The sequence below is a fragment of the Pyrgilauda ruficollis genome, unplaced genomic scaffold, assembly GCF_017590135.1.
Source record: "Pyrgilauda ruficollis isolate IOZ18807 unplaced genomic scaffold, ASM1759013v1 scaffold22, whole genome shotgun sequence".
NCBI classification, from domain to species: Eukaryota; Metazoa; Chordata; class Aves; order Passeriformes; family Passeridae; genus Pyrgilauda; species Pyrgilauda ruficollis.
In genome coordinates this window covers 8270359-8558716 of record NW_024521428.1, presented here as the reverse complement: position 1 = coordinate 8558716, position 288358 = coordinate 8270359, and the positions used below count along the sequence as shown (strand labels likewise).

The 288358-nt window shown below is 38.6% G+C and overlaps 8 protein-coding genes across 19 annotated transcripts; 4 read left to right on the top strand and 4 right to left on the bottom strand.

Annotated features, from left to right (window-relative positions):
- Nucleotides 1–73678: 73678 nt before the first annotated feature.
- Nucleotides 73679–77993, bottom strand: LIG4 (DNA ligase 4). Of its 6 annotated transcripts, none has more exons than XM_041468430.1 (2): nt 77825–77993; nt 73679–77221 (listed from the first exon to the last, which is right to left on the bottom strand). In XM_041468430.1, exon 2 carries the CDS (start codon nt 77070–77072, stop codon nt 74550–74552), a length of 2523 nt encoding a protein of 840 aa, XP_041324364.1. In that variant the 5' UTR covers nt 77073–77221; nt 77825–77993; the 3' UTR covers nt 73679–74549. The 6 variants fall into 6 exon arrangements, with proteins under 6 accessions (XP_041324364.1, XP_041324360.1, XP_041324361.1 ...); XM_041468426.1 differs by having other exon boundaries at nt 73679–77300; nt 77825–77940; XM_041468427.1 differs by having other exon boundaries at nt 73679–77300; nt 77809–77928.
- On the top strand, nt 77975–90050 carry ABHD13 (abhydrolase domain containing 13). Of its 3 annotated transcripts, none has more exons than XM_041468432.1 (3): nt 77975–78105; nt 79899–79934; nt 84000–90050. In XM_041468432.1, exon 3 carries the CDS (start codon nt 84035–84037, stop codon nt 85046–85048), a length of 1014 nt encoding a protein of 337 aa, XP_041324366.1. In that variant the 5' UTR covers nt 77975–78105; nt 79899–79934; nt 84000–84034; the 3' UTR covers nt 85049–90050. The 3 variants fall into 3 exon arrangements, with proteins under 3 accessions (XP_041324366.1, XP_041324368.1, XP_041324367.1); XM_041468433.1 differs by having other exon boundaries at nt 77993–78105; nt 79903–79934; XM_041468434.1 differs by lacking the exon at nt 79899–79934.
- A 7605-nt stretch (nt 90051–97655) lies between these two features.
- On the top strand, nt 97656–109072 carry TNFSF13B (TNF superfamily member 13b). Its single transcript, XM_041468507.1, has 6 exons — nt 97656–98065; nt 98149–98254; nt 106036–106092; nt 106450–106562; nt 106659–106809; nt 108500–109072. Exons 1-6 carry the CDS (start codon nt 97739–97741, stop codon nt 108610–108612), a joined length of 867 nt encoding a protein of 288 aa, XP_041324441.1. The 5' UTR covers nt 97656–97738; the 3' UTR covers nt 108613–109072.
- Nucleotides 109073–121455: 12383 nt separating this feature from the next.
- LOC121354157 (arylsulfatase D-like) lies at nt 121456–136097 on the top strand. Of its 4 annotated transcripts, none has more exons than XM_041468565.1 (12): nt 121456–121984; nt 123840–123893; nt 123970–124019; nt 124548–124697; nt 126076–126197; nt 127647–127769; nt 130833–131256; nt 131987–132123; nt 133323–133457; nt 133835–133997; nt 134285–134406; nt 134738–134932. In XM_041468565.1, the coding sequence occupies exons 3-12, from the start codon at nt 123994–123996 to the stop codon at nt 134797–134799; spliced, it is 1464 nt and encodes a 487-aa protein (XP_041324499.1). In that variant the 5' UTR covers nt 121456–121984; nt 123840–123893; nt 123970–123993; the 3' UTR covers nt 134800–134932. The 4 variants fall into 4 exon arrangements, with proteins under 4 accessions (XP_041324499.1, XP_041324496.1, XP_041324498.1 ...); XM_041468562.1 differs by having other exon boundaries at nt 121460–121984; nt 134695–136097; XM_041468564.1 differs by lacking the exon at nt 123840–123893 and having other exon boundaries at nt 121460–121984; nt 134695–136097.
- Nucleotides 136098–146027: 9930 nt separating this feature from the next.
- Nucleotides 146028–163551, top strand: LOC121354116 (arylsulfatase D-like). Its single transcript, XM_041468499.1, is given in 12 exon segments — nt 146028–146078; nt 148839–148908; nt 149813–149953; nt 150717–150838; nt 151747–151796; nt 151798–151870; nt 152716–153139; nt 153996–154132; nt 157070–157204; nt 158659–158821; nt 159605–159726; nt 162934–163551. Coding segments are annotated over 11 exon segments (1779 nt in total). The 5' UTR covers nt 146028–146078; nt 148839–148855; the 3' UTR covers nt 163293–163551.
- An 8277-nt stretch (nt 163552–171828) lies between these two features.
- GYG2 (glycogenin 2) lies at nt 171829–183126 on the bottom strand. The gene is made up of 7 exons (XM_041468539.1): nt 182991–183126; nt 181100–181274; nt 179714–179876; nt 179077–179203; nt 177971–178193; nt 175620–175760; nt 171829–172040 (listed from the first exon to the last, which is right to left on the bottom strand). Exons 1-7 carry the CDS (start codon nt 182993–182995, stop codon nt 171879–171881), a joined length of 996 nt encoding a protein of 331 aa, XP_041324473.1. The 5' UTR covers nt 182996–183126; the 3' UTR covers nt 171829–171878.
- An 8141-nt stretch (nt 183127–191267) lies between these two features.
- XG (Xg glycoprotein (Xg blood group)) lies at nt 191268–216146 on the bottom strand. Its single transcript, XM_041468479.1, has 11 exons — nt 214452–216146; nt 213348–213451; nt 211725–211926; nt 201916–201957; nt 201524–201580; nt 197834–197869; nt 195256–195321; nt 194317–194364; nt 193620–193658; nt 193211–193330; nt 191268–193010 (listed from the first exon to the last, which is right to left on the bottom strand). Exons 3-11 carry the CDS (start codon nt 211783–211785, stop codon nt 192994–192996), a joined length of 486 nt encoding a protein of 161 aa, XP_041324413.1. The 5' UTR covers nt 211786–211926; nt 213348–213451; nt 214452–216146; the 3' UTR covers nt 191268–192993.
- An 80-nt stretch (nt 216147–216226) lies between these two features.
- CD99 (CD99 molecule (Xg blood group)) lies at nt 216227–241567 on the bottom strand. Of its 2 annotated transcripts, none has more exons than XM_041468477.1 (11): nt 241368–241567; nt 227153–227188; nt 226807–226851; nt 226297–226329; nt 225331–225372; nt 225133–225165; nt 223669–223740; nt 222223–222264; nt 221594–221704; nt 220741–220797; nt 216227–218181 (listed from the first exon to the last, which is right to left on the bottom strand). In XM_041468477.1, exons 1-11 carry the CDS (start codon nt 241426–241428, stop codon nt 218156–218158), a joined length of 558 nt encoding a protein of 185 aa, XP_041324411.1. In that variant the 5' UTR covers nt 241429–241567; the 3' UTR covers nt 216227–218155. The 2 variants fall into 2 exon arrangements, with proteins under 2 accessions (XP_041324411.1, XP_041324412.1); XM_041468478.1 differs by having other exon boundaries at nt 216228–218181; nt 220741–220794; nt 241368–241566.
- Nucleotides 241568–288358: the final 46791 nt, after the last annotated feature.

Sequence of the window (288358 nt, the reverse complement as noted above, 5' to 3'; positions counted from 1 at the left end):
CTAATAATTCCTACCTAATTTCTACCAAGAGGGGCAACAAATTATTTGTTTTTCTTTTGTACTTTCCAGACATGTTACCTGAATAACAGCCATTGCATCAGGCATGCATGCAGAGATAAAACACGGGGAGCATGACTTAATTAAACACTATTTTTATTAACTTGCTTCATTTGGAAGATGCCCACTAATATTTCACACTGCATTGATCATCACTCCTTCCTTAATCGTTTGTACGTGTAGCTATCACCAGCTGCAGGTCAGGTCCCCAGGCTGTTTTGGATGCCTTTATCATCCCTTTGCCTGAAATCTGAAGGGAATAATAAACTAGCTCCAGTATAGTCCATAGCAGACAGGAAGCTCCATCAGGAATCTTCCATTTTGTGGATGAACTAAGCCTACAGCAAGGTCCTGTTAAACAGTAACAGAATAAACCTAGTTCCTGATCCATGTAAGCAATTTTGGGCAGTGATAGAGGGAAGACCCCAGAGATATTTCTGTCTCAATCAGCCTGAGAGAGAAAAATTCCCTCCTTGCTAAGAAAGGTCTTTATTATTAAAACTGGCCTTTAGGGATCCTGGCTGTGCCCCTGAGGATAGAGAGAAGTTTTGAACCAAGACTTACTCTTGATGGAGGAGGAACAGAATAGAAAACATTAAACAAACTGGAGAGGTGGCACTTTTCAGTCTGAAAAGAGAAGTCTCAGGAGAGATCTTCTCAAGATATGCAAATGCCAAATGTGAGGGAATGATGAGGGAGCCAGATTCTTCCTGGTGTTACCCACTGACAGAACAAGAGGGAAAAAAAAAAAAAAAAAAAAAAAAGAAAATAAAACACACCTGAACACAATAAGTTTATTTTTCCTGGTGAATACAGTCAAACACTGGAATTGGTTATCAAGATAGGTTGAGAAGATATTCAGAACCTGGCTGGACAAGCTCCAGGACTGCTGGATCTGTCTGATCCTGCTTGACTAGGAAAGTTGGACTACATGATCTAAAGAGGTACCGTACAACTTAAAAATTTATATCTATAACTATGTGACTGTAAATTTATAACTATGTGACAATATTGCTATTTTCTTTGTGTTACAAAAGGAACACAGAAAACTTTTATAAAGCACACAAACCATTCAATGAATTTATACAAGATTTGATCCAGCTGTGGCTTCAAATAGACACAATAAAGTGGTTTTAGAATCACAGAATCATTAAAACTGGAAAACAGCTCCAGGATCATTGAACCTAACTTTTGACTGAACACCAGCAAGCCAACTAAATCATAACACTAGGTGCCTCCCCCAGTCATTTCTTGAACAATTCCAGGGATGGTGAGTTCATTTCCCTGGATAGCCTGTTCCAATGCTTGTGCTGCCAAAACAGCACAACTTCTTATACTAGCTCATACAGCTATCTTTCACTCTAACCAGCAGAGTAGTTGTGACTACAGTTTCCTGTAACCATTTTTATTGTGCTTTAGGACCTCTGTCTACCAGTTTTAGAAGAAATCTCTATAGTGTAAGAAAGGACAGACTTTGATTTGTGAATCTGATCACAGGTGGTGAAAGGAAAAGGGGCCTACTTTAAGTGGGCATTTACAGCCACACAAAGTGAACATTCTCCTGTAAATTACTGGCAGCGTTGAATGCCAGTGCTTCAAGTATCAAGCTAAATTATCCATGCTAGGTGCAGGGCACAGGAAAATCCAGTTTGAGTGTTTCTTTTTGTAAAAAAATAGTAGTGATCAATTTGACTTATGATTCAGAAGAATTGAAAACTCATAATTTTAAATTGGACTTCTTTCAATTTATCTGAAGCTGCCTAGAAATCAAATTTAAATGAGGTAATTGAAAATAAAAATAAACCCTTCTATACTCTTTTTAGTAATACTGTTTTAATTAGTGTAAACTAATGTTCTGTACCTAAACCAGTAAAGCATGCAGAAGAAAACTAGCAAATACCACAAAACCTTTTATATGTAAAGGAGAAGCAGCATGGAATATGCTCAACAGTTGTGCATTGACATTGCTGAATTAGTTTGTTCATGAAAATGAGATGTTTTGGTAATGGTACAGAAAGATGGCAGTTTCTTGCTGTCACAATTGATCAAAAACTGAACCAAACTTGACTTTGGGTTTTTTACAAGTACCATGAAGTATTTGCCTTAGGTCAATTTTATTAGTTCAACAGGAACTTTAGATATAAGAATACATATACATATGCCTTCTAAACCAAACCAAGATGTGCAAACTAATAGGTAAAACAGGGGCTCAAAGCTTTGTGCAGATGTACCAAATACAATGGACCTGTGAAGGATTCTTCTATTCCGTCTAGCTTAAGGCTCTGTCTTTACCTGGGGCCCATTGCAAACCCAACTCTATCCTTTGCTGTGGCTGCAGAGTCTTTCACACCAGCATAGGAAGCTCTGGAGTAGGTAGTGCAGCATGTCTAAGCCAGTTCCACTTTTGGGCTCAGACAGCAGGAATTACCATTTCTGTGAGATTGTTAAAGTCCATTCTTAACATTCACAACAATCTTTTGTTTCTTAATTTTGTCCAAAGCATCTCTGGACCCCAAATGGCACATTTGAGATTAAAACCAGCAGGTTTTATTTAACTTAGAGGCCTGAACAAATTCCTATCAGACAATATATGTACCTCCACAGGAGACTCAAGGTGTGCGTGCATATATGGGAAATAACGTAACACATTTCTGCCACTGAAAATTTTCAATAGTCAAATCAATGTCTGCCTTAAAAAGTTCTTTGGAACAGAAAAATATTTTGAAAGTGCCTTTCCTTCTTTCTTTCTGTATTTCCATGGTGCACACTTTGATGACGATCTATTTCCTTCAACCAGCTGATAGAATTGATTGCAAATAAATCAAATAACATGCCATTATTTAATTTAAAGGAGAAAGAAGTTACTCTGGATCCCAAAGGTCTTGTATTAGTAGATATTTAAGAAAAACAACATTCTGATACTCACAATAAAATCTGGAGATTTGCAAACATGGCTGTTTGTCAGGTAACTTTTCAATTCAGTTTTCACAATTTTTGAGAAACTATTTGGTAAAGACATGCCAGTTATACAACTCCTGATCAATATGTCTGAACACAGCGTTATCTGATGTATCACAATTTTAAAAAATGACATGAGAATGCTTACCACAGGTTGCAAGATAGTACCACATGTTGTGGGCATCAGGGAGATTACAAAATTTTTAGTGTTGTCATTTCTTAGCTTCTCTAAAATGAAAAGATGCAGGTGAAAAGCACAGTTTCCTGCCTGTAGGAAACAGGGTCTTTTCTTCCAGCCCTAGCCTCAATCTTTCCAATGGCAGCAATAGGCACCTCACTGTGACTCCTTGTCCACTCGAATAAACTTTTCTAAGCAGACGGGACTGAAGGCTTTCAGACAGGATTTGTTTCCTGCTAAGTTACTCCTGGAAAAACTTTTTAGCTGAGAATGGCAGCAGCACGGCCCTCTGCTCTGGAAAAATTGGAAGTAAAACAGAATGAGTGATATTTTTTTCTGTAAGGGACATGTATGCAACAAAAGATACATTTTCAAATTTCATAGCCAACTTTGATATTTGCCATAGCTGTCAGTTTACTAAATTCATTTAGAAAAACAAGCACAAATAATAGTTATATTAATAAGAGTTCTGTAATGTGGTGATCAAGTTTAAGCAGAATTTCTGAAGGTGAAGCAGATTTGAGAATCAAATCTAGTTAGATTTTTAATTATTCTGCTATTGTGCTAGCATATTGTTCTTAGCATTATCATTGAACAAACTTGTTTTGTGGTTTCTTGTGTGAGTTACTGCCAGGAGCCAGTGATGGTTCAGCTTTTAGTTGCTACTAAAGAAATTGCCATGAAATTTACTTCTGATGCCAAAAGTAGTTTACACACTGGTTTAAATTATATGAGATTTGAGGCACTAAGCACTGATTCAATGATCCTGCTGAATTACCTTCTTCCTTTCCAGTGTGCTGTCACATTAATCTGTCAGTTTTCTGCTGCTCCTAATTATTGTGGTGATATAATAGAACCCTGCTAAAAGTGGTTTCAACTTTCCTGCTTTTTTTTACTTTATTTTTTTCTTTTTATTTTTATTTTTGTTTCTTTCTTTTTTTTTTTTTTTTTTTTTTTTTTTTTTTTTTTTTTTTTTTTTTTTTTTTAGTTAATAAGACTTTTCCAATTACTTTTCTTGCTTCTTTGGGTACATGATGCCTGTGACAGAAGACCTTAAGTGTGACAAGATGGTGCCTAAAACCACTATTTCAAATGTCACTGAAAATCTGATAATTGCATTATGCCATCGAGAGCATTGTGCTCACTGCTTCTGTTCACATGAAATCTTTTGTGATGCCGCTCTTCCCTGTAAGTCCTAAATTACAAGTGAATTTCCAAATGACAGACCAGCTCCAGCCACATAAAGACTTCAGAGCACAGAGCTATCAGCTGAAATTCAGACACAAGATGCAACAGAGATCTGTTGAGCTTTTGACAGATCAAAATGGTTTCAATGGTTTTGAGCCATTTCTTAGCAGCACACTAAACTGCCTTGCTCTCTTCATTGTCGGCACAGGAGGCCATTAGACAGCAGGTACAGGAACAGTGCCTCCTTTCTCCTTCCAGCTGGATCCCCAGAGCAAACGGCCTGTCACCCTATTAGCTGCAGGTTTCTTCCTCTGGAGCTCAGAGAGGACAAAAGTCCCTATTCCAGTAGTTATAAATGCTCCTCAGTTTCAATGTAATAGTGAAACAGCCTCAGATATGTATGGATCTAAGGGCAGGGTTTTTTTCAGTCTGGAATTTCCAGCCAGTTCCATGCCCCTGATTGGCTTCCAAATCTTTGTCCTCTCAGTGCTGCTGCTCCCATCCTCCATTAGTTACTATCTGATACAGGCATTTCAAAGCTGCAGTGTGGGAAAGCAGTGCAGTGCACCAATTAGTTTGCTCATGTTTAACTTTGAACTTAACTCTTTTGAGGTAAGTTCAGTTTGATCTCTTTTGACATCAAATTGCAAGTAGCATTATGGTGTGATTTGTCAGCAGAAACACAGAGCTTAGAGCAAGTTTAAACCCTCAGTTACTTCTGGCTTCACAGAAAAAAACCAATCATTAACAACATGTTAACTAACCAGCTCACAGGAGAAAGGGGTTTGTGTACAATTCTGGCTAGTCCCAGCAATGAGCTAACACCTGGACTTAGAAGATTCCTTTTCACTTGATAGAATGATGATAGAACTTCATTAACAACTCTGAAAGGCTGGCTTAGATTTTCCTTCTATCCAGAAAATTGTGATAATACTAAGTAAATTTCAATATTGGCTTGGAGCACTAAAACTGTTTTATATCTGGACAGAAAAAATTATTTATTTTACTAAATTGATAAGAGATACATTATAAAATTACAGTCTTTCAGCAGGGGACAAAAGCATCTGATATAATGCACCTACATTGCTCTTTTGCCCTGCTGTTTGCTCTTAATAGGATTAAAGCAAAATAGGACAAAGTGCATTTGATTTCAGCATTATCTGCATTTTGCAGCTTGCTGCTGTTCTGCAGTGTTCACTGCTGGAGACTAAGTGAAGACCCAATGTTTTAATTTCTCAAGCAGTCTCTTCCCTTTCTCAAATTTTATTTGAAACCATGGTAAGGTATAACAGCAGCTAATAGGCTCCATAGAGATGTATAGCTATAGAACTTACACTTATCTGAGCAAAAAAACCCCAAATTTTCATCCTAAAAAGCAATTTACAGGAAGCACCATCGGCAAAACATCAATGAAAAAAGCTCCAACAACATCAGGCAAACAAAAAAAATTGCTACCATGAATAAAAACCCACTTCTCAAACAATTATTGCCTTGGCCATCTTTGTGCTAGAGTTTCTGCCTAGCTGTTAATTCACTAGTAAGAAAATATATTATTTGGAATGTAGGTTCCTGTGTCCCTTACTGATTTTAGCTGCTTCTTCTAGGAACATCTACTCTCAAAGCAAGAATTCTGAAAATAAGTAATTCAGTGCTGAGTAGGACTCAATAGTACCTCATTGCAGGTGTCATATCTGAAAAGATAATGTGGCAAGATCAATTCATATTGTTTGGCACAATTTAAATGTGTGTGTGTATATATATATATATATATATATATATTATTCAAAGTTGGCTTTAATGAGTCAGATAAATAGAATTAAATTATATTTATACTTTTATCTATATTGCAACCTCACTATAGAAGACTTCTGGCTTTTGTAGCTTGTTTATTTTCAAACTGGGATTCAAAAGAGACCTAAAATTAATCATGTAGATATTCTGCCAGGTTTAAGAGGCAAAACAGAGGGTGAATGCTCAATTATACTCAATTGCAGCAGTTCTCAGAAGCAAAAGGATACAACCACACCCCCAAACTCTAATGTCAATCAGAAAAAGTTTCTTCCAGATTTTGCCCATGGAAAAGAATTTGTCTTCCTGCAGAACTTGTGGGACAGCCTGACTTCCACCTTGATGTTAAATGATAGATAAGAGCCACTAAGGATGTCAGCACTACTGAAGTGGAAATGCACTTTAGCTATTAACACTAAGGTGAAACCTTGATTTCTGAATGATGGCTCCAGATTACTTAGAGTGAGATGGGAAAGTTACAGAAAAAGTCTGTACCTGTAGCAAGGTGTCATAAAAAATGGAGTCATCAGACCCTTTTGTGAATGGTTTCTGCTGGCAGAATCAGCTCTGAGTGTTTCCTATGCTGGAGCCCATGAATCAGAAGCACTCAATGCAGTGGCAGGTACCTAGCAGACCTGACTGGAAGTAATAACATATGCATCAAGACAAAATAAGGTGGAAGATATCTACTGTATTTTGTTTTCACTTCTTAAAGACTGGGGTTTATTTTTTCATTTAATTTTAAGTCTTTGGGATCAGTGCTTCATTGGCTCCTGAGAAGAAACTCACTAATTTACGGTGCAGGTTTCTGCTGGGCTGTCAATCTGATCAAGGCAGCTGTAGGGATTTGTCCCTTCAGCAAATTTTTTGGCTTTCAGTGTTGCTCTGATAAATGTTCATTGAAGATGAAAAGTTAAATGTAAAGGAAGCTGTGCAAAGCTGTGTCAACTGGAGAAAAGAACTACATGTGCCAAATAAGTAGGAAAACCAGACAACATAAAAAGTGCAATTCCTCCAAGTGTAAAAGAGAAACCCCAAACTTAAAGACCCTTGACATACTGCTACTGAGCTACTTACTGAGCTGGTTGAACTCTTGTGTCTTTACTGTGATGTCCCTAAATATTCTCTGTTCCCCTGAAATCTCTGCCTGCATTTTCTTTTAACAGAATTGAAAATTATAGGCTTGATGTTTAGTTATCATCTGACATTTCTATTGCCTCTGTGTCTGACAGGTATGAATGTGCTGGACTTCTGCTGTGCAAACATCTAGCTCACTATCCTGATGAGGAAGGAAAATCAGACAAAAGAGATCACAGCATGGCTTTTTAATGCAGAAAGTTATAGGCTCACCAAACTGATATTTACACCCTTCCCAGAAAATCACAGCACTAAAACATGCAGGAATCTTAAAGCACGGAAAAGAGACAAAATCCTGCAACATATGTTTTACTAGCTTTAAATTTTCTTCACCAGAGCAAATTGAAGCAGTTAGATAGTCTTGTTACTATTTCTGTGATCAATGACAAAATATAAAACTGTCTCCTAGAGAATGTCCGGACACAGAAATGTTGTGCCCTGGGATTTTTTTAATGCAGCAGAAAAATCTTTGTTTGTCTGTGAGAAAAATAACTTATATCAATTCAGTTTGTAACTAAGTTACCACTACTCAGTCTATAAAGATGATTTCATGTGTACTGCAATCCGAACCAATTCTTAAACATATATTGCCTCCTTTGAATTTTTAATGTTTTATTTTCAATTCCATTCAATTTCTACCCTATTTAGAAAACCCAGTATTCAATTGTTCTGAAGTTGAATGTCATGCACAGATTAATGGTAGTGCTATTCTTCTTTTCTTGTTTTCAGCCAAGGTTTTGTAGTGTTTGTGTGTGTGTGTGTGTTTGTGTAGGGATGCTTTCTTGCAGTCAAAGAGCACTGCTGAACTGCTAATGCAAATAATTCAAAATCTGGAAATATCACAGTTCTGTTTTTCTGTACATTATTAAAATATTTCCTTTTTTTTCTGTTGTTCTTCATTCAAACACAGTTCCAGCTGGTGCCCAAAGGAGTCCTGCAGCTTTAAGAGGCTTTCCATCAAGAGCAGCAGGGTAACCTAATCTCAGTGAGAGCCTTGTTGCATCTCTAAATCTTCACAGCAAAATGCATGGTCTTATATTTTACATATAAGACACTGAACTCGATATAGAATTGTTATCTGCCATTCTGTTTTTTTCTTAAGTTGTTCAACACCAAATTATTTCAGCTTTTTACCACAATACATTTTCTTATAGCTTCCTAAGGAATCGAGTCATGTACAGATTGGAGTGTTGAAGTGTCAGTGTATCAGGAAAATAGACAAATTCTCATGTTTATTTCTACGAAAAAGAAAGTTAGCAGAAATAAATAGAAATAACTGCAGAATTTTTCCAATTATGTTTTTATATCAAGACTGATATTATAAGCTAGAAGTTATGATGTATATTAATAATAATTTTAAAATTTACTGAAATAACTTTTTTTGGAAGATTGATACAATTCTTGATCTTTCCATAAGCTTATAGACCTTCTCATACCTCCAAGGTCTTTCCAAAACTCTTACTATTCAATACATTCATGTATTATTTCCTATACATTTACTATATACTATTTACTGTATATTAGAATGAGTAATCTCCAGATATACTGGTCTACATGCTATTTAACTTCTCAGATATCCCATTTTCTTTCATTTAAATTGGGGTTTTTTTCCACATTTTCATATTTACTTAAGCAATGTTTCCTTTTTGACTTTTTGAATACTCAGGTTGGAAAGAATAGGAAAGATGTAAAAGGAGTCACCTAAAAATACTTTTATTCTTGAATTTAAAAAAAAAAAACAAACACCTGTATTGTTTTGCATGAAGGATGATTGGTATGATGTTCCTTTGCACTCTGTTCTCCTGTGAAATGAAGAGCTGGCACAAGCCAAGCTGGAGGGGTTGCTAGTAGTTGATATCACTTTCCTTTGCTTTCCCCTTCAGTGGGATAACTGCTGAGGCAACCCCTGTATTAAGTATGTTAATTTCAGCTTTGTGCAATCACTTTGACCTGCAGGAGATGAATCATTCAGCCATTTATCTGCTAATCAATTCTGACATCTTCCAAGAACAGGCATAATTAATCACACCTCCCTTGATTTTGTTTTTTCATAAACAACATTGTTCTGCTGTCAAGATCTCTTGGTTCGATATATTTGGGAGCATGCCACCTGTGATTCAACAGTGCTTTCTCTCATGTCAAAGCATCATCTTGATAAAATAACCCTGTTTTTCTAATTTAATTATACTATAGCTTTGTTTCAGATGATACCTATTTTGGCTTGCATTGAAGAGTAATAAATTTCTGTGAAAAGAAAAATCACCACAAATACTGACTCATTCATCTGTATGATCTAACACTAGACACAGTGCTTTGCCAATCTTCTCTAACTCCATTCATGTTTGTTATTCTGTGACCAGTTTGGATAATGAAGTCTACTAACTACTACTGTGCTTCAAGGCTATACATTGTTGCTCCAGGAAAGTCAATCTGCCTCGTCTTTTTTATCTCATTTTTTCCAGAAATCACTACTTGAGATACTTCATGTATTTCCAAAGGCAAGTATATTTTAGGTGGCATTAATGACTGTCCTATACTCTTTCTGCATATTTGCTGTCACATCACATTATATATATCCAGCTGCATTGTTTGATGCTGCATGAGGGACACAGTTTTCATCATTCCCTCTCAGCATGCTACATTTCAATGTTCCAGGTCCATCTGATCTTATGTAAAGCCTTCTTTCAGTGCACTATGTGGTAGCATATCCTGAAGAGAAGTGAGGATGATGAGAGACCATCAAACTGTGTCTCAAATGGCACTAATGGACTGTTTCATCTGTCTGAATAGGTCTCAGACCTCTTAGCAACCAGTTTCCTGCACTACACTGAAAGAGACCACTTACGTAAGCCCTCAGGTGACAAAGTCCACCATCAAAACTAATCTGGGTTAAAGACTTCCTCACAATATTCAGTAAAAGAATGTCTTTAGTCGCTTCACATTGCTGCAGAAAGCCACACATGTGCAGGCAGGACCTGTACAACAAGTGATGCTGCCAACACCCAGACTTACTTCACCATAGAACCATCACATATTCATATAACCAGAAAAGCTGTAGGCTGTTTATGTCCCTGTGAATAATACCAAATATACAATAATTACCTAAGCAATTTGCCAAAGTCACATTGAGATCTTAGTTGTTTCTCTATGTCTCTTGATACCCATACAAATTTGAAAATAAAGTCTTCTAAGTTTCAAATTCTTTCTGCTCTAATTGATGAATAAGCTATTTCAGGACTTCCCTCTGCTTTTCAAAGGAGAGCACACAGGCTCGTTTAAGTGCTAACTTCCCAAATAATTCTAGACAAGAATGAGTAATCAAGAAAATACAAATTCCACAAATCTCTTTTATAAATTTACCGATAATATACTGGGGGAAAAAAAAAAAAAAAAAAATCAGAGATAAAGAGAAAAATCAACAGAGTAATAACTGTCAAACTATTTGGAGGTCTTTGCTGCAGTGCTTAGTCATTCTGTACTGAAGGAATAAAGAAAAAGAATTCACCACTTCAGGATACCAAAGAGAATTGTATAAACATCAACTGAAAAATTAATCCATCTCCTATAGTATTGTGGAGCAATTTTAGCACAATGGTAGAACACCTAGGTTCATAAATGAAAACATCTACATGTAGATATGGGTAAGAGAAAGGACATGAAACTGTTGTGGTTTAAAACCACATGGAGAATTAAGAAGAAAATTAATTCTGTCCTAGCCAAAAGTAGGACAGAAATACAGAGCAGACATCAATAACACCTGTTTTGATAGTTTTACTCAAGGACTCAATGATTTTAGCCAATATTAGTTTTCAATGTTGAAAATTTGGAGAAACAGCAGAGTCCCAAGATAAGGTTATATTTTTCCCCTTCTTTAAAATGCCTGAAATCAGATACTTAAACAGAATGAAGACCAGATACAAAATAAGACACAATATGAAGATACAATACAAATGAAGACCAGATACAATACTAAGACAACCAGAAGAGAACAAGAACAAAACCCATTTAACATTGCAGAGTTATTTAAATTACCACCTATGATTGTCTTTAAGCATCTACCTCTCTTTATGTCCAAATTTGCCACAATTTGAATTAGGTATTCAAATCAAGCTTCTACTCACAGAACCGTTCCTTATTTGTTGAATTAAGTGAAGTGGCACTTTCCACCTCATCAAAAGAAGCTCTAATCCTGAGCTGAATATGGGGAATCCTGGGTTCTGATTCCCAAGACTTATTCCACTAGCATGTTGAAAAGCTCACTTATTACAAAGCTTGATATTAAGTTTCTGTTCACTTCTCCTGTTATTCTTTCTTAGCCTCCTAAATTTCTCATTCTGTGACGCCTGGTTAAAATACTTTGTTAAGAACACTGGCAAGAGCCCAGGCCATGTGGAGCACAGAGTGCTGGAAGACACAACTTGGAATACTTATAAGGCTGAGGATATATTAAATCTAGGACTCCCATTTGCTCTTCAAAGCTGTAAACATCAGTAACTATATTTTAAAAGAAAGAATCTACTCCAGTTTGTTGTCTGAATTAATAGCTCTATGTACATTCAGGTTTCAAGCCTGAGGGAAGACAGAAATCTATCTGCTGTCTTGCTTCTATTATCTCATTTCCCAGATACCCCAGGCTTAACATTTCCCTTTTGCCTTGTTGCTAGGAGTGTCCTCCCTCAGAGGATCACAAATGTCTTCTCAGGCATGCAGCTCTCTTCAGGCATTGCACAGGGATCACAGGCTCCCAGTCCTAGCTTTTGGATTCTTCATGATTCTCAAAGGTATGTATGATTTAGAGGCTCCTTTTGTTTTATCACACATTGTACATCTGATATGTATATGCATTTAAAGATAGACTACACTCCCAACACAATACAGACACAATTAATGTTGCTCTGCGTAAGCATACTGACCATGACTACAAAAAGAAATTGTAGTTTGCTAATTTCAATAGCGAGCAATTTATTTGCTAATGTAACATGAAAAGATCAGCTGGTTAAATAGATTGTTCCTGTGCCCTTAGCCTGTAAGCATACTCAAAATAAAAATCAACTATTTCAAAAGTGTGATACAGAAGAGACCCAAATCTTGCAGAAATGCTGAGAAAGCTGGTTTTTATTACGTTCAGCCCATGAATTTTCAGGTAACGGAGATCGACCAGCTGCATCCATCACTCTGTGTTAGAGATTTGAATGATGGTGATTCATGAAATCTGACAAAAGGCCATTACAAAAGAAAGCATTAATTGTGACTTCAGAAAAAAAAAATTAAAATGCTTTTTATTTGTGTAAAAACTCAAATGTTTTGCTACTAGTAAACTAGTAGCAAACATGGCATGGATGTATAAATGGGAAGAAAACCAAAAGGATTCAGGCCCTAATTCAAGCAATATGTACAACCTTTGAAATTTCCCATCATTTTTCTAGGGATTTAAAACCCTATGTAATTTTGAAGATCTGTGTTGCAGCAAATACCTAAGTTCTGCATTGTTCTATCCAATATTGATCTAACATCTAACTCAGTGTATCCTTAGATCTGCTTCTACATTGCTGTCAATAGTAGTTACGTCTTGGCAGGAGTGTGTAGTAAAGAAAAAATCAACATTTCTCCCAAGTACGTCTCAATAGGCTGTCTTTGAAATTTAAGCAACTTTCAGACCACTTAGCTATGGAAATAGGACACTCATGGTCATTCTGCTTGCAGATGCCCATCTTCAAACCACCCTTTCTACCCAGTAACTTTTGCACCTCTGGACTGATTTCCATGCTAATTGATACTAAATCAGTGATCTCAAAGGCAAGATGTTATGTGTTTTTGGAAATGGTGAAGAAGGTAGAAGAGTTTATTAATGCTTTTCTTAAATGGAAGGCTAAAACATTTCAAACATACTCCAATACAAACTTCATATCTGAATTTAATTTTGAAAGCAAAAGTGTAATTGAGCATAGTTGTTCTACTTCAACAATAAGCCTTCTATCAGGCATTACTCTGCGGCATTCGTATTCTCTGGAAAAACCCCTTCACCCAGGATTTTTCTCCTGGGAAGATGAGAAGCCTCAGAGAAAAAGGAAAACAATAATTATCTCATTTGATTTTCCTTTGTTTTGCTTTGGAATGTGGTTGGAGATTGTTTACCAACAGGTGATTCTTTCATTGGTTTCTGCTGTGAGTTGTTTTGACCCAAAGTGCCAAGCTGTGTCAGGACTCTGGAGAGAGTCACAAGTTTTCATTATTATCTTTTTAGCTTTCTGTAAGCATCCTTTCTGTATTCTTTAGTATATTACAGTTTAGTGTTCTTTAATATAATATAGTATCATAAAATAATAAATAGGCCTTCTGAGAACATGGAGTCAGATTCATCATTCCTTCCTTCACCGAGGCACCCTGCAAATACAACTCCTACAGTACTCCTCCAAAAAATCAAATTGCTGTTTGCTTTCTACTTATTTTGGTACTAGAATAGGAACTCTGCTAAGTCTCTTGTGCAGCAAATGTTGCAGTAGTGCTTTATACATACTGACAGTGCAGGTTCAGACACATCTGGCAATTTTTATTTGATGTTTTTTAATATTCATGTGGGATGATACAGTTTTGGGGCAGATCTTCTGTAAGGACCACACTCACGTAACAAAAGATTGCTGTACAAGCAATCATGGTTTGGTCAAAATATGTTTTTTTCAGCAATGTTTGTTGGTTTTTGGAATGCTAGAAGACAAACTGCAACTTAAGATTTTATTGGCAGTAATAAATAACTACTACAATAGTTAATTTCTTCTAAATACATACAGTTAGTAGGAGTGAAAATGAGTACACTGATATGTACAGACAACTCTGTCTGCAGGATCAAGCATTCTACAGCAAAGAAATGCATGATCAATTTGCCAGGCGCACACAGAGTCATCCTATCAGCTCAATTTATCCTCAGCTTCTGGTGAGAAACTTTCAACTGCTTCAGTGTTACAGCAGAATGGCAACAGCAATGAAATTCCCTTTGAAACTCATGGATTTTGCTTGCATAATGCAAAAGACCCACAAATAGATGAAGGTTTTGATTTTCTGGGGAGGAACATCCAGAAGAAGTCAGAACTCCATCCCTGGAAACATTGAGGAAAAATTCTGCCCCGGGATTTCTCCATTTATGAATATTGGCATCCAAGATTATGACTTCAAGAAGCATTATTTCCTCTCTATGTAATTTACTCAAACTGGGAAAGTTTTTTTTTAGTTTGTCATTTAAATTTTTTCCCCTCAGGTTAAATATCTGTCAGAGCACAGCAACATAGCAGCAAGAGTTTTCATCATGTTTATTCACCCTTTTTATTCTGTATATTAGAATTGGTCTTTTAGGCCTAGTAATGTATTTGAGTAGTAATGATGGGGTAAAGCAAAAAAAACAAGAAAAATGAGACTATAATTATGTAGAGGCTGTATATTTTCTGCAATTATTTATGCCTATGTAATAGTGACAGAAACAACTTGTTCCTTGGAAATTTCCATCCATTTGTATGATGGCAATATTTCTCACTCAGCGCGCCAAAAATTTTGCCAGGAAATATAGTGCAAGGTTAAAGACTGGAAAAATCAGATTTTCTTGCAATTCTGCCACAAACTTCATGGAAAATTCTAAGAGGCATTTTAATTTTTCCCATTTCCCCATCTGTGAAATAGGGATATTTTTTTCACATTTTTTTCAGCATAGATGAACATTTGTTTGTTCATATATGGGCAGTGCTTGCAATCATTGGATGGAAAGAACAGAGTAATAGTTATAATACAATTACTGAGAAAGAGCAGGAAAATTGCTAACTGATGTGTGAAACCTGATACTTCAAGGTCTTCTTCTAGGTAGAAAATTCATAGCTGAGCTGGCACATCCAGGTCAGAAACCTCATTTACTCTACTGTCTCCTATTCTTTTCCAATCTCTTAAACTTGCAATCCATTTTTCTTTTTTCTTTTTTATTTTTTCTTTTTTTTCTTCTTCTTCTTTTTTTTTTTTTCCTTTCCCATTCCTATCCCTTCCCTTCCCCCTAAATTAGGCTGGTGGGAAGGAGATTCAGGCATCCAAGTGCACTGAGGTCACTACCTCCATCCTGGTAGACACAAAGTGCCTACACACAGTAAGTGGATGGGAGAAATTGGATTACAGCAAATCTTTTAACCACAGCAGACTTCTGGTCTCCTGAGAGATAGTGTAGCCAAAACATCTCTGCAACATCCAGGTCTGTGTTCTTTTTCCTTGAACACAAATATGGATTTTCTGTGGTTAAAATTTGGGTAGACTATTAACAGAAGCAGGTGTGCAATTTGTGCAGCAGTACCTCAAATTTACATCAGAAGGACATGGACTGTGCATGTCTATTGAACAACTGCAACAATAATGTTTTATCTGGTCACAGAGTTAATATGAGTGCATAACTGTTGGCTGTGCTTCCAAACTAAGCATGCTAATGAAAGAATGGGCTATGAAACCACATGCAAACAATGTGTTACAATTTACTTCAAAAGGTTTGTGTATATGTGAGTACACAAAAAAAGCATTAGTTAAATATAGGGGTGATTGTTTTTGTGTTAACATATATATATAAGTTGCCTACTTTAAAATGCGTAGGATGATTAATCAGACACTATTTTTCGGGATGATTCTACAATTATGGATTGATGCGATATCATCACTGTTCCCCCACAATACAAATTGTTCATGGTATTTACCATTGGGATGTATGTTTTGACACACTCTTACCATAGGTGGTTTGCTTTACATAGCATGCCCTATCCCAATTTAAAAATCTGAGCACAAAAAGTATATGTAAGTATTTCATAAAAAGCTTGTCATTTCTTGAGCATACAGTGATATGTTTAATTAAGAATACTTTGAAAGAATGGTAGATCAATTCTTGCCACTTACCTTGCAGCAATAGAACGATTCCCAGGGTATATACAATACAATACCTATTCCAATCAAAATAAGCCATTAAATCTATCCCCCTGTCCCAGAGCAACATCAATTATTAATTCTACACTATTCAAAACACCGTTTTCTCTGAATTATCCTTTTAAAAATTTTCTTGGAAAAAAATTCCATGATCCCTACTAAGCAGTACATTCTATTGCTTAGAAAACATTTGTTACTGTCTAGCTTCTGCTAGTCTACACATAAATAATGCTATCTGTTTCTGTTCAGTCAGAACACACTTCTTTGACAATCCTTCCTCATATCTGTATCTTATCCATACTGGGTTTGGAGAACAGCTTATTTCCTTGCAGTATTAAATAGGCTTCTACAAACTTTGAAGGACTTTAGAATATGAGACATTTTGCTTGTGGCTCGCTCGTTTTCCCAGTGAAGCTCTTGCTCCCACTCCCATGTTCCTCAGCAGTATCTACCTTGAATGTAGCTTCACCAGTCTCCAAGCATGCAGGGAGCTGAGTCCTGGCTTCATTTATGGTCACTTAGAAGTGTCACAGCCTTTTTGTGGCTTAAAAGGCATTTAAAACAACTCCCTCTCATCCTCTCACTGTGGCTGTGATGTTGCCATAGTCTTATCATCTCAAGACTAAAAAGCCCCAATCCATATGTTTCTTTAAAAAAAAAAAAATAAAAATCAGATTGCTCCTACTTCTCTGTACTGAGTTTTTGGTTTGTCCACAATCTTCCTGCAATGGGGATCCTAAAACCACAGCAGGCGCTTCAGCGAAGATCTGGTACAGAAGAGGAAAAAGGTATTATGTCATGTGTCTAAAAGAGATGGTGGTACACCCCAGGTCAATGTATGCATTTTTGAGACAGCTTGACTGCCTTTGACTGGAATTCAGTACAAAATCTACTAAACCCCTCCTTCTGGTGGGCTGCAATCTCTTCTGTCGTTCCCTAAAACATCAGGGCCACATGATTAAGCACAGAACAGAGGACAACGACCAACCCTGTGAATCACAGGATTTTAAGTATAAAGTCACGCCCAGCAGCCAATTTATTCCATGATGTCCACTAGTAATGTATCAAGTATAAATTGGAAAATATTTACACAGGATTACTCTTTTTTTTTCCTTTTTTTTCCTTTTTTTTTTCCCCCGAGTTTCTGTAGGTTTTTATTTTAATTTTTGAAAGCAATCTCTCCAAGTGTTTCTTCACTCTGAAACACTGACTCAAGTTAAGATGTAAACATAATTTTGGAATGCCCTAAATCTACAAATATAATTACTTTGAAGACACCAAGGACTATCTTTGGAAGGCTAAATCCAGGATCACTGATACTTAGGCATGTATAATTTTCCATTTATAAGGCACCATGCAAATCCCAAGCTAGAGAGAGAGCATCTAGAATTCTTGATTATGCTGAAGACAAGCACAAGGTTTACTTTTGATGGAAGTATCTAAATAAGAAAAAAGCCAAACAAAAACAATTGTGTTGATATGCCTCCATCTGTTTTTTTTAGAATGTTTTGATAATTTGAGTCTAGAGAGACTGGATTTTTTTTTAACATACCTTAGATTTGTCAGCTATATCAGTATTGCATTTCAGATTTTGTGTAATTACAATGGGTTTTCAGTAATTCTGTACAACAGACAACTGAAAAGTTCAGAAGACAGAACTTTGAACAAAAAGTCTAAGTTACTTTACAAGTAAAGTTAAAATTTACTTGTAAATTTACTTTCATTTTCAAATGAAATACTTCTGCAATCTAATAGGCAACACATATGGTATAGTTAAACACGGGTGTCATGCTAAATTAGTAAGAAAACAATGAATAGTTGAGAGACGTAAGAAATTACCAGAAAAGAGGGAAAATAAAGTTTTACATATTTACTGTAAAACTGAGCATACCAAGTGTTGAAATACTTGAATAGCTTATGCATCCTCTTTTCACTAGAGCTATGTTTTGTTATTTATTGAAAACTAAATTCCTAATGTTAACTAGTGTAATATTTTGTAGCTCTTCAGTTTTAAAATAATTTTACTTATCAGAACCATTAAAGTAAGAGAAAAAGAACCATGTTTTAAATGTAAATTATATATACTGACTTTTTAAAAAATTATTTAGCTCAAAGATTATAGTAAAAGATCTTAAAAATCAGGAAGAATTTGATCTCACATTTACTAGAAAAAATTGCAAGTGACTTCTTGTCATACTGAATGCACTGTATTTAAATTAATCTGATTTTGAGTCTTGAAATAGGCCTACCGTATTTATTTATATCAAAATGTTGAAATTCTGCTTTAAGTTTTCCTGACCTGGTAATAAGTTTGCCTGATGTTTTAACTATAAGTTTATAATCTTTTTTTTTTCTTCTTTTTTTTAAATAGAATGCAATATACCCAGGAATATTTAGTAAGAAAGAGATATCATTTAATTGCACCTATTTCACTGGCATCTCTATGGCTTGGGCAAGGTTGCCATGCGAGCTTTGGAAATATTTAAAATTCTGATCTCCTGACACCAGAATAAACAAAGAAATGTAGACATTTTCTTTACATTTTTCTAAGTTAAAATCCACCACAAACAGCTCCTTACACATGTACTGAAATATACCACATGTCATCACCTTTGACTTCAGGGGTTGGTAATTCTTCATTCTTCCCTCTAAATAACAGCTCTAAATAACAGCCCCCATCTGGTCTGTAATCCTGGCCAGTTGCTAACAATTTTTTCTGTGTGGCATGTTTCTTCAAACAGTGTCTTTCAAGGCGCCCTGCCAAATTCATTGAAAGCAGAACATGGCTACTATGAAGACAGATTGTAATTCGCGAAAGTAGTCACTATTTTGTAAGTCACAAGTAAGATGCAGGCAGATGGAGACAGCTACTGCACCTACAAATTTAAGGGATTTGAGCCTCTGTGGCAAATTTGTAGAGTGTGTCAGAGCTGACTTGTGCCAACAGAGAGATAAGAAAAACTTTGGGGGAGTCTATTGCATGTCAGGAGACACAAAGAGATTGTATACAAAGCCTTGCACAAATGCTGAAGAGGTAGTGGCTAGGGAGGTGGCAGCTGTAATTTGGTGACCTGTTCAGAAGGGATCCTGATTTCTGTCTGCGTTCCTTCTTTCCCAGCGGGAGACAGGTGGAAGCACATCTATTATCTCTGCCAGTTTCTGCTCCCTGGCCTTCTCAGTGAACACTGCAAAGAGGATTCATCTATTTCTTCCCAGCATTGTCAACCCTTATGTCAATAAATTATTCTTATCTGTTAGAGTTCCTGTCGTCTCCTTTGCTGACCTTTTGCTCTCTATTTACTTGAAACATTTCTTATAATTTATCTTAACCTCTGGTGCAATCTTCCTGTCATTCTCTGCATTTGCTTCTCTTTCCTTTATTTTACAGTGGCTTAACTTCATTTTGTAATACTTCCAGTCCTTTATAGTTCTTGGTTTAGATCCTTTGAATGACCCTCTCCTGTTGAGGGCTTATTGTAGTTCTTTCTGTATTGACCTTTCTGACCTTTTCATTTTCTTCTTTTTTAAATCCAGGAGGGAAAAAAAATATTATAGAGATAGCATTCTATTTACAGGTAGCTCAGTTTGTAAAAGCATAACTGTTGTTTGCACTCCTCTCCTCTCCTCTCCTCTCCTCTCCTCTCCTCTCCTTCTTCTTCTGTTTCCCAATGTTCCTGAATATCTATCTTTTCTTCTTTTTACTCAAAGTGCATACCCATTTCCAGGGGCAAATAGACAAGTCAGTTCCTTAAAAACAAAAGTTTTTGCAGTCAGAAACTATTTCAAGGAGGCATGTATTTTGCCACATAGCAGGTACATCGATATATGGTATATCGACATGAATATGATGCTAATGAAAACCACAGGTTGTGATGCCCAAACTACCAGGCAGACAGAGGCTCTGCAAAGCCCTAATGTTTGTCATTAGGTAGGATTGGAACTTCAGCACTGGTAATAGGTCTTCATAATTCAGACAACCACAGAAACACTGCACACGACACAAAGTGAGCTGGGCACTTAAGATTTCCTATAACACAATCTGAACCACCCTTTTCCATGTATCCCTAAAATGTCTATAGATATTATTAAGAAATACCAGATGCAGAAGAAAAACTACCCCCTACACTTTCTGCACAGCTTTCCACTTAATTTTTTCCCATGAATCTGTCAAAAGCTTTAAAGCTATCCTGCCATTTTAACATTAAAATTGCCCTAATTTGATGCTCTTCACTGTTTTAAGCTCTTTCTGAATTTAAATTTTTGCACCTCTGAACCTTTTAGTGCTGCAAATTGCAAATTTTCTAGATTCTATAACACATGGGTTTGCATCTTGTTTTTCCTATGTTCTCAATGCGTATACTCAATGTGTTGGTTTTTTCCTAAAAAACATCATCATGCTTTTTCCCCATTTGCTGATATTTGTCCCTAGCTCTTTCATGGCAGTTACACATGTTGCTATAAGGAACTGCACCTGCTGAATTCCCAAACATTTTGAGCTTTTGTTTACTGGCTAAATCCATATTCTGACTTTGCTTTGGAGTATTCAAATGCATCTGAAATGTGAAACCTCTCCTTCATGTACTCTGCCTTAAAACCCTAAAAGATGGAGTCAATATTTCAACTATCAATCCCAACTCTGAACTGCTCAATTTCCACCTCTTTACTTAAATACTATGTGGTATTTAACATGACAAGAACCACACTGTCAAAACCCACCAAAGCTTTAAGCTTCACTAAATCTTGCCAAAGGCATGAGGCAAAATTTTTTCCAGCTTTTCTATGCATGCTGTGACAGGGAGACTACACAAGGTATAAAAGATAATTCCTATGAAAGAAAGAGAGTTTAAAATAAACTTTCTGATGAGCTTTCCTTTCCTTTAGAGTGATTTTTTTTTCTTTTTGTTGTGGATCTCATTTTAATTGTTAAAAAATCACTACTAGTTCCTCTCATGTTAAAATAGAATTTTTTTAGTTATTTTCTCATTCTTCATTTACACACACTTTTTTTGCATCATTACTAATAATCATTCACACTTTTCTTTCTACTAATTTCAAATGAGCTTTTGTTTATTCTGTCATTTTTATCCCTCACTCTATCTTGAGAATAGCCAATAAACAAAATCCATTAGCCACCATAAATCTCTGAAAAACAATTCAGTAATCTGAAAAATTTTCATTATTACAGCTTTGTAGTAGTGACCAGAAGCAGAGTGGAGAAATTTCCCAGACAGTAAGTAGAAAACTGGGGAGAGTTCAAAACTAATGAGTGTGCACCAATTTCCTTTCCAAACTATTTTATGCAGAGACACTAATAGAAGGAAAGTCCATCATATCCCGAAGCATGTATTAATATCTTGAAACAAGAGACCCAGCAGCATCCAATTATACTGTGTTTCAGGGATCACTTGTTCTGTGTTCTGAAACCTGCAGTTTAGTTTCACCAAAGGATGACATTTAATTTCCTTGATATCAGAGTGTTAGGTGTTGGTTCTCTAATTAAACAGTTCCATTCTAATAAAAAGTTAAATTTGTAAGTGTGCATGGTTAAAGTTGGCTGTACAAATTGTCTCTGTAAAATCATAGAGAAATTAACAATTGCATGCTACATTATCTCATGTCAGTAGTTTAGAGAAAATTATCTGAAAATATAATTAATTACAGTAAATAACCATGTTTTCAGAGAGTCGGCTGAAGATTAGAGAAAGTTGTTTTCACAGAACAGTACTTATTTTTACTAACACCATCTTTAACACCTGTAATTAATTTTTAAATTATTTTTAATAGAAACTCAAGTTCTTTATACTTACATTTATTATATGTATATATTTTAACTAGTCTTAGACGTACTAAATTGTCTTATTACAGTCAATGCCAGTTTTATCTTCTGGATTTTCATACAGTAATGATACAAATTTTGCTGGTAAGAAAGTGAAAGTGATGGAATAAAGAAAGAACCTCTGACTATTTGCTTAGAAGAATCACTAGTCATTTTAGCATTATACTTGACTTTGGGAGAAATAAATAAAAACACTGATTTTTTTCTACCTAGATAATTCTAGATACTCACATGCAAGTTCTAAGTGTCTATGTTTAAGAGAATATGATAGAAGCTTCAATATAGCTGTCAAGGCAAGACAAAATTTCCTTGGAAACTAGGAAGAAATAAAACTTTCTGTATATGTCCCAAGTATTTTTTTTTTTTTACATTCAAATATGCTGTTGCAAAATACTAATAAAAAATACAATTAATACTGCACAGTTTATTATCCCCAACCTCTCAGGGAGCTGAGATATCACCCTAAATCCATTATGCCGTATGGCCAGGGAAATAACTGGATCATTTACATATTTTCCAAGCTGTCATAAACCACAGTTTCTGTCATTTGAAACACAAACTGAGAAAGGCTGAAAGCTCATTACTTTTTTGAAAGGCAACAGATAAAAATGCCAATATGTCCATCATGCTACAGTGTGATGAAGTTGTATACATTAATGGAAGTCAACCTAATAAGAAGTAACAAATACACTTTTTCTCATTTGAGTTGCTCACTGGTCTACCTTTATTTAGTTTTAAATACAGCTTTCCTTACAGCTCCCACCTTCCAGTTCCTCTATGACTTGTGTTAATTCAGGTATTAAGAGTTGGCATTTATTTACTTCAGAACATCATTGAACAGTGTTGAACCATACATGAATGGAGACAGCAATTCATCGTCTTGAAAACTGACTATTGAATATTTGATGTCTTGAATAATTTCCCTGAATAGGAAATAAAGCATTAAACTGTACCAGTTTGTTGTTTTGTCAGGGGGAAAGATAATAGGATTCCAGAAAACTGAGACATTGTACAGTAAATCTCCAACGTCCTGTCTAAGAGTTCCATCAGCACTCCACAAAGACAAATGTTAAGGTTTGCCACCAGTACAGGTATGGAGTTTTAAAGACTCTTTTATTGACTATTTCTCTTAACTTGCTGAGTCTCAAAAAAAGCATGTGTTTTACACAATCTAACAATAATCATGATTTTTACTTAGAGGAAAATCACTGTAATCTGAAAATGCTTTTCTGGTTTTCTCCAGGTATTTGCTTTTAGAAGTGATAAAGCAAGGAAAGGGAAATAGCTCCTGTGATCATACCCCAAAATTACACTGAAGGGTTGGAGAAATTAGATATCTCCTTTTGCACCAATTACTGTGTTAAAGAAATTGTTGCTTCATACAGCGAAGGTGTCAGTAAGGCACCAAAGCAGGAGAATAAGCTGTGCAGACCAGAAAAATGAACACTTTCAGGAATGACAATCAGGACTGGACTGTTGGACAAGACTGCAAATAAAACTATTGGCACAAAGATATTAAGTCCTTGCCTTTTTTATCTGAAAATGGAGTCTTCAGAGTAGGTAGAAGCAACAGTAAAAATGGTAGCCATTGACTGGTGGTGGGGGGAAAAAATAGACAGTCTCAGTCAAATGGAGGATGCTCAGCAAAAGCGACTTCAACAAACTGAGGTGAAAAGTCAAATTCTTTGAAGAACAAACTGGTTTTTAAAAACCAGTAATTTACAAATCAGCATTCCCATTATGAGAAATTCTGGAATTGTTCATAAGTTCCCAGAAAAATCTGTGAGAGGAATAATTTCTTGATCAATTATCAGCGAAAACAGTGGAAAAGATTGCTTTGAGTCCTTAAAACATACTAGTGACAGGGGAAATAAGGATATCGTAGCTGAACAATACACCTGCTATCAAAGCACTGAACAAGTTTTTATGAAATCACACAAGAAAGTAAGTTTTTGTTGTTAAGGTATTTATTATTCTTTATCTGATCACTGTACAAGTTTGTGTTAGGGATACTACTGGAGCTCTAATGAGCTTCCAGATAAACCCCAATACTTCTGTGAAAGAGCTTTGAAGAGCTCTCAGGCTGGAATTTCGTTTTGGTTTTTACCATATAAATAAGAGCACCATATCTTGTGAGTCATCCGAGACAAATAAAACTTTCATTGTAATGTAAACAATTTTCTACATCTGTTTATTTAGCCCAAATGGCTTTTTTACTGTGCACAGAATACTGAAAATCTTTTGTGCTATCATTCTGTTTTTGCTCATAGCACATGGGATTGAAGCTAACTTCTGTGAAGATCTCTGTAGAATTAACACAGATCTTACATCAGGATTTCTTGGACAACTCTAAAGTAGTTTGCTAATTTTGATTTGCTCACATAAAGGAAAGAGTAGATATTTTTCAATTTTAAAAGAAACTTGGTAAACTAAATATTTTCTTATTCTCCAGAAATGGATCCTAAAATGAGGAAAAGAAAAAATTTTAACAAGATTTCTTAAAACATCAGAAACACAGAAATAAATGCCACATTGACAGCATGGAAAATTTTTAAACAACTTCCATGGCTACTGCTGTATTACTTCTTGTATGTTCTTGACTCAAGTGTAGGATTGAGAATTTTTGTGAGGTTAAAAATTAAACTACCTCATTATAATGTTAACATTAGACATTAACTGATATTAAATATTTCTAGCAGATATGTATTTAATTTCTATAACTGCTTAATATTTCCATGTATCATGTTGATTGTGTAGCCATGAAATAATTAGAAATACTGATTTTATTAATCCAAATTATGGTAAAACTCTTAATGGGATCTGGCTGCATGTTTTTTAAATACAATGTAAAACATAGCTGTAAACCCTCATCTTGGATGCATGTAATGTCATAGAATATTCCTTATTAAGAATACAGAGCTTCCTCTCAAGAAAATACGCACTTACAAATGAGGTTAAGGCAAGAAGTTTCACAAAGAACTCAGCAAACAGTTCATTTGTCTAATAAACTCCTGCTTGTGGGCAGGATTATGAATTGTGATTAAAAAAAACAACAACCAGATGAAGGGTTGGAAAAAAGATAAAACATGACAACAATAGGACTGGTCTTTTCATTCATTTCACTGAGTTTTCTGTATTTGCACAAATTTCTTTCCTTAATGTGTTCTTTTATGTGTATGTATATTTCACTTCATCATGTTCCTCTTGACTGTGAAGAAAACCTTTCAGAAAAAGGAAAGTTTACTTTCTCAGTATGGAATATGATATTTAAGCAATATTGTTCTCATGTTTTTTTAAGTAGGCTTACATTTTGCCTTTTACTCAATAACTACATCTTTTCTTTCCTCATGAACTGTCAAATGATAATACATAAACTATGGAACAATTACACTGTATGTATTAGTATGTTGAGTTGATGATGATGATAAAGATTTTATTAATATTATAAAATATATATGAGTACTAAGAGATAATCTTTTTAGAATAAGCCAACATTAAGGATCAACATTTTTTGTTCAATATAAACATCTGCACTCTAAAGCAAAAATGACAACTCTTAAGAAATCTCTTTGTAGTCATAGAGAAATAACAGCTTTTCTTTGGTCAGATTCTTTGATTACACAGAATTCAGACTATGAACCAGTTCACTTAATTCACTATAGTGTCTCAGGTTAGTATGTCTGGTAAAGGTCAAATTAAATCCCAAACTCTAACCAGGAAATCAAAAAGGAATTACATCTGTTCTGTCTTCAAATTAATATTTTCAAAAGGAGAACAATTTTGCAGTAAATATTCCTCAAAGTGGTTTAAATTTGCTGTTTAAAATTATCTTGAATGAATATTTGAATACCATTTGCAATTGTTTGATACATCCTTTTTATTAGCATATCTTTTATTCCCTGTGTTTCGGTTCAGTTCTTATCCACTTCATTAAATTAAAAAATTACTTTGTGTACATCAAATGCATATTTCTGTCAAGATTTTGTCAGGGTTTTTAGAAACAATATATATGCAGTATCATGCACATGACAAAACAATGTTTCATTCAAAAATGCCCAGTCTTCTTATTATTTATCATTGGTGAACACCTTCATCAGTGGCTTTGAGTTTTGGGAGAAGCTTGGAAAATGCCTATGTTTGACAACTAGGCAAGGCCAGCCAGAGCAGCAAGGTCCAGTGGAGTTCCTGGAGGCTGGAACAGTAAAAGAGACGGTGGGAGGACTAATTTTTCTCACTCTTTAAAGTCATTGCTGTATTTTATATCTGTGATTTAGATACTGCGAAACAAGCTCCCATTTTAATGGGACAGTCAGGAGCCACAAGAGCCAGGCTGGCCACCTTGTTTCTCGTGGCTCCATCAAGTGGCCCACATGCTCCATTACAGACAAGCACATTTGCCTCTGAACCAGGACCTAGCTTCTGTTCCAGACAAGTACATTAATTGTCAATAAGACAGAACAGAAAAATATTGCTCAGTGGCACCAGTTTGATGTATTTGGGTCAGATCAGAATGACTTGACAAAAACATTTTGTCTTTTTCTATGTTCTAAAATGAGTAGCTTTTGCAGAGCAAATTAGAAATCATTAAAGCCTTTTTATTCTCATTAATACATCCTGAGTACAAAAGGAAAGCTTATTTCTGGGTAGCCCTTACATCTCTCTACTCTTGGGTAGCTTTGGGGGTATATGATCAAAAAAGGTTTTTCAAAATGAGAGGTTTCATCTTCAGTATAATTTGTGTCTCATAACTTTGGATGGTAATGACACACACACCTCTCCTACTTTAAATGTTGGCTCTGAGATAAGAAGAGTGACTTAATAGTGTGTGTTTCTCTGCATTGATTGTAAAGAGGCCCCAAGGGTGACTAGCTAAGATATACACATATATACTCTATACTCTTATACTTTGTCACTTGCATTGCACATCTTTCTTCTGTCAAGGGACTTGGAAATATTCCAGGGACATGACAGTAATTGCATATTCATAGCTCTTAAATTCAGAGAGCTATCTCTTTGAAACTTACCCAGACTGAGATTTTGTTGAGGCATCAGATTCTTGTCTTCTAGATCTCCCGCACCACGCTAGGGAAGGCAAATAAATTTATGTATGAAAGAGGGATCATTTTTAAACCCTCTCGACCCTTTTTTAAAAACACTCTCTTTGGAACTTAATTTCATTTAGAAAACAGGTTTTATGAAGAGTGATTTGGGAGGAAATGCCATCAAAATTAAAACTGTACTTCAGCAATTTAATCTCCATATCACAAGCAGGGTTTTCCATATGCTAGAACAGATAGAAACAAGTGTGCTGGTCTAGGAAATGTGGTCTTTGCCTAAATCATGTGTAACACTGGATCCTGTCCAATCAAATCAGAAATATTTGGCCTACTGTATCTTATAATTTAATAAATTCCTCAAAGATATTCATCCAAAAGCACAGAGATTAATTTCCAGTTGTCATCTGGGTGTTTAACTGTGAAAAAACCCAATGTTTTGTTCTCTATACTCTCACAGACAGGTCCCCCTTGGCTTTGGCTACTCTACATCTATACAGAGGGGATCAGGCTTCCTACTGGAAACTGTTTTGAGAAAGAAAGGATAACAGAAATATTATACATTAGTTTTGTGAGAAAAAAAGGGTAGCAAATAATGAAATTATTTCATTATTTCTCATGAGTCGTGTCAGCCCATTTCTCCAGCCCACTGAAATCTCTCTGAATAACAATCCTGCACTGCAGTTTATTGATCACTTTCTTATCTGCATGTTCCCAAATCTGGGGAATGAACACTTAAAATGGATATATCTAAATCCATCATGATGAGTTGAAGCACCAGAGCTGCTTAATTCCACTGCCAAAAGAGACAATAAAGTATATGCACAAGCACACACATATATTTATTTCAATTCAGTTTCTTCCTTCCAAAATTTAGGTTCAATAATAATTGTGATCAAAAGTGTGGAGTCTCCTATGGTCACTTCCAAAAACACAGTAGCAATCTTTCCAAAGAAGCACACAGATGAAGGTTTGGCTTTTGCCTAGAAGCCTGATGCTTACAGCAATTTGACAATGAAAAAAATGAGAAACAACTTTGGAAGTCCAACTCAGCTGAGAAAGGTCCAATCCTATATCTCTGAGCTTCCAGGAGAGTGTCATTATCCTCAGGCTTAAGTCCAGAATGGGGAGAAAATCCTCCTGACTTCTTCTGGTAAAAGACCTATTTGATTGCTACAAATGAATCAATAGTTGATAGGTACAAAAAGGAGCTAAAAAAAGGAGCTAGGTACTCACCTCAGCTTGAGTTTTTGCTTAGTGCTCTCTAAACAGAGAGTAGGATTGTATTTTACAGTAAACAATCACTGGAAAAAGGCATAAGAACTTAATTTTAAAAGGAAATGAGAATTATGTTAACACCCAACCACACTGCTCATTAATAAGTCACATCTGTGCTGACTACCAGGCACATATCAATCTACTCAAATTTGTGACCAGTATACACCATTGGTAAATAAATATAAATGTTACTATAGCATTCACCCCAAATCTTGTTTAATGATTTAGATATGGTAAATTTCACCTTCCAAAATAAGTGCTTTGAAATCTTGGGACTGCTTTGAAACATGAATGATGTCCTACTGAATAATAATATCAGAGTCTGATCTCCATGTATATTACAGGTCATGTAAATTTTTCAACTCTTCTGGTTTTTCTTCAGTGTGCTATACTGATTTTATATAATATTTTAAAATCACAGAATAGTACTGTAAGACTTTTTTATTTTCTTTTAGTGATTTGATGGTCTATAAGGTCTCTTCCAATCCAAAGCATTCTATTATTACATAATTTTACACACAAAATTATTTTTACTGAACGTATTAATTGCTAGGGAATACAATAAGCTAAATGACTTTTCACTTCTAAACCCAGCCAATTTGGGATAATATTAAGATTAATGCTAGTTTCAGTTTATCTGAAATTTATTTTATTTGAAAAAAAAACCCTGATAATATTTAATTTTAAATTTAAATATCAGAAGCCATTTTGTTTCTTAATGTAAAAAATTTAGAGAAGACATGAATCTGTTTCATGTTTGAATAAAAGTTAACCATAAAAATGATTGCTAAAAATAACCAGTCCTAGTCTCCTACTTTTTACTGGTTATAAATGGCTTTTGCCACTTAGTACACTGCTCTTATCCATTCTAATCTGAATTTGGTAATCCATTAAAAAGAAAAAAATTCAGAACAAGATTGTGAAGTCAAGCCGCCATTTCTCATCTTGCCTCAAACAGTAGGGATGATTTTTGGCACAGTTTCTGACCTCTTATGATAACGTTATAGACATTTTTCATTAACATTTCTAATATCTTTTTCTTCTCTTGAAAGGTGAGTTCCCCAGTCAATTTTCTCCTTACAAAACAGAAGTACCCCTCTTAGGCTTTGTGTACTTATTTCCCTAGAATCTAAGAGAAAAATAATAAAAAAATATAGATAAAATTAAAAGGCTAGATTTCCCAGAATATTTTAAATTCTTAAGCAGGTCATGTTCTCAGTTGCTTGTTCTCCCTGGTTTCAAGCATCTTTTACCCTGTTGCACAGTAGCAAATATTTGGCAGGCAGAGTTTAAACTGTGCAAAATCTACCTTGAAGGTTTTGCAATTTTATATGAGAAAAATGTGAGCTGTGTGGGTGATGTTAAGTTCCTTGACAGCAAATGTCAACTGGCTTAATAGGGCAGGGATTCTGCCATGGTTTCTAATTATCACAAGGCAAAACCTTTCTAGGAGTTTGTTACAGCAAACTAGAACAATTTCAAGAAACACAGTTTGTAAAATTTGTACAGCAATTCCTTTTTTTCTGACTATAATGTCCAGTGCTAATAAGAAAGCCAAATTATTACAGGCACTAATGACAATTACCAACTGATTTATGACTTTCATTCTTCTGCTTTCCTTCTGCCACACTAAGTACAGCTTCTGAACACCCACAGGGCAAGAGAGAGTACTGAATGCAGCAGTTTGAATCTAAATGCATGTTGACTCCCTCACCAGCACATCTTTTGACTTGCCAAACAGGGTATATTCCCCTAAACAGGACACAAAACAGACGTACTAGGAAATTACCCTAACACTCCTAGTATATGTATTACATTATATTATTTTCAACTATTTAGATATTAAAATCTCACAGGGCTTTCAGTTATATTCATGCATTATTTCCATAGAGGATTTTTTGAAAATTAAATACTTCCTTATAACACAAATATTTTACAACATTAAATTTGGTGGATATATCTGCTTTCCGTGTGAACTACAAATCAAGCCACAGAAATGTCAAAGGCTCAAATAATTTTCCGTTCAGATTACATGTACAATTATATCCAAGTAACTTGGTAATTAGCTACTATACCTGCAAATAATGAACTGCCTGTAACTTAATATTTTAGTATTTTTATATAGCTATATAAAATCAAACAAATAAATACCTTTCTCCAAATATAACCTTTTTCCATCAAAAGACTATGCATACATTTGACAATGAGACTGCCAACACTTCAACCAAAGAGAGTGGAATAACTATCCTTTGACTCCTTGGGCTAACATACCAGAAAGGCGATACAAACTCAGAAAGACTGAGCTTGGATTTCAGCTCTCTACATTTTGAAGTCAAGAAGGGGCCATTCTTTTGCTTTGTGTAACCTCCACCCAGGTAACAGTCTAGTATGGCCCACCTGCTGACAAAGGGATAGTTCATCAGCACAGTGCATAGAGCTGCATTGTCAACTCCACCTTGGACAGCTGGCAGCAAGTTCAAATCTGCTCTGTGGGTTCTGCCACATCACATAACCACAGAAGATCCTTCCCCGCTGGGCAGACAACTGAGTCATGCTTTAAAAAGGCTGATAAAAGAGTTCACTTTTTTTATTCAGATCCTGGATCAACGAAGCAGAGCCTTTTCTGTGCAAAAGCCCTAAGCATATCCCAAAGTGTGTTGTTCTTTCTCTGAAGGTAGGACCAGCTTCTGTTCACAGGGCGCTTTGGCAGCCCCTGAAATGGCAAGCAATGATCCATGGTCCAGCCAAGTGTTCCTGTCAGGGGCTGAATGAGACCAGGCCAGAAACAGCACTAAAGAGAAAGCAGCAATGTGAGTACAAAATCTGTCAGGCAGATAGAGCTCTAAGAACCAACAGGCCCATTCCATCCAGGAGGGGAGATATCTATGGAAAGGTCAGAGGTCCAGCTGGGGGGTAGGACCAGACATGGGAACACCTGCAAGACAGTTCAGGGAGGGAACTGGGGGTGAGCTGAAATGGAGCTCACAGACCCATGGGGAGGAGGAGAGAGGAAGCCCCAGGGAAGACAGGGCAGGAGCTGAAATGCCCCTTCGTGCCCCCGATAACCTCCTACCTGAATGTCATGCAGTCCTGCAAAATAGAAGCCAGCTATGCTGAGCTGTATGCAGAAGCTCAGCTTATTTGAATGCATGCTGGTTTAAGATTAAGAGCTGTCTGCTGGTTTAATTGACTGAGCCAGTGTCAGTCTTTTTCATCATACTGCTGTTGGGCAATTCTCCAGCTGCAAAGCTGTCTCTGAAAGAATGGTCCCAGCATGTATTGACAAGGGTCCCATTCTCTTCTGGACAAACAAGTCACTTCCCTCTGCAAATGTGTCATTTTGTAGTTATGCACAAAAATGAGACAGCTGGTTTGGAGCTCAGCAAAGGCATTTGTTTGCAGTGATCTCCCATAAGGCAAGCAGGTATTCTGGATACTCCTGAAATACATGAGCCAGAAAGCCAGGTGGTTTGCAGCTATTTTGTACCTATGATCAGAAGGTACTCTATCTAGGAGCCAGAGTTTGCCCTACCTCTTATCTGGTCTTAAACTGACCTTCTTTGTAATAGATCTAAGTGCGGACTAAGTTATATATATATATATATATATATATATATATATATATATATATATAAGTAGACAGAAGACAAGGTCAAAACCAGGGTGTCCCAGTGAGACAGAAGGGGGCACCCACTAATAACAAATGCTAGCTGGTTTAACTCTTCTGCCTCTTGAGTTATACTGCTTTAACCTCTCCTGGTTTTCATCATTTGCTTGTCACCAGCCAAATTGCAAACTGAGAAACCACTCATTTTCAAAATTAGTTATCTTCTCATATTAGGGATTATTAATTCACATTTTTACTTTTTTAAAGTGTTTCTATATTAAGAAAAGTCTTAAGAGCCTGCATTGGCTTCCATAAACTAAGACAATTAAGAATGGCCCATATAATTAGCTAAAGCACTTCTTTGAATGCTAGAAGACCAAAATCCTTGACCCCTCCTACCAGCTCACCAAACTTCCATGGCATGCACTCTAAATACTAGCCATAAAGGAGGAGCACCCATGAAAGAAGTGACCATATACAAGGGAAGCCAGCTTCTCCTGTATGTAATCTTCCCAGATGTAATCTTTTTGGATTTCAGTAAAGTCTCTTATGGTGGACAACAACCACCTGGATTAACCTGATGGGTGAGCAACTGGCTCAAGGGACAAGCACAAAGGGTTATAATAAATGCTGTTATATTGGGCTGGTAGATGCACATTAGTGGGGCTCTGCAGGGCTCCATTTTATGCAGAGTTCTCTTCAACATCTTCCTAAATAATTGGACACAGGACTGGAAGGAATACTAAGTTTGACTATGATACTAAATTGGGAAGAGCTATTGACTTCCTTGAAAGCAGAAGGGTCTGCAGATAGGCCTTGACAAATTTGAAGGCTGAACAATCACCAGCCACAGAAAGTTTAACGAAGAAAAATTCCAGATTCTGCACCTGGATGGGCAACCCTGGATGTACAAACAGGCTGGGGAATGAGATGCCAGAGAGCAGCACTTTGGAGAGGGACCAGGAGGTCCTGATCAAGTTGAACATGAGTCAGCAATGCCCTGGCAGCCGAAGGGCCAACCCTGTCCTGGGACATATCAGGCACAGCATAGCCAGCCGGATAAAGGAGGGGATTGTCCTGCTCTGCTCTGCTCTGCTCTGCTCTGCTCTGCTCTGCACTGGGGCAGCCTCACCTCAAGAGCTGGGGGCAGTTTTGGGTTCCACAACTTAATAAAGATATAAAGCCACTAGAGAGGGTCCAAAGGAGGGCAACACAGATGATGAGGGGCCTTGAGGAGAAGCTTCATGAGGAGTGGCTGAGGCCATTTGGTCTGTTCAGCCTGGAGAAGAAGAGGCTGAGGGGAGACCATGTTGCAGTCTGCAACTTCTTCTAGAGGGGCACAAGAAGGGCAGGCACTGATCTTTTCTCTCTGGTGTACAGTGACAGGACCTGAGGGAATGACCTGAAGTTGCATCAGGGACGGTTTTGGTTACATATTAGGGAATAGTTTTTCACCCACAGGGTCTGGGCACTGGAAGAGGCTCCCCAGAGAAATTATCACAGCACCATGCATGACAGAGTTCAAGAAGCATTTGGACAACATTCTCAGGCACGTGTTGTGTGATTCTTGCGACTGTTGTGCGCAGGACCAGAAGCTGGATTTCAATGATCCTTGTGAGTACCAGCTCAGGGTATTGTCTGATTTTATGATTCTAATTGAAAGTGACTTCTTTCCTGCTCTCCTTCCTTTATGCTCCTGGTTACAGCAACATGCACTCTGGGCTAGTTCAGAGGATTTTCCTTAAATGCTAATAAAACATGACAGGAAGTTTTTACTTTTCCAAGTACAAGAAAGAAGAGATAGTTTTGAAAGTAAAATGGCTTTTGAGGAAGAATGCTGAAAGTCATTTGTTCCCTGAGTCATGAAATAGTAATAGGCTTCCTGGCTCCTAGACAGAAGCAAGATTCAGACGAAGTAAAGCTCTGCAAAGAGTAGAAATGCATTGATTTTAGAATAAAACCCAACTGAGAAAATAGGCATGCCAGGAAAATAGTTTCTGCCAGTTCTCTAGGAATGACAACAGCATGAAAAATTTACTATAAGTAGAGATGAATAGGTAACAAAGTGAGAACAGGAGAGAGATGCTATCCTTCTGAAGAGCTAAGTGAACTAATTGTCGCATTCTTTATTGTCTTCCCTTTGTCATTTAAAGATCATTACAGCAATAATACTATCAGCTTTGGATGTAAGCATCTATTATTCTCTACAGTTAGATTTACTAACGAGAGATGGTAAATGCAAAGGAAAAGATAAAAGGAACTGATGAATTACAAAGATAAAGACAGAATCACAACAAGACAGACAAAGGTTATCAACTTAATAATGCAAACTAATTTCAATAATTTGAATCCCTAGCTTGTTGACATTTCTGAACGTCTTTATGCAGTTATCTTATAAAACTAATTTCATGGGAATGGGGGCACAGTATAATAGTTAAGGAGTAATCACCAGCTTTATTTGATTATTACTGTTCATTCTTTGGAAACTCTTTGCAGCTTCTGAATATAATTGACAAAAACTTACATTATATTACTATATTCAAAATTGAAAGCAATAATCTTCACATTTTTATATCAAACATATAACTAATTATTAAGGCACTCATGTTTTTTCAGATATTCTACAGTTCTCTAGGGAAATAGAGGACTTTTTTTTATACGAAAAGCCAACAAGTTAAGAAAATTGTATTATGGTATTTACATAAATACCTCAGAAAATATGCTTTTCTGCCACACTGGAAATTCTGACAATTTCCTATCAGGTTCCCTGAAATGCATATATCAAGTAAGCTGAGATGTTGTACTTTACATAGATTTGGGTTTGAAGGAAGAATATATGAACAAATATTGCAAAATAAATCTCATTGTCCCAAACCTAATTATATAGCTGCCTAATTAACATTGCTTGGCCAATTAATTAATATTAGTATCTACCCATTTTCCCTCTCTGCTTTCATTCTGTAGAAGCTAGAATGTGCATTTGAATATGCTGTTAATTACATTAATCATTTATTCAAATCTTTAATGCAGATACTTAACTTACCAGCATTACTATCACAAAACCTGTTTTATAAAAGAAAACCTCTGAATTTCAGAGCAGTTTCATTTTGTATACTTTTCTGATGGATTAATTTAGGGAAGCATTAGGCGATCAGAATATATTTGAACCAGTTCTTTGCCATAAACTAGGGATCCAAATTAAAGTTATAGAATACCAGCTGGCATGACCCAGCTTGATGCAGCAGATATTGGTAGTAGTACCCCACCCCAACTGTCCTCAAGGGTGAGCTGAGATTTTTTCACTACTTTTAATAAAATCTATTATGGTCACAGAATATTCTGAGGAAGGGACACACAAGGATCATCAGGGCCAACTCTTAAGTGAATGACCCATACATGGATGGAATCTATGACCTTAGCATGCTCAAACCAACTGTGTTAATCTCAGTGTCAAAAAAAAATCAGGATTAAAGCTAGCCACTCTGGACCAAACACATTTCTAGCTGGTTTCCTAGGGGTAATAGAGAAGAGCTTTCCATGCCTGTATTACGGCCCAATGTCTGAAAGTGCAAGGGATTGAGGGATTTTATTTTTTTTCTTCAAGGTTTGCAGATAGTTTGGGTGCTTTCTTACAAAAGCAATTCTTTATCTCATTCAGGTTTTGATGATTTCACAGGCTGTAGTATATTATATTAGTCATGGGGGTTTTTTTACCCAGTTAAATTTATAGTGCAATATTTAATTGCAATGTTCCAAGTGGGAAAGAGCCGAGTATTCAGCTTGTTGTAAAAAGAATTGTAAATTCACTGAGAGTCGTATGTCCTACTCATCTACTTTTGTTCTTAGCTAAACAGGTTTGCTTCATGAAAACCAGGTTATTTGGGAGTTGGGAGATAAATATTTTTTCCTGTCATCTCACTCAGAGCTTTCTTGCTCTTCATCTTTCCGAACTGACTCCTTAATGTCATCACACATGGGGATTTGGGTCTTCCACGCTTCAGTGTTGAAGCTGTTGGTGCACAATACTAGAGCCATCCACACCCTGGAAGATGACTCTTACTGAGCTCTTGCTCCTTGCTAACCTGGATGATACATGCAATAGTGGAGTTTCCTTTGCATCTAACAACTGAATGTCTCGTAATTGGTTTTATTTGGGGGGCAAAGGGGGGTTAGATCCAGAAGGTGCAATTGATTCAATAACCAAACCCACTTTCCACCTTCATAAGAACGGAGCTGGACAGAGGATTTAGCAACACGCTAGTTTTCTTCATCCTCCACCAAACCCACATACCATGCAATGCACAGGGTGGACAACATATGCAACAACTGAAGCAGTTCAGAAAGGTTCAGCCACTGTCACTTGCTGAAAGAGCAGCTTGATATTTTTTAGTATTCAGTAGGGTTTTAGTGCTTTTCAAATGTTGCTGTGTATGTTACACCCACACCTGTCTCATTCTGTTACATTTCAGTTTTTCTGACTTTTTACAGGAAAATCAGACAGGAAATAGCGCTGCTTCTGTCAACCTTTTGCTGGTAAGCTCCTCTTTAGCATCCCACAATAGGCTTTACTTCATCTCACTTAACAGCATGAGCCTAAGAGACAAGTTATCAGTTTTTCCAAGCAGTACAGCTCCCTTAATGCAGCTTGCCCAGCCATTCCCAAAGGCAGGATCAATATTGCTATATTGAAAAGAATGGTTTTGATGCTCACATAAGAAAAAAGTAATGTCTGTGGCTTTTGTGCACGGTGTAAGCAGATCTATTGCAGCGAGATATTACACTGGCTTCCCCTGACAACTTTGCCAATATCTTTGAAATCATGTAACAAGCTCTGTTCTAGACCCTTTCAGCATGACTGAAGAGCTACTTATGCACTGTATTTAATATGTGTTTCAACGTAAAGTACACTATAAATCTTGATGACAAGAGCTTCCAGGGGTTCTCTCCCTTCAGGTGGGAGGTGGCTGTGTTGGCTGTAAATCCACAGGCTTATTGTGACTGCTTTTCTGTGTCCCCATGTTACTGTTGAGTGGAATAGCTTCAACTAAATATGTAGAATGTACCTTCCATCACTTCCCTTCCAGCCTGGCAATGTGTAAAGCTATAGGAGGATTTTTAAAGCAACATATGGGCAGCCTGCTGGATGAGTGGTTTGTCTGTTAGGCTACAATAAAAAAAAGTGGCAACCATAGTCTTTCCAGGACTAACGCCGTAAAAAGAAAGGACTGTTTTATGCTCTGTTATCAGCATACGATCTGGGGTGAAGTCAATGAGAAAATAATCATTGTCCTGCAACATTGACTAGGCATTAAAGCACTGAATGGCAACAGTAAGTGAGCATCTTCCACTACCAAACTCTCTCTATTCCCTACAGACGCCCTGAGCAGAGCTCCAAACTGCCCTGCAGGATCTGTGCTTCTGTAAATCACAGAGTATAAGCCACAGCACGGCAGCACTATGCTAGTCCCTTTGAGCATAGCTTTTTTTTGCTGTGTTCTCTACTATCTTAATACATTCTCCAGCACAGTTGTGGCCTGTGTAGTCCCTGCAAAATTAGTTTGTAGATTTCCCAGTATTACAGAGTAGTGTATTGGATTTGTGTGCCCAGGTTTTGGTAGTGAGGGGGCTAAAAGGGTGGCTTCTGTGAGAAGCTACTGGAAGGTACTCCCCATGCCTGATGGAGCCAATACCAGCTGGCTCCAAGACAAACCTAACACTGGCCAAGGCTAAGCCCATCAGTGGTGGTAATGGCACCTCTGGAACAATGTACTTGAGAAGGGCCGAAAACCAGCAGCAATTGCAGCCAGAGACAGGAGTGAGAATATGTCAGAGAAAAGTCTGCGGACATCATCAATTTTTTATTCCAATCATCATTTAATTCCCAAATATGTGTTTCTCTAAACAGACTAATTAAAAAAAAAGCTGCAGAAATCAGTATTATATCTGAGATTATAATCACTTCACATCCTAGCTGACTTTTTCATAATGTCACATCATTTTGCCAAAGTTCCCTTAGTGAAACATGAATTACAAAAGAAAAGCAGAAGAAGCTTTTTTCTTTTGATAAAATGGAACAGAAATTATGCAATCTACAAAAAAAGCTGATGCTTGGGTTTTCAGTCCAAGGTTAACAACAACAATATGAGACTATTCCTACCAAAAGGTGTTAGAGGACTTTCCACTGATCAAGGAGTATATAGAATTTCACTGGACATGAAGCCAATGTATCATTACATAAAGATATTTCTTTCCCCATTTCTCAGCCTGCATTGCTTACCTTGATTTGACTTCCCATAATTTAAATAACATTTCGTATCTTCAAAGCACTGTACATGCATTAACTAATTTCACTCATTAAAATTTGACACTGCTGTCTAATGATAAATTCCCAAATGCAGTGGATTTGAAAACTTTCTGTTAAGCATGCCTTGATAAGCCTCTTCAAGCATATAGCTGTAAACTGTCTTTTGATGTTGTTAGATCTGTAACCCTTTGCTGGTTACATGCTTCCAGCTAATAAGGAGTTACAATGATTACTGGGCTTCTGCTCCAGAAAGGAGGCAGGATTTTCCTTTTCTTGGGGGAATTTCAATAACCCAAGCAGGCATTGCTTAATTTCAATGTTTCAAAGTCTCCATGACATCTTTGTCACAAAGATGTACAAGCTGCCTGATAGACGAGTTTGGGGACATATTTATAGTGCTGCATGATAAACTTTTTCTTCTAACCTGAATGCACAAATGGTGACACCTGGCATGTATTTACTCATTAGGTCAAGATATTAATGTCCTTTGCAGCAGCAATGCTCTACAAGGCCTGCAGATGTTATCACAGATTGGCTCCACATAACCTTTGTATTTGTATTAGAGGTGCTCCAGCCCTCTGGAGCACCTCTCCTCTCAAGACAAGCTATGAGAGTTGGAGTTGTTCATCCTGCAGAGCAAAAGATGCCAGGGAGACCTTATAGCAGCCTTCCAATACCTAAAAGGGCTACAAGAGAGCTTCTACAAGGGCAGCTTCTATAAGGCAAGGGAGAATGGGTTTAAAATTAACAAGAGTAGATCTAAATTCATATAAGGAAGAAATTCTTTACTGTGAGGGTGGCAAGGCACTGGAACAGCTTGCCCAGAGAAGCTATGGATGCCCCATCCCTGGAAGAGTTCCAGGCCAGGTTGGATGGGGCTTTTAGCATGGATGGTCTAGTGGAAGCTGCTCCTGCCCAAGGCAGGAGCCATTGAGATAGATGGTCCTTCAGGTCCCTTCTGATCCAAATTATTATGTGATTCTATATCACTGCTGGGATCACTTTTCCACTTTTCAGAGGCAGGTCTGAATGCTTCAGTCCAAGGGCAAATAAAACTGGTGAGTGACTACAAGGAGGGGGTATTAGGACTCTGTGTCCTGAATGGCTCAAGGCCACAGGTCCGCCTGGATGTTGCCTAAATTAGTTCTGGAGAACAAGATATTCCAAATACTGCAAAAAAGGGAGATAATAACCTGTTTGCCAAAGGAAATCAGTGGAGACAGCAGGCCATGTGTCTTACTTCTTTTCATCTTCCCCAGTTTATCTAAATTGTCTTTTTAAAAAGACAATTTAGATAAAACCATCTGTCGAAGAGATCCATGAATGGAAAAAGGGTGCACAGAAATGACCACAGAGAAAGTCTTGAAGGGTTCTGACAGTGTTTCAAATCTTGACATTTCCTGTCCTGAAGAGCATTAGATGGTTCATTAGATGTACAGGTCTCTCCAGTAATATTGAGGCTGCTTTGCTTTTCCTTCTGACATACCAGGCTGCAAACACTAAAAGTGTAAATCCCTCTTCTGAGCAGTAACACCCATTAAGCATTGATAATACAATCTGCGCTGCAGAAACCTGACAGAGTGATAGGCTATGTAATCATTAGTTGTAAACAATAATGTGCGTAATAACAGTGAATCATCAGACACAAAACAGAGCACTATTTAGTTCTAAAGATGAATTAGGACAATTTGCTTTGTGCATTAAATGAATTTCCCTGCAGTACTTCAGACTGCTTTGTTTTCATACCTTCAGCTGCATCTGCTCCTCCTGAGAGTTGCTGTAGTCACTTTACTGAGCTCCTGTTTTATAAACAGAGAAGTCATCTCTCTTACCCTGCCCTTACCAGCTTGTCTCAGCATATGCTGCTAGCTTTCACAGTTGACAGACACTCTGACAACTGGCAGTCTGTCTGTCAAGAAGATCCTAAAAGATGAAAGTGTTGAGTAGAAAGTTCAGTTCAGGATCATCTCCATGGCTTTAGAAGAATGTTTGCAGCAGAGATATTATAGCAGAATACTGATAAAATCATCAACTTTGCTTTCCTGTGAACATGAAATCTACTTTAAAGGGGTAATATTTCCTTTATAAAATGCTTAATTACAAAAAAAACTGTGTATTTTAAAAGTCAATTTCTGCCTCCCTTTCTCTGGGCCAAGTACAGTCCTCACAAAAGACAAATAACCAGCTCTCACTGTGCTGTGAGAAGTGGGCGCTCTGCTCAAGGTGACCCTCCCAGATTTAACTCCCTCTCCCTCCTCTCCCAGTTTGGACACTTCGCCAGGTTGCTGTCACCTTCTTCTTGATTCTTCTCACCTTTCAGAACATTGTCTACTTTCCTTCTGCCTGGCTTATGTCAGGTGAGGAGCTGATCCAACGCCGTCACAGCAGGCAGCTGGCGCTGGGCCGAGCGATATTGTCCCTTTGCTGCTGGCAGCCGAGAGCAGCCGGAGAGGAGGCGGTGACCTGCCTTGCAGCGCTGACAGCAGGGGAGGGCTGCCAGCGGCAGGGCTGGGATGGTGCCAGGACCCTTGCTGGGACAGCGCTGGCTCTGCATTGTGAGACCTCTGCAGGAATACAGCAACTTTGCCATTTCCCCGACAAGCACTTAGATTTTATCCTCCCAAGTGTAGTCCTTGAGTTTAGGAGCCGATGAAGCAGCTTTCTGCTGCTGTTAGTGCTTCTAATTACCAGCTGTAATAAGGCTTCATCCTGATTCCTTCCCCTTAACTTCCAAAATGATCTTGTGACCTCCTGGATCAGTGGGCTTTCCTTTCTGATAAGCCAGCAGCAAGAGCAAATCTACAGCACCTGTTTGAATATGGAACACACCGGTTTACGGTAAAATATAAACGCAGAATGTTGTGCAAAATGTTAACCCCAGAGAAACTAAGATTTAATACAAATAGATGATGGGAATGTTATGCAATCCTCTCCCTCATCTGTGGTTTATTTAAATTAATCATTTCAGGGAAATTTTGATCAAGAAGAAATATCTTTATATACCCTCTTTTTTCTGAGTACAGATTTGCTTAAATAGACCATTTGTCTTTGATAGTCATCTGAAGGACTTCTGATACAGTCACCTTACAAATCTGCAAACTGACAATGCTACAGAACTTGTCCCAAGCTGTAGTGCATGGATCTTTAGATGACAGTCTAACTCACCCCTTTAGACTCTGTGCAGTAAGATTTTCAGAATTTTTCAGCGAGTTTTCTTCTTTCTTTCTCAGTGAGTTGATTCACCGACTCACACCATTTACTTCAATTTTTTATAAGATAAATCTGAAGGATAATTTAAATTAGCGCAAACCCTCCAAGATACGCCAATCAATTCCAAATGCCATCTGTCACAGTACACTCAAAGTGGAGGAGACAAGAAAGCACCCACTGGTTCAGTTCCTCCACACTCACCGGCAGGTGCCCGACTGTCTGTCAGCAGCCCTGTGTTTTCCTGCTTTCTGAAGCTTAATAGGACAGCCAGTTGTCCTGATTAATTCTGGGACCCAAAGCAGACTTTGTAAAAATTACATCCAAATCTAAGATTACACTTTCTCTTTTCAGAGCAGTCAGAGCAGCAAAAAATCTCTTAATTTTCCTTACCAAATTTAGAGGGTAATTATCTTCTTATCTCTCCGTTCTTTACAATTAAACACATAAATATATCTGCCTTGCAGTTGGTATGTACACAGCTCCTTTTTCAACCTCAGAGAATCTAAACTTCTCATTTTGCTGCAAGGGTGAGGTCTGCTGCCCCAGAGTATCATTTACCTTTCTGCTTTTATGTTTCCAAAACAAAAGTGCTCCGGAATAATGGTTTGTGGTTTTCTGTCTCCATGTTTATTTTAGGTTTGCTGGGACAAGTAAGAAGGGTAACTGGCTTTTTTGGTGGGGGGAAGTGGTGCACATATATAACAATAATTGTTTAAATACTGACGTGCTTTGCTTTACCTCCATTCTCTCATCTGTACAGGCATTATCTGTGGCCTGGACACTTGTGCCATCACCAGTACCAAACACACCAAGAGCAGATTACTTGGCAGAGATGGATCATATCTCAGCTTATTGCTTCCTGTCTGTAAACCAGACTGCATTCAGTGGGCTACTCCACAGAAGCTTTTCTACTTTATCCACAGCTGTTATCCGCAGCCACAGTAACACTAACACTGCAGCTAGTTCTTCAGCAAGAGAAACTTTTATTAGATTTTCCAAATCCTTTCCCCAGGATGTCTCTGGTCTCTAAGTGGACCCCACCAGCAAGGCATTTTTCTGCTGTTCCCTGACTATTATTAAAGGACAAACAACATATGAAACTCTTGTCATTTTTATCCCAAATTTTCCCCAGCCAGCTCTCTTCATTCAGTCACTCAAGTGATCTATGAATTTATTATCTTCATTCCCTCATGAAATTAGGAAGTTCAAAATCCTTTCCATCTTCTCTGAAGCTTTGATGAGTGCTAATGATAAAAGCAGCATTCAGGTTACTGGGATTTTGGCAGCATGAAATGTCCTTTCTTTGCCTGGGAGGGTTGCTTAGAGTGGGTGAATTGCTTGATCTCTTTTTTCCCACAGGACCTTTAATCTCAGTGCTGGGAGGTTATGTCCTATGCCTCTGAAGGCAGGCACAGAAAATAAAACTGTCTTCTTCCAAAGTCTTATCTATTTGCTAGGAAAAAAACTATCACTGCAGTGTCAACAGCTAAAGTCAGAGCTTCACTGTGCAAGGGGAGGAGGAAGAACTAGGTATTGTCCTAAATAGGTGGGCAAACAAATAAAACAAAGGAATGGTTGAGAAAAGGCTTATTAGATTCTAAAGAGTCTGACCATCCCTTCTTCTGAGTTTTTATGGATATTTTGTGCCTGTTGTCAACCAGATACTGTTTTCAAATATAAATATAAAACGCAGTTATGCTGGAAATCAGGACAGCTACAGGTCATTAAACAACATATGTTCAGATGCACTGGTGCTATGAAGCACCCACTTCGGGGATGATGTACAAGATACAAACTAATTTTATATTTGATAAGCAGAATGTATGTTAAGAGTGGGCAGGTTGAAAACAGCATATTTTTATAGTAGTTGTTTTTTCCTAAACAATTAATATCTACCTTCATTAGAGAAGCAAAATATGCAAACTTTTAAAAATAATTTGTAGATTTTAATTTGTAGAATTTCACTAGAAAATAATAAACTATCTTAACTATATTAAATGACATAGAAAAGTTTTTCTGTCTCGTAAACCTGTAGCTTCATTCAATTTAATATTCAGTAGTATTGATTATCCCACAATATCAAATCCTGTAGGTTTCAAAACATTTTCTACAGAGCTTACACAGACCCTTATGGCTATTATCACTTCTGGAGGATTGTTTGAGAAAATTCATTATGACTATAGAAGTAGTCAGGAGTACACTTTGCAAATCCACGTGGACATGAGTTTCATTATGGTTTGTATTCACTCCATACACTAAATAAAATAACCTCAATTTCTTTTCTTCTGAGGATCAATCTCAGGTGAAAAGATGGAATCCAAGTTGTTTGTTCTTACCCTTTTGATTTAATTTTCCTTCCAGAAACACAAAATTAAAATTAAAAATTATCTTGTGGAATCTTCATATATTTGGATTTATTTTCATTAACAGGCACTTTCCATTTCCATGGATGAGGCGTCCACCTCCACCTTCCTGATCCCATCTGAACTAGGCATCACATCCTTCAGCAAGGTGTTCTCTGACGGAAGGACCGCCTATATATGTTCCAGCAGGTCCCCTTACCCTGAGTCAGAAAGTTCTTGCGCAGCATTCATTCTCAGAAAGGAAATTGCTGAAACAATCAGATATAAACATTTGACAGAGGGATTATGTCTCTTTTTAGTATAGCACTTTCTACAAAGACACTGCCTTTTCTACAATTATTTAAAATTAATTTTCTTCATGTTCTTTTATTACACTGTAACATCCCCTGACTTCCTCTACAGAATTCCTTTGTAATGTCTGAGAGGTCTAAAAAGGCTAACATCTATCAGCCACATATCAGGTTGACTGATGCCTTCCATGGTCTGCTATGAGCAGCCTGCTTCTCTGCTCCAGGGCTGCACAGCAAGCTTCTCAACTCCAATCAACTCCAAAAGCTGCCTGTGCCTACTGGTGCTCAGAAACTCCACAAGCATGATGTAAAATATATTATCTGTAATCATGTAAATTTGTACAGTCAGAGAGTTGATTTTTATTTGCTTGGCAGGAGGCTTGCAACACTCCAAAGCTTTTAAATTGCTAGGTACGACTGCTGTGACATTTCAATTCAGCTGTGTTCATCCCAAATGATAGAACGACCATCTCTGACCTTTCACATGCACGTATACGCATAAATCTCGACAGAAAGTAAATGTTTGAAATCTCTCTGAGCACCAAAGGCAGCTTCTCCCTTGCATGTATATGTGCAAAGATTTAGGAAGTTCCCATTAATATTCTGCTAAAGTAAGCCTGTGAAATTTTACTTTTAGCAGTAGCACTCAGCCTCAGAGAAATAATAGGTGAAGGACAATATGTGTTATGCATTCACATCAAACCTTGACAGAAAAGCAAAGCATTATCTAGGGCTGAGCTCCTCATGAAGGTTCATTCCTCTCACCCCTGGGCAGAGCTGCCAGGCTGATGTGGAGCTGTGTCATTTGTGGCCCATTCCTAAACTGCATTATGCTGGCAAATGTCAGGCACAGACCTGCATCCATACTGTGCCACTCCATTACTGCTTTCTTGACTCAGCCAGAGAGCCCAAAGCACATTCCCCTGAAGAGGAAAGTGGTAGCTATCAAAAAAAAAAAAAGCGTATGAAAGCATAAGGGCATATGGCATGCAGCAAACGAACTGATTTAATGCAGTTCCTAAGTAATCTCTTGCAAACACAGATCCTCAGAGGTTCTGCCTGTTGATCAAAGCTTGTTCTTCTACCAAACAACAGCATGTAAATAACAACTCATTTCCTCTTTCTGGCAGAAGGTTGAAGGGCACCTGTGAGAGCTTTATCTATTAATGTACATAAATTTTCTGCTCATGGCCCCTCATAGGATTTGATACAACAAAAAGTGACCAAAAATGCTGCCTTTCATGCTGCCCTCCATAACAAGAACATCCTTTTCTTTAATGTGAGGAATTGACCCCTTAAAGGAATAAAATAAATTACTTTATAACCCTTTTATGATGAGTGTCTGGTCCAAATCTCTTGGCAATATGTCACACAGCTAAACTGAGCAACAAATCTGCAGCCTCCTCTGTGTGTGTGAATGGGGATGTGATCTTTGGATCATGAAGAGAAGAGCCATCACAAACCCTCTTGCACCTCTCTAAAAGACAATGAATTTCAATAAAGACTTTGTCAGCAAATACATTTTTGATTTATACTGGTGCTACTTGTCCTAGAACCCATGCTTACACATGAAGTGTGATGTACACCAAGGGGAATCCCAATTATTTACTCTTGAATCACTAGTGAATAAAGCAGAAAATTACTTTCCTTGCCTATGATATATTTTGACACAGCTTTCCAAAAATCTTTCCCATTCTACAGTGACAAAAATCCTAGATTTTGAGATATTCTTACAGTGTAAAGCAGACAAAAAACCCCTGTGAATGACCTTAAAATACCCAATGGCCCAACAGTTTCAAATGAAACAGACTTGGGACTGATCCCTAAAGGTGTCCCACAGCTATGAAATCTTTAACTTTCTGGTTAGTAAGATTGCCTCTAAATTAGGTTTTCATCTTGTGAAAAAAAAAAAACCAAAACATTCCAGGAAAACTTGCTTTGATTTTGAGGAGTATTCATTTTATGACATAAAAATCCTTTTGAAAATAAAGTTATTACAAGATCACCAAAAGAGAGCGCTTTAGAGCAAAATCCAAATAGAAAGTAAATTGCAGTTCACCACAATTTTCAGCCACGGTAAAACTTGTGCACTGCAATAGTATTTTGGAAAATCAGGACATAACCATCTAGGCAAATGTTGTTGTCATCTGTATTTCCTATTTAACATGTGAAAAATGTGCATTTTCATCTAATTACATTTAGAATTTAGGATTATCACCTTGATTTTAGCTGTTGAATTGAAAAAGTGACTGAGCATTCAGTTGTTTGTCTGCCAGAAGCAGGTATGAAATTAACTCAGAGATCTATCTCAGTTTAAGATATGAAGGGACCTTAGGCTGGCACTTCAGATTATTTTGCTGAGTTGAGGTCTCTCCCCTTCCATTTCTCCTTGCCAAGGTTTTTATTCATGGTAGTGAGCCCCTAATGAAGGAGGAACCTCTTCAATAGTGAGATTTCAGAGCGACTATAAGAAACTGCAAAAGCTCTAGAAAGCATCACAAATGTCTCCTGAAAAACTCTAAACCCGAGAGAAGAGTCCACTTTCTGTCACCCTTTTTGCTAAAGCAAAAGTCTAAAGTGGAAAGGATAGCTGGCTACCCTCCTGCAGCCCTAAAACTCAGAAACTGAAGACGAGTATGTGAGAAAAAAAAAATACTGTGACGGCATTAAGACCATATTGGAACTCAAGAGGAAGGTGAATCCACCCTCCAAAATCTTAGAAAAAATATGGTTAAACAAAAACTTTAACTTGCTGTTTTAACTCATCCATTTAGAGTGACTAGCCTAATTAAGCCATCTTGAACTGAACGTACTAGAAAAATATTCAATGTAGCATGTTTAAGGCACTTATACTTCTTTTAGGTAGAATAACTCCATGTAGATGAAGTTGGGATCAAATCAATTCCATTGAATAGAATTATACAAACAAAAATATGTTCAAGTCCTTCTGAAATATCTTCTACAGAACTAAAGGGACAGCATCAAAAAACCCACAAACAGATGAAAAATCAGCAAAAAAACCCTCCAAACCCCATAAATCAAAACTTGACCCTCTCAAAACAGAAGTTGAAAATCAAATTATAAAAATTAGCTTTAAGGGTGGATTGAAAGGAAAGTAACAAATTATTGACTACAACTGTAATAACAATAATAATAATAATAATTTTATTATTATTGTGGGGCTTTTGTTTGAAAAATATCTTACATCTTATAGCTTCGAAAAGGTGCATGTTTGTCCTGTTTGTTAGACAATTTTTATCAAGGTACTGGTTTTTGTGAATTCTGTCTACCATCTGTTACGTTACTGCATCCAGGTTTGACCACTCTAGGCCACAATCTTTTCTACAAGAAAATGAGAGCAAAAGTTCTGTTTACTTGAAGTTGTATGAAAGGTCATAATTGTGTTATGACCACTTGCTCCCACAGTGGATAGTCAAAGCTTTTTAAATGTAACCAAGCAGCTGAAGAGGTTACCAAGGGCCACCAAAACTCTCAGGAAAGTTTGTCGGCACTTGAAAGAGGAAAGAACTGATAACTAGCACCGGGGTCAGCAGCTTGTCATGGAAGAGCTGCTAAATTATATCTATAACCATCCCTCTAAAACATGCCCTGAACATGATATGCTAGAAAGAATACAGGAACATAAACATTTCTATAAGGAAAAAAAATTAAAGCCATATCTATTCCTCTGTAGCAGATTTCACACCTTTAAATATTTCTTCATGAGACTACATAAAAATTGCTGGCATAAAGGAGTAAAGGGCTAGGAATAAAATTTACAGGGCTGAACCGACATGGTATGGCTATGTTGTTGTCTTAAATGCTATAACATTACACAATTAAGTTATCTGTCTAGATTTTAATTTAGTATTTTTAAATCCTATTTTTATTTGCTTTAAAATAGCTTATTATTTTTTCTCACACTTAGGCAAAATTCTAATGATGATTAATGGCCACATAATACTAACCTAAGCTAAACGTGGGTTTGATTTAATAATGTGTTCTTATTATTTTCACTTATATTTACATAAATATAGATTTACATAGATAGACATATACTAATACTAAACCACTATATATTATAATAGCTAGATGTGAAAGTAATTGTATCATCTCATCTGTTTGTCTATTTTAACTAATTTCTTTTACCTACAGTGTTCACCTGAAGGGCATGTTAATCTTGAAAGCAGTTTATTTCATTAAGTTGAAAAACCGCTGCTTTAAAGGAGAGGAAAGAGGTTCAGAAACTTGTAAAAGTGTGTGTGTGTGTGTGTGTGTGTGTGCTCCTGGCTCCTGTTCTTCAATTGAGTTGAAAATTATTATTATTCTAGTAAAAAAGATACTCACTAAGATAACGGACTCCTTTAAATGATGTTAGCAAACCAGCATACACCTGTATAAGTTAAACTAAATTTGACATTTTTACTTACCTTGAATACTACTAACTAATATTACATAAATATTAATGGTACAAGGACAACATCTCAGCCTCCTTCCCTGTCATACCGTATTAGGACCAGATCAGTCTTTCAAGCATCCTTGATAACCTATAAACAATTCTTCTTCACAATTGTCATTGCACCCAGAGGTGAAAGATAAATTATTATTTCTACCAGGGCAGGAATGGTAGGAAGATTTTTTGAGGTGATGTTATGAACATCCTTCACTTGATTGGGAATGATTGAGAGATTGGCTGATTCAAAGTGACTTCTTGTGTTGAATTTTATGAGATGGATAGTTCTGTGACTGCAGCAGGACAATGCTGACAGAATAACAACTGCAGACATTTCAATGTAAGTACAACAATGCACAGTTAAGTTGTGATCAATATATCTTTATTTCCTGGCAATAACACATTTTAACTAGATATGATTAGTGTCTAATCTACCTCCCACAATATAGTATACATATAAAAAACTGGTACCAAGCTGGAGATGAGGAAACAAAATACATTGATGGCTGAGCATTAAATTACAACTTTTGAGAATTTCAAGATGAACCTGAAAGAAAAATATTGCATAGAACATGAACAAAATAGCCTGATGAGATCTGTGTTTCTTTACAATAATTCATGTGTTTGAAACAAAGTGCAGGCACTACAGGTCTGGATGGCTTGGGAAGAAATTCACACCTTTTGATTAACTCAGGGAAGGCAATTTACACAGCCAGTTGATGCATTTGATTGACATTGATGTTCATCCAAAACAAAGGTCATTCTCCATCCCCTTTGTGTTGAGATAAATTCAGTTTTCTTTACAACAGCTGTACTGATTCCCTATTTTTTTTTTTCAGTTCCATCCACGCCTTGCCTTTTGACCTATGTAAACTGTCCACAACCTATCAAAAGTAGATGAACAGCATCATTGCTCTTTTTCCTGTGTGAATTTGTAGTAGGTTAATGCTGGCACCCAGCAAAGCCCCTCACTCACTCACCTCCATAAACTGGACAGAGAAGAGAAAATTTAACAAAGGTTCATGAGTCAAGAACCAGAAGAGATCACTCATCAAATACTATCACAGGCAAAACAGGCTCAGCTTAGAAATATGCATTGAATTTATTACTAACAAAATCAGAGCAGGATAATGAGAAGTAAAATAACCCCTTAAAAAGACTTTCCCCCTACCCCTCCCTCCTTCCAGCTCTACCTGCTACAGCAGCAGTGCAAGGAGGGAGGGAAGGGGGGTTATGGTCAGTTCATCACCCGTGGCTTCTCCCTCTGCTCAGGGAGAGGAGTTGTTCCCCGGCTGCCCCGTGGGGTCCCTCCCACGGGAGACAGCTCTCTGTGACCCTCTCCAACGTGGCTCCAATCTCACGAGCAGCAGCTCCCTGTGAACTGCTGCAGCGTGAGTCCATCCCATGGGCAAACAGTCCTCCCAAAACTGCTGCAGCGTGGGTCACTCTTCCACAGGGTGCATTCCTCCAAGGACAGGCTGCTCCAGCATGGCAGCAGGGCCCCTCGCCTTGGATCTCCCACAGGTTTACAGGCTCCTCTCAGGCATCCTCCTGCTGCACTGTGGGGCTCCTCCATGGGCTGCAGATGGATCTCTGCATCCCCATGGACCTCCATGGGCTGCAGGGGCACAGCTGCATGGTCTGCACCACAGCCTGCAGAGGAATCTTGGCTCCAGTTCCTGGAGCACCTCCTCCCCCTCCTTCACTGACCCTGGTGTCTGCTGCTCTCCTCACATCTTCTCCCCCTGCTCTTCTCTGGCCACAACAAAAACTGTGCAACAACTTTTGTTTTTCTTTCCTCTTAAATATGTTATCCCAAAGGTGTCACCACCATTTCTAGTTGGCCCATCTTGGCCAGGGGCACGCCCATCTTTGGAGCCATCAGGGATTGGCTCTGCCAAACATGGTAGAAGCTTCCAGCAGCTTCTCACAGAAGGCACCCCTGTAGTGCCCCCACTACTGAAACCAGGCCATGCAAACTCAGTACAATATTACATGAAGGGACCAGGCTATTCCAGTACAGAATCTTAGGGAGTTTGGCCAGAGTATGGAGGTAAGCATGCACAAACACCATTTCCTCAGGGACAACATTTTGTATGCTGCTCTGGTAGAGGAGAGAAGCCTCCAAGTCATCTGTATAATCACCATTGCCATCACTCAAGTTTGCCCTCATTCTCCATCTACTTCTGACCCTGAAAAGCTCCTCAGTTTAAATCCATAGCTGAAATTCCTCTCAGAATTGTGGTATTTCTGTGGCTTATTTTTTGTAAAGCTAATTGCTACAGTTCAACTATGTTCTGCACTGGGTTCCAGACTGCACTCACCCAGCCATGGTTCATCAGCCACTCTGTCCTAATTGTTTCAAGTAGTGCCAACCTTAACATTTTTTAAATTATCAGTGGTTTAGAGGTTTTTGCTGTTTGGTTTTTTTTGGTTTTTTTTTTTTTAATTTTTATTTTTATAAGACATGACTCAATATTAATGCAGTCTGATGCATAAAAAGTAAAATATTCATCCTCCAGCAAGTTACTTTCCTTCAGTTTTAGAACTTTCCAGGATATTTTTATTTAGAAACCTGTTTAGATCAGTGGTGGCCAGAACAGGCTGTACTTGGCACTTCTTATTGGGACAGAAAGAACTGATAAGAACAGGCATTTGGGAATTTAACAGGGAATTTGGTATACCCTTCCATCTTTTTTTTTTTTCCAAGATGAGGAGAAGCTGTTTTACATTTCTTATAAGATACATTTGTTATTCATGTTTAGAGGACTAAAGATCAAAAAATGTGCTAAAACTTTTTGAGATCAAGCCCACTCCCAGCATGTTTTTTCTTGGGTTACAGTGCTATATCTTCACCCACTTGATATCTACTGTGGGGAATGCCCTTTTGAAAGTGAGTATCTATTTTGAGAGAATAGCCATGGTTACAAAAAAGGCCCTAAATTTTGCATTCAGCACAGCAAAATGGTCTTCTTTCAAGAGCACATATGTGCGGTGACCTTCCTCCTGCAACACCACAGTCTTGTAGTTCTAACAGTTTAAAAACATGACAGTAAGTATTTTAATATGTGTCACGCTATGGAGAGCCTGTAGCTCAAGTCAGTCACTTGTGAATTCACATGCAACTACACAAATTGTGCTGAAAAGGAGGCTTCCTCTCCTTCTGTCTACATTAAACAAAGACTCAGGTTTATGAAATGGGGAAAGTTTCTGTGAAGTTCTGACTCAGGGACATAGGCTTTTTAATAAGTACCTTTTTACAGAAATGCTTGGCTCCTTATACAGAGATGAGCAAGTGTCTTGCTCAGACACCTGAAAGCCTTTCTCTCCTCCTGCTTTGGAAGCCTAGGTACCTTACCTTGACTTAGCAAATTATGGCAAGGAGCCTTGCATTCAGAACATTGCCATATCTGTGTCACAGGCCCAAAATATGACTGTGTCTATGCAGATTCTGGTCCTGGAAGTTTTTCCCCTAAGACAGCTTCCACGCTTCTCTCTCTGCTACATTACAATCTTCATCGCCCAAATTAACTCCTACAGTTTCTTTGACTCTCTAAAGGCTATTTTCTCCCTTCTGCTTAATTCAATATCTCTAACATTTGTCTTATACTCCCTGCTTTTAATATTGAGGCACTTGGTGCTAAGAGATAAGCCTGTGGCAGATGTAATTATCCAGCAGCGTATTAGTCACTTGTTACTGCCACCTACCTGCCTCTTTCATACTAGTGTTTCCACAGGGAAGGAAGAGATTAGAAAGCCTTCCTTATAATTATTTCTTCATAAAAAATATCTGTATGGAAGCTAGACACAGAAATCAGAATTTTAAACCTGAGACTCATCAGTCCTGTAAATCGATAGATTTTATTGCAGAACCTGCCTCATATTTTATCTCTATTGCAGGCATTACATGTTGACTTTTTAAACTGAAAACAACAAATATAGTCATCTAACTTATCCTTAGTCTTTTACTATTTATTGCAGGCCTGTGCCTTCAGCTGGACCCAGACACATCTTTCAGTAATCCAAAACTTAAGCTTAGAAAGCCAGAGTATAACTGAAGTATAAGCTTTACTATTTTGTTTTTGGAATACTTTTGCTTCAGTTCCTTAGTTTCAATTTGCAGTCTTTGCAGCTCTTTAGCAGGCATTTTATCAGCTGTAGCTGAAACTCACAGTGCATTTGGACAAATAGATGAGGCATCTGAGAATCACTAGCTCTTTTCTATCCACAGTAATGGAGTGGATTAGGACAGATGGGTAAGCAAGCAGGTGAACCACGCTAGATCATAAGGATCCTTGGCAACACTGTACAGAGGACTTCCAAACACCTCTGTGTAGACTCCAGTTCACAATAATCACTGAATCACTGGCTGCACCTGAAATTACTCTCACAGTTGCCTCCTTGCATCGAGCTTCTGATTTCACATGGGTTTACTACTTCCAACACAGCACCACTTGTGTGTTGGTTTCATATTCCTCATTCTGCACCAGAAATGGAAATTTCTGTTAGCAAGACTGATGCAAAGTGTTTTTGCAGAATTTCCCTCAGATATCCATGACGTCATTCACCTTCCCTCTGTGCCAGACCATGCTGGATCTGCACTGGCTTTGTGCAGCATCACTCTGTGTCACTCCTCTCAGAGTTCTCAGTAATGGGAATGAGTGCAGGGAGACCAGGGCCTGCTTTGCATGCCGCAGTTCAGGAGTTCCTGAATGGCACAGTTACTGACTTCAGTTCCAAACTGTGCAAAGTGAATACTTCCAGACACACGCAGCCAGATTCATATGGCACTGCACTTGAGTCTAGAAGCCCAGCTCACAGAAATTGGCTCTGCACTGAGTTAGCTCACTGTCTTTGCAAGGATTAATGGTGTGATTAATCAGGAACCGGATAAACGACCCGCAGATAATTCACAGTTGATTATAGTTTCTTTTATCTGCCTCTGCTCCTGGATTGAAATTTTATGTAATGCACAATCCAAGAGTGTTTCTGCTAAATTCATAGTGGATATTTGCAATCAAGATCCCTTTACACAGCTTGGTATAAATGTTAACTTTTGCTCAAGGGAGTATGGAAATGATGGGGTTATTGTAGGTCAATATAAAATGAAAGGATGTCAGAGTAACAGCCTAGCTTCAGCCAAAGCTGACACAGAAATTTTAAAGATCCTGTTCATTGAAGGAAAATCTTGCTCTTTTGGAGATTGCAATTTGCAGAGGTATGGACTTGTTTGGTTTCAAAAATGTGCCTCCAAGGTGGAAAAAGACAGAAAAACTTCTCCACTTTGCAATGGAAACACATTGTCTGAAAAGTATTTCAGTTGTGCAAAATCAATGGCACAAAAGGGTGGGTATGGCTTATAAAGAACCAGTCCTCTCTTTATTAGTTCCTCCCCTGATGTTAACTCAAATAAACATATTATGGGTCCTCCTTTTGCAATGTTTGAGCAGAACTAATAGCCAACAAATTATTTTGAGAAATATCAAAACCTTACTTAGAAGTTTCTGTGAGAAGAAAAACTACTTTTCTAAATTAACTGCTGGTTTTATGTACTTGAAAATAACTGCACAGACTCCAAGAAGATGGCTCAGTAAAAGACCATGCTGTGCTAAACTAATATCGCAAGGGGAACAACCTTTAGACATATTGTATTAATGTAGTAAATGAGGGCAAAAGGGCCTTTAGAGACTGAAAAATAACCTATAAAAATTCACAAAAGAGCTCAGGTTTGCAGCTGTGCCTATGAGCAGCTCATCAATATGTTTACTGCTTTATCACTCTTGTAAGCATTTGAAATGCCATGGTAACTATAATTTTATGGATAAACTTACCCTAAATATCTGCTGCTAGCTTCACCCAGAATCAACGGCAACCCAGAAGAAGCCTAGTAGACATCTTCCTGATTCTCATGACCCATTAATTATATTGCCCCTCATGTTACCTCTAGAATCCAATCTGAAAGGTGACATCAAAATTCACCTACCCAAAGGAAAATAGAAAGCAGCTGTGCAGGGGGAGCTGCAGCTGATTGCAGCATCTCAGACCCAATGTGGGAAGCCCATGTTCACACTCATAAAAAAAAAAAAAAATCTCTGACAGTAGAAGCAGGTATCTCACCCCCTGTTTTTCATACGTTGTCCCCATGACAGGAATTAATGGCCCTGTGGAGGTTCTCTCCCAAGGGCACAAGGACAGAAATACGCAAATCTGTCTGAAGTTGATATATTCTGGATGTAAAGGGAAAACGTAGATGAGTGAGGAATCCATCCTGAAACACCACAAACAGGTGTTTTCTACACAGGATCTGTGCAGTTTCCTTTGTAAATCTCGTCATCTTATTGGCTGTATGCATCATGTATGCATACATATTGGGTCAGAGGTATTGCTGTAGATCCAGTTCCAGTGATTTTGGGATTAGACCCAGCTGATCTTAGGGCACATATACAGAAACAGCAGTTTTGGACTCCTAGTGGACTCTGCAGTAGAGACTTTGAACTTCCACTCACCCCAGTCTTAGATGGATTATCAGAATTACCAGTTTGCTTTTACCGACTTAAATTCCATTTAGATCTTGTTTTAAAGTACTTCATATAAAAGGCTGTGGAATTAAAAGAGAGTGGGATTTGTGGATGAAGATGACTGTGTAAGAGTTATGTGATTTGAGTTATTTCTGGTAATATGTCTTTAACTTGTCCATAAATGTCCCACAAGAAGTTAGTACTGTAGTCTTGTAGCAGAGAAACAGGAAGCATTGAAAAAAAAGAAGCAATAAATACTCAATTTTCTAATCTGCAAGCTTTTAACGCATTTACAGCAGTCGATTTCTTGCCCATTCTACTCATGTTCTTATTAACTAAGCTGCAGTCCTTCTTGGAAGTAAATATTTTATTTTAATAGCACATGCTACCACCTGCTGTAAGCAACTGAAACTGCCTTTGCAATTTCAGAGCTTTCAAAGCTGCATTAGGCAGCCAGCCTTAGATTTAAAATACAGCTAGATTGTTGGCATCTCTTTCTGACGCTAATTTAATTAGCTATTCATCCAAATACTTTCTAACCCTGAAAGTTTCTTACTTATATATGATTTGTAATATCTGGGATTCAGCAGTCTCTAAGAAGCATAGAAATTTAGGAAACAGTTCTGTTGTAGATATGAAACTGATAATAAATTATTTAAGTCATAATTATGAAGATTAACCATTTCCAAATACAGAAAAATTAGTTCAGAAATTAGCAATTGATTCAAGGTGAGCAGATTTTTTTTAATAAATCAAGCCATAAGGGATCAAACATTCAGAATATAAATTATTAAAATATTTATCTTTTTTACCCAGTTGCCCTATTGACTCAAAGAAAGGTTAAAAAATGTGCAGGAGTTCAAGATGTCTCTTTATTACTTGTTAGAATTAGAATATTTTAGGGAAAAGGGATACATTCTATATGGCTATTTTAATATGTATTTCTCTGGGTTTTTTCCCCTGCTATATTTGTCCAACTCGAAACAAAAAGCTAATTATGTGTAAACAACTCTTTCGCCAAATCCTCAGCAGGTATAAATCCATGTAAGTACTATCAAGGCATTGGCTTAGGCTGCTTTCCCAATCTGGAAAATGGTTTGTTATGTGCACTCAAGATTTTGGAGGAGGAACAAAAAAAATTGAGTCTAGGGCAAAGGAGAAAGAAGGCAAAAAGAGGTTTATGTTGTATCTATAATTTGCATGTGTATATGTAGTGCTTATGCTACATTAGAAAGTACAAGTGCAGAAGGGGATAATAAGAGAAGCCAAACACATTATCCTGCAGCAAATTCAGTTTTCGTTCTAGCTTCTACAGCTTGCTTTTTGTAAAAAAAAAACAAACGAATCATCTTGTCCCTGATGCCAGTCATTCCAGCACGTGGCTGTCTTGCAGCCCATAGAATTTTGTCTCTTCTCAGTCCACACAGGGAGCCCAAATCCACACCAGCTGTGGGCTGCCAGGTGGTGATGCAGAGCAGAGTCAGCCCCATGCTGAGATGACCTTGTCTGGACACTTGTGCTGCACTGCTCTCTGGAGCTGAGGAGCACGGTTCTGGAGTTCCCATGGTGGAGGACAGTTTTGCCTGGAACGCAGCAGGAGCCACCAGAGGCATAAGGACAGCAGGGGGCAATGGCAGCTCCCTCTAGATTCCCTTCTCCTCCTGTCCATGGCAGCAGCCACTTTCCAACAGTGAAACCCAGCAATGAAAATATTTTCCTAACAGCTGGCACATCTGGTGACACAGCCACATCAGCAAACTGGAGGGAACAGAGGAGTCTGTGCAATGTACACCCAGTTGCTGCACTTGCAGCACGTCTTGCACTGAGGCTGAGGTTGGTCAGGCCATGGGGAAATGCTTCCGCTGCTCCAAGTGTAGCATGAGCATACACACAGGGAAATTTGGGATTAAAAGTAGTGCTGGAGCCAGGTACTTTCCCACCTCCTTGTCTCATGACCTAGGTAGCCCCACACTGCAGAGCTAGAACACCAGCTTCCTCACTAGCCTGTGCAGGTATTCTCTGAGGTTTTACAGTAGTTAGAACATAACTAAAGCACAACCAGAATCTGGCCATAAATATGGAAAAGATTTCCCACCCCAGTGCAACCTACCACTTAGGCCATTGTGTGCTTTTTCACTGCATACCCATGCCAATGTCAGGAACTATTTGTTTAGTTCTAAGTGCTAATATTAATAACAATAATGAAAGTAATTAATTATTCCTTTTCCTTTTATTTATTTTGGTTTTATGATCACTGGTCTTATCAATTTACTTTTTCTTTTCCTTGTCACTCTTTTACCCATTAACCCCACCAAAATTGCTCCTCTTGCTCTTTTCTCCCTTTGTCCACATTGGACAGCCCCTGGACACATTTTCTTGGCAATTTCAGGCAGCACTTCAGACATAGTCTCTCCAAAACGGAATGCCTTCTTTTCCTCCCCTAATATCACTGTTCTGTTTTTCTTCTTTTTTCCCCCATTATATTTATAGGCTTCAAATCTTTCAGTCATAACCATTATCTTGCTAGACTTGATTGATTTCCTCTCGGTTTAGTAACTCTCAAAGCTCCCTTTTTCTAACTGTTACAATGTCAAAACATTTTGCCATATGTTCATGCATTGCTTTCAAAAGCCCCATTGCCTTCCTCCTTAGAGCAGAGCCTTTTTGTATGGATACCACTTCCAACAGCAGTGAGAGCATATGTCATCCCTGGAACAACACTGGAACACACCTCACTTGGGACTTGTCTATCCTGAATATTGTGGAAAACTGTACATGCTGCCTGGGATCCACTGTGCCAGGAAATGTAAAGGTATCTCCTTCCATCTGTTGGAGAATGGGGAAAGGCAAGGCTACTTCGGTTTGCTTTATTTGTATATTTCCTTCAGTCTCATACTGTGAGTCATCCTTCAGTCAGAATTAGCTTAATAAATTGAAGTAAAGAAAGATTCAAGAAATACTACAAGCAAAGGGTCTGCTGAGGAACTCCAGGTGATTTGTGCTTCTTGTTACCCACTGAGACAGTTCTGTCAATAAGACCTTTTTGTGAGTGAAGAAATTACGGCTGAAAATTTTAGGCTACCAAATTAAGCTAAGCAGACTTCCCTTGTAGGCTAGTCTGCTTAGCTTAATTTTTAGGATAAGATGTAATGGACTTGCTGGCCATGCCTCCCTTTCCTAGCCATTAATTATAGTAATTCTTAACTTTCTGCTCTCTTTTTGATGTAGTCTTTCCTCATTTCATTATTGACCTGTCCCTCTGGGCAGGCTGGATAGATTGGCTCAGACCAATAGCATGAAGTTCAGGACCAGGTGATTAGATATTGGGATGGGCTGGAGGAGGAGTGGAGGAGTCATCCTCCCTGGAGATATTTATGGAAAGACTGGACGTGGCACTCAATGCCATGGTCTGGTTGACAAGACCATGTTGGGTCATAGGTTGGACTCAATGATCTCAGAGGACTTTTCCAACCTAATTGATTCTGGATGATTCTGTCCTTAAATTTATTTTCTTCCTTTTTTCCACTCTCCCCTCCATCTTTAAAACACATTTTCCAATGCTTTTTCTTATCTTAAATATGAAGCCTAAAACTACTTGTTCCCTTAAGACCTGTCCCATATTTTGACTAACTTAATCTGGGAATAAACCAAATGTTGTTCCAGGAAACAGCTAGTGCTACAAACTGCAATGTACTAGTAACAGATGCAACAATTAATTATTCAGGGTTTTTGAATATGAAAAATAAAGATTGAAAAATTTTGTTGTAAGAGTCTTTTAAATTAAAAAAAAAAAATTAAAAAGAGTTACTGTAAAACAATGTCCCAGAAATCCCAACATGTCATTTGGGAAATGGAAATTAAGAAAACCACACTTCTTTCTTCTTTAGTGATTGTTTCTGTCTTACTCTAAAAATCCCTGCCTCTGTGAAGAGATGCCATACCTCTTTAGCTATATAGGCTGTTTCTTGTCATCTTGGTGTCACTTAAGAACTATGATATTTCTGGAGACATGTCTTGAAGTATCTTCCTTCTCTTTCTGTTCTTTTTACATGTGTCTTATAATTTTGAGGCATGTTTATGTAGGTGCCTCATAAATTCAATATTTTCATATTTATGGGTACATGTGTTTGATAACATGTCAGTGGCAGTCTACATACTTCCAAAGCAAGGATCCCTTCTTTCATTTTCAGACAAATACATATTCAAAATAAGTCAAGAGAATCTCTCTTAATGACATTTTTTCCATCCAAATATTTTTATTTTACCTTGTATTTTGCTTTGGTTTAGTCAAAACAGAGTGACAAATAGACGGCATTTCAGTTTTATTGCTGCTTTCTCTGTTCTGCTGAACTCTGCGGGTTGTCTCCTAAAATACTGTCTGACAAGGAAATTGTTTCCACACTGTTTTGTGCTTTCTCCCACAGAATCTCTCAACCAAATCCACCAAAAATTGAATCTGCTGTAAACTAAACAAAACAGTTTGATCACAGCTAGCATAAAATATTACCATTCAATCAAAGTCAAACTGTACCAGGTTGACTTTTGTAAGTTAAAGGGTTGGCTCAAAACATCACTTGTGTATAAAGATGCCCAGAATAATCTGTGCATACCAGATGTGAAAACTAAAATTTAAATTTTAATCCAGTCCTACATATGCTTAAATACAAGCCTTCTAAAAATGAATTCAAAAATAGAATTAGTCAGTAAATTCAAAAATAAAATGAGTCAGTAAAACCACTTCCACACTTAACCATATTTTTAAGTGATTGGCAGGATAAGAGCAACAAAAATGCTACAAGCCAAAGCACTGAACTTTGACATTTTTGATGGCCTTTGATCTTCATCTACTATGAGGATGACACGTGAAGAAAATTGTTTGTTCTTGATGCACTAACTGATACAGGGTTTTTTTGCCTGTGTTGATTTGACTTAGCACAAAGAGCTAATTTTCAACAATAAGAAAACCATATACCTTCAGTTTTTTAAAAACTGGAAAACAGAAAAGGTCATTTACTACTGCAGATGCACTGCTTCTTCACTGATGATATCACCAGAATAAAATTGATGCTCTTATCAAGTCAGCACTTTGATACAAACCAATACCCTTCTAATTTCAAAGATGTATTTATACAAACATACAAAACCATAAAGGACATGATTATCCAGATATATTTCAGTTATCTTGTGATTTTCCTTTTCTTAAAATGTCAATTCTATAAACACAGCCATTTGGCGTTCTGCATGAAACAAGGTAAAGCTAAATTTTAACTCTTGATTTATATTTCAAATATTCTGCAACTCTTTAGACATATTAGTAATAATCAGAGGGGCCTTCCCACTGAATACATCTTGAAAGCTCTGAGTATCTGTAATCCCTCTCTTAGTACTCATACAGGCATGAGGAAACAAAATTATATACAGGTGCATGTAGAAAAAGGATTGCTTTTTCTATTTTGGCTATGAAGGAGGCATGACACAGTAAGCAAGGATGTGGGTGTGCCTGAGAGGTGACCTACCTCCAGGGCTTAGACACAGAGCTCTAGGCTACCCAGAAGCATCTAGTTAAAATGTACAGGTGGAATGTCTTCTGGAGGAAACCAGTTCACTACATGTGTACCTATATATATATATATATAAATATATAGGTAATATGTATATACAAGGTATATATGTGTGAGTGTATCTATGAATATATATATATATATATATATACAGTAACAAATTAATCCATTATCTGTGTGTTGTTTTAGGATGCAGAAGCTCTAAACTTGAATCTACTTGTGAAGTATTGTTTTTGAATTCTGCATTAAGCTGGTACTGGATGAAATATATAACCAGCTCTTGAAGCAGAGCTGGCAATGCAGTTCTCCTGCGCAGCTTCCACAGGAAAGTTAAAGAATGCCCGTAGCGTTTCAAGGCCTCCAGCCTGCTCACCTCTGGAAAGCAGGCACAAGTGACCCTGTAGCCTCTCAGCCAGAGGATATTTAACACAGGTCACCCACATCCTACATGTTAACATTTGTTATAACAACAACCAGCATCACTTTAAAGAAACAGCAAATTTCATTGCATCCCAGGCTGAACCACAGCAGCAGGTTTGCTGTGAAGTGATAACTGAGTTGAGTCCTTGTGGAGCACTGGATGGAATATTATCAGCCCTCATCACCAGCAGTGCTCAGTGCTGTGAAAACTGACATGCTGCGCTTCATATTCAGAAGTGGGAGATGAAATATATTTTTTAAGATAAGGTACCAAGGAGCTTACAATCATAGAATCACAGAACAGTTTTGGTTGGAAGCTATCTAGTCCAACCTCCCTGCAATGAACAGGGATGTTCCCAGATAGATCAGATTGCTCAGAGCCCAGCCCAACGTGACCTTGAGTGTTACCAGGGATAACTTAAAAATCTTTAGTAGCTTTTGGTAGTAATTAGAGAGGTCTTGCAGATGCTAATTAGAACTCTAAACTCTGCCTAAGGCGTGTTTGTAACAGCTAAATCGTAGTTTTGCAACTTTAACAAAATGAAGATAACAAAAGGCTTTTATGACAAAGGACTTAGAAAACAAGAATGATACAAGGTGAAAATTCTCACACAATTGAAACTAGTACAAATTAGGAGGTAAAGGCCTGCCTGTGCAAGCTGATTGGTATCTTTCAAACATGCGTTTTCACATTAATTTTCACTCCAGTGGTGCCATACTCCGGTCTTGTTCATTTCTGCACTTGGGAATGCCAACTGATGATTCAAGAACTCTGGATTGAATACTTCATTTATTTAACCTTTACAGAGCCTAGGTAATTTCAAAAACATAGAGTAATTTCTTTGCTTTATTTTTGTGCTCAGGAAGTTAAAGTTACGTTTTTTCAGCAGATTTTTTCTGTTATGTCAGCTAAATTTTCATGTACAAATGTATTCCCTAAGTTGAGTGATTGTAAGACTTTAAATGTCAACTCAGTATTCATGAGGAATCTTTTGTCTGCATTAAGAGCCAGCTGCTGTCAGCAATATTGGGTTACAGAGCACAAGAACAGCCAGCCAAAAAAAAAAAAAAAAAGAAATCCAAAGTCATTGCTTGATTTGATTGTTATTCACTTTTAAGTATTTTCATTCAACTCTGATTGCTGTAGAATTTGTCTGCTTTATGAGTGTCTTTAAAAGGAGACATTGATGTTTTATGCTGTCTTAAGTGCTAACAATCATCACTGCTAATGAACACAGACTCATTAATGTCTAAATCATTCACAGCACAAGGGTGTTTCTTTCCCTCTTGAGTTTGCTTTTCCTGGGACAATTAATTTTTATATTAGCTACTACATCTATTTCCAATGCCATCCATTAATTTTAGTTTATCCTTTGGATTACAACACTAAGTTTTTTACTGTAAAGGTAGAATTTTTTATTTAGGAAAAGAATTTTTAGACCCACCCCCCATCCATCTACAGAAATACACACTTTTATTTAAATTTTTTGTTTAATTCTTAAATCTATAACTTACAGCTCTTTTGACTATTCCCTAAATGAAAGCTGATATTATTTTAGTGTAAATAACTTTCACTGGGAATCATGAAGGAAACAGATACACCTCTTGAGCACAGAACTATTAAAACTGACAATATTACACGATGACATTATCAAATCATGTGGGAACAAGTTAAAGAAGAAATTGTATCATCATACCTGTTTTTTATATTTGGATCTTATATTTTAGATCCTGAAGAACAAAGCTTTCTTTAAAAAATACTTTTTGGTGACATACTATTGTGACCATTTCAGGAAAAGCACAGGACTGCCAAAGACTTGGACTGAATCATAGCTCTAAAATTTCTAAGGAAGAAACTTCAGTGTCCTGAGAAAAATGAATACTCTGAAACTGCATTACCAACCATTAATTACAAAATTAATAGTTTTCCTGTGGGGTTGGACAGTGCAGCAGCCCTTCATCCCAAATGCTCTCCAGTAACTCTGGTGAAGCACTGGGATACCACCTAAATCAAACCATAAGAGAATCACATGATTTTGTTGGGTTTGTCTATTGGTTATCAAATCATTATCCCTATGCTGTGACCTTGGCAATTATGTAGTTTATGGAAATAAAATGAACAATCTGTGGAACATTTTGTCTATCGGTCACTTTTCCTCATATTTGGCTCTTTCAGTTCAGGTAGAAATTGTCTTCTTCTGTTGAGTACTGTCCTTTTATTTCCATTTGATTTAGATTCATTGAATATTCATAAAAAGAATGTGCTAGCACTGCATTTTTAGTATCTTTCTCACTAAATAAAAATTACAATCAGCACCATATTACAGCAGACAGTAACATAGCAGGAGTGTGCTAGGTTCTGAGAGTCTGAATAAACAATGCAAATAAAAATCATGGCATTTGCAAGAGTGGTGCACATCAGGGTATGGATCACACACTGCAGCAATGCTGAACATACAGAGTTCTCTGAGCAACAGAACCAGATGAGAGTGGTTTCAAAGAGTTTTGCAGATTAGTGATTGGATACTTTGATGCCTAATGAAGTATGAGATTTTCATGTAATTGGGCATTCACTGTCCCTCTTCACATGAGCACTAAGCAGCAGCCTGGGGCAGGAGAGGCAGTGTCACAACCAAAGAAGCTTGTGTTCCTGTTTCTGTGCCTTGGATGGATTGACTTCATAAGAAAATGAGAAAACTGGGAGAAGTTCTTTTGGCACCTGAAATATTTTCTTTCCCTGATAGGTACACAGACTCTTTCCCTCACAGAGGCCATTACCACCCTCTTAGGCATCTCCCATACTGGAGCTTGGGCAGAGGAGTGGGCAGGGAGAGGGACATTTCTATTTCTTTGTGAAATTTGGATAGAACTGGCCCATTGGTTCAGAAGTTGCTGTATATGAATAGACACAGGCACAGGCATTCAGACTCTGATTGCTCAATGTTCATTCTTTTCAGGCACCTTGATGGAAAATGTGAAGGGGGGAAGAGAGAACAAGAAAATAATCTGCTTTCTATGTAAAGAGGTCTGACTCCTAAAAAGCTGCAATTCCCTTCATTTTGTCTCTTGATTTCTCACTTTATGGTTAACAAAATTCTCATGGGGAGGAAAGAAAAGAAAAAAGCAAGTCTATGGAAAGACAATTTTATTACACACAGCACTGAATGCATGCAGCTTCTCTCTGAATTCAAAATAAGCGCCTTGCAAGTTCCATTACATACATACATACATACATATATATATATATATATATATATGTTTTATGAATGTATCTCATTCATACAACTTCTCCTCCCTCACACACAGGATTTCAGCTGACTGTGTTTCAAGGCTTACCTCTGGTAGAGAAACCTGGCTCAGACTTCTGAGGATATTGCTAAGTTGGAAGAAAAAGCTATGATAACATGTACAGAGTGGAACCATGTGAGATAAGAAAGGTAAAGTTGACAGTGGAGGTAGAATTATTGAAACTGAGACTGTGAGTCGTTCAAAGATTCTGAAGGAAAAAATACCCAGGTGGAAAAGAAAGAACTCTGAAGGAAGAAGAAGGAGGTGAAAGAGAACTCACAAAGAGATGAAATCCTGAGAGCATCAAGGGCCAACCTTGGTGCCTTTACCTGACTCAGGATTTTCCTGACCTGACCTCATTATTGATCCCTGGCTGTCTCTCCCTGGAGTCTCTGAGTGTCAAATAGGAAAGTGTGAAGACTGAGCACACTAAAATTTAGCCTAGCTCTTTATTAGATAGCTAACATCTGTACATGCCAAGCAATGAATAATTGTTATGTACTTTATAGCTGTATGTATTATGCTATCATAGTCTCTTTGCAAATAGCTAAAGGTGTCCAAAGAGTTACAGTTACATCATCTGGGTACATCAAACCCAGCCATGCTGAGTTTCTCTGGATGCCACCAAAACCCAAACAGTCCAAAAGCAATTGGTGGCAGAGATTGGACAGGGAGAGAATTTTGAGGTATAACTTCTAAGAGGAAAGGAGTTAAATGATCTGCGCTCTTCACTGCATGGTCAAGTCTTTGAAGGGGAAGGTCTAATTGTAACTGCTCCATATGGTAGTTTGTGGCTAATTAATGATCTGGAATGTGGGGCTAGAAGGCGTAACTTCAAGAAAGGGTTAACCCATCTGGAAGCAGGAATGCCGGAGACAGATGGACTTCTTGCGAGGGAATAAAGGTTCTCTGAGTGATGAGTTGAAAAACAACCTCAGCATTGCCTCATAAACCATCCTGGAATGGGCATATTCAGGGGCGAAACTTAGGGATGACCTTTGGGCAGCAGAGCTGGGCTGAGGTGCTGCATGCAACCACAATCAGGACTAGTGCTGATGCAAGAATTCACATGGAATCTGCTTATGACACATCTATTGATACTCCATGTAGGACTGCATATACTGGTAGAACTCTGGCCAATGCATTATTCATTAACTGTTTCTCTTTTATATTTAAGCACACCTATGTGTTTAATTGAACTCTAGAGGTACCATCAAAGTTCCTCAACACTGTATATATCTCATTTTCAGATGGCACCCCTTTACCTTTTAACATTTCCTAATCATTCAGGAGCAACTTGGTAGCTGATCAGTAAGCTATTTCCTCAAAATGGAAACCGTGACCTGACACTTTGGAAATTTATATGTTATTTTCAATCAGCAGAAGAACTGTGGTGTATGAAGTCTCTCTCTTTTAACTGGAGACTTTACTGGAAATACAGTATTCACATCAGCCCAAGATTTCTCACTGCATCCTGTGGGCCAATGGCTGGGGGCATTTATATGGATTGCTGTATCAGCTCCTATCATGATTTCTCTATGGTGTCAAACAAATAAACAGCTTTGAGAGCAGGGACTGAAACTTCCCATGGCAAATACTTCATTCGTGAATCCAAGTTAAAAAGCCATTCAAAAATCTGGATGTTTACCAGTCCTTTTCAAAGAATAGTTTATGTTCACCCAGCTTTAGGAAGAATTCAGGCTCTGTGCCAGCCTGGCTTTAGATATCTAAATTTTGAGGGGAAAAAAAAGAATTAAGTAAATTTCTTTAAGTTAATGATATTTTTCTTTGCCCTTAACAATGTGTTAAGATCTAATTATTAAAATTATTAGAGAGATGCTACTGCCTGAAGTAAGGTGCAAATGAGACCATATGCTGAAGTTAATAATAGAGATTTTTATTTAACAGTAATTGTGATGTAGAGAGATAGATAGATATACAGATAGAAAGAAATAGGAAAAAGAGAAAGAATAAGAGTAGAAAGGTCTATATTTACACCCTGTTGGATCCTGCCACAAGACTTGATTGTTGCAACTTCAAAGTCTGTTGGTCAAAGCAATGGTCACTATCTTTATCAAGGGTGGGGGAAATCCACAAAATAGCACCCACTGGGTTTAAATGGGCTCTGGTTCAGGTGGGAATGCCCAGGTACCTTTCCTGGGGCATGAAGGCAGGATTATTGCAGTTTCACACTGAAGGGTATAATGCTGTGGGTCGTGGCACACTTCAGGAGTCTTTGGTGGTTTAAGACCTTGCAGCTGCCTCTCAGGTCAGCACAGCTGGGTCAACAATAAACCATCAGAAGGGGTGAATACCTTCAGGCTACTTGTGAATGTCCAGATACTTCTCCAGAGGGGAGTTTTCACACCAGAGCCTTTATGTAAGGGAGGACACTGGCATGATAAAAAACACTATCCTGCCTGATGGGATTTGCCTCTTACCAGCCTTCTTTTTATCTTGTTCAACGCCCAGCTGTAGCCTCCTGTGATGAGTGTGCAGTGCCCTCTGCATCTGGGCAGTGAAGAGGTTGATTGCTTGAGTCATTAATCAGTCCAGTCTCTCACACAGTGTTTCACACAGTTTGTGGGGTTTCTAGAGGCCCCTTTTTGCATCATGGTCCATTAGTCAGAGAATCAGGCAGCCAGATGTTTCTGTACAATACAGCAGTAGCATGGTCCTCCCATTTCTGGGAAACACTCAAATCACTGAGTGTAAATAAAGTAGGTGGAATATATAGAAGGGTGAAAGCTCTTTTAACTGCTCTCCCAAAACATGGATCATGTGTGATTAATAACGTCAAGGGGAGAAAGAGGTATGAAGAGTCAAAGGGAATCAGATTTCACTTTTGCAGATGTCTGTGGGACAGATTAAGACAGGGTTTCTACCTTTGAATTTCTGTGGTATATGCTGACTATCTTACAAAGAAGAACTCCTGGGAAGAGGACCCACTTTATCTTATAAAGTCTTTACAGACCACTAAGCTTACAGCTGCAGTGAACAGGCTGGACACCCAAATCATTGATCTACATGATGCCATGGAAGTGATAGAAGTTTTTGCACAATTAAGTGGAGACAGGCAGACCTGATTTCTCCCTCCAGATCTCAGGAGGCTGTTTAGCAAATTCAAGCAGCTCTGCTTTGAAGCTACATGCACATAATGTTGATGGGTCAACATTTAAGTTAGAAGGATATATTGGCAAAACTTATTTCTTCCTTGCGATCATCTTGAACCTGCTCACACTATATTCATGTATGTAAAACAGCCAGTCCAGCCTATTTGTCTTGTACATAGAAATTATTTCACACCATTTTCAGCACAGTACATACTGCTTAATGCTGGTGCATAAACTTCTTTATTTGCATTTAACTAAGTTCCAAGTCATCCTGATAAGCATATTAATTGAAATAGCTTTTCTCCCTCTTTCAACAGCATTTAAAACAAGACCTAGCACAGAATTCTGCAGGGTGCAACCCCACCTCAAAGGAGTAAATCCAGGATAGAAGAGAGCCTGGGGTTGGAGGTGGTTGTGGTGTGGAGGGGGAAATTAGGCTGACTAATAATGCAAAAGCTGTTCCTGCTTGAATACTGATGAGCCAAGTTATCTATGCTGGCCACCTGCCTAACTATTTATTTCCTGCCAATGTTTGATTGCCTGTGCTGATCTTTGGGGAACTGTTATTGTGTGAATGCTGCTAAATGATTTTAATCTTTATTTTAATTCCTGTAAGCTTTTAATATAACTGTAAAAGATAATATGTGATTTCTGTGTTGTCTGATTGCTAAAACCTTTGTGCAGTAATAAATGAATATTGAAATTCCCTATGGAAATTCTGGAATATAGCCAAAGGGCAGATAACTGTGGGTGAAGGCTTAAGTAAACAGCAGCAAAGTCTTGCCACTGCCCTTGCAGGAGACGCACAGAGAACATTTTGATTACATCAACATAGCACTGTTTATCTCTCCTCAGCCTGTGTAAGAGGCAGCTGTGGTCTGTGCTCTCAGCCTCTGTGCATGCATTCTGTTTTGATGTTACCTATAACTGCATGGCCAGTCGTGAACACTTGTCTTCCCAGGAGCTCAAATTCCCACAGAAGAGCTGTGCTCGTGCTCAGGGACCACAAAACCCAGCCACCTCCCCGTGTTTCTTGTCTGCTCCTGAACATAATCCAGGGCATATAGCATGTATTTTCCATGGTCTCAAGGCTCTCCTTCATGTTCAACTCAGGCTCAATTCCTTATCCTGACTAGACAGATCACCAGCACAAGCCTGCCACTACCCTGTCCAAAATGTTATCCAGCTTGGTCTGGACCAAATAATATTCTTCAAAACACTCCAATGAAGCACCAGATAGCATGGCCAGTGCTAAGGGCACAGCTTCTTTATGACCAGACTATTTTAAGAAATGAGAATTTTGGTGTATGAATGAGAAATAGCTGCTGGTGGTTGACAATATAGTTCGAACAACTGGAACTGGGAACCATTTCTGTTTAGTGTAGGCAGCAGAATGCAAGAAACGGTCTGTGCTGAATCCTGGGAATCTCTTGTTTCTACTGAACAAGTAAAACTTCCACAGTCCATTTTCTGGATGGGGAGGAAGAGGTCTGTGTGTGAGGAACACTCATGCCAGCGACTGTGTGTAGATGTGTCAGCCTCAGGCAGTTTGTAAGTACAAATTCTGCAACACCATCACAAATTCTTGTTGTCTAGCCTTCCCATCCACTTCTGGAATCTCTAAAAATATTCCTCAGCATTGCTAAAGATGAAGGAATAATAAAAATTGAGGGCACATAGTGTATATATATGTGTGTGCACACTTACACATGTTCTAGCAGTTTTGGCTACTCTGATTTAAAAATCCTCCTTCCATCCATGCAATTCCTGGAGCTCACTCACATGCTGGACAGACAGTTACGCAGTTGCAGAAGTCCAGAGCAGGGTCATGACTGAGCCACAGGCCATACCTGGGCAGCAGCCAAAACATGGGCCAAGGGTTCAGCACCCCAAATAAACCACAGAATTGTGTAAGTCAGACCAGAATTCATAAACAAAGATAACCCAGTACAAAACATGTAATTCTAAAAACATTTTGCACTGAGAGCAAATGTAAGCATGATTTTGGAAAGGTTGAATCAGCCATGTCTTCCAAAAACACAGGTCAGGAAGGCAGGTTGTCCAAAACAAATACAGCAGAATATTTCTCCTGTACCATTACATATTAAGACCCAGGTCTCTTCCTAGTGGTAAAATGTTTCTTTATATCTCCCAGTCACTAAAAAAAGTTAAATATTTCAGTCTTAAAAATTTAATTATCTGTGCTCCACCTTAGATGCCTTTGCTGAGTGTCTGCCAGGAATCAGTATGAGATCTGTATGCAGCAGTTGTTCTGTTCATACAGCTCTTCATCACCAAACATAAGAATTTAGATAATTGATATAGAAAAAAATTATTTTCAAGTTACTACATAATTCAGAGGGGAATAAAGAGTAAAATTGTGGGGTTTTTACTGTCTTTTATTTATTAACTTTGTTAATGTTGTTAACGCGTGTGACCGCAGTCTATTCCCAGCACCTGTTGTGTTTCAGAGAGATGTAATCAGCAAAACTGCCTATCCTGTTTATTTCTCTTTTCTTCATACAACCATATTCAGAGACCTGAACAATGTGATACCTATCGTCTTCATATTTACTTTTGCCTTAAAAAATCTTTTTTTTACTCTAACAGCACTCAGAGATTTTAAGTAAAATAATTTTTTTAAAACAAAAAAAAAAAACTAAAAGCCAACAAACAAACAAACAAAAACAACAAGAAAACAAAACAAAAAACACTCAACCAAACAAAAACCAACCCAGCAAAAAGCCCAAATCCGAAATATATGTAACTGTGTTTCGTATAATTTTATGTGAACATGTTTACAGTGCAGACTGAAGCATAAGAGGTATGAGAACTAACTTTAAACTGTGTGTATAAATTCATTCCACTTTGGCAGCACACAGGTCTAACATATAAAATCTATAATACACTAGTCAAAAGAGGCAAACTCAAGAGAGAAGCTGTGGGAGACCAAGAAGGAAAAAAGCAACCACAAAAACTTGGCTGAGACTAGCTGCGTTACACATGTATTTACTGTCTTTTACTTGAATACACTTTTTTATGCACCTACAGGAACTCCTATCCAGCTGCCTTTCACCAGACAGTTATTGCATTAACTGCAGGTGTAAGATGTGCAGGCTAAAAACATACATTTCAGAGGACATGAAATGTTGCCTCTGCTCTTGCTGCTGTTGCTGCTGTAGCAAAGGTTGGCTGAGGCTGTAGCAAAGGTTGGCTGAGGCTGTAGCATATTATCTGCAGGAGGAAGCTTCCATCTGCAAGAACGTGGAGAAATCCTACCTCCTCCTTGGTTCTGCAGTGTTTGTGTTTGCAAAGTCTATCATCACAAGAAAGAAGCTGTTACTTCAGTACCCCAAAATCAAGACAGGGCAATCAGATGAAAGTGGTTAAATTACTGGAGCCTGTTTTCACTTTCACAGTTGGTACAGTTATATGTCACCTCAAATTGAAAACCAGCTTTTCTGTTATTTAAGATGTGGCTAGTATTTATACACAGCAGTAGAGAGTTCTTTCCACTGCTCAGGAGACTAAACAACCTTGATGTTCATTTTCCTTGTAACTCAATTTGGTTTGTGCTTTGGGTTTTCTTGGTTTGCTTTGTTTTTCCTCCAGTTTAATGTATAGCTTTGAAAGTCATGCTGATAAAGAGAGTTAGCTATACTAATATCTGTTGTCCTGCAAATTAAAAAAAAAATCCATTAAATTTGCAATGTAAATGTCACCATTTGACACACTGACCATTCACAACACACCTAAAATCAGAATGGGAAATTTAGTTCAGACCTGATTCACAGGAGTGTCACCAAGGATGGAGATTCCACAACCCCTCTGAGTAACCTGTTCCTGTGTTTCACCACCCTCACGGTAAGAATTTTCTTAGTTTTAAGCAAAAGTTCCTGTTCCATTTTGTGCCCATTGACTCTTGTCTTGTACTTTGGCTGATGATGACAACTCTTCAAGCATTTCAACCAGCTTTCAGTCCACTTCCCTGCCCATCCATCTAGCCCATGCTTCATTAGCTGTCTATGAAAATATTACAGGAAGGTGTCAGAAGGCTTCCAAAGGCTGAGAAAGACATCTAGAGCTCTACTTTTCTCCATCAAGCTGGTCTTGTACTATAATAAAACAAAAAATGCTTGAGAAATTATAAAAAATTAATTCTATAAAAAAAATGAAACAAAACAGCCTTCTACCTGAATCTATTTCAAAATGTTAATTTGAACTTCATAAAAAGCTATAGAAATACCCTAGTTAATTTATTCTAACTAGTACAACTCCATACATAACCAGCCTATGTAAATTCATTCTATTCTGGGAAAGACTGAGGATAAAAGAATGGAATATGCAACCCCTCATATCATGCTTACTCATTTTGTGTGTAACAATCCTTTTTTGCCCCCTGGCATCTTATTTCTGGCAACTTTAGTCTTGAAAAATGTATTTTACTTTATGTATGACAGAGAGAAAAATAAACTCTGGCTTCATATTCCTCTACCCATAATATTAACAGAAGAATACATTTAAGTATATTTTGTCACTAATCTAGGGACAATTGTACATGTTGGAACATACTTATTACATCAGTTTTCAAATACAATCACATATGCTGTGAACATTAATGCTTGCAGTTTGAACTTAAATTCAACTCCCTTACATGTTCTCTCAATATAATCTTCCCCAAAATTACAAAGAAAGAAAAGCTGCATCTGTTAAAAACATCCAAAAATAATGCTAAATATATTTTCCTAAAAGAAAATAATTTGAGGTTGATGCCTTCTGATTTCCTTGCTTCTAGAAAGGAACATGGAGAAACATTATACCTACAAGCTCCTTCACTGTAAAGTTTGTGTAAGTCAGACATACAGAGTTCTCTCATTCCTATCCCCTCACAGCAAAAAATAGTTCCACAAAATTTTACAGGCCCATCTACTGTTCTGTGGTGCAACAGCTGTTACCAGCTGGAGATGCTTTATGCTCAGTTGAACTATGTTAAAAGGCATTTCCCTAGTCACCTTCAAATGAAGCTTTTTTAATCTTTTCATGACATTTTATAACTTCAAGTCCCTCTTTTGAAAGAATTCAAGCTGAAATTACATATAGATTTAAAAGATTAAATGGCCTTTGATTGTATTTTAACAGAAAGAGCGACACAAAGTATTGCAAAAACCCCACAAGCAAGCTACAGAGCTTTTTAAAATCGCTCACCAGATCACTGAGATGCCATAAACAGAATAGTACATCTTACCTGTTATTTACTATAGCTGACAGATTTTGGCTCATTTCACCTGAATAAGTGGATCTTCTGCTTTTCAAGGATATTAATAGACTCTTAAAACATACAGATGTACTCTTTCAGAAAAGAGTAACTGGAAAATGAGCAACAGGAACCACAGTTTTTAAATGTTTCACCAAACAGATATATCACAGTAAAAAGGTGACAAGCTTTCCACAGTTTTTTAATTTGCTTCTGGGAAGGAGTTCAATTCAAAACTACATCCAAACTACAGACCCAGATGAATACAAAAGAACAAAAGAAAGGTGAGGATTTCTGTAACAGAGAGAGGCAAGGCTTTCCTTCGTTCATTCAAATCCCTGTTGGGTCAAGGGGTGCAACCGGGCTGCTCCAAGAGGGAAAGCGTGCTGAGGGAACAGCAAGGCAGGCACAAGGCAGGGTCCTCACCAACAAAAAGCATGTCCCACCACACCAGCCCCACTCAAGAACAAGAGCAAAGCAGGCCTGGTGATGGGAAATTTGTGGACAGTGACTAATACATTTTACCTATTGAGTGTATTTCAGATAATAAGGGAGCTGCTAATACACTAAGAGAAATCAATACAATTCCAATTACCCACTCTTTCAATGCTCCCATTAAACCTTTTATATAACAATTCCCAAGTCTTCTTATAGGAACTTTTGCAAGAACATGACCACAGAAAACACTGAAGAAAGAGGTCAGCTAAAAAATGACTCTGTGTGCTCTTCCCAACTTAATTTCTGTTTGATACCAATGCTGACATAAGAAGAAACAAGGCCTCAATCCTCCTCCCCTCAAAGCTAATGCATGAATTATCTAACAGTAAAATGAGAAATTAAGTCTTGTGCTATTCAAAAGTGGCTGCTTACTAAAAATAAATACCAGGCAGACTTTAAAAATATATTTTATTTAGTAATTGGAAAAATATACATGGAACTATTTGGATATTTGGAAATTAATCCTACAATAACTCAAGAAGCATTTTTAAAAGATAAACTGATGGTTAATTGTAAAAGCCTAGTCCTGTCACAATTCACAGTTAAACTGTAATGAGCACAGGAAGTTATTACAATTCTTAAGTAATTGATTTGCATTTCACATATATATAGGTCATTATTAATTCATTATCACCTCAATGAAAGGTTTCGTTTCTTTTGTACAAAGGCTATATACACAAACATGGAATCTACACAATATCCTAAAATCCAAGTGCTTCTGAGGCTGTGCGGTGCTTAATGCTAAAACCGACGTAAGCAAATTATAATAGTCCAGATTAAATTTATAAATTACTGAATTCTCTAGCATATGGAATACATACAAAACAAGTCCAGAAAAACATGAATGTGATTGCAAATCAATAGCTAAAAAATAGATAAACAGCAGAATGTCCATAAAAGAATAATTATAAATTATTGTCTCCACTTTGAACAATGGAGGCAAGCATTATTAAAGCTAGAACAAACTAGCCAGTTTCAAACATATTTTATTTATATAAAATTGTAGATCTCTCCTGAGACCTGTTTGTGGATTAAAAGGCTTAAATTATTTACCTTGTGGTGGCTTTTTTCCCTCCAATATAGCTTAGCATCCTCCTGTTTCCGCAACAGTAACATTAAAAGCCTTTCTCTGATTTCAGCAATTCAGTGTTACTCTTTAGCCAGAGCCAGCTTTAAATAGACATGAAAACACACAAAAAATTTAGGACAATCTCACAAAATCCGAGTCCAACCGTGCCTTTGCTCCAATCTTAAAAACTGTTTTAAACTAAGTACTGATTTTCATTCTTTGTGACTCCTTCCTCCACTGAGTGTGTTACCCACAGCTCAGATACAATTTTAAATTTTTTCCCAAATGTTCTCCTGAGTGCTTTCATCTCTTCTACCCGTGAACAATCTTCTCCTACAACAACATGGGAGACACCCTCTTCAAGGTGAGAAACTACTTCTGCACCATAAAAACGGAGCTCCAAAGCTTTAATTGATAGTGTAGTTCCAGGGATTTTGCTTTGGGGCTCATTAACAACAGCGTAACAGTCCACATAAATAGTGCTTCCTCTGAATATACCAAGCTGACAACTGTTACACCAATAACGTTCTTCTAGCTCTGCAATCAAGTCCAGAGGCATTGCCTTATTGTCTTTCATTCTTGAGAACACTTCCTTGAGCTGCACAACATCTGTGTTTGCTGTGTAACTGTCTCCATAACAATCATACTCACGAGCAAAATGTTCTTTTGTGTCAGGAGACATGTGAATCATAAAGGCTGGTTGCCAAGGCACCAGCATTTTGGTTTGAAAACACTGAAGGAGCCACTCTGCCCTCACCACGTCGTATTTGTTGGAAGCAATGATGTTTTTCACTCTGACATTCTCAGCTCCTACAATGACACAGTAAGTCTCCGGCCCCGGGTTCTGTACCACACTGCCACCACATTGGGCTATTCTGCTTTCCAGCTCAGACTTTGAGTATTTTCCTATTCCTGTCATAACACAAAACTCAACATCTTCAAACACATTTGAAACCTTGCTTACACTAGAAAGATCAGGAGCTTTAAATTGCTCAGCTATTCCAATTACCTTCCTCACCTTTGAAACAGTTTTCCTTTTTTTCTCATGCGGTTCATCGTACTCATCTACATGAAGGTGCTTAGACGCCAGCTTTCCTTGTGCTTTGTTTCTGAGGTCTTCTAACATGTCAGAGGTCATGCACTCATACCATTCTTTGTCTTCCCTTATCTTCTCAATTCGGGGGAATCTCAAAGTACAGTCAGTTTTATACATATCACTGTCAACAATCTCAGCTGCCTTGATCTGAACTATGACAGAGTTGCAAGGTTCAATGTACATTTCAGGTTTTTCAGCTCCACACAAAATGTTACCAGGAGGGTCCTTCCTATGGTAAGGCTTCCAGTGTTTAGCCAGTTTCAAGCCTAGATCATACAACTCTTTCATAGTATAGCCAGAGCCAACACGACAAATGGAGTGGAAAATGGTCGGTTTTTCATTCGGAGGGGGCGTCTCTGCAACAGCACATAGAAAATGAGACATCATTCCACCACGAGACCCCTTCCCCCAGTAACCACCAACAATTAAAAGGTCCAGCTCATCCATGAGTCCACTGACATATTCTGGCTTGATTTTTAACCAGCCTTCCCCACGTTTGTCAGGCTTGTAGGTGGACATGGGATCTTTCACCATAATCCCTTCCTCCCTGTTATCTATGGCTTCATTTAAAGCATCAATTACTTCTTTTCTTGTTCTGGCATTTCTCTTATGGACAACATGTATCCTGCCCTTTACCGGGGTAAATACACTACTTAAGATTTCATATCTTTTGCTTAGTACTTCATGCCCCAACTTCTGATCATTAACCATCAATACATCAAATACACAGAAGCAGGTCTGCAGATCAGAGTCCTCCACCATTCTTTTTATGTCAAATTTGTTTCCTTTTTGCATAAAAGTTTGTGCCTCAGGATTGTAAGCCATCATTTCACCATCAAGAATGCAATTTTGTATATTGCTCTTAAATACATTATGAATAAATGGTGTTAATGAACCTTCAAGGGGTGAAGCACCAAATTGCTGAGTATAGTCAAACCCATTTCGGGAAAAATACTTGTACACATCCCCATCTTTGTGCATCTGCATACGTTCACCATCCAGCTTAGTTTCTATGTAGAATGTCTGGTTACTCATTTGTTTCTCAATTTGCTGGACATCTGCAATAGCAGCAAGCATTGGTTTAAAGGCAGAAAACAACATGATAGAAACATCACTAAGCGAGACAGAGGGATCATGCAGTTGTCTGCAAACTTTTTCCAAATCAGTAGTAACATTGTGCAATTCAGCAGCATCAGGATGAAAAATTGAAAATATAGTTTGTTGACTAACACCAAGCTTTAGATCCTTTATAATCATTCGGATAAGCCATTTTTGTTCCAGTGCTGTGCTCTGGGTAATTAGCTGAAGAAGACTTTTCTTTAACTGACCCTTGTTTTTAGCAGCATTATTATTAGCAATTGCATCTAAGTGTTCATTAACTTGTTCTATTGTCAGTCTGCCTTGTTTTGGGCTCCTAGGTTTCAGCACAAAGTATGCGATCATTGCAAAATCTCCAGCATCTCCACGTGAGCCCGTAGGTGTTCTGTAATTTAAAAGCTTTGCAGCATCTTTTCCATCTTTTGGTAAACTAAGCAGTTCAATATAGAGCTTTGCAAGCATAGTTTCTTTAATTCCATATGCCATCCTTTCTCTTTCCAGCTGTGGGAGAATAAGACGCATAGCTGGGTAAAAGGAATCTGTGACATCTTTCTCTTTCTGATGAAGTGCATTGTGGAATTTCCTCCAGGAATCCAGAAAATCCTTGAAATACTTGGTTTTCTCTGGACGGGATTTGGACTTCTGTATTCGCTCGAGAGTAGAACAGAGATCTGCAAAAGGCACGTGAGAGGCCACCGTTTTTTTAGGAGGAGGCTGGGAAACAGGTGCAGAAGCCATCAGTCTGTTTTTCTGGGAACAAAACAAAATTATATATTTATAACAAAACGCCAACAGGTTATTCTGTCTTTAAAAAAAAAAAAATCTCTAATTAGGATTTACGTTTTTTCTCATTTTTCCACCTAAGATCTAACCACTATTTTAAAGGTCCCTAGCTATTCCTCATTTAAGGGTCAAACTCAGCAGCGAGGCTGCGACACTGAAACACCGGCATCACCTAGAGATCTGCACGGCAGGAGAAGGCACCGCGCTCCCCTCCCGCTGCTGCCCAGGCGGGAGCTTTCAGTGCTCGGAGACCCGTTTCCCCCTCCACCTTCCCCGAGAACGCAGCCTGCCCCCGACACCACCCGCCTCGGCCTCTGTCCCCGGGCTGCTCCGTGCCGGCGGAGGCGGCGGCGTCAGCGGGGCCGGAGAGGGGCGGCAAGGCGCACCCCGCACGGCCCAGCACGGCGCTGCCATGGCCACAGCGCGGGATGACAGACCCGGCAGATGGAGGAACGGCCACCCAGGGCAGACTCACGGGGAGCCGCGGCTACCTGCGGAACCGGGCCGACAACCGGCTTCCCACCGCCCCGGAAGAGGAGGGCCAGCCCGGCGACGCCGCGCTCCTCCCCCGGGCCGGGCCGGGGAACGGTGGCGGAGCCCGGGGCGGGGAAAGGCGGGGAGAGGAGGGAGAACGGCGGAGCTGTGCCCTGGAAGCGGAACCGCGGCAGCGGTGACTTCCTGCCTCGGGAGGAAGGAGCGGTGGTTGAAGTTGCGCGTCGGGGTCTGCGCTGGCCCGAGGCACCGGCGGCGGCCGCCCGGGAGGATGCGGCGGGTGGGTCTGGCGGGCCTGGGGTCCGCCGCGGCACGGGAGGGCACGGCCCCGGCCCCTGAGGCTGCGCCGGGCCGCGGGGAGCCGGGACGGCGGGGGCGGCCGGCGGGGTTGGGGTCCGGTTTGGGGTCTCGCCGGGGCTAAACGCGGCTTTTCCCTGGGGCGGCGGCAGGCGGGACATTGCCCCGGGCGGTGTGCGGCTCCTGTGCCCGCACAGCGGGACGTGGCTGCCGAGAAGCTGCTCCTGTGACAGCGCCGATAAAAGTTCCTGCAGGTGCCTCCCTGCGAAGCCCCAGAGACCTTAAGCTTCTTGGCAGCAAGGTCTCGCTCCAGTGTTTGGTTTGTTTCCACTGGAAGATAGAACAATTCCTGCAAATGGGTGCTGGTGGTAACTGTAGCGTTCTAAATGGGCCACGTAATTATTCTGAAGAGGCTGAACTGGGTGCTTCTCCTCAGTCAAAAAGGAACAAAAAGGAAGCAATTTAACACGCTTCGAAATTGCTGTGTTTTAGCAGCCTGTGGTCCCCAGAAAGTTAAGGTTCCAAGTTAAGGTATAGCCAATCTTGGTTTGTTGTTGCTCTTTTTTTTTTTTTTTTTTTTTTTTTTTTTTTTTTTTTTTTTTTTTTCCCCATTTTCCTCCTTTTTTTTTTTTTTTTTTTTTTTTTTTTTTTTTTTTTTTTTTTTTTTTTTTTTTTTTTTTTTTTTTAACCCAGTATCCTCGTAATTCCAGACATTCAATCACGATGATACTTTGTGCCATTTGTCAGCTGGGAGAAGAAGCATCACGCGAGTTACAGGGAAAACATTTTCAGTTATATGTACAACTTGATGCAGAGCTGTGGATGTTGGCTGTTTGAAATAAGCAGGACAAGTGACTCGTTGATTTTAAGGCCAGAGCCATTAAATGTGTGACACTTAAGTTATTCTTACTGTACTTTTTCCTTTCTTAGGAGTCGCTACTTTGCTGTTGTTTTCCTCTTTTTTTTCTTTCATTTTTAATGAGTGTTTCTGTAGGATTTTAGTACTAAGAAAGTATATTTTTCTGGTCCTTACTGAGCTTGTAGGTTTTCTTCCAGATCAGTTCCCCCTCTGAAAGTAACTTCTTACAGTTGAGTATCTAATATTTCTACTTCCAGAGGTCTTCTGCATAAATAGGAATAAATGTAATGCTTTTGCAAATCTTGTCTGTATCTGGAGGAGGTAGAGTCTAGGAAGAGGAAATTGAGACAAACAGATGTCATTAGCTATTTCTTAAGAACACAGAGAAATACTTGGTTTGGTTTGGTTTGAAATCCAAAGGTCAGCAGTGAGTGTTAAGACTTAACTTTTTAAAGCTCTTCAGTGAGGGAGCAGCTATTAAACACCTAATTGTACTTCTTAGCGCTAACTTTAAAGCTATTTAGGCAGTAAAAGTTAGCTTTAAGGAGAGAATGTAATGTTTGTTTTTAAGCAGTATGTATAGATGCTATGTTGTTGTTATAATTATATATGTACATTATTATAATATTCCAGTATTGTCATATAGTGTGTGTTGTGTATATAGTCCAGGACATTTCATTGTGGTTCTTGAACTTCATTATAAGATGTTTTCAAGTTCATGAAATTTTTCAAACAAGCATTCAGCTTGATAGGAGGAGCATGAGATGCACAGTTTCATTAGTGAAGCAGTTGTAATTTTTAGGGGGTTTGGCTCTTCTCACTTCTTAATCTTCTTTCAAGTAACAAGATAAACAGTAAATTATATGTGTAATTCAGAACAATTTTACTCAAAATTCATAAATGGAATTGTCTTTCAGGCAGAGATGAAGCCTGGGAAATCATCACACCTAAAGGTAAATGTTTTATGATACGATTAGTGTATGAGAATAATACTGTTTAATATTAAAAATATAGACAAAGGCAAAACAACCTGTGGCAGATACAAGAGTAATTTCAGCTGCCATTCAAAATGAATGAAAAATTGTTTCCTAGTACTTTAAATATACACTTGAATTCTTGTGATTTTTTTTTTTTCAGTTGATAATGGTGTTAACCATTTAAAAATGGCTTTAGGGCAAAGTAGAATATTGTTAAAATGCCTTGATCATAAAGAGGGTTTTTTTCCCTCAAAATTTTTTATTATGAGTGATTTGTATTTTCAGTAGCTATCTAATTTTGGGACTTGTAGCTCATCTGATAGAACATAGAGGTCTGCAGTAGTTCCTAGGCTGTGGATTCAGTGGTGGAGATCTGCACATACAGGGGGATGTGTGTGTGTGTCAACATGTGTGTATATCCCAACTCAAAGCTGAAGCTCACCACTTCCAAGTTTTCTTTCTGTTTTGAGAGACAATACAGTTCCATGGCAGTTTAAGCCAAAGGTACAGCAGCAGTCTGGCCAAGTCTTACTTGTATTAGGTCTTAACCTTGAGTTGGGCTGCATTGCTGTTCCTGCGTGGCCATGGTTTCCTCAGTAAAGCTTTGTCTTTCAGTACTATCTTCTGCTTGTCTTTTAAGCTTTTGAGTATCACCAAATAAATGGTTGTAGGAAGTATCACAATTCCCAAAGGCTAGCCTTTTTGATGCATGTTATCAGAGGGAAAAAAAGGAAAAATTTATTTTAAATTACCATATGCTTATTTACCCAGCCTTTTACTTAGTTTAAAAAATCAATTATTATGAAATGCTGTGAATGCTGTAAAAATGGGATGTGACCCCTTGTTACAGGAAAATCTTGTTTTCAAAGTTACAGCAATTACATGAAATACAGTTCTGTAATACAATATTTCTTCCAAAAAAAAAACACCTTTTTTTTTTTTTTCGTGAAGCAAGAGTGCCCTCCAAGAACGTAAAGGGTTGAATCTTCTCAATATAACTGGGACATCAGACAGTTACGGGGCAAGTCCATGACTGGATGTTGTAGTCTAGGAACAGAAGCAGTCTTGTCTAGAGAAAGGATCAGGTTTGTCCAGGTTGGGTGGGTTGGTGCATCTGCTCTGTTTCTCAAGTTGACCACATCAGACATCAATACACTGTTACATCAGTCTAATACCCTGTTCTCCCACTCTCACACCTTTTCCAGATTTTTCTGGCCCCCTATTAGTCACAAAATTAGAGATGCAAGAAAAATGCAGCACGTGCTCTTCGTAATTCATGACAGAGTATTTGCATCATAAGATGTTACATTGTAAACTGCTTGGAAGGTTTATAATTTCCCATCCAGCACATCAGAAGCAGGAAATAAAGATCAAGAAGAGAATTTTGTGTGTGTGTTGTCTTGCAGTATGTTGAACAGTCTCAAATCTCAGCACTTCAAAAAGTGCTGACCTTACTGCTCACTGAATATTACTATATTAGCTTGCCCTTTTTATTTCTGTCCTTCAAGTGGGAATTTTGTTCATTTGTTTCATCTTCTGCTTTCCAAGATAGTGTTTGGAAGGTCTGTTGCTTTGAGCTCATAGAAAGTATGGGTTGTAGCTTTATTTAAAATGAGATTATGTAGATTTGGCTTAGAGTCTCTTCTAGGCTTGTTTGAGAAACCATCCTTTTCTGTTCTAGTGATCTTTTAATTGGTATTGAAAGGTGGGGAGGAACCTAGAAAAAAATTTTATCTTAGTTTCCTAACTAACAAATCTTGCAACAAGATGTGAAGGGCCTGGAAATGAATGGAACCAGTGAAGTTTCACACAGCTGGGAAAGAAAACTTTAGTAGTAATGTAATTGTTCAGTAAGGCAGAGTGGTCACCTTTATTTAAATATGTAGTTACCATGAAACATTTGTGGCTGTGTAGTTTGCTCTTCCTGTGAACTACTTACTGCATGTTAAGCATTAGTTGTAGGATGTACTAGCTTTGCAATTACAGTAGCTAAATATTTGTGTATACCTACATATATATATATATGTATCAGAAGTAATCACACAGCAGCACTATCTCAGTAGTATTTTGATAATATAATCCTGCTGAAATAAAAATAGAAGCGGTGCACTTCTCATTAAACTAACATAGCTTATAAAATCAGCTGTGAGTATCAGTCTCCAAATAATAATCTGTAGTATACATGGAATAGCCACTGCAAAACTTCCATCACTTGAAGTGAGATTTTTATTAATTCTTTGTCTCTTAGTAGTTTTGTTTAACAGTGGGTCTCTTGTGAATATCTGGTTGAGAAGACATTTTTGGAGTTTCTTTCATTTAGTAAGAAAGTCAGCAAAATGTTGAATAATGTAGGTAAGGAGAGTGGTTTTATTGTCTCATTATCAATGTTCTTGTAGTCTTGAAATGTAATGCAGGAAATGTTTGTTAACTTCTTTAGGAAGTTATCTTAGAAATTGAAGTAGCTACTTTATATATCTTCTAATAATTGTGAGTTTTTTCCAACAAGAATTAAATTTTCCTATAGACGGTATTTGTGCATACTTGGATATGGATAATAACGTGAACGTATAAATAAGAGAATAGACTACTTTGTATGTCACCAGTTTTATGTATTTGGAGTACATACACTATATAAAAGCTTAATATCACATTGGGTTTGGTTAATATGTGAATTTTAAGATGTGACATATTTATTTTTATTTCTGATTTATTTCTAATTTTTGCATAAAATAGAGATGGCAGGTTTTCCTGATCAGGGTGCTTATGTCTGTGGAATGCAAAGGCTGTAGCTGCAGAGGTCACCTTTTATCACTCAAGCCTAACAAGATGGCTGGTATAAAATGCTTGGATGCATCTCTGCATGTCAAACTCCTTTGGAGTTTGAATTCAGATTATTGGTGTGCTATATCTTTTTAGGAGACCATAACTTTGTGGCGAAAGCATACCTATTATATGCTTTATAGCTTAGTGTTCTCAAACAAGTGTTGTCCCTTCCAGGGGACACTGTCCTTCCAGGGACGGTGATTATTCAGTTCAGTGGTGACTAAATGGTTACCATAGTTTTTGTGTGGGTTTAGCATATGTTTGCACATGAACCAGGAGCGAATACTGCGAGATCTTGTATGGATTTTGGGAGACATAACTTTTGGTTGGAAAGAAGGTTTAATCCATTGTCTTTAACATAACTCTCCTCATTTTATGCTCTGTGTGTGTTTTTGTCATGAGTCTGTTTTCATGTTTAGTATTTTCAGCAGTGCTTTTCATTGATCGGAGAATAATGTAGTTAATGGACTGTTTTCAGTGGTCTTGCATGATGGTAAAATTTTCCATTCAGCTAAAGACTTAATGCAGATTACTGATCTGACAGTGGAAAACAATTGTTATAAATCAGAAGCAATCAAAATATAGCAAAAAAAAAAAAAAAAGCTGTCATAAATGTAACTACAATGTGGTATGTTCATATAGAGGCGTCTGTCTCTTCTGAGCAGTTCAGGTGTTGCTCTGCAACCAGAATTGATTGAGATGCTGAAAGACAGCCACTAATCCATAGCAGTGCTGCGATGTGTGGTGAGCCTCCACTGGCTGCAGAGTGACGTGCTGAGACTTACTGCATGCTACTTAGCAACTTAGAAATAAAGGCTATTTTTGTTTGTGCTCTCTGAATTCTAGAGTTATATGAGCAGCTTTGACAAACGTGATACAGTCTGTATGGTTGTTCTCTTGCTTAGTAGGAAAGTCTGAGGGAAAGCAGAAGTTACTGTGGTCTCAGTCAACCAGTCTTCTAGTGCTGTTAATGGACTACCTGCAGAAATACTGTAAATGGGATTTTGAAGAGTTCTAAAGCCTTTCCTTATGATTGCATTTCTGCTTGTTTTACAGGGTCAGATGGTTTCCAAAAGTTCAAAGGGAGTTTGCCACCAAATTTTATGTTAATGCTCCAATACATTGACTTGCCATTAATCTTCTGCAAGTACAAATGCTTAAATTGCAGCCTTTTTCTTTTTCCTATATTTATATGTATACATTTGGGTTCTTTTGCAGGATTTACTTGGAGTAAAAGATCACTGACTTCTACAATGGAAAAATCATGGATGCTTTGGACCTTTGTTAAAAGATGGCTACTAGCTTTGGCTTCCTGGTCTTGGAGTCTCTGCCGTATTTGTCTTTTGCCCTTGATAGTGACTTTTCACTTGTACGGAGGCGTTATACTCCTTATATTAATATTTGTATCAATAGCAGGTATATTATATAAGTTCCAGGATGTTCTGCTTTACTTTCCTGAGCAGCCCTCTTCATCACGCCTTTATGTTCCTATGCCTACTGGTATACCACATGAAAACATCTTCATCAAAACCAAAGATGGAGTTCTTCTCAATCTTATTCTGCTGAGATACACAGGGGACAATGCAGCATATTCTCCAACCATCATTTACTTTCACGGGAACGCAGGCAACATTGGCCACAGGTTGCCAAATGCTTTGTTAATGCTGGTAAACCTGAAAGTAAACTTAATTCTGGTCGATTATAGAGGGTATGGCAAAAGCGAAGGAGAAGCAAGCGAAGAAGGCTTGTACTTAGATTCTGAGGCTGTCTTAGACTATGTGATGACTCGGTCTGATCTTGATAAAACAAAAATTTTTCTTTTTGGCCGTTCCTTGGGGGGAGCAGTAGCTATTCACTTAGCTTCTGAAAATTCCCATAGGATTTCTGCCATCGTGGTGGAGAACACCTTTCTTAGCATCCCATACATGGCCAGCACTTTGTTCTCTTTCTTTCCGATGAGGTATCTTCCGCTGTGGTGCTACAAAAATAAATTTCTATCCTACAGAAAAATCTCTCAGTGCAGAATGCCTTCTCTCTTCATCTCTGGGTTGTCTGACCAGTTAATTCCACCAGTTATGATGAAGCAACTTTACGAATTATCCCCAGCTCGGACTAAGAGATTGGCGATATTTCCTGATGGAACTCACAATGACACTTGGCAGTGCCAGGGTTATTTCACTGCACTTGAACAGTTCATCAAAGAAGTAATAAAGAGTCACTCCCCTGAAGAAATGGCGAAAACATCATCTAACGTAACAATAATATAATTGATATTCTTCTTTGGGGTGGAGTGGGGCAAGTACCTGCACTGTACCTTGATTTGTGATAAGTGGTAAGAGAATGTCTGTTTTTAAATGTATGTCATGTCTGTACTTGCCTAAAGAGTGAAATTAAACTTGGAAAGGTCTGATATTTTATTAAGGTGTTCCAGATAACTTTTACATTTGCAGCATTGTAAATGAACCATTTTATGTCTTTCTCATACTTTTTTGGTATCTCTGTCCATATATTCCACTTGTTTGATATGTACAACAGATGCTATTAAAGAAACTTGCTACAAAAGTAGTACAGAATGTATTTAGAACAACGGGAGGCTCTTCGGTATTCACTGCTGTATGTGTGAGCTTTTTGGACAGCCATGGTTAGCACAATGATTAGTTGCTTCTCTTAGAGTTTATTTAAAGTGTGCCATGCATGAGATTAGTGTTTTATTTCTTGAAATTTTATATTATGCAAAGTGGGAAGACTTTAATGCGCTAAATAATATAACATAAATGGTAGAGTATACTTGCAGGTATACTGTCCTGGGTTATTACTGATTTCTATGGTTATGCAAACTTATATTTGTCAAACTGCAGTTGAAGAGGAAAAGATACTTTCCTTATTTTCATTTACTGTTTGTATTATAATAGTGCACAGAAGGTTGTATGTGCCTAACATCGTGACTTCAAGATTTTACCCAGGCAATTTCTGTATAGAAAATAGAAGTAACTTTTTCTGAAAGAGATCAGTGCAATCTAAGCTCCTTCTGCCTTAAGCTCTCCTCACTAATGCACAGGCAAACTTTTTGTTAGTACTAGTCTGCTTGTGCATTTGAGGTGATAATTCTTAAGGCAAAATGGGTGATCATACAAGGTAAAAGTATGTTTTTGTGTTCAGAGTTTTATGCTGGTGTAGTTAAATGTTTGTGTCCTTTATTTATACCTCCTAAAGAAACAAATTCAAATAATTACCAGTGATCACAATTAGAGATAAATGTGTACAGTTGCTACAGTAAGGATAATGAAAATGAGCAGATAATCCTAGATGGTCCTGTCATTGAGGGTAGGAAAGCTCTGCAGACACTGATTGACTGGAGCAACAAGCCAAGGCCAAGGGCATAAGGTTCAGCAAGATTAAAGGCTGGGTGCTGCGCTTGAGTCACAACCCCATGCAGCACTACAGGCTGGGGAAAGAGTGGCTTCAGAGCTGCTCAGCAGAAAAGAGACTTGGAGATGCTGGTCAACAACTGCCTGGATGTAAGCCCGCAGTGTGTCCAAGTGGTCAAGAAGGCCAATGGCATCTTGGCCTCTATCAAAAATAGTGTGGCCAGAAGGATCAGGGCAGTGATCCCTGTACTTGGCACCAGTGAGGCCACACCTCAAGTCCTGTGCTCAGTTCTGGGCCCTTCACTACAAGAAAGACATTGAGGGGCTGGAGCAAGTCCAGAGATGGGTAACAGAGCTGGGAAGTTCTGTGAGGAGCAGCTGTGAGGAGCAGCTGAGGGTGGTGTGTAATTGAGAGAAAAGGTGGCTCAGGGGAGACCTCATTGCTCTTCAACCTTGAAAGGAGGCTGTAGGAAAGTGAGGGTCAGCCTCTTCTGCCATGTTTCAAGTACAAGGATGAGAGGAAATGACCTTGCATCAAAGAAGGTTCAAATTAGATATTTTAAAACAAATTTCACTGTAAGAGTAGTTAGCCATTGGACTAAGTTGCCTAGGCAGGTAGTGGAATCACCAACTCTGGAATCATTCAAGTCATCTGGATGTGGCACTTGGGGATATGGTTTAGGGGTGATTATGGTTGTGTTAGGTTGATGATTGTACTAGATGACCTTGAAGGTCTCTTCCAACCTTGATGATTCTGTGATCAAAGACATTCTGTTAGCTTACTCTCTAATGGAGTGTGGGAACTGTTTAGATCTCTTCTGCAGGTTTAATTACTCATCTGCTGCAGCTGAGTTTCCCTCTTCATTTTTTTTTTTTTTAATGGAAAGAACAAATTAGAAAATATTCCACACAATCTTTAAAGTTGCCCTTTGGATTCAAATTTTTAAGTAAACTTTTCTGCCATGTTGTCCTGATTCAGAAAAGCATCTCAGCACACACTTAAAATCTGTTTCGTGAGGGACAGTCATATTTTAAGCTTGTGCTAAAGTTCTCTGGTTGAATAAAACTGCTTTCCTGAACTGGTGCCTTAATGGTTATGCCTCCTGATGGAATTATAGTTCTTACGTACATGTGAGTAATAGCTGTCAGCCGTTTGTAGACAGGATGATACATCTTTTTGTAAACCTGATTTTTTTTTTTAATTTTTTTTTTTTTAAATAAACGTTCACATACCAGAAGGTGCTGCTTTCTCTGGTAAGTATCTTTTTGATACTATTATTAAGGGTTCCGTAGAGTTGATTGAAAAAAAACCTATACATCTTTGTGGATCTATAGACTTAAAAACATAGAGCTTAAAAACATACTTTTCAATCTGAGTGAAACCAAACTATCTTTTCAGCCTTACAGTGGTGATTTTTTTTTTTTTTTTTTGGGGGGGAGAGGGGTACTTGAGCATGGTATGTTGGAGAAGTTTGACTGAGGGCTGGGAGATGGGTCTTTGTTTGCATAGCAGAAAGGAGTTGATGGACATCACATTGCCTTTCCCTGGTGTATTCTACAGTGAGATGTAAGCTGCTTGCGTAGATTGTTTCATCTACTTCACATTGCTTTAGAGTAGAGGTGGAGGGAGAGAAGGAAAAGTAGCAGTCAAATACTGTTTTTCTGAAATTCAGTTGATGAAGCCAGAAGAGTAGATTAATTATTGGAGATGGAATGAAGAGAAGGTAATTGTTGTCATATCTTGACATTAAATACCATTGGAGACTGGGGAGGAGGTGTTCACAAAGCATCAATGTCTAAAGTAACATGGCATTTAACCCCACTTCACCCCAATCAAAACAAAACTCTCAGCCCCAGAATACCCCTAGTATTATGTGGTACTTGTATGCAAATGAAGTATTCCTATTTGAGCACACTGTTGCTAAGACAAAGTTAAATGTGTAGTGTTAGATTATGGCAATCTGAAACTCTTCAAAGTGGGCTGTATCTAAACATCACTTTTTATTATCAAGCCATATATGTTTTCACTATCTTGTCTGCAGGACATAAGTATGAAACTTTAATTTTGCGGGTACTTTTGTGTGAGTTGACACAATTGTCATATATGTATCCTTTACACTTGTGTGGTTTCTTCCACCTTCCACATATGCACAGTTTTGTTTCTCACTTAAGGGTTTGGCCACATGCACTTGTGAATGAATGTTATTATGCTATTTTTCATTGCATTGGTTATGAAGTTCACTGAAGGAGAATAGGAGGGAAGTGATGTTTTTATGCAAGTATTCCACTGCTCTGCATACAATTCTTTAAGGGAGGGAGGGAGAAAGAAGGGGGAGGAAACTTGTTCTGACTAGTGAAGTCTTGTTTTTATTTTGTGGACTGTGTGATGGAAACCACAGTTATCTGCTGCTAAAAACTGAACTGCACACAGCATAGTAATAATAACTTCAAATTGCCAAATGGTGTGTTATGATATTGTTGCATTTATTTTATTTAATACCATTTTATGTTTTCCCATAACAGTTACCCATTTGTGTATAGATGTTTCCCAAATATTTGTCCTGTAGATATAAATTTCTAGTTTGGGAAGAAGTTGAGTTCTTTTCACAGGTTTGTAAGAAAGCCTTAGTTTAAATATGTTCATTAAAGGAATTTTATAACAAGAAATTTAAGTTAAAAAAAAAAAAAAAAGTAAAAACAAAGTTCCCGGCAAGGGGTCAGGAGTTGAACAGCTGTAGCAGTAGAGTTCCTTGTAAGAAAACATAAAACCTTGTGTGTGCACACATTGTGGTTTTAATTAGTGGAAATACTTGAGGCTTCCTACTAACCCAAGTTTACATTCCCAGAATTTGTTTCTGAACTGTGAAATGCAGAGAGATAAGCTGTGCTTTCTTCTGGAGAAACATTAACTGGCTTAGCTGCCCTCATGTCCATTTCTCAGGTAAAATTAGAAATAGAGCACAAATGCATTTGGTAGGTATGGACAATCTGTCAGCTGAAGGGCAGAAGGATTAACTATTTATACAAAATATGCATATCAGCATCTCTAAGCTAATAATTTGGTCATGTTGGATGTTCACAGTGAAGAATGCAAGGCAGAATTGAGAGTCCAAGGTATGGTCTTTTCTGTTAGCAAAAAGATGCAGATGTACCTCCATTTGTATTTCATCAATTCTTGAAAAATACATTTTTATTTTTGTTAATGACAGGCAATTTTGCTAGGGGCACTTCTGCCAAATATAAAATCAGTGCCTCTTGCATGTGGTGGGATCAGCCTGATGTATCCCATTAGGTATAATTTGCAATGTCATCCTGCTTGTATAATTTAGAGTAGAACCCCACAGAAGTGTAAATAGAGATAGCATATTGAAGTTCTAAATAACACCTATGTTTTGAATTCAGAAACAGTCACTGATTATGAGATGCAAGCTTTTTATTTGATTTTTCTTTAATATATAGTTAAGCCAAAACTGTCTTATGAAATATTCTTAAGTTTTGTAGACAAAGCATAAATGTTATTGTATATGTGCTAATTGTGGCAAAGTTTTACATTATCATTCTAGTTGGTTTTTACAATAAAGTTAATTTTACAAAAAACACTTTTCTATTTTTATGTACTGACATATGCAATAAATTGATACATTAAAAGTGCTGTTAATGTCTTATTCTAGTTTGTGCCTGTCTTCAGTGTGTTTGCATGGTAACAGATCAACTCCAAGGTATCAATTTCAGTCACTTACTAAAGCCAGAGCACATGGACTAGACATCTGCATTGTTAGATGTTGCCTTTGTGGAAAGCTATTACATCAGGGGAAAAAGCATATTATAAATTGTTTCTAAGTTTTGTCATGTATCCTCACTTTCAGGAAGTGTTAGTAAATAAAACTGGTATGGCTCTCCATCACTTTCTAACACATTTTGCATTTCAAAATTTCTCTGTCTGGGGGTGTGAGAGATGGTCTAAGTATTATGTCCATTAGAAAGCATTTTGAAGTGTTTCTGACTAGTTTTACCACCTATGCTGGCAATATTTTAAATGTCAATTTTAAATCCTATAATGCCACTGAGATTTATAGTTAATTCATACAGTTGGAGCAGGATACTCAGTCTGAAGCAATTTCTACTTTCTTACAGAGATATGCATTACTAAGCTTATATCACCTCTGCTCCTATTCAACATGGTTAATATGAAACACCCAGAAAGTAAGGGCTTACTGCTGTCTTTTACGAAGCTGCAAAATTGATGTCCTCTCCTGAATTACTGCAAGGCTTGTAGTTCATTTTTAACCCACTACCTAGGAAACAGGGCTGTGGGTGGGGGGTGTGGGTGTGGTACATTTGGACACTCTGTTCAAGATACCTATTAATTTGTAATGAAAAAGAAATTCTAATTTTTGTAAAGGAAGAAATGACAGTACAGGAACAACTCCAGATTTGGGTACTTCATGTAAATATTGCCCTGAATGAGAAGCCGGTGCTGTCTTGTGAACTATGTCACTAAAACTTGCTTGCGCAGTAGTGTTCTGGAGAACACAAATCTTGCATTTGCTTTCTCTTACTTGAAAATTGATTAGCAGCTGGGCTACCAAGTGCAACACAAACTGTGTCTTGGAATGTCTCATGATGTTATATTCATTTGCTTAGTAGGTGGGTATAGGCCTTCATATCAGGCAAAACACTGTATTTTACTTTTTCTCTGAATTTGTGAGTACTGTTTAAATCATAGTAAACATTTGTGAGGGCATATGAACATCTAAAGTAAAACTGGAGCAGCCTTGCCAAGAAGGACTTGGAGGTGCTGGTGGCTGAGAGGCTGGACATGACCCAGCCATGGGCACTCACAGCCCAGAAAGCCAAACATGTCCTGGGCTGCATCCAAAGCAGCATGGGCAGCAGGGCCAGGGAGGGGATTCTGCCCCTCTGCTCTGGTGAGACCCCATCTGCAGTGCTGCATCCAGCTCTGGGGTATTCAGCACAGGAAGGACATGGGGCTGTTGGAGGGAGTCTAGAGGAGGGCCACCAATCTGATTAGAGGGATGGAGCACCTCTTCTGTGAGAAAAAGCTAAGAGAATTGGGCTTGTCCAGCCTGGAAAAGAAAAAAAGGAAAATGTTTTGGGGTGACCTAATTGCAGCTTTGCGCTATCTTAGGGAGGCTACAAGATAGATGGAGAGGCTTTTTACAACAAGGTCATGTACTGACAGGACAAGAGGGAAAGGCTTAGAATTGAAAGAGAGTAAGTATAGATTAGATATTTGGAGGGAGTTCTTTGCTGTGAAGGTGGTGAGGTGCTGTAACAGGTTGCCCAGGGAAGTTGTAGATGCTCCATCCCTGGAAGTATTCCAGGTCAGGCTGGATGAAGGTCTCAGCAATTTGATCTAGTGGAGGATGTCCCTGGCTATGACAGAGTTGTTGGAACAAGACGATCTTTAAGGTCCCTTCCAACCCCATTCTACGACTACAAAATGAAACCTAGACCAAAGGCTTGCTGTCTATTAAAAAGATTGAATATGGACAGATAAGATTTTGAGAAAATGCTGAACCATTGGCTTAGCAAAAATTATTTGCCCCAAGATACTGAACATGCCTGAGCTTTAAATCTCTTGTTGGACGCTGTTCAAGGTTTTTGTTTGAGATTTTGTACCGAGTTCTGTCTCTGTAAGTAGATAGGAAGATACACTGATTATTTTCTGGATTTGTTTTGAAAACATTAATGTGATTAATTTGTTATGCTTCAGCTTGGATGGGGGCAGAATGACTCTTGTATATCTGGGAAAAACAGCAATTTTTCTTTCTCTGAAAGCCAGTGCAGCTTAAGAGCAGACTTGGTTTTACTGCATTAAAGAACATGGTTTCACTCCCAGCTGGAGATGCATATTTAATAATGTGAAGCAATGAGCTGAATAATGCAAATCTGCAAGGTGGCTGACAGAAATGTATGTTCACATACCAAGTTCAGAGAGATGTTGCTGCTATTTGACGAGTAACTAAGGAACTGATTGTGCTGCTTGAAGACAGAAAGAAAGGAAGTTCTACAGCTGGTTTGAATTACACTTAACGTCTAGTGTGGGCTAACTATTTACAAAAATTCAAAGGGAAAGGTCAGGCAGAGAACCCTTTCCTGTCTGTCCTCTAGGACTCAGGGACAGTGTAGCAAATACGGCTACAAGGACATTTTGAAAATACTTGAATCCTTGTCCTGTGCCCTCTATTGAAGGTCTCCAGGGCGGCCACTCCCACATGAAGGGCCATAGCTCCATGTTTATCTTGTTACCATACAAAAGCATTTTCAGCCCATCTGTGCAAGATCTGTTAAGTTGCATAGTTTCAAAGAGGTGGAGAAATGCAGTTCTCCATGTTGCTGGATAGCAAAGCCGGTGAGACTGTAAGAGAAGTGGGCTTCATCTGTGTGACAGAGCTCCTTTTCCCCTGGGCAGTAAGAAGCAATTGCTGTAACATCATCATGGGGAGGGAAGGGAAGGGGAAGGGGAAGGGGAGGAGGCAGGCATTAAGCTGCTGTAGTATATAAATCCTGGGTTGTCTTTTTATATTTTAGATGTTTTTAAAATTCTTTTCCAGCTGGTTCTGCTGTATACTTTGAAAGACACCTATAATGTGTCTTGTTCCTTTCTGCGTCAGTTCCTCTTCTCTTTAAAAGCACTGTAATAACCATGTAAAAAGTGACAGTGGCTGCAAGTCAGATGTAAGTTTACTTTGTGTAGTATGCATATGAACCCAGATTGTCTAGATATCTAGAGAAGTAATATGTTGCAAGGAATGAAATAAGGATGGCATACCTAAAATATGCAGACACATTTGTGTTATCCTCGGCAATTTTGAAATGTTGAGGAAAAGAGAAAGTATTACCCTTTTTGCCTCAGAAAAATGTCACAGAATTTTTTGTTTTCCTTTTAACAATATAATTTATCAAATAAGGCTTAAACTGTTTGTATAACACACCCTTTACTTGCAAGGTATTCAACAGCTTCCTAGAAGTTAAAATAATAAGATATAAGATATACAGCCACAGGAGTGGAGTATCCAGAGAGTACTTTTGGGATCCATTTGTGAGGCAAAACTTGCCTGGATTTGCTACTCTGCAAGTTGTAGTTAATGGCTGAAAGAACTAATTAAATGTTCTTGAAGGGAATATGTACTGTTTCAGAGGGGTATCTGTGAATACTCTTAATACAGATCTCTTTGTTAGCAGAAAACTATAATACAGGATTTATTCTGATCTCCCCCAAAAATAGTCCTCCTGTTTTGTCCATCTTCAGAAAGGACTCGAAGTTATATGGAAAATTTCAGAATGGAACCTTAGCCTTTTCTGTGCTCTGCACTGTCTTGTGTGGCAAGGCGAGATATCGTGGTCTCTTTCTTGTAATAACCGCCGGGACCATTTTGCGACTGCTTCAGAAGTATGTGAAGCTGGACCCTTGCCACTGGAGGCGTACTTTTAGTGCGGCCTTCGACACACTTGCCTGGACCTCTGGGTTGCAGCATCTGCACAACCTCCTTTTTAAAAACAGAACATTTATTTTGAAGTAAACTTTCATGTTTCTTCAGTAAATTGGGTTTTTACGCAAGCCTTCACAGTCATATCAACTGCTTCTCTTTTGTACACTGAACTTCGTTATGGGTTTTTCCTCTCCCACAAAGAAGATGCTTTTGTGGTTAAAGTACATATCTGGATTTCAGGAAATCAAGAATTACCAGTTTCTGGTTAAACCACAAATTTCCTGTATGATTGGTTGCTATCTCTGCCTAGGTTCCCCACCAAATGTAATGTTGATCTTTTATAAATTTTCAGATTAGCAGGACCCATCTTTATGATTTAACCTGATCCTCTGCATAATGGAAATGAAAAAAAAAATTAATTACCTGCATAAAATTACAGGGCTTGTTTCTGTTGTAACGTTTTGAAAGTTTTAAACAGCCTTAATTTTGGGTTTAGGAACCCTTAATAATGGGTTCAGGAATCCATTTTCCTGTCTTGTAGTGAAACATTCTCACCTTTAAGCAACTTCAGTGGTAATGTGTTGGGGTTTGGTTTTAATTTATTTATTATTTTGAATTTTACCTAAATTTTTGCTCTTTTTCCTGGAAGTAAAGGACTTGGTTAACTAGAATTCTTAGACTAGCCAAGGCATTTCTTAATAGTTTTCCTTGGCTAAATTAAAGAGGGTTTTTAGTCAGTTAATCTGAGTGTTCAACATAGCTCATACTTTGGGTTAAGGAGACACTGGTGTATGCACAGATCATGTACTGTGTACGCAAATTAAGACCATATTTTCAGAATACCTTTACTATAAGGGTTTATTCTTATTTATTTGCAGAGTTAGATGGCCAGGACTAGGTTTCTGCAGTTTAATCCAATGATATTTCCTTTTGTAGCAATACTTTGGAAAATGCTGCTTTGAACTGGTCTTGAGGCAGCACCTAATGTTTGCTGACTACCTGTGTTTCTTGAGACCAAAATTGTTGATGTGGTACAAAAGTTTGGAAAAGGATTTTCAGGAAAGCTGTCCGGTAGAAGCAAGCTGCTAGCCAAAACCTGAACACCACTGCTGAGATTAGTTCTTTAGGTCTATTATATTCATTCTGGATTTTTGACCTTTTTCACCATTCAGTTTTGTCAGTCTTAGCTATATGCAAATCGGTTTTGTCAATATAAAAGCACGATGCTATTTCCCTGCAGCATATATATCCAAATAGTATAGCTCTATTTCAACAAGAATTCCACTGAGAGCTTGTGCTCAGCTGAAACTGTCACCTTCTCGTGTCTGCTGATGGGAGGTTGATCTGAGCACTCCTTAGTCCTCTTTAGTCACACCTTAGCTTAAAATACAGCAGAAGCAGCATGTGCTAATCTTACTGACTTTGCTTTTCAGCTCTGCCAGCGAGAGGAATCATAAGGAGAGTATGTTATGACAAGATATAATGGCGAGAACTGAGACGCTGACTCCAGGTTCTAAGCTCTGCAGCTATCATAGGGTTGTTGTTTGGTTTGGGGGCTTTTTTGGGTTTGGTGATTTTTGGGGTGGTTTTTTTTTTGTTTTTTTTTTTTAAGCAATTTTTGTGATTCACTTTGCCACAATTAGCAATCTGCAGTTAACTAAAGCTCTGTTTGATTATATTAGAAGTTGTTCAACTAAGTATATTTCTAGGTAATTCATACTGGTTTCCCATGATTGACCTCTTATTGTCATCAGCTATTGTTCCACTGTTTTTGTCATCACCAAAGTTGTCTGAACTTACACTTTCTTTCAAACCACATAACTGCTTATAAATCTGCAGAACAACACAAGGTTGCCAACAGAGAAATCCCTTTGATGCTTAGCTACAAATGCCTATTGAATTTAACAATTTCCCATGTGTGGGCTGTTGAGATTTTCCTCATCTCCCCTTTGAAATTGTCATTGATCAGAATTATAATCAAGATGGAGCCAGATGTCTTACAGAAGTCCTCTATATCACCACAATTACTTTGTCAGCCCAAATAATGACCCCATTTAAAGAGGCTGTGGAGGCTGGGAACAGCCTATTTTCTCTAGAAGTGGCTGGAGCACTGCTATTTATATACAGGTCTCTTATTTTCTGATACATTAATGACTGCAGAGACCTCACTGGCCAATAGTTTCTTGGTATTCCTGGACAGCTGGTTATAACTTTCGTGTTCTCACTCGGTTTCATTTTCTAAAATAGCACTTCTTTTCCAACTGTCACATTATTTTTTATTTTTGGAACAGTCAGTACTAGGCTGGTAATGTTCTGATGTCTAGGGATACTTGAAGGCATGTCTGCTTAGTACCAATAATTGTTTATTCTGTTAAAAAAAACTCTGCATTAGTTCATATTAAATTTACTTCAAAATGCTGCCCCATTTACAGCTTAACTTAGTCTTTAAAATGGGAACAGAAATGGTATGGTATTGTATTTTTTTCCATCCCACACTGATTTCTATGTAATTTCTCACAGTATATATGTGGCTTCTAGGCACAAGATACAGGATATATATTTTTTCCTTTGCATTTAGGGACAGATTTACTTATCAGCGCAGGATGTGTGTGGTTGGTAGAGGTGGCAAAATAAAGAAAAGAGCACCTTGCATCACAACGGAAGATGATAAAGCTTATAATCACACTAAATTTCTCTTAGCCTTAAGAAACAGAAGAGGGAGAGGCTACGGAAGTTGTTACTCTATTGTTCCTTCTTCCTTCTCCTTCCCAACAGATTGACTTGATCTGAGCTTCTCTGGTAGGTGTTGTCATCAGGATTTATTACACAGTGTTTGGACTGACTTGTAAAAGTTTTCTCTTTTGCAAAGATAGAGTTTACATACATGGTAAGAGGGGTTGACCCTTTGAGTTTAGCCATAATTGTGATACTGTTTATCATTTTTCTTCTGCCCCAGACCACAGGAACTTTTAACAAAGGGGTAAAAGTTGAATTTTTGTGTGAGAAGATAGTAAAAAAAATCACATGAACATATGTGGGATGTCTAGGTATCCTTGCTGTTGCAGAGAAGAAAGAAATTCCTAACATAGAGTTTTAAGATGAAAAGACTTATGAAATCTTAAAATATTATCTTAAACCAGACACTCAGGATTCACCTGAGTGTTGTCAGCATGCATGTAAAGTGTTCAGTTGTCTTTAATTTTAAATTCTCTAAATAAATATTTGCCCTTTCACCCTGTTCTTATTTCCCCCTCTCTCATTCTTCTCCATCTCCTAGTTTTCACCTCTTGTAGTTCCACCCTGCAAAATTCCCTCTCTGTGCTTCGTGTTCCCTTTTGCATTAATGCAGACTTTGAAATTCTTTAGAGAGACTGTATTTATTAGGAAAGTTTAATAAAAGGGCATCCCTTTTCAAGTTAGTTTCATGAACTGAACTGAAGGATTAGTGTCTTCATACAACTGAGAAACCTGTAATTTGTGACTCATACCTGGGAATGTTTTTCACTACTGTTTTTAGAAAAGGAAAAAAAATTATTTTGAATAATTTGTCTCCTCTGTAGGCATATTGGCACTTTAGATATGAATATAAACATGTTAATATAAATAATATAATGTATATACAGAGTACATCTATATGCGTTTACACACACAGAGGTACATACCTGTCATACGCGTATGTGTTTTAAGTACCACTGGATGAAATTCTGCCAGGAAACTTTACACGGTTTCTGCCAGGAAACTTTACACAGTTTCTGCACTTCTAAATAAGTCTCAAAATCATGGGTGGCACTGCCTGTGCCTGAATTTAAAGATTATGGGAAATGGCTATAGCAAGCTGCCACATAAATAACTAGTGGAAAGTGAAAGGAGGAAGGTAGCTTGTGAGAAAGTATTAGTTTCCAAAATGCAGCACAGAGAGGTGGAAACAAAGGGAAGACAGAATCTTAGATGTTCACTCTGTACATTAAGTCTAATGGTGCTATCAACAGCTTCATATGACAGGAAATGATCTGGGCGTTTTGTTCACTTATTCTGGATGCCCTTAGTTTCAGAGAGCAACTGGTAACATGGATTGCACCTCGGAAGGGGACAGCTGAACTCTCCCTCTGGCTTTAGTAAGGAAAGAGCAGCGATGAAATCCGTGGACTGTGTGCACGTCATCCAACAGAAGGATACCGCCTCCTCTCCCTCTGCCCCCCCTGGTGCTGTTTCAGGCGCCACGGGACTTTTTCCTGTCACATTCCTGTGGCTTGCAATGCTCCTGTCCTCTTGTCTTGCAGCAGTGTCTCTTTACCATGTTATCATCCTGAAAACAGAACTAGAAGCTCTGCGCAGCGAGCTGATCTACAGCATCCAGGCAAGGTCTCCGCTAGACCAACCACTCGTGTCCCCCGATGAAAACAAAGCAGGTAGCCCTGTTTCTTCCTTCCTGCAAGTGTCTGCAGCTGGCTCCAGGCAGGTAAGCTGGAGGGATGGGCTTTGACTTGCAGGACATGGACCAATGTGGGGCTGCTCTCACTGACTGTTGCTTCTCCTTGTTAGGAGAGCAGGCTTGCTGGTGCTGGCACAGCTGAGAGCTTCCAAAAGGAAATCTGGAACGGGAGTAGAAACAGGGGCAGGAGGTCTGTTGTCAACACAGAAGAAAAAGGTAAATACCAGCTGATGAAGTGGGCTGGGATGCTGTTGTTGGATACTGTCTGGAGAAAAGCAGGAGTGTCTGATTTGTGTTTTGTTTCTCCTATCAGTTGATCCGTGCTCCCAGAGCCCATTCTGGTTTTCAAAATTATTGGTGGATGAATGGTGTTAACCACAAGCATATTCTCTTAAAGGACAGAATATTAAATTACAGAATGTTTTGGTTTTGAAGGGATCTTTAAAGACCATGTAGTCCAACCACACTGCCATGAATAGGGACATGTTTTTTAAGGTACCAGATATTTATGCTATCTGCAGGTTAAACTTTGAATGTTAGATCCCAAATCTGCATGATGTGTTACAGTTGAAAAAGACAACTTCAAATTATCCAGATTTTTAACTGTTCAATTCTCTCTGATCAAAGTAGGGAGGAAAATCTATTAATAAAAATGCCAATTCACTTTTCTGGGAAACATGCTCACCCAAAAAGAGAGAAGTAATGAGAACTTTAGGGAAATAGGAGCTTTTAAGTAGAAAGGCTGGCTTGTACCTGACAAAAGAGGCAGACTACAAGGAATTCAGAAGTTTAGCATAATTTCTACATTAAAACAACCTATCAATAAATTGTAAAATTAATAAAGGAATGTCTATCCAGTAAGATTACTTTGGTCATGTTTCTCCTTTTTAAAATGTTCTGCAAAGAGCACTGAAGACCGTGCTCCATAAAAGACCTCTGATATGTATTATAGAGTAATGGGATACATTTTTTTCCTTTGGGGATGAGACGCCTATATTTCATTATTTTTTCCAAACACAATGAGGTCTTCTAAGATGAAATGCAGAATTGTATTATACCAGTTTGCACACATGCTCTAATTGCACTGAGTAACTAAAACATTCCTGATTTTGCTAAATCAGTTCACTCTTCTTATGTATACTTTTATATTATTTTAACTGATATCTTAAACAATCTAGAGAAGTTTAAATGGAGCAAATTATAGGTAAAGACTAAATTAAGCTTTGCATAAAATGTGTTTCTCAGTGAGCAACTAACATGAAATGTATTTCACTTGAGCTTCAGTAAGCTAAATGAAATTAAAGTTCTAGAGTATAATCACTCCACTTACTTCCAATATCCAAAAAATCAATTAATTTAGGACATCACGTAAAATTCAGAGGTTTATACCAGATTTATTCTATTTCATTAGTAGTCTTTGATTCAAGATCTTGGCTAAGAAAGATTTCGCAAACAGGACTGAGGTCATGATTGCTTAAATTCTGTTTCTTGTAGCCTGTTTCCTTCCACAAGAACCACAGAGCTCCCCTTCCCTCCCCACCCTAGGAACTCCCAAATAAAAATAAGTGATCTGAAGTACCAATATCATAAAAAATAAGGAGATGTCTTTTTTTAAATGAACATTAGAGCATCAATACTCTGCAAGTGATCCAGTTTCCTTTACAATAGCTTTCATCTTCAGTCTTACTGCTATTTGAGGCAAGCCGGATTTGGGACTCCTCAGCTGTACTTCTGAGTAGACTTTTGATTCTTCTCATCAGGTAGCCACCTCTGATTATACGTGTTTACCTGTAACACATAAAATTTCAATTAAGCTACTTATTTCTGTAAACTTTTTTTTAAGGTACAGCTGGCTATAAAGTTGTTTAGGATGGATGAAAGAAAACACAGAATATGAACATTCATTTTAAAGGGAAAAACTACATAAGTTGACCTATCACAAAAATGTTTTCTAACATGAACCTCATATTTTTGTATAAAAAAAAAGAATAAAGTCAATTGCAAATCTTGCATTTATATCAAAGGTTATCTGTTAGAATTAGCTTTCTACCTGCTGTAATTTCAAAAAATTTAGCTTTTCAGAGTTCAGTTATATATTATATTCATATTATGTTTTCTCAGATCAGAATTCACTGATGATCATGAACCCACTAGTCAATGTTAAATTTTGTTTTAGCAGAATCAGTTAAATAGAAGAGCATGGTGTTGTTCATGGTGCTGAATCCAGTCTACTACTTCATAATGTACGCAGAATTACAGACCCTTCATTTTGATCTTTTGACATTTATATCTGGGTTCCAGAATCCCATCAGTCTCCAAATTGTCCTGCAGATGTGTGGCACTCATGCTGTTATAATGCCAAATAAATCAGGATTTTGAGTGAGGTGCCTGTTCTTGCTCTACTTCTGTTTGCTTCAGCAAGGTCCCAAAGTAGAGTTTGATTTCATAGTTAATTGCTGACCCATCATGTTGCTTTTATATGGCTGAATTCCTTAGAAAGTTAATATTTGGAAATGTCACTGGTATCTAATTGCTTCTCTTGTGCTTCAACAGAATGCAGAAGTAAAATATAGAATTAATATCTTGTTTATAAATAAAGTTATTGTTCAGTTCTGGGGTTTTTAGACTTCAACCATCAAATTCCAGGAATGGATGTCCCATCATTCTTTTTTTAGACCCACTACAGCCTTTCTTAAGCATACTGAATTTTCATTTTAATGCATACAAGTGGCCAAAAATAAGCATTTTAATTAAAAGGGCAATTGAACGGAAGTGGATTTAACACATTGTTTCTTTTTTTATGGCGTATACATTTGTCTGTGCAAATGCATAAAACTATTAGTCATCAGTAGTTAAACACTTCTTGTCTTGCAAAAATTTCCAGCTTGGGTAGGATGAAGAGAAGTGTTTCAAGCATCAATTCCAAATAAAGCAGCACAGTCAGCAGTCAGAACCAGAGTTCTTGATGCAGTGAGTAGGAGGTAATGGGTGATTTTGAAACGTATGCTTCTGGCAAATGTCATTTAGGGACATGTTACAACAGATGCACTTTTTCTTTTTGTCTTTCTCTTTACAAATTTCAGCTGTGGAGGAAAATTGGTGCACAACAAAAGACCTCTCCTGAATTTTGTATTCTATTCACAGTTATTTATTGCGTTGCCTGTGTGTTTCTTCCTAAGCTGCATGTGCACTTGAGCCTAGGAACAAGATTTAGGTCCCATTGCCTAAGCCAAAGTATGAACATCAGGTATCATTTCCACACTGTCTCAGTGCCTCATTCTGATCATTATTGTGGGATTCTGATTCCCATGACCTAGGGAGGTTGAAATCAGACCTTCTCTAAACACAAATGCTGGGATCAGACTGGAGCCCCCATGGACTACATTTGTTTCTGTGTACTGCATGTATGAAGGAGCTGAGGAGCTATTCTATGTAATTCCACAAATCAATGAGGCAGGGTAACCTGGCATGTGATTTGGCAGTTCGTTTTTTTACTAATAATTTTCAGGTTCTACTCCAATAGCAGTTGTGTCCATGAGAAGTAACTATTACCTTCCAAGCATGGTGTCAGAATTTTGCCGTTGCTCTTGATAAAATTGCTGCACTGGAAAACTGGTACATTTCATTTGTTGGTTGGAAGTGTTTTGACTGTGTATGTTGATACTTTAGATATCCATGACAGAGGGATAGCAAGAGGTTTTACAAGTGGTACTTGACTTCAGTGATCTTTGAATTGAGATATAAGCTTTTTTTACTAGCTTAAACAAATGCCACATATAAAATTCTCTTACCAAATATTCACAATACTTCATATTTTATCGTTTGAAGAGGTCAAATATGAAATAAAAATTCAAATCAAATTAAAAAGGAAAAAGAAAGGCATACTTCTTGAAAATATATGTTATCCTTATTTTTTTCTGCTGACAACAGTCTAACTCAAAAGGAAATAGACCCTTCTATGCAAAAGGATAGAAAATTACTTGATGCAATTCCTGCAACTTTACATGAAGAATTTCACTGAATGAATGAGTGAATAAATCAGTGCTGTGTATTATGCAGAACACTGTACAGTCAAAAAGACACCAAATAGGCTCTAAGTTTTAAACCCAGCATTCTGCTATGTACTGTATAATAGAAGTCTTAATTCCTAGTAAACAACTCCCTTGTTTTTCTAAATGTAACATGTTATTGGCAATTCTGTGAAGGTTGAAATAATGCTACTAATTCTTTGAAGATGTTTGTTAGATCTTAGTCATACAAGCAACTGTGATCAAGGCATTTTAGTGCAGGGACAGACTGAATCCATAATTAATGCCATATAAAGACATCTATATTAAAAAACACCAGATTAACCAGTTGTCCTGGTTTCTGCTGTGATAGAGTTAATGAAAACCAGTTTATAAAAATGCACAAGCAAAAACTAGAAGAAGATCTGTTGGGATAGAAATCAAGAAGTAGAGGGAAGAAAAACTGCAAATGCTTCAAGAAAATGCTTGTCATTTATAAATTAAATTTTCTGGTGTTTAAATGTGCTTTGGGAAACCTACAGAGAACAGATCTAGACAAAAAAGGAACCTATATAAGGAGGTCTGAGTTTGGTTTTGTTTTTCTTCAAGGTTAGGGTTTTTCCTAGGTTTTATTTCAGCAAAAATGAGGACAGATGTCTCAGACCTCAGATATCAAAACTTTAAATTTTAGACATGAGCTCACAAATATTAAACTTGAAATTTTATTTGGATGGATCACTAAGTGAGATTGCAAAATACTAAAATTATTGTGCAATTAAAAAAATAACAAAGTCTGCATGGGAGGGAAAATTTTATTTTACCAATATAACTTCTTAAATCATGGAGATATGCAGAAATCTAGATTGCTGTCCTTCAGCAAAAGATAGTAGGGTTTTTTTTTTAATTGTGACTACGTTGCTCAACCAGTAGACAACACATCATTGCATGTGCTGGCTGTGGTTTATAAAGGCATCTGGACTGACTAAGATCTTCAGAATTGGGTCTTCTGTCCATGGAATAAGACAAACTCCAAAATGAACTTCTGCCAACAGACAACCTGCAGAGTAATTAAAATCAGCTGAGAAAAAGAATGTTCATCAAAGCAAAGCTATTATATAAAGTCACAAGAGGATGGGGCATGCTTTGTCATTCTGGATGCACTTTTATACAGATAGATCTCATGGTGACACTCAGTCTGGACATTTTTACACATTTTCAATATGTATTGCATTAATCCTGTATTTTGCTTTCATTATTAATCAAAAATCATTTAGACTACAAAGATGTTGCACAGGTTTGACTTACACTGGGCTAAAAGACATTAAATAGCAACTATTCAATGTGTGTTTTGTAATACATGTATTCTTCACATTGTACTTAAGATTTGGGTACCTCTTAGAATAGAATTGCTGGTGTTTTTTAATCACATTTACTTTTTACTAAAAATTCCTGTTGATTAACCCAGAAAATGTACTTTGTATATCCATATCTTCTCCTTCTTAGTAGTAGTGTTTACTTGAAATTTTTTTCAATGAATTACTTAATTTTAAACATGTAAATAGTTCCACTGAAGTCAAAGTACTTGTATATACTGGAAATAGTTATGTGTCAGCTTCGGCTTCTGAACATATTTTTGAAGCACGTTGTTGTTCAATCCTTCAAGCACATTTTTAGATATTGTCTTTTGTATATTTAGGCAAAATGGCCACTGTGCTGGCTTCTATTGTCCTATGAAGGACACTATTTTATGCATTTTCTCCAAAAACGAGCTTACTATATTCTGTGGAAGCTTGTTCCTGTCTGCATATATTAAAAGAAAAGAGACAGACTTTTTTTTAGAGATTAAGTGCAGATCTGATGTCTGTAGAATGAAGTAGAGTTGGTATGTTTTTTTGAAAAGATGAAGATGATCTCAAACTGTACTGATCTTTCAGATTTTAATTACTGTGAGCAGTTCTCAGCAATGCTGACTAGAATTTCAGTGCTGCAACCAGCTGAAACAGAAATCCACACATGCAAACTGAGAATTAAGACAGTTTGAAGAATGGCCACCAAGTTTGCAGAGCGACTTTAACAAGAATTGCTAAAGTAGGCATAGCTTTCACTGCTTGTAGACACTGCTCAGTGGCACGCAGCTGGATAGCAGCTGGTTAGTGGGTGTCATCACAAATCTTCTCGTTTGGTTAGTGAAAAATCTGGTGCCCACGTTAGTGAGCTCCTTTAAAAGCAAGAATTAAAATTTTGGTTTAGATTACTGAAGTACTAGGTGACCACCAAATTTCATTCACTAGGAAGGCATTTTGTTCCAAAATGAATTAATAACTTGTGAAATTATTTGCCTGATGTGCTGTGTTTTTTGTCTCCATAAAGTCACATTTTAGTTCTATTTAGAAGTTTATTTTCCAGAAAATCATTTTGCTCCCAAGTGTGATAGAAAATTGAATGAAGTATAATACCTTTATTAATTTTGTGTTGGCTTGAGGTTTTTTATTTCTTGCCAGAAGGTAGATAATTCAGATGCCTTTAAATTCGTAGTTTGAAAAATCTATAAATTGTAGCACATTATTGATGTGTGATGTGATAAGACTCAAGGACACATTTCAGTGTAGGAGACAGGAGTTTGGATGATAGAATTCCTATTACCATGAGGGCTTGCAGGTTGTGTGATCATTCTGGAATTGGTGTATTCCCAGATGTGCACTTGAATCCTTGAGTGCTGCCAGTTTGCACTGCTGAGTGCTAGTGAGCATCCAGCCCTCTTCTGCTGTTTTCAAGAAAGACCCCTTAAAAAGGAGACTTAGAAACATAAAAATACTTCTTTCCACCCAAATGCTCTGGCTACCTGCTGTGCAGAAAGAGGTTTGTGCCACTGGACCCTTTGTTGCACTTGGGTACCACTGACAGATGCAGAAACAGGATCCCACATATCCATGGCATTCCCCATTATAGCCAAATCTGTGTGGCCAAATCTGATCCACAGCCTTCTTGTCTGAAAAGTGGTAAACAAAATGGAGCAATCCATGGCAGAATTTTCTTCTCTTGACTCTTAATAAATTAATTTGGTCTCTGTCATGTGCAGTAAGTATTACTACTCTGTTTTCCATCCTTCAAAGTGGCATGAGAACCAGATGTTTTGATTAAAATCTGCTCCAAGCAAATGCAGCTATTTTTTTTCCTTTTTTCCTGTTGCCTGACACATGCTTAGCAGGTTTTTTTTTACAAGATCTTTGTTTCACTTGCAAATCTATATTTTAACATTCTGAACATTCAGTATTTTTTTCTGAACAAATACCTAATTTCTCATTAGTGTCACCAATCTCTACAATTTTGAGCAACACATTTTGACAGATACCAAGCTATTTGTTATGTGTGCATTAATTTGCTAAGGGTGCATTAATTTGCTAACTCTATTTTCCCTCTTAGTATAGGTTGATCTAGGGTAGGTATCTGAAAAATATTGAAAGTACATGTATATTGACTTTGAGAATTTATTATGAAAGTATGTATGACTAATATTTTACAGCAACTATAAATGGAAAGTAATTTCTCTAAACAATAGGTCAAAGATAGTTATAAAATCTGCTATCTATAATAGTTGGTGGGGTTGGGGCTTTCTTCAAGTTCTTGTTTAGAAAATTAAAAATCTTATTTGACCTAATGATTTCTAGATCATTTGACTTACTGCTACATAGTTATATAAGGGCCAGATTTGAAAACAAGCAAGTGTTTCTTGTGCTGCTACCTGAGACCTCCCACTTAGCTCCACGATCTCTGAAAGTCATCTAGTGTGTGTTGTGACAGGAATTTTCATTTTGTACATTTGAGTAAAACCTGCGTTAAAACTAATATGTTCTGGTTTAAAATGAGTGGTGAGACTGAGAACTTCTTCCATGTCCTTTTTTTTTTTTTTTTTTCCCTTAAAGTAGTTTCATAAATTTATTCTATTACTGATTTATGTTTCTTTAATTTCAAAATACTTTCACTTTGCAGTGCTGCAGGCCTGCTTGCAACTGATTGCTGACAGCAAAAGTGATATCCAACAGAAAGGTAAGAATATGTGCCATGATTTATAGTTAACTATTCCATGGGATAACTGTTTCAACAAATTTTACCTAACTTCAAAGCAGTAACTGAGTTTTAACAGCAAATTTAAAAACAAAATAAATACATAATTTTTTAAAAAACCCAACAACTACAAAGAAAAACATCAAAAAACAACAAGGAGATCCCTGCATCTGGAAGGTCCCTGTATCTGGATGGCTCTTGCAAATATCATCTTTCCAGTGGGGGAATCCACCTAGGGAGACTGGAAGTTCTATCTAGAAGTCAGCCTTTGTTATTTTTCAGCAGGGGAAAATGAAGAGCATAACCTTTCTGATCACCCAAAATTATTTTGTCTTTTAGATGATTCAAGCATTGTCCCTTGGCTCCTGAGCTTTAAACGTGGAACAGCTCTGGAAGAGCAAGGAAATAAAATAGTGATCAAAGAAACAGGTTATTTTTTCATATATGGCCAGGTGAGAAAGCTCAATTCACTTCAGCATCTGACATTTGTAAGGATTTTTAATACCTCCATACAATAAGTTTAGAGTTTTCACCTCTTCTTTCTGTAGGTTTTATATACAGATACAACATTTGCTATGGGACACCTAATACAGAGGAAGAAGGCTCATGTGTTTGGTGATGATCTCAGCTTGGTGACATTGTTTCGCTGCATCCAAAATATGCCACAGTCTTATCCAAATAATTCTTGCTATACTGCTGGTAAATATCTGCATTTTCCTTTTCTTTGTTTGCAAACAAGCTGTATCAAATAGAATCTGTTGTGCTGGGCAATTGTGTTGTAGCAGTCATAAAGAACAGGGTGTGCATTCATGGATCTGGCTAACTGAAAAATTACAGAATGCTTTCAGAAAATACAGTTTTATATGAAGTATCAGCAGTTGGAGATTATGCATCTAGCTTCGTGATCCAAACAATTTTGCTCTCTCCATTGACTTTATAATGTGGTTAGACATTTTGGTGCTTTCAGTTAGATGTCTGAGGCAGGCAAGAGGAATCCCTACTGTCCTCATTGAAGAACTCAGTTTAACTCAGGAGTTGAATTCCCCATTTAGTCATCCCAAGAAAATATTAAAGTGCTATATTCTCCTTTGAAATGTCATGTATGGATGTTAGCCATTTTAGCAAGTATTGACTTGCATACCTTACTGTGATATTTCTACTTCCTTATAAAGGCTACTGGATTTTTAGTCTTTGGTTTGATGAAAAACAGTTAATTCCTATAAGGGGGTCTTTATGACTGCACAAATTAGAAACACCACAAGAAAGGTCAATTAAAATACTTAATGCAAGTCCAGAAAGCTCAATGATCAGTATATGTGTATATTCCTGCAGTAACATTTAAAGGAATTATTGTCAAGGCCTATAAAACCCCATATATCATCTCTTAACTGTCTGTCTTTCCACCTTAATGGTGGATTTGAGGGTTTTCTCTTTAGTTATTTTCCAGCAAGATTTTTTTTCAGTGCCTTATGAAAAAGTGGGTGACACTTAGGGATGGAGTTGACTGTCAGCAAGTAATTACATTAAACAAATGGGATGTGGCAGGCATCTGGTTTTTTCCCCAATAAAAAAAAAATCCAGCTAACTAACTAACTAACTAGATATTTTGACCTGTCAATTGAGGCTGTCCAAACATTTCCTTTGAATTTTTGCCCCTTCAGTCTCACATTCTGGCAACATAACTACCTTCAATATCATCTATATTCTGATTTTACCTTTGTATTACTGCTCCCCTTTCCTAACTAGGATCTCTGTCTTGCCACTTCATGATTCCTGCTTCCCAAATTCCCACTGTTCTGTTTTCACCTGGACAAAAGAGTTCTGACTGCTCTCTCTCATGCTGTTGGGCTGTGTCACAGCAGATATTAGATGTGTTCTCAGCTCAGCAGCTGCAGCTTGAAGGCGACATGCTCTTGGTTCTCATATCAGCTGATGTGTGTCTGGCAGGAGGCAAACTTTTGTGCTCTGCAATTGCAGTGGATCAGCTGATGTGTGGTAACTTCATTAGGTTGGTAAAGCTCATGAGACCTTCTCCAGAAGTGTGGGAACAGAGTAGTCTGGGGCCAGTAATACCAAATGCTGATTTTGACCATCTCATCACCGTAACATGAGGAACCTGGGTACACCGCTGTTAGAAACTTTTGCTGTGTTTGCTGAACTGTGCTATGCCGAGTGCAGTGTGGAAATTAAGTCCATCTTCACAGAGGATGTTAAGTGTCAGCTTTGGATAGGCTGTAAACTCTAAGATGATACCTAAAGATAAAAACATTCATCACAAGTAAGAGACCATGCTTACATTTGAAAGATGACACATAATGACTTTTGAGTACCATTTATAAAGTACTTCACTTGAGATATTAACTTAAAAATATTCCAAATCTTTTGCCAGGCATTGCAAAATTAGAAGAAGGAGATGAACTTCAACTTACAATACCACGGAGAAGGGCTAAAATATCCTTGGATGGAGATGGTACTTTTTTTGGTGCAGTAAGACTCTTCTGAAGCCCTTCATTTCTGTTTTTATGCTTAATGCCTTTTTCTTCTCTACCTATGCCTTTGTCAGAAAAAATATTAAATTGTAATAAAGCTGCCAATTCAGCCTCTCCCAATTCACCACAGGCTTCTAAGAATTTTCTTCACTTTAATATGCAAACCCAAAACAGGAAACATACCAGACATACTTGTGATATAACCACCATGTGATTGCCAGAAAGCCAATTTATTTTAGACAATGGGACACTCTAGATAACAACTATAAAGCAATGAGGTTTTGGCTTTGAAACAACTTGTTATCCATATGGTAAACCAAAGGAGGAGTTGACCAAAAATAACAGCATGACGAGGACCACAGACTCATCATTTGGACACAGATAACCAAATTGTTATCCATTGAAAAGGAAATTTAAAATAAAAGTGTATCCTAGATTTGCATTATTTCATCAGTAAAGTATTTAATATACAAAGTGTGGAGAAAAAAACATCAAACAGTAGATTCCTCACCACAAAATGAAATTGTTAGTTATTGTGTTCTAAGTTTTGGTTTTGTTTTTTTTCTTTCCCCAGAGATACAGGGGAAGGAAAAATTCTAAATGTCTGGGATAATGAAAACAAATATACAGAATTGTAGCCACTGCCTTGCTTCTTCCCTGTGAACAAAACGTGAATAAATTACTACAATCTCTTAGCATTTACTAATTAGAATTAATTTTACTGGAAAAAGGACATGTAAAACACTTCAACAGCTCAATCTTCAAAGCATTGCTACTTGTCAAGGAATATGTGTGCACTTCTATGTAAGCAAGGCTGGCACAGGAAGAAACATGCTGAGATTAGACACAATACTATGGTTGGAATTGGATTTCTGTCTCCATTATTTCTGCAGTCATATATAGATGTGTGTATATATATACAGTATGTAGACATATCTGTGTATACTTGAGTGTATGTATATACACATAGGTCTTGGGCATTTAGGAATAGAATTTTATCTTCTTTTGAACAGTTCATCCAATGGAAATACTTCACACTTTTTTTTTTTAAATATATATTTCCCTTTCTTCTTGCCATGATCCATTCTATGGAATACAGTAAAAAGAAAAATCCAATAGACCTGGAACCAGCCATTCAACTAAGAAAATACACTTGTATCTCAGAGGCTTTTTCGTGGTTTTGAATATAACACTTAACCCTGTTTTACAAAAATATTCACATCTGTAGAAAGAATAAACAGACGTCCTTTTTCCTTTTCTGTTGTCTGGCTGCTTTGTTCAGTAGGTAGTATTTATGCCTTTTTTATCCCAAATATTTTATGGTCAAAGGAGCTATTCTACTTTTTCCCCTGCTCTTAAAGAAGCATTGAAGTGCTATAGGAATAGATAAAAAGTAAAACCCCAAGTAATTAATTGTACTTTATTTGAAAAACATTTTTAGGACCTGAGAATTGTGTTATATAAACTTACTTAGTAAAGAAAAGATGCTCTGCATATTGCAGTTTCCTTGTCTGTTGTTATGAATTGTGATCTGATTGATTTCTCGTGGTGATAGATAATAAATAAAAGAGATTTGGAGCTCAGAATTATAAAGCATGGTAAACAAATGAAACAATTATTTTTTCTTCTCTGGGCTTCAGGAAGACATTTCAGCAATAAGCTTATGTGTATTGGATTTTTACACTGGGATTTTTATGAGGCTTAACTACAGTTGCAAAATATCTGCAAGTCATCCTTTTTAAAAAATGTATTTATTTATTTATTTATGTGTTGTGGAGCTGAAGCTACAACTGCATTTTTTTTTTGTCTTTATTATTATTATTAAACTTTGATGTGCTGAATTTGCCAAAAAGGCATTTTTAAACCTATACAGGATCCCTCCATTTAACCAAGGTTGTATAATATGCATATAGTTAAAAAAAACTGTTAGCATGCAGTGAGTTGTTTGTTATTACTGAAGTACATAAATTATGCCCAGAATCTCTCATCAAAAGTTTGCTGATTTTATCATTGTCTGATTATAGGAAAAATTATGTTGTTACTGTTGCTTTCCCAGAGACTTGGTAGCTAAACTTGCAAATCTAACTTTTATTGTGTAAGCTTCCCCAGTGGTTTTGGTGGGCCTGTGTGTGCCTAGCTTAAGCCATTTCCCAGGCTGTATTTCTTCCTTCTGCTGCTGACAAATGTGCAAAGTGCAGACATTTGGAAAGGGTCTGGCGCATGATTTGGCTGGGAGGAAAACTTCTGTCTTCTGAAAGAAAAATTTTCAGAGGTGTTCCCTTCCTTAGAAGGTTGAAACTGAACTTCCATTTCTTCACAAAAAGCATGAAACACATTCATATTGTTCTGTGAACCACGAGAACTCCCACATGTGTGCAGAGTGCAAGTTGACAGACTGTTCAGATATTTCTACTGACAAGTCTGCCAATTTTGTTGCTGTTAGATTAGCTTTTTACTGGCTTAATGAGAAATCTTGTCTTTTCAAAATTAACCTGCTTCTGCACCAAGTTGAGTTTTAACAGATCAGCATTTTCTGATCAAAGCATAAAGAAAGAAAAGGAGAACAGTTAATCCCTGACGATTGTGCTAACAAGCTGGTGATACAGAAGGTAGCAAAGTGCATCCAGACCACCATCACACATATGCTTCAGTGAGTGGGAGTTAGTGAAGCATTCTGTATTTGGGAGATATTTAAATATAAGTGCGATAGGCAATAATTAGCATCTGGTTGGTTCATAGTATCTAGCTGGTACAATATTCTACATTTTTATCAAGGATATCTAACACTTAGGAGAGGTTTCTTCGAGCACAACAAACTTTGTGCATATTCTGGTTCTTTTTCACATGGTGTTAAGAAGCACTACGAGGGACTTTTTCTTTCCAGTACATTTAACAGAAAGTGTGAAGTTGCATCATTCTTTCCTTTTTAATAATGTGCAGTTGACAGATATATAGCTGCTTTGAATGTAATGTATTTGATGTAATGTGCATCTCATCTCTCTTATATGATGTGCAGTCACACACCCTGCCAACATACAGAGTATATTCATTATGTGACTCTCCTATATCTGACTGTTTCTCAAATTGCTCAGCATTTGCCAATTTAAGACTCATTTCAGAGGTCCTATAGTTTTGCCAAGCTAGTACTGCTGGAGCTGACAGTTTCTGTATCTCTGGTTTGTCTTAGGTTGAATTATCTTAGGTTGTCTTTAGCCCTCAAAGTTCTATTTTTCTAAAGATGAGGTTAGGAAAAATGCAATGAATGAAAAAATTCTTTAGAATTTATTTTAAAACTTTGGCTACCTTTTCTTTGGAAAGGCTTAGAGATTTTTGCTTTGAAAGAAGAAATCTGTGTAATGTGGAAGAATTGTTTGTAATGTGAGTTTTGCTTTATTTTAAAAAGAGTTTTCTTTCTTCCTTCCTCTCTTTCTTCTTTTATATGCTTTTGAACAATATTTTATGCTTTATTATGTTAAGCATATTCTATCTCTATGGAACTTTCAAAAAGAAGAAGAAAATGTTCCCAGCAGTTTTGTGTCTGGATTACATCAGTAAGGTCTAAGATTGTTTTTCAAGGTCATTCCAAACAGCAGTGAGAAGGAAGCCGATGCAAATACAGGGAAGAGAGAAGCTAAATATTTGACATAGAAAGACTCTTATGGAGTTTGCAGATTACATAGATCCCAGCAGTGATGGGGAAAACAAATTAGACTTGGATCTGGATGGCAGGAACAGGAGAGACCCTAGCTTGGATTTAATTGATTGATTTCTGGTTCACAAGCTCTCTTACTCATCGCTCACAACTTGTAACTCATGCACCTGTGAGCAAAACACGGCTGCTGGGGAGAGCTCTGGTTCTTCCTTCTCTGCCATGGCACAGGTGTCACACTGTGAGGCACGAAAGCCTCAGCAATCCAGCTGCTGCTGCAGCCACTTCAAAAACTGTTTGGGTAAGCTGACACCTTCCAACTTGGACATTTTATCTAGATTCCAGGAGTCGGCAGGTTTTGCCAGACAAACAGGCAGAGATGATGACTGCAGGGGACAGCAGGCTGCAGGTGACAATGGCTGCAGGTGGCAATGGCTGCATAAGGACCTTCAGTCTTTTCTGGCCACTGTGTCGAGCATACACGTTGCCTTTGCTTTGGCTGAACAGCACTGACCCCAGCATACATCAGGGAATAACACAGAGCATGAGCCATGTGTTAGCCAAAACCTGAGCAGGAAGTGAGTGAAAAGTCACACCACAGGGAGCGCAGGCAGCCACTGACGCAGGTTGTTCACAGATTTCCAGCACTTTTTTGGATAAATCCCTGAGCAACGTAGTCTGAATTCAGTGTTGATCCTTCTTTGAGCAGGATGAAGTACAGCCCTTCTAAATGATCCCTTTCCCCTGCCTGATTCTCTGATAAGACAGCAGGAGATGTGAGAGGCAGAGAAAGGACTGAAACTGGTGGGTCAGAAAAGGTCCTGCTGGGGAAGGAAGGGTGTTCATTTCCCAAGTGCTAATGAAACACAGGGTCCTCAGTGTGTGCTTCAACAGGATCAGCAAACATTTATGTGCTGAGCAAGGCAGGCTCCAGTTAAGCACAGCAAGCTGCTAGTAGTCATCAGGTACTGCATGACCTCAAACCTAAGAGTGTAAATTGAATCAAACCATGTAGCCAAGTAATAATCTTCATTCACTCGCTTGCAAGTTTCCTTTGACTTTTTTTTCCTGCCCGCCTCCCCAGTTCACTCAGTGGATAGAAGGAAGATACTTCATCCTGTGGAAAATAAGATATCGATGGAAAGTGTTTTAAACTGAAGGCCAGAAATATATCTCAGAAATGTTGAAAGGAAGTAGCAAATGAGGCAGAACATGCAAGAAGATAAATTAGTGTCCTGTTTAAATCAGAATTGCATTCTCTTTCTGTCAGTGAGAGCTGGCTGAAAAGTCGTGTTTACTTTCCACAGATGTTGCTTTTTTTTTCTTCTTTTAAGGGTAGATTTGTTTTCAGTTTTGACTTAAAACCACTTCTACTAAAACTGTTTTTGGCCAATCTACAGATCCTATCTTTAGTCCTGATAAATGTCAGTTATTCCAATGGCTGTGGGAAGTCCTGTATCACAACATGTACGTGAATTCTCCTGACTGTGCTTAGGGTACTTTGCTTCCCAAAGCTTCTGTGCCTAGGGAGGGGTCTTGATGAGCTCCTTTGAATCTAGAGACTTCCACTTTCAATTTTCCTGGGTCAGAAGCCAACAGCCCTTTTGGAAGTCTAAGCTCAGTTCCCCCCAGACATAATTTTCAGTTTCATAACAGTTTGTTCAGCCTGAAATATTTTAAGGAGAACATGCTGGGCTCTACAAACTGTGGTTTTGACAAAGCCCTGTTTTGTCAGAAAATTTCCAGCCTTTGCTGTAGAGTTCCTTAAACAAGATTTTTCACAGGTGGTCACTGAGTGAATGTTCCTCATTCTCCGTCTGACTGACTGATGCCCTTGTGGTCTCATTTGCAGAAGTGTTGAAACACACAGCTGCAACCGAAATTAGCAGGAGCATGCTTTGAATACATGGAGGGCTGTACATTTCTGCTAGAATCCTCCTGTGGAAATACTACAGCAACAAATATTCTGAAAAAGCCCCAGGGGAAATAAATTCTGATCTGGAGACAAACACAGAAGTGTGCAGTCAGCCAAGAGGCATGTTTTGGAAAAAGTGTGAGGAAAAGTTCTTAAATTGTTGCTTGGGTACTGGACATGGTGTGCATTGAATGTGATGGGGATCTTAATGGGAAGGATGATGTGAGAGTATAAAGTAACTTCTGCTACAGGTAGTAGAACTCAAACTACAAAGAAAACTTTGTCCCATCTTCACTATGAGCATTAATTTTGCATTGGAAGATTTAGTGGAGGTTGGAGACAGACTATCCAGGGATCTGTTTCTATTTACTCCACTAAAAAGGGAAGCTCAACCCCCCATCAACCTCATAGAAACTACTTCATGTAGCTGTGGAAGGGTTGGTGACAGTGCTACCTGTGCTTAGAAAGTGTTTGTCTCGACATTAAGGGAACTTGAAAACAGCCACTTCATAATTCCTGGCACCACTGGAGAGCAGACCTAGCATTTTTAAAGAGAGAAAAGTAAGGGGGAAAGTTTTGCCAGAGGACAGCAGATAAGCACTCTCTGGCGGCAAACTGCTGTCTCAGGATTTCTTACCTAGCTTTGTCTTCAGAACAGGAAAGTTACAAGGATGGCAGGGATCTGAAAAGCTAAATGAGTCTGTTTTGCAACAGACACTCTTGGGGTTTTTTTTCTTTCCTTCAAAGAGTAGATTTTCCATCTCCCCGCCAGCCCAAGAAGTGGATAATAAAAGCAAAGTGAGTGGATGGGGTGAAGTGCACGTCTGACGAGATGGTAAGTGGGAGAGGTAACAGAGATGTAGTTGTGTGGAAGGGGTGAGTGAAGATGAGACAACAGCAAGAAAACTGTCATTCTGCTGCTGCTGCTGCCTACATTCCCCCTGTGACTCCATTGCTCCATGCAACCTTTCTGTCCTGTGTTAGTCTGGCATTTAATCGCAACTGATCATTTTTTTGAGAGGAAGTTCATCATGGGTTGTACTTACATCTCTATCCAATTATCAGTTGCAAATACCAGCCAAATTTACCAGTGCTCAACCTGCAAAATAATACTGATGATGCTCTGTTGGGCTGCTCCACTGGAAGTGAGTCAAGGCTGATGCAAACAAGCAGAGCAGACTGATGAGAAATGAGGTTGAGTCTGACATTCTTTGTAAAAGGATGATGGTACACTTCCCTACCCCTTAGGCTGCCAGAAATACACCTTCCACCATCAGTGTATGCAATGAGCAGTGGAAACAGGAGAAGCACGTAGTCTGCTATTTTTTCCATCATTTATTTTATTTCTTTCTTTACTTGTTCTTTCCAAAATCCCTTTGTCCAGCTTTATTTATCTCTGTACTCTCTTGCATTTATCACTACTATACTTATGCCAAAAAAAAGTGGGGGGGTAGCGGGGGGGAGAAGATAATTTTACTGTCTCCATTGTTAGTTTTTGTTGGATAAGCTGGCACAGTCACCATCATCACCATCCCCACCCCCGGGAGAGCAGGAGCCCAGTGCAGCCCGTGGAGGCCAGCAGCGCACGCACCGAGCCGCAGCCACCGTCGCTCCCCATCCCTGCGCACGACACGCTGCTAAGGAAAATTCCTCTCCCTTTTAAACCCGGTGTAGTGTCACTTCTGGAACAAAAATCTTCTGGAGCACCAGTGCCAGTGAAGTAAGATTTTCTGCCAGATTCTATGATTAATTATGAGTTAATTCCATGAATAGCCATAGAATATCTTGAGTTCAAAGGGACTTAAAAGGATCATCAAAATCCAGCTCCAGATCCTGCCTCAGGACAGCCCCAAGAATCACACCAACACACATAAACATTTTAAGAATTTTGGTCACTTTACTAATTGGATTAGGCCCACCTTGTAATTAATTCTCTCTTCCATCTATTCACATATCTGAGTCCACACACTCTCAATGTATATGTATGATCAGTCTGCTATGAGACATTATAATTTAATCATCCACAATTTCCCACCATGAATGGATCCTCCTCTAACTTCTGAAGAGCAAAACACTTTTTTTTTTTTTCTTTTTTTTTTTTTTTTTCTTGCTAACCAGGTTGAAAAACAAGGGTGGAAAGAAGAATATTTTTTTCTGTAATTTAGAAGCCAATGCTTTGAGAAATTTTCTATAAATCCATTTCCTCACCTTGATTTAATAACATAGATGCAAGAAGAAAAAGAAGTCCTTGTACTGCCATAAGTATTTTAACTCTTTGAAGGCATTACTTGTGCCTGTAGCTATCTTCACATTTTACTAGTTTCTAATACACCTTTCATTTTAGCTGAAAACTTCTTTTCTGTTAAACTGGGAATAATGCAAACCTCATCCCTTTGATCCTGCTCTTTAATTCACAACTTTAGAGCTTATATGTTGTTTTAGTCTGCTCAAATACTTGCTTCTTTGGAGATGGTGATTGCTTATATACATTCATTAGTTCTCTTCACAAAGGAATTGTACTGAAACTGATCCCTCGGGATGCACAAACTTCTGGTCTGTGCAGAAGAGCCAGGCAGAATGGCAACATTACACACCATTGCAGCTGAGCAGTGCCTTATTGCACAATTTTGTTACTCTAATGGTTATGAATATAGGAGATCAGATTGGCTTTCTTTAAACACTCAGGAAAAAGTACTTCTGACTTAATGAAGACATCAGCATCTGCCATGAGGAGGCCTCCATGTTTTGAGGTAACTATCTGGTACCTGACCTTAGCCCACAGGCACTTCTGTGTCAGTTTGACTTTTACTTATGTAAATGATTCATGGCTGAGGTGAATCACACCAAAAATTACCTTTTTTTTTTCCTCTGTGACTAAAAGATACCCAAGTTAACACCTCACACAGTGTAGTTATCCAAATTTAGAATAAGCAGATAATGGCCTATAAAAACAAGTGAAAGAGGATAGTCTTCAGGGCATGATTTGTAACTTGGCATTTAAGGGGATAAACAGATCAAGAGCAGCCTGGCTGAGAAGGACTTGGAAGTGATGGTAGGTGAGAGGCTGGACTTGACCCATCACTATGGGATGGAACCAATTCACATACGGGGCCCTCAGTTCCCCTCAGAAGGGAGTCAGTGCTTATCTCAAGCTGAAACCTCTTTGATATTCACAGACTAGTCACCCCTACTGATGAAAGCCCAGAGCATGACACAGTTTCATTCCAAAACCTGGCCCACAGGAGAAGGAAGTGGTGTCCTGACCTGATTTCAGATAATAGCCTGGTGGTTAGTGCACTTGTTGAAGAAGTAGGGCACTGTCCTGAGCCTGGGAGGGGAATCAAATGTGTGCCTCAGGTCTCCTCTCTCATCACTCCTGCTCTGCAGAGCAAGCCTAAGACCGTCCCTCACAGCTGAAGGAAAGATTTAGCTGTGCATGTGAGGACAGAGGTTGCAATGGTGAAACTTGGCCTTATTTGAATTCCAAAAGCAATGATACAGATAAGTGTCAAAATCCTGTCTGACAGTTCCCAGCTTTATGGCAATGGCAATGAGAAAGCTGAGTGTTTACTGCTGACTGCTGTGAACCTCACTCTGCCTTGCCTACCTGCTCTTTGCTGTGGTGATTCTGAACCTCTCTCAGTTGCAGATGGTGAGAGGTTAAGATACTTTTGGTATGAGTTGCTTTATCTTTAAACGTTATAATAAAAACCTTTCCTACAATTTATTAATTCAATCAAAGTAAAATCCCCAAAAAAAAGTTTATTTCAAGGAAATTCACAGATTTCTCAATCATTAAATGCTTGTACTGGTACAGCTACCAGTGGCTAACAGAGGAAATTAAGAGAGAATATTTACACTATGTAGATGAGAAACAACTCATATCTGGTAGTAGAGACATATTTTTTTCTCATGATTTCTTAAGTAGGCTGCATTTGTGATGGGCTTTGTTTCTCCCAAAACTGATTTCCTTTTCTTTGGATAGTAAAACATCAGAGGAAGAAAGTTTCCCAGTTAAATCTGTCTCATGTAAATTCCAGAAACCCTTTTCACTGTAACTATTTTCATTATTTTGTTTATATTGGAACCCACATATTCTCCCTCAGACAGAGAATCACATGATTGTTTAGGCTGGAAAAGACCTCTAAGACCATCTGAGTCTATTAACTCAGCCTGCCAAGTCCACCACTAAACCATGTCCCCAAGTGCCACATCTACCTGTCTTTTAAATACCTCCAGGGGTGGTGACCCAACCATTTCCCTGGGTAGCCTGCTCCAATGCTTGACAACTCTTGCAAAGAAGAAATTTTTCCTGATATTTAATTTGAACCTCCCCTGGCACAACTTGAAGCATTTTCAATTTCTCTGATTATTTAGCTTGATACCTGGGAGAAGACCAAGTCCTCTTGCCTTGCTACAGCCTCCTGTCAGGTAGCTGTAAAGAGCAATGAGGTCTTCCCTGAGCCTCCTTTTCTTCAGACTAAACACCACAAGCTCCTAAGCTGCTCCTCATCGGACTTTGCCCCAGACCCACCACTAGCATTGTTGCCCTTCTCTGGTCATGGTCCAACACCTCAATCTCCTTCTTGTCATTAGGGCCCCAAAACTGAACACAGGACTCGAGGTGAGGCCTCATCAGTGCTGCAGAAAAAAGCAGTGAGGTTTCTCAAAGTACTCACATGGGGCTTTCTGGGACTGCCTTGATCTAATGTATGGTAACATGTATGTGTCACTGCCTTTTTATGCCTTGAAGTGGGATGTCTTGAGAAATACACACCAAGAATGCAATACAGTGTGTCTTCCTCCAAATGTTAACTTTCTAGTCTTCTGGCATTTTAGGTTATGGTTTGTTTTTTTTTTTTCATTACAGTTAAAAATATAACTAAACACTTCACTTTTAACAGCTTCAATCCCAATAGAATAAGTATACAGGTTTTAGAAATTAAAGGCATCTCCATTGTTCAAATAGTAGGATTGTTTAATTCACATCAGATGGTTTTCCTTAAACTTCAAAAATAAAATCTCACCTTTCAAAACATTATTGGAAATGTTGTAATAAAAATAGCTTTCATAAATTTTTTGTATGGTATTCACTGTTTGATTTCATTGTATTCATTGTATTTCATTTGTATTCATTTGTTTAATCTCTTACTAGAATGACTAACAGTATGGTTTGGTATCACTTTAACCAATTCCAGTCTAGCTTGAACATAGAGCCATACAAATTCTCTCTGTACAGGCATTAATGGTTGACTGGAACCTTCAAAGGATGTTTCATCTAATCCTAGAATAGCATTATAGGACAGCTGGGCTGCCCTCAATGTGGCTGCCTTTCAGCATTCATCATAGAGTCTGGAGGGCAGGCTTAGATGTGAACAGTTAATTTTTTGTGGTGAAACCCAGGTGATATGAACCCATTCTATGATGCAGGAGGAAACAGCACTGGAATATGTGTCCTACTGGAAACCATGTGGACAATTAATTGCAATACAGCCTTCTAAGTATATCAGTTGCATTACTCACCAGCTATGAGATAAGTCAACTCTTGGCCAGGAATTGGTGTATCAGAATTACTGCTTTACCCCAGACCAGGAGAGCACTTTTGAAGCACCTCTTCCACTCACCCTCACCTCCTGCAGTTTGGCTCACGTGTCAGAGCAGTCCTGGAATACATGAACCAGGCTCTTCCCAGCGTTGCAAACCCATATTGCATGCCCCAGGACGACAGGTAAGGCTCTGTAATTGCTCCTGGGCATCCAGACCTAGTGTAAATCAGAGTTCCAAGAAATAACATCACATCATCATTGTGCAATGACTTTTAGGAAGGTGAGTATGGATCTACTGTACTCTGAAACAAATAGAAGGCATTAGTCGCTAGAGGGAGCCCCTAAATCATCATATCCTACACCAAAGCCCACCTCAGCTGTTAGCTGTTGAAGCACTTTAATAGTGTCACAGTGTTACTGCCTCAGTAAAGAAAACGAGGGGAAAAAATAGGAGTATGCAAGGCTTCTGCGAAACTCAACATTCATTCCACCTTCTGAAAAAATACGGGCTTTTTAAAGATTTTCCCACAGAAAACCAGCTATTGCAAATTCAGTGCATTGGTTGGGAACAGAATTAGCTTTGCCAACCCCTTTTAAAGATGTCATCTTCAAGAAGCACCAGTGAGAGGGCATTCACCTTTCCCTCCTTCAAAGATCAAACACCAACATGGGCATGAGTTGTCAGTCTGAAAATCTTTATACCACAAGCACAGCCCTCCTTCCTTTAACTTCGTAACACTGGCGTGGCCAGTGGCAATTCCCAGCAGACAGACTTCAACAAGTGCTACCTAGAGCAGCAAACTGGTCTGGCTCTCTCTGTGCTTGAAGAGAGCTGTGGAAAAGACAGCAAAGGCATGTTCCTGTTGTGTAACTGCAGGCATGCATTCAATTTTCTGCTGTATTCTAAATTTAGTAAATAACATAGCAGTTACAGTTTGTGGTTCTCTGTTACAAACTCTGTAGAATTCGCAAGAGGTCCTGGAAAAAGCAACAACAAGGATATGAGAGCTGTTGAGATGGCCCCAGCTGCAAAAGAAGATCTCTCAGTCAGCAGGGCCCTGCAGGGATTGATTGCAACCTGGGCAGAAAAACCCAGAAGCAGCTCAGAAGGTGTTTCTTTTTAGAAAACATGCGGCAGTAGAGGGCATCAGACAACAAGAAATCCTGTAGACCTTAATGAATCCTTGAAGTGCTAAAGGGCCAGTGAGGGGAATGGGAACTAGAGAGGTACAGATTTGGATTCTATAATGCAGGTGGGGACCACAAAACAGACACTGAGAGAAGTAAAACCAGATACATCACTCCTTCTGTGCATGTTGGCTGTAGCCACTCCAGCATGGTAACACTGTGGTGGGAGGGAACAGGGAAAGGATCACCTGTGGTGCTCTGACTTGCCTCAGAGGTGCTCCACTAACAATCCAACCTGAGCACTGCAATTTATACCAACTCACCACAACATCTCCTTTCTCTCATAAGATACAAAAATGCAGGAAACTGTCAGTAAAGCAAGATTGCTGTTGGGTAGTGCCTCATGCTGTTCCAAAACACATAAGAAATAATCAAGAAAGTAAGCATTAGCTAGCATATAAACTTAATTTGTCCCTTTGAGCGATGGCTAGGAAACAGGCAGCACTTAGAAGTGAAGCTGAATGACTCATTTTCTGAAAAAGAAAATTCAAACCTCTTACCAGCATTTCCTCCCCACCCTAGAACTATTTGTCCCAGCATGTGCAGAGACAACCACCTCACTGCAGCGTGCACTCAGGGTGGCCATAAGTGAAGAAATTAGCTCAATTTCTATTTCTACAACAAATAACTGCTGCTCCATAAGTACAGCGATTTTCTCTTTTCCTTGGTGGAAGTGAGGAAATGCTTTTTGGGAACTATTATTTACAGTACCTTTCACAGGAGTGTCTCAGCCTTGAAGGAGATCATTCCCATCCCTTGAGAGACTGGTGGTTAGGCAGAAAGCATTTTAGCTGTGTCTGTGGCGCTCCCCAGGCAGACCCTCACGCCCTGTGTGAATGTCAGAGTTGGGCAAACAGCAGGGGGAAGTGCAGCTTGAGACTCCATGAGAAGCCAGAACATGCAGCTGCTTGGAAGCTCTGGCACAACATGCTTTTCCTGTGGTGAGCTGTGGGACGTGCAGCTAGGGCACATTTCGGGACTGCCTTCAGAAACGCTGCGCAGTAGCAGCAGTCTTCGTGCTGGAAAATTTGGAATCATTTTAAGTCACCAGTCTATCAGCTGCCTGCTTTGAACACAACTTGACCAGGTACTGTATTCCTCCCTTACTATGTTGGGAAATACACAGGAAAATGTTAATGGCTATTTGGAATTTTTTTTTTTCGTTCTGTAGATAAAAATATCTCAAAGAAGTTTTTAAAATACTTTTCCCTTTAGAACAACATTTTTCTCATACAAGGCTATATACAAAGAGAGCCGCAGGCTATGTTTATAAGCCTTTGCTTTTATCAGTATCAAGTCTACAAAATAGGAGTTTTTAAAAGAAATTTTCACAGACTGAACAGTACTGAATTGAGTGGTATTAACTGTGTGACTTTTCACTGAGTGTTGCCAAGGTGGATGTTACAAATACACACTGTTTTCAAGGAAAGTGTATACGAGTATGTCAAAAACAATGAATATTTCTTCTTATGAGATTTTAGTATCTTGTAAGTATTTTGTTAGAAAGGTAAAGACTGATTATAAACTTTGAATCAATACAGGAAAACAATTGATAAGTTATGAAAGATATGCAAGATATTCCCTCCCAGGATTATTAAAATAGATGAAGAAAGGGACAAAAACTAAATTACTTTGGGGGAGGGATTAACAATGGGAGAGGGAGGAAGTAGTTTTGCTTTAAGCCAAATTCAGTTTGGGTAGCAGAGGGAAATGTTTGCTTGTGATTTCTCTGTCTGGGCTCCCATCACCTTTCACTGAGGAAATAGCTTGACAGGGATAATACCAGTCAGTATAATAAACCAATAGCTGTTTTCTGTATATTGCCTGCTATTTTACAGGCAGCTTCTGGGGAGGTTCAACCTCGAGCTCCAGCTGTGCTTTAAATCAGTGTCTCTCTACCGTGTGACAACCAACTGCACCATTAAATCTGATTATCTCCAACTCCTTTATTACTTCAACTGTTTTGGAGTTTTGCAGGATATAAATGTTAAAGATGGCTGAAGTGTTCTCCTGTACTTTTCCTATAACTACTTAGGATGCAGCAAAGGCACAAACTCACATGCAGGAAACTGACTGTCTCTAGGTAGCAATGCTGCCTCAGCTCTCATGCTTGTAAGCAAATGTTTGGATGCCAGTTTTCTAAGCACAGAAATTTATTTTTTCCCACTGAAGCTTGTAGTGTTGATGGATAAAAGAATTATTAGTATTAATTATGAATATTAATGATGAATATTAACTAAACTGCTTAATACATCATTTCTGAAACAAACATAATTCATAAAATTGAGGTGCTTGGGACAGTTGAGCCCGGAGTGGGATATATTTCAAAGAAGTCTATTTTAACAAACTGCTTAATACATCATTTCTGGAAAACAAAAATAAATATGAAACAAACATAATTCATAAAATTGAGGTGCTTGGGACAGTTGAGCCCAGAGTGGGATATATTTCAAAGAAGTCTATTTTAAAACTTTAGAACGAAGCTCACTCAGCCCCTACTTCAAAGTCTTCAAATAGTTTATCTCACTGTCCTGACAGTGAAAGAAAAGCCCCAGAGAAACCTCTTCACTCTCAGAGTTAAGTAACAAGAGATCATGAATTCTTCCAAGAAATTATAATTGTTGGAAAAAGATGAGTAGAATTTCTACAACTAAAAATTCCTCTTACAAGCCTGAAAAGAAACTTACCACATTATGTGAAAAAGCACAATGTTGCTACTGTCTATGGTTATAGAAATGTAAATTATATTGAAGACTGGATTTTAAATCACTATTTTTTCCTTTCTGAACATTAAATATTTTTTATATAGATGATTCATGTAAGAAAATGGAATTATTTCACTATTTTGAGATAAACTTCTTTACTCAAAAAGAAAAATCCCTCTAATAGTGGAAGGGCTAGCAATAAAAATAATATTAATGCCTTTACTCTTCTTCATTTAGGGTCTGATCTGAGGTGCACTGGAGTAAATAAAACAGACTGTTAACAGGCTTTGAGTAAGTTCTTAATCTATTTTTATTGCAGTTGCTACTAGGAAGATGTAACTATGACAGAGTACTCTTGGTTTTGCAGGATCTGAACACTCCAAATGCAGAAATGATTTGGCAACTAACATCTCATTGGTAAGAAAATACTATGAGTTACTGTTGTATCATACTTAGATCTAAAGTGAGTGAAGCTTAATAATGACGTAATACTGTGCTATAAAAGAGTAGCATTGTTTATCTCACAGTGTGATTTTTGTTTGTTTTTCTTGTTATTAATTTTTTCACAACCCAAAGATCCCAGTCCAGGCAAAAACCATGTCAGAGGAAGTTGATCCCATTCTCAGCTTCCCAGAACAACCCTTTATAAACATCCAAAGCCATAATCACTTGTATGCCATCTGCTGCATGTAACTTCCCATGTGAGACTGCTCACAGGAAACTTGGAAACAATCAGGAAAGGAGATTTTTTTTTTAAGTTGTGGTACTGACATTTTCCCCTTCATTACATCAGTTTGGGCAAATGATAAACACTTAGCACACTCTCTGTGTCTGCACAGAGCGGTCTGGTCTGCAGCCAAGCTCACAAAGGAGGGTCTCTGGCCACGTGCAGGGGGAGTGATGAATGGCCAGGTCACTGGCTTCTTTTACTCTTCTGTGTTTCAGGTCACCCCTGGTTACACCCCTGATTTTTGGTCTGCTTCTGCAAGCACCATTCACACAGCCTTCCACCATCACACAGCCAAACTTTGTTCTGTTGCTGGCTGATGATCTCGGCATTGGGGATGTAGGTTGCTATGGGAATGATACTATCAGGTAAGGAAACTGACCCTAAGGGTGAACAGAGCTGGTGTGATATTTAATGTAAACCTGAAACTCTCTGCCCAGCATTATCTCACAGCCTGGAGGGCATTCCCAGAACCAGCTCTGCTGTGTGGCACTGTTTTACTATGGGAATATGATAATCATTCTTGTGTATCCCTTAATTGTCTAACACTTAAGAAACAGCTGTACCCAAAGGTAGAAACATTGTCCCCTCTTCTAACACACAGGCCTCATTACCTCATTTTAATTCTATGTTACCATTCTTTCCCAGTCTCACCTCAAAATACAGTTAAATGACTGCAATGAGCAAAGTTACTAGGAAATATTTCTCTTTTCAGCCTCAAAGACATAGAATTTGCCTTCTCTTTGAAAATTGTGCCACAGTATTGCCTGCTGGCTTGTAACATGTTTGAACAAAATGAAATTTGCTACGATCCCTCCCCTCATCCAGCAAAGTTCTTGGAATCTTACCCTGAAAGGCTTCAAATCAGCAAGTTCCTAACAGGCAGCTGGTGACCATAGGTAGCTGATAGGGCTCTGCAAAGCCAGGCCTCCACAGCATCATCCCCAATGCATGAATCTTCTTTTTTACATTCAGGGTGTACTAACAGGGGGACAAGTACCTGGGCTCTCTTAGCCACTCTTTCTCTGCAGTGCAAAGAATGGCAGGATTTGGAAACACTTTGGGAAGCAGCTTGGGAGCACCTAGTGCTCCTTTGAGGAGGAATGTTTATCAGCTAACTGAGATGGCAATTGTGTGAAGGGTGGAACTACTTTTTTTTGTTTGCCAAGTTACCCTGGACTGCGCCTCTGGTGAAAGGCTGTAGAGAATAAGAAATGTTGCAGATGTTGTTTCCTGGCAGTGTGTCTTTGAGGGAGGAATCCATAACAGTATGAGTACAAAGCAACAAAACGTCCAGGATCTTTCAAAATCCTACTGAAGGATTTGCCTTCTTATGAACACCATTAAACTGATAACTGCAAAAACAAAATTGTAAAGCTGAAGCTCAATGTAATTTAAAATAGAAGTAGGCACACCTTGAATTGAAAGAGGGGGATATTGTACACACAGCTCTTTGGGAGCCAGTGTAGGAAAGGCAGCTCTGGGGGAATGAAAGGTCTTTGCTGTGATGGTGGTGAGACAACTGGAACATGGAGAAGCTGTGGATACCCCGTACTCAGAAGGGTTCAAAGCCAGGTTGGATGGGGCTCTGAGCAACCTCATCTAGCGGATTTAAATAAATTACAAAAATATTTCCTGGCCATCTTCAAGCAGAACAAACTTCTGAAAATAAAGATAAGTATATAATTTCTTATTCCCTTGAAAGACTCTCTAGGTGATATCTGGTGGCATTGGTTGCTTTTTTAGGACCCCCAACATCGATCGCCTGGCAGAGGAAGGAGTGAAGCTGACCCAGCACATCGCTGCAGCCCCGCTCTGCACGCCCAGCAGAGCAGCTTTCCTCACTGGCAGATATCCCCTCCGATCAGGTTTGCCTTGCAAAGCCACACACCCTTCAAACATTGCTCTTCTGCTGGAGAGAGCAGTGTCATACAATGGGCACAGAAGAAATGAGGGTGTGCAGATAGGGGTGTCACAGACACTCCATCCTCACTGAGACACACGAGGTGTCAGGCACACTTTGAGGTGGCTTCTGCATTTGGAGGCTATTTGTGAACTTGTCTGGGAGGAAGCAGAGCAGAGAAGAACCAGCTCTGCAGAGCATCTTGGTCTCCCCCAAAGCACAATTTTGGTTACCTTTTGATGCTCTGTTGTACAGATTGCAGCCAGAATGGAGTTAGAGCAAACTGTCACATTCAAAAAAGTCATTACACAAAACAGGAAGAATAGTAACAACACACTTACAAATCACTAGTTAAATTAATTTCCATCATAGGTGACTCCTCATCAGATGTCAGCAGCAGCTCAGCCCTGCAGGGAGCAGAGCAGACCTGTGCAGATGTGTGTCCATTCCCTCCAGTCAAGGTGCAGAAGGAGTCATTCATGGGAAAGCTTCTTTACGTATCTGTCAAAATTAATCTGTCCTAGGAAATAACAGTTTGACAGCAATATTATTTTTTCCCAATTGTGTTTTTGAAGAAAAAACACAATCCTGTCAAACTGCATCCCTGAGATGAAGAGATATGAAAAACAAATAGCTCTACATGTTTCTAATAGCAACCCTCAAATGCTTGTTCTATTGCAAATTATCTTTGGAGCCTTCATTCCTGAGGCATTTTGAAGCTGACATGTCATCCTACTTTTATCATGACAGCTCCCGCTGAGACTGGTAGTTTGAAAACACTAGTAGTTTGAAAGGGCTTGTACAGACCCTTTCCCACTGTAACAACAGGGCCAGAGATGTTCAGTGCTACAATGACAGATTGAACTTTACATGGCGCTGTATGATGGGGTTATGCCAGGATAAAATACTAAATGGTGGGGTGTAAACCTGCAGGTGAAGAGAAGATAGCTACTCTGTGGGGCTCAGAGATCAGATGCCAGCCATGCCGCTGTGCAAGGAAACCCTGAGTGACCTGGCAGCCCTCAGTGAGCTGGAGTCTGAGACTGACAGGGGGCTGAAGTCTCCTTGCGCTCCTCCCTGCCCTCACATTCACACTAAGGAAGGGCATTTCATACAGACTAGGTGCCACTGTGACATATAAAATCTCCTGTACAAGTGTCATTCCAAATGAAATGAAATTAAAGAAAAAAAAAGTTTCAACATGAGACACAAAGATGAAAGGATAGTAACTATGGTGGGTCTTAACTCTTTCTTCATCTTGTCTAGGATCTTAGATTCATTTTCTCATACAAACAGCATTACAACAAATGTTAAACACTACCATTTCAATGCAACCAGGAAACAAAAAAAGTATGTTGGATAAAAGTACTCAACCCTTTATACTGACTCAGATTGTTTCTTATTGCATTTTCAGGGATGGATGCTATAAACGATTACCGTGTTATTTTTTGGAATGCCGGCTCAGGAGGGCTTCCTCCAAATGAAACCACTTTTGCCAAAATACTGCAGCACCAAGGCTACAGCACAGGATTGATAGGTATGGGGGCACTCCTCTCCTAAAGATGTTCTTGCATGTGTTTCACCTGCACATCTCACTCAAACCATTTGTTTTAGTTAGTAAGTGCTCATACTTCAGTTGTAAGATTTTTATTTTCTGATTAGGAGTATTATGTAAATAGAAACTCTGACCAAAAAGTACCTCTCTTAAAAGAACAAGCATAGGATAAAGAGGGCAATTTTTACCATTGACCCACTTTCAAGCACAGCTCTGGTTGTTAAAATACATAACAGAAAATGTTATTAATTCATGAATATTATTATGCCAGGTATAAAATACTTATTCCAATATTATTTCATTTTTAAAAAGTAAAATGGGTGTCATTTAAATATGCACGATGATGTTTTACACAGTTCAGAGCAAATTCACACAGAAGGGAACAGCTGCTACTTAAAACATTAGAGACAGTTAATAGTGTCACAAGATTGGGCCTTTCAGAAAGAGAAACAAAGCAATTATTTTTTTCTTCAGTCACAGCATGCCACTGTAGTTCACCAAGATCTCAGTACAGCCCAAAACCACTGCCTCCTTTAGCATCAATGTGAATTTCATTTTACTTCATATTTTATAGCACTATTTTTTTAGTACAGTTGTAGCTTTTGGTCATGATCTTGTTCCAAATGATTATTTATCTTAGATGTATCACACAGTTTCACAGTTTGATAAAGCACAAACATTCCTGTCTGATTTTTCAGCTATTTGCCCTACCTCATCTGAGCATGTAAAATGTCAAAATACAAAATCTATATCTGGCACATAAAAATATTAGCTGCACAAACCAACTGAATTTATTAATAAAACTTCCTCCAGAAATAGATTTGTATTCATTTAACAGAATAAGTCTAAACCATACCAGACAAAACTAAAAGAAACCTTCCAAGCAATTCAAATTCTACATTACTGAAGTTCCATCTCCTGTTAGTTTTATAGTGATATTATTTTAGTTCTTTAAATCAGCTTGTAAAACAGACTGTGCATGCTTCCTCTTGGTTCCAGCATGTTACCACTAGCAAAACAATCAGATTTGTCTCCACTCTCCCCAGGGAATTGCCCTGCAGAGGAGTCATGCTGCTTGCCTCCCAGAAGCAAAACAGAGAGGCATTTTCCCTGTGGGCATCTCAGCTAAAATCACACCACAGGTGCCAAAGCATCACTTAGATTAACCAGATTGACAGATCCTGATTAATTACACCATGGGGGATGATGCAAAGAACCAGTGATAGGTGACACACAGAATACCACAAGAATTTTACATTCAAGTCATGAAGCAAAAAATCTTAACATCTACCCATGTCACCACAGCTGAATGAGCACTAAGTAGTCTCACCTGAATTGTTTGTGATTGTTTTGCCCTGAGCACAACCAGTTTAATTGCAATGTTAAATCCTATTAATAACCTGCAGCCTGAGGTGATAATGAGATTTTTTGTTGAGAAATGTTTTGAAGGGTCTTTGTAGTCAGAAAACCAATGCTGTATAAGTAATGCCCTCAGAGATTAATTTATCTTAATTATACATTTAGTTTAGCTTTTGGTGATTTGATTCTTTTCTAGCATGTCAGAAACCTTTATCGACCTCAGCTGGATATTTAGGTGTTGGAGTGCATCTGAATTCCAAGAATACTTAGCTGCACCTGTATTTATGACCAATGCATTTATGTATTGATTACAAACCTGTTTCATTCTACAGCTGGCTCTAAATATGTCAGGAGGTAAACTGAGTAGAGATTTTAGCTGAAAGCAATTCATCCACCTACACTAGAACTTCCATTCTTTCTTTATATTTACAGCTGAGAAACAGCAATTTTTCCCCTCTGGAGCAGTTTTTTCTGCTCCTATTGTAATGCACTGCAATTCTATTGAAACCCACTCAGGGTTGGCTGCTATTATACCTACTTATAACATACTGAACCATTTCTTGAGGATAACATCATACTGGAAGTGCACAGTTCCTCTCTCTACAATAGGAATTAGTTTCAAATTAGTTCTCAAGTTCTTAATGTCCATTATGCTCTGACATCCAAGATCTGCAAAAAATGCCATTAAACATCTGATGAGTGGTAGATTTCGTTCACTCAATTCAGACATTCTGAAACCTCAGTGTTTGAACCAAACGAGTCAATTTACTATGTCACCACATAAGTGCCTAACCAGGCTGTTTCAATAAAAGCATGGTTTTAATGAGCATTTCATGAAAGCAGTTGGTATGATCATAATGAAGAACAAATTGTGTTGCAAAAGGTCAAGAGATGTTCCTTCTGATAAATGAAGACTTCAGTATTTAAAAGAAGAAGGCTTTAACTTTTAAAATTTTTATTAAATCCAAATAAATGGCAAAAATATTTATAAAATAAAGTCTTTTATTGTCAGGCAGTATATGGAGATATAACGATCATCAATGTTGCTTACAAATGTACAGCTTCATGAGAAATCCTGATCTCCTGAGCTCAAGTTTTTCTGGATCCAGTGGTTTGTCTGGCAAACAGTTAGATGAGCTGCTAGTTTAACTACTCTATCCATGTCTCCCCTTACCAATCTGGCACCAACACAGAATGTTGCCATAGTCCTGACACCAAGCACTTCAAAACCTCCCAGGAACAAGTCTGCATAGCACTTTGAAGGTAAAGGGACAACAAAAGAAGGTTATTTCCCCCTATGCTTAACAAAGGACAGCTTCCTCCTAATTGATACTTGACAGGTCTCCAGGAAGGCCATATATTTTTGCTCAATTCAGAATTTTTCTCAATTTCTATTTCTAGTTGCCTTTATATGTTTTTTTTTTTTTTTTGTATGTTTGATCAAAGCTACAGGCCATGAATATATATACAGAGCACCAAAAAATGTGTTGAAAATTTATAAATTGTTGAGGTTTAATTTAGTCAATCCCGTTATATAACTACATACTTGGTATATTTCTGTGTAGAAGGCAGAAGCAGTTATCACAAGCAGAAAACAACCAACCACTTTTTGAGAAATCTTTTGTTAAGGAAAAGTCCATTTTTTAAAATATTATCTTTTTATATTTTAATAACTTCTATTTTCAGGGAAGTGGCATCAAGGTGTTAACTGTGAATCCCGCAATGACCACTGCCATCACCCTTTAAAGCATGGATTTGACTATTTCTATGGGATGCCTTTCACACTAATAAGTGACTGTCAGCCAACAGAAACACCAGAGATGGACAGAGCCTTCAGGAGGAAACTCTGGCTTTCCACTCAAATGATTGGCCTCATTACACTCACTGCTTTCCTTGGGAGACTGACTGGCTTGATTTCAGTCCACTGGAGAACACTGACCTGCCTTGCTGGGTTCAGTCTCCTGTTCTTCATATCCTGGTTCTCAAGTTATGGATTTGTACGGTACTGGAACTGCATTATGATGAGAAACCATGGAATTACTGAGCAGCCAATGGTGACAGACAGAACTACGTCCCTTATCTTGAGAGAGTCCATTTCATTTATTGAAAGGTGAAGTGGACTTCCTTTGACCACAAGTTTTCTGGTTCTTGTACATTTTGCAACTTGGAAACAGCACTTTCCTCTTTCATATCTTCATAAGTTTTTATAATTTTTGCAGTATTATGTAGGATTATAAGTACTGTTATTTTTATTAATTTTAAATAATATGAATAGGTATATAATGTAATTAAAAAGAAAAAATAGCTGATGCTTAAGGATGCCCCTTATTCCTAGCTTCAGTAAAGCTGATAATACTACCCAGCTTCCATAGGTTGTATTGAATATTTCCAGGCTATATTTAAGAAATATATACACCTATCAATGAGAGCAGCATTGCAGCTTTAAGGAATAGCAGGTGATGTCAGAAATGTGTGTGTGGGCCAGGGAAGGAGAAGCAGAACTGTGATGTAACCTTATCATATGGACTGATAAGTGGGCATCAGCTGGCAGGGGATGAACCTGCTGCCTTCAGTAGCACAGTGGTGCTTTGCAATAGCAGAAAGTGGATCTTTAATCTGGATATTTTCTATCTATGATTCAGTGTAGAATATGATATTTTATATAGACCCAGAATTATTCTATGGGATCCTAATCACTGGCTTATATAATCTTACAAAGTTAGGTGTTTCTGAAGGGATTGTTGAAATATCTATACAAAAATAACACCATTTTTCACTACAGCTGATCTGCATTGAGAACCTTCCTCCCTAATAACACAATGTTGATTTTTGTTTTGTAGAAATAAGCACAAGCCATTTCTCCTCTTTCTTTCCTTTTTGCATTCTCACACCCCTCTCCTCACCACAGAGAAGTTTCTTGGGAGGAGCAGACATGGTTTATATGGAGATAATGTAGAGGAGATGGACTGGATGGTGGGTAAGTCAATATAGTATCTAACAATGTCTCCAACTATCAAATATCTAGGTTTAAATAAACAGATTTTATTAAAAGAACAAGGAAGATGATTAAAAGTATGTACAAAAAAAAAATCATAAGCATTTCATGAATATCTGTCAATCTTGTGTGAGCACTGATGATTTACAGTGTTGGTTTTCTACTTTCTCCAGTCTTGGGCCAAATGTTTGCTCTTTTTTTTTTTTGTTTTTTTGGTCAAGTTTTTACCACTTTTAACCATGTTCCCTTAGCTCCTGTCAAGGAGCTCTCCTGTTTCTCATAGCAAATATGTGATAACTGTTTCATTTTCTATGATTAGTAAAGACCAGGTCATTTCAGCCTCAGAAGGTGATAAAATCAATAAGCAAATTAATTTCAGATGAATAACAGCAGGTTATTTATTTGTGACGGCTGCACTAAGCAGAATACTGGATATTTTTCGGCCATGATCACAAATCCAGAGATGTCCATCAGTGTTATCTGGTATGCCTCTCACAATAAGATTCGTGTTATTTTTCAGGCTGTTTTTCTGGAGGGGAATGAGAATTAGTTATCATTCAGTCATGATGGACAAAAAGTATTCACATTTGCAAAAGAGAGAAAAGTGAGATACACATACAGGAAGAATTTGGTTTCAAGCCTGTCAAACATTTACATACTGCAAATATAATTAAGGATGTCAAAAACAGCTCAAGAATTACTTTCAAATTTAAAGGCACTTTGTTATTAATGCATATTATACCCATGCAGTAATGTAATGCAAATCCTAACTGTGGTCTAGACAATATAAAATAAGGGTAATTTTATGTTTTTTCCATATTTTTCATGATGGCCACCACTGATGCAGGCACTAACTTTTAGATCATAATTTCTTTCCATATTTTTACAGTACATGGTAGTTTTTGCCCTTGACAATACAGGCTTCTTGTCTGTGACTGTGGTTCTTGCACTCCTTGTTAAAATACCAATAATTAAGTGGTTACAACACATCACAAATTTTCTGTGCTTTTACAGACAATGAAATCATAACTACAAATATCAACCTTAAAATATATTAAACAATGAGCAGCCTTACCTAGGTAAGAAATTACACTGGTAAATGTTTACAAGTCAGAGGTTAAAATTTATGTAGTATGAGAGATATTTTTGCTTTTTAATATACACATATTTTGCATTTACAGGCCAGGTTCTAGATGCTATTGACAAGGAAGGCTTGAAAGAAACTACACTAGTTTACTTTGCCTCGGATCATGGTGGATGGCTGGAAAGACAAGAAGGTGAAAAGCAGTTGGGTGGCTGGAATGGAATATACAAAGGTAAGAGCTGTCAGGGACAGTGAAAACCCAGCAACAACTAGTAAAGAACTTAGGACACCTCTAAGGCTTAAGATTATACACTCAAGGAGTAACACTGGTTTATTACAAAGAAGCAAATATGTCTCGTTCTAATTAGGCATGTAACAATGTATTAAATTCTAACCTGGGCAGGTGTCCTTTGTAAGCATCAATTCTCAGATTGTTGGGGTCTGGTCTACTGAACACACTTTCACTAATGCTCAGTAGGAGCTTAGCAGCAAAAACAAACGAGTAAAGAAGGCTCACCAAGGTAACATGATAATACAATAAAATTTGTGCAAAAATTCTCTTTATTTTAAATCAAACTTTTTTTTTTTTTTTTTTTTTTTTAATGAAAGGTGGAAAAGCTATGGGAGGCTGGGAAGGAGGAATCCGTGTCCCAGGCATATTTAGATGGCCAGGAGTGTTACCTGCAGGCATAATTATTGATGAACCTACAAGCCTTATGGATATTTATCCTACAGTAGTTCATTTGGCTGGAGGGGAAGTGCCTCAAGACAGGTACAAATAAAAGCATTTATTCCTCCTTCTTTCCCAAAACAATGAAAAATCTAGCTTGGAAACACATTCTAAGAGTTTGATGTTTTCTTTTTCAGTCCTGTTGCTTTTTTAGACACAACGTTGTCTGAGTTCAGTCACCTCTTCTCTGCCTTTGAGATTCATCCCCTACCTGCCATCTCCTGCAATCCTTTTTCTTGTCCAGAGCTGCCACTTCCAGGGAGAGGTGTGCAGAGGAAGCACAGTCCTGTCCAGCTCACCCCAGCCCTGTGGTGTGTTTTTCTTGCTAGGGTGATGGACGGCCGGGATCTGCTGCCTTTGCTGCGAGGGGCGGTGGCGCACTCGGAGCACGAGTTCCTGTTCCATTACTGCGGCGCTCACCTACACGCCGCGCGCTGGCACCAGAAGGACAGTGAGTACACAGCTGCTTCCCAGAGAATTATGTTCAGCCTACGGGAGGGCACATTGTTCTAACACATTGTTTTTCTGGGATTCCGTCTTCCCAAGTACTTTGGGTGTAATGCAGCAAAGAACTTATATTGGCATTGGCTGTGTTGTACAGCCCCAGGAGAAATTACTGCATAAACTAATAAGTGTAGAGCTGAAGTGCATCCAGAAATGAACTCTAGAAAAACATTCACTCTTCCTTGCGATAACTGGCATTGTTATAACCAGCCTTCTGTGATTCGTTCTTTCCCAGCTGGAGCTGTTTGGAAGGCTCATTTCATGACTCCCATTTTCAGACCTCCTGGAGCTGGGGCTTGTTATGACAGAGGATTTTGCCCATGCTTTGGGGAAGGAGTGACCCACCACGAGCCTCCATTGCTGTTTGAGCTCTCACAAGACCCTTCTGAAGCCAACCCTCTCTCAGCTGACACAGAGCCCCTCTTTGACACTGTCATAAGGAATATTGGCAGAGCCATAGAGGAGCATCGCAGGACACTGACTCCAGTGCCAGAGCAGCTCTCTGTGTCCAACGTGGTGTGGAAGCCATGGCTGCAGCCATGCTGTGGGACGTTCCCATTCTGTTGGTGTGATAAGGAAGGTGATAATAAACTTGTTGACCTATAAAGGATAGAACCTGATACTTTCTCAAAAATGTATTTAGGTTAAGAGTGTTTCCTTTGGGGGTGTTGACCCCTGGGTCATATGTTTCTCTAAATTGAGTCTTTATAAAGTAGTAATTGTTCCAGTGAATGGCGCAGTATTTAGTAAAGGTGGCTTTAAGCTGAACACTCTCAGGGAGGGATCAAGAGAGATGATCCGAAGACCATGTTTTAACTAGCAGCTGCTAACAAGTGACTGAATAGTTCAAATGCACTGAAGCAGGCCAAGATTAGAGCTGTACAAGTAATGATTCTGAATGTATATTTTTTGGGTTTTTGCACTGAATTTCTAAGTGATTCCTGGACTGAGGTCTCCCTTAATTCTGTTATCCTAATCTCCCTTTTGTTATCCTAGCAATGCATTTTGTTATCCTTATCTCTCCTTTTGTTATTCTGGCAATGCATAAGGTGACCCTATAATAAATTTTTGCAGACTACTGCTTCCAAAATCATTAGAAAATAGTCTTGCCTGCAGTTCCTCAAAAAAATGTTTCTTATGAGAGGCATTCTTCTTCCCTTGTAGCTAGTGACTCCAGCAGCAGTGATGATGACAGCTGATTGTCCTGGGCAAGGCATAGAGCTTGGAAACATGACAAGCTGGGTAGTGGCTGTCTGATCTCTCTGAGAAGGGTGGGACTCCTCTGGTTGGAGTCAACTTCTTCTCATGGAGAGGAAATAAAGGAAGGACTGTCCTTTTCCAAAGCTCCCTTTGCCTCCAGCTCCCTAAACAGCACTGTCAAGGGCCTTTTGACATTGATAGCCACAGCAGTGCCACACTGATAACCAGTTCAGTGATTTGGTCACAGGACTGCACAAGTTACCCTGCTGCCCAGACCTCAGTCATAAGTGTTTCCTGATGACAAGTAGCATGTTCAGAAAAGATCCTTCAAAAGATGGCAAACAGTAATTATGAAAACAAGCAATAATTTGCTTTGAAAAAAAAAAAGATACCAATAATTTTTTTGCTGCAGGTTTTTTTTCCTTCTTTGTGTTAAAATAGTTGCTCCTAATTACATGGCCTTTCAGGTAATACTTTTCTTTTTAGGGCTGTAAATACATCTGTTCACATAGACACGTTTACACTGGTACAACAGAATAGCTACACATCTGAGAACATAATTTGCCCATTTGTTTTACTTCACTGTTTTTAATTATTCTTTAACTACTGTGCTAGGACAAATTTATCTTATTCATCTTACTTGGTAAACATTTGGCTTATTTTGGTTTTTTTTTCCTCTCTTGTTTCCCACAATTCAGTCACCAGGAAATCTGCAGGTAAACAAAGCCCTGAAGCTTAAAAGCAAAAATTTATTTTATGCTGTGACTTCATGCATTTCACATGTTATAATTCAACCAGATACTCCATCAGTGCTATTGATGAGAAAGGTGCTTAGTCTTACTGTGAAAAATTCAAGACATTTGCTAAATCCATCACTTTCACATGTTCTGATTGCTGCTACTTCCTCCATTGTTAGAAATGTCTGGGTTCTTTCCTCATTTGAGTGTATTCTGTTTAACTGGTTCTCTCTTGGAGATTTAAAGATCTTTTCATATTCAAAATGAATTGTTTTCTTTAGCTGAAATTACTGTAATCAGAATGGAATTTTTCAATTTTCTCAGTCATTTTCCAGGATATCACTTCCATTCTAAAACCAGTTTAGTACGTGGGATTTTATGTCCTCTCAATTTTTCAACACCTTTAGGAATGTACATGTTTGATATCTGTGAATATGAGCAAACCAGTTTTTCTTCTGCTGAAATACTTCATAGCACTGTAGGATATGTATATCCATTAGGACCAGGAGGCACTGGAAAACGTCTGAGCTAGGATTTGTCCTGGACACTGGTGCTAGCACATGAAAGCACAGTGATCATCCCTTGCTGATCTCCAGAGTGCCATGGGAGCAGCAACCCTTCAGGGCAGAAAGGACACTACTCCTGGAGTGAAGTCAGGCAATGACAATATTATTACTGCCTTGAAAATAACATACTTGGAAACATATTAACTAGCAAATACTAGTCGGCTTGCTCACATTTTTTTCTTTTTTTTTCTACAAGATTAATTGCACTATTTCATTGCAAATAATTTGGTAAGACTGACTGTTTCTGTTGAAAACAACACGGTTTTCATCTCATTGATTTATGCTGGTCATAGCCTGAGATGACGTAGATAGTGTTCAAGACAGGACTTCAAGAGCATCTCACAAAACTTCTAAGATCTAAATTTGGATACTGAAAATGTTTTCAAACACAGTAGAAAGCAATATTTGAGCATGAAAATCAAGCTGTTAAAAACATAATTATCTCCTTTCATTTGAAAATTGGACATAAAATATTTGTCTGTTTTACTGAAAAGAGATCTGTGAAGAACAAGAAAAAAAAAAGAAATAATTCTATAAGTAGTATTGTAGTATTTGATCTTTTATGGTTTGCTTGCTTGTTTGTTTTTACATTAGAATAAGAGCAATATTTTTAAGCTGGTTTTGAACTCTCCCAGACAAACATTGTTCAAGTGCTTCAGCTTGACTTCAGCACTTAATCACCAAAAAGATCACAGTTTTCAGTATTTCAAGCTAAGCCTCTGTGGACACCATTACAGGATATTCTGATGATTTGTCAGGCTTAATTAATAGTTTTGTCCCTGGACATGCAAGTTGGTATCAGTGATGTCTACACTTGAACGCTATCTGAAACAAGACTGCCTGTGCTGTTAAATAACATTGCAGGGGCAAACCAAAATATCAGTAATCAAGGGTAGAACCTGGAAATGTCAAAATCAGGATTATAAATTTAAAAACTCACAGCATCTGTCAGTACCATGAAACTGAAGGGACACAATGTTGCCTTATAATTTCCACTACGTGTCATGACATCACACATGTTTTACAAATATGCATTTTTATCCTATCTAAAATAAGCAATTAAAGTTATTATTGGAAATTACTAGTAATATATGAAGAACAAACTCTTGCTTGTCCTGCTTTTCAGGATTTCAGTTTGCATTATTTTGTCACTGGGGCTTCACTGTTTTGTTCTTGGACACTTTAGCATCCTTCATACTTTTTTGATAGTTTTTGTTATAAAGGAATTTACTAATCTCAGCAGAAGATTGGGATACTTGCAAAATTCAAACATGAGCCAGTTACAGAGTTGACTTTCTACTATTAGGCAGTTCATTTATTTCTTACTAGTCACTGCTACAATTAATGAATTATTTTTAACACAAATTTGCAAGTATTTTTTTAAAATAAATGCTCAATCTATATGAAAGAAGTTGAGAAACCAAGAAAAAAATGTTAAAACTAGGAGATGATACATAAGTTGATTTATTTCACCCTTTTTCATTCTTTCTCTGGAGGCCAAACTAAGGATGCTGGTAACAAAGAGTGCTTTAAAAGCATCACATCACCTTACTGTGCTTCTGATTATGGCAGATGGTCAGAGACACAAGATAGAGGAGCCTTTCTAGCAGGACAGAGCGAATTCCCACAGATGTGAGAGCTGGAAATGGTGTGATCAGATCCCAAATCCCTACTTTCTTCATTGAGTCTTTGCAGACTGAATCCTTCCCTTGAGTCTTGGTTTGTAATCCAGGAACTTTCTGCTGCCTCCTCCTGAATTGTAACATTTCCACACAGTTTTTCCAAGTCCCTCAAAAGAAAAAAAATTATCTTCATGTTTCTGAAGCTTTCCTTTAATATGTTCTCCCTAATACAGGCAAGCATTCTACTCTCAATAGTGGAGCTTGAACCTCATTCCTCATTTCTTTGCCCCTTTTCACAGCTACCAATTACTTTTCTGGGCAGAAGTTTTTAGTGAAAATATTGCAGTAACTACTGCTATATGCTGATACTATTTAAGACCCTAATGCTCTCCTTGATTTCTGCACACCACACCCACCAACGACACTTTGAATACCACTGTAATTATCAAGGGCTAGATAGTAAATTCTGCTTTCTCCTTCTTGCCATAGTGTTTTCTATTAATATTTATTTTGGCTTTTGAGCAAGAATATGTCTACACTAAGAACCTCTCTCCTGTTTTGTGCCTTTCTTTGAATAAAGCCCTTATTCAGTGTATTGCAGCATAACACCTTTATACCCTCTTCTTAAACCAGTATAAGCACACACAGCCAGTAAAAAGAGGGGCCCAGTATCCCCATGGGACTGGGAAGATGCATGGCAAGCCAGACTGTGCAACCACATGTGTATTAATACTGGCACAGGAGAGAGCTCACAAAGAGAGGAGCAATAATAACATCAGAGGGGATTAGCCAGGCTGCCAGGATTGGTGTGAGCACACCAAAGTGACAGTACAACAAAGGATTTTCTCTGACCCCAAGGGAGCTGGTCGGCTCATTCTGCATTAGGCAGGGCTCTTCCACTTCCATCCACAGGGTGGTTCTCCATACAGTGTGCTGTAGCCGACTGTCTCACTACCTGAGATTTACGAGCTTTCCCTCGGCTGCTGCTCAGGCTCTTCTGTTTGCCTCGGCAGTCACAGCAGCTGGATGTCCACATCTGCTCCAGAACAATTCCTCCTTACCCAACACGTGTTACCAGGGCAAGGCAGGGAAGCCCTCCCTCGCAGCAGGCAGGATGAAGTGAATGCCTTTGCCTACTGTCTTTTTTAATCAAGACAGACACATGCCAATTACTCTGATATGATTATATGAGGCGTGATTTTGATAACCCCTCCTTGGAAGAAAAGATCAGAAAGCCTGAGGTGAAGAGGGAAGTGACAACAAAGCTCCTGCAGTGAATGAGCATGGAGTAAGTAAAAAATTGGGGAGTTATTTGGATTTTTTTTCCTCTCTTTTTGGTTGGATTGCTTTGTTCTGCTAAAAACAAAAACAAAAAAAAAAAAAACCACAGAACAAAAATACCCCTTCCCCCAAAAACTCCCACTCTTGCCTATCTTTTTGGAGACAACTTGGTTTTTTCCTTCTTTCAACAGAGCTGAGCCATCTCTGGCAAAAGGGGGGGTCTGCCATAAATTGCCACCGAGCCCTGGGACCCTGGGGCTTGGGTGGGAGTGGCCAGCAAAGCTTCCCGAGGCAGATTCCATTGCACTTCCCATGGGACAGGGCTGGGAAGTTGAGCTGGAACAGAGAGCTCTGCCCTGCAGAGCTGTGCTCTCTTTGGGGGGCGCTGTCCAGCCTCTTCCTCTGCCAAGCTCTCAGCCTTTGCCGAAGGTGGAGCTGGTCCAGCAGGTCGTAAATAGTGAAAAAAAAAAAAAAGGGAGAATCAACAGAGTACAATAATTAACAAGCTGTGCTTTCCTTCCCTTCTAAGTGTTTCAAAGCAAACTCCAGGTTTTTGGAGGTTATTATTATTATTATTGCTATTATTATTTCATAGGGACAGACACAAAGCATGATTTACCTCCAGTTTGCTTCCCTGTGTTCTTCACTCTTCCTCTAGCAGCCATGCCCCTAGTTGCTGCTCTTTTAATCACATTCCTCTGCCCTCTTTCTTTCTCTGATTTTCCAGTTGTGCCCTGCTCTTGTCCCAGCTGGAAGGAAAATTCTGTGTTCCTGGGTGAGTAGTTTGAAGCCAAAAGGCACAATTAGATAATTTAGACCAGGGACTGCTAATCATAATGTGAAACTGCTCGAGGTAATTTACAGCCTAGGGCCAGACCATCCCTTACTGCTGTTGCTCTGAAGGCAGGGTGCTGCTATAATAAATTAAAACATTTGGGTAACTTGCCACAAGAGTATTACTTACTGAAAATGCACAAAGCTAAGTGGTAATATAATCATGATACCAGAGAGCAGGGATTGATATTTTCTAGGCCACTAAAAACTGTATGCCCTCTAGTCAGGACTATTGAAGCTGGTTCCCTGGGAGTGCAAAATGGAAAGGGGAAAAAAAAAAAAAAAGAGAGGCTACTGCTGATCTCCTGCTTTTGGCATCCTTGCAAGGGCACTCCTTGTATTTTGGTTGATGAGCAGCACCTGTTTCTGGCTCACCAGCTGCAAGCACTGAGAAACTGACTGTGCTCACACCAGCTGGGAGTTTTTAATTTATTCTCTCTGTCTTTCCCCACTTGTTACCTCTCCTCTTCTGAACATCTGTATACCTAGAAGCTATGGAAAAAAAGGGGTCAACAGGATGGAACAGTAGGTGGCATATGGTATGCTGAATGGGCTTCCTTCAGAGCCATAATGTAATATGAAATTAATATTTGTAATTACATTTTGATATACTGTTTACTGAGATGAAGCTGTTCTGTAGCATGCTTTTGTACAAGGTGAAAAGCAAGCATCTATTTTCAGCCAACAGCTAAGCAGAGGGAGATTTTGTGCATCACCAGTAAATATTTCTATATATGTAATAATTGTAATTCACTTTTTTAATATTTAAATAAGTGTTAAAGAATTTGGAGTTTTGCTCTGGTTTTGCAGCAGTGTGCAAATTATTTCCACCATCTGAAGTTAGACAAAGAAAACTAGAAGGCAAATTATTTTGCTCTGTGTAAATACAGCCTTTTAGCTTAATTAACAAGGACTTATTCCTAATTTTTCTGCTGGAGTTGGATCTCTCTTAGCATTTTTAAGAATGAGAAGTTCCTTTCACTGTGGTAGATTCCCAGTGAGCAGAGGTGTTGCCAGGCTTTTGAGGATGAAGGTGAAACATGGGATATGCCTGGCTTCAATAAATATTTTGCTAATGAGGAGATGTTTTTAAAGTGGAGGTTTGTATTTTTTATTCTCTGTGAGTTTATCTCTTTTTTTTTCTTTCAATTCAATGCATCAAGAATGATTAATTCTAATCAAGGAATACATTCATCAAGTGAAATAGAGAATGGGGAAACAGCCTAATTCTAAGCTACTGTTGGAGGAGAAGGGACTATTTTTCTAGCAGTTTCAGGCTTGAAGCTTGCTTTCTGTAAAGCAAAGCTAAAAAAAAAAAAAAAGCCCAATCCAGAGCCTAGACAAGGCTGCTGGCTGGAGAAAGTTGTTACCAATCCATGTTGGGTTAGGTCCACCTGCTTCAGTCCCATAATAAACTAAGCAAAACTTTTTTGGCTAAATCTCTTCAAGTTACTGTTGAGGCAGTTGCAGACTTTGTGGCATTACAGGCAAGTGGAATGAGTTTTATTGGAAGTTGATTCATTTATGGTTGACAGATTTGGAGAAAGAAATAGTAGAGCAGTCATATGTAGTAACAGCTGCTGAAAAGAATAAGTTTTGGATAAGGTTTGTGGATAATCAAAATTGTTTAAAGCCAGTGTGTCCACACAAAATTTGCTGGCCAGTTTCTGCTGTTTGGGCCTCTGTGGGATTTGGTCTCATTTTGCAGAAATGTTTAGACTGGATTATTAGAGTCATCTGATCTCTTATGGGGAGGTACCAGATTTAATAACTGATGCTCTGCACTTCTGGTTGTACCTTTAAAATACTTTCCTGGACAGCCTGTTTCAATGCTTTAGAACCCTTTCTCTGAAGAAATTTTTCCTAATATCCTGTCTAAACCTCCACTGGCACAACTTGAAGTCATTTCCCCTTGTGCTGTCACTTGTTATTTGGGAAAAGAGGCTGACTACCCCTTCACTTCAACCTCCTTTCAGGTAGCTGTAGAAAGCAATAAGGTCTGCCTTGTAAAAAGTTAGAAGGATTGATTGAATTTCTCTTTTACCTCTGACATCATGCTGGTGACTGTGCCCAATCTGTTGCTTTCTATAAGTTTAAAATGCAGGACTGTATCTTTCTATAAGTTTAAAATGCAGGACTGCATTGCTACATTGCAGAGCCACTGCTGCCATTCTCTTCACATTGGCAAGTTTCTGGTTCCTTCCTGAATGCATTTGTTTGTACTTGGACAAGTTAACATTGTGCTGTTTGAATTGACCAACCTGGATTTTTTTTTTCCCAAGAATCCTGGACTCAAATGAATCAGTTTTTCTGATGCTTCATTTTCTTTAAGTTTTTGTTGTTACTTTCTTTACCATCATTTAGGAAATTAAACTGCATTAAAAATTATGTCATTATTTCCCCCCACCCTTTTTTTTGATCATGCCCTGACTGTGAGCACCACAGAACTAAAATTATCTTTTCCTTTGTACAAGCCCTCACAGAAGTAGTCTAAGGTGTAAGGCTCTTGCACAGGTACAGCTTCCCTGTGAAATCTTGAAGGAGCAGATTTCTTGAATCGAAGGATGCTATAATTTATAATGCTGTCATTCTCTAGATGTGCACTGAGCACAGCAGTGTCAACTTAGAACATAATTATAAGGAAAGCATAAGCACCAATTTTTGTAGTTTAGTAGGATTTCTTCAACATCTGATTGCCTGTGCCAGTGGCTTCTGATCTGTGCTTAAGATCATTGTTAATAAGGCTCTCAGTTATTGTGTAAGTCCATACTGAGTCTTGTAAACAGAAGTTACATAATAGTTGCCTGCGTTTTTCTGATGTTTTGCACTTATCTGATTCATTAAACAGATGTTGTACAATCCCTCAGTAATACTAGCTGCCAATTTTTCTTTGCATGTTTTCATATTTTAAAGCAATGAGATCTGTTTCTCGAATGGAAGTCTGGCTATGCCTCTATCATAATTTCCAGAAATAGCATTCTAGGGAATTTTGAAAAGGTTTAGACATGTATGTATCATATGTATGTTTTATACTCTTTCTTTCCCTATTGCCATATTGCTTTCAAAGTTTATTAGTGTTTAGTAACTGAACATACAGTCTTTCTCCATGGATTGCTGAAAAAGAATCAGTTGGAGCTCTAAGCATGGTTATTTTATAGTGCACAATACTGCTACATAAAAACTTAGAATATGGACTTGGAACAGTAAGCAGTATGTTACCTGAGGTGGAATTTGTCCTTGACCCTATTTTAATCCACAAGCAGGATCACCACAGGGATCAGCAAATACACAGCATTTAATACCATGAGAAAATAAAGTGCTGGGATGGGGTTGAAGACATAGGTAAAAGCAGATTTCATAATTTGCTCATTTTTAAATTTAAATATGAGGCAGGCAGGGGTGGAGAGCATTCCTCTTGTCCCCATCTTGGAAAGAATGCCTGAGTGACTCAAAGGGGCTGTCAGGGACTGCTTATGTCCAAGGTCCTTTTAGAGACCTTCCCTCTGTAGCTCTGCCTAAATGTATTAGTGCTCTGAAAGGATTCATTTTGCCACTATAATTCTCCGCTACTCTTAAGAGATATAAAACTGGCAAAAAGATTTTTTTTTTTTCCCCCAACATCTGCAATAGAAGTGATCTTATGAAGTTTTGTGTGTGTCATATCAGTATTTATGTTTACTGCTCTATGTTTACTCACAAAGCTTGTCAAAGGGAGAAGGAGCTGAATGAATACCAGTGTTTGATTTTAGTACTCAGACATGTGTAAAAAGCCAGAAAGGAAACAGCAGTATAAAATACACAGTGACTAAAAAAAAAAAAAAGTTTTTGCTGGCAGAGAATTTGCCTGTTTACAGCAGGGAGTAAACAGCAGCGTTCTGTGCTCAGGTACAGTGAAAAATTGGTTGGGTGAAGAGGAGGAAATACTGCTTGGCTCAAGCTGCCGAGATAAAAATCATCTCCCTTCTCCTTTGGTGTTATTTATTTACTTTACTTTTTTTGTTAGAAAAAGTGTTTGTTTAAAATTTACTTCTGTGAAAGACAATAAGTAATCATGGCTGTTAACTCTGTATTAGGTCAGTAACATAGTGGTGAGAAACAGAGTGTGAGGTCTTTGCTTCCAGATAGAGTTTTGCTAGCAGGGAAAAATGTGAAGGTGTGGAATTTTTAATTTTTTTTTTTTCGGGGGGATGGGGTGACAGGGGCAGTGCAGTTTGTTTCAGTTTGCATTTTTAAGTCATGCCAGCAGCAGTATGGGCCCATCTTCAGTAGTGAATGCATGGTGAGAAAGATGCAAATAGTCAAAGAAAAGTTTAGTCATAATTTGGATGAAAACCAATGAAAGATAATACTTGTATTATTGGCAGTTTTCAAAGATCTGCCATTCCCAAAGCATGATGTAATTTTTGAGAAACACAATTTTTTCAAGTCTTTGCACCAGAAGCATCACAAGCTGTTAAGCAGTCATACAAAATAAGTATTACAAATAGATATTAATAACAGTAGCCCAGTGTCACAACATAAAAACAACTGTGCATAATCATAAGTGCAAGGAGGTAAAAAAATAAAAAAACTATCTCTGTCCCTGGTTATCCCTGCCACTAGATTATATGAATCTGATAGTTTTAGCTGCTCTTCATCTTTCCATCTCACCAACTCCTACTGACTTCTCTAGAACACAGGCTTAAATTCAGCAATTGCTGTATTCAAGTAGCACAGAGAACCAAAATGTCAGCAAATAAATAAGGCTACTCCAAAATTGCTCAAGAACTCCTAAATTGTAAAATGTATTACAGCAGAGCTAAGTTCTGAAAGGAGGGGATGGATAGTAAACACTAGAAATAAACATGTCTTCAGCACAGGTATGCCTACCTTTCTAGAAAATGCAATGAAAACAGAAAAACAATGTGATGGAAGAAAAGGAGAACAAGCTAGTTCTTTTATCTCATCTGGAAGGCTGGAAAAGCTGTGTGGGAGAAACAAAACCATTTGTAGCATATTTTGTTATTATATCATCTCCTCTGAAGCGCTGAAATAGAGCAGTGCCAGACTTTATACAAATTTTCTCAGAATTAACCAGATAGGAAATCAAGAAGAGGCAGTAGCCATGCTGTGCTAGTGTTTGAACAATAAGGACTTTGTACTTTGCCTGGAATTCGTGTAAAACCTGCATAGCTGTTCCCATTTGATGGCTGTTCCAGTTTACTGGCTGCTGCTGGCAGGGATCCCAGTGTGTCCATGCTGGAGGGAGGGGGAAGGGAGAGCAAGAAGAAGAGGAGCCAGTTCCTGCCTGCTTTCACCCACACACCTTTTAGAGAATCAGGACTGCTCAGCACATCCGGGAGTAACAGGGATTTCGGAACAAGAATAACTGAGAAGAGGGTTTGTTTTCCACATTGTTAAAAGGGGCTGTCCTTTTTTGTTAGTCCTGATAATCATTTTATTGTGGTTTACTGGCTTACAGAGGGAATTACTGTCTGATGTATTATTGGATTTCTGTAACAGATTGCTGATTTTTAGAGGCTGCTGTTAGATTTATAAATCACGGTGGGTTTTCTCATTTAATAGCTAAGGAAACTGGACAAACCCTAGGGCCCAGTAGTGGGTTCGTCACATCCTAGTGCTGTCAGAGAGAGTTCTGCTTTCAGAAGGAATCAAACCCTAACAGAAATGTGAATATCCATATTTAAATTGTGGTGGTTTTTTTAGTAAGTGTGGTCATTCTTGTAGTCCTTCAGTAAGAGGAATGCTCCTAAAATGGCTTACAGTAAATCAGATGGTGCCACATCCAATGATATTTAGATCCTTTTAATACCACCAGTACTCAGTTCAAGTTTATGGTTTTTCTGAGGAACTCTACATAAGTTTCTGTCTAAACACTGATGTGCCTGCTGTGACCAGCTGGCTGTGATGTACGAACCTGTGGGGAGAAAGCAGAGCTGTTGTAAGAGCTTGGAAAGCTGAACAACACCCTGGGAAGTCAAGTGGTTTCTTAGATACTCAGATCTGTCTGGTTCTTTCGCTCCACTACAGCTCACAGAGGCTGATCCTCAGCTACTTGGTGGACTGAAGATTTTCACTGTAATAGTTTTGGCTTAATCCTGTACCACAAGCTCCTTAAATGTAATGCTGCCTAACAGTGCCTGGGAAGGCAGAGCTCCGCCTGTTGTTAATGCACCATGAAGATATTGCCATTGTAGGTGATGACCAGAGCCATCAGTCATCCTTTGTTGTCACAAATTAATGGCTTCAGGCACTTGTCTCATCATTGCCCCAGCTCACTGGGGCCTCAGGGCAGCTGCATTTAGGCTGTGACAGCACCACTGCACTGCCATCTCAGAAATATTTGAGATCCTAGTAGTAAGTCCTTTGCTTCATATTAATACAGCCTGCTTTTTTGGTAGTGGGGTCCTGGCATCTGCATTCACAGTAAGGTCTTGCTTCAAACAGCCACTGCATTGAGTCAGAGAGGCTTTGCTGCCTTCCCATTAATCTCTGACCCATCCGCTGGGCAGGGAGGATGAGCTTTCAGTGCTGCCTTTTGGGATCCTGCCAACAGCAAAGGGAAACATCAACACTGTAGAAAATTCCATACCTAACAGTGATCAAGTTTGTTGGGGTTTTTATTACTTTGCGTTGTTCTTGGGGGTTTTGTTGTTTGATTGAGGGGCTTATTTTTGTTTTGCTGGGGGATTTGTTTAGTTGTTTTGGTGGTGGTGAGTTTTGGGGGTTTTTTTTGGGTTTTTTATTTCCTGTATTGTCTCAGCTGCAGCCAAACAAGAATCTAGATGTTGCTTAGAAAAATAATCAAGGGACCCCAAGTTCTGACTCTTTTAATACTGTTTTCCTGACCAGAAAAACAATATCTGCATTTTTTTCCCTGTCATATGGCTCATCCTCTGAAATGCATAAGGCAGGATTTACTCTGCTCTGTACAGTTTAGTATTCCTCAGACATTCCAGGTGAACTCTTGTGTACTAAAAAACAGAAAAAAAGCTCTCAGAAAGTGCTGTGTTTTTATTTTTGGAGGAAAAAATCACAAGTCTTTCATTAGTCAAGATAGAGCTTTTCAGTTCTCTGTGTTTAGAAGTGACTCTGTGTTTACAAACATGTCTTGAGCTGTTATAGAAAGTAAATGTTCCGATTACTTTCAAGCTGTTCCTTGGTATAGCCAACAACATCTTTGTTCTTGTGCTGTTTTGAAATAGCAAGAAGTGTGGAAAAGTAAGGATAGTGGGTGGGATAGTTCCATTTTTTTCTCTCTTCTCAGTGATGGAATGAATGACATCTCCAATTTACCTCAGTGTACTCCCCAAAGCTGAGCACATGCCAGTCCCCACTGGAGCCAGTTTACCATGTACTTCTGCAGGATTGTTTGCACAGTTCCAGTGCAACATTATCTGTTGATCACTTAGGTCCTTCACAAGGAAAAGAAGTACTTTCCCAAGCCATTCTTTTTTCCAAAGTAACTCTGTTTCAGCAAGCAGAAAAAATCACTTCCACTCATAAAATTTGCTTCACCAGACAAAAATAAATATTTTACAAACAAAAATATTATTTCTAGATTTTTAAAGTCCAGGTTGGTTTCATAGGGTTGGCAGGTTGAAAAACTGGCTTGTTAAATTTACAAATGGCATTAAGGTTTGGAGTCCTTTAAGGAAATAATCATAAAGGTAATTATGTTTCTAGTACCTCCTAGTTTCTAGAAGTTTTTAGTAACAATTCAGATAGAAACCCCTTCTTGAATGTACTAGATGGCATCTAAACCAAAGAACAATACAGCCCCTTTCCTAAGAATGACTGTGACAACATTAGATCCCAGGATGGCTTTTATTTGATATATTTTTTTGTAGTTTTCCTTAAAGTTCATCTGAGGTTAAGTAAAAAGTAAGATAATAGTTTTACCTCATTTGTAAAATGGTGAAAATATTATTTTCAATAACACCAACAGTTCTGTGCATGTATTGAGTAATAGGCATCTCTAGCTCTTTTTTAAAGCCTTTAACATTTTGCTTTCTTTCCAAATACTCACAAGTCTCTCTGGAGTTAGCAGCAGCTGTAAACAGACCAGACTTTGCAAAGCTGCATGCAAAATCACCAGAACTTCTGGATTCAGATTTCTTTCTTTTCCTTTTTCATCAGAATTTGTATGACTGACTATGTACCTGTTTCATAGAATGGAAAACGATGAAATTTACTATGGGAAACAAGGGTAAGAAAGACATTCACTGAGGTTCTTTCCTAGATTTTAGGTGTTGTGCTTCAGAAATCAAGCAGATAATCTTACATTTTCCCTGCTACCACCACCCCAATAGTACCTAATACGGGTTTGGCTCCATTGGTATTCCAAAACTTATTAGCCTACTTTTTATAAGACATGGAAGTTTAGGAGTGTATAGTGTATGGTATAGTACACTCACTATACATTGATCATATTGTAGTTTTTACCAATGAACTAATGTAGTATCTACTAATGAACTAGCAGGCAGAAGATGTGTTCTAGCACATGTATTTTACTTCAGGTGAGCATCTGTAAGCTTCCAATTGCAAACACTTTGAGCAGCTAAAATGTGCAAAGATATTCTTAGGGTCTCCTAGGAAGATAATCAAGTTTAAGCCTGCTGCTGCCCCTTGATTTTGCAGATGGCCCCATGGCTTAAGGAGCACTTTGCAGACACTGTGTGTAGCAGGGGTGCTGTAAATGCCACAATCAAGCCATTGCCATAATGACCAGTCACCTTTGTGCTCCTGTCCCACTCATTCCAGGGGCCTTAAGAGGAGCATCCGACAGCTCCATACAGGGGGTGCCTTGGGACACTTGTAATTATCCAGCCACTCATTCTACTGGGAACATCTGCAGAGATCAGTGCAAATGTCAATAAAGAAATTCAGACACAAAATTCCTGTGTGAAATAATAATAACCCCAGAAAATTATGCTAAATTATAAAACTCAAGTACTTCTGTGCATACTTAGGAGCTCCATCTGCTGGCACTCTTTGGTTGCTGTTTGCACCTATACTGAGTCCCCATAAAACTTTAAGAATAGTAGTTTAAAGACTATTGTAAAACTTAAAACTGCTTTTTTGTAATGTTACCTCTTAACTTTTGCTTTTAGGAGATACTTAAACATTTGGCTAATCTTATGCCTGTTTCCAAGAACCTGTGTATCAAATCCTTACAAACCTAACTTTTTACTGATACTGGCTGATGACCTTGGTATTGGAGATGTGGGTTGCTATGGCAATGATACAATAAGGTATGAAATAATTTCTCCCTTCCTGGTGAACTTCATTTAAAAAAACCTACTGATGATACTTAGCATTAGAATTCAATATTAATTTATTCATTTATCTAGATACACTTCTTTTCAAACTATGTACAAAATGCATGTTCTACAGTAATTCCTACTGGGAGTCATAATTATACAGGCATGCTTGAGAAACTTTCTGGGACTCAGAACTTTGCAAATGTGTCTGTGCACTGTAGTTGTCAGACATGACTATAATACATAAATTTCCATAATTCTAGGGTTGAAATATGAAGGCATGAGATTAGAATTTAATATCAATTAACAACTCTAGTAGACTTATTATGAAATGACAGATCAGTCTCTGCGATATATTTATCCCTAGTGCAGTTATAAATCTGTATATAGATTGATTGAGAGAATGATGTGTCCTTGTCCAAGCCTATTATTTTCTTGGATGTTGTTTGTGAATAGACTCTTGTTCCCTTTGCTGCATGGGATTTGGGTGTGGAACATACCTGAAATACCTTGTGTCTTCCCCGCCCCCCCCTTTTTTTTTTAGTTAATAATAAAAGCACATATACTCATAGAAACCTCATTTCTAAGGAGTCGAGGTATCTCAAAAATACATATAAAACACAGAACCTTTCTAGCTGAGTTCTAGGTAAACAGATTTTTGTAAATTTTATTGTGATACAACAAAATTAGGACAATCAGTATGCCATGAATTTCTGTGTAATAGATTTTCATCAGATGGGAATTTTCTCTTTAGGACGCCTAACATTGATGGCCTGGCAAAGGATGGAGTGAGACTTACTCAGCACATTGCTGCAGCAGCTGTCTGTACTCCAAGCAGAGCTGCTTTCCTGACTGGCAGATACCCTATCAGATCAGGTTGGGCCTCTCTCCAGTTAGTCTAGTCAGTGTTGATATTAAAAATCCCCTTAAATAAACCATGGTAAAGAACCATTAATCTTGGGATTTGGAGTCTCAGTAAAATGGGCAAAAGTTAGAGATGACTAATGATTGATTTCTATGGGAAAATCCCCATATAAAACACATTATGTGTGGCTAAATGACAATACAGAAATGGACAAAAATCCAAACGCTACATAGCACCCAGAGGTAGAAAAAGAAAGAAGAAAATTGTGTGATGCTGTGTTTCAGTGGCACTAGGATTATATGAAATTTAATATTTTTAATATCATGGCAAACCTTTTCCCAGTGAAATGTGTCACGCTGTAGAACAGTTCTCAGCAATTGTGCCTTAAAACAGATTTACTTCAGCCATGTAAATTTATGACAGAAGAATTCAGCCACTGCATAATAATCAATAATCAGTGCAGCTTCTGATGTGATTCTGATTCACTGAAGGAGAAATGTAATAGTGAACTATACATTTCAGAAGTGTGTTCCCCTAACCCTATAAGCCTTTTGTTCTGGATCAAACTTATTTGCTTTTTTTTTTTTTTTTTTCTTTTTTTGTTAACATAATATTTTGATAGAACTTTGATTATAAGAAATTGCCTAATATCCAAATGTAGGTCTTCCTGCCATTTGTAGACACCCCAGCACAGCTGAGGCATCTGCATTGGACTAACATATGATGACATGGAACTTGGAAAAGGCATCATTTTGGAGGTCAAGCAGAATATCCTAGGGCATAGGAAATGGCTTATAAAAAGGCACTGGGCTTAGGCAGCTGGGTCCCATTCATTAGAAAGCACAGTCAGAGAAGACTGGCTTCAGACACAATCTGAAGTCTGGCTTGTTTTATTCTAAAGACTATTATTCCCCTCTAGGCATGGCATCCAGCACTCAAAGGCAGGTTCTCTTCTGGAACGGTGGTTCGGGGGGGGCTCCCACCAAATGAAACTACTTTTGCCAGAATACTCTACCAGCAAGGTTATTCTACAGCACTTGTAGGTATGAAACAAAGTTGTTGCCTTTTCATTTTTTTGGTATTCTAATTAGGTTACTTCTGTAAATGCATTTTTTGGTCAAAATTTCCAGGATCAGTTAAACTAGATTTTCTTATATGCATAACTTTCAAAATCAGCAGGGTTTTTACAACACTGTCCACAAGTCCAGTGTGAGTACAGCATATCTGGTAAATCCAAAATGAGGTGTATGTAATACATAAATGCACACTGCAAATGGAAATAAATTCAAAGGAAAGAATCTTGTTTGCCCAGTACAGATTGCTTTAGGATGAACCAGCAGAGATATTTACTGATGTATTAGAGCAGACAAATGTCATCTGCTAGTTGGCACCAAGACACTACAGTGGTCTTAATTATATCAATTGCAGCACAGTGATATTAATGATATTGACTTCTGCAAGGTTTTTAAAACAACATCCTCATAGGCAAGCTCTGGAAGTGTGGATTGAATGAGTGGACAGGGAAGTGGGTTGAGAGCTGGCTGAATAGCTGATCCCAGAGTGTTGTAATCAGTGGCACAGGGAAAGGTTGTCACCAGTGGTGTCCCTAAGCACTAAGCCCAGTATTGTTTAACTTAATAATGAAGATAATTAGGGGACTGAAGTATATCTCTTATGAGGAAAGGCTGAGGGAGATGGGCTGTTCAGCCTTGAGAAAGATGGTTGAGAGGGGACCTCCTCAATGTCTGTCACTGCACTATTGCTGCACTGCTGCTCCCTGAGTCTGTCCCCATTCCACACCAGCTCCTCCCTTGGCTGCACCTTAACAGAGAAATACAGGCAGACACACCCTAACATAGGATTTAAAATCTTTGCTTTTTATTTCCAGGGAAGTGGCATATGGGCGTGAACTGCAAAACCCGCCATGATCACTGCCACCATCCTTTGAATCATGGTTTTGATTATTTTTATGGCATGCCTTTTACCCTTGTCAATGAGTGTCAAGGCACAGATGACCCTGAATTGGCCAAGTCTTTGCAAGATACATATTGGTTTTACACTCAGATGATCGTCCTTGCAGTATTTACTCTTGTGATTGGAAAACTTGCCAATTTATTCCCAGTAAAATGGAAAATAATCATCTGTCTGGCCATCTGTGGTCTCCTTCATTTCATCTCCTGGTTCTCCAGCTATGGTTTCACCAAGTACTGGAACTGCATCCTGATGAGAAACCATGATATCACTGAACAACCAATGAACCTACAAAAAACTACTTCCAATATGCTGAAGGAGGCAATTACATTCATTGAAAGGTAATCAGCAGAGGTGAGGAGCAGGCTGGGGGGCAGCAAGCAATACAAAGGGGTCCTGGCCAAATACTGTGCCTTCTGCCAGTAGGAATAGAAAAATGATCTTAGAGGGATGAATGGACTGTCATACAAAGTGTCATATGAAGTTAATGTTTTGCAAACAGAAGCATGATAGTGAGTTTTAGTTTTGTGGGGTTTGTTTATTTTTTTTTCCCAAATGTCTCCTTCATTTATTATCAATAACCTCAATTGGAATTGAAAAAAATGCTAAGCCTTTAAAAGTATTTGTGTGTTGAATCTGAGCATATCCATACTTCTGTCAGGATTTAGGGGTTGGGTGTTTGTTTTCTAAAGGAAATGTGAGGTGATATAAATTCCTTCTCTAAAACTTTGAGCATAGGTAATCTCAGGTTCCTGGGATATCTTACCTGGCTTGATGTTGAAGCAATACAGTTTCACTGTGGGTGATATCTGCCTCTTCCATGAGGACACCTCAGGTGCTCATGGTGCACATCCATGTTTAAGTTTAGGCAAGTGAGTCCTCCTCTCCTTGCTTTCAGGAATGTGTCAGTCTTTTGGCTATGACCACTTCTAGTTGTTTATTTAATGTTTTGCATGTCTAATTTGGAACTGGAAAAAGAAAGGACCCATTACTTTTTTGGTCTTAAAACATCTTTAAGGGGTATGTTTTAATCCCCTCTGCTTCCCAAAACCTCAAAGCCAAAAAGATGTCAAAATAAAAATTGTTTAGATCTCAACAATATAAATATAAATTGAGAGAATAACTGCAATACCACTGTTATATTTTGGGTTGAGTGAGAGTTTGAAGAGAAATGACTATTGTTTTCTTTTATTTCAGAAACAAGCACAGACCATTTCTTCTCTTTGTTTCCCTTTTACATGTTCACACCCCTCTCATTACCACAGAGAAGTTTCAGGGAAGAAGCAGGCATGGCCTGTATGGAGATAATGTAGAGGAGATGGACTGGATGGTGGGTAAGTGTTGGTCTTGCAGAAAATTCTTCATTCACTTAGATGTGGAAAAATTAAAGGGGTCATCACCAAACTCCCTTTTGACATATGCAAAACACAGTGCACTCACCTTGGTTACCTAGTTGATTTCAGAGATTACCATACCGCAACCATACAATGCATCTTTTTTATTTTCTTTAGATGAAAGCTTAAACTTTCCTTGTGAGGGTTTGTTCATTATCTTTTTAAAAATTACATGCTTCTGCACTGAAGTGTTAAATGCAGTCAAATAATCAAATGTGTCCCTGATCATGTTGTTAATCAAAATGTATGCTATTTCTCCAGCTCTGGTCTTAGAAGATGTAAATAGTCACTGCTGAATAATACATTATATGATGATTGTTTTGTGTGCTTATACATTTTTATTTAAAAAAAAAAAATCAGAACCCTCTCCTAGCCAAAAGTTAGAAAGTTTCACTTAATAAATTCTGTGAAGTCAGTGATGACTCACTTAGCTCGTAGTCTAGGCTCTTGACTACCAATCAGGTTAAACTTCTGATTGGTTAATTTGGTTTAAAAACCTAACTTTTATTTAGTTTTTTCTTTTCAATGAGACAGAGAGAGATAGCTACTCTTTCTATGTTGTCAAAAATAAAGGCTCTATTAACAAATTGCCTCCTGTCAAGGCCACGATTCAGTTCCTTTTTCATTTAATTTCCTTCATTTCAATTCATTTTTCCCCCAGTAATCATGTCTACAAAATCATAATTTGAGAGGAACCTGATTGCTTTCAATGGACAGGCTGAAAACTCCTGCAAGATCCAGCTGAACCAGAGGACTCAGACATGCTCCTCTTTTGGCACCAGCCACCTTCAAACATAGGCTCTGTAAGCAGAGATGGATAGCAGAAGTCAAGACATAAGGAACATGTTGTTGAAACAGGATAGCAGATAGTGAGGACAAAACTTTCCAGAGTTGGATAGCTCTTGATTTGGGGTCTAATTCAGAATACACCTAGACTTAATCTAAACATTTTTTGTGTTTGGTGAGGTCAATAACTAGTTTCACCAAGGAGAGACAGGAAAGGAAAGGAAAAGAGATTGAGCAAAAGTGGTGATCACTGGCTTCTGCTTTTTTCTTGTGCAGTTCAGCTTTTTGCTGCTGCTTTTGTAGGTATGGAAGCTGTTCTTGGCAAATGTATTTGATAAAGATGATGATGACGACAATTAATTGAAGATAAATCACATTTGATGTAAACATTTGATGGGGTCAGTACAGAAAACATGCCTTATGAAGTTAGGTTTGAATTACAGTCTATGAAGATTTTATTGCCGACATCAGGAGATTATTTTGGTTGATAGCATGCAGCCTGGTCTCAGAGTCCTTGTTCAGTTCCTGGTGAGACACAGCAGTTTTCTATGGTTAGTAATCAGAGCAGCACTATTATTTAAGCTTTTCAAGATGTTTCAGGCTACATAGTGAAGATAATTCTTGATGCAGAATCTACAGAACAAAGCTGACAGAGTATTTTGAGTAGCTTGAATAAAAGTAAAACTCATTTTCCAATTTTTTTTATATTTTTATAGACACCAGAAACAAATGTTTAAACACTCATCAGCTTTCTCTTGGGCTCTTATAATTTCAAAGAATCATAGAATATGCTGAGTTGGAAGGGGCCATACAGGATCATAAAAGTCCAACCCCTGCCCTTGTGCAGGACACCCCAGGAATGAGTATTGTCCAAAAGTTCCTTGAACTCTGTCAGGCTGGTGCTGTGGCCATTTTGCTGCAGAGCTTGTTCCAGTGCCCAACCACATTCTGACTGGAAAACTTTTTCCTGATATCTTACCTAAACCTCCACAAACACAGCTTCATGTTGTTTGCTCAGGTCCTGTTACTAGTCCTGAGAGTGAAGAGATCAGTGTCTGCCCCTACATTACCCCTTCATAAGGATGTTGAGAACTGCAAAGAGGTCTCCCTTCAGTCTCCTCTTCTCCAGGCTCAACAGACCAAGTGACTTCAGCCATTCCTTATAAGGCTTCCCCTCAAGGCCCTTCATCATCCTCAGGGCCCTTCTTTGGATGCTCTCTAATGGCTTTGTACCTTTCTTATACTGTGGCACCCAAAACTGCCCCCAGCACTCGAGGTGAGGCTTTTGCTGCAGAGCTTGTTCCAGTGCCCAACCACATTCTGACTGGAAAACTTTTTCCTGATATCTTACCTAAACCTCCACAAACACAGCTTCATGTTGTTTGCTCAGGTCCTGTTACTAGTCCTGAGAGTGAAGAGATCAGTGTCTGCCCCTACATTACCCCTTCATAAGGATGTTGAGAACTGCAAAGAGGTCTCCCTTCAGTCTCCTCTTCTCCAGGCTCAACAGACCAAGTGACTTCAGCCATTCCTTATAAGGCTTCCCCTCAAGGCCCTTCATCATCCTCAGGGCCCTTCTTTGGATGCTCTCTAATGGCTTTGTACCTTTCTTGTACTGTGGCACCCAAAACTGCCCCCAGCACTCGAGGTGAGGCTTCCCCAGCTCAGAACAGAGCAGAGCAGGACAATCCCCTCCCTTGCCCGGCTGGCCATGCTGTGCCTGATGTCCCCCAGGACACCCCAGGATGGCCCTCCTGGCTGCCAGGGCACTGCTGACTCATGTTCAACTTGCCACTGACCAGGACCCCCTGGTCCCTTTCTGCAGTGTTGCTTTCCAGCATCTCCTTCCCCAGTGTACACACATATCAAGAATTGCCTTCTCTCAGGTGCAGAATCCTGCACTTTTCCTTGTTAAACTTCACATGACTGGTGATTGCCTTTCTCTCTCATTTGTCAAAGTCTATTTGTGTTGAATCTGGTAGTTCATAACAAAACTCATTCAAGCAAATGGAAAGAGTCAGTCTTCACTGAATGTGGAGTCAAGACCTAAAAAATCTGACTGCATCTGCTGATGTTTTGCTTTGTTTATAGGGAGGCTTCTGGATGTTATTGACAAAGAGGACTTGAAGAATACCACATTCATTTATTTTGCATCTGATCATGGAGGATCCTTAGAGGCTCACAGAGGACATTCTCAGTTGGGTGGATGGAATGGGATATATAAAGGTAAAATGTTAGTAGTTTGTATATGCAGACTTCCTCTTAAAAAAAAAAAAAAAAAAAAAGAGTGATAGCAAAATATACCCAAACAGACTACATTTAATAAACTATGTGATGGGATTAAAATCTTGGATTGTAGGGCTGAAACAGAGTCAGGGCACCTGCTATTTATAGGGCTGGGGCTGAGTAGAGGGGCAGGACCACTTCCCTCAGTCTGCTGGCAATGCTCTTCCTAATGCGCACCAGGATGCCCATGCTCTTCTTGGCCCCAAGGACACTGGTGGCTCAGGGAGTGCTCACTGTTCACCAGGACACCCAGATCCTTCTCTGCAGAGCTGCTTTCCATCCGGTCAGCCCCAGCCTGTAATGGGGCATGGGGTTATTCCTCCCAAGGTACAGGACCTTGCATTTACCTGTGTTGAATTTCAAAAGGCTCCTCTCTACTGATTATCTATGTCAACACTGGCAGGTATCCCGGTGCCTATTTTTCTTACTATAGTTCTCCGGTTTCTCACCCGTCCTATATAAGTTCCTTCTAGAGTACCTATGACTGGCTTGCAACACAGTGACAAAAGCTCTGTGGAAATTAAGATCTATGGTATCTCTTGCATGTGCTTCCTCCAGATTACTAAGCCTTGAAAAACCACTGTGACATCTTGGGCAGCTTGGCACTTACTGTATAATGAAGACTGAAAGCTGCCACAAGTCACAAGTCTCCCTACAGAAGGAGAGTCACGTGCACGTTGACCTTGCTCAGCACCACAATGCACATTGTATTGTCTAGTACTAAGTTACTTGATGAGCCACACAAGCAATGTTTGATACAGCTGATACCCACCCACACACAGTCCTAAATGTAAAATTAGTCTTTAGTTCTTGATATGAAGACTCCATGCTAGTAACAGATGCAAAAAGGCCAAGAGGCTCACTTGAATAGCTTACAAACTAATCTAAGGAATTCACTTCCACTAGCTGAACACAAGTATATTAGTAACAAGAGAGTCCAGAGGGGAAAGAGAAATGAGACTGGGGAGTTCAGGATGAGAGGACAATGATGAAATCATGCCTGCTTAGAGAGAAGTCAAGAGAGGCTACAATATCAATTTAGATATCAATAATAGACTTTACTATTTATGTCCACATACAGCAGAACAGAGGATATCCCAGTGAGACAAACTGACAAAATTAAAAAATACAGTTTAATTAATAACTATCTGTAAAACTCACTCTTGCTATTGAGAACTGTGTATTAAAAACAAGCAGATAAATAAGACACACATACAAATAATGCGAAGAGCCACTGCTGAATGATAGTCTACTCTTTTCCAGGATTTAGTATGTTTTCATTAAAGGTACATGAAATACCCTAAAAGTTTTAAGATGTTTTCCTATACACGCACAATAAGCATCTGGTATCTTCAGTTCTTTTCTTTTTGATACTTCTCCCCCTTCTATAACAGGTGGAAAAGGAATGGGAGGCTGGGAAGGAGGAATCCGTGTCCCAGGTATAGTTAGATGGCCAGGAGTGTTGCCTGCGGGGACAGTTATCGATGAACCTACAAGCCTTATGGACATTTATCCTACAGTAGTTCAACTGGCTGGAGGGGCAGTGCCTCAGGACAGGTATAGAGGTGGCTTTATAAATCATATTGCTTCTCTTTCTTTATTCAGACAGAAACTGACTGTGTCGTGTATCCTAACAGCCACACATTAAATTCTCTTTGTTTCTAAACCAGGCAATTCTCTAGTTTTTTTCTGCACAGCTTTCCCCATCTTGTTTGCATATGTGAAAAAGGCAAAGAAAAAAACCTGTATGTTTTATCAAGGATCATTTAGATGACTCAATTCTCCTATCACTGAAAAGTAACTTGGTCGATTTGGGACATTAGGATGACTGAAAAATACAGACTTCTCTAAAGGACACGTGAAAGTGTGGGTGGCTAAGCCATTTCAGCAAAAATCGTAGAAGTACTGGTAGATTGTAACTGAACCCAGTAACAACCCAGATCGTAACTGAATTGCTAGGCAGTTCAGTAAGTGGCTTCTTTTTTTAAAAATTATTTTTACAAAGCCTGGAGCTTTGCCACAGAGGTGGCAAAATTAAAACCTGTGAATCATGCCTTCACTATTGTTATCACTTCCAGAAAAATTACAGTAATGGTGTCTGATGTCCCCAGGCAGGATGTGTGAACTAGCTGTACATGCAAAAACTTCTAGTAACTGCTAATTACTGTCTCCACACATTCATCCAATTAAAAATCTCAGGGCTCATTAGCTGAACAGTACCTTGCTTTAGTGATGACACTTGAAATCTTGACGCTGCACACATAGAGTGAGTACTGCTCATGCTTCAGCTGCAGACTTAAAATTCTGAAGCTGTCTGGTGACTCTGGTCCTCTCCATCAGGATCGTGGACGGGCACAGCTTGCTGCCCCTGCTGCAGGGGACAGAGCAGCACTCCAGACACGAGTTCCTGTTCCACTACTGCGGTGTGTTCCTGCACGCAGTGCGCTGGCACCAGAAGGACAGTGAGTATAAACAGCCCTCTCCTGCAAGCCAGAAATGGTGTAGTGTCCTCTAGATTCCAACAGAATATAATGTAAAAATGTATATATACACATATATGTATGGAATACGTTCATTGTCTCAAACTCTCAGTTCTTCTGCAAGGCCTCGTTGTTCGTTGTCCTGTCTCACGTGAGATAAAGGGGTTTGCTTCCTGGGAAGTAGAGCTTCAAGAATGCCTCACTATTCTTAGAGCTCTCTCTTTGTTTCTCTGTAATACACACCATTTTTTGTGAACACAGAATGTTTCTGGGCAGAGAAATCTGTGTCTGACTGCCCCAATTCCTGGAAAATATTCCTGCTGGAAGAGTCATGCCACACTTTCTTAATGAGAGGCTAAATTCATACTCCAATCAAATGGGGCATTTGAAGAAATGTTTTTCAGGTTCTCCTGATGTTTTCCTTGCCTAAATTACATTGCTTGTCCTTCTAAACTATGTAAGTTCTACTTAAGTAGCTATATCTGAATACAGCATGCAGATGCAAGGTGGACTTTGTGGCATTTCATGTTCCTGTGTGCACATCTAGATTTCTTATGCATGCCTTTCTACAATTTTTCCCATTGAACTCTTCATGGCAAGGGGCCTAAAAACAATACCACGTTCTGCATATAAAACACCAGCTAATCAAAGATATATAGCTCAGCTTTCAGCCAGGTCAAAAATTTTTATTTTTTTACTGCAACTGCAGTTTCTTTTGATTGGGCTGACAGACCAGGCTGTTTTAGTTAATTTACAATTATGTCACACTCACATTACTTATTTATTATCTGTTAACATCTGTCTCTTGATCATCCTAGATACAAAGCCATTGTGTCTTGGTGTCACCCAGGCAGCACCTATCCTTTAAGGCTCTCACTGAAGCCAGAAGAATGCTTTGTTTCTATGTTAAAGAGTCCTTTCCTTTACCTCTGCAGCATAAGTCTTATTAGTGACAGTCCATTTCTTTCTGCTCATTAAACTGATTGATTGTTACAAGATGGGTTTGAGACATGTTTGGATTGAAGCAGCAGGTTTCCTTTCCCTTGGATATATTAAATTTACACGCTGTCCTAACATGAACATGCAACCTTCAGATTCTGTCAGAGCTACTTCAGTAGCAAATTGTATATCCCTCTTTGCCTCTTGGAGATGAGTGAAACCCCCACTGCTTTTATCAGCACTGATTTCTACTATCTTTTTTTTCTTTTATCCTTCTGTAACCCAGCTGTCTACTCAGCTCACCAATGCAGGTTAATTAGAATCAGCCTCTCTCTATCCTTCTGAGTGAACTAACAAGGACTTGTCTGTCTCCCACTCTGCAACTCCAGTAATTATTTGCAGCTGTGAAAAGTGAATGTTAAAATTTAGGAGAATCAGAACAGTTCTCCCCAGACACTCTACACTCACTACCATATAGTGTATACATTATAAAGAATTCAGCTCAATTACTTATGGAAAAGAATGACTACTTAGTTCAGTTTTTCTGATTACTAATTGTAGCGGTGCATTTTGGGGTGAGGGCACCCCGGGCTGTCCCCGGAGGGTCCATATGTCCATCTCATATAATAAATGGTTATTTTACTAATATCGTAACAGCACTCCAACTAGAGCTGGATACTCAGAAAAAATGCATGTCCCAGGGAGTGCTTATTTAACTCCTTGTAAGAAATATCTATGCTGCCTGACCAACAGACATAAGAAGCAAATTCCATGTTCTGGGCACCTTGATATCACAGAGGATGCTTGCACTTCTGTCACAAAACAAACATTCTTTTGGTAACAAGACAGGGACAAGCTTGAGGATGCAGTGGACATCCATCAGCAGCAAAGCAAATACTCAAACAGACCTAAGGAGAATCTGTCTGCCCTCATAAGCTGTCAGAAAGTTGAAATATTTCATCTTTATTTCCAGATCCATGATATTCTGAGCTGGAAAGGGCCCATAAGGATGATCAAGTCCCACTCTTAAGGAAATTACTCATCTGGGGACTGAATCCACCACCTTGGCAGTATCACCACCATGCTCTAACCCTTTTTCTTTCAGAAGTCATTTTTTATCCTTTCTTTCACAATTTCAGAAATGGAGATTTCTAAAATTTATCTTCATTTTCTTACACCTAAACATTTCAAAATCATTGAGACAATATCCCTCCACAAAAGTGCATAAGCAAGTGTGGAAACTGTATGGTGAAAATAAAGAAATACAGTGCCAGCCAGTATTATCTTATTTTAATCTAAGATATTACCTTAGATATTAACTTATTGGTTCCCTTTCACCTTTTAAGAAGTTTTAAAATTCTATTTATTCACAAAATGTTGTTCTAGGATAGTGACAAGAGAGAGACTGATGAATAAAGCTGCAGCCTGCAGACATAAAGAAGGCTCTAGACACAAGAGAAGAAAGGAAGAAAAGTTCAGCTGACTCCATTGAACCAAAAAGAAAATTCCATGTAGGGACAATGCAGTTGTCAGCTCTTCAATGCTTTGAGCACAGAAGTGACTGCAAGTGTTGAATGTCCCCTTTCTTCTTGTCTCTTTTTTCAGACATACTGTCTAGTTGCTGTCTTCTTGCTGGGCACATCCTTGCCTCTGAGTTCAGTGTAGTGCTTTCTAAATGTGAGATAAAGAATAGGAGAAAAAGGACAAGGGAGGGAGTAAGTAAAATATCCTGATGTAATGTAATGTAAGTGCTAGGATGACTATGTTCATCTGTAGTCCTAGTAATTTACCACTTTTTCACCACAAGTTACAAACCTGTGCTTATCCCAATTTCTGCCTAAATGTACTTCTTCACTCAAATGTACAAAGCCAGAAAAAGAACCACCTATCAATATATACACCCAGAAACTGGGGACTACGTTCTCCATTTCCCCACCTCCAAGAGGCATGGAAATTTTTAAAGGGGACCAAGAAAGTGGCAGACTCCATCTGTACTGAAACTATTGGGCTAACCATCCATATGCCGCACATGGTACCCAGAGCCAAGGGGTACCCGTGAGTCACAAAAAACCATTTGAATCCCTGCCAACTTCCACACCACCTTTTCCCTGTATGCAACAGCCATGAGCCATGACATAAGCTTCCCCTTTCACCAACAAAGCAGATCACTTAAACATGAACCAACCTTTCAAGGACCACCTCCAGCTCCTAATGACATTAAGCTGTTCAAATGTGCTTCTCCTGTGACAGGTGGCACCGTATGGAAAGCTCATTATGCTACTCCAGTATTTCAGCCAGAAGCCTCTGGGGCCTGTTTCAGAAGAGGAATTTGTCCATGTTTCGGGGATGGTGTAACCCATCATGACCCTCCACTGCTGTTCAACCTCTCACAAGATCCATCTGAGGCAAATCCTCTATCAGCTGACACTGAGCCCTTGTTTGGCAATGTGGTGAGGAGAATGAGAAGAGCTGTGGAAGAGCATGGCAAGACTCTGACCCCAGTCCCACAACAGCTGTCTCCTTACAACAATATATGGAAGCCCTGGCTGCAGCCATGCTGTGGGATGTTCCCGTTCTGTTGGTGTCATGAAGAAAATAACAAAGCATAGTCTAATACCAAAGTCAAAGTACAGTTAGCTTTAAAGAAATTGATAATTTTTCACATTCACATGACTACAGTCATAAAGATATTAAAGATTAAATTATACTGGGATAACGAAAAGGGACATTAGTGACAGTTTTTTTCAACCTTTTCTCTTATACATGGTAATTAATTAAAGCTGTGGTAAAAAAAAATAAAATTAGGGGTCATCTGTATAATCTATCTCTCAAGTGACTAATTCAGGATTAAATACCAAATAAATGAATCAAAATTTATTTTCTTACTGACTGACAATTCAAGCAAATTATGACAGATAAAAAAGCAAATTTTCAATAGCAATTGTCTGTATAGGAAATATGCTTGTTGAGAGAACAGGACTGAGCCCAAGAGGGTATCCCTATTCAGGCCATATGTTTTTAATGAAAATTAACCTTTTGCACAAAAATGAAAGGATTATGACAACGAAAAAAATAATGAAATATAAAATTGCACATTTAGTTTGGAAATATACCAAAATGCATTGGCCTCTCAGAAATAAGCACCTATTAAATTAGAGAATTTTTTTGCCTCATCATCTGTACATTGATTTGTCTGTCATGAAAGATTTCCTGGGGAAAACTGAACTGACAAGGATGTTTTAAAAATTAGATAGCTAAAGTTAGCATCTCAAGAGCAGTAGCAAAGTACCTAGCTATTCTGAAATGTTAAACCATCATGTTAAATGTTAATGCCATCATGCCTCCTGAAAAATATTCTTTGTTTCGTGAAAAAACACTATGTTTTCAGTAGGAGGCATTAAAAAAAAATTCACCTCACAGTCTCATCACTTCTGTATACAGGTCATCTTCCCCAAGCCAAAGAAGTGTCAGCACTCTGTACAGTCATTAGGGAAAAGGAGGGTATTAAAATACCTAATCCTCTCTTGCTGTCCTTAGGTTAAATAAATTCATCTCTCAAGATATAATCCTAACCATGCTCTTGCAGGGATTTTGTGTCAAAACAGATTTTCAAATGGACATTCCTGTATTTTTTCCTCCCCTAAAAAAGTGGATTGTGGGCAAGAGACTCAGATTCAAACTTCAAAGTCTTCCTGAACACTGTATGTTCAAGCCCTACTATACAGGTAATGGCCACTCAGGCTTTTAAAAGTATCAAGGGATGGTAAGAGCAGCAGAGGAGCTACTTCAGGTGATGTGTTTCCTTGAAGCTTGATGTCTTGAGGAGCCACACCTGTGCAGCTCTATTCAGGACCAAGGTTGCCTGTGTGTATTTTTTTGCCTTTTAGAAACAGGCAGAGACAAGAAGGCCCATAGCTGCCACAGCAGATCCCTTTCACCAGCTTTGGGACAGAAGAGAATGCATGCCTGGATGATGCACCCTGTGCAGTGTTTCAGGGAACCTCCTGACTTACACCTCAGTATGCTAGGTCAGGGGTGTGGTGAGTCACTGCTGTTTAAACAGCATAGGTTGTGACCATGATGCAGCACCAAATGCAAGTCTCTAAATAGCTGACCAGGCAGTTTTCCAGGTTATTTTCCATTTCACCTTTTCCCTAAAAGGTCACCAAGAAAGTTATGCAGAAAACATTGCACATAAATCATAGGGCATGCATGAAAATGAATGATTGGATGCCTCAATGACACACTTAATAGAAGCATCCAAAAACATGTTTGTTCTCACTTTTTGATAGTGTTTAAATCTGCACCAGAATTGCTACACACTTGTCAGATTTGACACTTCTCTGTGGCTGACAGGAACTGAAACCAGAGCAGCTGCATTTCACTGGATTCATGCAGGGAGAAAAGAGCATAAAAAGACTACACATTTTAAAGCCAGTTTGGCTGATTCAGAGATGGAGAACGAATCCTACTGCTCAGTGGGGAACAAAGCCAAAAGCTGTCAAGCCAGTCAGTTCAGTAGCATCTACATTATCAGTTAAGTACAAGGATAAGTTTTTTCTCAGTTCACTTCACTGGCTTCCCCACTTACCCACTCCAATCATTAAGTTAAGTATCAGGAGAAGGTTTTTCACACAGAAGGTGGTTGAGCACTGGAACAGGGTCCCCATGCAAGTGGTCACAGCACAAAGCCTGTCTGAGTTCAAACAGCATTGGGACAATGCTCTCAGGTCCATGATGTGACTCTTGGCATGTCCTGCACAGGGCCAGCGGGTGGAACCCGTGATCCTGCTGGGTCCTTTCCAACTCAGCATGTTCTGTGACTTACACACAAGAACATGCCCAGTCCCACACTAGGCTATGATGAGAGCACTTACCAGGGGGTGGGATGGTGTTCAAGCACCCACTCAGCATGCAAGAATAGATCCAAACTTTAGGAAGCCAGACTGCGAAGGCCAGCACATCAGCAAGACCCAGAACTCCATCTCTAAACACAGTGTGAAAAAATCACCCTGTATAAATGTAAACATAAAACATTGGTCTAACACCTCATTCCTCTGAAAATTAAATTTGCTGAACTGCTGTATAGAGTCAGATGCTAAGGAGTCACATAGATATCCATGTTGCCTTTCTGACATCCAAACAGATAACTTTATCTTGGCTGGCATCTGTGGAAAACCAGAGGCACTTTCAGGCAGGAGGAGGAGAAATTAGGGCTGGCAGCATAGAGAACCTGCTTTTGTCAACTGTTAGGAGACCTCAGCCAGGCACAGGGAAAAGTGCTTTTCCCACACAGAGAGGGAGAGGGCAGACAATGCCCACAGAGGATCTGCAGGCGAGAAGGAGAGCAAGGTAATGGGAAATTGCTGAATTGGATGCACATCACTTCAAAAAACAGAGAGGACAGGAGAGAAAACTATTTTCACTCCTAAGTTCCTTTCACTGTCTAAAGCTAAATGTATCTTAAAATCTACAGATTTTGAGGAGACAGTGGTAAGCAGGAAAAGGAGGTTAATTATTTTACGTGTTTCATGCAGATCCTGGCAATGGATTGGTTGCAAATCTTTTTGTCTTATGCACGTTAACAAGGACATGTAAGCTCTGCAGAACCTGTTCTTCTGATCTTCTGGCAAATGTATATTCCTTGTAAAGCAGATGAACCCAACATCACACTTGAGTTGTCCTCATGAACCCTTTCAAATCAAATGGCAAAAACTCTGTCACAAAACCTTCTTGAATAACACTGGAAGAAAGAAACTCTTAATTCAGTTCTGGGGGTTTCCTTGAAAAATCATCTATAACGATATTTTTAAAATATATTAATATAAGAATAAAGCCTAAATTGTACGCTTTCTCTTTTCTTTTCTCATGGTTTCTCCCTTTGTAGCAAGGACTACATAAAATGGCCTCTTAGGAAAATCTGAGACAACTGGCCAATCTCCAAGCCATTGTTAGCCATACAAGAATTTTAGACCTACACATGGTTTAATACAGACACCACAGAGAGGGAAGTATTACTCTGTAACAAATGAAGTTTGTTTTACTGAAAGAGCTGTGGTTGTACTGTGTAAATATATTTGATATTCATGTTGTATGAAGCTGACTTCCACTCTACTTGTTTGATCATTATTAAATGGCATTTGGAATTGTTGCATTAGACTGACTCAACAAAGTAATTGTCAAGTCTCACAGGAGTGAGACAATAAGCTTCTAAGAAGCCTCACTTGACTATGTTTAAATATTAGACATATTGCTTTGTTCCCTGCTGGGACTCAAGGGAGTGCCAGCACACAGATCACAAGATCCCGTCTTCCAAGGATACAAAATAGTTGTGTAACAAACAAACTGAGAAAAGCAATTTGAGCTCAAAATTTATCCAGCTTGAAATTCCCTCTGAGTTTATTTGAGAGGCATTTACATAAATGACCAAGGAGTAACAAAAAACCTTTTGCTCATTACAGATTTTAGGTTAATATACACATATACAGGCATAGATATAGTGTTGAACTCAATATGACACTGAAAGATTTTTGTAGGATGTTTTGATTGTAATGTTACATCTAATCAACTCCATTAAAAAGACTCAGATTTATTAAAAACACTGTTTCTTATTGAATTACATACTACTGCATTACTAAGATTTTTTGAATGCCAGGAAAGAAATGGCAACTCCCCATATTGAGATAAATGGGGTTACTAGAGGATCCAAACAACCCTGGTTTGCTCTGCCATTTCTCTAAAAGCTGTAAGTAAAATGTTTGGAAACAGAAAGAATTTATGGAGGTTTGAAAAAAAAAAAAAAGCCTCTAAACTAAACAAAACAGAACAGGTACTCATCCATGACATGCAATTAGTTCTGTTCCAAGTACATAATCCTGTGAGAAGGCTCTGAAAATTTTATTGCTCTAAAATAAACAAATTATCTGGTTTATGTTTTTATCATTATTCAGAATGATGCACAGTGCCATAAAATTGAACAAACACTTTTCCAAGCCAGTTAAATGTTATGCCATCATGACAAGTATTAAAATAATCACAACTAAGAGACTGGACGTCTTGGAATTTTAGGGTTTTTATACCACCAGTTTGTTGAAGTTGAAAGGGTTCTGGAAACAGACAGTAAAATTAAAAAAAAAAAGTTAGTTCTTGAAACTGTATTTTTTTTCTTATTAATATAACTCAGCTTTCTAGAAATTATTATTTATAAGTTTAAGTCAATTATGTATTACTGTATTTTTTTAGCTACCTTTGCTATAATTATGGTATGCTGTTATTAGAAACCAAAAGTTTATACAGGGATGCATAATATAATTTGAGTGTCACAGCTTTTAATTTTTAGCACAAAAGAAACTATGAGCCACCCAGCTTAGGGAGAACAGAATTTTAGCTGAAACATATTGCAACCAATATGCTGACAATGCAGACTAATTCAGTGAGCAGTCTTAACTGACACATATTTTTTGGGGCTCTTTAAAAATTTACTACCGTGCATTTAGTCTCATATATTGGGTTGATAAAAACCATCCAAACAAAAAAAAACCCAAGCCAACCAAAATTCATACAACAGAAATAAAATCCCAAAATAATATAAAGAAAACTGGGGGGAAACTGGAATGTGAGATTTGAATTAATGAGATATGAATTAAGAAAACAGGTCCATTTTATGTTATGTTCAAAGTCATAGGAGTCAAAACAGTTTAGACTAGGAAAGCAACAGAATCAGATCCATTCAGGAATAAATAGACATACTGAAGATTTACTGGTGAAAACCAAGCTGTTTACAGGAGCACACAAAAGTATCAAGCACCTGCTACTAACCCAGCCTCCCATTCATGGATAGAAAATCAAGGTGAAGAAAACCAAACAAAAGCATTTTTTCAGGTACCAACTTTAGAAAAACCATTGCTGTGAGCTGACTGATATGTAGAGACAAAGAAAACTTATTTTCCAAGAACAATCCAGATGGAAATGTCCTCACAAAACACTAGACGGTAAATAAAATTATATTTCAAGAACACCAATCTCCTTTTCCTGTAGGCTAGGAAAGTTCATTAACCTACATGTCTAAAATTTTCAAGAATTTTCCTTGTGGAACACCCACTATCTCCTTCTTATTCATGAAGAGCACTCAATAAAATTGTTGTATGGCAAAGAAAAGCTTGAATAACTCCAAGCACATGACAGAAGAATTAGCATGCTTTGTTTTAAACACAAGTTGTCCTCTCTAAATACAAAGTTAACCCCACAACAGTAAGTCATATTCTGGCCATGTTTAAAGATTAATAGTGCCACCAAAAAGCTTACATTTCTTAACTTTCTTTACCCTAAAAATACTTGAGGCTATACCACAGTTTAATGTGGGAAAAAAATTCCAGGTGAAGCTTGGTGGGTTTTTTTTCTCTCAAGACACATTTTGACTTAGTTGGCTCAGCACTGTGGTTGATGGCCACATGCAGCCCATAACAGCCCCCAGACCTGCCTGTGACCCAGGATTTCAGAACTGATGCCCATAAAAGCCCAGAATGCTGCCTGAAGCACAACACTGGATTCACATACAAAATTCTCCCTTTTCACACCCTGGTGGAAGCAGTTGAGTGCGAGAAGCCACTGCAACACTACATTACCACTAACTAGTTCAATTTTTTGCATATAAAGACAGGACACAAAAATTAGGGCAGGGTTTTCATCAGCTATATTTTTCCATGAAATACAATAAACCAACTACTGTTTGCTAATACAAGATGTCCTAAACATTATAATTATGTATGTCTGTAGAAATAATTATTACTCTCAAGTTTTAATTCTGCTCAGCAGGTAATACTAATGTCTCTAAAATAATTCAATAAAATTAAAAAAGAAATTAAAGTAATTAGTTATTCACAAGTAATATTCCCTAGCATAATGTAAACAACCTATAGCTCTTCATTGTCTGTTAAGCACGTGACTTCATATGTCTTTTCCATTTATTTTATTTCCATTACATTATTGTATTACAATTCTTTGCAAAACATTGTGAAAGCCACACAGAGTACCACTGTACATATTAACAGTTTGAAATGTACTCAATGACACATTTGACTAAATTCATATGCCTCTTTTTAAAACCTTTCAGTTACTGATTTCACATCAGTAATTTTTCTTCCGCAATCTAATCAATGTACCAAATAAGATCTAGTAGTTAATATAAAAAGTACAGCTGTATGAAGCATGAGTTCACATTGCTGGCTACAGATTTACATAGTCTTCAAAAGCTGCTAGGGGTATATTAGCAACAATATTTATAAAACAGAGTACTTTCTCAGAAGTGCATAAGGATCGCTAAGAACCAGGGATAACCAAATGCCACGTGAGTAAGGGCACACTGCAGCTGCTCCATGGGCCACAGCACCAAGAGGTAGAACACACCTACCTGTGTTAAAGTGTGAGGGTCACCTACCCAGGAACACAGGCTAGCGAGGGTGCCAGGGTTAGGCAGAGGGAGAACTGTTCTCAATTTCTCTGCTGCCCCTAAACACCTAACTGGACCTAGAAGCTTGTATTCAACAGACACACCAGTGGGATTCCCCATTTAAGAGTTTAAGGATAAATAAGAACTAGATAAAATCAGAAATATCCTACAAAAGTGAAATCAAATTCACTAATGTGAATATTAGGAAGTAAACCTACGACACATAAATTTTTTTTTTCTTCTTTTAAGGGACCTTTTGACTCTTTCATTCCTTTCCTGATTTGTGCCTGTCCTACCCTCACATCCTTTTTGATGGGAGGAAAAAGAAATAAAATTTTCTTCGCCCCTCCTATCCTGCTATCCGTTTTTCCTGCTAGCATCTATGCATAATGGTACATCATTGCTTTTAGAGAGAATTCCCAAGATATTTCATTAGGTATCTCTCTGCCAAAATTTGTGATGTATTGAGACCAAAATGTTTCAAGTCCTGTAACATCATTGCAGAATTCTTATTCCAATATTGAGCAAGATCACAAACAACTGTCAAATCTATTATTATATTAGCATAAATGTTAAGACACTTTCTTTAAAAGTTTTTTGCTTTGAAGAAAAATATTTTACTTGTTTGTTGAACTCAAGAGATAAGTCAAACTTACATACCCAGATACACAAAACATTCCCCCTTAAGTGTCCTTAATATAATACAGTCTCATCAGTAGATTTTTTTCTGAAATTTGAAATTCAAAGATTTATTGATTCCCACACACAGCTATTGTTAAAACATCTTTGAAGGGCCTTTTTACTAAAATGAGTGCCAATTTTGTTTTCAGTTGCACTCAAATTGCCTGAAGTATGGGGTAACAATGCTAAGCCAAAGAAGGCCTTTATCAGCTGCAGTTTGAAGTACTGTAAACAAATTTATATAAAGCACCAGAAGATTTACATTATACTGTCACCGTTTCTTCTTCTGACCACATAACTCAGAATATGCAACTAAAGCTTACAATATTTTAAAAAGCATCAGTATCCTACAGCAACAATATAAAAAGTTAACATACATTATCAATCTTTCCTAAAGAGTTTTAAACCATGCTTCCTCACACTAGTTATGGAGCTGAGCAGCTGCCTGTAACTGGTTAGAGCATCCACTAGTAATCTCAGATGAGGTCTGAAGTTCCTCTAATCCTAATGTTTAAATTAAAAAGTTTTGTTGCAGACTCCTATGAGGTCAGGATTTCATCACTTCTTTCCCGTATTGAAGTCTTCATCATGGTCACCCTTGAAGGTGTTAATTTGGTTTCAAGAATAAGTTCTTTTTATTTAAATACTTTATAGCAACTTCTAAATGTATTTTGGGAATAATCTCAGTTTGGGAGAAGTTCAATTTCCAAAACACTCTCAACTTCCAACCTGTTTCCTACACATGACTGTTTCTGCAGAATGCAGATGGGGTGCATCAGGGGAGAGTGATAAATACATGATAGTTCATACTCAGAAAGGTACCATTCATTATTCTTTAGAAGGCACTGTGTAAGAACAATGAAGATGAGACACATGTAACAATAAAGTCGAGGCACATTTATCAGTTAAAAACCAAGATTCTGTATCTGTTAAGGTCCCCCAAGAATGTATGAGGATCCACAATCACCTCTTACTGGTGTCACCTAAACTGGTTAAGAGGGCCAAGTATTCAAGAATTGCATTTATAAAAAAATCCATCATGATGGGCATAACAGTGCACCCTGTCTTAGTGTAAAAATGCATCCAATTTCTTTTTGATATGTTCGAAAGCATCTTTCCCCATATAGTCCATGCGCCCTTCCTCCCATTTTCTCCGTTCATCTTCTGGAGTTGGTTTTGCTGGTTTGAAGTGAATAGACAGCTCTGAAACAAAATGTGCAACCTCATTCTGTGGGAAGAAGAAGAAGAGTGGGAAAACAGTAATTTGTTTTTTCTTATTTCAATACTGTGACATTAAACCATAAATGGTAAACTTCTGCACTGTACACTCCCAGTTAAAACAATGAAATAAACTATATTCAAATGTTCACTGCTGTTTTGATAATCTGACCTCATTTTCCCATGGTTTTACTACTTTCCATGGCATCTTTGAACACAAACATTTATTTTACTGATCTTAATTCAGATCTCGGCATACTCAGCAACAATACAATGAAAATATTACAAATACTGCCTAGTTAAAATAGAATATCTGCTACAATGAAGAATTTATAATTTATCTGTTCAAATCTTGTCTCTAACAAGCTTTCATGGGAACATACATTTCTAGAATTTTTCGTAACTAGTTTTATTTGAACTCCAGTGAGATCAATATTATCTAGCAGATGTGAGACACACTGTTTAATAAATTAATTCAAAATATAGACACTATTCATTACACCAACAGCTAGTTAATTTTGAATGACACTCCAAAATTGTAAATGCTGGTTCCAAGTTATGTTATCATAGGTGCACCAATGCAAGACACATTATTAGTAATAATTCCTACCACATAAAAGGAAAACTGTGTCCCCAATTGATCAATGCCAGCAAAAAAAGGCACATCCCAACAATTATAACCTGTAATAAAGATGGAATATAACAAGGACTAATCAAGGCAGCCACTAAAAACCTTCTTTCGGTACTACTCATAGAGTCTCATAGGAAAACAACCCATCTCACATTGTAAACAAAACTGAAATCAACAAGAACGGCTTTCTAGGGAAGTCTTCAAAAATTCAAGGTAAAATATTTCAGAATAGAATTTAATGGGCAGGAATCAGTGTCTTAAACTGCCTAAATGCCCTGGAATATCCATTACCTCTGCCAGTTTGGGGCAGATAAGGCACACGACTTGTGGAAGGCAAGGTAAGGTATTTCACATAACCAACATGCAGTAAGGTGTCAAGATTTCTTTCTTTGTCATTGGTAAGTTTTATCAAAAGCTTTGGAAGCCATTAACAAGATGACCAGAATCATAATGTTTTTATAAATTAAGAATTTTAGCTAGAGCCCAAACACCCCTGGCTGCACTGGAGCTACGGTTTTGTTTCTCAGTCTTTAAGTATTTCACCACAGTGCTTCACAATCATATCAAAACCCTCATTAGGAGAACGGCTGTGTGGTGTACCTTACAAATCCCTGACACCCTGCCAACCCCATAAACACCAAGTCTGCTGCTGTTGTCACACTGCCCACATGGACAAGTGTCCATAAATGCAGTGCAAGACCACAAAGGAAAGCCTAGTCACTCAGGCTCCTGCATGATCCCTTTCCACTTGCTTGGAAACACCACTTCAGCAGGTAAAAAAAACCCACAATAAAACAAAATATAACAGAACTAACAAACACAAAATACCCAAACAGCTTTGCTTGTGTTAGTATAGGAGAACTAAAATTAACACCATGCATTGATTACTCAGGGGTTAGTACAGGAAAATACACATTTAGAAACTCAAAGTTTTGAAAGAAAACTAGAAAGGGATCAAAACGCAGTATTGGAAACAGTTAAGGAATTACATGAATAAAAAATTAAGGAATTTATTTGCACATTGCATTATAATTAGTTGAGCTTTCCCAAAATTATGTTGGCAGCAAAGACCCACATGCAGTTATCAACAGATGTTGAATGCACAAAGCTACATGTACCATTTCTGAGGTTTCCTGAAATGCAGGTTGAAATACAGGTTGTTCTGAAGGTCTGTCAGGCTCAGAGGGACGGACGTTAGAATCTCTTGGTTCGACTTCACGTACAGGTTGCTAAAATACAGCCACTGAGGTTTTATTAGGGGAATATTTTCTCATCATTTCCTTTTCATGAGAATTCGTACAATACAATCCAATCACTTTCAGTCTTGGGGGTAAAGCAATGGATTGGGGGAAACCAAGGAAGCACATTATCACCAAGGAGAAAATTCATGTCACCCAGCTTTAGCTATCAAAAAAGGCATTGAATCAAAGCTCCTACTACAATGAATCTAGGATTGATTGTACCTCCAGAGGGCAGCTCATCTCATCCTAAAATAGGTTCAAAGTGGCTGTCATTTTTTAGTGACTACACATACAGCCTGGCAAGCAAGCTTACCATTCATGATTCCTACCATTCATGAGGCCAAACTTCAAGAAAAATCTCATTTCAGGATTATAGCTTGCTGTCACATAAGCTTTTTATATGTATGAAATAAGAACAGAACAAAGTATTTCAAAACAGAGGTAAAATAGATTGCCCAAAAAATATTGTCCCAAATATTTGCTTTTGACAGATAGCAAAACATAAATGAGTAGACAGATCCCATTCTAAAGTCTTTTCCCTCAAAACAATTCCACAAGTATATTGAAGCTGGGCAACAAAAAGTGGAACAATGGTATTCTTAAGTAAGAAGGGAATCAAGCTATTACTTTCCAATTAATATGGTCTTCTGATAAGCCAATACTAGTAATCAAAATACTAATAGGAATTTAAATTTTAATGAAACTACTTTAGTAGTAGAAACATGATTTTTTTACAACAGACATCTTGATAATGTGTCCCTATTTAGTTTGAGCCTTTCCAATGAAGTCAGATGCATAAGGCACACAAGAAAATAGATCCTTTGCAAATAAATTATTTTTAAGTTATGGAGCTGGAAGGTTTGCAATTTTCCTTGAGCTCCTTCACACTCGGAGAGGAACGGGAAGAAGCAGAGGAAGAGGGTGAATGGGAAAGGAAAATTACAGTTTTACTTTATAGACTAACTGTAGACTAAAGAAATTAAGGAAAGAACATCTTGAAAATTGTCTTCATCATTCTAGAGTGTAGTTCACAAATTACAATGCAGAGGACGTTAGAACACTAATTTTATTTTCTCCCAATTGTATCATGGGGTAATACAGTTTATCACACAATATGTAATGACTTACACCTGCAGAGGCATTGTGCTATTATGTCCAACTTAATTCCTGCATAAAACAAGGAGATTCAGTGCAACAGAAACACACAAATACAAGAAAAGTGACAAAAGAAACAGAAAGACTGTAATATTCATTAGTGGATTTTTTTCAAGGCTCTCCTTGTTGATCAAGTCACAGAAATTTGAGAAACAGCTTTCTGGGTCAATACTTGTGGGAAAAAAACTTTCTACAGAGGAATGATAGAAAGGATTCTAATTTAAATATATTAACTCACAAAAGTATTAATATTCAAAGTATTACTTTGGTAGCAGATTTTTTTTTATATTACATTTGATTAAGTACGTAACAACTTTGAATAAATAACCTCTTCCTAAAATGCAAAGCAAACTCTTTCAACTTCCAGACACATCATACATGCATAACTTAAGATTATAGAAAATAAATAGGTTTTAGATTATTTTTAATGGTGGTGAGAAAATTCAGTAGCTACAGTTAAATTGAAGATATGATCTTCCAAATCAGAAGCATAATGAAAGAATCTCCTTTTAGTATATGATTTGACTTTGTTTCTGCATATAATAATAAACAACACACTCACAGCTTTGAATGCGAGTTCCTCGGGTGAGCACGCTGTGGGATTTACTTCACCTGTCTGCTCTGGGATCTCAGGCTCTTGTATGGAACTGGCCACATAAGGACTGACCTTCTTCAGGGTAACTTCAACTCCATTGAATGTGTGCTAATGAAAACAAGATCATCTCACCACTAAAATACAATTTTTCAGAATGGCAATAACTTATTTGCAACAGTTGTGCTTCCTCAGAGGGTTCTCATCATTAAAGGAATAACTTAATAAATGCAAAAAAAAGTGTATGATCCTAGATTTAGAGCATGCTGCAGTTTAGGTTTTTGCTTTTTTGCACTCATGAGCATACCAGCATCCCAGCCTCATGAGGTAAATCTAACTGGTATTTCCACCTTCATTCACCATAGCTGAAATATTTCTTTAATATGCAGTGCCTTAAAAATTAAAGCATGTTAAAGTATAAGATCAAAAACAACCCACTCCTTCCTCTGCTTTCCACTTTGTCATGAGGTTAACAAGCCAAATTATTCTCTGGGGCTTTGATGGTAAATATTCAGCTGATCTTAAGGGGATTATGCAATTAGTTCAATTATGTTAATAATTTAATAATACAAAACATTATGAAAATATTTACATATGCATAAATGGGATCTAATATGTCACATCTGGATACAAAATTAAAACATGTACTTCTCCACATTTCTTTATGCTACTGGTTTCTAAGAAATCATCTATTTATAACAGATTTTTTTTATTCTATTAACGAAAAGCACATTTCATTTGAAGAAAAAAAGCATAAAGAGATCAGTAAATGTTCGATGACATAGGACTACTGCACATAACATCTTAAATACAATTAACACAGCTTTTGCAAATCTGATATATTTGTTATCACCTCATAAAATAAGTTATACTGTAGTTCTGAAAAGGTAAATTTTAGTACAGCTCAAGAGCTAGTTACATGGTCTATATCAATTTAACTAAAAGAAAAACAAGAGTCTGTTTTGTGGGCCAGATTTTCCCTTCTCTGGCTAATTTGTATCATATTTTGTATGCACATACATTACCATTAAAAATTTATCAATTAAGAAGATGGCTGCAGGGTATCTTGGGAAAGCAGATAGTACTAGAAATCCTTCCTAAACAGCTACTTTGGACACTTCAATACCAACAAACAGATACTAAGTTTTCCCACACATATTGGAATTGCATGGCCAGGTTTTGGTTAAAGGGTGATTCCAGGAGTAGCTTCTGTGAGAAGCTGCTGGAAGCTTCCCCCAAACCCAGTGGAGCCAATGGCTGCAAAATAGACCTGTCACTGGCCAAGGCCAAGCCCATCAGTGATGGTGGTAGCACATTTGGGATGAGAGATTTAAGAAGGAGGAAAATCCTTCTTCTTAAAAGAAGGAGGAAGGAGTTTCCTTGAAACTGGACAACTGCAGACAGAGGAGTGAGAACATGTGTTAGCAACAACCCTGAATGCATCAGAGTCACTGAAGAATGAAGGGGAGGAGGTGCTCCAGGTGCCAGAGCAGAGATAACCCTGCATCCCATGGAGCATCAGGATGTCGTTCTGTAGCCCATGGAGGTCCATGGTGGAGCACAGATCCACCTGCACCCCATGGTGGACCCCACACCACAGCAGGTGGATGTGTGAAGGAGGCTGCAACCCCATGGAAATCCCATGATGGAGCAGGGTCCTGGCAGCACCACTGGACCTATGAAGACAGGTGCCTGCAGTAGAGCAGGTTTGCTGGCAGGACTTGTGACTCCATGGGGGACCCACACTGGGACAGGCAGTGCCTAAGGGACTGCATCCCACAGCTCATGGGAAGGACTCATGTTGGGAAAGTCCATGGAGGACTGTCTCCCATGGGAGGGACTCCACACCTGGAGCAGGGAAAGAGTGTGAGAAAACCAACCCCTGAGGAGGAAGGAGCAGCAGAGACAATATGTAATGAACTGACCACAGTGCCACTGGTGGGGGGAGTCAGAGAAAACAGGGAGTAAAGTTGAAGCCAGGAAGATGTGAAGGATGGGGGTAGGTTTTGCAAATTTGGGGTTATTTCTCATTACTCTATTCTGACTTGATTGGTAATAAATTAATTTCCTGAAGTTCAACCTGTTTCACCTTTGATGGTACCTGCTGAGTGATCTCTCCCTGTCCTCATCCAGACCCATGAGCCTTTCCTTACATTTCCTCTCCCTTGTCCATCTTAGGAGGAGAGCAATAGCGTGGCTTTGGTGGGCACTTGGAATCCAGCCAGAGTCAGCCCACCACATCATAAAATTTCTTCCTCTACCAATTTTCAGAATTTTTGGTTTTGATTCCAACGTATTCCCACTAACTCCTTATCAGTTACCTTGCATTCCTCAGATTCTGATTCTTCCATCTTTTGAAGATTTTCCAACAAAGGCAATATACTGGCACTGTATATATTCCACCAGAGGGCAAGAAATGACAGTTGATGAGAAGATCCAGAGTTGGTGCCATCCTGCATAACTGTCTTTGTTTGAAGGCTGTATTTGTAGTTCCAGGGCTTTGTTGTTCCCAAGAAGTGAACAACTTTGGCATCTCTACCAAAACTGTAGAGAGTAAACACACAGGTCTATACATAATTTTTTTTTTCTTTTTTACCTTATATAAACTTCTAGAAGAAACATGCTTACTCACAGGTGAGGAAACTTAACATTTTGAAACAGCAACACATTTGAGATTATATATTAATATTTTGTTTCTATCTTCTTGGCTTAATTAATCTTGTTCAATATAGAGAAAACAATAAGTTACATTGCCATTTACTTCTAGCTGCTAATTCTAGTAGAAAAGTTCATTAAGGAAACTGACAGTCTCATGCAGTACTATTTCCCGTCCTCCTTCATGCTCTATTCACAAAAGAATACATATCACTTCAAATATTTAATCACCAAAATTGGGTATTACTGATCCCATATTAAAAATTACTAATAAATATACTAAGTTCATCTTCCAGTAAGAGTGTATTGTGCAACTGGAACAGAAATTCATGACACTCTGAATCTAACTTGCCTTTTTTCAGATAAGATGCTCAGCTGCATTGTCTGGAATCATATAATTAGTAGCACAAATTTCATTTCATAGAAGGACCTAAGGAAGGGCTCAAAAAGTTTAAGCAATGCCAATTGTTTCTCTAAGAAATTACTTGAGAACAAAGGAACAAGCTTGTCAGAACCTAATGCCAAAGTAATTACATTTTGTCAAAAATGAAAGAAGCTTCTTTGAAAGAACATAAAAGACAGTATAGCCAACTCTGGGATTCTCCCTGTGTCCAGACATTCACATTAAATTTAAGTTTCTATTGCATAGTCTTAACATAAGATCATTTGTGATACTGTAATGTATAATTAACAGAATATGCCATTATTAGTCTCTCTTACAAAGGACGTTCTTTAACAAACTACAGAGGTTTACAGAGGTGTTATTACTTACTGATTGAAAGCAGGAACATAGGTGTATACAGAGCTGCTGCTCAAGTTATAGAGGAAAGGCAAGTGTTTGCCAATGTCTGCTGTTGCCCAGTTGCTGAAGAAGCTGTTCAACAAGCCTTGATCACCTCCTGAAGAATACATAAAACAGTACTACCATAACATGTGTACACTCAAATTTGTATCAAAATTTGGACAGGAGTGAGACGGGGGACTGAGACTGGTGTGTCCATGGGACTCCAACTTGGACTTAAAAACATGGCCATGTGAGCCTGTCCAAGTGAATAATACCTGATTCACTCTGATGCAAGTTCAGTGTAAATGAAGTCCTAATGTACCATAAGAAGAAAGGAGTAGTGTTTGGTCTCCCTCAGAGCAGAAGACTGAAAATCAGATGTGTTTCTCTCTCTTAAGCCAGACAGCAAAATTAAAACTAATCGAGCAAGGTTCAGACACAATGTCCCTGCCGTTTTCTGGGAAACACAGTCCAGAGTAAGTCAGCAGGTCTTAAATACAGTCTAAGAGGCAAAGTTCTGCATCTTGAATTCCTACATAAAGCCCAGAGAACTCCTGCCCTCCTCTATTCTGCCTGATAGCATGGAAACTGTCTCGCACTTCATTCCTTCCGCCTTGCCCCTCACCATCAAAGCTGCCGTGCTCAGCAGCAAACTGGAGCAGCAGGTTGTAAGTCTTCAGGGAGGGCTGGAACACAAACACACCACTATTGAAGCAGTCAGGCCAGCCAGAATCAGGAGCTGCAGAAAACTCTTCTCGATCAAACAGTTCATCAACATTGCAAAGTACCTTATGGAGAGTAGGAAAAGAGAAAAAAAATGTTAGAATAAATGTGTGTCTAGAGCAAGAATTGTCAAATTAGTACCAATGGAGTAAATTGACAGTTTGGCCTAGTACATGGCTTGCAGAGTGTAAAAGTAGTGCCATTGTAAAAGGCAGAGGTCAGAACCTCTATTTTTGATATAATAAGGCAACAATAATTGTGATTCTCCATTATTTCTCTGATAAAATGCAAAGCCTGTGAAATTATTTAATGAATAATCAAGGTCCCTTTAAATATTATACCATGAAAACACACAATTTCCTTCTTTCTTAACTCACCATTCCATAGTCCATTATTTTTGATAACTACAACAGAACTAAATGAAAATTGGGAATCTAAATCATTTTAGTAAGCAACAGACTGCCTAAAGGGTAGTAGAAAAACTGTCTCTTCCTGCCAGTTTTCTGATGTAACTTAAGTTCAGAGATTTGCTTTTCTGTTTTCTTTTAAGCTTCACAAGGAAGTGGGAAAATCAATCAGGTTAAGGTAGAGATAAAGTTTGTGGAAAAGACAGCTGTGCAGTCAGTGAAAGTCAGGACCCCCACCTTTCACAGCCACTGTGAAAAACAGAAGAAAATTTTTTACAAGTAAAATTACTCAATTGAGTTTTTAAAAAAGACAAAAATTTGCCTTCCTCCTTTAACATTAATGTAAAGCAAGAAACCATAAGCCTTCCTCCTCAAGAAGAATAACTTAATTTGGTTTCTAATTCAAATACAATCCTATTAAATTAAAATGAATCCCAGTCTTTCAGAGTGAGCCATGAAAGCACAAAGGAAGGCTGACATGATTGTCCTCACCAAAATTATCTCTATGCATCTAAAAACTTTAAAAAAAAAAGTCTGGAACTTCTTTTTTTCTTATTTTAAAACCATCTTGCCTTCCTGACAGAATAATTCCAAACAAAAGTACATAAGAGAGATCTATTTTAAACTTGTGTCAGAAGACTCAGTACATAGAATGTGTGATCTCTTTTGAGGACAGTCCTGAGGCTACTCTCCAAACTGAATTTATTTTTATGCAGCCAGCAGAACTGTGAGAATTGCTAAAACGTGCCAGGATGGATCTCCTGTGACCCTGTGACCGCCAGCAAATCTGGTCATTTCACAGGCCTGAAGGCTGCCTGGCAAAGAAGCATCCCACAATCAGAGACAGACACAAATGTTTCCATGGCTCCCTCTCCACTCACCAAAGTGTCTGCATCCATGAAGACACATTTGCTGTAATGAGTAAGTGTCCAACAATGAAGCTTAGTGAAGGTTACACCCAGTTCTGGCCTCTGCATAAGAGCCAAATGGACTGAGTCAGCGCTGTCAAGCACATCCACCTCGATCACTTCATCAAATACGCTGCTGAGGACTGACCTACCAGAGAGAGCAGTGGAGAGAAAGAGGGGGATTTAGACAAGTTCATCAGAGTTCACTTCAGGCGTGAGAACAGTGACACACAGCATGACATTAATTATGACAATAACCAAAGCCAGATTGATTGCTTGGAGTAAGAAGTCAGAAGCTAAGAGTCTTTGGAAACAGCCTACTGAAGAGGCAGCTATCAGGCCATAAAACATTGTCTTCTTCACTATGGGGACCAGCACATCTCAAAAGTGAGAGCTGCTGTTTGAAGGAAAAAATAATCCTTAGTCTAGTCATTTCTCTCCTATGGAAACACCAACAGAAATTAAAGCAGCTTTCATCCTACATAATTGATTCCAAAGAACAGCACCATACTGTGCCCACTCTGCATTTTACAGGTTGAGACATGCACTGCCAGCACACTCATTTGTACCTACTGTGACCAAGTAAATACTGCTTCAAAACTGCACCTTTTATAAGATTCATATATAGTTTCTCACTACTATGTAGCATCTGAAATGAGACTTTTAGCTAAACATTTTTTTTCTACGCATTCCTGTTTTCTATACAGGAATTCTATAGATAACACCAAAGTAGGCAATTTTCCTTCAAGAAGCAAGAAGAAGAAAACACAGCTTATTTACTTACACGACACTATTATAATCAAAGTCCTCAATGCCCACAAACACAGGAAAAGAAAATCTGTGCTGTTTGAAGGCTAGATTTCAGGGTCATTAGCTTTTGCCTGATTGATCTTCAAGGAACAGGAACTAACTGGCAAAGAACTAAATGAAGTACAGATTATTACAAGTTTAATTCAGGAAGCAGCATTTTTTTTAATGTTATCCCTGATTTAAAATATATATTAGAAATGTTTTTCTTGCCACTGAATGGACATGAAAAGAATTACAGATTTAACATCAACCCATGCATCAAATGGATTCCCTCAGGAGTGGGAATCCATTTGATGCATGTGTTACAGTGTTTTGACAATGCCCATACTTCAAAAGTCTGTAAAAACAGATTTTTGTACATCCAGTCATAGCTAAAATGTGAAAATATATTTCTTGAGACAGATACATTGCAAATACATTCACACAGCGTACAGAAAACAGGAGCTTGCACACTTCCTAAGACATAGCAGAACTAAGAGTTTAAGCTGCTATGGCACGGCATGCCTTTCAATAAGTGTCACAGTCCTCCAAATAACAGGGCTTGAACTCAGACTTAAGATTTCTGTAAATGCTCTTCTGCAGTGCCTGTAGAATCACAACACAATTGCAAAGTGATTTATATAGAAAAAGCAAAAAGAAACTAACTTCTTATTAAAAGAGCTGTGCACCAATATTTTAAGAACATTAATCATGTGAAACTGAGCCCTTAGGTTTGTAGAGAGTTCTGATGCCACAGGTGGTTATGTATCTTGCTCTAAGACAGAAAAAATTGGAGGAAACACAACAGTAGTGCAAGACACTAAAACCTTAGTTCCAAATTTTCAGCTTCTCAATTATAAGACAAATTCCAGCCACAAACTCTACTTCTGCAAGTGAATTCTTAGTACGCTTAGGAGCTTATAATGGATGTTATTTGAGACTTCTCTTAGAACTCACTAGCCAAGAGGGAAGTTCTAGGCATAATGCTGTGAAATCCACAGAAATCTATTAAAATCTTTCATGCTGTTGCTTTTTCTTCCACTATTTAAATCTCCAAACGGACATCAATACTTACCTCATCCCACTGGAAACCTCTGGAGTAATTAGAATTGCCAGTTTTCTGGATGTCTTATGATTCCTCAATGACTGTCCAAGAACAAGAGCACCTTGACAGTACACATCATCAGTAGCAAGGGTCACAAAGGCTTGATCTGTTACTGCAAAAAGATATTCAGAAGAGTCACTTTACAACTTTAATGTAAGCCGTTTTAGCTTGCTCCCTTGTCTTCCAGATAAACAACAATCTGTGGATTATAACAACCACATTGTGATTATAACGACCATTCCTGTAATGAGACTCCCCCCAAAAGTCACAACTGAATATAAAACCCAGCAAATGTGAGTGCAGAATGTATGTTTCTGATTTTTATTATTTTTGTTTGCCTGATTTACACAATAGCAGGTATAAAATTTTTGCACTAGCCTTAAACAAATAATTCCCTAGGTCTTATTGCCAAAACACAATGTAAATCAAAAAAAACCCTGATCTGTACATATTTAGATTTTATATTTAACAAACATAGTATAATACAGCCAATAAGGAAAGTGCTCTTGTTTATACAGTGCTGAAAGCTAAGAAAAAGAACAAGATGTTGAGTATTAGCCAGAAATGTTCTTTCCATAACGCCACTGAATCAACCCAACATTATTTTTGCTCTGCCTTCTTTGTACTGGGGTACCTGGTGCTGGCTGAACAAGTGCAGAGAAATTCCTAACAAGATCAGTGCACCTCCCAGAAGCTGAGAATCCCTACCTCAAGTAACTCCAGGGAATTTAGGAGTGTTCCTTATTGTCAGGAAACACATGAGGAAACAAGTTACAATAAAAAAGAAAGCAACCTACATTCCTGCATAACAGGAGGAAATGTATTTTTTTAGAGACACCACTCCTGTGGCAGTATCATAAGGGGCTGCTTCTTCAGTTCTGCCCTGTGACATAACCACCACTGTCAGAGCTCTTCTGGTGAGAACCGATAACCTAGCAAGGTGAACAGCCTCCTTGGAGCAGAACGATGATACACTCTAGGCTGCAAAATTAACCAGAACAAGATGAGCAGGTCACACAGATGAAGGGAATTCCACTGAGCTCGACTGAAACTTCAATAAACACTTGTGTTGAAATACTTGTTTAGAACCACCATCATCTTAAGGGACAGGCAATTGCATTAAATAAATTAAAACAACCAAACAATATCAACATAAACAACCTGTCATACAGTTTCCAGGGTCTGTGAGAAACACTAGGAAAGAATCTCACAGAACTAGTTGCAGACAACTCAACAAATGATCTCATGGCTGCCTCAGCCAGAGGCTGCCAAAATGAGTGAGTTCTAGCCCCTAACTGTCACTGAGGTATGCAGTAAAGTATGGTTGATGCCTACAATAAGCTAACAGAGACTAAGCGTTTTTATTTTTCACATCCTCCAAATCCAGAGCAAAACACAGGCCCACTGGTGTGCTGCCTTTTCCCCCCACTGTTTGCCCTCTTTCACTCATCCCCAGCCAGCTTCATCTCAAGCACACATACTTTACATTTGCTGACATTGACACACATCCCTGCACCTCAGGAGAATCCCAGTAAGTGCCAGACTTGATCAAAAAAACCTAAATCAGCCATCCAAACTTTAAATAGTTTGCATAGCCCACAGCTGAGCAAACTCCAGTAACATTTCTAATTACAATTTCCAGACAAAGCATATGAAGAATTGAACTTTCAAATGTCCCATTATAATAACAGCTTGAGCAAGTTACGTGTGTTCCAGAAATCAGTGAATAAGGAGTTGCTTTAAAACAACAGATGTGAAGTAAACTGCTCCTACTGCAGTTTCCCAGAGGGTTAAAGGAGTAAATATAAGCATCCCCAAAAACCAATGTAAACCAGAAAACCGCTGAAGGCTACTTCAGCAAGAAAATTACTCTGAAAAGATGCAAAAGTTCAGGAAAGCAAAGCAGTTTGTGTTAGGCAACAAGCATCTTCAGCCAAAGAAAGGTAATAAAACAACTACTGAGAGGAATGTGGGAGTTAGGTTAATATAAAAAAAAACCAAAAAAAAAAAAAACCAACAAATTATTAAATGAGTGGGAATTCCAATCTTAAAATACTGTTTTAAATAACAACCACAAAACTGAACACAATCTTCACATGGCTTTTTCAAATTCTTTTGGCTACAGAAGCTGAATCTTTACTTAAGTAATACATAGAAAAATACACAAACTACTTATTAAATGGTTCAGGAAACTGGTATGGAAAACTACCACATCCTCCAAATGCTTTTTTGCCCTGTACCCCTGTGGTCATAACCACAAGGAAGCAAACTGCCAAACAACTGCTGCTTCTGAGAAACTCTTGCTGATACCTCACAAAGAACAGAAACTGAGTGTCTGTTTTGAGAATCAGATGTGGTGGGATACATGTTATGGCCTTCTTAATACAGTAAGCCACCATAGAGATAATTGAATAGATAATCAAGCTATTGAGTGAAAATATTTAACATTAAAATATTTCTGATGCTAAGAGAGATGTAAATCCTAATGATTTTAAAATCATACAGGAGCATCACTAATTCATTAAGGATCCATTGGGAGTTTAAAATAAAAATATTTTATCATTACCTTTCATCTAATCGTTGCTTTCAAAAAAGAAGTGTTATTTGACTCGCCTTGATTAGAAAATTCTTTGGAATATAGCCTATTAAGTAAACATTTTATTTTTATAACTGAAAGTAAGGATCAGGTTTTCATATACATTTTTGGAAGTAAATGGTTTACCTAAAAGTTTCCCTTTAGCTGAAATCAAAGACAACACATAAATCTACTGAACACAAGAGTTTCACTCACTGACTTTAAAAGAGCAAATCTTGTTTAAGTTTGAAAGCTAGAGGTGTAGATATTTAAATTCATTGCAAGTATTGTTTGATTTTTGTTTCCTTTTTTGTGGTTTTTTGTTGGTTTTTTTGTTTTGGGTTTTTTGATTACTTTAATTCTTTGTCTGAATAACAGTAAGATTTTTTTTATGGACAACACCTACTGTTAAGGGTATTAAGTTTTCCAGCAAATTGTTTTCAAGCTGTGGATCCTTATGGCTAATACAATACCACTGGTTATAAGTAAACTATGAGAAAAGAAAGTGTATTTTTAGAATCCCATTAAAACCCTGTCATACGAATTTATAAATCTGCTAATTTGTCTTGTCTGGATTACCACAAAGCACATGATGATGCAAATTAAGAAATCATTATCATCAGTAGTGGCTCCTCAGTTTTATTACCTAACAATACTTTCTTAGAACAAAACAAGGATCTTTAAGGAATTAACTTGCTGAGTTATTCTAGAACCTGCTCTGCAGCTACACAGAAGAGACAGCAAAAGTAATGTGAACCACTACTCAGGGTGATCTTATGTGGAACTTGTAACAGCTTTTTGAGCCAAGATCACCAACTTTTTATGCTACTCACTCATAGAAGTAGTACCTCTGACACTGCCAGAGGCAAAATTCTTTGACAGGTGTGGAAACTAATTCTAGGGCACCTAAAAGCTTTATTTAGAATATGATCAGAGCAAGCAGACAGGGTGGTGCTCACTTTCATGTTCAAAGAGAAAAAGAGGATTAAAAAACACCAGGTACCCATTTTGAGACTCAGGAGTGACTGATAATAACAAGCTCTGAGTTACCCAAGTGCAGTTTCCAACTTCAAGACAAGTTTAAGTAGGGTAGGGAGGCTTTTTTTCCACAATCCATTAGTACAACTGCTTTCCTAAATTCCTCCCTGGTACCATCTGTTGCTCTCTTGTCACCTCCCCCTTCTACTCCAGAGACAATCTGCAGGATGAGCAGGCTGCAGCCACGACCTGTCCCCATTGAGCCACAGCACCTCTCTGAAATCCCAGGTGACAATGACACAGCTCCAAACCACAGCACGCTTCCTGACACCAATTCTGTTACTCCCTCTCCCGCACAAGGATTCTGTGGATCTTCCCCCAGAAGCACCCTGTGAACGTGTGTTAGACTGCTAAAAAGAGAACCCAAGCTGTAGGCTTCTCACTTCTCTGGCCTAGCACAGCCATATCCTCTGCTCCTCCTGACACCCACAACCTTATAAGCAATCAAGAAGTATTTTGTTGTAATAGATAACATGAATAATAGTGTCAGACAATAACCTGAGTCAGAGCCCTATCAAAAATTGCTACGCAAGTTTCCAGCAAAGAGGCAGTTCTTGCCCTAGTAAACAAATGAGAGCTGGCAATTTTAATTATCGTGCTTTCTTAGATCCAACAGTAGAAACATGGATGTTCTAATGAAGATAAACAAGGAGCACTTTACACAGACCTTTTTATAACTGAATTTAAATTGACATTCAATGGCATACAATATTTCTCTTGGCCTAATGAAGTTCTGCGTCATTCAAAACCAGTTTCTCCCTTTTATTGAAACAGTACTGAATTTTACCAGGCAGGATTACTGCTCTTGTGTTGGAAAACCACTTGATTCCAGTTCTTTGTAGCTTTTATTATGTGTCTTTCAGTTAAAAACTGATACATTCTGCTTCAAGATTCTGCAATGTTGTTATTCAACAGATGCTAAATGATCCTCATGAAAACTCAAATGCAACAATATCATAAGATGCAAACAAGCACAACACATAACACCCAAAACTAGTCCCAAAACAGTAATACACCAGTTTGAAAATTAGTAATAATGGTAATAATTATTAGAAATAATTGCTTAAGCAATCCAGAGACAGCATAGGGAACTTTATGGCACATATCACGTTAGATGTTTCCAGTCTTTCCACACCTTCCTTTCAACCAAAAGAAAAAAAAATAATCAAATTTAAAAAAATCAAAAAACCCCCAAAAAACTGAAACAGAAAAAAACTCCTCAACCAAATGAAACCTCAATGATCTAATCCTTTCATTTGCAGATTCACTTTCTGCATCTTCTTCTGCATCTGTGCTGGAGTGCCACATACATGAATGCAAACTTGGCATCATGCAAGTCCAGATGACTGACACCCTTCAAATGGTTCAATAAACCAAGATTTGTGGAAGCTGCTGCTCTCAAAAACGACAGAAAAGGAAAAAAGTTGAGTATGTTCAAGAACCAGAAGAGCACCTGCACCTATCCCATGTGATTACCCTAAAACCAGTACCTCATGGCTTTAAGGATAACTAAGACCAATACCACTGCTTTGTAGAAGGGATATGAGAAAGCTTTCTCTGAATCTGCCTCAGACTGAGACAGCCAGCCCCAGCCTGTCACCCTGGGGATCCACCAGGAAAGCACACAGAGACCTAAGCAGGCCAAGCTGTACACACAGCAGAATACATAAATGAGTTCGCCTATTTCACCCCATCACCCAGACAGTTAAAATCCTCCTCTGGAGCTGCTCATTACAGCACAGCACTCCGCTGATAAGAAAGCAGCAGAGACCCTCTCCCGCACCGGGATGTGAGAAGGGCAAAAGCCCCGGCGGGCTCCGGGCTGCACTGCCGATCGTTCCCGAGAGGCGCTCACGGCAAGCCGGGCGGGTGCTGCGGGACGGGGGTACTCACCCGACATGCTGAGCAGGGCTGGGCTGGGCTGGGCTGGGCAGGGCTCGGTCCGCGGCGCCCACCGCTCCTGCTGCCTCACCTGCGGGCGGGGGGGCCGCTAAACCGCACAATGGGATTAGCCTCCTTCCTGCTGGAGGCAGTGGCAGGTGAATTACATTCGCAGGGACTCCTGCGCAGCGGCAGAGGAAAGGCATTAGCGGCGGAGACCATGGCGGGGGGGCTGGCACGACCCACCCCGCCCCCGCTCCGGGCGCCGCTTTGCTGCGAGAGGGGCGCGCCCCGACCCTACGGCGCTCCGCTCCCGGGGAGGCACAGCCCGGAGCCCGGCCTGGCCCTTAGCCCGACACGGGCACAGCCCGGAGCCCGGCCTGGCCCCTCAGCCCGGAGCCCGGCCCGGCCCTTAGCCCGACACGGGCACAGCCCGGAGCCCGGCCCGGCCCCTCAGCCCGACACGGGCACAGCCCGGAGCCCGGCCTGGCCCTTAGCCCGACACGGGCACAGCCCGGAGCCCGGCCTGGCCCCTCAGCCCGGAGCCCGGCCCGGCCCTTAGCCCGACACGGGCACAGCCCGGAGCCCGGCCCGGCACCACAGCGCGACACGGGCACGGCCCGGAGCCCGGTCCGGCCCCGCAGCCCCTCAGCTGCCCCGCTCCGGGCGCGGCGCTCCCGCTCCATTGGCCGCCTCGCGGCTGCGACCACCCCGGGATGGGAGAGACCCTCGCTCCCCTTCCTCCGGTTCCCTTCCGTCCCGTTCCGCCCCCTGCCCGATGCTGTGTCTGGGTGCCCTCTGTGTCTCAGGCGCCGCGACAAAGCCTCCCTGTCACGCACACGTCTGTGTGTAAACCGAGAGGAGGGACACAGGTTGGGGAGAGTCCGCCGCGCAGCGCCCAGAGAAAAACAAACACCAAGCTCTGTGATGGTGAAGGTGGAAAACACCAAGCTCTGTGATGGTGAAGATGGCAGAGCATGGAAAAAGGTCTCAGAGCATGAGTGGGGTGATTTCAGCGTGGCATAGGGTCACACATACACGGGATTCACCGTGAATGAAGGGGGTTTACCCCTAACTCCCTGGGGCCGCCGTATCCCCTACAGATACTCACGGTCTGATAACTTGTCTCCCAGATAAGAAGGAGATGTTTTCAGTGTCAGGAAGCTCATGCTATTCAGAGGGCTGTAAATATTTTCACAAGTGCATAAATAAATGTACATTTTCTTGAACAGCATGCTTTTGCTACTAGCCTACAAGTCATGTAATTTAATGTAATTCAGCCATACAATGTCTCTGCAAGGTAATTTTAGGCTGATATGGTTCAGCTGAGGCATTTTTGTTTCAAAATGTGCTGTGAACATCAATATCTACGTAGCAGAGGTAAACAACTTTCAGGTAGTGTGCCACTGAAAAAACTGCCTATTGGTACCACACACCTATTTAAAACTTTATTTCCAACAATTTGCAAGAGATCTCTGTTGCCACTCCAAGCTGCAGCATTTGTTCTCTCGCACCCTGGAAGAATCCCAAAGGTCCACCTCAGAAGAGGGTGTCATTGCTCTGTAGTAATGGTGAAGTGTTTGAAGGAAGGAAGGATGGACATAAACATGTAGGAAATTGAGTTTTATTTATCCCACAGAAACAAAATCCTCAGGGACCTGTGTTCACCATTGACTTACATAGGCAAATCAACTAGACAACATAGTTATCAGTACCATGACTACTGTTGTAGATAATTTTACTGGCAGATTTATTTCACTCGGGGGACTTGAAGATTAAGAAAAGTTTCTCCTTGGTAAATAAAAGTGATGTCTATATTTAAATGATAATATCTTTTACTTTTATGCCAGCAACTTTTTTTATGGTGTAGAATAAATTTTAAGTATCAGAGCCAGTAACACAAGCTAGAGTTCCATGTTCTAACAGCCAGTTAATCCATCCTTCCTTCCTTCCTTCCTTCCTTCCTTCCTTCCTTCCTTCCTTCCTTCCTTCCTTCCTTCCTTCCTTCCTTCCTTCCTTCCTTCCTTCCTTCCTTCCTCCCTCCCTCCCTCCCTCCCCCCCTTCTTCCCTTCCCTTCCTAAATTTAAATACACTAGAGCTTCCCTACATAACCCCTCAATTACCTGAAATGATAATACTAGAAATAGTTAATACAATCATTATAAATTTGTTTTTACCATCATCATCATTCTAGTTAAAAGGGAAATTGACACCTAAAAGTGCATCTGCACACTGGTATATTGATGTACTGGTATATGCTGACAAATTAGACCAAAGAGCTTCAGAGGGTCAAACACTTGGGTAGTCAGGGTTTATCCATTCAGATTCATGGGTTTTGCTCAAATTCTCCATAATAAATCTGGTTTTGTGCTATTAATATCAAGACAAGTAATAAATTATTTTGAAAATATTATGAACAATTTAAAATAAGTTGTCATAGTATAGCAAAACCAAAAATGTTGCACATAGGTCCTTCTCTAGACACTTAGTAAAATAAAAAAAAAAAAAAGAGAGAAAAAAAGAATAGATAGTTAAGTGGGTTTGATTATTTTGTTGGGGTTTTTTTCCTGTATTTTTCCTTTAGTTTGAAGCATTTCCTTCTTTTCCCTAGTGGGCCCTATTTGAACTTTTATACAGAAGGTATCAACTCTCATATGTCCCAGAAAGTAGCAAAGAAAACAAACAAGACCTGGGTCATTTTAGATAAAACACAGAAGGTGTTTATTGAAAATTTAAAATTTTGAAGAGAAAGAAGCAAAATATATATTTTCATGGTTGAACAAACAACTGAAGTTGTAACACCAAAACACTTGTCATTTCATTAATCAAATCTTTATGTCTGTCCGACAAAATATACATCAATCTGTTTTAACTGTGAACATGGAAAATTAATATTTTAAAAGAAATATTAAATGTCCTTGAAAACCATATTAAAAATATTTTCTCATTTTTAAGTTGAAAGTGATAGCCACAAAGGTGTTCATTTGTTTGTATGTTGTCAAGATGTTTCTATGTTTAAACTGATGTACATTATCATTTCTTTCAGGATCAAAAAAAAAAAAAGTGGTAGTCTAAGCAAGCAACTGATATATATAAATTTAAAATATTATTCAGATAATTAATATTTTATTATATGAAAAATTAATTTTTAATATATGTCTTCCTCTCAATGATGTAATAAACACAAAATCATATTCATCTCCATATAAGTGGAATTGCAGTAACAAAAATGATGCTTTGCATATAAAATGAAGATAAAACCATACCAATTTACTTATGCTTTAAAAAGTTAGTTAAAATGCCTCTATTGCAGAATTATGTCAGTAAACTGCTAGTTTTGCCAGCTTTCATCTCTATTTCATTCACTTGCTGTTTTTTTGATCCAGTTAGCTAAATGAAGGAAGAGACAGGAAAAGTGTCAATTTTCATTACAGGTTTGTCTACATGAGGACATTGTTAGCACTGCAAGGTCCATCAGGAATGAGGGAAAGTGAAACAGTCTAGCTAGAAAACCTATATCAACCATACCTCCACATAGTATGAAGTTGAAAAGTCTTTGTGACTTAGATTTTAGAGATTAAAGCATCACAAACTCATTCTAAATGAATCAGAAAAATCTTTGTACCCATTTTCCCTTTTCAGAAGTTATGAATAATGTGGGGGTTTTTTTTAGAAAACCCATCTTTCTAGATTAATGTCTTCAAAGGTTCCTAAAGTCAGGCCTAAGTTTTCAAGAGCAGAAATGAGACTCATGTAAAATTCTGGTTCCTGAGAAGAGCTAAATACCAGTTTAGTAATTAATCAATAAAATAAATAAATAAATAAAATTAGAATGTATTCCTCTCTGTTTTATTTTAAACAGTGGTTTGTCAATATACATAATCTTTTCAGTGTATTATAAAATTAAGAATGAATTTTCTAGCTACAGTTCCTTTCACTTTGCTAAAATTCAGACACAAACACAAAGTAAAGTCATTCAAATTTTTAATCCTTTAGACAACTACAAATTTTCTTTAAACACAGTAAACATTACAGGAATATACTGGAGAAACCCAACAGGTGTGAAAGGAAATGGCATACTCCTTATTCCTATTCTATCAGAAGGACTGAGTTTTTTAATTTTGAAAATAGAAAAAAAAAATTATTTGGCGACTCAAATCCTCACAAACATGAATCCTTCAACCTTTAGCTTATATCACATTGATTTCTTTGTTGTTTATGATAACTTCTGAGTCAAAATCTGTATTCAGCCTTTATGAATGCAGGTCAGAGAGTGCAATACAATCCCTGGATGTCTTAAGCATATTTTTGATGACATAAAGTTCGAGGTGGAAAAGTGACATCAGGTTAGAGAGAGCAGGATTACAACATCTCAGTAAAACATTCATTAGAGGAAGATTTTCTTCTGTCAGAATGGCAGTGTAGAATGTCACCAACCAAAGGAGCCTGTGGTCAGACAGCAACTCTTCTTTCAGTGCTTTACACTGCAGCCCCACCTGAAAAATGAAAATTGAACATTCAGTGCTTCCGCTGTGGGTGTTCTTTGCCAGCTTTCTGAGGCTGATCTGGGCCACCCTGGCTGGTTTCCACACACAGAACCAAAACTGCCAGGCACCTCTGTGCTGGCAGGGACAATTGTTTGTCAAGGTCCCATCAACTTCAGCACTAAATCAGTGGAAAACTGTTTGGGCCTTACCACGTGGTTTGAAACAAAGTTTCTTATTCTTGTAAGCGGTGTAAGCTGCTATTGATCCAACAACCAGTATCACAAAAGCAGAAATTACAGGAGATGTAACTCCAGCTATTAAACCCGAATCTGTGGAAAAAGAAAGAGAAGGTTTTGGGTTTTTTTTTTCAGAGGCACTTAAATGGTTTGTCTTAAGTATATTGTCTACTAAAGCATGTCTTTACCAAATTAGGAAAATAGTTTGGTGAAACTACAGAATTAAGAAGATGAACAAAAATTGTGTAATATTACAGATTATGTGAAAATTATGCCTTAAAGCCTAATTTATTATATCTGCTTCTTGGTAAGGTTATCATTGTTTTAGTATTTCATAAAGATCAGAAGTTAATTGCAGAATAATGCAAATTATTTACTATACCTGTGTTCCCTCCATGATTGAAATGATGCTGCTCGTCTCCTGGAATAGAGGGTGAAGCTTCATCAAAGAAATGCTTGTCATCCTGTTTTGAGAACTAAGTCTTTACTCAGTGAAGCGTGATGTACAAAGGGCAAAAGGGGTGGCCCAACAAGACTGCAACAGAAAGCTCCCCTTCTACTCCCCACTGATGGCTATGCTGGCCAGAGGAATAACTGCTCATCCTCTTGAAACTTCCTTTTTTGGGGAAGAATGTTATTATCTAATAGAAGGACCATTTGTAACAGGCTATGTCGAGCTGATTTCACAGGGAGGCCAGTATAGTCTATCTCTTCTCTGCTGCCAGATAATCAGATAATTTATCAGTAGTTTACACCAAGATCTTAGTCTTGGTCCATCTATTTGAGCATGCCCCTTGCTTTGGGACTTTCCTTGCTGAATTCAAAGGGGTAAAACCTGCAGGCTCCTGGCATATGCTAGAATGCTAAAAAATGTTTTGGAATATGTTTCAAATTCTAGCTTCAGGCTCAAAACTATGGCATTTGTGAAGGATAACTAACCTAAATAAAAGTACCAGAGTCTGGTCCTATACCTTCAGAGACAAACAGACTACCACTAAACCAAAACCAACCAGAGTTGGTCTATACCTTCAGTTTAGAGGTATTAGGAACGCATTGCAAGGGAAACAGGCAAATGTTACCTGGTGGTAAAGGCTTTCCATCAAGGAGATCTGAGTCATCAAAACCTCCTGCAAGATAAAGATTCCAGTTGCAAAATTATATACAATGATAACCCCTTCAGCTCCTTGTCCACTCCTTTTGTAGTGCTCTAGGAGAGGTGAGGGACCTTTGAAATCCCAGCTACAACGTGGTGGATGGGTCACATGTCTTACACTGAACAGTCACCCACCAAAATTCAGCTGAAAGCTGAAGCACTGACACTGTTGGTGTCTATGTATTCTGTGTCTGTTTTGGGCACTTGTGGGAAGTGTGGGCTTGGGCTCTCAGTAACACAAATCCTTATATAATATGGACATCTTGAGTCCCAGTGATCCCTGAAGCAGAGAGTCAGTGGGTCCTTTCCAGCAAAGACTCCAGAAGGACCTATCCATGGCTCACCACTACAGCCATACCCAAGGTAATTGCAGGGACAGGGTGAAAGCCAGAATAGATATGCCACATTTACTTTATCTAAGCAAGTATCTGGAACCAAACTCAAAAGCAATACAGGCTGCCCAGCCCCATCTGCTGTATGCCCTAGGGACATCTCAGATGCACATCTCAAATTGATTTGAGCACAGGTTTATCCCTGCCCTGTGGCTAGATGTCAAATTTGAGCCTTTGCATAGTTCAGTGTATACACACCCAAAATGAAAACACAAACAAAATTAGATGTTAGTCTCGTGCCACTTAAGATGCAGTGTCCCACATTTTTAACAAACTGAAAAACTTTATAGTATCAACACTAACATTCAGAAAAAAGCTTTCTCACCTCTGGGCCAGAAACAGTGACTACAAAAGGAAGACATGGGAAAAGGATGATAAATGCTGTTACTAGAGAAGTAAGAGACTAAAGTATTCAAAATGTCTGCTCTGAACAGGTGATAGCACTACATTTTCTTATGAGCAAGTAGTCTTACCAGAATTACCATAACTTCCTGGGCGTGGTGGAAGAGGTGGGTATAAAGGTTTTCTTGAGATGTCACCTATTGATAATTAATATTGTTAGATAATTGAACAGGCAAAACTGGGAACTGTAAATAAAAATATTTTATACCTATTTCTAATTTGTCCTCCCATGAATTAATAAAAGGACCTTGTCAGTAGTTAAGAAGATTTAAGCACTATATCAACAAATAGCTAGCTGTAAAAACTGACTTGGAAGTGAATAGGGAATATTTTTGAAAGAAGATAAGAATTTGCAAGAAACATCGAGGGAAAATATTTTATGTATATCTGGCAAGTGCTAACATTGATTAAAGCTGACAGCTAGGAGGCACCATGTGTCAGTCACTGTGGGTGTCAGTGGTGCAGTTATTCAGAGCCAACAGAGAAGCTTGTGTTCCAGGCTGGGCAGGAGGCAACAGGTTATCTCATTGACATCAGCAGGTTTTAATAAGGCCAGCAGATTAATTTCGTCTAACAGATGATGAATTTATCTTATGCAAAATGAATTTCCTGCTCTTGAACAGTGCAAAATGATCTCAGACTTCAGCTTTGCTGTTGTTTAGGACTTTGTGCTAGCATTGAGCCTGAATTTTTTGCCAAAGGATTAGAAAGAGATGCATTGGATAGAGCAGGAGATCTAATGACTAAAAGCAGTTTCCGAGCTGCATACACAATGCTGAAGAGCTCACTCAGGTCAAAGCCTGCCAAATTTAACATCTAGGATTGCTGCTCTGTGTGTGTAGTCAGTTTTCTCTTGCCACCCTTTACTCAACCAATTCAATCATGTATTCAACTGTTCTTAAAAATGACAGACAGTGTACTTTTCTCTGCATAAATCAAAATTAGGTCACAGAAATAAATTGCAATTTCCCTCCCCCTCTTTAAATCTTTCACTTTCCAAACATGCCAGATGCTCTTTTGCCATGTTTTCTTCTTGCCTGGCTACTAAATACAATGCTTCTGTTTCTGAGCACCATTTAGGTTCTGATCCAGAAAATTATTTTGGTATATCCTTAACTTCAAGTGAGTTTACCTACAGCCAATGGATTTTAGGTATAGACATAAAGCTTTGCTGAATCTGATTTTGCCCAATTAACTATATTCAGCAGAGGAAGGACTTGCTCTGTTCTAGCTCTGTGTAATGACTAAGACTCACCATGGCACAAAAGCAGAAAACCAAAAATCCCACTTTTAATTTCTATCATGATGCTGCACTTAGTCCTCTCTAAGCATAAGAAGACATATTGTATGGCATAGCTGGTGAAAAAATAATGTCTTCAAAAATACTAATAACGAGATACATAACTTTAACCTTATTATACCATGTATGAAGGTCAATTAAAAAACTGAACTGAAAATGGAACAAGGAAATAAAAACCAATGGAAATACAATTTTCCATCCTTGGAATGAAAAGATTTGGTTTAGTTAAGGTACTTAAGCTATTAATTCATACTTCAGTCAATATATTTAACCTATCCTCTCATAACAGTACTCAATAACAGCTTGCAGGAATGGAAGAATTACTACAGGGACAAATAAATGAAATTATAAACATGGGAATTATTAACAACATTAGATCCAGCTTTGTAAAATATGAACTAATACATCATTCATACAAAGGCATGAAGTGCCACAGAGGAAGTCAGAAATGGGGAAAAAAATCCCAATATAAAAGGACAGTTACTGTCTAAGACTGAAATGTGAGCAAACCAGACCACTGCAGCTGGTTCAGAGATTCTGTGCAAATGGCTGAGAAGTTTCTTTTGTGTGGTTGTTATTAAAGTGGAATTTTAGGCTTTGCAGTAATCATTGTATTTTGGGTATCTGCAGTATTCAAGAACCTTTCTAGAGTACTTCACATCTCTAAACACATTAATTAAAATTTGGTGTACAAATTCCCAGCCTCGAGGATTTCATATGTCTGCACAGCTCAGTACAGTTCTGTGAATACTTCCAAGGTCAGGTCTGGGTGTTATGGGAATATCTGGAAGTTAACAGCATGTTACAACATCTTGACTGCTTCAAGCTTAAGCTGTATTCACCAGTGCTCATCTCTGAAGCATTTCTTCTTGAATTTCTAATTTGCCATCAGCAGAACTACAAGAAGCTCAAACCTCCCCATCCAGTGTTACCTCTGATTCCTAATCTTAGACAGGCTCATTTTTGGTCACTGAAGAAACTACAGCCATCACCTTCTTCAGGCTCCTGTCAGAGGACTCCACCCTGAGCCACACAAGTGAATGGGTGAGGTTTGCTCTCCCCAGCCACGCCTGGGGTGCTCTGCCATGGTACAGCAAGCCCCAGCTCACTTCAGTTCATGCAAGGCAGGGCAGCTGGGGGCTCTCAAAGGTAGCTGTGAGCAGGTGCTGTCCCCACCCTGCGTGACAGCCTCAGGCAGAAGGGCTGCCTGTACATGAGTTGTAATAACTCTCATCACCATAGCACCTCCTGCAGCACTGAAATATCTTTTTACAAATTAGGCAGAGTTCAGGAAAAGACTATGAAATTAAAAAATCCCCTTGTATTCAAGGAAACAAGGCAGTACTCACCCCCACCAAAAGCATCTCCCAAATGCAGATCATTGTCTAAAAATGAATAGGAGGAAGATGTAGAAAAGTGAGTTACATGCAATTCTTGAGGGAAATGAAATGTTATTTTCATTAGAACATGTACAACTGCATGTTTGACAAGCACCTTTTTCAAGTCAGTGCCACAAATTCAAAAAATAACTTATCACACTTTTCATGAAAACTCTAATAGAGTCTAACATTTTCCAACATGCTAATTGACAAATAGCAGGGTATTTTCTACTCAAAATGCAAAGGTTATTTCCTGTTTTAAATGATGTCAAAATAAATCTTACAGTTGAAGCAAGATCAATACCTCTTTAATATACCTGCAAGTACAAAAATAAAATTAGCTATGTTATAATATGTAACTGTACTCACTTCTAAAATATACTTAATTATTAACATTTATGTCTGTGGTTAAAATTTGTATATGTATGTTTGGCTCAAGTATAATTTATTGAACTGCAAAAACTGAATATCCATTTCAAGAGCAAATACTAGGGAGCAATAAACCTTCTTGGGGAGATATTGAATCAAATATCTATGTAAGGGTCACGATGACCCTTTCCTTCAGGCCATCATATGCACCTGCCTGAGGTTGGGAGACAGTCTGTTTTTATTTGCTTGAGCTGTGAAGGTTTTTAGATAGAATTAAATGTCTGTATGCAAAAGTTACCCAGTAAACCACCAGGCTGTGACCATTGCCCAGCACCGTACACGTGTCTCGCTGTAGCTGGGATGGAATCTTTCCATGCAATAAACAATTCGTCCATGAGCTGCAGATGGGTAAGGAGGAACTCTGTTTCTAACATGCAGGTGTGGCTGTGAGTGAGTGGGTGATATTTTAAGGTGTGTATGGAATGATGGTAAGTTCTGAAAGCATACATTAGATGGATGCTTTAACTGCAAGAATCCCTTTCTTGACCCTTATATGCATAGAGTGGTACAGTGTGTCAGAAGAAAAGGGACAGCAAAACCTATCTAAATTTTGGTAACACTGCTTGCTGCCACAGACAACTAGATGGATTCTCAATTAAACAATTTTTTTTTTTTTAAATTATAGATGTGACAGAATTCCTGAGACACAGGAAAATCACCATGCAGAAATCTGTTTTCTTCTGTTCTTTATACCTATGAGGATTGGGAAGCTGCTTTTGCACAGTATCTCGTCTCATTTGGGTGACAACTTAGAAATGCTTTGATGTCACCAGGAAATCTGGCAGGAAAATAAACAAATTCGTAATACATGACTTGGTTTGCCCTTGTCAGGTATAGGTCCTCCCTGTGTCTGCCCAGCAGAGCTGCATTTCAAAAATACCTTTACCTGTCAAATGTTAAAACTGTAAGAAGCAATAAATTGAAAACTGGATTCAATTTATTATTGACATGAAGAATTGAGGTAAAATGCAAGTTCTGCTCTGGAGGGTTCATGTAGAGATTTGTTGCAGAAATGCTCAGGTTGATATGAATGAAATAAAAATGGAAATGCATGTGTGTGTTGGGATCAGAAAAAACAGCAAAATGTTAAAAGAACAGACTAAAGGTCACTGTTCCCAGCAGTAAAACTGAGGAATGTGTTGTTTCTGTCAAAACCAGCAGGCCTGTGCTCTGATGAGAGCACAGATGACTTGTCAGCAAAGGAAAAGCAGAAAAGCATTCTAACACCAAAGGTTGCAGCATAACACTACTTTTCTGATGGTCCACCCAGAAAATAAGTCTGTGCACACAGCCTGTGAACTCCAAACAAGTGAAAAAAATATAGTGGGCAGTAACCTGACCAAGGGTTCAGAGACACTGGAATGAGAAATATTATGAAGTAAAGGACCTCTCTATAATACCTAAATACTCCTAATACTCCTAAAGGATATAAAAGATCTGTGGATTCTGCTTGTCATTTCTGATCAAGAAGAAGCACAGAGACAGGATAAGAGCTCAGCAGCTGGCAAGCTTTGTCTCATGTTGCACACGATGCTCACCAGACCCCTTAAGCACGCACATCTTGGTGCTCATGAGCATGTGGGTGTGAGGCTATGGCTGAATTAAACAGCATTCAGGAACAATGTCAGTGGGTAAGTATCAATTTACATTGAGATTTTGTAAATAAAAATTACCTTCCATTACATTTTGTGATGAATTTTGCTACACTAGGGAAGTGCCTACAGGAGAGCTTCAACTCAGGCAGAGGTGCATGGGGTGCCCAGAGAACACTGCCTGTAACTGGCCTCAGCTGAACAAAAATGTCAGTGAGCCTCACTTCTGAAGGAGACATAGAGGAAATCCTGAAGTTAAGATGAAGCATTAAGCACCTGCTGGAGCATACTTTTGTACCATCTTCCTGCACTTTCCAAATCCAATAGTTGATTTGTAACACTGTGGGCTTGGGTTTTCTAATAAGTTTTAATTGCTTTTTTAAACTTTCTGCAGTCCTCTGTAGCTCTGAAGGAGACTCTGAAATAGTTTGGAAAACATGGAGTTCTTCAGGCCCAAAAATTAGTGAAGTGGATTTGGTTAGGGCAGATATTCATCTGATGTTCATATCTCTAACAGATTTAGGAGTCCCTAAAAATAAAAATTCCTTTCACCTGACTGAGGCAGCTTGAGTGCAGATATTGGCACTCTAAGCTACCTTTAAACTTGACCAAGGATAAAGTATTTTAGGGCACAATTAAATAATTTGAAATGTTTACATTAGGATGGGAACAAATCCACATTTAGTGCAACAGTTTAAAATAGACAGACACTTCTAATCTAGGCCAGACATAATTTTTTTTTTTTTTTTTTTCCAAATGAAGTGGGAAGGAAGAATTCAGCCATTAAAGTATACAATAGCTATCACAAAATACTGCCCCTGTTTGCTCAAAGAGGAAGCCAGAGAATTGTGTGGAAAACGTAACTACTTTCATGCACCTAAAGTCTTATTTCAAAGTTGGTCCAGAAAAAGACCTGAAGTTGTTGGGTTTTTTTTTAATCTAACATTTTCCAAGCATTTTGTTTGATAGACAGAAAATTATTCCAGTGCAGTTTAGGTTAAAAAAAAAAAATCTACATTGTCATAAACTGTTCCATCACAAATGCAATTTTATTCTTGTTTGGAATTTGGATATTTTCAACATTAACAAGTGTTCATTGGAATTCATTGTTTGGCATTCGCAGGACTATAGCTCTCCACTGTTCAGAGCCTTTTTTCCTTTCTGACACAGGTGGTTGTAGCAATCAATACGAGATAATATGAATCAAATACATGGTGAGAAGAAAGAATAGCCCCAACTTCATTCTGATTCTTTTCCAACTCTGTTATCAAGCATCATGGAGAAATATACAAAAAATAAAGATAATAGGGAAAAAAGGTAGAGGAACAGTTGGCCAATTTTAACAACAGCTACCCATTGTTATACTCCCCAGGGAGTTCAGAACAATCTAGAAAAGGGTGAAGAAGGCCTTCAGGAAATAAAATACTACCACTGGCCAGCCATGCTTGATTGCCTCGCTTGAAGCAGTAAAGACACAGAATTGGTAGTTGTCAAAAGAGTACTTATTTTACTTTAAGAAGACAGCTGTTAATCACACATTATCTGTGCTAAAGCACAGCAGCAAATATGATAAAGAACCTCATGTGAAAGTTTCCTACATATACAAAATCACTTTTATGACCCATTATTTATTACTCACTGAACACAGGTCTTGTTGGTCTTCTGATCACTGTAGGTTTCCTGGTAATTATGTCATCTGTTGAATACAATGACATGCCAGTAAACATTAACAGCTTCAACTTAACAAAAGCATGTATGTGCAAATGTAGAGAGCTGCTTTCAATAAATCTTTATGTATCACAGCAGAAGCCAAAAATGAAGGAATATGTTTTCAAATCTAGTTTTCTGTTTGTTTGTTTTAAAGAAGATTTTCATTTTGTGATAGAAACATTGAAATCTAGCATTCTTCAGTTCTGTGTATCTTTAACAGAAGTAGTAGCCAGTTCATATTGCATTCCTCAAGGAAAAAGACTTAAAATTTACTATTAGATGTAAATGCCTTAGTAAAATAAGGATAGAAAATATACATACCAGGGTGATCAAGGGCATCAGCTAAATCAAAATCATCTTGACCTAGAAGGAATGTGACAGAGGACACTAAGTCAGCAGGCAGGTTTCCATGGACTCCAGACCTGAGGGCTCAGTACAGAAGCAGAACACAAGTAAGAGGCAAAAGAAAGGCCCATCCAAACAGCAGCAGAACAAGCTGTCAGCTGTCATCCCTGCACAGCACAGTCCAAATGACTGTGAGAGATGGGCTCATTTAATCCAAGGAAGTTATTTGTTCAGCTAGGCCAAAGAGAAGCTGCTCTCTCGTGTTATCATATTCAACTGCTGTACAAACAGCCCTTTGAAGAGCACAGGTTGCCAGCTAGAGGCACAGGACTATTGCCAGGAGACAGCTGAAAGTAGCATTCAGCATAGTACTTGTGAACCAAAATCATTAGGTGAGAATTTTTAATATCTTCATTATTACTTTACTGGCTCAGCTTAGCAAGCAGCTTTACTGTCAAGCCTGCCTTGTGATCACTTGCAACACAAATCAACTTTTTTTTTTAATTCTTACTGTAACATAGGCCATAAGTAAAATATATTAAGGTGTGCTTATCTAATTTAGCTTCCTCTAAATGAAAAAAAGCTGAAAAGGCCTGTTAGGTGACAACAATATCTTTGAATGTCACAGCAGAGAAATTAGCATCTGTATTTTCGAAATTAGCAGGCAAAGAAAACTGGAAAATATTTTAAATGTATAAACTGAAATAGATGACTTTGAACTGAAAGCACACAATTATTCATGAGTTTTACTTTTAACTCTACAATCTGCCACTTTGCTTGTAATATACAGGCTTCATGAAACACATGTTTGGCAAATATGTATCCACTGGATGGTTTTCATCCAGGGTGGTGCATCATCCTTGTGTTTGCATTCCAAACATAAGATCAGCCTACGCAAACCCACAAAAAGTCATGACATGCTATGACTTCCCTAAACAGAAATGCATTACTGTGCTCTATCGAGTAAGCCTCAAGCTGCACTTGATCTGCATACATTTATTATCCCTTCTAAAAGGCTTAATACCCAACTGTTCATTAAGGAGTTTTTCTTGGCAAGTCTTGAACACTTCACAGCAAGAAAGGCATCACTGTTCAAGTGAAGAAGCTGAGGAACAGAGAGAGGCTGCCAGAGGTTTGTCAGCACAGCAGTGCTCAGGGTTCAGCTCAGCTCCTTCATCTTGACAGGTCCTGTACATCTTCATGGCATTCTTCTCATTAATCACTGTTCCTGAGTAATACCTCTTGCCTGTGTCAAAGAGCTTCCAGAAAGATTAATTATCAGTGGTGAAACACTGTGTGATCCTCAAACAACAGTCAGCACAGGAATATAAAGTAGGAATTTTTTTATTCCCACAAAGATTTTAATGTAAGTCTGCGGACTTAATTATAGATGGAGTCTGATGGAAGAGGTAAAATAAGGCTGGGATGCAAAGAAGGAATGGCTTCTTAAGCAAAACTGTCCCAATAAAATATTAAGAAGAATATGTTTGGTAAGTAAAAACATGCAACAACATAAGACTTTCCCAGTAACAGTAGCAGAGTGGTAGGTTATCTCTTTATTATTTGATTTGTTCTTGGAGTGTTGCCTCATCTGGCCACCTCTCCCTCCTCTGCTCTGGCCCCTCAGCCAGCATTGTCACGTTCAGTAACTTTTGGATTGGGTCTTCAGGTGGGTAATATTAATGGAATCATAGAACCACAGAATGATTTGTGCTGGAAAGGACCTCAAAGACCATTTCCCACTCTCACTGCCATGGGCATGGACACCTTCCACCAGACCAGATTGTTCACTGACATATTCAACCCTGAACACTTCCAAAGATGGGATATCCATCAACGTCTCTGGACAACATGTTCCAGTGCCTCACTACACTCACAGTAAAAAAACAAGTCTTCCTAATATCTAATTTAAAACTACTCTCTTTCAATTTAAATCCATTATTTAAGCCATAATCTAAGGCTCTGACAGGTTTTTAAATATGAATCCATTAAGTACATAAATCTATAAAATAAACAAGTTGCTTCATCAGAAGATATTTTCTGTTTGAGCCTGGAGTGCACCACCAGCCCTCACTGGCCCTGAGCTTCTGCCCATGGGCTTCACCCCAGCCATGGAGCCCTTTGATCTTGATGCAGACACGCTACTATGCACAGGCAGAGATCCTGGCATTGCCTTGACTTATATGGTCAAATTATATTTTTCTGAAGCATTTCTTCAGTGCCAGCAGTACAAGCAACATAAGCTTGACAGTTCTTTGATTTCGACCTCTGGCAAAATCCTCATTTTTGATCAGCATCCTGAGTATTGGAGGTGGCTGCCTGACGCGAACCCCATTGCCTCAGGATACCACGATCAGTGGCTAAAATCTCTTCTTGTTGGAGTGAGTCATCAGGAATAATTTCGTAACCATAATCAGAATAAGAGTCAGGAGAAAAAATTTTGTAATTCCAAAGCTGGCCAAACCAGCTTCTTTCTTACAGGTCATGACAAGCAGGAACTAACTATAGAAAGCAACTACCAAGGTCCTAATGCTGTAAAGAGAATGTGACAAATTCATTTTGTGAAGGAAGACTGTGAAAAACTTTCAGGTAGAATATTTCTTTGAAGTTAGAGAAAAACAAAAATAGAAGGTGGAATCTAATCAGATCATAAAATTCAAGCACAATGATCCAGATGCTTTCAATTGCATGAGAACTGAAGCAAAACAATAGACTGAAACATTTACTGACACCTGCCCTTCTTCTGGACAATGCCAACATTTCCCTCTCCTTTTGTTATGTCTATTCTGTTGTGGAAAAGGTGTGAAAAGGCAAAAGGTGCTGTTTTGAGACTTCAAGGGAGAAAGAGTATAAAGCTATAGAAATTTTAGAAAGAGAAAAAAAAAAGACTGAAAACCTCCTTCAGAAATTATTCAGATTGATTTTTAAAATAATTATTTCTGGTGATTAACCAAGCAATAAAAAGAAAAGGACATCAACACAGAATGACTGCCTGAGAGTAAGACAGGAGTCCACAGTGAAATCTCTTTGACTATGTAAACATAAACCTTGACAGATGGGCAGTTTGTATGAGGACATCTGTGCAGCATGGTAAATTATACTGCAATAAACCTAAAGACTGCTTGGATTTCAATGCCAGCTTCCTCTGATAATAACATCAGATGACCACAAGGAGTAAGATTCTGTGAAGCAGAATTTTAAATGCTAATTACTATTCCTGAGACTGTACCTAGACATTTTTTAAGAACCTAATTTAAGGAGGATAGTTGGTTAAATAGCTGAACAGCTCAGACTTTATACACACCGTGGTCAGTCTAGAAACAAAACCACATTAGAGTCTCAGAAAATATTTGCTCCTAATAGGAGCTGCAGTCACTTCAGAGAACTCTGAAGATAAATGACAAAAGAAATAAATTAGTGAAGCTCTCCACAGAAAAAACAGACTGAAATAAATTAATTTTACTCTATTTTTTTTTATCAGCTTCCATAAAAGAAAGAGTTGGATATATACTGATGACAGCAAGAATGAAAAAAAAAATTAGTGGGGCAGAAAGAATTCCACTGTTTTTTTTTTTTTTTTTAATTGGTTGGGTTTTGTGTTTGTTGCTGTTGGCTTTGTTGTTTGTTTTAATCTGGATAAAGTTGTGAAGAGATTTAGCTGTGCAGGTGGTATTATCTCAGAGTTATCTCTGCTATTGCTGCTTTTAAGCTAGTATGCTATTTCTTGGCATTACGTCTAACCTTTCTTCTGGGAGTACCCCTGTTTTGACAAAGAAATAAAATTACTGTAATAATGTTTTCTGTGGGTGGTCCTCAATGACTTAGAGAATTTGAGAAAATGCTTGCAAACTCATGTCCTCGGGCACATCTGCATTTAGTGTTCACAAATTTTGAATATTAGGTTTCTGAAAATATGACCCAAATATCCAGTCACTAAAATGCAGACAGTAGTATCGTTTGTCCATGGTTTAATTTTTTATCTAAATGTTGAATGGGGCTACCACCCTTTAACCGTGTATCTGCGTGATCACAAGGGTCTGAGGTCCTACAGCTTTTGAGCTGAATTTATGAGAAACAAGGCTGGATTCTGCAGGTGAGTGTTACCAGTTTGTCACGACAACAGCAGTCAAGTTTTCTGACAAAAGGCTACCACGACGTCACTCTGCAATTTTCAATCTCCAATTGAACACAGCTTGTGGCCCTTAAAATGATGCAGATTTAAATAAGGCAGAAATTAATATTTCTAAGTGAGAATCAGGTTATGTGACAAATGAAATTAACTTCTCAGGCTTTTAATATTCCTAGTCTAGTATTAAAAAGGAAACTAAAATCCATGACAAAATGTGTTTGAATGTGTTTGTACAAGTTTCTGGACACACACCTAAAATGTATATATGTGCATTGTGTTAGATAAATAATTTTGTCATTAAGATTATTAAATTAATTGGTTTTGGGCGCATTGCTAGTTGTCATATGGTATGGATGAGTTTTTGTGTGTGACAAATAAATTAGAAGCAGCTAACTTCTATTTCTGAGCAAGATAGGAAGAATAAGTTGATTTTACAGTATTTAAAGACTTGAACAAGTATGATTTCTCCAGTGTAATTAAATAGGAATTGTTCCATGAATACAATGTGCTTAAAACATTATGAAGCTGGAAGAGACTGAGAAAGAAGTCTGTGACTTAAAAATAAGAACAAAAATTTTATAAAAGGGAACCATAAAATATGTTACCAAAATCACTCATGAGACTCATTTTATGGGTTTTTTCTAGCTGAAATTCTAACTAATTCTTTGCACAGACCATTTCTGATTATAATACAATCAAGAAACCTATTTACTCCATAATAAGAAAATAGTATGTATTTTCCCATGCATGGAACATACCCATGTACTGGTCCAACTTTGTTCAGGAAGCAATTATGTTTGTTTAAAGGAAATTACTCATTTCTGGGAGAACAGAAAGGTTTACGCCCCAGAGTGGACACTCTGGACAAAATCTCAATGAGTAGGTACTATTTCTTTCATGTAATAGCCCCATGATCCATATTTCCTGATGATGTTACTGGAGCTTGTTTTTCCTTCGAGGACCTTTAGTTCCATAAACAACGATTGCCATTACAACCCCTTGATGCTGAGGTGGAAAATGAGCATGCTTTAAAATCTATAATTAAGATCCAAGGTCCAGCATATTGACCACATCATGTGGACCTGATTATTGGCTTCATATTTTTTGCTAGACCACTTCTGGTTTTAGTTTAAATGCAAGGGAAATGAAAAGGACTCTCTTGCTTATTCATACAAGAGCACATTTAAATAATTACTAGCAAGTGAGATGCACTAATAAAGTAGGAGTGGCAGTACTCCTTTAGCTCTGTGCAACACAATCTCACCAAACACAAACAAAAATCTTTTAGTTCTTTTATATTTGCCTTTCTGTTCAAAGGTAACTGATGCTCTTTTTGTTCTGATATGCCGTGCATGCATAAAATAAGACAGATACAATTTTCTGTATTTTGCTAGAGAGTGAGTGCAGAAGAAGATGGTGTGTGCTGTAAAATTGCAGGCAGAGCAAAAGAATTGGGGTCTCCCATGAAGGAACAACATACGTGTTCCTGTGCACCTTACTCAGATTTTCAGCTTTGTGTCATGAGGCAGAAGAGCTTAACCCATGGTGTGGGCTCTTCATCCAAAGCTTCTCTCTGTCGCTACAGGTTCCTGAAGATGCCAGCCCTTTTCAGCCATTTGGTCTGAGAGTCTCAGGCTTAATGATGGTCACATTACACGAGAACTGTACTCAAACAAGAGACCTGTATGAGTATTCCTACTGAAATCCGTAGTGTGGCACAGACAACAGCTGTGTTGGGCTCTTGGAGTGGCCACTCACTGCCTAGGCAGCAGCTGGCTAATCCCCACTTTCTCCAGTGAGTAGTTTGGAGACAACAGAGGGAACTGAATATAATATATGTCATCAGGGAGATGCCAGGCTTTGCTATTTCTCTTGCTCCAGAATGTGTTTTAATGTTCTTCTTCCCACTTTCACACCAGGTACTCTGGTAAAATGCATGCAAAAGAGCTCTTGACCTTCAATATGGATAGCCCCTGGTTCCTTCACTGCTGGTATAATTAGACCAGGGATGTAAGGAAGGACTTCCACTTGTCTGCTAATCTTAGTACCTACATACTTAATGCCTTTGCATTCACTTTTTTTTTTTTTTTTTTTTACATACTTAATGTCTTTGCATTCACTTTATTTTTTTTTTTTTTTTGTAGCATTGTTGCCATTAGAAAATATATTGCTGTGATTTAACTTTTACATGCATTCTTCACAAATTAAAAATCTATAGATAACAGGCAAAGCTAACTCAGGGAAGTGGGACTGTTGTATTTTCATAACCCATCCAAGCCCATTCTTTCAGCTGGGATGGTGTGTTTGCCTTCAGAAAATATTGTACTACAGGTCAGATCTAAGTATTTTTAGTATTTTCCCATAACATTCGTAGATGTCAGCCTGTGGGAAGGAAGGAAGACTCTAATCAAAACAAATTGAATCTCTTGCCTCCTACAGTGAGACAAAATGCCACAGAAAGGTCTATTTTTATTGATTTCTAATCTTGAAAGAATTCTGACATTTATTTGTTATTTATTACCCTCAATGGGATGGAAAGGGTTTGACAATTGATGGTGCAAATAAGTTAATATATTCAGGCAGGTTGGTCAGTGCTGCCAGGCTTGCAACATGGCAGCAACATTTGAAAAGTGAACCTGAGAAGCTGAGTAACCGCACCAGTTGTTTTCTCTTCCCAAGCTCGGATGTTGCAACAGTTCTGCCATTCTTAGTGTTTCAACCAGTTCAGGTATGTGGACTTTCCAACTGCAATTACACCCTTAGCTGATAGCACTGATGTGCCTAAGGATAATCAGTTCAGGTCTTGGGTGTGAAATAGTTTTGGCAGCCAGCAGAAGAGACTTTGTTTCCTGCCGAATCTGTAAGTGCTTCAGCACGTCCACAGGGACCTCACACAGAACAATAGTGAGAACTGCAGATACATGGAGCAGTATAAGAAAAAACAGGACTGTGTTTGTCATCTCTCCTGTCTTTTAACTCCAGTGTACATTATTCACATGACTAAGTGACACAGGGTCTCAAATTCAAACTAGTCTGTAATTTTCTCCCCATAAAGGGCACAGCTGATTAACTGAGACCACAACTGATTTTGGGTAAAAAGCTTTGTAAGCCTTAGTTGAGCAGAGGTGCATGGTTTACTGACTAGCAACAAATGCTGTTCCCTTTACCTGTGTACCATTCAATACCTGATGGAGTAAATGTGAACCATCTCAGACATATCAGTCTTTGTTACTGGCTAAACACGTGATCCGTCAGTCAACATTAATATAGATTATACATATAGATTTATAGGTACTATACCTATAGATTTATATATAGATTTATATATATAGATTATACCTACACTGGGAACTTGAGGAGCATTCTGAGCAATCAGATCTGAGAGTCTCAGTTGCCTTCCAGGTCCGTATAGGGGAGGCCCCTCACGTTGCACAGCTTCCCCACTGCAGGTGTAGGTGTGCACACAGGTTTGTGGCCCAGGTGGGACCTATGTTTCATGATCTCAGTTGCATGATCTCAGTTACTGGGGAGAATCCTGAGCTGTGCCTGAGTGCACCTCAAATGGGCAGTGAAGACACAGTCAAACCTATTCAGGTTTGGCTGAATTACCAGAGATCAGCCAAGCTGCAGGAACTCAGGAAATTACCATGAAATTCATTGGAAGAAGTTTCTGTGAAGTTTATTTCATTTGGATTGGGCTGAAACACTCCCAGACAATTAGTTGTTGAAGCTCAAATACATAGGAGTCTTCATGTAACATATCTAAGTCTGGAAATTCCAAAAGCTAGAGCGTAGCTAAAAATGGAATACTGAAGTGAGCATTCATGTTTCTGAACTGTATCAGATTTCACTTTCCTTGTGCAATATGGTTCTTGGGTCTGTTATGCTTCTGTCAACACATGTCCATCAAGGTAGTCTAGCTAACTAACTCAAGATAATTGGACATAAAGGAAATGCTGGATGGGAAGAGGAATTATGTCATCTGGTCTGGCTGTGGTGGTCCAGTAGTTTACAGATGCTATCACAGAGGATTACAATTTAGAAAATAATTAAGTGGCCTATAAAAGGGTGAATCATGCCATAGACATCCCTTTCATAAGTACTTAGACCAGCTTTTCACCAGCACAGCCAAGCCTTTCTCATATCATGTCTTGACTGGGACTGAGAGGAGATTCTTGTAAATATCCCAGAAACATGGTGAATACTTTGATGATAAAATTCAGTGGCTTTTGCCACAGACTTAAAATTATTAAGTTTGCTTGTCAAAGTGGATTAAATAGTTTCCAGAGTCGTAAGACCGTGCCCAGAGCCCACAGCAACTTTCAGCAATGACTTCTCCCCCCAAGCAGAGCCTGATCTGGCTCTAAATTAATATGTGTATAAATGAAGAATGATTAGGCTGACTACCCTTGTAATTAAAATAGTAGAGTATTTGTAAATTGGCTTGCTCATGCTCAGATTGTCTGAACAGAACTATTCAACCTATGACAGTTACAGAACAAGAAAGTCTGCATGCCAAGAGGTGAGAGACTGCATGAATCACCACTGCTCGCAGCACAACACAGCACAGTCCTACTGCTCTGCTCTTTCTGTGCCATGCTAATTGATGAAGACCTCTAAATAATTCCTTATTTGTTAAAATCAAACTATTAAACTAAATTAAGACAAGATGTTTTTCACTGCCCATCACTGCAAGGTCTCCTAGGGACTTCATTTAAGTCAGGAGTGGTGGGAAGATCAGCAGCAGCTGCTATTTTGGAACTAGCGATTAATGATTGATTTCTTCCTGCAGCCAATACTGTACTAAAAGTTTCTGCAGAATTGCTAATATACAAAAAAGAAAAGGTTACAAGTACACCACATGGCAGATGCACACAAAGATAATTCTATTTGGTTTGACCTCAAGAAAAGTTTTAAAGAATATTTTGCTGAAAGAAGTTATGTTTGAATATAGTAAAATGACTCAGTATGAAAAGGCTACACTTTCCCTATTGCTATTAATTAATCAAAAATATATAAAAAAATTATTCAATTCTTAATTAGTCCTGCATGAAAAGGTACGCCTGTGTGTGGAATACATTTACTAAGGTAAATAAAGTATTAGTTTATAATTATTAAATCATATGCACCAATATAAAAGCACAAACACCTTTAAACTGAATCAGAATTAGTTTTTACAATAAAACTCATAGATTTCAAAATACCAATAACTAAGAAAAGCTTTAAAACATGAAGGCATTATTTGACTACGGGTCTCTTTGGGAACTAAGTTCCCCTGCAAGCTCTCATTTTACAGCTTCTATTTTAAAAAGTTTATACTCAAGCCTCAGCTTGTGAATAATTTTAGGGAAGAAACACAAGCATGAAAATAAGAAATTATAATAAACTTCAACTAGCACAGCTATTATGAACAATCATCCAGGAGATATGTATCTCTTTAGAAACTGGTGAAGTACATATAAACACTTTTGAATGCTTCTCATGAAAGAGTAGCTCCAAAAACCAAAAATGCTAGCAAGCATTTCCAAATAAACAAGCATCCCTTTTCAGGGTTGGGAGCTTAGATTTTTTTGGTTTGAGTTTTTTTGGTTTTTTTTTTTTCTTTTCTTTTTTAATAATCTAGCCTTTGACATAAGCCAAGGTAAAGATCACTTACCTCTTACAAGGACTAGAAGGAAGCCAAGGCACAAAATAAAAATACTTCTGAATTTCTCCATGCTCTTCTATGCAGTGCCTTGATTGCACCAGTTCGTTTTTTCCAGGCAGTGATGATAGATATTGCAACTGCAGTGCCAATGTTTGAGGGATTCAGCAACTCCCAAAGGTCCAAAAAGGTTTCTCACCACTACGCCCAAGCTCTGCAAGAGAATGAGAAACCTTCTTGCTTACAAGGCAAGTAACAAAAACAAGCAACCCTGCTACAGCCAAGCTGTGAGCAGCACGTTAGGTGCCACCTGTGCCCCAAGAAACTTATTTATCGTCCAGGCAGGAAGCACAGAGAGCTGGGGAAGCAGTGGCAGCACCCAATGAGGAGGGTGCCTGAACACTCTGGATCCACCTCCTTCCCAGAGGGGAAAGCCAACCTGTTTGACATCCTTGCCTTCCAAGTAGGGTGTGGTGCTGTGGGAGCTCAAGTAGCTTGTAAGAGGAGACTGTCTTTCTCTGAAGCATGCTTGAAAGAATCACTCAGACATACTCTGTCCTCAAAGCAGCACTTTCCTGCTTGTTTTTTGGCTCAGCAATAACAGCTGATAAAAGCAATCCTGTCAGACTTAACGCCTCACTCAGGTCACAAAGTAGAGGAAATGGATGGAGTTTAGGAATCTTTGCAGAAACTTGGAATTGGCTACAGAGGGATGACAAAAAAACCCTAGTATCATAAATTTAAAATGTGATGTTGGACTACTGAACTGAGGCATGCTACGCTCCCCAGTAGATGCTTAACTTCAGAGGTAAACATTGCACATCATGACTGTTTCTATTGATCTAGTTTTTTGGGTTTTTTTTAAAAATATAAATATCCATGCATATCCTTCATGGGGAGAGAGTCAGATAGTGCTGACTGTGATGGTACAAAGCTTTGGAAGATGAAAAAAAATCATGCATCTATCTATACATGGACTTCCTTTTAAATTACTGATGTGATTTAAATCCAGTTTTGTCATAGCATCATAGCTATCTCATGCATTTGTCTGGCAAACACGTACGCCTATAGCCTTGTCCTTTGAACTGGATTGCAGCCATCACCCTGGTGCCCAGCACCAGCAGGGTGACTGGGGTGCATCCTCCCTTGTGCTGGGGGATGAGTGCAGGGGCTTTTGTCAGAGCTGTTTTGTCTAGGGCAGCAAAAAAAAGCTCAGGAATCTGCTACCATGTGTGGCCAGTCTGAGCACTTGTGGTGTTGCAGGGTGGTTCAGTCTGGCACAGACTGCCTCCAACAGCATTTCTGTTGATGCACCCAGAACACAGAGCTGAACTCATGCTTTCATGGTAACAAAACCAAATGTGACAACGTAAGATGGACTGATAGAACTCGGTGGTACTGGGTCCTCATGAAGCTTGGTCTTCAAGCAGGTCAGCTTCCTCCCTCTCCCCGGCCCAAATTTGAAACAGCAGAATGGTTTATGAAGATCTGGCTCAAAGCTACTAATAGAAGCTCTAAAGTTCAATTTGAGTATCATCATTCTCCATGTCAGGGCAAATTGCTCAGTCTCAGAACAGCTAAGAACATTTAGGCTGAAGAGATGACTTTTTCAGTCAGTTAAAACAAGAACTATACCATGAAATGAGCAATCCCATAAATCCAATGGCTGTTTGTTTTTTCTTTCCAGAATGCCAAAAGCACGCCCGCATGTGCTGATCTTCATACAATGATGAATTTGCCTGAAGGGAACAGGAATGTTGGCAAAGTTAGGTACTAGTCCCAGGCAGGTCCAAACAGCTTACACATGTTCAATAGCTTTACTTCAAAACAGTTGCTCCTGCAAGTGAAGTCTTCTCAAAATGCATTGTCTCACCTGCCTGCTGATACTACTTCATTGTGATATTGAACATTCTCAGACAAAGTCTGAAGATGATGCACATCTTGTTCAGTCTTTCTGAACCCAGCTATTGCCCTAACTCAATAACAAGAGGAAAGTGGGCAGCACTGGAAGGAGGGGATGTAGTGTAGGAGTCACTCGAATGCTTATCCCCCTCCTGTTCTTGGGAGCATTACAGGAACTTCCTAATCTCGGTGCTGTCAAAAACATACAACAGCTTGCCCAAGATATCAAGTAAAAAATACTGTATATTACAAATAAATATATGAGCTAATATCTGACCCTAAATAGCAGTTTTAGCACTTGAAAAATCATTGACCCATCTTTTTCTGCATAAACAAAGTTCTCTCTACTATTCACCTGACAAGGTGGATGAGTTGCCTACATTTTGTTTTTACTTTTTACTGGTCTTTTAAGGAAAACTCCAATATTTCAGAAACTCAAATGGATGTAGAAAAGGAGACAGCATGTCTGCCTGTTCTCTACACCACATACTTTTACCCCATCAGGTCTCTTTTGGATGAGACAAACTAAAAGGGAACAAGAGTTCAGTCAGAACTCATCACAGTGGCAGCCTCATCAGGTCAGACATTGCTCTCTTTGGTATGGGTAACTTGCTGTATGCATCTATTGGAGATGAAAGAACTGAATTATACACTAGAACTACTTGGGAATGCCACTAATAGCCTACACTACTCTTTTTTTTCCATAAAAACAGAAGTACTTTAATTAAAATATTGAAGCATCCAGTAATATAAACCATTAATTTAAATGTAAGCCAAACACACAAGTGAACTGGTGATACAATTTCTTGACAACAGAAGAATAAAACTACTACGTACTAGCTAAAGCTTCAATGACTTTTCACAAGCAGGTGGAGGAACATGTGTTTTAGTCTTGTGGTTATTAAAGTACTCCAAATACAGAGATTTGGGAAAACTGTGGGTTTCCTCCATTTAAGTCCTCTCCCCATTCCTAATTATCACTTCCTTTTAAACATGTCTTTGTAACTGTGTAACAGAAAAGAGCAAAAAGGAAGTAACATTTTCAACTTGCCTCTCAAGTGAAAAACACACATAAAACATGTGGTTGAGATTGTGGCCTAAAGTGAAAAAAAAAAAAAAAAAAAAGAAAAAAAAAAGCCAACACAGAAAAGCAGCATTGAAAGTGTAATTCAGCCCAAGATATACTGAAAACTGAGCGCACTAAAATGTTTTTCTTAGCATTCAAAATTTGGCACAGATACTGAAATAAGCACAAATAAGAGCTACAGCAAAAAGCTGCCAAATGTTATGCTTAAGATTTGCTTGCTTTCATTTGCACAATCCAATGAATTCGTTTGGATAACTTCGAATAAGTATTTGAAATGAACATTGCATTTGAAAACCATCAAAACATTTTTCTTTTCCACCAATAGGATGAATAAACTGCCACTGCAGCCACCTTGTAGAAGCTAAAGTGATGTATTACTTATTGTTCTACAAGATCCTGCTTTATTTTTCCTCCTATTACTGATGGTAACTCATCCTCACAGGAGGTAGACTAGAATAGGAATTGGAAGAGAAGAGGGTGTGCCACAGGAACAGGACAGCGCTCTTTGCTGTGACCCATTTTAACTCAGTTTAATGGTAAAGGTACCTCACAGGGATCAAGTTGCAGTTTGGACTCAGAAAGGACAGTACATTTTTCATTCCACTGCACAGTCTGATTGAAACATGTATAGAAACGACATTAATTCCCACATCTGAAAGTCAACAGCAGCTCATAAGGCCACGATGGGCTGCAGCTATCTGTGGGATGTGACTGCAAAATTACTTCAGTAGAGTAGTGAATAATGGTTAACTATAATGTTTCCTGTCCCAGAAAGTGGGACAATAATGAATTGGAAATTTAACTCTGCAGCGCAATGACAGCTGAGCAAGAAAGAAAAAAGATCAAATTTTCTGTGGATAGTGAGGCAAACAGCAATGCAACAATTAATACCCCAATAATTGCAAGTGAACTGCTATGTTTTTTCCACAGATAAGTAACAGAAACCCATAAACTCACAAGAAAACAGACTGAAATTTCAAGTTTTCTGTTTAACCTTTTATATCCAGGGGCAGCAGCCAGTCTTTCTTCCACAACTCCAGACTGTGGAACCACAACTGAACAAATCAGTAAGTTGGAAAAATCAGTAAATTTGTTACTATTCAGGCACTTGGCAACCCCTGCTTTGCCTTTTCATTCTCTTACGGTCCTCTCACATCAGAAGGTGAGACAACACATGGCCCTGCAAAAGTGTCTACTGCTCCAGGATCTGATAACTGGATGAGGAAAACTGAACGCTTTTAAGTTTGTCCATAATAAGACATCTAAGTGCATCTTTTCAGCAGATCTTGGGTTACCAAATCTTTTTCTTCAAAAGCCATGCCTGTCCTTCACACAGACAGATGTCTTCCCTTCACACAGGTAAGCAGCTCAAAGCTTTGCTGCTTCTGGCTAACTTCATTCCAAAATTATTAAAATGTCTGTAGGAAATAAACCTGAGCTGCTGAGGGTACACTATTTATTTTATTTATTTTAACTTTATTTTTAACTTATTTAAAGGATCCTTCCCTAGGTGAGTGAGCACCAAGCTTTTTTATTTTCAGAACTACTGAGAAGAAGAACACACAAACCTTTTTTTAATATTTATTTTTAGAAAAATCACAATGTTGATAGGTCTTAGTAATTTTTAGGCTCACAAAAGCTGAAAAAGGATTCAAGAGTCTTGGTTAGCTAAAACCTAGTTTAAGCTCCTCCTGCCATTTTTATCCCTAACAAACACTGAGTTATTTTTATTTACTCAACACTTGGCATAGATCTATCTGTTTATTCATGTAGGCAAGCAGTACATTTCTTTTCTTTGTATTTACATAAATCAAATGCTTATGTAGGAATCACTTTTGCACTCTCAAACACACTTTAAGGTTTTAGCACTTTTATACTAGAAGCAGACATAGGGCAAAAAGAGACTTACAAATTAATTCCATAAGAAAATACTAAAATTTGAGTAAAGCTTTGTTGCAAGCTAAGAAACATGTACAAGAAATTCTTAAATGAATTATCCTTGACATACATTCGCATTTGAATGTACAGATATATTTACAGGTTTAATATCCAAATTCATTAATTTCTAAGTTCTAAGATGTTCCATGAAATGTCATCTTCCTGTAGAACTTTGTCAGGTGGCTGAAGCCCATTAATAAGACACATATGGTAAAACTGCATTAAAATTTAAAACAACTAGAATGAAAGCCAACAAAACTGGTCAGACCATTCCTTCCTGACAGAACTAGTTATTATTCCACATTTAGTCCTTTAGTTGTTCTGAGCTGTAGTTTTCCATGTTTCCACAGATTCTTAAAACCTTCCTGTTGCTTTCAAGAGCCACAGCACTGGTCACAAGTGCTTTCCGAGGAGGATGCAACCATAGATGATCACCCTAGGGGAAACCTTCACAAGTCCAAAAGCACTTCTCACGTGTTTGCTATTTCTATTGTTCAGTGGATGCCTGTGGAGTGAGGCTGGCTTGCTCTGGTCACTCTTGCTGTTTGTAGTTTAGAACTGTGGCAACTCTTTCTGTCCCTTACACATGTATGATAAGCCTTCTGAATTCAACACTATTTTTACTTAAGCTTTTGGCTATGGAAGTCTGAAAATGTTAATCCCCATTCCCAAGTTCTTCATCCACGACTTTTTAGACGATGCCAAACATCAATGTCACCAGAAATACAGAGTCCAATTATGTTTCTGATCTGCAAAACAGGCTTTTCTACAACTGACCAGCTCAGAACTTGCCAAGCAGGAAGAGCCAGAAAGGATGAAGGCTCGGTGTGCATTAACTTTGGGTTTTCTCAATCTGTACCAGACAGATGAAACGAAAAAAAATCTAAAAACAAACCAGAACTTTTGTCTCCTGAATGCTCAAGCACAAGCAGCTCTTCCCTGGCAGCTGGCCCAGGCAGCTACACAGATTGGATCAGCAGCACCCACACCCAGACCCACCATCCATACACAGTGAGCCATTTGCTTTCAGGTGCCCACAACATACACCAAGATGGTTAGTTGGTCCACTCACTGAGTTTGGGTTATTTAAAAAAATGCTTGTATTGCCTGTGAGCAATAACATAACAGAAACCATAACTGCATATTGGTTTTGGAGAGGTAAGGAAAAGTTAAACACACTGAATGCACTAGAGACACACCTATTTGTCAGAAGAGTCAAGGAAAGAATGTAAAGGCACAACATACTTCTACACTCCTATCATTAAGGCCAGTATTGGTGTGCACCAATGCTTCACAGGGCTAACCGTACAGAAGTACTCAGGTCTAAGTCACAGTCCCAGAGGTGTTTCAAATAAGAGCTGTTTTCTCATGAAACTTTGGGCTCTGTTGTTTGTTATGCTTTTTTTGTTTCCTTTTCTTTTTTTCTTTTTTTTTTTTTTTTTTTTTTTTTTTGTTGGCAGAATGCAGGTTGTTTATCCAGTTTCAACGATCTGTTCTTCACCACTCTTCCTTTAATTTAGTTCTCCAGAAGTGTGCGCTGAACTGAAAAGTGAAAAACAATTCAAGATTAGTGCACTAGGTTAGCACACAATGGAAGTTAGACATTATTATGCAACAGTTTATGCAGTCAACAACTTTCAGCAGATGTTTGACACTGTGTGATAAATTTAGGGAAGGAGGCTTGATTCTGTGAAGCCACAAGGCTGCATAGCAAGGAATATTACACCCCAGATTTCTCACTCAAATAACCACATCCTGCTACAGACAGAGAAGCTAGCTACACTTGCAGTGTAACCCCCACTCAGCTCAGGGTGGCAGTCTTGCAGATGCAAACAGGCTGCTCAAAAAGTAAGCTACTGAAAATAAGCTCTTAGGTTCAGGAAGTCAAAGACAGGTTTACACAAAATTTTAAAACCACAGATCTATCCTGCTATGCCATTTGTCCTGGCTTAATGAGAGACTGCTTCTAACTGGAAGCCATGTAGGTACATCTATTACCAGAAGCAGAGCTAACATCTGCTGACTCCCAGAACTCAGATCAGGAGCAGCACCATGATGACCACGGCTGCCCAGTCTCTTAGCTCAACACATGACCATGCTTGTCTGCAAAATGTAACAGAGGTATGAACTCTGGGACATAATATGACATCAATACTAGATTAGATTAGATCAATAGATAGAAGTAACCATATTTGACAACATCCCAAGTGTGACTTTACTGGTTACAGTAAGGCTGCATCATCTGATGCATTTCACTTTTGAGTTTTGGTGAATCTTGGCCACAATTTCAGCATAACCCAACTACAGGCCGTATTTTAACTGCCTTTGGTAGAGGACTTTAAATAATACTACTTGCTTCCCTAATGCACAGCTGAATTGACAATACCTGAGTCTCTTCAGTCCTTACAGCCAGTCACAAGAAAATGTTTTGTACTTGAGAGTTTAATATATTTAACAGCTTAAAGTATTTATAAAGAAGATAATGAACCAGATGAAAGTTTATAACAAACTGATGAAATAACCTGAGAAAAATAAGGCATAATTATTTTTAATTATAAAAAAACCCCCCAGAAATAGTTTTTTTCAGGTTTAAGATTAAACTCACAGAATGTACTGCATATATATACTGCTTTGAGATTTTAATACTCAGTACTTCAAAACCAATGAACTTCGCACAAGGTTATAGTGCTTCTTCCTTTGTAGACCAGTCACAAGGGTTATAAGGCCAAGTTTTCACCTAAACCACTTCCTGCAGCTCTATCCATGGATTCATGGAGCTTATCAGCCAAATTCCTTACATAACCATATGTGGAAGGGTGAGGTTCTCAGTGTCTGTAGCTTTAAAAGAGATCCTTCCACAGCTCTCATCTTTGTAGGAAGATTAATTATGTGATGGTTCTTTCATACAAGAATCATTCTCTGTTCACACAGAGAATGCTTTAATTACAACATGATAGCGAGTTCAGTCCTCTTCGCCTCCAGTGTAGTTTCATCTCTGTCCAAATATCATGAGTTTTTTAATATACATTCTTGCAGTGTTCTATATCAGTTTATAATTAGAAAAAATTTCAGATTCTAATCAGAAAAACTATACACTAATAAAATTTTAACTGCAGTTATTCATCACACTGACGGAGCAGGTTTGTATTTTCACAATTGCCTCTAATGATACTTTTGCAGAGAAAATTCAATTTTTCACTTTCTCTAAGTTCCTATGTTTAAATGCATTCTCAATGCAATAAACCAATCTGTTCAATAAAAAACTCTAGAAAAGTGGCCATATTGTCAGAATTGAATGCTTGATTCAGTTCTAAATTTGTCATCATGGTAAAATCATAGAATCACAGAATCATTTATGCTGGAAAAGACCTTTTAGATCATCCATTTTAACTCTTTACCCCAGGACTGCCAAGTCCACCACTAAGCCATGTCCCTGTGTGCCACATCTATATATCTTTGAAATACCTCCACAGATGACAACTCCTGTGCTTTCCTGAGGAGTTTCTGAGCAGCCTGTTCCAATGCTTGACAAACCTCCACAGGAAGAAATTTTTCCAAATATCTAAACTAAACCTCCTCTTTAAAATTTTGAGGCCATTCCCTCTTGTCCTATCACTTGTTACCCTGGGAGAAGTGACTGACACACACCTGGCTACAACCTCCTTTCAGGTAGAGAGTGAAAAGATGACTCCTGAGCCTTCTTTTCTCCAGGGTAACCATCTCCAACCCCACAGTCACTCCTCATAACACATGTGCTCCAGAGCCTTCCCCAGATCCACTGCCCTTCTCTGGACATGCTGCAGCACCTCAGTGTCTTTGCTGAAGTGAGGGGCTCAGAACTGGACACAGGACTTGAGATGTGGCCTCACCAGAGCCAAGCACAAAGGGGACAATCACAGCCCTGGTCTGGTGGCCACACTATTGCTCATACAGGCCAGGATGGCAGTGGCCTTCTTGGCTACCTAGGCACACTGTTAGCTCATATTCTGCCAATTTTTTTTTTTTTTACAAAACAGCACAATTAATTTTCTCCAGTATGTTAGATGTCAATAAAGTGCATTTAATAGGATCGCCATTGATCCTATTAAATTCTTGTCTTACCAGGTGGCTCAGATTGTGCTCCCCTGTGGCTATCCATATTCACATTCTCTTCATCTGCTGGGAAAAAACATAGATATTCAGCATTCAAATTCTCTTATATTTGAGGTTCTTCATAAATAGACATAATTTGAGAGGAGAAACAGCAGTGAAAAAAATGGGCTACTGACAGTAGTTGAGTTGCCCTGTTTTGTCTGCACATTAATTTTAACATACATGGTAGATGTGTTTTTCAGTTTCCAAACTTCCCAAATTACAAAACAGCAATGCCTGGCTGAATGACTGCTCTATCCCTTCAGTAAACAGTCAGAAAGTGAAACAGACAAAACCAAAGCTTCTGCCCATCCTATCACCCACAGTACTTCCAAAGCTCTCTTATCCAAATTACACCTTATTTAGGTGAAAAGGAAGCAAGCAGTAGATCACTGCAGAAGAATAATTTGGGGATGAATATCGGGGTAAGTTGTCATAAAACTAGTAAGTAGGCAGGCATCTTGTGAAGACAAAAAGCCAAGATTTACAAAGTTAGAAGCTTCAAAGTATTTTTCAGCATGAAAAATCTCTAATCCCAACCTTCACTTGATTCTCCTTAAAAAGTATTTTTTGCCATCTCTCCTGCTTAATTTTAGCCAGAAGTGCTTTTATTTTAAGAAATGTAAAACTTTAAGTCCTCCTAGTTTTTGGGCAAGGAATTTGTCAGTCTTAGATGACTAGTAGGAAAGATTACTCCCTGTGAACATAAATTCACTGGGCTATTACAACTACCTTACGCATAGAGTGAATTTATAGTCCACATATAAATACAAAAATGCCTCTCTTTAGACAGTAAGAAACAAAACTAATTTGGAACTCTTACCGCTTTGCTTGAAACAGAGCTTCTTCTTCTGGTAAGCAATGAAACTACCTACTGATGCAACTACAGTAGCACCCACAGCACTTATAATTCCAGCTATTACTCCCTGAGAAGCTGAAAAAATCAGAGATGTTTATAAACATTTTTCAGAACTGAAAGCCATGTCAAAGTATTGTCTCAAAGTAAACACTGTGAACACTTCCAAAAAACATTAAACTGAAATTACATTAAATTGTAATAATCAACTCTGTGCACAATGAAAAGTGAATCCTCTCATTTTATAACCATTGATTTCTTAGCAATGCCCATTGTTAAAGAACTTCAGCATGCCTGTTTTAAGTTCCACTAATTAAAAAAGCAACCCTTCCATTTCCATATCTAGTTTGTATGCACGCAGTCACTCCACCAGCATCTCTGATACCTTAACACCTGGGAATCATCTGTAACACAGAAACGTTAAAGGACTATGGAAGCAGAGCTTAAAAGTAAGAATTTCAGATTACACAAAAGCTTTTTAATTGTAACCCACTCCCAGTAGTGACCATTCTAGCAGAAAATTAGCAATCAGAAACCCCTAGAAAACAAGCTTCATACATCTAAACACCACCATACACACACATTCATGCACTTACCCTCGCCTTCTTCACCACTTTTTGGAGTTGGACCCTTCCGTTCTGTAACAAGAAATGGAAAGTTTATATTTTATATGTCTAAAAAACACTCATATCATAATTGACAAACATTCTGTCAATTAATTATGCAAAAATACAAGCTATCTATTATATCCACACAGTGCTAAACTGGCACTGAAACTTTCTGTTTTCAAAGCATGGCTCAGAGCACTGCCAACTCCAGCCTTGAGCGCTCAGCATTTCTACAGAATGAGCTAGTAATATTTGTGAAATCTGGTTTAATAAGCCTCTGCACAACCACAGAGAACACATATAATTTCAGAGTAACATTCAGCTGTATTTCCACAGAACCAACTACCTTTTCGTAAGATCCCAGCCTCATCCACCTTTGCAATTCTCTTCACAAGCAAGCCAGAAGTTCTATAAATACTAACTCTATTTGTCACTGTGCAACTCATATCATTGAGGCAGGAACCTGTGCAGATGAAACCACCACACAAGTCTCCACAGATGTTTCTTGCTCCTTCCAATTTTCAAAAGAACCAAAGGAACCTTGGAAGGAGGAAGCTACCCAAAAAAGTGGCATCAGTAGTCTCCACCTAGAACAACTCTCCAGAAGCCAGTAAACAATTAGGCACATCCCAAACCCCACCAAGATAACTAAACTAATTCTGATCTGGAAGTAGTAAAACGCACTTATCAGATATCGCAAATTACCAAAAAAAGTTTGGCAAGCTATGAAATGATTTTATACTGCTCACAGTATAGAAGCATATGGTGGTAAAGGAACCTGAGGGACCTTAGCGATCACCGAACTTCAAATCCTCTGCCATGGGCAGGGACACCTTCCACTAAACTAGGTTGCTCAGAGCTCCATCCAACCTGGTTTGAACACTTCCAGGGATGGAGCATCCACAACTTCTCATCTCCTCACCACCACCACAGTAAAGAAGTGAAGACTAAGGACCACTTGGAAGTGTAAATATCAGTTCATCCTAAGGGACAAAGGAAATCTTTGAGAACATAAGGTGGACCCTCTTCTGGCCCACTCCTAGGCCTCCTACCTACAAGAACTAAAACAAACTAAGAGTATGTCATAAAACATCAAAAATAGCAATTGGATGACCTTAAAAACTATATTAATGATGAATTTTGAAGTAAGTACTGCATTCACATTTCAGTTTTAGAAGCTGTATTTCTTAGCATAACAGTAAAAAATCACTGAAAATTTTTGCTCTAGGCCAGTTTTACCCCTTATATATTTGGGACTTTTTTTTTGGCAGAGACAGAACACATTACTTCTGAACTCGAAAATATGCTCTTAAGTTTCAGATACCAGAACCAAATGCATTACAATTTAGAGCATGTCTAACCAGCTTGTGAGTAAGCCTTATCAAAAGCTCAGATAGCCATAGAAACAATAGGAAGCACAACCTGCTATCTTACCATTGCTGCCACTGCCATCACTTCCTCCTTTTGGCAAACTGCCATCCCATAGATCTGAATCATCAAATTTGTCTATAAAATAATGCAAATAACATTACCATATTTTAAGTTCAGTGAATAAGACACATTAAGGTATATAATAACAATGACATTTTCTCAAGACCATTCAACTGAATTTGTGGTGGTTTTAGGCTCAGCACCAGAGTCAGAACATTTAACCTTTTAAAAGCCTTCACAATGTCAAGTCCCTTCAGCTCAGCACTGCACAGTTTGACAGCAGCACTCCTTTCTCTGGACTTCTGAACAACTGAGAGAAGTCAGTGTCCAACAGCAGGCAGTACTGCACAAATCAGGTTAAGCAAGCAAGGAGCCCCGTAAGCTGCTTAACTCTAACAGCCCAAATCTCACTGTCCTGTGAAAGCAAAGAAACCGTGTGGACAGAAAAGGACCATTTACTTTCAAGGCTGCAACTGTGAATGATTCTTCAGAGTTGAGTCTCTTAAGTCTCAAACAGTCCAAATGTAATTCCTTCCTCTGATTTACTGCAGGACATGGAAGTAGTCCCTCTCCATTTCCAATGAACCCCACCTCATGGAGCATTCCTGTCTCCCTCATGGCACCTTCTCCTCCTTCCCTCTGCTGCCAAATGAATATTTAGTTTACACAAAGCAAATCAGTTTTTCAGACAGAAAAACTAGAAGTATTGCATCAGAGGATGTTTTAGTTGGGTGCCAAAAGCACTGTACTGAGGCATGCAAGAATCAAATACAAGTATCTACTGCAAATCAGGTGAAGGAACAAGAACTGAGGCTTGCATTCCAGGGCTCTTTACTACCATGTTTGTGAATAATGGCATCACAAATCACACCTGCATCCTTCTGAATCTGTTTTGTTCTGGGTTAGGCAAAGACAGAGAGGACCACTAAAGCAGAACAGGCAGGAAAGGACACGTATTTAAAACCTATCTTTCAAACACGAATTGTTGTATTTCTTAATGGGGCCTTTAAATAAAAAAATTAAAAAATAAAAAAAGAAGCAACCCTTTAACTTGGAGCTTTCCCTTTAATTTAGATCCTTTAAGAATAAAGATCATAGACGGTTGCTACTTACTTCTGAGCACGACTAGAAGGGATTAAGTTTGTAAAGAAGAAAGAACTCAATTCAATACATGGGTGCTTCACCACAGGCAGACAAGAACAGCATTGCCCTAAGCACACATACACACTGTCCTATCCTGCCTCTTCCCCATATCATCCTGTTTTTAAGTGAAAGTGACTCAACAGGTTTGTTATGGAATTTCAAGACTGGTGCAAAGCTTATTTGCAAGAGAACTTTTTCTCAATCTTCAGTGTTTGAAGTGTTATGTATGCCACACCTGACATACATAGCAGGCAATTAACAAGGATCAGTTATTGGAAGTGTAACTGAGACAGTAAAACCAGGAGTTTGTGCCAGAGGCCTTACCAGAGTCTTTAGGTTGATCTTGCTTGGGCTTATCTAATCAGAGAAGAGAGATTTAGGGAAAAAAAAAAAAACAAAAAACAGAAGAAGAAGTAAATGTTAAGATAAAACCAGACTATAATACAGTAATGTTCAAAGGGACTAGGAGAGATTAATAAATACTCTTTTACTGTTCAGAAATTCCTGTTAGATCAGTCTTACCAGTGTCTCTAGGATTGGCAGGAGGATGTGGCTTGGGATCACCTGTAGACAAATAAGAGAATAAATCGAGCAAAATTACTAGTGTGAAGAAACCAAAAGCAGAGCATGGAGTGACCTTAAAAGATGATCTGACCTAAAATATTATAGCAAAACTTCCCTATTTTCCTTTCAGTAGCTAATGCTGTATTTCTTTGGTTATTTTAGCTAAATACTGTGTCTTAATGCCAGTAAGGGTTTTCCTGCAACATTAACCAGTATGTCAGATCCTTGCCAGGATGGAACATAGACAGAAAAACTCATTAAGTCTTATGCAGCATTTTAGTTTGCACATCTGATTTCAAAGGCTGAGTTTCTTTAAATTTTTCTACCAGGTACAGATTACTTGGCTTCTTCTTTTTTCTTACGTGTTTTCTTTTTTAAAATTACCAGGTTTTAATCAAATATAAAGCCTGGTACCTCACTTGAAAAACAGACAAAGTACAGAGAATAGAACTAGACTAGGTCCCCACAATGACATTTCATTTGGCTTGCCAAAAAATAGGAAAATAAGAGATCTTAGAAAATATCTCTGTACAGTTTTGTCACAACCTTCACATTACAAGAAGTACTTTCCTTCAAATTATTTATAACAAATTAATGTTATCTTGTGCTACTAAAAATACTTCCTAAAATGGGAGAGATTACTTTGGAATTAACCTTTACTTCTGTAAGTAATAGTTTATGGAGTTAGTGCCATCTAGTGAAAAAACAGCAATGAAACAAGCAGAAGCTGGCTAATTATTGAAATTCCTACAGTTATGTTGATCCAGAACCTTAAGATTAACGAACACAACTAGGCTGCAGTTATTTTTATTGACAGTCTGCTACCTTAATCAACTCAGTGCCTTATTATACTTAGGTCATAAAGGATGGATAGACATTGCATCAGGTACATCTGAGCAGTAACCAGGAAAATATGATACTTACCAAAATCAAAAGCATCGGACAAGTCGAAATCATCTACAAAGAAAGAAGTTTTAAATGTAATGCAAAAACTGTACTCTTAGATTACTTTTTAAACAAAATGGACCTCACAACGTTTTCTCCACAAATGAAAGACGTGCTCACTCATCAGTGACTCACAGAAAAGCCCTACAAAGTTACCAGGTATTACCTGCCAAGCGACTTGCTGCTTTTGGAGATGATGGGACCTGTCAAGGGCCAGCTCAAGCTCCAACCATGTAGACTGAAAGCCAACAGAATGCATTTTCACAGGGTTTTTAAGCTTGTGAAATCACAAAACATATGTCTGAGAGCAGATTCCAAAATGAAGAAATCCTTTTGCTTAGGAAAAGCAATTAGTTAGGGAACTGCTTTCTTTTATAAAAGTATCACAACACTGTGTGCCACTAAATTGAAAAATTCAGGATCTCAAATTGGTATGTATACTACACTTGATTTTACAGAAAAAGGCATTACAAGCCAATCAGATCTCACCTGATGATGGTGTCTTCTGAGTTACGAGAGGCTTCTTTGTACTTCCTTTCAGGTATGGTTAGGGAAAAAAGTAATTAAATATTATTTAACACACTTATTCAGAAGCTACATGAAGGACAAAGGACAAATCTAAGTACATGTCTACACATCAAAATGCATAAGAGCAAGTCTATACAGCAAGACAAGATTTCCTCAAAGAGAAATTTGAGTTCTGCGTGGTCAACACCTTGACAAACACATGGCTGAATTGTTCCACTGAGGTTTAAACAAACCAGATGTGGAAAAGTTGTCATGCTTGGTCATGCAGTAAAACTAAGAAATCAACAGGTGAAAGAAATTTTTTTACCATCCGAAAGTGCATCTTCTAAGGAGAAGTCTTGGCCTGTAGAAGATAAAACAAACAGTAAGGACACTGTTTTTTCTTACTCAAACCCAACATTTAATAAAGTCATAAACACGTCTGTGATCGATCTTGAGGTATGCTTTCTGCTTCCTGAGTCAATCTAGAAGAATAGTTTGAGTCAGGGTTGAAGACAGACATTCTTCTCTATTTGTCCAGGTCACTATCCATATTCTTTTCAGACAAAAAAAAAGGAACCACACTGAAAATTGGCTCTATAGAAATGACCTGAAGGGTTGGAACATACATTCCTGCAGCCAATAATGCACTTTATTCTTGCCACTGCTATTGCATGCTTCCTTAGTGCCATCCACAGCATATTCTTTCCAACCCTTCCTTCCACTGAACCACAAAATAAGCTGGGGAACAGCTCCAGTGCATGAGAACATACAAGATTCAAGTACGAAGAAAAGCCTTAGAGAATAAAGGCCATTATGAAAGTTGTGTAATGGATTTAATGCCTTGGCATTAAAAATTAATTTTCATGGGTTTATAAGACTTACCTTTCCCCGTAACTAGGGTTAGCAGCATGGAGGTGGTTAAGATTTTAGCACATATGATCTTGATCAGTTTTTCAGCTTCCTAAAATGCAGCTAAATGCAGCTGGCACCACCATGGGATCTCTACTACAGGGAGATTAGATTCTATTTTCAGTCCTTAGCAAAAGAACACTGTCTCTTGCTGTATTAAATCAGTTGCTAGAGCTACTGCTGCTTACCCAGCCAACTGCAAACACACCAACTCAAGACATACATGACACAAACTGATTTCACAGCACAAATGTAGTGGTGTGATCCCAACAGCAGAGGCTTGTAAGATAAGTGGATAGCTAAAACAACTGCTTGGGGCGTTTCTAATTTTTCACCATCCCTACTTTCACTGAAGTATGGAATAAGAAAAAGGCCTGAAAGTAGATATCAGCTATTCAAGAAAAAGACATTGAAATATACTGATTCAGCTGGAAGACTTTTTCTACCTACTGAGGATCAAGCCAGCCAGAGCAAAAGTTATTTCCAAACAGAAACTACCTTAGCTCAGAAGATACCTGCATAAAGCACTATGAGTCTGGCTTTTCCTCTAAGAATGTAACCACCAAAGAGGCATCAGAAGCAGCCTCTGCAAAGTCTGAACATAGGAATAAAAACAAACATCAACATCAAACTAGAAGCAGAATGCACCTTTCACTTACATGACAGACCAAGTTAAGACAAGTCTTGAGTCTAATACCAGGAATGATGGATGCTTTTGACGAAACTAAGGTCAAAATTGAAATGTCCTTTCCTTCTCAGATACCTGCATTAATAACACTTTTTAAAGAAAAGAAAGAAGAGTAAGACTTTTTTTTTTTTTTTTTTTTTTAATACGGAACCAACTGGAATGGAATTAAAAAAATGTGCACTCTGGCCAACTGAACTGCCACAGCAGAAACTGAAATCTGAAGTCTAAGAAATTATTCCCATACTGTAACATTTGAACTAAAATCACCTTGCTCACAGCCAAGTACGGAGACAGGTCTATCTGGTCACTGACAAGCCCCCTCATGGAAACAGAGGGGTTGATGGCTTTATTGTGGGGCATGAGCAAAGCACATTTAAAATCACCTGGATAAAGTAAGTAGGTATAGATCTTAAAGAGAAAGCAGGAAGATATTTTACATGGTATTCCTTATTTCAGGTGGAGACCACAAGCTCTATTAGATCACAAGAATGCAAAATATTTGCAGGTATTTCATCTGAAGTCTACATCAACTTGCAATACAATTTTACAAACCTCTGCAAAGTTAGCAGGTGCTAAGACACAAATGCCAGTTACTTCTGAAGTTACTCCTTTGGTCAGACTACACCAAGAAACCTCTGTATCGACAGGCAAAAAAAGCTCAAAGCACTTGTAAGAAATTTTTACAGGCATTTGAATAGCTGTTCCTCAAACCTGAATTCTAGTTTGCTTGTGTTCTCAAGTACATACACCTCTCAGACTACAGTCCTCTGGGAGGTATGCCTAAGACAGGACCTGATCAGAATCTGGTAGTCTAACTCCACGAGCGCAGGAAGGGGAATTTGTAGAAAACATACACTCCTCAAAACACTCTAACAGAGCAGCATCCAGAGGAGGGATCATCATGAACTGGTAACACCATCTGTCTCGAAGTCACAATGAACATTACACTGATTTGTTTATATTTCACAAATATGTTACAAATGTTTGTGTGTATTTCATGGCTGTTTCTTTCCAGGCAGATGGAAAAACAAGCATATACACTCAGCTTTACCCTTTAGTACAGCTGAAATTTTACCTAGAGCAGAAAAGAGGCTATATGAAGAGTTTCCCACTGCCAGCATAAAACTCAGTCCAGGAATTCAGAATCACTTCAGCTGCAGTGGTTTCCCTCAAGAGGGGGAAACCTTTGTAAAAGAGTGTGCTTTCAATGACATTGCTATTTTAAGGGATTTTGCACATAAGCTTCACAGAGAAATAATTTAGGGTGAGATTGCTCACTGCCAAGCTCACATAAAAATGCTCTGACAGAGGAATAAATAAAACTGAGAGTCAATAAAAGAAAAATATAACCATGCTTTATTGACTGGAATTATTATTCTGAAATCAAAATTCGCTTTCCAAGCATGCAGCAAAATATTAGGCTTCTCATACACATTACTTTTTTGAGATAAGGTAGCAAAAAATGTCAATACTTAGCTTATGGAACTCATTACAATAAACTGACCCCTAAGGTGCTGGAAGTCAGCTTTCCCAGCAAAGAAAGGCATTTCTCCACTGTTCACGACAAACCTTCCTACGTCTTTAAAGCAGTTGCTTTTATAAATGTACTCACTCCATTTCTGGAATAGGTGGGTTCAACTAAAGTAGAACTTCAGTGACTTACTCTAAAAGGAGAAAAGCTCAGTATGATTTAGCTGGTTCCAGGAAAAAAAGTAATTAGAAAACAAGAGATAAAGCTACAGAACTAGAACAAGGTACTATCAGGGTCCAAGAAGGAAAAGTCAGCAAAAATATGCTGCACTCCCTGCAGACTTCAGGAACACACTTCAGAGCAACTAAGCTTATGAGCATTTAATTAGTCTAAACAAGGATATTTACAAATAAAGCAGATATTGTATTGCCTAGGAAGGACAATACAGCAGGTATTTCTAGCTCCTAGGGGCATGAGCAGACTCAAGAATACTTCAGAAGTGTCTACACTACTTTCCTTTCACGTCTGTATCTCAAATACCTGGATCTCAAGAGACAGATCTGTAGGAACGTATCTGAACCACTTAGACTACAGTGTGCACAGCCATTCAGCTTGTAACTGTTCTTATCAGAATTTTCTCAGGGCTCTCTGGAATTCATCAAGGTTACTAAGATATAAACTGTGCTAAAATAAGAAAGAAGCTAAGAAACCAAATTCCAAGACCACAAGGAGATACCAGAGAGATGTGAGCCACCTGGACTGAAACCAATCACATATTCTGAGAAGTGCATGCAAAATGCATGGACAAGTAAAGGCACCAATAAGGAATGCATGATCAGCATGGGCAGTAGAGTTAGAATGTATAAATGAGTGCATAATATAAACAATAAACAGCTTCTGCTTAATCATACTGGTTAGCTGTCCAGGAGTCCTGAATTTCCCACACAGATCTTCACCAGGCCATCTCTAGTAACCAATATAGATTGTGTTAGCTGGGGGGAAAACAGTAGGTAAAAGACAAAGAGCAAACATAGGTTTTGAACAGCTGAAGAACTAGACGGTATTCAAGAGATCCAAGTAAGCAAGTAAGAGCGCAAAGACCTTTGCAAAGAGCTGTCACTGCTCTCAGATATTTCCTGCTACAGTATTAGACTGGTCATATCCACACTGCACTGCAGAAGGCAGAGAAGTACCATCTCCACATGCTCAAAAGTAGTAAAACCCAGCTGACCACAGTCCTGGGCAACCTACAGTGGCTGACCCTTCTGACGCAGAGGGTGGGACTGAAAGGGCACCAGCTTCAGCAGCCTATGGTTCTGTGACATGGGCCAACCCTAGCCACTGGACAACTCCTTGTGCTGCAAAGTCATGGAACTAAAAATAAAGTAAGTCACTCTGTCTGCAATTTTTTTACAAATGAGAACTGAAATACATTGCTCTCTCTCCTGAAGTTTGTAAGCAGAAACCTAAGCTACACTAACAAGAGCTTCTAGAAGAACATCTGGATGATGGAAGCATGACACTTTCACCAAGAAATGACAAGGTTTTTTTGTTCAATTTTTCTTACCCGTAATTTCAGGAGGGCCTGCCTTCAATTGAAGACTGCAAGTATCATATACTATGCTTACTGCTATTTCACCTAAGTACTTGCCCTTACCAAACATAAATGCATTACTAAAATTAGTGCACATTTTAATTATTACTAAGTTATCTTCTGTGTCAGTTCAGGGACTAAAGCAACATACAAGTGGCAGACAGAAACATGGGCTTGTCTGCATCCGTGTGCAGCAGTTCATGCACCTTTCTTACAGCAACCCTAAATCATGCTGAGGTCACTCTGTGCATTAAGCATGAAGTTACCTGATGTCATCCAGGCCAGCCCCAGAGCCACTGCTGCCACTGCCTTCTCTTGCATCAACAGAGCAAAGCCAGCCTTGTCCTTCACCCCCTGGCACAGGCAAGGAGTACCCCTGCCCCTCTTCCCAGGTCTCAGTGTAACCACTGTTCCTCTAGGGAGGCTCACAATGCGCTAAGCCTTCCCTGATCTCCACCACTGCCTATGTGGTCACGGGTTTGGATCAGGAGCTCTGAAGCAGTCCTAGGAAAACCTGTTCTCAAATCTCACCAAGATCAAGAAAGCACTGTGCACCTACTTTTCATTCAGACACTTCTGAAGTTCTGTCTTGGCATAAGAAATGTTAGTAGTTCATTTTTTATAAACCTAAGATACCAAAATTCTTTCATTACATGTTGCTCACAGTCTACAGTTTCAAAGTTTAAGCTGTTCAACAGACAGGATTTTAAATCTTCACAAAGCTGACAAGCCTTGCAGCTACTACTCACATACTCTAAATTTTCATAAACCAGGTGCATTCTGACCACACGGCTCACATTTACTCTTGTTACATAAGATTCCTTTCCTAACTATAATATAAATTAGTTTTTGTAGCATAGAAGTATATTAGTTTTGTTAATGTATATTAGTTCACATTATATATTACAATGCAATGTGGTAGTGAAATTTTACTGGACATTTTGGTATTGATCATGCTAAAGTAAAAGAAACCAAAGGACAGCTTGGCCTTGTAAATACTGACTTTATTTGTTAGAACCTTAGAGATAATAAAATACATGCCTGGGAAACCAACATAATGTCAGCATCCTAAACCCTCTAACACCCTTAGAAACCCTCCCAGTACTGGCTGCCGTCATAGATAATTAAATAAAGTGAATCTGATTCCAAGAATGGCTGGATTAGTTGAAAAGCAGTAAGAAATACAGGTGCTTTCCAAAGTTTTACCATTACTAGTATTCAGTACCATGGGTGTCAGTTATACTCAACATTTGAAAGCTACAAGAACCCTATGTAAAACCACATTCAGGATGGCCCAATTTGGCTAGGATATCTCAGGCACACAAATATTTGCTCTCGTAATTCTACATTTTGCACTGTAGCCCTTCTCCTCAGTCCTCAAGGGCCTGTTGCAAATTTTCGTTAACACCCTCCAAAGGTCAAAGCCAGTATGTCAGCACCTCTCCTTCTTCCAGAGTTGAAGACTTGTTACTCCTCAAGGTTTTCACAGACTGACATCCATGAAGCCTCTTGGCCTGAAGTGTGTACTTCAAAACAGTGGCCACATCACAAGCAGTCAAACCTCTACATGTATTTCTACAGCTCAGTACCCTGCCCAGTCTAGTGTAGAGAAAGGGAGAAATGTTTGCAGGGCAATTGTGTGATGTCTGGGGCATGACTTCAATGGCTGTGTGCTTTTTCTGCTCATTTCAAAACAGTAAAACACTTCATACAGCAATAAAGTGTGTAAGATGATAGATTAAAGGCTTCACTCCACAACAGTCAGGAAACATCAGCATTTTGTTTGGTCTGCATCCTCATACTCTGCATCTCTGGTGGCCTCTTGGATTGGGGCAGGAAGAAATGGAAGAAAGAGTAATTCTTGCATGGTGGGGGGCTCAGAGGAAAAGAGAAAGTCTAGCAGCAATGTTCAGGGACCAGAAGATTTCATCTGAGGCAACCTGCATTAGATGAAATATGGTAAAGTTTTAGCACAAGAAATGAGGAAGTACTGAGAACCCAAAATTTGTGATCTGGCAGACATTGGGTAATAACTGGCATAGGTACTGGTCCCAAAACCTCAACTGCTGGACTGGTAAATAACCCTCACTCTGATCAAGGAAAAAAAGTTTAATCATAATTTATGTTGAAAAAATTAATTGAACTTGGATTTTCATTTATAAATTCCTTCTTTAAAATAAAATGCATTTGAAATAAACACTTGCAATGTTTACAGAGGCAGATGAACACTGTTATTTTTATAGCAGCACACTGAAATGAAGATTCACAGTAAGTAGAACTCCTATGTCTGCTGATTCTTGTAAGATGACAATTTCACAGCTTGTTTCTTTTACCTTCCTCAACACAATTCTTAACAATTCAATACAGTTTGTATGCTAATAGTAAAGTCCAAACAAAATCTGTAATCTAACCAGAAGCATTAACTGAACAGTAACATCGACTTTGTTTTTTCAGGCTCTTTATTTCCATTGTGGTTTGTTCAGTTATGGCTAAAAAGACTCTTCAGGCTTTTCAATCTGTGTACTTGAAATGAGCTACGACCTCTTGTGTTAAAAGAAAGAGGAAGACTTTGGGTTTTATGATGAGGGTTTCCTCTGGGGAAGGTGTGGGTTGAGAAAACCAGACCCAATACAGTGTTTGCAATGATTTGAATCATAGGAGTTGGCACAAATATATGGCAAATCAGAAACATTATATAAGTTTTGTTTCTCATTTAAAATAAGATTGAGAGGTTTTCCTTTTAACTTCCTGTCCTTTAGTACTTGAGGAAAAGGCAAGTTTTCTCTTTTGTACCAAGGCTATGTTCTTAGTAGTTTCAGTGTGTTCATGAGCCCAAAAAAACAGCTGGAATGCGTTCACAGTGGAACTGTAAGCATTTCCAGTTCAATTCCATCTTGTGAAAGTACTGCTATATTTAGACAAAACCTTTAACAAGAACTCTCCATGTCCACTCTACGAATTATTTTCATAATCTTCACTTTGATTCTGCATCACCTCCTAAAACCAAATTAGATTTAATGTTCCAGTGTTAATCACTTGCAGGCTGCCATTACACATGCCAGACTTCAGTTTGCACTATAAATTTACTTATTTATTAGAAATTTAATAATTTCATAGAACACCATAGGAAAGGAAATGGGAATGGATGCAGGACAGGTAAGAACTGCAAGCTGAAGGAGCTGTGCCAGGATACAGGACTGGCAATGGAGCCAGTGACAAAAGGATAGGAGTAAAAGCAACAGGGAAGAGGAAGGAGAGAGGGAGATATCTGGATGCAGAGGAGTTGTCAGCTCACTACAGCCCCAAGCCCTAGAATCACAAGTCTCACCTGAAGTTTGGGGAAAAAAGGTCCACATTTCTGCTTTGTATACAAAGACCTTCACAGAAGGCCAGATCAGAAAAAAGGAAAGCCAGAAGTTTTGTGAGAACAGTGGAGAAGAAAACTGCAAATCAGACTGCAAACTTGCTTGCTAAGACGAGCAGGGACAGCTCTGAGGTGAAGAAGAGCTGTCTCAATAGCCATTTACAACATTTGGAAAGGGAGAAAGCAGAGAAGAGATGGTGAAGTAACTACTGAATTTGGGATCTAATTGCAAGAGCCTGGCATCCAGGATGGAATGAGAACCAAAGAGCAGGCAGGAAGGCATTTCTGGTGTTGAAGATAAAAAATACAGACAGGTATGGGTAGCTGGAGGTGAGGGAAGAATCAGTACATTGAAAGATAATGACATAAAATGTAGAAAAAGCCTTATCTAGAAGCTTTCTGCACAGGCCTCTCCAAGCCCCTCCCCTAAAGCATATTCCAAAATTTCTTGTTTCTAAATTTAACAAGGACTTGTGTGACTCTAGAGCTGTCTGGCTTGTCCAACAATAGCATCAGCTCTAATAAACACTGCACACTACCCAACACAACAACCTCTCTTTTTATTCACATCTCACTCCTACTACTGCTACTATCACCACTAGTTCCTTTTCTCTTCACATAATTTACTCTTCTCCTCCAAATCACAAGGAATAAAAAAAAAATTGGTGGTAAAATATAAGACTAAACACTCTAACTGCACTTTTTCCAGAAACAGAAGGTTTAGAGTATAATATTTTTGTGTCAGTTATAAAAACAGTAATCCTACCAATATTGCTTGAATTTGTTTTCCTGAAAATATCAGTTTCAAAATTTTTCACTTTGTTATCCTTAGAATGTTAGATTTCCTCACAAACAGAAAATACACAAGCAATATTTTTCTGTGGTTAAGCAAAAAAGCATGCAAAGATAGTGTGATAATTAAAATCAGATTTTTACCAATTAAATTGATGGGTGTTTAATCCAAAAAGAACTTCTATTTCATGGAAATATTAACTTGTATACTGAGTTTAACTTTTAACCAATGAAAGAATGACTACTATCCTAAAAAAGTTCGATTTTACCATGATTAAAACTCTTGGGCTCAGCATGAAATGAGCTTTGTGGATACATTACGCACATCAAGAAATGGATATCATTTCCTCTGAAAAACTTGGGAGCAAGAAGAGATTCAATGGGAGTTTTACAGGAGCAAGCTATGAGGAAAGCAGAGCAGAAATTAACATCTGCATTTAACTAACCATTGCTCCAGTCAAGAGGCCTTCCTTTCCTTTTACAAGTACTGTTAAGGATGCCAATTTTAGATGTTTATAGCATGTGGACACTTCACAAGTGACTGAAATGTGCATGGAGTAAACCAAACACATTTGTTATGCAGTCAATGATGCTGTGTGATCAGACGTGACTTAAAATGTAAATGCTTTCTTTCAAAATAATCTTTTCCCCAAAACACATCTGAATTACTACTGCATTTAACATGTCAACGATATATTTTAAAGGCACCGTTCTACATTTAAAAAACTATTTTAAACATGCCTTACACCACAAATATGTAAGTTCTTGGACTTTCACAGGAATTTGCCTTATGACTTTTTGGAATTCTTTCTAAAAAAAAAAATCTTCTGGATCTTATTATTCTGGGCTTCAGAGTCACATCAAATGCAGAGACTAAACCAGTTTAAAAGGAATTTGTAATGACTATCATTGCATTTATTTTCAACAGGTGAAAACTGTACCTGTGGAAAGAGCAACCAATTTTCTGCAGCAAGCTGTGAAATCTTTCCCAGACTAGAATTTACAAACATATAGAGAAATTATCATTTTTAAATGAAAAATAAACTAAAACTACCTTGTATGATACCCAAGCAACCTTCCAAACACTAGCTTTGGGTCCGCCTTCACAGCTCGACCATACTCCTCCGAAGTGGAGAGAGCGAGAGCCAGGAGCTGCCCTAGCCCTGTTTTTTCCCCAGCCCAATTCTCATGGCATCTCTGCCCCTGCAAGAGAAATCCCCCAGCTGAGAGAACAGCCAGATACACCCTTCCTGTGGAAACTTCTTTCCCCTCTCCTAAATATCAGTCCTGGCTTCTTAGGAACAGACGGGACAAAATTCCGTAAGAGAAAGAAGCAATAGGAAAGATCTGAACTCCAACACCACCAAACCTTCTACTGGTCTCAGGAGCACAGAATATTCCTGCTGAAGCACACATAGAGAGACAGCCAGCAGGGACAGGAGACACAGGAAGACATGGTTTGAGAGACTCACAGAGGGAGAATGGAGAGGGAACACGTGGCTGTAGATGTGCTCTGGGCAGTAGAGGTTCCATGCCAACTGGAGACCTGCTGGAAATACTATGGCAAAGACACCCCTGAGGGAGTGTGGCCACTCACACCAGGGCCACCCACAAGAGAACAGTGACAGCCCTGAGGGACCATAAGTGACCCTCAGAGGGGGTGGGACACTGAAAAGCAGAGAGGAGCAGAGGAACATCAGCATGAAGGAGAAGCAGAAAGGCACCATTAAACTCATTACAACCTTCTTGCTCTGCATGTTACCACAGCAAAGGAGCAGAAGGTGGGCTGAACCCAACCTGCAGTGAAAACCACGAAAGGCAGGGTTGCTTAGGCTTAAAATTAAAGCAGGGAAGAGGGAAGGCCTTTAGGGTTTGGTGGATCAACTTTTTTCTCTCAATTCTCAAACCTATGATTAGAAGTTTGCATTAACTTACAGCTAATTTAAGTAAAAGTCCAATGAGCTGAGATTGTTTTGCTCATAATGTTCTCTTAAAACATTTTCAGTAGACTCCAAAGAGCAGGTTCCTGTTCCAGAGCATGCAAAAGCAGTTTGCAGAAGGCTAGAAGAAAGTGGAATGATCCTGTCAATAATCTTAACCAATGACTACGACTGTCATTGCACTTTCTAACACAGCTAACACCTGATGAAATACGAAGTCATTTCAGTGGGAAGTTCAAGACAGCAAGAGTTAAAGCAGGCAAGAGTCTCAAGCACAGGCGAACCAATCATATGAACCAGAGTAACATCAGGAAAATATTGAAATTGGTCTTGGCTAGGTGGCAGTAGGCTGAGTCACACTTAGCTCTTGCCAAGTTAAATCACTGCAACTAACAGTTATAGCTTAAGGACAGCTTATGGATTGTTGCAGTGACATCATTTTGACATAACAGTGCAGTGGCCATTTTATATAATGCTGCAAAAAAAATTATTAGCCATTTCACGTTAGAGAAAACAGAAAGATGGAGAAACAAGTGCTGCATTTTTGAAGTTCATGTTGCCATGTATGCATTCTAGCACTGCTACTGAAATTTTTCCAATGAAAACTGTGGGGTGGCTTCTTAGCTTATTATTGGTTTTGTTTAGGTTTTAAAATCAGATTTAAAAGGCAAACAACTCCAGAGCCCACAAAGCAGAGCTCAGTCTCCAGGAGTCCCTACAGCACCTCCCTGTCCCAGATGAAAGCTCCATCTACTGGATTACAGACAGGATCATTTCACCATCTTCCATCCAACTACCAATCTCTCTCAACACTGAATTGCCTCAGCAAGAAGTCAGGAGCTCAAGTGTTTCATTCCCCTCCTCAGGGCCCTCTAATTACAGAGGTCTTAGAAAGAAGGGATCTCCACCCTCACTTCACCTCAGGCTACTGATCTCACAACAAGGGTACCTCATTCTCCAGTCTGTATTTTGCTCACCTCCTTTTGGCAGCTGTGTTTCAATCAACAAGCTCTCCCCAATTCTTGCAATAGATATTTAAACCATAGATCCCAGTCCAAACTCCAGGTCCACAGTAAGCAGACAGCTTTTCATGCTTTGATCTTTCTACAGTAGATAAGGGAGACTTTTGAGCCTTGTATCTGAATGCAGCAGTTTCTTGCTGCCCATCAAGCACAGAACCACAGAGAATCATTGAGCTTGGTTTAGACTTCTAAGATCATCAAGTTCATGTGTGGAGTATCATGCAAGGCTTTTTTTTTGTTTGATTCTTCATCTGCTGTGGTCTTCATACACATTGTACAGAAGTCATGCTGCCTAATGCTTTTTTTGCATTGTATTTTGAAAACCACATGCCTCAAATTAGACACAGGGCTAACCTGAAGATTTTGCAGATATAAGATGGCTGAGGTTGGTCTCGCACCTCACAGCCAGCCACAGCAGGAAGCCTCTTGCCCTTTCTTCCCCGTCCACCACCTCATTTCCACTCTCCCATGCTAGGCCCTGCCACTCCCCTGTGCTGGCAGGAACACCCATCAAACACTCCGCTCAATGCAGATTAGTCATCTGCTGATTTATCAAGCTGAATCATCTCAGTGATTCAGTGCCTTGATGGGCACCAGACCAAAAAAAAAAAAAAGAAGAGAAACAGAGATCCCGTTCCTCAGCAGGGCCAAGTTATGAGACTGCCTATAGAAACTGGTGATATAAAAACTCACACTTAACTTTCCTATGGATACAGCCCCAACAGTATCTAAATTCCAGCTTTGCCAGACTGACAGAGTTCATACTTGGCACATGAGACTACACTTAAATAGCAGTTTTGAGGTTAGAACTGTGAGTTGTCTAAGCAAGCTCAAATAACACAGTTCACCCTTGCTAATAATACATTCAAATCCTCGTTGATATGTTGAATATTGATTCAACACTAACAACTTTCCTGTGCCTAAAATTAATGATCCCATATAAGAAGTTATCAGTCCAGAGGAGATTCTTCTGCTTGAATCATGAAAGCAGGCAGTCCCCCAGTAAAAACAGTCAACTCCACACAGTTGCATAACAGCTGAACTGCTGATAAAGCAAGACCCTTAACTTTCTATAGCAGTTCTGTAAATTCAGACTACAGACAGCCCACCAACAGTGAAATTAAGTTTTTTAAAAGCGTGGTTTTTCTCATGTTTTGCTTTTGTCATTTAAGATGGCATGAGCACAAATCTGAAATTCCCCTGGAGGGCCCCACCCTCTCCAGGCTGACATTCTCTGCAGTTCTCAAATTCTTACACATTTTGTTTAAGGAAAAAGTGTCGAAACTAATTATAACTTATCTACTCAGTTTGCACTATTGACATTAACCAGTACTCATATAAATTACCTAGCCTTCTAAAAGCAATCTTTTAGATTGCTTTTAGTAGTAGTATAATTTTCCTCAGAATTCAAAACAAAACCCTTAGAGGCAGTTGTTGTGCACCTTCCCTCCAGTAAAGCACAATCCTGACATCTCTTTTCATCTCCACACTTCCTGGCAAAAAGTATAGGAAGACACTGTTTCTCAGTGGCCTCAAATACTTCCACATGTTTAAGAGCATCACAGCAAAGATCCTGCTGTCCACGACCATAAGGACTGCCTGCAGAAGTAGAGGAGGAAATTTTCCACACAAGCAGTAAGATGATAAATGTAAACAGCATCTGTCACTTTTAAAGGTGGTTTCTATAAAATTGTACTATTTTTTCCAGGAGCTCAGCTTTTCCAACCTGCAAATCAAGACCACAATAGGGCTATAGCAGAACTGAATTCAAGCAGCCTTGCTGTCAAACTGCTTTTCTGGCATCACGTGCACTATCTACAGCTTCCAATCAATGTTAAGAACATGCATTTTTCCTTCTCTTTCACAGCGAAGAGGTGGATATTTAAGATTTGAGGCACTGCTTTTATGAAGTACCTGAAAGAAAACCCTAGGCATAGCAACAAGTATTCTTATTGACATAGTAAAAGAAGTAAAAAAGTCTCAAAAACAAGTCATATGAATGGGAAGTGACAGTTTGGAGTGCATATTCCAGTTCAGCAGTCCTCCACCTGGAAAAAACTCCTTTGTACTGGGGACTTTAACTACTTTCTCCACCTCCAAATGTTTCTTTTTACCAAATACCAGCGTGCTATTACATACAGACTTTTTTGATCAAGGTTCAAGAAAATTGTCCCTGATACATAGTGGAGCAACGAGAAGCTTCTCAGAAAACATACCAGTGTGTTTCACTGTACGGTTCTGCCATAATTTTTTTTTTAAAGGTTGTCGTGTGAGTGCAGACTTCCTGGTGAGTAACTATCGGATGCCCTGGGACTGCCGTGACTCCGCTTTCTTTCCTAAAATGGAAGCTGCGCTCCCGCCGAGCTCCCCAGGACTCGAAACCCCCTTCGAGGACCAGCCTGCACCCAAGGGCCCTACTGCAGCGAGGACCACGTATTCACCGCAGATGATAAACCAGTGAGCTTCCAGTGCGGAAGGCGGGCAGAAAGCCAGAAAGCTCAGGAATACTTTTCCAGCGAGTAAAATGAGAAGTAAGAAGAAGTAAAAAAAAAAAAAAAAAAAAGCCTGGAGGGGGAGAGCACTGTTTCCCCGGTCTATGAGACACGGGCAGCCAGGGACCCGCCCGGCTCCCTCCCGGGACTGCTTCCCCGGCTCCATGCGAGCGGCAGCGCTCGGCCCCCGCCCCAGGGGCTCAGGGCAGGGGAGCGCTGCCTCCCTGGGCCGCGGCAGGGCCGCTCCTCAACTCCCACCCCTCCTCACCTCTGACGGAGACCAGGACGGCGAGGAGCACCGGCAAGAGAAGAAGCCTCCAGAGCCGCATGGCTGCCCGCCCCACAAACTCACAGACAGACAGACAGACAAACACACACACACAGACCACGCGCAGCCCACAGCCGCTCCCAGAACCGCCGCAGCTGTTCCCGTGGCGGCAAGGGCGGCACCGCCCCGGGGCCGGGCCACCGCCCCACCGCGCTTGGGCCGCCGCGCCCCGGGGCCCTCCTTCCAGCTGGGAGGCGGGATAGCTCCTGGACTCGTCGGCTGGCGCCAGGAGCTGGGCTTTCCCTGCCGGCCGAGATGAAGAAGGAGCAGGACTTTATCTTGCTGCTCAGCCCTGACCGCCGCCGTGCGGCCTGCCTGCGGACCGAAGGGAGCTCCGAAAGGAGGCTGCGGGGCTTAAACTCTGGTCCCAGGTTTTAACAGCAGAGATGAATGCTCAGGTGCTCAAGTACCGCTGCCCTCTCTTAATCCACGCATTCCCTTTCATTGCTTTTCCTCAGGAAAAGTCACCCAACACAAAACATACCAGGACACCTAATAATGCTGCCCATGGCAGGCTTGCTTTTGCTTTAGTCAGAAGAAAATAGTTTTGAGTTTTGTATTTGACACTTGTGCTGAGCTCTGTTGAGGGGCGGGTATGAAAAATACACTGCCCCCAAATCCTGGTTCTTCACTTGCCAGGTATGCACTGGTTATTGACTGGATAATAAATAGAGACACACAGAGTGTGATTTAGAAGGTAGCTGGCTTGGATTCAGTAGTCATAGACCTATACTTTCCTCAGAGAGGTCCATACCTGTTACTTAGCATTTGTAGGACTCTGCCATCTGGAAAGGTGGAGTGTCAAATCATTGTCACAAGTTCATAAATTGGTGGCTGTTTATTTTTTTTTTTCTTTTTTGACAGTGCCTAATCAGGTTATTTTTAGATTAAGGCAGAAAAGAGTTTAACTGTATTAATAAAAGCACTTAAAATTATGCTGTGTTTTAATTTAAGGACAAGCTTTTTCATTAAAATGTCTGAGTTTTGCAGGAGTAGTATTAAAGTCAACATTATGTAGTGGTTAGCAGCTCCCATTTTTGCCAGACTCCAAGCCTAGAAGGTAAGATTGAGTATGTACACATGCATTGTGTAATCAATCAGTGTGGATTTTGCCATTAATGCTATGTGCACATACACAGGAAATTATTAATGTTGCTCAAAGGATGTCCTTTAACAGAGTGTTTATTGTTGTTATTAAGAATTGCCTTAGAACTCAGTCCCTTGCCAAAAAGAACATGAACTGGTACTCCTTAGACTACTGCACACTTCTTTAATCACATCATACCAAAACATACCTGCTGCCTAAGAACTGCAGAGCTAACAGAGAAAACCTAGTTATCTCTTGGATATTACCATGTCAGAACAGGGCCCTGTAGCTTCCTGTTGCCAAAATCACTCTTCATCAAAGCTACCTTCAGATGAAGTAAAAGCAACCTCCTGTTAGAACAGACTTGAAATAACTGCACTTTGTACTACAGCTTGTCTTTTCCACTGGGCTCAGTCCTTGAGGCAGGGGCACAACTAGCTAGCACTAGCCACTTTATGGCTAATAAATTTCCCAAAATTATAAATATCTGGTGGGTTTTTTTTTCAATCTTACTAATCTTATAATCTGAAAAATTCACTGATATTTTGTGAAAATTAGGTTCCTGATTTGTTGTTACCAGCTCTTCTATAAAAAAATCAAAATCATTTAATAATAAGGTTGCTTTTCCTATTGTGTGAGTAATAGTCGTAATCTGAGACCCACTTCTTCCGATAGCACCTATCTTTGTCTTGCCTAGCCTGCAATGGTTGTCCTAGCAGGTCTTTTATTCTCTCTGTACTGTTCATAGCCTCTACCAGGAAGTCTCTGCAGATAGCGTGGGCATTTTTCTGATCTGAAGATGCTGTAGTAGGAGAAAAGGTTGCCTTATGGCTTATTTCTAAAGAACAGGAACTTTAAAAGACTCGCATGGTCTGTGGTTTGACCTGAAAAAAAAAAAAAAAAGTGACTTACAGAGCATGACAGTGAAGGCTGGAAGTTGTAAACCTAGGTGAAACTGTTCAAGCTTGAATAAAATCTGTGGTGTGCAGAGCTGAAGAGCTGAGAGCTGTTTCTGAGCTATGAAGGTAAATGTTCTTTCTTCGCAGATTCCCCCACTTCCTCTTCTGAAATAAGATTCTTGTAGTTTTTTTACTGTCTCACCCTAATTTTTTCCCCCTTTTACTTATGAGTTCTCAACCTTACCAGAAACATCATAGCTCTACAGGTGTCCAAAGAAGCAAAGGAAAGACAAATAGATTTTTATTTGCTAAAAACCAGATCTTCATGATGCAGTTAAAACTTTATTGCTCTGTTCCCCAGGGACACCCTTTGCAATCAGAGGGCCACTGTCCATGGATGGTGAAGCAGATGGACAAAGACAGCACTAAGCAAAACATAAAGGAGATGGGCAGGATTGGCAAACTATGCTTTGATTCACCCTTGTGTTCTGTTATGTGCTATAAAATTGGTATGAGCACGAAAATAACCTGAGAAATTATGTTGCCTTTTTTGCTTTTACAGTTCACCAGAATCTGGCAATACTCTGTAATTTCAGGTACAATGCTTCTGTGGATAAGAACCCACATTTAAGGAATGCATTTGAGTGTGTTGATGCTGTGGCTCCATCTAACAGCATGTATTAGAAGAGTTCCATAAGTATCTCATATTTTTTACTCATTTGGAGATCCAACTGAAGGGCAAGGTTTCATCTCTGCTTTCTGTCATGGCATCTACTGAAGTATGTGCTCTGATCCTTAGGTTTCTTCTCACTGTGAGGATATAAATGTTTACATTTGTTTGTATTTTTAACTTAAACATGTAACACCTTAATTTCTTCCAGTGTTTCCGTCTGGAGCTGTGACAAGGGGCTAGTTCCACCAGCAAAGTTTCCTGTAACATTTTATCAGTAAGTGAAGTTTTAGGGCCACGAACAATTGGGTATGGTGTAGTCAGTCAATACAATCATGATTTTTTTTTTTTTTAAAGGATTAAATATAAAGAACTTGTTAAGCCCTATTTGATCTTTGGTCAGAAATTATAAAAACTTCATCAGTTCTGTTTGGATTTTGTTTGGTTAGGTTTTGGTTATTTTTTTTTTTTTTTTTAAGTGACAGTAGTATTCCCAATTCTAAAGATATATTCAGAATAAGCAAGAGTCCAAAGAGGCTCCAGAATCTCTGCTGGCTCCCCCTTGGATGTTATTTTCTAATGCTTTCTGTCTTGCAGGACAGGAGAGACATTAAGATACAGAATAACTAGGTTGGAAGAGACCTTCAAGATTATGGAGTCCAACCCATGCCCCAACACCAGAACTAAACCATGGCACCAAGTGCCACATCCAGTCTTTTTTTAAACACATCCAGGGATGGTGATTCCAGAACTTTATGCTTCTTTCAGTGAAAAACTTTTTCCGTATATCCAACCTATATTTCCCTTGGTGCAGCTTGAGACTGTCCTCTGGTTCCATCAGTTGCTGCCTGGAGAAAAAGACCAACCCCCACCTGACTACAACCACCTTTCAGGAAGTTGTAGCCTAAGTGTTTCTTCCCAAGGAAGCAAACTATATTTCTCTAAAACAAGCTTGTTGATAACAAATAGTGCTTCAGAAAGGAGTTTCTGCAGGTGATTCTGAAAAACTTCTGCAAATTACCTGATCTTTGCCACCCTGAGCTTTTCCTGCAGTAATTGTCTTCTTTCTGTTTGTACCTCTTGTTCCCTCCAGTAGCAGCAATAATTGCAGTGTGCTTACATGGCTTTCAGCACTGGCTTTTCTGCTTTGGCACCGAGGTCTATGGCAACTGAGAGCCCATCTCCTTTGAAGCTCAGCCCATTTCTCCCACTATATAAATATATATAGAAATATATATAAATACCAGCTGGGTATTATTTCCTTTTCAGATTTTCTCCACGTATTTTTGTACTTTGTTTTGTTGGTTTTTATCTTTCAGTAATTATCCAAATGCCTTTCTATGTTCAAAGTCTATTACACCTTTTTTCATTACAGTTCATTAGAGGAGATATGATTTTTAGATCATTTTTCTGCATATTGATCTGCATTGGAAAAGACATTAGGCAAAAAGTTGTTTATAAAGTAACTGTTATTTTATGACATGGATGCCATCAAAGATTAGTTCTGTAAGAGAAAATGCAATTTATTGATTAATGAAATAATTTGTATCTCTTAAAAGAATTTTCTTAGTAATATTGTATTTTATCTAAAACAGAGAGATATTGATTTTCATGCACCCCTTTCAAAAACAACCCTTAACATGCTTTTTCTTTAACTCCTGTTTTATTAGACTGCAGTACCTTCACTGAATTCTAGAAAGCTGAGCTTTTTGGTGTCTAGAGAGACATTTATGGCAGCTTTTCTTCATAAAGTGTGAGCTAGAAATATCTTGTCTAGTATAAATGCTGTAAGTAGTCTGGTTGTAGCAGTAGATGGTACAGACCTCTACAAAGGCCTATAAATTATAGTGAAAATATTGGTTTGTTTTTTTTTTTTTTAAGATAAAGCCTTTTAAAGCAGGCTATGGTATACATTTTTCCAAGGAAAGTAAAGCACATCTTTTCTGATAGGAGCTCTTGATTCTTCTAATAATGTTTCAAATTTATGATAATTGTGTAAACTTGTCTTTGTATTTAACTGCTGACATTCAGGTTTCATGGTTTAGTACATATCTTTTCAAACCTGTTTCTTTTATCTCTTCATTTCACCATTAAAATTTTGAATATTTTAAGTAATTTTTATTTAATATAAATGTTTGACTTACTGAAAAAAAAATCTGGAATACCTTTCCTGTCTTTTTGGCAAAGTGACATTTTTAGTATTGAAATGCTTGTTCCTTTTGAAAAACATCTGATGTCCAATTTTTTCTTTCTTTTTGTTTCAAGAATAAAATAATTAAATTTTAACATTATAACTTTATGCTGGTTTTGTATGTTATTTCTCCTGATACTAAGTTCTGTTTGTCTCTGCTCTTCAGAGAGAAAGGAAAGAGAAAACTGACTGAAGCTGTTCGTAAACAGGTAAGTGCCACATTCAGTTTATGCTGTTTGGTTGAGCTGCATCCTTCCAAGTCTAAGTGAATGTGGTTTTGGCACTCCTGACATATATTAGAGGTCTTTTATTCTATAAAAGAGGAGCATGTGAGTATATATTTTAGTTGTTCAAGTACTGCTGCCATTTGCCAAATTATCTAAACATTTCCTATTTAAGGCTTTTGTTCCCATTTACATTTTCTCCTCAAAGGAAAAATAGCACATTGTCATAAGCTGTTCTATTCACAAGAAGTAAAACAGAGTTGGATTGCCTTCAGTAACAGAGCAATGTTTGTGGTATTCCCAGTACTGACATTGTCTAGACAGTAAAAAAAGTTCCCTTATTCTTGAAAATCTTCCTTTCAAACTCAAGTCTGCATGTCTCATTGTTTCAGAATCAAGTTGCCTAAAACATCTTCCCTGTAAGAATGGAGGGAAGTAGTCATACATGTCACTGCCTATGTTCTACTCCTTCTTGCTCAGGGTTGCAGCTCTGTGTATCCAGGGCTTTTTAGGGCTTTCTTTCCTGTATGGCTTCTGATCCATGCGGCTGAAGCCTCCTGCAGTGTGGGCCACAAGGCCACCTGCACCAGAGACATGAGCTGGACCTGTGGCCTTTGAGGGGATTTTAGCCTGATACCAACTTTATGAACTCTAAGATGACCAGGATTTAGGAATTTCCATTGAGATAATCCCAGGTTATGTACTGTGCTCATGGCTCCTGTTAAAAAAAAAAAAAAACAAAAAAACAAAAAAACAAAACTGATTTAGAACAGGGAAGAAAACTAAGGTTTAATGAATGCTAATTATTCTTCTATGGTTTGTTGTCTTCTGTATCTCCACCTCTGTTATATAGGATGAGTTATGTGACTGCTCAGTTTCGTAAACACGGTGAGGGTGTAGCTGGATTCTTGAAAGAGGCCAGCAGATCTGACAAACATGGCAAGAATTTAGCAGCCATCTGTGAAGGCATTTTGTTCATAATGGCTTTTGTATATGCACACAAGATGCATCGCATCAGGGCAAAATCTTTTGAGCTCCACTGATAAAACAAAACCATCTCTGTATTCCTTGCTTAGATTTCCTTCATTAAGATGCTGTGGCAAATGCTGTTGGCAACTTCAGCCATCTACAGCCTGACAGGAATAAACTATTTTAGTCCTGTGTTGCAGCTGCTTCAGTATGTTATGAAGTGAACTGTTGTTGCCCTTAGCCTTAAAGGGGCTATGGGAAAGAGGGGGAGGAACTCTTTATCAGGGAGTGTGGTGAGAGGACAAGGGGTAGTCTAGGAGAACATGATGTAGCAGAAGGTGTCCATGACCATGGCAAGTGGTTAAAACTGAATGATCTTTAAGATTCCTTCTCATCTAAACCATTTTATGGTTAAAGCTTTTAAATTTATGCTTCAAGCCCTAGCACAGTTTGAAAGAAAGTGGTCTTTGTCAGAGCATAGCCTGGCTATGGACTCAGGGACCAAAAGACACTCAAGTCATATATGTGTTGGGAAAGATGCTCAGTTTGGTGCCTGTTCATGAAGACACTGATCTAGAAAAGATATAGTTATAAACATGAATGCAAAATCATGTCTGTGAGAAACTTGCAGTGCTTTATATATGGGAATACCCAGAATATATCTGTTGTCATACACAAGAGAAGTAAACACATTGCTAGTCGTGGATGGTCTGAGGAACAAATTAATCCAAATATTCAAATTTCCCCCTAATGGGGTTGGTGTTTGAAAAGATGTCTAGCAAACCATAGTTCTTATTTCCCTTTGAAAACTTTAAAATTCTCCTTTAAAAAAAATTTTTCAGCATTGCACTGTATTTCCTGATTTAGGATCTTTCTTGTGGTTTATGTCTTCATCTGTTTAGGAGCAGATGACACTCTCCTCAGCCCAGGGAGTTTTTTTTTCAGATCATGACACAGAAATACATGGCTGTTCTTGTGCATTTCGTTGGTGAAAAGAAGTTGATTTCCTGAGTTTGGCTCCCAGAGGAGGGCTGTTAGTACCATTTCCCTTGCAGTGTGTACCACAGTGGTAGAAAGGACAGTATAATGATAGGGAAGTCTAGATATTTGTCTGGGTGGAGAAAGCAAAGAGTTGAGGAGTTGCTGATAATTTGAACTTTTTTTTTTTTTTTTTTTTTTTTTTAAACTAGTGATTTAAATTTAGTTGAAGGTCAAGAGTAAAACTGTAGGTTGGGGGTTTTCTCCATACCACAGACAGCAATAGTTTTTCCTCCTATTCTCTACTAATTATTTGCTTCCTTTTCACTTCTGCCTTTCTCCCTTTACATGCAAAATAAAAGCATATTACAGAAGCATATAACATATAACAGAAAGGCATTTAGTAAGACTAAATAATTCAAGTTCTCTTTTATTTTTTCCCTTAAAGGATATCTTATGAATAAAAATATACATATTTATATATGGTTTTGTTCCTATTGCTGGGATCTGGGGAGATCTACACTTTAATTCTTATCAAGAACATACACAACTGTGTTTTTATATTTTCCTTTTATTATCTAAAGAAAAAAAGAAAGTGCATCTTTCTAAAGTAAAATTGTAATGTTCTTGATTGTCTAAATTTTACTGCATTGCAAAATTAAAAAAAAAAAAAGGTAAATACAAGGCAAAATGGCAAACTGGTATGTATGTGAAACACAAACCACACAGCTGGAACACCCCCTTTTCCTGCCTGTGGAATTTAAGAAAAGCCATTAAGTCAAACAATACAGCATTTTCCATTTGAACTCATAAAATTTGAGTTAATAAAACAAGTTAGCATAACTCTTCCTGCCTTGGGAACACTAACTGTGAATAACTTCTCCACAGAATGTAAGAAATGTGGAAAGCAAGCGTCACTTGAGAAAAATAGCTCATGCATTTGTCATTCCCACATCCATTTTTGTGACTCATTTATTTTTATGCTGCTGTTTTCCTAAGTGCCTGGAGTGCTATCAAAAAGCTTAAACAAATGACAGCAAATCCTCTTGCCTTTTTTTTTCCAGAAGTGGAGGGGGGAATTGGAGTGACGTCTTATTTGTCCTTATAGAGCTGGATTTTCACTTATGGGGCTTGTTATTGCCAGGTTTAAAAATCTCAGTTATTATTCTTTGCTATTCTTATCATTGCTTTGCCTTCTTTTCCCCAGATGTTGTTTCATTTTGTTGCCTTGTCTCCTTCTTCTGCATCTGTGTAATAGGAAAAGTCAATTAGACTTGCTCTTGCTGTCAGCAGAATGCACTAGACAGGAGCCAGCAAAGGAATTCACCACAGCTTTAATGTTAAGCCCCCCCAGCTATGTCTGGTGCTATGAAGTCAGAGAGGAGAACATGTTGAGAGAGAGAGATATTACCTGCAGACCCTTCCCCTGCAGTCTTCTAATGTAAAATCTGCTTGCCAAGATTTAAAAGAAGCTAAAACTACATAGTGATATCAGATGTCGAGTAGGGATCAAAAGCACAAATATGTATTGATGAGTTCTTGCATTGCTACTGACTGTGTTGCATCTCATTTGTTGCCAAACCCTAATGACTGGGATGGTTTGTTATGCTTCAGCCTGCACTGTGTTAAGTGCAGTGACAGACTTCAGTACTTCAAAGCCAGATAAGAAAGTGGAACATATCAGTTGGTCATATCTTATATCTCAGAAGGGCAGTAAAGTTTATAGATCTGCAAAGGGCATTTCTAGCTTAATTATAAATTTTATTACAGATGGTCCCCAGTTCCAGTTAGCATTTGCTGATATATGTGCTAGGGAGAATCTTTTTAAAGGTATAAAATACTACAGAAGTCTGTCAATTACTTTTTCCCTGCTTATTGAACTAATAAGCAGGAAGAACTAATTGTGTGTTCACATCTGTGCCTTGTGTGCCAAATATATATATTTTACCCTTCCCTCCATATGCATCCTGTTAGCATGGGTTCCTATAGGAGACTACCATGTAATGGCACTCTGGGGACAGGTGTGGCCTGTGGTTTAGATGAACATTGCAGAAAGGTAGAGAAAGGTGCCCTTAGCCTTTTTCTGTGAATATTCTGTGAGGCAATGTGATGATGGGGAATGAACTGTCTTTTTATAATTAAAGTAGCCCAGTCCTACAGACCTCCACTGCTATATTAGAGTACAGAATGTATAAAATTATTTTTGGTTTGTATAAAAGTTTAAAGAGAACTTTCCATATTTTGAGCAAAGGCAGTGATTGTTTAGTGATGCAAATTGGTAGATTACAAACTCAGATTTTTATTCTTGGTTTGTGATTTTGGAGCGCCAGAATCTCTACTTCTAATTTCTTTCCATAGCTCTACATGTGGACTGACATGCTTAAAACTTCCGAAATTTAGCTCAGATTTTTTTAACAAGATAAAATGCGCCTGGTGCTGTCCTTGGATACAGCTAATGCAGATTCATTGGTTGACTTGAACAAACCACAGGTAGCATAAACATAGTTTATGTCTTCCTGGATACAGAACCAGGAAGGATATGTTTCAGGCTGCACAGCTGAAATTGGCACAGCTGAAAAACTGACCAAAGCTTTACTGCAACATTTTTGCAGAGGCTGTGTGAGCAGGAGCATGCAGCACACTGAGCCTCAGCTGTGTTACGTTCTGGTGCTGGGGGGACTTGGCACCACGAAACTGATACCACCAGAAAAAGCAGATGTTTACAATCTCTGACATAGCAGCAACAACCCACTGATTTCCAGAGGCTTAACTTTATACAGAGGTCTCCTCCCTGCTCTGCCAGCCATTTTCTACATTAGCTTCCCAGCCCACTTTCTGAAGACAGCACTGAAAAGGAGGTAGAAGAATCTCATCTTTACTGTCTTATGCACAGCTGAAAATATTTTGAAACACCTTCAGGTTTCACAGCATTTTTCTCTGCTGCATTAACACTACTCACTGGACTTAGTCTTCACATCTAAAGACTGGCTAATGAGAAGGAAAATCAAGATTTGCTTATCTGTCTTAGAGTAGTGAATTTTCTGCTTCAGAAGTAATGCTGGGCAGGAGAGGATGCATTAAGAGGGTGAAGCAATGGGCAAACATGCATCTGACCCGACAAGTTCTGTTCTCACCCAGCACTTTTGCAGTGAACTTTTTAAACTCAACACAATGGGATTTAAGAAAAACATCAGCTCAGCACATCAGTTTTGGCAACAGTTGAATGTCAAGTTTATGCTGTTCTTGCACATGCCTGTTAGCCTTTATTTACAAATAATAATTTATATAACTTTAATTTTTTATACTACTCTTTAAGTTTTCTGTGAGTTTTCAAGTATGTTTAATTGCATATTTAATAATTATACATTATATATATATACAAATACATTCATTACTAATTATGTAAATTAGTGTAATTTACAGTATAATATATATAGTCTTCTCCGCTGTGTTCAGTATGTCTTCAGTGAAGCATTTGTACAGTGATACAAAGGATTTTAAAGTATAAAATATGAGGTTGATACACCAACTAACTTGCTATATAAACAAAATATAATATTGTTTAACTAGATTAAGTGCACATCACTTAAGTTTTTACATCCTTTTTCAAGTGTTCTAGTTTATCATATGGGAAGGTAAAAATCAACACTTGATCACTTGATCAAATTCTCAGACATCTGGCTTGCAGACCCTTCATTATTTCAACAACATTAATTTTGTTTTAGATCTCAGAAACATTCCTTGGTAGAAAATGGAAGAGTGGAAGGAAATAATTAACTATACATCCTCAGAAGTATGCTTCTTCAGAAGCTTAAGTTGGACTTTTTTTTTTTCTTTTTGCTGAGAGAAGGATGCATTTTTATGTTGCCATGAGTGCTTCACTGATTGTGTTTTTGAGCTTATTTTCAAGAGGAAAATATCATTCATTTATGCTGCCATCCTCGAACACTGTTTGGGGAATGTCTGAGAAATCCCCACTCTTGCTGGAAAAGTCAAGAGGAGTAGCCAAGAACTGATACCTGATCTCCTCCAAACTGTGCAGGAAAGATTGCTCTTCTTTTTCTGTAGAAAGGTGCTTTCTCCAAACAAAAACCCACCATAACTTATTTCCCAACCACAATCACTGTATTGGTGATCCAACAAGGCAACATTGATGCTAGATTTAGTTACTTGCTCTGTTAGATGCAATTGCCTACGCCTTATCTTAAAATACAAGCAACCCATGACCTGCTCAGTTATTTCCATTTCTTTACAAAATCAGGCAAAGAGGAACTGGGAGTTCCAGCAGGCACAATGAATGAGCAATAGGAGCTGTAGGAAGCACAACTCTGTAGTTCACGTTAAGGGATTTCCTGCCTGAGATTTTTCAGCTAATTTCAGCTGCAGAAGTATGTGGTAAAGCAAAGTGGTCTTTAGGGTAGGGCACATGCACTCTGCCAGAGAGAACTTACAGGCAAACTGGAAACGTTATACAAAGCACATTCTCCACCCTCAGATAGAGGAAACAGTCAGCAAAGCGCACAGAACAAAGATGCTTATGACTCATGAAACAGATGAATGGGGTTTTACTGGCATGCCTAGTTTGAGTTGAATATGAAGGATAAAAAATGCCTCAGACCATCCCTGGCAAATTAAGCAAATGCTGGATTCAGCTGTGATTATGCTTGCTGCTCATATTTGGAAGATGATTTCTGTTGGAATTTGTCATATCTGTTGTTTTTCTTCATAAAAATCTTCTTTTGTGTAGCCAGTAACCGTGGGTCAAAAAGAAGGCATGCACACATACAAAAGCTGTGGGTTGTATTTTAATAGGGATCCCTACTGCTTATCATTGCTGGTTTATGTAATTGTCTGGAAAAGGTCAGCATAGTTTGTGCTGTGAGCAACTGAAGCTGAAAATTTCTGTGCTGCTTTTTTTTTTTTTTTTTTTTCCCTGCACTGGACTTGTAATATTTTGACTAAATGCAGTATGAAAAAGGAACTGCAGGGAAAAAAAAATTACTGAATTCTAGCCTCAGGCTATTGCACCTTTCTTCTTAAATTGTTGTGAATCTTAATAACAAAGCTGGTCCCAAATAACAGTTGGTCACAAAATATTTAGTTTAAAGACCCAACATTTTCAGATCTTTAGCTTGAAGGCAAGTCCCACAGTGCTTGGATGGATTATTTCTGTATTTCTCTTATAAATTCTGTGCTAGAGTGGCTATAATTTTTCTTTTTTTTTTTTCTCTGGTACATACTCAAACAGTCATATTCAGTGTGATTTTTTATGTTGGCTATACTTCACTAATTATTTTCTATAGGCTTTGCATATAATTTAAAATATATTATTTGCTTGTAATGTGCTGTTCAAAGCAGATGACTGGTTGCTTAAATACATCTCAGATGAGGATAGGGCTGAGGGAGTGTTCCTGCTCTTGGCTGAGTGAAGTTAGCCTCTGCTGTCTAGGGGAAAATCAGGAAGAATAATTCAACATCAGCTTTTTTTGGATTTCAGAGCTCTAGAAAAAAGCTCTGAGAGATTTGGGCATGGTGCTTGGTCCTCGAGGTTCTGGGGAAGGAATCATAACCTTGTGTTGTATTGAAAAGAAAAGCTGACATGTCACCTGCAAAGCCAAGACAACCTTTTGTTCTTCTTTAGAAATGGGGAACCTGAAGAGATCACTGGGAGTGGTGCTATGTTATGGAGCTGCAATCTGAGAAAACTTAGAGCAAAGGCAATAGGATGAAAATGAAAATAGTCCAGGGAAGACACTGGCAGAGAACATTGGGATTCTTCAGCAATTTTTTCCCTTACTATTAAATATGTAATGTATGGAGTGCAAAAGACTTTATTCCAGTGTCCCTGAAAAAAGTAGTATTAATTTCTTCAAATTACAAGGCTGTATGCTGTTATTCCTACTGTCTGTCTTTGGGAAAGCAGGCAGATAGAGAGATATGCACAACAGAAAGATAGCTAAATTGTCTTGGAAACATGCACTTTCTTCTCAAACAGATGAAAAAATTCCATCAACAGTTGCACAAGCTGCGTTTCTACCAGGGAAACCTGGGAATGTCTTCACCCCTTGTCTTCAGGTGTACCTCTCTGCACCATTTCTGTATTGAGTAAGGTGAATATACATCTGGATATACATCTCTCCTGAAAAGTTAAGCATTGGATATAGTTGCAGGATTTTTCAGGAGATCCCATAATCAGGGTGACTGGGAATCACAATGTGTTATGGTCCTGCTGTGGAGTATGTCTGTCCTTTGAGGTAAATATAGTACAGATGCTCAGAAATTGAAGGCATGTTTATTACATAAGGAGTTCATCTACCCAGGTAAAATAAAATAGTATCTAGGAGACTTGCTTTGTAATTGCAGAAGCAGTCATAAGGAGTGCCTTTTGACACACCTGATGTCACTTTCATAAAATATTTAAAGAAACATGTGAGTAATGAGCTGTAACAAAATAAGTTTTACTTCTGAAAGCAGTACTCTGAGTGAACAAACCTGCCAGATTTATTCAGACCAGCAAAAGCTGCAAGACAGCTGTCTCATCAGAATTAAAATAGAAGTGAAGTCTTTGTTTCAGTAGGGTCTATGCACTTGTTTGTCTTTTGTTTCCTCTTTGTAGCCTTGTTTTGCCCCAAATTGGACACAATAAAGTAAGTTAATTATTCATATTTGAATTTTGTTTCATGATGAGTATGGTTTTTGGGAACAGAACACCTGTGTATGCATTAATTTCATTTAGAGAATAAATAAACCTAAAATAGGGCAGGCAATCATACTTTTCCTTTACCTCATCTAAGATTTTTCTTACCAGTATCAGGCATTTGCATGTATGAAGCTACAGAGATGCAAAGGCCAGATAAAATTCTGTAACAACCCCTGCTGTGCTTGTGAAGAGGAATATCCTTCAGCAGATGTTAGTCAGGAGTGCTGTAGTTAACAGAACTGCAGGGATACTCACTCACCTCACATAGGTGTTGCTTCTCCTACCAAAGTGAGAAAACACAGAAAGCTAAAATCTCAGTGTGAGCAGGAGAGTGCAATCTAGTTTGACCTAGCAGGACACTTTTCTTGGGAAAGGGTAAGAAAAAAGAGAGCCATTGACCTAGAGTTCAGTTATAGGAAGAAGGTTGGCTCCTGTAGCCCTACAGTGCCAGGGACAGTCATGCACTGGAATGCAAAGGAGTTCTGCAGGGTGGGTAGCCAGTGCTGTTGGTGATGTCTTTCTATTGCCTCCTGAGCTTGTCTGAATAAGTTTGTGTCCCAGAGGAGAAGCCAGAAGGAAATGTAGGCATAGAATTTAATTCTCTGTGCATGAGGGAACAAGGCTGGAATCTGCATAAGAAACAGGGAGGATCTGAAATTAGTCATGACACAAAAAGGCTTTTATGTGATATAACCAGCTCCTCTGTGATTGCTTAGACAGCAGTTCAGCTGTCCTAAAACTGCCTGCTGGGGACCAAATGCTGACTTTTGTCAAAAGATCAAATGCTAAATAACAAAAATTAATGTCATATACGTTACCCCCTGGAAGTGACTGAGAATATGTAAAGACAAAATATCAGAAAAGGGCAGTCTTGTCTGAGACAAACTGGAAGTAATGCAAGGGTGTGAGTGGCAAGTGTTAGTCATCGGTATTTTCTGTGCTCCTACACTGGCAGATCCCAGCTGCCTGCTTAGGCCAGATGCAGCTGTGCAGGGCAGTGTACCGCCCCCAGCTGCATCTGTGGAGAGGTCTAAACTTTCTGGCTGAACAAAGATTGAACTTTCTTCCCTTCCTCCAGAGAGCTTCACTCAGCAATAGAGCAACCGTGGAGTATATGTTCTGCTGACAAAGTGGAGGATCTGACTTTTCACAGGAGTTCCACATGCTCTGGATTTGGTAAAATACTTCAGAACAAAACCTCAAACCTCAGTGAAGACTGACTATTTTCTGAGTCCTAGCTGGTACTGACTAAATGTCTGCAGAATGGCGCTATACCAAGCACTACAGTTTATCTTATCATCCCCTCAGAAGGAGATTTGCTCCATTGTGAAACAATGAGACTAAATTTCTATCAGTTAAGTCTTTGACAGCTTTTTAATCAGCAGAAACCTGGAGTACTACACTGGTTGACTGGATTCTGACTTATCAACAGTGAGAAAACACTGCTAATCTTTTCATAGTTTGTGGTTTATTTATTCATAGAGGCTAAAAAACCAGATAACAGGAATTCATGGGCCATCCATTTAAGACTGTTAAGACTCAACAAACTCCAAATAAATAAGCCTAGCCCAGAAAGTTTGCCAAGGTGCAGATACTATTTTTTTCTCTTCTGCAGTATTTATGTATGTCAAAACTCCTAACTGCTACAGCACCTGTGGTTTGTGAAGAATCTTTACTATTTAAATCTCTAGCCCTGCTGTCATAGATGGTCTCTGAAGAGAGCTAAAGATCAGCACAACTGCAGTCCAGAGGCTTCCTATTTTCATTGTTCCCAGACATCATCCAGAAAACAAAATGAATTTATTACCACCTGATAGCATGGAAAATCTAGGTAGTTTGGCTTTGTTGTTTGGGTTTTTTCCATCTTAGGTATTGGGTTTAGAAGAAAATTAAAACATTTGTGTCTAGGTATGGACTTGCAAAGAGAAGAAGGGGATTTGTTGCCCAGTGGACTTTTTATTGCATGTTCTTTTCTTCTCTCAAACTGGAGCTATGCTAGTTTTGTGTTTCTGGGAGAAGCATGCAGCACACTGAGCAGAATACAAAAATACTGCTCTTAGATAATAGGATATTAAGTAACAGCCTAGGTTCTTGGAACCATTTGCAAGCCAAAAACTTGGTGCTTGGGGCAGGGTTAGGTAGTAGCAACCCATTTCCACTGCAGTTGAACTGGTCAGATCCTTTCAGCTCATGGAAATTCATAACATTTAAACCTTATTCTTGGGCTTCCAGCTCTTCTATGCATGCATGGCTCTCTGGTGTGTTGATACTGTTGAGGCTAGTGAAACACAGTACCAAAAATATATTTTAAAGCTACAATGACAGACAGGGTTTTAGCAGATTTTTAGTACAAACAGCACTCAGTCCAAGCTTTTCTAGTCCTCTTTTCAATGTAAAGTTTTGTAAATCTGATTCACAGAAATGGAGTACTAAACATGGGCCTGTTTAAATCTCTGGCTTTATCTGGTCCTAGCCTCTGGAATCCTGGAATATTTGTCTGTTATAGTTGTACAAATAGGGCAAATCCAAGTCAAACATCCTAGGACCTGTTATTCTTTCCACCTCATGTAAATGTAATTAAGGAAAAAGCTAAAAGAATAGTTACACTGAATTATAAAAAAGTTCTGCCGAGTAAGCATGCCCATCTGTCTTCTGTTTGCATGCTATGACTCACAGATGTCCGGAAATCATCCCTCTTCCTGCCTGCCCTGAAAAAGAAGTTTTTACAATTAGAGTGTAGCTACCTTCTTTTAGAGTTAATTTTGATTCCTGTGCAGAAAATTCATTCTAGAGAAAATAAAATGGATGTAATTTGCTAACTAGTTAAGGAAGGAAGTAAAGTAAAAAAAGTATACTTACTTTCTTATCTTTTATCTTTTTCTGTATGTTGCCTCTGTGATGCTTTCAAAATCATTCTGGAGTGCTAAGACATGATATATCTGCTGTTCTTCATTGTCTCTGTGGTCACCACCAGGATACAGGTGAGGGAGCTGGTGAAAGAGCTCACTGAGCCACTTTCCATCATTTACCAGCAGTCCTGACACACTAGGGAGGTCCCAGTTGACTGGACCTTAGCAAGTGTGACCCCCATCTACAAGAAGAGTCAGAAGGAGGATTCAGGAAGTTACAGACCTATCAGCCAGACCTCGATGCTGGGAAAGGTCATGGAGCAGATCACTTTGGGTGCCATTGTGAGCACACACAGGACAACCAGGGATCAGGCCCAGCCACAGTGGGTTTAGGAAAGGCATGTCCTGTTTGACCAACCTGATCTCCTTCTATGACAGAGTGACTCACTTAGTGGATGAAGGAAACTCTGCAGATCTTGTGTGCCTGGAATTTAGTAAAACTTTTCACATCATTTCCCACATGATTCTCCTGGAGAAACTAATCGTCCATGGCTTGGACATGTGCACTGTTCACTTCATAACAACTGGCTGGATGGCTGGGCCCAGAGAGTGGTGGTGACTGGAGTTCCATCCAGCTGGTGGATGGTCACCAGTGGTGTTCCCTGGGGCTCAGTGTTGGGGCAAGTCCTGTTTCATATCTTCATCAGTGATCTGAATGAGGGCATCGAGTGTGCCCTCAGCCAGTTTGCAGATGGCACCAAGTTGGGATGGAGTGTTGTATCTGCAGGAGTGTATGAAGGCTCCGAAGAGGGATCTGGGTTGATGGGGGGTGTGAGGTTTGACAAGGCAAAGTGCTGGGTCCTTCACCTGGGTCACAATAAGCACAGGCAGTGCTACAGGCGGGGGGCAGAGTGGCTGGAAAGCTGCCCAGCAGAAAAGGAGCTGTGTGTTTATGTTGACAGCTGGCTGGACATGAGCCAGCAGTGTGCCTAGATGACCAAGAAGGCCAGTGACATCCTTCCTGGCTTGTATCAGCAATTAGAATGTGTTCCCAAAACACAAGAGAAAGCATTTTGTAAATATTTACTACAAGTGCATTGTTAGCACTTGATTAATATGACAGAACAAGAGAAAATGTTCTGTTTAATGTTGTGGTCCTTGTTCATTTACGCTACTTTGTTTTCTGAAGGCAAAAGGACACACAAAAAGAGCTTAAGCAGTTTAGAGAACAAGGTTATCCTTGCAGCTAGAATAACTGCTCTGTTTTTCAGTTAAATGATAATGCATGAACATTCCCACTAGATGAGTGGAAAATAAGGAAGATGTCATTGTGCAAAACTTTCCATACAGGTAGATTGAATGTGTCAAGAAAAACAACCTACTGTTTGGTTGATGGTGGTTTTCAAAGAGACCATTGATTGCATTCACCTTGCTGGATTTGTATTGGAAGAGCCAGATGAAGTTGATGCTGTTCCACATGCAGAATATGAAAAGTTTATTGGAAGGCTCAGAAAAGTAGCATTTCCAGCCACAGACTTGCTACTGAGGTAGAAGCTAAGCCAGTTTTATATACTCTCCATGCTGAAGCTCAGCAATGCAGAGTGTAATACATGAAGGAAATGTTAGTCTTGATGTCCCAGATACACATTTATTTGCAAATAGTCCATAAGCTAAGGACTGTTTTGTTCAGCCATAGATGTAAGGTTTTTGTGGCCAACTTCAATAAGCATTTAAGTTAACACAGCAAGGACATAAGTAATTATTAGTGCAAGCAGCTGTGTGAAACAGTTTGGGTAGCTTTTCAGATAAAGAGAACTGCTAGTGAGAATGCTGATAGATACTGACATTTGTTCTCAGCTTGTGACCTTTCCTTCTGTGATGTTATTTAGTTGAACTTGAGAATTTCAAATAACATCCTTCATTTTGACTGAGAGAAGGGGTAAAATGCATCCATTAAAGATGATCAGCAAGTGCAAAATAATCTTCACAGCTTTGTGAATACTGCTTCCTCCTCCCTGCAAGCCTCATTCCTGAGGTTTGTGGTTCTGATGCTTTTAATAAATACCTACTTTATTCCTTTAACTCTGTCTAGTCTCTGTTCCAGATCAGCCTCTCTTGGCATCAGTTCTGGCAGAGTGATGATTTATTAGTGTGCCCTTGACACTCAGTTGTTTTACAAATAGGACTAGTTTTGTAATAGCCTAGGATTTCCATAAAAACAGCAACTTCAATTAATGTATTCTATTCTCTCACAGTATTGTGTAGGAACTTGAGTTTTGGTATGATACATATGGATTCTGAACTCCAAGTCTTTGGTAGTTGGATTTATTGTTCTCTCTCCTGCAGGATTTCTTTGCTGTGCAGTCAGTATACTGAACATATTGTAGCAGTTTTTAATGAAGGAAAACTTTTTAAAAAATTGTCTATTAATAAGATTTCTTTCCACTGTCTTCCAAAAGTACGTTACAGTCTCAAGTGTGCTTCATAGAGGGGGTTTGCATTCAAACAATTCTCCATGCTTTTATCTTAAAAAATAGATTTGAGTCTTCCTGGTAAAACACATGAAATCTGACTAATAAAAGGCAAGTAGACTACTCTCCTTAGTCCTGCAGTGCTCAGAGCAGAAAGTAAATGCTGGAAAGAGCTGCTCTAAAACAAATGGTGCATGTTGGACTACTGTTTACAGTTTCATTATACCTCTGGAATGCACTGGCTTCAGCAACTTAAGAGACACCATGAAAGATATCTTTTGAAAAAAATGGCAAAATGTGATTGCTTGTCTCAATGCAAGTAACACTCTATGATTTATGTTTTCCATAGAATGAAAGTGCAATTGATTCTACTGATCTCTTACTGTGTTTCAGGTTTACAGTGCTCAGGCTCTGCAGGTGATGTACTCAAGGCATGTTCACACATGGCTGCTTAGGAATGGTGCCAGCGTCCTAAGGGTCCTCTGAAATACCACAACTCTCACACATCCACAGACTGGCATGGTCACAGTGGGAGATGGGGGCTGCATATGAAGGCTTATTTCTCAGAGCTCCCTACCTCCTTGGTGGAGATGTGACATATTAGAGTTGCATTCTTTTGAAATAATTATGAGATGGGCACCTTCATACTTTTCACCTTTGTCCCTGACTTAACACAATTAATGAAATGTCCTCTTCAAATTATCATTCTGACACAGGTATTTAAAACAAATTCCAATTCTAGTTTTTATCATTCCCAAGTCATTATTCATACAGAATAGATGAGAGCAAGGACCATCTGTTTTTGTGTTTGTATGTGAGGTTATTGCACTCACACACTCACTACTACAGGAGAAACATTTTGGAAATGACTGGCACATAGCAACAGAAAACAATAGGTCTTTTTTGCTATTTATAAGATGAACCCTTCTACAATCATAATGAAGAGTCTGACATTGCAAACACAGAATCACAGAATCATTGAAGTCAGAAGGCATCTCTTGAAATCATCTAGTCAACACCCCATCTGAAGCAAGGTCAGCCAGAGCAAGCTGCTCAGGACAAACCTCATACTGATCATCAAATGATACTGGATTATTAAAAAACTACAGTAATTTATTAAAATAATGTACTTTGTCTTACCAGATTCTGTACTGAACATTCATGGTTCCTGTTTGTAACTATTTCTCTGAAACCATGGCAGTGAAGAGTTGTAATTGAGAAAACAAAAAGGTCTGTTCTTAATCACATGATTCCAAGAGCTGAAATTTTAGGACAAAAAAAAAGTACAGTTTTTGTAATTATGCAAACAGCATGTCACCGCTGTTCTAGACTCCACACAAAGCTGTATAGAATCTAGAACTAACATCCAGCCCTTGAGCAGAGCAGTGGATATGAATTAAGTTCTTGTATTTTGAAAACAATGTATTTTATAATCAAGAACTTCCTCAGGCTTTTCTCATCTCAGAGATGAAAACTAGCAACTGTTTTAGGAAGAAGCCACAGCAGATCTCAGCCACCATCATGACTTTTTAACAAAAGGGCTACTCCATGTGTTCTTGGCAATGACTGATTACTTCAAAAACAGCAAAGGAGAGGGAAATGTTGATGAATTACTTTGAAATCTGCAAATAGTCATAAGCATTCTTTGCTTTCCTCTTCTGGAAGCTTCAAATTCTTTCTTATGTCATTTGCATTCCCATCATATGACTTTCAGTGATTCATCCCCATCTCCTGTTTGTCATAACGCTTCTTTCACCCTCCTTATTTACATCTACCCCACCCTGAGGTTGTTTGTTTGTTTTTAAAATAACAAGTAATTTAACAATAAAAATAACAAGTATTTAAGTATTCCATAAAGGTCCTGGAGACAGGAGACTTTTTCCTACTCATGTGAGTAATGTCACAGGCATGATGTATCTAGGATTTTCAAAGGATGGTTTCTTAAAATAATGAGCAGGTGAGCCAGAAGATTCTTTGGCTGGTTGGTGGTTGGTTTTCAAAGATCCTCTGATGGGCTTGGTTTGGCTGCAGGGGTCAGTAGGGGTAATTGATTTCTTTTCTCCTCTAACTTTTCTACAAGCATACTATGTCATTTCTGAGAAAGCAGACACTGTTTTAAAAATTACCCATGGGTATTATGAATTCCTTCATCTCACATCATATTGCCAACTACCAGTAGGCATCAATCAAGGTTCCTATTCAACAAGATGCTATTGACCTTGAAAATGGCTTTTTTATGTCTTACTGAAGTAAACCTGATCTGACTTTACAAGATGATCTAGAGGACATTTTTTACCAAGAATGGGTCTACTTCTGGTAGGTTATTTTTTCTTCCTATTTATTTGCAGATACAGGGCATCTTATCTCAGGCTTTGTTTAGAGAAATGTATCTTCTTCTAAAAGCTACTTCATTTGAAATCTGATTTTCTGTGTTTTTTCATCTGACTTCAGTTTTTTTCAAATAGAACCCCTGAAGATTAACACTGCTCTAATGCATAATTCCACAATACTGAGGGAGTTGTGAGAGATCTGCTAATATTCTTATTTTCTCTGTAGCTCTGTTGCAGGACTACTGCACTGCTGAGTGTTCTCTTTGCAGTGGTACTGGCAGCCCTCCCATCCATAACTGAACTGCAGAGCTACGTAACCTCTAGAGGCTTCTAGGCTGAGCAAAAGCCCAAGGGGTAGGGGTGCAGAGTCCAGAAAAAAATAAGAATAATGGCCACCAAGTAGTTACTATTACATGGTGATCAGAATTGCTGAGGTTAATTTGGATTTGGTTTTGGAGCATTTAGTTTTATATTAAAAATATTTGTTGAAATGTTTACATTTTTTTTCCCTTGAAAATAACTATATAGAAGCCAATCGATAAAATCTGAACTTTGCAAGTAGAAGTTGATTAGCTACTAGAAAGTGGATATTGACCAAAAGACACAGCTGTGTCAGAGTTGAATGAACAGGGGGAAATTAGAAATTATAATCAATAAACATTTACTAAAAAAAAAAAAAAAATTGTCAATTTTAATAGATTTTAAGATAAAGTTTGTGATCTGCCAAGTGAAATTAAAAGACAATTTCCCAGTGTTTCTGAAGGAGTTATGATGCTTCAAATCACAAGAGTGGGCATCCTGGGTTTGGCTGGGACAAAATTAATTTCAGTTACAGTGCTGTGTTTTGGATTTTTGTTGCTCAGTAGTGCTCAGTCTAACTCAAGAACTTTTCAGGCTCCCAGTGTGCAGGTACAGAAGCAGCAAAGAGCGAGCATGGCAAGGACAACTGATCCAAAGTGGCCAAAGGGATATTCCATACCATAGAATATCAGTATATAAACTGGGGGAGTTGGGCAAGAGGGGCTGATCACTTCTTGGTGATGGGCTGGGCATCAGTCAGTGAGTGCTGACAATTGTATTGTGCATCACTTGTCTTTCTTCAGTTTTATTCCTCCCTCTCCTTTTCTGTCCATTACAACTACTATGATGATTATTATTAATTATATTTTACTGAAATTATTAAACTGTTCTTATTTAAACTGATGGGTTTCATCTTTATCCAATTTTCCTCCCCATCCCACTGAGGGTGGGGACAGAGCCAGTGGTTGTGTGGTACTTTGTTAGTGACTGTGGTTACAGCATGACAGCAGTGCAGCAGAAAATATAGACTGGGCTTGCTGCATTTAAGGAAGAAAACACACCTATGTGTTGACTGATACCTTCACTCAGATCCTTTTCCATTATTTATTGCCAGGAAGCTGGAATGTATGACCTAATTCCTGGAGTAGGTCCTTCCATTTTCCTATATTTCCTTCCATTGTCCAATAGATGTAAATCTTGAGGAAGGTTCTTGAAGCCTCTCAGAAAGGAGAAAGAAAGCTAAGCAAAGTTCCTTTTCTTCATCTCCCTGTTTAGGGGTGCTTCCATCTTTTTTCCTCTGGGCAGTGCTCCTGCACTGCTTCTCTTTTCAATACCACCTGAGTCTTCCAAAGTTTAATCTTGTTTCCATCTGACTGGAAGGAACATAATGGATGCAGAAGCCTGAGAGAAAGATTAGTGAGCTGCTCGTGTCCTTTTCTCTAATCAGACAGCTTGCAGTTGGATATAGTTGGTGCATTGGACCCATCTTGTCCTTTACAAACCTGAAAACTGTGACAGATCTTGGTTATAAACAAAAAAAATCCAGCTGCAACTTGCAGCTGTTCAGGACCTGACCCACCAGCACTTCAGATCTCTGCTGTAGCAATGACAAGACAGTTTGCTATGGCACAACACCCTGTCCCAAGCAAAGTAACCCTCATGTGAGAGCCACCTGCATACAAACCACTCACTGATCTCCTTTTTAAACGAATACACAGCTGCTGGGCCTCGGGGAGGAAGGAAGGGGTCTCTGGTCACTGTAGAGGCTGGCATTTGTGGAGCCACGTGATGTGTCTGAGCTAGAGGTGAAGATGCAGACGGTGACTTTTGACTTCGTGGTGGGACATAGCAAGCCACTGACAGGAGTTCAGTTTCCTTTCCAGCACACCATTTCTCAGAGAGTAGGGCAGAGTAGGAGACTACTTCTCATTCCTTCTCTCCCACATCTCCTCAAGGGACATCTTGAAGAGCCCCTATCTTTGTGGTCACACTATGTACTTATGGCTACCTCTGAAATCTAACTTGAAGAGATCACTACTAGCATATTTTTAATAATAGTATATTAATGTATATTAATATATATGAATATATATTAATAAAAGGTGCTGCCAAAAGAAGTACAGACATGAATTTTATTAGTAAGTTGTGGATATGTAAAATGTGCATGTGACCTGTTCAGTGACCTCAGAGCAAGCTGAGGTTATCAGGAAGATACAGCTGGCAATGTTAGATCTCTAATCAGGAAACACTCTTAAGAATGTTGAAGATAACAAAGACAATCTCTAGGGGAAAAAGCAACCAGCCATGGTACAGAGGTCACATAACCCAACCATTTACAGAGCAGTTTGTAACAACCTGAACAGGCAGAGACAGTATTTAAGATCCTGATGAAAACCACCAGTTCTGTACACACTTTTGCTTCAGCACTGGGTATGCAGAAATGTTCACTTGTTACCTTGTATTACTTATGTATAAGTGTTAGAACATCATGAGGAGAACAAATAACCCATGTTTATATGCTTCCCAAGGCTCTGTTATACTTCAGCTACAATTGCCTGTCTTATGTATAAAATGAAAAATCCCTCTATTTCCAGCCAGGTAATTTTTCCTAGAGATAAAGAGGTAAATGGGCCTCAAAATTAGGTGATGACTTCGTTGTCTTTACATTTGTCACCACTGGCCTACATGATAAACACTGATGGTTCAATGATGAGTGAGGATGCATTGAAAAATAATCATGATTCATTTTCTTTTCTCTTACAGAAAGTTATTTTACACAACAGCCACGAGGGGAAAGTCACAGGAAGGGAACAGCTCTTAACAAGCCTTTAACAAATCACTTTAGTGGCCTTTTAGGTGAGACTTAAGAAGAGTGATGGAGGGAGGAAACTATTAGACTTTCGTACAGCAAAATCTTATTATGAGAGAACTCCAGGACTTGATAATTCGTTCTTTCTTTTATAAATAGAAAAATTATGACTTTACTAGCATGCATCACAAGGCCAGTGCTCAATAAGACATGCAGTCTCATCTCAGATGCAGAGCAGAACCTGTAATAAAGGACTAGCTGCTGAGCTAGCTGGGATGTCATGTTAACACTAATCCCAACTCCTTGGAGAGGAAGTAAAGAGCAAAAGGACACACAGTCAGAGTACTATGTAATCACTGTAATGAATGCATATTCCCAAGGAAATACTTGCTGGATTTTTTTTTTTTTTTTTTTTTTTACTATACAGTGGTAGCAGAGATGTAGCAAGATTGAGCTTAACAGAGGTGAATGCCTGTGTTGGTTGAGGAAACATAAGATCTGCTCCACTAACATTTGTTTTGGATGAGCTCAACTTATAATTATACAAATTCTTCTTTATTCACCCTTTGAATCTGGCATTTTCATCTAACTGGCTTTATAAGTAAAACTTGGCTCTAGGTAGCAGTTGATATTCAACTTCAACAACTTCACAAAATATTCAACAACTTCACAAATTTTTTGATAACTAGACTGTAAGGAAATCACAGAAGCAACTGATGTTGCTAACAATAAGGACTGGTAAAAATATCTCTTTGGAGACCTGAAGTTAAAAGGAATAGATTATAAAGAAATGAAGACTAGCAAATATCTTCTGCTCATAACATTTCCCTTTCTCCTTTTTTCCCCTACCCCAGTTTTTCAAGCAGTAGTAGCATTAGCTTCTGGTCATGCTGCTGAATTGTCCTCTTCATTAATTCCTGGCTCATCTTCTTCCAAATCATGCCAAAATTTAACCCAGTGTGAAATTTTATGATGAGGTTGCAAAGTAGAAACTTAGCATGGGAAGCTGATGTGAACATCCAAAGGAGTGTATACAGTCCTGTTCACCTTTTAAGGGAGATTTTTGGGTGGTAGCTGCTCTGATTCAGCTTTATGTATTTGAGATTAAATTAAAAACAAACAAACAAACACACAAAAACAAAGAAAAACCCAGAAACCAGCCAAAACCAGCAGAAAGAGCCCTTCCTCCATAATTCAGCCTCTGCTTTCCAAAATGCAACTGGCTTCATTCAAAGACCCACAGTTCTTTCTTCCAAAATTAATTTTTCCAGTGGTATAAACTCCACCTGCTTCCAACTGGAATACTGTTGAATTTTTAAGAATTATTTTAGTTACAGCAGAAAGAAGAAAGTATACCTAGGCCAGTACAAACAATATAACTTAATATTCTAAGTTTCATATGAGCAGTGCTTTCTTTCTCCATCCCTTCTTTATCATTGTTAAGAATGCACTATGATGCCTCTCTCCCTGACCTCACAGTTTATATTCCATATAAATAAAATCTCCTTTTCCTGAGTATGCCTTTGGGCTACCAATAAGTTGTACAAAGTGACAGGATTTTTTTAATAATGATTTAAAATAAAATTTCCAGAAATACAACCCTGCCAGCTCTCCACACTTCCTGTATCCTCATTCTTTTTTTTCATACTTTTCAGCTAATGATATCTCAAGACAGTGTTTACATGGAGAAGCTGAGGCACAGTAAATCTACAGATGTTTGATGAAATCAGACACAGATCCAGCAACTGAAGTAGAAGAGCTGTTCTGGCCTTTCAGCCTGTGCCAGGAAAGCAAAGAAAGTATGGGCCAAACAAAAAGGAAAAGAAAAAAAATGTTTTCTTCCAGAAATAGAGCATTTGTCGTATGCTGAAAACCTGACTAAAAAAAAACCACCAAAATAAACACTGGCTATTAATTCTTTCTCTAACTTTACATATGAGGGAGTCTAAAGAAGACAAAAGGAAGCTGAACCACCATTTAAAACCTGCATTGCAAAACTCTTATCAGTATGCAGGAGGCTATCCTTCCATAGTAACACTCTCATTGCCATCTTTTAAATGTTAGTGTGGTTTTTACCTCTTGTCTTCAGAAAAGAGAGCATATCTCCTACAGGTGCAGTGTGCAGCCTTCTGTATCATTCTACCTCTGATTCTTCAGTTTATCCAGTGAAATTTTAAATAAACTTTGTCAAAAGAGCTTTAGAGAACCTCACAGGAGCACATCTCACAGGCTATGAGGTTATCCTGGGATACGAGTGCTGTGAGGAGGACTTTTGGACTTGAGCTCTCTCTATATCAAGTGATGATACAGAAGACATGAAGAAGGGGTGTCACTTTATGTCTTCTTTGAAAAACAGCTAAGGCCTTTCTAGCTAAAGCAAAACAATATCTGCAGATTCCACAGAGACTTAGGAAGTTGCCTGCATCTCCCTGTAGACAAAGCTCATTTTATGTTTGCACTTTGAACACTGGCATCTGTGGCACCACAAAGTGCCTTATTCTCTCTGAAGCTTGTTGGGACTTGTTGGGAGAGCTGCACAGGCAGCACTGAGCATTATGTGATGTTCTCCATGTGAATGTTTCCTTCCCTACTGTTCAATAGAGCCATTTGTAAGAAAGTCAAAGCAGGATACTTCTTCGCATACTATTAGCAAAAGCAGTAAGGAAATGGTGTGCTTCTGAGTCCCGTGTCAATGAAAATGTGATGGAGGTGTTCAGGTTCTCTAATGTCACAATTACCAGCACAGAGCTGTACACAACACACGTCTCCTGTTGCAGTGACACCCATGGTTTAGGTTCTTTTATCTTTTGTGAACTGTAATTCCCATTGGTCCTTGCTACAAGACAGAAAAGGGACACCTAGTTACTCAATGTGGGAAAGCACATGATAAAGGTCGGGAGCTGGCTAAATAAATTTTCAATGTGTTTATCAAATTTTCCTACAGGAGTAGTCCAAGTCTTCATAACCTTATATTAATACTGATAGAGCAGCACAAGGCAGTGCTCAGCTTTTCCAGTGAAAAGCTGTAAGCATCTTTCCAACAGGGGAAAATGCACACTTTTGGACTTGCAGGGTAAGCACAGCTGAGAAGTTCGTTTTAATCAGGGTGATCTTTGTAGAAGACTCCAGTTTTAGTTTTCGGAGGTTGTGTGAACAGAAGTTTTCAGTAACATTAATCAAATTGTTAATGGTACTTTGGCAAAATTACAAAATTTCTGTGTCAAAAGTTTAGATATACCGTGGGGGAGGTACACATTTCTCAGCTGCTAAATGCTGTCTTGCACCACTTGGGAATCTGTAGTGTGATGTAAGTCTTAAAAAGATTGGGGTTTTTCCCACTGGTCCTGGTGATAGGGAACAGAGTGATAACTCTGTTGCCAGGGGGGAAGGAATCATTTCCTGAGCAGCTATTTCCTTTGTCAGCATGCTGTTCTGTGGGAAGCCTCTTGCCTTTTTCACTGGTCATTATTTCAGCCCAGCTTGTGTGATGTATCTGTTTTCCATGACTCTTTCTGTATTCCATGATATAGGTGCTTCAAGAAACTGAATGAATTCACCATTACATTGTTTCCATGGGAAAGGGTGATTCTACCCTTCCCATTTAAGCAAGAAGCAACTGAGATACAGAGGAACCCAGGGAAAATCATCCCACTGTTTTGGAAAGTCCAGCCTCAATCCTCTGCAGCCTGATTTTTTGAGAGCACCTTATATTAGAACTTGGGTTTAAACTGCAGTTTGCAAGAAGCAGAGTGCTAATACTCACAAATTTTGATGACAACATAATTAGTGACATACACCATTTCAGATTCTATGAGAATATTTCTTTAAAAAAGCACTGTAACAGTGTGCTGATACTTCAGTGACTCAGTTGGCTCCACTAGAGCATAAAACAGGTATTATATGAAGAACAAATTGCACCCTTTCTACCACATATTTATAGAAATTTGTTCTTATGCTAGCACAGATAATACAAGATTCCAAACTAGCAATCAGACCACCATCATGAGGCTCCACGACTCATATGTGCCACTCTATCACTCTGATGATAGCTATTTATCTTCTATCACAGCTCTCCCAGACACAGTCTAAATTATTTGCCTCTCAAGAGACAGCAGTCAGTCAGGCTTTCTGAAAGTGATAAAGAGGAAAAATATGCTGATAAGTGCAATGCACAAGCTGCTTTTAAACACATCACTGCACAAGTCTTTGTTTTCAGTGGCTTGATGCTGAGAGCCTGTTTACTGACTCAAACAGCTGAGGGCAAACCTTTATATCTGGGAGGGATTATAGAATGACAGTATTATCCATGTTGGGTTGTTTTTTTCTTTTAATTTCTTTGACTTCAAGGGCCTTGCTTGTGTAACTATGTGTACCTCAAACCCTTTTGTTGTATTCCTTCCCCATTTTGGCGAAAGCCTTTGATGATTCCAAGTGGTTCTAAGTGTCAGGAGCTGCAAGTGGAAAAGTTTTTAAAAGACATTCAGTAACTTTTTGAGGAATTAGAAAGACTTATCATTTTTGTATACAAACAACTATGAAAAATCCATTCCAGAATAGCCCACGACAGCTAACAGTCCCCTGGACAATGAGAAGTTCTGGTCAGAGGACCAGGAGTCAAACACCTTGCCATCATGAACCCAATCTCAGACGTGTGTGTCAGCTCTCTGGACTCCTAGAGATGGTGCAGGCCTTGAGGCAGCAATTTTTTTTTTCTTGTTTTGGTGAAATTGTTGACAGTGACTTAAAAATTCAAACTGTCTTACACCGTTCATAATGGGGTTCTCCTTCTAGCACCTTTACTTTCAAGATTATAGCAAATAATTTTTGCTAATACAAACTCACATGTTTACCAGAGTGTAGCCAGCAGGGCTAAGGAAGGGATCATCCCCCTATTCTCAGCATTGATGAAGCCACACCTGAAATACAGCATTCAGTTCTGGGCCCCTCACTGTAGAAAAGGACATTGAGGTGACAGAGCGTGTCCAGCGAAGGGCAACAAGGCTCATGACAGGACGAGAGAATATGTCTGTTCCACTGTGCCTGCAGTGAGAGGAACAGAGGAAATGGCACTGGGCTGAGACAGGCACTGCAATAGGCTGCCCAGGCACATGGTGGAATTACATCTCTGGAGGTGTTTAAGAGGTGCCTGGGTCTGGTGCTGGGGATGGTTTACTGCTTTAGGGGCTGCAGTGGTAGTGCTGGGTTGATAGTTGGACTTGATGATCCTAAAGGTCTCTGCCAGCACTGATGATTCTGTGACTGTCTATTGTTGCTTTCTCTTCTGTTGTGTTTCTTTCTAGTGCACAGCATGGCATTGGGTGAAAGTTATTTGTAAATTAGGATTTGTTTAGTTTTTTTCCCAGAAATGGTAGCTCTGTTTCATTCCTTTTCTCATCAGTTGTTGTGTCCTATTTTGAATAAAAGCAGCCACTGGGCATAACCATTCAATTTTGTTTTCACAGAACATGCTAATGAAAGTAAGCCTAGAATTGTATGTGCTGTGTCTGGCTACAAACCTTTAATCATGAGCAAGCTGCATTTTATAAGCTATTAAAGGATTTTGCAGACTACACTTTTATGAGCAAGGGTTTTGAGGGCAGCACTTCATCCTGCAGCCCACCTGTCCCCCAAAAGCCAGCATATTCAGGGTATGTACTCAGGCACCAGGAGGTACAGCCAAGTGGGCATGAGGATGCATCTGCAGTGCCACACATATTCCTCTAGGTTATGCTCAAAATTCAGGCTGAACACAAAAATACACTTCCCCTTTTAATGCTTTAGGCTGGAAGTATGCTGCTCTGGCATGCCACTTGCAAGCTAGGCACTCAGAGGATGGTAGAAAAATGAAGAAGAGGGGATTTTTAGAAATCTAGCACCTTCACCATTGATGAAAAAATCCCTCCTGGAGCTGGTGAAGTGTTAGAAACAAGAAATCAAGTATCCCTCTCTGTTAATATTAGCATTCCACACAAAAGAAGACACATGAAAGTGTCTTCAAGTGACATGAAATTTCTGTTAGTGAGTTGCTTTCTTCCAGCTTCTGAGATGCAAAAAACCAGAGTCATACACGTTGTAGTTATGCCAGGGGCAAGATACTATATAGAAGGGATTACCTGTAAATAAGCAAAGATAAAAAAACCCACAAAAGAATAATGAGTGATTATGTGATTATGATCTTAGAAGCAGAACTTTCCAACACCATTTGGTGTGCAAAGCACTGTGAATATTACTTTATCCCCCTTGGCTTTATCTCTTATTGCTTCTGAAGATGGAAATTGAATTTTCACCCTCACTTTACAATGACTTTGGAGTAATTGGTTAGCAAAATACATAAAGCTGAGGTGGAGAAAGATTTACTGTAGCAGTTTTAGTCGTATCCATACAGAGTGCCATCTAGGGGAGCTCAGTAAAACCTCATCCAAGATTGATAACCTCAACTGTCCGTAAAAATCCAACTGGAAAATTCTCAATCTGTAGAATAATGCTATAGCTACTGAGCACACTGCTTGAAGTACATAGGGTGACATTAAAATTATAGGAAAATAAACTGGCAAGAGATTATGACAGGATATAAACTAACTAGGTCCATAAAATCAACAATCCCTTGTTCAGCTTGTGAGAAAAATTATGAGCTTTAAAATCCTAACATGTAAATGCAGTGATTAAATCAATTAAGAAAATTAATTTTCTTTTTTTCTCTGACAGGACGGAAAAGAAATCTTTAACTCTTACAAACATATAAGGAAATTAGCAAATTTTTGTTTAATTTTGTTGGCCTGGTTTGATCTCCTGTTCTGACTTTATATATTCTTAATCAATACGTATTTGCAGTAATATGATCAAGTCCATAACTGCACTTCTGCCTAACATTTCCTTTACTTAGGATTGCTTGAGTCAGCCTAGAGAAGTCTGTTTTTCCTCCTATCTTTCTGGAAATTGTGATAGGCAAGCAAATAAATTCTGAAGGTCTCAAGGCAGCTAATTATGCTGAGCTACTTTGATGATGCTTGAATTTCTACCATTATTTAATTTCCCAAGATAAACTTGCTAAAGAAAATGTGCTTTATTTTTATTATTTTAGAAAGACTCCTAAAATTCTTGTAAGAAACACTCAGAATGGCCTGTGCATTTCAGAACAGCTCTTCAGTCTTCAGGCATGGAGCCTTATCAGACTAGGTTCCTTTCTCCTGCAGGAAGCATCATCTGTTCCTTACACCATCCCTATCTTCTCAGACTTACATGTTTCTTTGTCATCTCTTTTTGGCCTAACATGGTCAAAAAACTGTATCTTACACACAGCAGTCTCACAAGGCATTGCTTAAAAAGTCTACTTGAGTGCAATAGCCTTGCTGTACCTCCTCTATTTGAGTCTAATAGCCTTGCTGTATCTACTCTACCATATACATCTCCTAAATTCTTTGGGTTAGGATCAGCCTTCAAACTCTATTCTGCTCCTAAGTCACAGTTCAGTCTATGGCTTGGCTCCTCAGGCTGTTAAAGATACATATCTGGAAGAATTCATTCTGCTTGTGTCTCTTATGCATCATGATATCACATTCTATTCCTGGGAAGAGCTGCCATAGGCTGGTTCTATGTTAAATTAGACAATGATAGAAGCTGTTCTCATTTTTCCTTGAGCTGCACAGTGTTTTTTCTCTACAATATTAAAGTAACAATTTATACATATTCTATATTTACAGGTACCAGTGGAAGCAAAAACTGAGTTTGCAAACATATCAATGGCATTCTATCATTTTGTCATCCCTCTCATGAATTCCTAGCACCCATTTTAGCAGCAATCTCCACTCATATAACTTCAACATGAAGATAACTGTAAGTTCCTTTATTTTTTGTGAGCATGATTTACAGAAGGGGCGATGAAAACCAATTATAATTATGGCTAACACACAAAAAAAACTACTTGAGCTGTGATACTTGGAAGCAAATTAATGGTAGAAATTGTATAAATGGTTAATAAGTATGTAATCTGTTCCTGCTCTGTCTAACATTTTTCAAATTACTAACCTGGAAAACTCCAAGAGGTAATGATACTAGTGGGCAAAATTCCTCCCACTTTCATCCCCTTCCAAGTCAGTGTCAGTATCCATTGATTTCTGTAGGTCTCAGACTGTGGGACATAACACAGGCTTCAGTTTTGTGCATACCTAAGTGCACATTTTACTTAAGTAGGTATACATATTGCTGATGCCAGGGAATGGTAAAGGATCTTACTTTTATTTCACACTGAGTAACAGTGGGTGAAGTTGTGCTGTGATTTATTTTTTCCTTAGTAGCCAGCCCTCTAATGCAAGCTCTCCTTCCTCCCATTTCCTGCTTTTATGAGAGAGAGGTGCTGTTATTTAGCACATGGCTTTGTCTGCTCTACTTCATGATAAAATGACAAATGTAGAAGAATAGTAAAAAAAACCCCCAAAATTGCAATGATAACACAGCCATTTCCTCCCTTTTTAAAGAACAATCTATGAATAAATCATCCATAATAGCATATGATTATCTTTTACAGTATCTACACAATAAGCTTCAGAAAGGTAAAATGAGTTTTGCAGTGCTTTTTATTTTGTTGTTCAAGGTATACTACACTATATGGAACGGAATTGATATGTAATAAGTGTACAAAATGAAGAAGGGAAGCTTAATTCTTCTTACTGGATATATCTGACAACATTATTTAATTTTATTGGCCAACAGGTTTTTGCTTTGTGTTTTGTTTTTCTTAGAAGCATTCAAGCTTGACGTGCCTATGTACAATTGCAGGACAATTCTCATTCACCTGGCACTAAATTGCAGTAAATCAGAGTTTTAAATGGAATAATCTGTCATGGGAGAATACTGCATGTGGTTAAGCCCTGATCTCCTTGAAGTGTTCTATGTTAAAATGCCAAGATGGGAAATTGTATTAGCCAAACACCTCTCTGTCTGCCAGTAGCTGCTTTGAGTGGAAATAAGTGATATGAAGAACCTGAACTGGGGCAAATCCCTTCCTGAGTGAGGGACTGGTACACAGACATCCCTGTCCCTTTCTAATTAGCTCCAGCAGTCACTGTGCCCATGATTCAATTAGCACTTCGTAATTGTAATTTCATTGTAACCCTATTTTTGATTTTATATAATGCCTCAAGCAGGCTAAAGTTCTTTTTCCTTCTGTCAGAAGGGAGTTACTAGCAGGGAGCTGGAACAGCCCTGACAGACCTCCCCTGGCAGGCACTGTGCCTGCTATGTGAAAATGTACATTTCACCCTTCAGCTAGATCTAATTTAGAAATCTTTGAGCTCTTAATGATTTCCTATAGTTTGGCCTAATTGAATCTAATGCTTTTGCATTAAAACTAGAATGCCCAGCTGGGCTGAAGCTGAAAGTCCATGACCCTGAAACACAGTCCCAGAAACACAGAAATCCTCCTGTATTTTGGCAGTTCCATCCACTGCAGCAAAGCCACAGCCATCTTCTATTTAGACCCAGTGCACAGATTGCAAAAATAGTTTGGTTAAGACCAGAGTCTTCTGCAGAAGTGGATTAGCACCAACACGTGCAGCAGCTGCTCTGTGCAGTGATGCTGCTGCAGCCAGAGGGACTCTACTGCAGGAGCTGCTCTGACCAAAGTGTCCCCCTGGGAGGGAAAGGGGCTCTGTTTCTGCTGGGAAATGTGCCACCCAGCTCAGCACCACAGTGGGGAGCTGGACTCTGGAGCTCCACCTGCTCTTTCTGACTTGAGATGCTGTTTATGATTGACCAGCACCTCAAAAGCTCTGCCTCCAGCAGGTGCTGGGAGCAGGGGAGACATGGTGGCAGAGTCAGATGAACCTGCCTGGGCTCCTCTCTGTGCCTTCCACCACGGTTTGCTGTTGCTGTTTCTCTAAATCTATTAAAGCCACTACTGAAATCTCTAGTTTCTCTATGAAATTCTCTTATTGAAGGCTTCTACAGTACAGGTGCACATACCATGCAGGGTTGATCCATTATCAGTGTTTTGTTGGGGTTTTTTCTCCCAAATTCTGCTGTTCACTTTAATGTTCAGGCAGGAACAAGAAATATTTGCACCATTTCTAATCCTAAACCTCTTCTAAGAACACCACACCACAAGTGCATAGTACAGAATTTCTTATTGGTCTATTAATAAACATAAAATAGTAACAAATAACTTTCAAGCACAAATGCAGAATATGAACTCATAATCTTATCCTCAAGCTAAGAATGATTTAAATGATGGTATGAATAATATCTAATAATTGTCTTGCTACTCAAATCGTATCTGTGCAAAACCAGACAGACTTGTTTTTTTTTATTTTAAAGACTAAGTTTAAGTAGAAGCTCTGCTGGTGTGTCCAGGGGGTTGGAAGAACTTAGCCAGTTGCTGTTATATGTTCAAACTAAATCAGACTGTTAGGCTCTAATATTTGCATTTCACAGTTTCTGGCCTACTAAATTATACTTCCAAAGTAAATATCATTGCAGTACAGCTAATTATTTACAAAAGATGAGCTAAGGAAAGCAACTGCATCATTTCTGTTTTCATTGAGGTGAAAAATACAATCATCTTACTTAATCCTATGCTCCATTAGCAGGAAATTTTCCATTGAAATCAGCACAGAGCTTGGTTTCACACGAAAATATTGTATTCTGTAGGCAACAGCCTACCTTGCTCTCAGTAAAGTCAGTGGAAGACGTGCTTCTGAAGGTGATGGTAGTAAAGTGGGATCTTCAGTGGTGTTTCCTAATGTGGCAGGAAAAGAAACATCGATTTCGCAGAATCAGAGAGGTTTATCTCAAAGAACAGATTTGCTTCTGGTTAAGAACTACATGGGAGTGAGTCTGAAATTTAAGAAACTTCAAAGTAACCTACACTGCAGCATGGAAAGAATGTTAGGCCTTATGAATTTTAATAATCCCCACAAGGACAAATCAACTCATTCATTCAATGACTTCAGTGTTCCAGTTAATCTCAAATTGCATGCAATATAGCACCTTAAATTGATGATTTTGACGTTTACTTCTGTTTTTAACAAAAACCCCTTTGTTTCTCCCAGAAATGCCACAGAAACAAATTAAATATTTTGTTCTAAATGAAAGATGTTTCACTTGACCAGACAGAAGTATTTTTTTTCAACTTTTAATTTGGCAGGAAGCAGGAGAATCCTCAGTTTTATCCATATTTATTTGGTTTGGACTGTGCTTTGTTTGCATTTTCTTTCTTTGAGCTCTTTCACACGTGACCTTCTGAAATGTATTGTAAGTCCAATTTGACAGTCAGAGACAGCATTTAGCTCCCAAATCACTTCTTCAGTCCTCATGGGATAGTATGTAGGACTATCCTCTCCCTGTTTTCTCATGCAAAAACCTTTGGACTTCTCCATAGAGATGTTCACAGTGTGCAGTTAAAGAGGGGTGGTGTATAGATCTGGCCAATTTGCCTGCATGTTTCAAACAGAACAATATTGTCCCTGGATTTTAGCCAGGGAAATAATTTAACTTCTCAGAGCAGACAATTTTTGTCTTTGGCACAGTTGATACTCCCTAAAGAAATAAAAAGATCAGCCTATGAGCTATTGGCTTAGAAAAAAGAAATTATTTTAACAAAGTGTGTTGCAGTAATGTTACTTTTAATGAGTTTAATCACAAATTTTTTCCAGTTCTAAGCTTATGCAAAAAATACTCATCTGGGCAGATTTATAATACCAAACATACTTCCATATTTATGGAATACATATTTCCATAAATAATTGGCAGAACAATCTACCAGTTGTTCATAGTTTGTTGCAGATATTCCCATATCTTTATAAATTTCATTACTTTAATTGATTTTTAAGATTAAAGATTTTATAAAACTGTTCACTAAAAAAGAAATGCTCACATTTTTTTTCCAATTTGAGGTGTCACTTGTTTATAAAGTTTCAACCTTCAATAAATTTTGAATTCATGGTAACTCTGAATACCAAGATTAAAATAATAGCAATAACAGTCACTTTCAGGATTCAGCATAATTTATACACAGTTTTATTTTCCCCATGACTGCTTATTAAAGGGGTGGACAAGCACCCCTTTACCACCTGACCCTGTAGTACAGCACTTGGGTGACAGTCACGCTAGGTTGGACATCGAGGCCACATGCAGGCTGTTCACACTAAACACACCTTGGAAATGTGTTGTTAAACTTAAAAAATGCTTCAGGTCACGGTTTTAGCCCGACCAGGGAATTTGCAAGCATGGCTCAGGGGTCAGCACTGGCCATTGACAGGTCCAAATACACTGTGTGCAAGTAACCATGCTGCTGTTGGTGTCTGTGAGCTCAAAAGTGCAGCTTTTTGGGCTCAGTTGGCCCCTGCCAGAGAACAATCCTCTGCATATTTAACTTACTAGTGTAGCTGAACCTTTAGAGGCAGAAGTACAGCTAAACTAATTTTCATGTCAATCAACAGTGGATGAACAATTTTCACAAAGATGAAAGAATGAATCTGATCTTTACAACTCAGCTGACTTCACACTTGGATTAATTTCCTCTTTCTTAAGTAATGGTTGCAGCATTTACTGATTTTAGATCCTTAGCAGAATAAAAGCAGGTAAAAAGATCAGTGCATCTTTTACAATTTTTTCTTTGAGATCCATAAAACTGTCTCTTTGCACTGCTGCTGATTCTCATTTTTCAGATGCTCTCTATTGCAGCACTACCCCAAAAGACACAGCCACCACATAAATGATGCATAGACCAGGCAGTGATACAGTACAGTGAGGAAAAGCAGATGTTGAGGCAAGGAGGAGCTGGGGCAGGGAAAAGGAGGGAAGCAGGGAATGCATGAAAAGCATGGCATACAACACAGCAGAAATCAGCTACTTTGAAGTATTAGCTATGACAGGAATCACATGAGTTCTGCATCATCTGCCAATTTTAACATATGTCCTATGGGACTTAAGCTGGAGGACTGAGTCAGCATCATACTGTAGTCAACCACACTCTTTCCTACAAAAACTTCTCTCCACATTCCACTTGAGGGGAAACCCCAGAGAGTTGTCAGGATAAAAACTTCACGGCATCTTGAGGAACTTGTAGGCCAGAGCAAATGGATCAGCCTGAACATGGTGCCTCACAAAGCAGCTGCTGTTGACAGCAGAAGTCATGGAGTTGGCCAGTGGAACAACTGAGAAGTAAATCTCAGCAAATTTTATTCACAATCCTTCTTTCCAGACTTCTCACTGTTTTTTTTCCTCCTAAGCAGAGGCTGCTTTAACCCATGGCTTCTCAGTAATACCCAGATGAAAGTTAGACACCTGGAACAGGCATGCTGTTCTTCCAAATGTATATGGCAGTCTAGTGTAGGCATCAGCAACCTGATTCATCAGACCAAGGCTGGACATATATATCTGAATTAGCTGTCTAGAATCCATTTATCATATAATGAAAAGGCTCTTTCTACAAAGTGACACACCTCATGCTGATGTTGCTTTCTGAAATGAATGGTAACTAGAAAGTGCTTGTTTCCCTCCGTTGATAGCAAAGGGAGTTCAGATGTGCTTCAGACATGGTCACAAGACTGCAGAAACATAAAGTTAATGAGGTGAAGTTCAGTCATTGTTGCTATATATAAGAAATTAAATAATCCAGAAAATAGACTGTCACAGTCCAAGATGCCTTGTAGGTGAATTAGTACAATCAAAATTTCATTAAAAAAAACAAACCATTTCCCACAGCATGTTTCAGTTTCTATTTAATATAGGAAACACTGTTGAATGAAATATTATTATTTGTAGTATTGCTCTTGAATGTCCGTTTGACAAATCAGGATGTACCACAACCAGAACATGAGATGTTATGTAGACTTTAGGCACAGGATTACTTAAAATTTGTCTGTTGATAGAAGTAGGTGTCAGCTTGCTTGTTTCTAGGAATCAGCTAAGCCTCCTTGCCAAGAAGAAAGCTTATAGTACCTGTAGCCTTTTGCTTCCTCACAGCTTTTTGGGAGCAGCCTTTCCTAGCTCCAGCCTGAGGCAAGAAGCAGTCATGAGCAGTGGTGTTCTGGGAGACTCACACCCTCATGTTTTTTCTTCGCCACGTTAAAAGTGTAAGCATGGCCATATGTGTCATTTCTGAGTTTCCCAGAGCAGAACAAATTTACAGTGACATGTAAGGAAGGCCTTTAGAACAAAGCCTTATTTCTACACTTATCCACAGGTACAAACCACCAGATTTAACAGGGATGTAGAAATACCCATCTGGATCACCCCAGTGGTCCCTGGAACCATTATTCTGACTTCAGTAGTGGCAGCATGATACATTCTGTGGGGCAAGTATGTGAATGTCACATAAAAGGGGGGTTTCCTTAAACCATTTATATTTGTTTGGTCTGTGGGTGCCCCAGGAAATCTGAGACCCTCGTGCCTCCCCAGCGTGCCAGCGTCCCATTACAGGGACTCCACTGATCAGTGTGCTGTATGGGAGGGCAGTTCAGCTGACTTGCTCAGGGACATGCGCTGACAGTCTCTCAGAGCTGAATACTTTATAAAAATTTAGGAATAGGGACCTCCTCCTCCTGGATCTCCCCACTTTTATCAAGTATGACTGCTAGCACCCTTGAAGGACACACACTAGTTTATGGAATAATACACTCTTAAATCTCAGAACCACAGAATATTCTGAGTTGGAAGTGCCCCAGGCAGACCACCAAGGCCAGCTCTTACACACACAGGGCTCAAACCCATGGCCTTGGCGTTATTAGCACCATGCTTTATGGTCAGGAAAATATTCAGCACATACCCACTGAGGGGTGGTTGTACCTTGGAGGCAGGCACATCTGGGAGGTGTGTGTTAATATTACAGTTAGGTTATAATGAACCAAGTTCACCCGAGGAGAGTGATTTTGCCACAGTGGCTGGTTCAGCAGCAGTGCATCTGCTCCCATCTCCCCTGGCTGGCAGGTGCTGTGCACTTCATTGGCTGTGTGATACCATCGAGTTCCCCTTCATGGATTGCAACAGAGCCTGGCTGAGACGTCTCCACTATGCTCTACTCTCCATTTCATCCCTCTCAACATGTGCTTAAGGTTGCAGGTTGAATATGTGGGGAGTCACTGTGGGATAGGTTTCATGCATGCCAAACCACATTCCATCCAGGAAGCAGCAATTGCATTTCACCCCATAACTTCAGTACTGTTACAACTTCCATTAGGATTCAAATACAACTTCCCAGTTTTCTCTGATTTCAGCCCAGTCATCTTCCTACAGTGAGTTTACCATTTCCCACAGTCTATTCCCTCTCGTACCTCCTCAGAATCCAGTAATTTCATTCATAAGTTGAAATTTGCAATAGTGTGACCTCCTTACCTCTTCTACCAAGTCACGCAGGGATTTTATTTGAGTTCTTTCCTTTTTGAATTGAGGCAGTTTACCATGGCTTATAATACAATATTTGTAACAATATCAATACAATAGTAACACTACTGTATGAGTCCTGGCATACTGATATGGTATTTAAAGCATCACAATTGTCTGGATATATTTCCCTTTACCTGACCTCCAGCCATTCATTGCAACCTTGAATACAGAGCATCTGACTCAGCTGCTCTATTTCTACACCAGTAAAAACTGCCTGTCTGCTGATGGTCTTTTCTCTCTATTTCCTTAGACACCTGTCAGCACGTACAGCCCTCTTTCTAATGTAGCATCCATTGGCTTATAATTAGACTTTGAAGAGTAAAATGTTTTTAGTCTGACAGGAAGCCATATTACTTAACAAACAGCATTCTTATTGCATTTTCAAGGATTCATGTTGCTTTGCTTTTCTTGCTGGCCCTGTTACATCTTCTGTTGGATTTAACTCTCTGTGCTGAAGCAAAATAACACCTTGTCAGTAATGGGGTTGAGCTATTAAAAAGATTACACACAGTTGTCTTGGTTTTTATAGGCTGCAGGTTTAATAATGTTCTACATCATGTCCCTCAGGTCTTGGATACTAAAGGATCTTGCTTACTGTGAGGATCTCAGATTTCACTGCAGAAAGGGGAAATATCTACCCCTCCCTATTGCTAAGAAAACCTTGAAAACATTATTGCAGCAACAATAAAAAAAAATTAAAAATCTGGAATAAATTTTATATAAAAGGTTGGTTAATGGTTTTTATGATTATACATGACTTTGGGCATGTATAGGGCAGAGGGAAGTAATTTGTTATTTCTGAATGTTTGCAGGGGTAATACTGATGGTGGAAATTTCATAGCTGGGAATGCTTTGCTGCCAAAGACTTTAGAGCAGTAACAATAGCATCCTCTCCCGAGTTTGTGTAAATATGAGTAGTCCTATGGTGTCATTTATTCTCTCTGCAGATTCAGACCTTGATCTTGAAAGCTACTGAAAAGTGCTGCAGCGATATGCAGTAGTGGTACGCACAGTTAAGAAGCCCTGACTGTGCAAGATGTCATCTTGCAGCTAAGAAAACTGAGTGCAAAAATTCACAGACATTTAATTTATCTACTTTACAGAACTGCAGTAAGTCCAAATCCTGTGCTACTAAAAAAGGAGATTGCGTAATACAAAATTCCTGTTCACTAATTGTCCTTTACTCCAAAAGTCAAAAGATTCATCTCCTCCCACACTCCATCCTGGCGACACGAAAACACCAGCGTGAAAGAAAAGAGAAGGATTTTAGTGAAAAAGCTGAAAGGTTGATACCTTCCTTTCGATTCCATTAGGTGGAGCTCTCAGACAAGAAGAAATGAATGAAATAAACAACCCAGCAGAGGCACCCTTAGGAATTATTAGTACTGTACTATGCGGGTATTTTTCCCTGCTGAGAGCTTCCTTTTCTTGATAGAATTAATTTTTATCCAACTAGAACTCTTATTACATGCTTTCAAAACTACTATTACTCAGCAACCTGCCTCTACAACTAGGTTTTCATTAGCTTAAGACATTACTGACATCAAGCTGCAACTTTGATCTGTAGCTGCAGGTTACATCATTGGTCTCAACATAAATAACCAGACCAACAAAGAAATAGCTATGGAACAGGAAAGAAGAGAAGATACAGAATTTAAGAGCAATTTATAAAAATCAGAACATTCTAGCAAGTTATTGACCATTAATGATAGAAGTTCACTGACACTAATGGTGCAGGATTCAGCTGAAAATGTTGCCATGCAAATGCAAGGGCATAAATCAAACTAAAATGGCAAAGTGTTTGCTACATTATTTTCTGCTGCTTTCCCATTCTAGTTTCTACTTTTGTTTTTATCTCATACTTAACATATACATTCTTGAAAAGTTATGAATAAGCTTTCCCAATTCCTACACAAGAGGAAGGATGAAAAAAATGCTGTTTAAAGCACTGTATGAGCAAAGGACAGAATGCTGGATGCATATTTTCAAGACTATTGGCTCTTACACTACTTGCTTGTTATGTGTAGTAACAAATAAATTTGCCAAATAAATTCCTGCTTTTGACAAAATTGGAAAAACATAAACAATATTATAAAGATTATCTGAATTAACAGAAATTAGCAGAGATTGTCCAGAGATACACGGAAGGAAAGAGTCCAAACTGCTTCCTATCAGATTCTACACCTTAGTTAAGAGAAATGATTAACTTAATTTAATCAATTTAACTGTAATCAAATCTTGCTAGTTTTATCTTTTATGAAAGCAAACAGGACAAATTTGTAACAGACAATTTCAGTAAAGCTTAGCCTATTTCCTAAATTTATCCTAGAAATAAAAATATGATCCTTTAATGATTTCTGAGGTATAATGCTGGAAGTTGGTATGTATTTTGTGTTTGAATACCATGTCTGGTTCCAGATTTTGCAGCAAAATATTCTGTGGACACTTGAACAGCCTGCAAGTCTATTCCATTTTCAGACTTTTTAAAACTTGTACTCTATTGTACCAAAACCACCTTTTAGCACATTGTGCTAAAATAAAAAAAATATACAATGCCCATGAGACATAAGAACTTGCAACTTCGTTTCTGTGTTGAAATCAGTTGGCCTCAATATTTGGCAGGCTTTACTTTTACACATTACTCTAGATTTTTTTCACTAACGTAAAAAGAAATCTTCTTTTGGTATTACAGTCTGCTGCAATGTAGGAAGGGTGTCTTTCCCCAACACTGAAGCTTTCTCCCTCACTTCCCTATTCTGCTCTGCACAATTCCTCAGAGGAATGTTTTTCGACAAGTAGTATCTTTTAAGCTTTTAATTTTTCTCATGGGCACCTGCCACTGACATTAGAAAGGTCACAGATCAGATCTGACCTTTCCTTCTTGGCACAAATGACATGGAGCAGGTTTGTTCTGGTCATACTGGGCAAAGAACCCTGCTTCTGGTGCCTTGTAGCTTCCACAATTTGTTTCAAATGCAGAAGGCACAAAAAGCCAAAGCATCAGGAGCACATCTAATTTTGCCCTTGCCAGCCTTCAGGATGGCTTTAATGACTACAGCTTGGGTAGGCAGTTTTCAGGCTCTTGTCTCTGAATCTGTCCCCCTTTCTGATGACAATACATATCTCTGCTTTGATATGCTCCATTTTTGGTCATATATGGCTACTCATAGCCTCTACCATACTTATCCTGAGACCCTTACCTCTAATGGAGGGAATTATTATTATCCCTATTTTATGGCTTCAGGCTACTTGATTTCCTTAGCATTTTCTGTGGAGCCCAGGGCAGAGTAGGAAACTGAACCCAATTCTGATGCATTCTAGCTCTCCCCATTGAACTACACAGCAAGATGAGGTGATGTTATGCAAAGAGGTGAGTGTAGGTCTGATTTAAACTTTAAGTGTGGGAATTTAGCTTATGGCAGTCTTACCCCACTTGCCTAGATTCCAGAGAGAGGTAAGCAGGAGAAGGGCCAAGATGGTGCAGAACTGAAGCATTCTGGTGCCCCACAGTGAGCCTCTGATAAAGTCCTGTAGGCAGAGAGCACAGCTAGTAAGATTCATCTGGCTAGGAATGGCAGAACCAACATGCCCGTTTTCCCAGTGTAAACCAAAATGCTCTTTCCAAATCTGAAATTTTTCTACCAAGAGCTTGTTTTTAGGAGATGAATATTTTTCCTTGGAAATTTTTCCAGCAGAAAATTCTCAACAATCCACTATATGCCCTCTTAATTCCCCTCCTGCTTTCCAGTGTCCATGTCCTTGAAGGGGTGAGAATGTTTGCTTTTCCATGATTCAGTATTTCCCTAAAGTACAGCACAGTTAAAAGACAGACAGGCAAACTTAACTGCCAGGATTTCCATGAAGTTCAATTAAAAGTGCCAAGCTATTGTGACTAGCTTTGTCAGAATCTGGGTGATACGTTCTGCTGTGCAGCAAATCGTGTTTCTTTCACAAAATGCAGGTGAGGAATGGCAGGTTGTTGCTTCTCAGGAGGCTGCAGGCACACAAACCTTCTGGATGGATCAGCTTGCATCTGACCCATGCACTCAAAGCTGAGCTGCCCCTTTGAAAAGGAGAGTCTGAGAAGACAGCCAGTGCACATGCTCTGGGCTCAGAAGGGAGACAGTGTGATCTTGATAGGAAAATAACATTTACACAGCCAAAATCCTCATCTGTTACTGGTCATGCTGCACTGTTATCTTTCTTTTCTTCACCCGATAATCAGGCATGATGCTTTGAAGTGAGCATAAATCCACTTTTCTTGACTTCTTTGCCTGTCTTTTTGGAAAAGTGCTCAGTGCTTGTACGGTGAATCCCAATATAGTTTCTGAATATCTGTTTCAGAAAACACACCCCTACTGCAGCACAGTGCAGCCTATAGCAATGAAGAGGAAAAATAATAAAATCCTTAAAGACAAATCTGGTATTCTGAGTGCTATACTTGGGTCAAACTTGAATCTGAAAGGCTTCTTCGGACCATCCAAAAATATTTTCTCTCAGTATCACAATAGGTTATTGGAATGTTAGAAATTTCTGCTAGTGCGAATAAGTTGAATTAGCTGAACTCATTATACTTCTTAAACCAAGTTTTTCTTTTCTCTGAATAAATTCAGTCTCCTTTTTGGTAGCAGTCTCCTCTTCCTCCTCCTAAACTTCATTAAAGCCTGTTGGTGGCTGGGCATCTGCTAGTAAACACAGGTGCTTTGAGAGGCTCCTGAGATGCCGTGATAAACAAAGCTTCCCAGCCAAGCTACATGTTTCACTCAGGACTGATCTGTTCAAAACCTGGTAATCCTGCACATTTGTTTAAACAAGTGGTTCTGTCATGACCAGCCCTGACCTACTTTTCCCAATGCCTTATTTGCTGCACACAGGTTTCGGTTTTCCACCGACTATATTCCAAACACAGCCTGCCTTTTGCTATCTCTTAGAAAATTGCTCAAAGCAAAGTGGGCCCTGATGAGGGGACACCAACCCCACTCTGCTACACAGAGAAGAAAGTACAAAGTGCTGCTGATGCCAGCAACCATCAAGCCAGAGGTATTAACCTGCTCCTCAAGCAGGCTTGGGATTCATTTCTCTTAGCTGGCCAGTTTGACTTATGGCATGGAAACAGAGGAGCAAGCTGAACATAAACATGAGACTCCTGCAAAAGAAAAATCTATAGAAGAAAATACAAATGCCACTAAAGGATAACAGCATTTAACAGTGACCAAGCTAACCTCTCTTGACTACTATCAAGCAACAGATAGAAGACAAAACCAGTTCACTCCCTGCAGAATACATTGTTCCTCATCTTTCAAACAGACCTAGGATAGAGTCTTTTGTTAGGCATATTGATCTCTTTCACACTGCACATGGGCTATCATTTTTTTTTCAGGACATCTTTCTGCTCTTTAAATGACAGCTTGATTGTTGGAGCCAATCTCCATCACAGCAAAACTGTGTATCTAGTGGTTGGGTGAATGGAGCTATTAGTCCAAAGTACAGTTCTGTGGTCACTGACTAGAGAAAATTATTTAAAGTTGAAAGGATTCTGTTTTGATGTTCAATATCCAAATCTTTAATTCATTAAGGATTCTCTAAAGGTGAATGCAAAAACGAAAGAAAGCTTCTCCAGCAGCTCTTCCACTGAACTCAATATGATGTCAGGAAACTCCTAGATATTTTCTAAATAGTTCACCTTGGGTTTGGTTTTCAGTAGAGATTTTTCATTCCAAATGTATGATATAAAAGGACAGAATTTATTTAAGTGCAAATGAATCTATAACCTAAGGTATTTGTAAAATGTTTGTGTAGGAGTGTGCAGAATGAGCTAAGGGGAAGGGAAGGGAAGGGAAGGGAAGGGAAGGGAAGGGAAGGGAAGGGAAGGGAAGGGAAGGGAAGGGAAGGGAAAGGTCTAATTAATTTGTATATTTCTCTCTCCCTGCACTAACTGAAAAAAAATACTAGATTAGCATATTTAAAGAGTCAAACAACAAAAAAAATTTTATAGACTTCTCCAACATTGTACCAGGTGGGGAGGAGAAGGCATTAAAATTCCATCAGATTTCTCTTTTGAAATCTGATGGAAACACAGCTGAGCCATATTAGCTATCTGTTAGGAGGAACATGTGCCTAACATAAGCTCTCTTCTGCCTTCTAATCCAAAAGACATGAATCAAAAGTGTTGGTAAACAATTAGGTCAGAGATAACTCCTTTGAACCTCCTTTTTCTTAACTTGCTTGCTGCGTTTATTCCAGGTTTTCAAATTCCTGCTGATAAAATTGAAGAACAAAAGTGCATCTGAGGTTCGTGCAAGCGGCAATTTTAGGAGTACCTTCATTCTCTAAACAGCTTGACTTTTCTCGTCAGGGAAGTGTATCTGTCAAATCACATGTTCCTCTCCCTAAAACCCAGTAACAGTTGGCTGAAATCTGAAAAAGGATGATATTCAAGAACGTGCAGTATTTCACAGTTGCATTCACAACAATACAGCAATGCAATCACATCCACTTTCTACTCCTCCTGGACAGAAGAATTAAGTAAATCACCCAAACCTGGTTAGTGAAGCAGTGCCACAGACAAGAGTACGACTGAGCTTTCCCAAGTCTCAACCCTACTGTAAAACCACAGGGACATGTAACTTGCTCTCATGGTATCTCAGAAACCCCAAGTCACTCTAGCAGACAATGACATCAAGAATAAATCCAGCTGGCATCAAACACAGCCTCAGCTAGGTACAGAATGAAATTCAGCCTGGGGAATACAGAGAATATGGTCCCTATGGCCAGGCCATGCCAGCTCCTGCATCATCACACAAATTGCCTTCCCTCTTTTTCTGGGATGAGGAGTCAGGTTTGGATCAGGAGCAGCACAAGGACTGGCCCAGCAGTGTGTGAGGCAACAGCACGAAGACTACCCCAAATGTAATTGCCTGTGCCATAAGCCAGATGCCCTGAGAGAGGCTCAGAGGGCCTCTAAGTAAACCCAAAGGCAAACAGATCTGTCCATCCTCTGCTGTTATCTCCCCTGAAAACATATGAGGGCTTGTATCTGTAGCTTCAAGAGAGTCTGGGAAAGTAGACCTACC

Bases quoted from the DNA above. Each gene is read 5' to 3' on its own strand.
- ABHD13 (XM_041468434.1), top strand. From the start codon at position 84,035: ATGGAAAAATCATGGATGCTTTGGACCTTTGTTAAAAGATGGCTACTA.
- TNFSF13B (XM_041468507.1), top strand. From the start codon at position 97,739: ATGAAATCCGTGGACTGTGTGCACGTCATCCAACAGAAGGATACCGCC. The intron at 98,066-98,148 runs GTAAGCTGGAGG...TCTCCTTGTTAG, and splicing joins CTGCAGCTGGCTCCAGGCAG to GAGAGCAGGCTTGCTGGTGC. The intron at 106,563-106,658 runs GTGAGAAAGCTC...TTCTTTCTGTAG, and splicing joins ATTTTTTCATATATGGCCAG to GTTTTATATACAGATACAAC.
- CD99 (XM_041468477.1), bottom strand. From the start codon at position 241,428: ATGCGGCTCTGGAGGCTTCTTCTCTTGCCGGTGCTCCTCGCCGTCCTG. The intron at 226,330-226,806 runs GTGAGATCTGAT...CTTTCTTTGTAG, and splicing joins TCAGAAGACACCATCATCAG to ATGATTTCGACTTGTCCGAT. The intron at 218,182-220,740 runs GTAAGACAAGAA...TTCACTTTTCAG, and splicing joins AGCACAATCTGAGCCACCTG to TTCAGCGCACACTTCTGGAG.
- XG (XM_041468479.1), bottom strand. From the start codon at position 211,785: ATGGAGAAATTCAGAAGTATTTTTATTTTGTGCCTTGGCTTCCTTCTA. The intron at 201,958-211,724 runs GTAAGTGATCTT...CATTCCTTCTAG, and splicing joins CCTTCTAGTCCTTGTAAGAG to GTCAAGATGATTTTGATTTA. The intron at 193,331-193,619 runs GTATAGTAAATA...CTTTTTCCACAG, and splicing joins CAATCATGGAGGGAACACAG to ATTCGGGTTTAATAGCTGGA.
- LOC121354157 (XM_041468564.1), top strand. From the start codon at position 123,994: ATGATTTGGCAACTAACATCTCATTG. The intron at 131,257-131,986 runs GTGAAGTGGACT...TTTGTTTTGTAG, and splicing joins TCCATTTCATTTATTGAAAG to AAATAAGCACAAGCCATTTC. The intron at 133,998-134,284 runs GTACAAATAAAA...TTTTCTTGCTAG, and splicing joins GGGGAAGTGCCTCAAGACAG to GGTGATGGACGGCCGGGATC.
- GYG2 (XM_041468539.1), bottom strand. The intron at 175,761-177,970 runs GTAACTGATAAG...TGTTTTCATTAG, and splicing joins CAGAATCTGAGGAATGCAAG to CACACATTCAATGGAGTTGA. The intron at 172,041-175,619 runs GTGAGTGTGTTG...TTCTTCCCACAG, and splicing joins AGGAACTCGCATTCAAAGCT to AATGAGGTTGCACATTTTGT.
- LIG4 (XM_041468426.1), bottom strand. From the start codon at position 77,288: ATGGCTTCTGCACCTGTTTCCCAGCCTCCTCCTAAAAAAACGGTGGCC.